Raw genomic sequence first — 240,591 nt, forward strand, 5'->3', positions numbered from 1 at the left:
AAATGCAGGCACTAAGCTGAAGGCTATCTCAGGGACTGAATTTCTTGTTGAAGGGCTAAGCTATGTCAGACTTGGCTGAAGCTGCAGGAGTGATGGACAGTAGGATGCTAACTGTGCCGCCCAACAGGCTGAAATGGCTGCGGGGGGGGGGGAACGGAACAAGTTTTGACAGGAGTCGTTCTGCTTTGGGTGCATGAAGCTGCTCTTGGAAGAAGCCCTCTCCAGGCCTGGTGGCCTTTCACCAGGCCTGGGGGAATGTCTAACTTTAGAAAGACTAAAGGTCTTCTGGCTGCTCTTCAATATCAGTTTAAAAAAATAACAGCTTGGGAGACACCCCTTGTGCCAGATGTGAGTAGGGTCTCCCCTCAGGAAATGGTGTGCGCTGAAGCGTTCCCACAGCCCCGATGCGTGCAGGCAGGACCTTCCCAGCTCTGGGCAACCTGGTCTTTTGGCAAAGATGCTGCTGTAACGTGTCTGGCTGTGGGCAAAGGACATGGAGCTCTGGCTAATTTGGGACGTGGAGTTGTACCATTCTGGGGTTTTTTATTAATGGTCGTAAAATGCTACTCCTAGGGTGTCTTTAATATTGCAGGAGCTGATTGCCTGGACACCAGAGAATGAAGCAGACTGAACAGATTTACCATTCATCCAGACCTAGGTTATCTCCTTCCGGTAACAGAAAAATACAAGAGGCAGACTGAACAGTTCCCTTGAAGGTGGGCTTTGCCCCATAATAAAGGTAATATCATATGCTTTAGCTCTAACACAAGGCAGAGAGCACTCAAAGCCCAAGGAGCTGTAAGGTCATATTTGATTAAAAAGAAAAGCTGTTTCCTAAGAAAAGACCTGCCTCCCTACTCCCTCTTCTTAAAGAAACAAATAAAACTGTTCCTAAGACTACCAAAGAAAGGATGTTGTTTTAAAGGCAAAATTTTAAATGAAGACATTAAAGAGAAAAAGCAGGCTGCTACAGTAGGTAGAAAAGTAGCTTAAGGCTGAACTACTGCAGTCAGTGAGAATAGCAAAAAAATTCTAATATATCAGAAAGCAATCAAGAAGAACTGATGAGCATCATGCCCTTCATGGAGTAACATAAGTGCAGGGCACACCCCCGTGTGCCCCTGGACAGAGGCTGAGAGAGATTGGGCTTTTTGAATTCTGCAAGGTAGGAAAAATTTTTTTCTTCAGTACCTCAAAATAGGCAGCAAAACTATGGAAGAAATAAATACAATCTTCAACATATATAAAATACCTATTTTGAGATGCGATGCATGCTTCCAATGTACATAGAATCATAGAGATGCTGTTTTATAAAAATAACATAATTCAAAATGCTTCATAATTTCTCCCCACCCCTGGCCATAGCTCATCAGTGTTTCTGGTTCAATTCCTGCATTCACAATCCAGAATCAATTACATGTGCTTTTGGTTTTAACACATTAACCAAATACTTGGGTCTGGCGCATCCTTCTGCAGATAGGATAATCCAGTGTAGAAAAGCCATCAACCTGTCTTAAAAATCATCGGTTTGCGTCATTCCTAATTCACAGCATACGTTTGCTCCCATTCAATTCCAACGTGAGAATAGCAGTACAGGAACCCGAGAACAGTCAGTGTCGCCCATGGCCAGCCTAAAAATAGAAAGACAGACAATCCTAGTCATAATAATTAATGACTGCTTCAAGTAGAAATACTCTTGGGATAACCAACTTACGACGCTTCTAATTAATTTTATTAGCAATTCAGTCTCATAAGTAAGCAGAGCCAACCCACAACATTTGAAAGGGGAAATCTGGATTGTTTAAGCTTCTGGGATGCCTGACCCTCTGCAGCCCCATTTTCAGGGAACTGGATCAGGTTTATTCCTGGTCTGTACCTCCAAATGATACTTGCCGAATTAAAGAGGTCTGTTTCAATCCTTTCCTTTATGGTGGGTTTGTCTATCAAGCAGACCCCTGAATGAACCCTGATGCTTTAAGCTGGCTACGGTGCTTCCTAGGCACAAAGGGATGCATAGCCACAATGCAGGTTATTAAAAATCAGAACAAATCCAGTTACCTGTTGTGCCAAAAGAGTCTGGGGAAACCTCTGATTAAGGCTGTTATGGATACTCTGCAGCTGGGTGTAAAATTGATGTATGCACTCTACAGCCCCATAACAGCTAATGGGGTCAGAACACCATTGTGCCCGTGCAGAACAGACAGCCCTGTTTGCCTGATATGTTCTTGTTAGAATTTTTTTTTTTTTTACCTAGAAAGACTAACTCCTCTAATATATAAATCTTTTGCTGGGGAAATTACATGTTTCGTCATTATTTCAAATTCTTTTTAGTGAAAGTCACCATCTTTTCACTCAAACTTTGTACAGCTAAAGCAGTAAGCAGGAAGTCACAAGCCAAAAGGTCTATTGTTTTCCCATAGAGTTGTAGATCACTTGAAAAACCCGTATCTGTAGACTTCTGAATCAGGTAAATGATTTTGATTTTCTTGATACTTTTCCTGACACCTCTGTTACCCTTATCCATCCTCCTCCTCCCCTTAGAATTTATGAAATTTACAGTTCATAGGTTGAAAGCCCCAGCATTAGGTCCTAATGTTCTTCAGCATGTTTTGCCTGTGGGAAGGGGGCAGGGAGGAAGGTGTCTGAAGGTTTTTTGGTGGCTTTGTTGTTGCCACAAGAATTTTGGTTATGCGTATGACTGGTTTTCTGCCTGCTGTCCTCAAACCACCAGCAGCTGCTTCTGAAAGAAGGGCTTCAGGGCTCCTTCTTGGGGAAGAATTCTGGTCTGAAGTAACCTGCTGGCAGAAATGAGATTCTCCATTGGCCTGGAGAAGGGAAGGAGAGAAGATGTAACCTCTCCACAACACAATACTCCAGGAAGAGCTCTTTCTGAAGGTATGTTTACAAGGTATTCTGCAGGCTGGCTTTGTCCAGGCTTCAAGCTGATGCCAGTCGGGAGACTGTTTAATTGGGCTGATGTACAGCTGAGCCTTAGCTTAATACCCTACCCTTGGCAGGGCTCACTGCCTTAGGCTTGGTCCTGCACTTCTGGGCACTGCACGTGCTGGGACCCGTCCTCTGTGCTCTGAGAGCTCAGGCAGTATAACACTTCACCCTGGAACAGGTCCAGAAAAAGTTAATTTGTTTCCCCTGTGAAGAGCTGTATGGTTGCTTCGTGAATCTCTAATTGTTCTGGCCTTATTCTGTGGTGAAATACAGTCTTGTAACCTGAATGATCTTCATGGAGACACTTACAAATATTAACTATTTGTCTTCACAACACCCTAAAGCAAAATTATACTTTTTGTTTAACTAGTTGTTTCACTAAACAAAATTGCAGAGGTATTTCCAAAGGGATTTTTAACAATAAAGTAGTCTCATTTTTTCTTCACTGAAATTAGGCTACTGTAGATTCAGTTTCACCTTCAATAGCAAGCTAAAGCCCATCTGTGCTTTGTCTCTGATAAAATTGCATGCAAAAGTATCAATAGATGTAATAAAAACATACTGCTTTTGGCAGCAATATTGTGGTGGCTGCTTTATACACAGACCAGAAAGTTAAAAAAGGACTGAGTCTAGAATTGCCTTTTCTTCTTTTCTTTTAAAAAAGGGCACTTTTGGAAATCTTGCTAAATATCTATTTTGCATTTTTAAATACTTTAAAGCTGGCACACAGAAAATCTGCCAACAGTAGTCTTTAGCCTGACTTGCTTGTTATCCCCAGCCAATATTTAATAGATCTTGTCAGAATACCTAGGTATGCACTGGAAATCTTTCCTAGATGCCTTAGATTTATGATAAGACTCCTGGGGTCACAGGGCTCTCATGCTGCTATACTCAGGTTTGAGGTAATCCTCCTGGAACACAGGGAGTCTCTACTGTACAGTAACAGGTGTCAGGGATCGCATGTGGCAGATTACGTTCTCCTGATCTAATTAAGATGAAGAGGAAGGGGGAAGACAAAGTGACCCACTGTGGGTGAGGGAAAAGGGGAAATTTTTAAATTTAATCTTGCTACAGCTGTTCTAGGAGGAGCTACACAGATCCCAAAGCATTTCTTGCTGCATGGGTGGGAGGTAACCAGCTCTGAGTGAGGGTGAAAGAGAGGGCTCCCCTGCCTTGCTGGCCCTTTCTTGCCATACAGGAACCACGTGCACGGCTGCTGGGCGTGGGGAAATGCATGTGGTGCTTCCGCTGTGAGCAAGCGAAGCAAAGGCATCATGTTCTGCTCCTATGCAATCTCAGATTAGCTCCAGTCCACTCAAGGCAGATTAGCACAAGTGCATCCACACCTGAGAAGTGGCCCAAGGACAGCCTGAAGCAAGCAGGGGATCTTTAAACTGTTTTCACTCATCTCTTCTGTTTTAGGATTGGATATAGAACAGACTTGTTGAAAAGACTGAAGAACTTGGAGTCCAGAAGGTGATGTTGTAGGGAGGGACACATTGAGCAACGCTAATCCAGCAAGGATGCAATTTCAAATTCTGCCTAGCATGTAAATGACCTGCGTGTCATCCTTGTCTGTGACCTCTATAATCCAACAGCAGCATGAGCTGCTCTCTTGCAAGATGAGTTCACAGGAGCCTTTTCCTTCCTTGAATGGTTTCTCTTTGTAAACCCAAACAACCAAACAGTACCAATGGTCTGGGATCTGCAGTTCCATGGAAATCACTCTTTTTGTCCTGGGGCAGCAGTGTAAGGTACGTTCTTCCCTCAGGCCTTTTGCTGACTCTCATTCTGCTTCTACCCTCAAATGCAGTTCAAGGGACTCCTCCTTCTGGTGGCTCCCCAGGTTTACCGTATCACCCTAAAACACTGCATCCTCACTTTACGATGTACCATTCTCCAAACTCTGCTTGGAAGCACGCGTGCCTGCGTTCTAGATCAGTATCTCTCTACCAAATCATATACATAACATGTACTCTTAAAAACAATGTTACTGGGGTCAAATCGAGTACTAAGCTGTTATGAAATGACTGAGTTAAGTTTGCCTATTCAAAAACATGTCACATACCACCTTAACTGTCTTCAATAATTTGATTTTAGGCTTGAAGGCCAAGTTTCATGAGACAACCCAGATTTTCATAATCTTTTTTGTGGAAAGATGAATTAGTATTCATTAACATATGCTATTTGTAAATCCAAGAACAAATTCATATGCTATTTGCAAATCCAACAATATTTGTGAGCTTTACCTGCAAAACTTTCTCTTAAGACAGCTGGACTTGCCTTTTAACAAAGGAATGCTCGGGGAGAAACGTTAATTGAATCGCAACCAAATTCTCTGCTTATACAGGTATGCTGCTCCACAAAAATCAAACACAAACTCCTTTGTGAAGAGGACTGCAAATTCTGTGGTGAAGTAACAGCAGTGCTTTATCCATCTGTCACACACAGCTGGTCTACTGTCCAACAGTCTTGCTGGTTTAAAACCACATTTTGATATTTTATGTACTCAGCTTTCAGCATAATGTATAGGATGCTTGTTTTCATTACACGGTCAAAACAGACCTAACACAAACTAAGGCTGAGGTACTCAACTTTTTTGCCTCAGTCTTCACTGGCAATCTCTCTTCCCACACCTCTTGAGTGGATGGACTGAAAGACAGGGACTGGGGGAGCAAAGTCCCTCCCACTGTAAGAGAAGATCAGGTTTGTGACTACCTGAGGAACCTGAACACACATAAATCTGTGAGACCTAACAAGATGCATCCCAGAGTCCTGAGGGAACTGGCTGATGTAGTTGCCAAGCCACCCTCCATGATATTTAAAAAGTCATGGCAGTCAGGTGAAGACCCTGGTGACTGGAAAAAGGGAAACATTGCACCCATTTTTAAAAAGGGTAGAAAGGAGGACCCTGGGAACTACTGACCTGTCAGCCTCACCTCTGCGCTTGGGAAGATCATGGAACAGATCCTCCTAGAAACCACACTATGGAAGACAGGGAGGTGATTTGAGACAGCCAGCATGGCTTCACCAAGGGCAAGTCCTGCCTGACCAACCTAGTGGCTATCTATGAAGGAGTGACTGCATCAGTGGACAAGGGAAAAGCAATACATGTCATCTACTTGGATTTCTGTAAAGCGTTTGACACAGTCCCCCACAACATCCTTCTCTCTAGATTGGAGAGATAGTGGATTTGATGGGTGGACTCTTCAGTGGAAGAGGAATTGATTGGATGGTTGCATCTGCACAGGCAGTGGAAGCAGGGACAGGTGTCCTGGGAGGAATACAGGAAAACTGCCCAGTTGTGTAGGGAGGGGGTCAGGAAGGCCAAGACGAGGATGGAGCTGAATTTGGCAAGGGATGTAAAGAATAACAAGAAGGGCTTCTACAGGTATATATACCAGAAAAGGAAGGTTAAAGAAAGCGTTTGTTTCCCCCCCCATTGAACAAGAATGGCAAACTTGTGTCGACGGACGAGGAGGAGGCTGAGGTACTCAACAACTTCTTTGCCTCAGTCTTCACTGGCAACCTCTCTCCTCACCCCTCCCAAATCGATGGACCAAAAGATGGGGAGCAGGGGAGGTAAAGCCCCTCCCACTGTAAGGGAAGATCAGGTTCGAGACCACCTGAAGAACCTCAATGTACACAAGTCTATGGGACCTGATTAGATGCACCCCAGAGTCCTAAGGGAATTGGCTGATGTAGTTGCCAAGTCAATCCATGATATTTGAAAAGTTATGGCAGTCAGGTGAAGTCCCTGGTGACTGGAAGAAGGGGAATGTTGTACCCATTTTTAAAAAGGGAAGAAAGGAGGACCCTGGGAACTACCGACCTGTCAGCCTCACCTCTGTGCTTGGGAAGATCATGGAACAAATCCCCCTAGAAGCTATGCTCAAGCACATGGAGGACGGGGAGGTGATTTGAGACAGCCAGCATGGCTTCACCAAGGGCAAGTCCTGCCTGACCAACCTAGTGGCTTTCTATGAAGGAGTGACTGCATCAGTGGACAAGGGAAAAGCAATGCATGTCATCTACTTGGATTTCTGTAAAGCGTTCGACACAGTCCCCCACAACATCCTTCTCTCTATTGGAGTGATATGGGTTTGATGGGTGGACTGTTCAGTGGATAAGGAATTGGCTGGATGGTTGCATCCAGAGGGTCGTGGTCAATGGCTCGATGTCCACATGGAGACCAGTGACAAGTGGAGTCCCTCAGGGGTCTCTACTGGGACTGGTGCTATTTAACATCTTCATCAGTGACATAGACAGTGGGATCAAGTGCACCCTCAGCAAGTTTGCAGACGACACCAAGCTGAGTGGTGTGGCTGACATGCCAGGAGGACGAGATGTCATCCAAAGGGACCTGGACAAGCTGGAGAGGTGGGCCTCTGTGAACCTCATGAGGTTCAACAAGGCCAAGTGCAAGGTCCTGCACCTGGGATGGGGCAACCCCCAATATCAATACAGGCTGGGGGATGAAGAGATTGAGAGCAGCCCTGCAGGGAAGGACTTGGGGGTACTGATAGATGAAAAGCTGGACATGAGCCGGCAATGTGCGCTTGCAGCCCAGAAAGCCAACTGTATCCTGGGCTGCATCAAAAGAAGCATGGCCAGCAGGTCGAGGGAGGTGATTCTGCCCCTCTACTCTGCTCTGGTGAGACCCCCACACCTGGAGTACTGCGTCCAGCTCTGGGGCCCTCAGCACAAGAAGGACATGGACCTGTTGGAATGGGTCCAGAAGAGGGCCACCAAAATGATCCGAGGGCTGGAGCACCTCTCCTATGAGGACAGGCTCACAGAGTTGGGGTTGTTCAGCCTGGAGAAGAGAAGGCTCCAGGGAGACCTTATTGCGGCCTTTCAGTACTTAAAGGGGGCCTATAGGAAGGATGGGGGCAATCTTTTTAGCAAGGCCTGTTGTGACAGGACAAGGAATAATGGATTTAAACTAAAGAAGAATAGATTTAGACTAGACATAAGGAAGACATTTTTTACAGTGAGGGTGGTCAAGCACTGGAACAGATTGCCCAAGAGAGGTAGTGGAGGCCCCATCCCTAGAAACATTCAAGGTGAGGTTGGACGGGGCTCTGAGCAACCTGATCTGGTTAAAGCTGTCCCTGCTCACTGCACGGGGGTTGGGCTGGATGGCCTCTAAAGGTCCCTTCCAACCCAAAGCATTCTATGATTCTATGAAAGAGACCGTAGTTGCATTTTGCATTTTCCAAAACTGCCTTAGTAGTGTTGGGACCTTAATGCTATTTTCAGATGTAGCTTGGCTGCACAGGCCTCAGAAGTCTTCAAGTACAGAGTAGTTATTAAATCAATAGAAGTCAGAAAAAGTCATCTATTTGAAAAGCTTGACTTCAGGAGCGTACATCTTATTCTGACTTTGATTTGGAAGTACCTAAGTTGTTATATGACTTAGAACTGAGGAAAATTTATCCTTAAACAAAAGTTCACATGTGACAAGACACTGAAGCAACTCCCCTGTAAAGTGCAATTAAGGAGACACAACTGTGGGGAGGAGGAGGAACAGGCAAGAATTTGTCAAGCAGAATAAAAAGCCAAAGCAAACCAGCACTTGAGGCCAAGACCTCTCTTACCTATAATTACTAACATCCTTACAAGATCAGTAAAACTGCCACAGTTTTAGGAAAAACAACACATTCCAAACTAAAGATCAGTTGAAAGAAGCCTATTATCTAGCCCAACATTTGAAGCAGAGGATAAACTGTTTTTTTTTCATTTTAGTTTTAATTTCAGGTCTGTTTGTCACTTCCAGGTGGACCCTGGCTGACCATTATAGCAGGGCATGTCCAACAGCATGTATTACGAACACTGTGCAGTCTGATACCCAGTTTCTCTTTAGCTATTTGGAAAAGGAAACCCTACATCTTTGCAGCTATGTTAGCATTCAGCATGCACATATGGGACTGGATAACTTCAAAGCACATTAGAGGTGATCTAACTGGTTAATACAGAATTGCTCCATGCGTTGTGCATCAAGTTTTCCAGCTGCTCCGTACACGCAGACATGATATGTGCAGCCCTGCTTGCTGCTGGGTCTGGGTAGCACTGCATTATGCAGTGTGTGCTGTATTTGCACAGCTGAACAGAAAGCTAATTCATTGAACTATCTTTTCACAGATACTGTTCTTTCTTCCAACAGACCAAGCTCAGTGTTTCAATGAAGGGAGAAATGGAAGGGACTTCTCCCTCTCTCCTGGAGTTCAGTCCTCTTCTGAAGGTACTAAAGCAGAGTATGAAAGAAATTACAATTTTCAATTCTTGGTTTAAAAAGTTATTTCTGAAGGATATTCTTGTCCTTATAATACACCCTTCAAAATACAGTATTCACATGATAACTAGCAAATCACCCTTTACAGAGAAGGGTTTCCTACAAAGGAGTTTGAAGTGCTTTTAGATGCTAATTCCTTCCTACCTGCCTCCCTTTACTCACCTATAACTAACCTAGAAAGGAAACTGTGTATTTTCAATTACCACATGAAGAAAAAGAACCAGCCACAGCCTTCGTTTTCTAGTTTAAATAATTTTACCATTCATTAAATAAAGCCAAACATTTAAGAAATCTCGATGGAACTGGAACCCATGATAGTAAACAACTCCACTCCCAGGTATAAAGAAAACAAACCAGAAGCAATTATGGAAATAGTAGATCTATTTGGAATTCAGTAAAGTTAACTTTCATACTTTTACCTTCCCCCTGCCCCCCTTCAGTTTCTAATCAAATTCTGTCATTGCCCCGGATTGCTGGACTCACCCTTAGCAAGCTCTGGAGTGGTTTATTAGTGGCTGGCAGCTTTGCCCTAAGCACTTCTGTATTACAGCTCATCCTAAGAACAAAATTTAGAGATGGGAAGATGCAAGCAGAGCTGGTAGGAAGCTGGGAAAAACTCTCATATATGTTGAATTATACCCTCTCTGCGGTAAAGTAAACTTACTGCAGTATCATGTAGGGCCAAAAAGCAGAGAATAATCATGTAAAATATTAAATGAAGACATGTAATTCCCCTTTTGTGTGGCTGCAGCATATCTAAATTATTTGCTGTATTGTAGGTATAGCAACATATTAGATTGACAGAAAATTTATTAATGGATCTAAATCACCCAGCTATACCCCATCCCAACCACATCTGCCCCATCTCCACTGATCTTTGAGCTGACCAAATTTGGCAGTGGTCTAAACCTGATTTAAAGAATTTTTCCCCAGTCTATCCTCCCACTAATCCGCAAGCTCTATACCACCTAGCGAATTTGACTAGAAATGCAGTTTTTCACCAGTCTATATTTTCTCGAGCAGTGCTATTAAAGGACTTTTTTCTGTGTGCATCAAGTGCTGTACAAAAAGCTTTGGTCAGGGAAACAGTCTTCTCATCATTTAAATTCTTCCTAATCTCCTGGTGTTGGTGATCAAATTTTTTCTGTTGTTTTTTAATAATCCACATTTGAGGATAGGCCCTTAAAAATACAACCGTGTGCATTACTCACTAGCTGCTCCTCTTAAAATCCAGCAGAATATTTAATACTTGAAATCTTAGCCTAAAGGCTAATTAAGGTTTCCAGTTTCTGAGTTTAAAATGTAAAATGGAGAGTCTACTAATTGGTATTATTCAAGTGCTTAAATTCAGCTGTGGTGCTTTTCTAAATTAATGTCTAACTCAGGCATTACTGTCTGCGAACAGCCTGTATCCTTGTGTAGGATCTTTTACTAATAAGCATTTTATTTTTGCATTCTTCCAGCTCAGCTACTGATACAGAAACTTCTGCTGCTAAAAAACAGGCCTGGAAAAAAGAGCTGACACAGAGGATTTCACTTCCATTTAACTGGCTTCTTGGCTGTTGCATGGGAGCACTCAAACCAGGGATATCAAATCACCTCCAGCTGTTCATTCAGGGATAACTGCAAGGATGGTGAGGTAAGACACAATACATAGAGGATAATGAATTCAGTTGCAAAAGAATACACATGGCAAGCAAAGCCCTAACCCGAGCCATGGCAGGGGATTTTTGCTGCTACTTTCGGCCTCCACTTTGCACATGTTGCGAAGGATAGGCAATAAATTCTGTCAGCAAGCACACAGCCCTCCCAAGTCCCAGCTGGGCATCTCCATCCTCCCACCCCATGTAAAGCAGCACACGGATTCACGGGGTCTGTATATTGAAGATGCCACCTTGTCCCATTATTAGACCCCAGCAAACAGCTCCCACATCTTTCCCCTCCATCCACTGCGTAGCCTGGGAGCAAAGCAGCAGACTGGCTCAGCTAAGAGGAACCAGCCTGGGAGACTCCAGGCTTACCTTACTTATTGCTATAGATTTCCGGGTGTTGAAGATACTTAAGCTTCAAGAGTGGGTAAGGTCCAAATATTTAAGAAAAAGTGTTACTGTACAATAGGTGGTATTTCAAAGGAGAACCAGGGAAATGCTGTAAGGATAACCCAAAAGTTGTCCCATGCAGCATCTGGAAACAAGACTGAAAAGGACAAAATCCTTAGCTGTCAGGTCTAGGCCTGAACCTCAGCCAGGTACACTGGCAGTAACCGCAAAAGTTTCCTCTTCGGTAGACATGAAGTAGTTTCCAGCTAAAGACATTAACAAATGTATAACATAGTAGTCTACTTATGTGAATTTTAAATTACACCATCCTGGAGAATGCTTACATCTGTCACTGCTGAGAAGAACTGAAAATGGATAGATAATAGTCCAAGACCATCATCTGCAACACAGGATGACCACAACTCACCCAGATCAGCATTACTGAGAGCAGAAAGACGTAGTCTCTCAGTATTTTCATAATCCAAACAGGTTTTATTTAGCAGATAGAGGTCACAAAAGCTGTGGCTTTTCCGTGTTCTTACTGTGCATGGAACCACACTTTACCATAGCTAAAATGATTTTACTTTTATGTTTGACAGCACTGAAGAAAGTGCTGACAAGGACTTTCTTAAACGAGAAATCAATTCAACCTATGTCAGGGCTAAGGATGCTTTTTCCTATTAATTAGATAAGCTGCAAACGAACAATTTCATAGGTAGAGCTCAAGAGATAGGTCTATCATATAGCTTTTATAGAGCACTCCTCAACACAATTCAATGATGATGCCAAGATTATTTGCACTGCATTAAGTATGTACATGAAAAAAAAACCCCAGACCTGCTGTGTTATTTACAAATGCTGGTAAATGGTCCGTGGATGCAGGTATCCATACAGGATATGCCTGCCTGCGTGTATTCTCCATTTTGTCTTTGGAGCCAGAACCTCAACACTTACCTAACCATGACACTAGCAGCTGTACTATGTAGATCAGAAGCATTCTTTCCCCTGTATGTACCACATGATGTGAGCAGGATGCTGCTGGTAACTTCACTCAATATTTCTTGGGGTTTTTTTTTTATGGTATTATCTGACCATAATTCTACCTTAAGTATTTTTACTTCTAAACATTGTATAAAGCACAAAAGAATCATAGGAGTTATGTCTTCTGCTTTGTGTTTTAAAATAAAGCTTCACCCTCTGCTAGTTTTTCTAGCAGAGCTAGTCAGTGGAAAAAAGCCTGAGATTTTAGGCAGTAATCGTGGTCTCATGCATATCAAGTTGACTCTGGAGTAATTCAACTAAAATCAAAAGAACCATATTCGTGCTACTGCCTTATTTGAATTAACAGTAAGGAAGACTGCTTAAAACTGCCTGGCAGAATCTTTCTGCCACAACTGCTAATAGGAAAGGAAAAGAAAACCAAACAAACCGCTTTAGTTTTCAGATTAAGAAGGGGTGAATCTGTAAATCAGAAGTAACCTCTCTTCTCCTCCCAGGTCTTTAGCTGAGAGCTACACACAGCTAATGTGAAATCAAAGCCCACAAAATATGAAATCTCAATGTTTGTTCATTTATCTTTAGAACAGAGACAAAAGCTTCCAAAAGAATTATTGTAAATAAAAGATGCATCTTCACCCAAAGCAAGGCAAAAGAGCTACCTCTTCAAAGTGTTATGCAGAGAAAACATTTTAGAATAATACATCTGGCTTGGCATGCATAAGGACAGCACTATCCTTATCATTAAATGTCTACTCAGGTATTCCCAGCACAACCTCCTTAAATACGGTGTGCAAACAATTATGAAAAGATAACACTTGCAAAGACTTTAGGGCATTTTCCACTTGTAATTATTTGCCGAGAGCATTATAGACGCCAATCAAAATAGCAGAGCCACAAGCCTCCTTGCATTACGGTTGCAAGATGAAGCAAGAGAATAAAGAGCTAACTCCCCAGAAGAACATGAACATCCCAAAGGCAGAGCTGGGAATACTGCTGCTGCCTGGCAGGATCCTGAGGTGAGCATCCGTCTCTCACTGAGCAGAGATACCCATGTTATGTATAGAAAGACAGGCTGAGCATAAGTGTGAATTAACTTCCCCTCTATTAGAGCTTGAATTTCAGGAAGATTTCTGTATCAATCTAATTGGAGTCCTTGGATTTAGGTTTGTATGTCAGCCTTTTTGCATACAAGAAAACTCCTTGCGTAGCCATTTAGTGCTAGGGAGCTCTTGGGAAATCAAGGCTATATACTCTCAAAAGCAGAGGATTTAAACCTGATTCAGACAGGTATCATCAATCACCAGAAAGCAAACATTTGGGTAAAAAGTTGAAGTACTATAATTTATTTCCCCAGTCCAATTTCTGGCTAAGGTACCCTGGAATAGTCATGAATATAAGATGCTTAAATGACCATAAAATAATTAATTTTTAAATGTGAAGAATTATTTAAGGATGAATTATTCACAGCCCCCTTACTACTTGCAACACACCTTTTAATCCACAATTTTTCACTGTCATCCTCAAAAACACTTATGTTCCCAGACCAGTGCAGCAATTCTATGGCGCTGTCTTGTCCCTTCACAGTGTTAAGAAAAAAAGCAGAGAGCATGACAAATTTAACAACTATTTACAACCAGCGACACTAGCAATAAACAAACTGCAACTTATCACAGAGCTCTCGTACCTGAAATGCTCTGTGCAATGAAAATTATATTACCTGTTAGATCTTAATGCAGTAAGAGAAGGGCTGAGAGCACATTGGTAATTTACAGTAACACTGCACTTGGGATAATTGCTGTATCAGTGTAAAGCTAGCACTACAAGAGAGGACATTGAACCGAGTTCTCACTTAACAGAAATTCAAACATCTTGAGGGATGGAAGTGCATATATAAGGTAACCAGGCAGTCTTGCAATCGCTTACCGAGTGGTAGCAATTGATTCAGGACTAAAGCATTGATAATGCTGCTCATCTCAGGTTGTATGAAGTTACTCCCCTTCCACTTGAGTCTTGTTTTCACAGTATCACCAAAGGGCAAAGAAAAGGGCTGATGCGGAGTTAAGGCAGGCAGCCCTGGAAGGACAGTGGTGCCTGAAGGTGGTGATCAGCCAACAGAAAAAGTTGACAACGAAAAATCTCCATCGCACTGGTGGCATATCATACAAAATGTAATTGTTGCATGCAAGTTATCTGTAGGAAAAGGGCCATACGGGGTTGACCTTGGTTGACCAGTTTGTGATAAAACAATGGTTTCATTTCTCACCTGTGCCAGCTAACTTGACCCTGCTGCAGCGCATATGGTCGTAGCAACTAAATAGAAAAACTGGCATTAAAATAGTTCAATTACAGATAGGTTGTGGGTAAGATTAAATTAATTTCCTTTTTTTTTTTTTAAAAAGAATCTGTGTTAGTCTACCATCAAGACCATTTGAAACAAAGGAAAAAAAAAAACCCTCAAATTACTTGAAAGATATCAATATTTAATTGACTTCAAGGTCAAAATTAGACACTTGTATAATCTTAGAAAACCCATTCTGGATTTCAGGAGTACATCTAGTGAGTTTGGGGAGGAAATACCTTATTCCCTGCTTTCTGTGTGAATCCCAAATGTGCTCTCTGCGACACAGAGCCCAGAGAGTACCTGAAACACAGGTCTACCGATGTGAGCTGTGTAAGTGTGGAGCTCATCTGAAGCAGAAGCTAGCAAACCCTTTATCACCTACGTTGGAAAACACAGATTAGAAATACCCAGGCAGCTACATCAACACACAAAATCTGCTGGCATTGGCAAGTACCGGGAACTCGTTTCCTGAGGCCCGCTCCACTTTCCTGGGATCTGGTCTCAGGCCAGTAAGCAGCCACCCAAGAGGAGGAAGTTTGATCAGCACAAATCTGAGTGAGTTACCTACTGGTGTGGTAACCGAGATCAAAACGATTCTGTCAGCCCGAACCCCTTCATCTGTACACTGAGGGTAACAACACTTCTTTGCCTTGTAGCTGGCTCAGAGGAATGCACATGGAAAGATTGACATGTTGCTATAATAGCCTAGCTGCTCTCCTTGCTTTCCTGTTTTAAGAAAGCTTCCTGAACAGACACTGAATGCAATTACTCACAACGTTCCTTTCAGGTAAGATGGCTGCACTGGTGGAGCAAAGCATATACAGGAACAATCCTGTGACTGCAAAAAGATGTTCTAGAAAAAAAAATATCTTTTTTTTTTTTAGATATATCTTTAGCAACACATTCCCTTTTCCAGAAGAAAAAAAACCTCACAACCACCACCTCCTTTACATTACATCAAACTATAACCAAGTAACCAAGTAAAACAGTATTACTGTGCCTTGCCAGAAAGTTAGTGCCTATATTTAAATTGTCTTATTTAACAAAAGTGCAGCTTAGTGCAATGAGATATAATCTTCCCATGTGCTACCCTGGCCTGTTAAAATTAGCAAGGAGCATAATCTGATGCATGGTTGTTATACCTCTGTCCCACCTGTGCTCTGCTATTCAATGTAATAAAAGCAGTGCTGCAAACCTTTAATGAGGCTGCTGATAGCGCTAATATACACATCTTGCTCAAAACCAACACACATGTACGCCTCTCCAGAGGAAACTAGTGACCCATTTATATACATCAACTCCATAGTGTTCAACTAGTTTCTCGTCTCCTTGCCCAGGTGTGCAATGAAGTGACGCTTCAGTGATTCACAGCCTCGATTGTGTTTGCGATTCATATAAGGCAGGAACAGATTAACTGAAGTCAGCTCTACAACCGTGGACTAAGCGACACAGCGTGAGCCCCAAGGGCAGCGAGGGGTGGATTTGCTTGACTCCCTCACCAGAAGATGGGTGAGCCCTACATGGATGTCAGGGACACGAAGGCACCAGCAGGCTCTCATTACCCTGACCAGACTTAGCAGGGGCCTCCACATTGCTCCTGTATTTAACTGTGTGAAAGTAAGTATATTGTTTACGTGTATACTGTGCCTGATGGTGACTTGACTTCCCAGCTCCACCTTGGCCCTGCCTCATCACCACCACCTTGCCCAGCCCTGGCTGGCCCCTTGGCCAACCCTGGTTGACTCCAGTGGACTGTCCTTGCCCCTTGCTGAGGCACGCTGGCGAGGGCAGGGTCCTGCTGGCCTTACTGCCTCCCTGCTCCCCCTTCCTGGCGGAGCAGCCTCGATGGCAGAGACTAAGCTTAAGCCCCAGCTACCATGGGATTTTTCCTAGGGCTAATTTCACATCTCATGGGAGAGAAATATAATGAGAACTGGCTACGAAGCAGTTATTTCCATTTGTAAATGGGATAGCACAAAGGAAGAAACAAGAACAAATTTCCATATGTACAGTCCCTGCTAAACAATCATCTCTGCAAACCTCTCCACAGCGTGTGTGGTGCATGCTGTCTTTCTTCATGGGACCAGCCGCACAACTAGAATAATTAATTAATCTAGGCACCATCACATCAGCTCAGGGGATCAGAGCTGGATCCGATTTGTTTTACTTGAGATCACAGTTCACGCGCAATGGTGTGACCGCACAGATTAGTCAGATTAAATATAATTTGGGGCTAATTAATGAGTGCCGCATCTCACGCAGGACCAGACCACATTCAAACATCTTTGTTTACAATCACTACACGTCAAAACAACACTTTCTCATACCCCTTTTTGAAACTAAAACACCAAGGTGGAGAAGTAACCTGCCTGAAGAAGAGAGCACGGTGGTTACTGAGGGCTGGCTAGGCTCAGGCAAAGCTGACGCCGAAGCAGGATGGAGTGCTGGGCTTGCAGAGCAGGACAAAGCCTGGCCATGTGGGCATGCAAGGCACAGGATGGAGCATGTTCTGGGAAGACATGGTGATCAAGACATGGGTAACGGCTCTACATGTGAAAGATCAAAGGTCCTGTTTCTCTGTTACTGTCATTTCTCATGTCACTGTTATGGTCAATACATGATCCAATGGTAATTGGGCTATACAGCTAATATTTTTAGCATGGCATAAGAAATGTGAAAACGGTGTATTTTAAAACCCAAGATGAACAAAATATCTTATTAGATCTGATCCACTTAGATGGGTGTGGTAAGACGGCAGAAGGAAAGCTAGCCATGGAAAACAAGCTACCAAGAAAGGTAGCCATGATTTTGTGAGGGATGCAGTAAAAAACATGCATGGGATTAATTGGACAGGGAGTGGCTTCATTTTAGTTAGGATTGCCAAAGCTAGAGGTTGGCAACCTTTGGTATGTTGGTGAAAGCATATTACCAAATGAAGATGTCAAGGTGTCCACTGATTAGCTGGAGAAAATCCAAAAGATGACCATTTTTCGGGGGAGAGACGGAATATGGCTCACCCTGCTGAAACAGGCTATTTTTCTTTTAAAGGCAATATTACTCCTGATCTTGAGAAGGAGATTAATGCCAATTTCTTTGGCAATAATGAGGATACCTAATAGAGAGGATAGAGGGTTCATCTTCTTCCCTTCCCCTTTATTTTCAGTTGGATCTTCTACTGGTTCTACATTAATTATTACTAAAAACCAATTCTTCATGCTGAACTACATATTCTGGATGAAATGGAAGAGCTTCTCAAAAATTTATGTATGGTCACTTAATGCAGCTGATTTTTCGCCCAGGAAAATGCAGAATAAGATAACAGTATCCTTTTATTTTATTGGTTCTTTACTCCACTTGGGAATCTTAAAGGCACAATCTGGTTGTCCAGCCATCATTATCGCCTTACTCATTTCTTTCAAAAAAATCTTTGAATGGATACCGGCACACTCAGTATAGATTTTGAAAGTCCTGCTTTTTGGATCGAATTTTATGACATAAGTGTCAGCATCCTTCATGTCTGCTCACATTGTATTCATCATATGGGCCAAGGATGCTCAGATGACCCTCGATTTCCCCTCTAAAGAATTATTCTGTCCTTTAGTGTTTCAATAAGTACTGGACTCAAGTGAAGAGCTCAGCGGCAGTCAAAGTTTGTCATAACAAAACACCTGATTAAATAAGAGAAATTTACCATTTGGCAGAATCCTTCACTGGTTCATAAAAGGAAAAGTCAAACACAATACTTAATGTTTTGATCAGAAACTCTGCTTAAGTCTTTGACTTGCATCCTTGATGACCTTCAAATTGCATTTGAATACACTTCAATTACCAAGGCAGGAAAATTACCCTGGCAGATGAACCAAGGTCATTACCAATTTACTAAGATCTCTACCTTCCATTTTGCTGAAGCCTCTGTATCTTCTATGGCTTTAGAATAATAAATTACTTTTTATTCTTCAGAGAGTGATGTAGCTTAATTTGTTTTAAATCCTAACCCAAACTGCAACAGATGTTATAATTGTTGGGTGGAATACTTGAGAGGCTGTGGCACGTCTCCATTTTGATTTGCTAATAAATAAAAGTACAGAGAAGGACAGAAGCAGAAGGGTGACTCAAATGCATTGGCATCACTCTAGACAAAGACTCTGAAAAAATAAAGATCAAAGGGTTAAAGTCATCAAGTGAATCTCCAGTAAGAAGGAAGAAATGTCAGAGGTAGACTAAGAACTCAACTAGGGAAACAGTGACAAAGAAAAGATGGGAAGCAAGAGTCAAACTCACACTCACTACACTAAAAAAGAAGCCGTAAGATGTTTCCTCAACTCATCAATACTAATCTAACAGTCCAGTTAGAAAATGGGCAATGAATGGGCACTATATGCTACCGTACGCAACAAATGGGTTTAATCAAGTATATTATGAGAGAGTAAAACATTCAAGTACTCTTGTTAAACAATACTTGTTTTTTTAGAAAAGGACACAGGAAAAAAGATCCGATAGCAGTATTTTTTCTTCCCCCCAAATCTTAGGTGGTTATTCTTAGTCTTACAAGTAAAAGCAAACAAAGCTCGTATGTGAACATAAACTCCCCCCACTGCTCATGAGTGTGCCTCAGCAGGGTCACTAGCTAGCTCAACTTGCCTTGTGCCTTTGGTGCATACATGCATCCCATACGTGCAGAATGGATACTGAAAGTCGTTTGGCAAAAGACACCCCCAAAAATGATCAAATCATGAATTGTGGTTACTACTAACTAGGGTGGCCTTTACCCGGTCCAGTCTTTTGAGCCTTCTTTCAGAGCTAATTATGACAATTTTGTTTCAGAGTGAAGACTTAAGTTAGTCTACAGTGAAGAGCTGTAGGCTTGGTGCTGGTTGACCAGCAGCTTAATTACAGCTGTAATCTTACTAATGCAGAAAAATTTTATTGTCTTCCCTCTTGGAGATATAAGTGGACTTAATCTTGTATCTCAATCAGGCTTAACAGAACATTAAATACAAGTGCTGTCGGTAGCCAACTTCTTTAATGAAGGCAGCAGTACATAAAGCTGAATTGAATTATTAATGAAATTACTTCTGCAGAACTCAACAGGATGGTAGAAACACTCTGTAAAAAGTGTTGACTAAATGTTAACATTTTCTAATAAAATAACCACTATCTTTGATTAATGGAGATCTAATCAGACTACATATTAATTTTGAATCACCTGTAAACTGTCATGGAAGTAATTTGTGTCATCTTTCACAAACCAGTACAAATTTGGCAAAGCACTACATGTAATACAGGGTCTTGAGCTAATCAACTTCAGTGACTAAAATGCTCATAAAGTGTGTGTCCTCGGCTAAGCACGGCACTGCCATGGTCTCAGTTTCAAGAGAACTGATGGGTCAGCACTTACTATTGTAACAGAAGTACAGGAAGGTTACTGTAGGCAGACCTTTACAGTTGTTTTATATACTACTGTGCCTACACGGAAATGAAATTATAGATATTTAATCTAACACCATAGACTGTGTGAAGATACAGAGAGTGCAAAGTGTAAGCAGGACAAAAAAACCCTAACCAACTCTTATTTTTTCCACAATCATGCTGAAAGATTCAGCATTTTAAGATGTGACACCTGGGTATGCGGTGGGTTGTTTGTTTTTTTACTTTGTTAGTGGCCATGCTGATAGTAGTGCCTGCACACCATGTTACAGCAACAATACCTATCGCATTTGCTGCGGTAATAATTGTATTGGACCAGATTCCCAAAGGGAAACATGCTTTGCCCTGAGAAGCTTCTGCTGGAGGCTCGCACTGGAGCTGGCCCCCATGCTGGGCTCAGCTCTCTGCCTCCTTTGGAAGCTGCTCCATGGCTCAGTTAGAGAGTCACTACATAAAAAACCCAGGATTTTCCATATCCTTGAGGCTTGCACACTCCCCTATAGCAGAATGGAAGAGAGAGGTCCCCTCCCTACTCCACAAACTACATTTTATTTCTATCCAGTTAACTGTTTAAAGTAAATCTGACTTTCCAGTATGGCCCAACTGGCAGAAACTAAACCAAACACATCCTATAGATGCTTCCAGCTTGTCTTTAGTATTCCCTAGGAGGCATCAAAAGCCCAGACTAAGCGGAGGACACCTCACTAGTCCAATTTACCTGGGCAGCGGGCAGTAAAGGCGAGGGTAGGTTTTCAGAGGAATCAAAAAACGCACAAATAAAGACAAGAGCATCATAAAGGACCCCTAACCTACGCATGACAGACGCATACACTAAGACAGACAATCCTCGAGGAACAGAAAGAGCCATTTCCTCCAGACTGTGAAAGCAGGTAAATGCGGACTCTCTCTCCTAGCTTCTCCTGTCCTCATCTCACAACCTTTCATCAGCAATAATGTTACCTAAAAAAGAAGCACGAGATAGAGCTTGTGTATTTGACTGTAATGCAGGAACCAGCTTCACTGAGAGACAGATCAGCAATGCTTATTGCAGTGTAAAGAAGACACCTTCGTGTTAGTGAGCGATCATGACTGTTTAAACAAGGACTTGACCTTTCTAAACTTGGCATAGGTCAAACAAATTGAGACATGCCTAATTCATGGCACCCCCTTCTATATACAATACAGTGGATTTTTCATGCACTGCTATCACTAAAGACTTTACTGTCAGTTCAAGAAGCACAGAAACCAATACACTGAAAGGATCTTCTAACACTACCGTGTTTCTGCTTCATGATCACTTCTGGCTCTTCCTTCTGTGCTACTGAGCTCTGTTCACAAACCCCAAAGAACTTAGTGTCTAAGCAAGGCTATGAAAAAACACATCACAGGGAGGAATGAATGCTGAACTACTACTGACTGACAGCAGGAATGAAAGCCAAGATCTATTCCCAGTTCTGTTACTGACTTGCTACTTCCCTCTGTGCCTCTGTTTCCCTTTGTTATTTGTAAAGCAACTAGAATCACAAAATTCTTCAAATGTTTAGGTCAAAAATACAATACAGGACAACAAAAGGATACACCTGTCTATTGCCATATTTTACTGCTCAGAAGCTTGGCAACCTACTGCAATTTTGTCCAACACGTTGCCAGTGCAACACAGGTTCTACTGCAATGGACAGGTGAGATTTAATTATTATCTTTTTAATAAATGGCATCATGATGTAAAATTTGCATCTTATGAAAGAGGTTAGCTCATACAGCGATGTGCCTAGAGCTCCATGACAGTGTCACCATCAGTCAACATCAGACTCATTGGAAAGGATGCCTCAGGAACAACAGAATGATCTTGCTGCTACTTGGAAAAGCCTTTAACCCTGGCTGCCGTGATAGGGTCTGGTATTTTAATGTTCAGCATAAAGCAGCAAAATGATATCCACTGCCCTAGCAAAGCTGTATGTCCCTTACAACTAAGCTGCACGCATCAGGTAACACTATAATAAGATTCAATCCCTGTTCTACGTAATTTTGCTGGTAGAAGTTACAAGAGTATTCCTGCCATTACATGCTGTTTCAATCCAGGGAAGCATTTTACTGAGCTGGTACAACGTATGGATTTATGTGAGATGTCCTACTGGGTACAGCCTGTGGGTATTCCCATACTTGTAAAGGTGCCCTCTGCACAGGTATGGCCCCAAGCACACAAACTGAGAATACAGACAGCTGGACAGAAATCCCTTTGTGGTTTTTCCCCTCTTTGAAAAGTGGTCCTCCAAAGAAATCGCAGACTAACTCCAGACATTCTTGAGGAAGTAATTAGTCCTTGAGAAATCTGGCATCTTGAAGTCACTCTGCATCCCTCAGGGCTAACCTCTCCTAAATTTGGTGGACTGGAGCTAAATTACTGTGGCTCTCACTCTAACTAGAGCTAGCCTCTGTCCCTTACACCAAGATGGAGCCCTTAGTAATTTTTGTTTCATTTTGTTTTGCAGACACAGAATAAAAGGCAACGTGCATTGAACTGTTTACGTGATAAAAGGCACAACTGCTACTACCCAAGTTGAAGCAGCTCAATAGCTGAAAACAGACGCTTCCTGCAGAGAATTGATGTGACAAAACTTGGGACCCATTTTTTGAGTCAGGCAATAGACCTTCAGCCCAGTACAGAGCAGCAAGTGTATCGAATGCAGGCTGTAAAAAATTCAGCATGCAGCTTACCCCCAAATTAGCTTTTTGTGAGATGGGCTCACCGCTTGGAGAAGATGTCTTAAGAACAATACCTTGATCATGTTTTCTAAGTGTATGTGAAAGAAACAAGGCCAACTGCAGTGAAAGAAACAAGGCCAACTGCAGTAAATGTAAGGTTTAACGTATCTGGGATAAGCTCCTACTAAAATTTTCACATGACATAGTAAGGCTTAGATTAAATACTGTGGTCTTTGTATAAAACGGGTTTACCTGAGGAAAGAAGATCCAGACATTTAAATCTGATACTGACAAATTTTTTCCTCAACGTGGAAATATACCATTTACTTGTGATTGTTACTGGAGGACTTCACGTCTATGAATACATGACAGGACTTTCCCTCATAATCTGCCTCCCTGACCCCCAAACTATCCCCCCCCACCTTCCCTGAGAAAAGGAGTACATTAAATCATTTAATAAACAGCAACACTTGAGTATTAAAATGATGTATACCTCTACTAAAACAGTTGGAGTAGAAGACAGGAAAACAAACAGAACTTTTTATCTACTTAAGTGGAAAAAAGCAGACATAATTTTGCACAGACAGATCAAAATAATTCTGTAAAATGAAATTGTTTAACAAATAACTACCAGACTCCTGCAAAGTGTTAGATGATCTACTCTTAATTTCATGAAAAGCATTTAGAAAACAGAAGGTGACACTCGTGTCTGGTCTGAATCCGTAGACTTCACTCAAACAAACTTTGCTATAATTCCTCCATCTCAACTTCTTTACGGTAGTATTTGGCTACCTTACAGCTACCAACTTATTTACCTGTATGATCATTCTGTCCCACCTTTTCATCATCCCCGCTATTCTTCTCCAAAACCTATCAAGCTCTGCTATATGCCTTCTCATATTGTGGGAAGGCTGCAGGGACTGCAGAGCTCGACAGTAGCCTGAATATAAATACGAGAGGGTTGTCTGTACGTGAATACTGTGGTGTATAAAAGAAGTCCCATCCAGGACTGATAAACACGGCAGGGTAAAGCAGAAGAAGGAAGTCCAAATAAAGTAACAAGCTGCAAAAGGAACAAGTTGCGGCAGGGATAGGAACAAATGCAGGTGGAACTGTCTATAGAGTAGATAACATGAGAAGAACAACTGTCTGAAAAACAGGACCATACAGAAAAGCTGTCATGTTGAAATCAATGAGAAAAACTCGTGCAAAATAACACAACATCAGAGCGGGGAGAGCAGAAGGGAAAATGCTACTTTCCATATTGTGCAGACAGAAGTCTGCTATGCTGACTCAGAGCTGTGCAATAAATCCATATATGCTTGAGCCTTATGCTTACGAGTGATAAATGCTTATATGTGATGCATTTATGAACTTGCATATGGTAGGCTCCAGCACTGCAGAAACCCAACCTAGAACTAGATGAGTCTCCAAGCCAGATGCTACTTTTGGAGCTTTTTGCACCTACTTCCAAATCAAGTCATAGACAAGTTTGCATCTGTCAAGATGTGGGCACAGCACAGCCTTGTGCCACGGGAAAAATGGTGTTCCCACGAATGGACAATGCTCGTGTTGTTTTTTTCTGCTGCTGAGCTGATGTTTTCATTGGACTGCCACTGCGGTAATGCCAGGCTCTCACCTGGATGGTAACAGTCAGTTCAGAGATACAAAGATTGGATTTTGTTCCCTCCCTCTCCTCTGTCAACATGCAGTTAACATGTAAGTGAACTGTAGTTAACGTGTAAGTGAACTAAATTTCATCTGCCATTTTATTGCTACAACACTGAAGCCTTATAAAATCCTTCTGCACCTATTTGTGCTTGCTCCATGTCTTTTTTACCATTAATACTCAGTATCATCAGCAAAGTTGACCACCTAGCACAGGATACGAGCAGGCAAGTAATATGTACTTCCTGGGCACCTGGCGAAAATTTCTTCTTCCCCAGAAGCAGAGAGAGAACAGGACAAAGCCAGGGTCACATTTCCTTTATAGTCCAGTTCAGTTCTTGGGGAAGCCCAGTGGCGCCTGCTCCAGGCTGCATCTCTGCCTAGACCAGAGCACACAACCAGCAAGCACTAACAAGCAAAACAGAAGGATGCAAACAATCCACAGCATATACCATCGTTATGGCTCTGTCCCACAGTCCCGATACAAACTGTTTCAGATCAGGCTCCAGACTGATTTACAGTGGTGCTAAGTCACCCAATAACAGTTACATATCAAAACCCCACAACTGCCCTGGTTAACTTGAGCAGGAATTTCTGAATAAGAGAAGAGTGACTGGTCAATTCCCACAAGACAAAAGGCCAAATCCTGACAGATGCAGTTGTTCTTCACCTCTGGGGCACAAACCAAAGTCCTTCCCATACTTCCCTTCCCCTTCTCCTCAGCTCCAACCAAATGTCAAGTCTTGCCTCTAGCCTTTCAAAGGAAACTGCCAACCTGGTTGTATGTGCTTCAGCCCCATGCTTGGAGATGCCTGAAGTGTTTTGGGTGAGTCTTTTCTTCTAGGAATTGTCCTGAGGGAAAGTAGAAATAAAAACTCAAAAAAACCCCCAAAAGTAAATGAAGAATTAATGGTCTTGTAGTGAGAAATCTGAGGTGCTCCTAACCCTATCTGTAATACATGAATTCAATTTCGTTCAGCATCAGTATTATACAGCAATACTAATATTAGTCTTCAGCCTTCTCCTAATGTCACTGTAAGAAAAAATCAAAAGTATGCAGTCCTATTTTAGCATGAATAAGTGCTCAGGGTGCAGATGTATAGGAATATTTAGGCAGAAACTTAAATATATTAGTTCAAAATTATATTGTCTGTTGGTTCTTAATTCAATACCTGTTTTTAACTAGTAGGTGGCAAAACTACTCATAGTTATCTTGCAGCTCATCCCACTGGAGTAAATTTGAAAGTCACAGAGTTTCTAAAAGGTCTGGTAACTTTCTTCATATGTTAAAAGGGAAGGCTGTCCCAGGATGCCTAAGCAGAAGTCACCAAGTCAGTGAGATGCATTAGAAGTAAGCCCCACCCCTTGACTTTTCTGCCCATTTAGGTACCACCTCACATGTACGTGGGGTTTTGCTTTAGTGAATGTGTTTCAGGCATTTGAGATACTTCCACTTTGGAAAAAATGTTTGAAAGGATTCTCCAAGAACCAAAACCTGCAGCCTGTTTGGAATTGTCTTTAGAGCTTGTATCAGTCACTGCTTAGGACACAGCAGTGGAAAAGATTGGCCAGCCTTGAAAAAACAACCACACACACAATACTGTGAACGCAGCTTTCCCTTCATCATGTACGCAAAACACACAACTCAGCTAAAAACAGAGCACCACAGATTTACTTCTCCAATATGCTCTTGGAATTTCCATTAGGACATTTCTGCCCCCCCTGATCTTTCCAATCTTCTTTCCACTTTAAAAAGTCTCTAGAGGTGGCAGAAGCCATCACCATCAGACTCTCCTAAATGAGCAGCACCAGGCTTTCTATGTTTTGCTGAACACAGACATACACCAACACAACCAACCAACCCCAGGAACCCAGACAGAACTAAAAGATGGCTCTTCAGCAACAAAAAAAGGGCTTTTCAGGAAAGAACACAAAAGTGTACAAAACAACCTCTACTCGATTGTTTCCCAAGACTTAACATTGCAATAATAACAATGTAACAGTCAAAATGTAAACTGTATTTTCTATTTCTGAGAAGAGGAGGTCATTTCTGTTACCTTTATGAATTCAGGTATGCGTTAGTTTAGCCCCCACCTTGGATGGACCCTGCAGCCTGGCACAAAGCATGCCCGGCACAGAGCAAGGGAGGGGAGTTTCTTCCAGGTTCCACGTTAGGAGGATTTTTCCTCCACGTGAATGTACATGGTAAGTCCAGACTGTTCATCAGCCACCCATGGCCGATAGTCACCTTTCCAAAATGCTCTTTAATACTTAATTTTACATTTTATAATTTTAAGCCAAATCCATGCAGCAGGAGACCATGTGTGAAGAAGATAAAATAGAAAGCTTAACAAAAAACAGCCTCCCCATGTCCACGAGAACTCTTAATGTGAAAGATTCAAAACAGTAATACCTGGCACTTAAATACAGCTCCAACATCAAAGCGCTTTACAGACCCCATGTACACTGCAATAAAAGGCTCCGGGAATATAAAATGCTCCTCTGTCAGGACAACCGTGTCAGTAATTCCAGTTTAAATACACCATGTCAGGAGACTTCCACCAGCTTCCCTGAGGGCTTACTCCTGATCTCACAGATTTCCTTGTAAAAATCTTCCAGACTCTGTAAATATTTGAGCAATTGCTGTGTGCAAAACTTAGCATCACACAGGTTTAGACAGAGCATCCGAACGGACAATGAATATGTATAACACATACATCTGTTTGCAGAAAGCAGCCAGAGAGTCTTACTGAAATTTGCTTCAACGGTAGATGCGAAGGACTGAGTTGTAATGCAGCAGGTGTAATGCAGCAGAAGACTTAAATACAGCAGTGGAAGGAGACACAAGGGAGGAGCAGTTCCGACTTAGGACTGGAGATGCCAATGGAGCAAAACCAGTGGAAATCTGCATATTCTGGTGTAAATGGTGCTGTACAGGGCAGGGTTAGACTGGAGCACAGCTGGTAAGAGGACAGATACAGTCCAACACTCAAGGAACGTTATTTTTAATAGTTGCATCCATGACTGGTTCGAGATTAAGGAATTTATTTTAAATGAATTTTTAGCATGTAAATTACATTGTAATACATTTTGCTTTTTAAACAAACTAGTTTAAAATTTAATAAGAACCAATGATAACTTTCCTGAATATCTGAACTTTTTGTAATCTATCCAAATAATTTATGTAAGAAATACTGCATTACTGAATCATGCTGTGAAGTTTAATAAGTTAAAAGGTGATGATTTTATATGAATGTAGAAATGGAATAAATAAGAGCTGTAGCTGCAGACATCAATTCAAGTTTTATAAATAATGCAGCAAATAATACTGTGACAGAAGTATCTGAGTGAACTCCTGCCCTATTTTAAGTACTGTTCTACCACAAATGCAAGTATTTTTTATTCTGAGCATGAAAATGAGAATGTTTTGTCCTAATTTTCAGTTCCCATTTTCTTAGGAGATATGCAGGAAGATTTTCTTTAAAGTAGCTAAAAGTTAGAAATACAATGTGAATCTAAAACCAGTATTCTTTGTCTTCCTCTTCTCACCTACAAAAGAAAACTGGCAGAGAGTGTAAAAGCCAGGTGCTAAAGGACTCAGTATGGGCCAGACTTTCTGAAGGTCTTAGATCTCCAAAGGTGCTGACAGGTTCTTTGGTGCTATTGAAAATCCCCCTAAACACCAAGCCTTCTATTGTTGTTACGTTATTATTTGTTTGGGAAGAAAACCACGAATTTTTGTACTGACCATCAGACATAGCTCCCCCCCCTTTCCTTTTTTTTTTAGGAAAATAACAAATGCAACAAAGAAATTAAGACTGAAATTAATTCCCTCAAGTTTCTTCTTCATCTACCGTAAGTGTAAGGTCAAGCAAGGATGTAGAAACCCTCTGATTTTAATTAATTCACTCTGGACTGAAGTAGACTTACCACTCTCCCTTTGTTTTCCTATTCTTGTTAAAATCCATGAAAACTTAATGACTATTAGACCTAACTACTCTAGCAACATTCATGTTTCAAAGAGCGATCTCTTTGAGTTTCACACTCTTCATCCCAAGCAGAGCCCACCTACCACCCATCGCGAGTACCTGCCTTCGAGGAACCTCTGCCTGCCCCTGTCCTCCTCCCTGCTGAGGTCTTCTCCTTCCTGCCAGGGCTGCTGTGTCCCACCACCTCCCCGTCTTTGCCCAGGTGATCACCAGTCCAATAAACCAAGACTACAGCAGCCCTGTGCTGCCAAGGTGTAGCATTTCCTACGACTTTCAAGGTGCTGCCTGAAGGCAGCCTCTTTCTGCACCCTGCCTACGTGTACAGCCAATGGGCCAAATCATTGCTATTGTGGCAATGCAGAGCAATGTTAAATCCATTTAAAACCCCCAGCCTTTAGGGGTATATCTATCCTTCCTATTTTTTTTTAAAAATGGGACCTTAGTGCTGTCCTTACTCTGCTTTGTACTAAGAAACTTCTCTATCAAACTAGTTCTGCCACAGACTGTAAACAGCGTATAAACTCACAGTCTCTTTGCTTTTATCACTGTTAACTGTACGCCGCTCATCAATTAAATCCATTCATGGTAACAGGACATGCTACCCTTTCTGCTAAATTTAATTTAAAAAAGTAATGCAACAAAACCACCTAAAACCAAAGTCAGTATCTATGTATAGAGAGAAGCAATGTGTTTTTATTTACAACGAGGAACAGTGACCCAGTTGGATCAAAGCATCAGGTTATGTTTAGGGATACAGGCATGAACTACAGCATCAGGCAGAAAGCTGTACAATTTAGGTCTGAGAGGAAGATCCGTGCAGCTTGTCACCACTGAACAGCACATTTTTGTACTCTCCTACAGCATATTTGAAAACAACAAGTTGATTTCCCAATGTAGCAGTATTTGTATTTAGAGTTTTAAAATATGAGAAGCTTTTCACAGAATTAACCCATACTTCCGAAACTTCCTTTTGCCAAGCGTAAGAACCATAAATAAAAATATGGATTCCCTCCCCCTCCTTCTCATATTCTGAAAAGCACTTAAAATCAAGAATTTCCTACATTTTTAGTGCATCTTCTGCACTTCTGATTTCAAGAAAGAGTAACAAACCTCTGAGTGGTGACACTAAGTAAAATCCTTGTTTGCTTCACACAATCTGTCTTATGACTTGCAGGTGTAGTAATCTTTCTATGTTCAGACCAGGAGTAATGTCCAAGCATTGTTTTAACTTGAAGCTATGAAAAATCAAAAAGCTCATGTCCTCTTCCCAGTGGTAAAAAGCATCCGCCCTACTTCTGTCGGGTTGCAAGATGTTAAACAATAAAAAACACATCTTTTTTAATATCTGGTCTCTGCTTATCACTACATTACAAGATGCAGGTAAAAAAAAGATTATATCAAACTTCTGAAAATAAGCGAACTCTCCTTTCACTGTACAGACCTCTGGCACAAGGAGACAGTAACATTAAAATGACATAAGTAAATGTAACAAAGGGGACTAGAAGATGGTTAAAATATCAAGTGTTCAGACTTCACAACATTTACCTAATTGCTCATAATAATAATATTAAATGATATAAGACACCTGCCTTTTTTGTGTGATTGCTCAAATTTTCTTACAAAACAGCTGAGGCTTTTTCATAAAATCACTTCAAAGAGAAGTTTTGTTTCCGTGAGGAGGTATAAATATGACAAAATACAACCTGTTTACCCATCTTCTAGGAGGTGATAGGTGATATTTCTTAATTCAGTTATGGAAGAGTGGTGTACAATTTAGCTTATTTAAAACTCATAATTAGATTTTGATTAAACAGCCTGAGCTTGAAATGTGGCACTTGGACACCCATAACTTTTAAGAATATTGCTTTAAAACATCTTTAATCAAACTTAGTAAAGACTGTTTTCCTCAATAATGACTGGATCTCCACAACCAATGCTTATTGCCTATGTTTGTTTGACAAAATTCATATAATTTAATACAGTCTCTGCATGAAATGGATGAAATTGGCTTGTGAGAAAAGTTCAGCCAGAAAGCTGAATCTCAGCATTTCATGTCCAAAAGCCTGAGTTCCCGTGTCAGACAGAAAGTCTGAAGCAAATCTGGAGAATTGTTTATAATAAATGGAGGCAACTGATAAATATTACTGCAACTAGTCAATTGTGTGACTGGAATGTCAAACTTCATAGAATACTGGTAGTTAAATTGCCTCACTGAACAGAAATTATGTGGATTTGAAAGGATTATAAAAAGGATAAATTATCTCAGCTGTTCTCATTCTCTTAAGTCACTTTTATTAAAATATTTGCTGGAGGCAGTGTTGTCCTGATGCTTAATTTTCACAGACACGTATAACAGTAGAGCTCTTACTGAGTGAATATTGTTTATGTATGGCAGCACAGACAACCAGTATCACCATTTTTTTCTCTTTTTCAGGTATCAAATCAAGGGGTTATTGGTCTTAAAGCTGATTTTTTTAAAAAAAGTATTGGTGGATAGGTATGCAACTCATTTCTGTCCTGTCTGAGGAGCTATGTACTGTACTGATTGCAAGTTAATATGCATTTGCAATGTTAAGGTTTTTATTACTTTAGTTCATCTATTTAAACTGAGAGAGTTTCATTAACACCATTAGAAAGGAACTACTCAAAAAAGGGCAGGAACAGCAGTGAGAAGTGCTGATGCTCTGACCTTCAGCACTAGCGCACACAGAAGGAAAATATGGCTAGACCTTGTGATGCTACACACACTTGCATTTCCTCCCTTATACCACTCTCTAGATAAAACTGTGTTCTGGATGTCTACTGGATAAAAAATAAGAAAAGAGAAGCAAGAGCAGCTGGATCCAGAACTTTTCTGTCTTTTTTTTTTTTTTCTCTCTTATAGGCTTGTGTGAAAGCTCATTACGATCTAGCAGCTATTTTTGTAGGAAATAAACTAGGGATGCTCTCCAGTTCTTAAAGGAAAAGTCTACCTAGTATTAATCAGTATTACCTGGAATGAGATCTCATCGAAAAGAACAGCTGAAAGAACAAAAATGAGCTGCTTTCTCATTAGTGGAGAAAGCCTCTGCCAGCTGAGCTTGAAACAGGTGAGCATGTGCCTGCACTGTTCCACCTCTTGGGTTGACAAACAGCTTTTCCATCTCCAAATCAGATGCTGCATCTAATTTGCGATAACACCAAATTAATTCAAGGGGGTGCATGCATGTGTGTACACCTGCATGTGGAGATTTTCTTTTAAACCTGAATGGCTAGATACACGCTGTTATAAGAAGGCATTTAACCATGTTTACTGATTTTAAAAAGTGCCCAGCAATCCTGAAGAGTGAAACAGTCTCTCTTTTCCTTCTCTGATAAAGTAAGAAACTATATTTTACAGTGAGAACTATAACAAAAATATTTTGTGTATTCCCTACTACATTAAAAAAAAAAATGCTCAAACACAAAGCAGCAGGGTGAAGTGGTAGTGGGATAAAAACAGGATAAAAAAGCCCCCTCCTTCTCAGTTTAGATCTTTTGTTGTATTAACCACATTCACGACATATTCAAGGGGACTTTAATGGATGCCAGACGAAGAGAAATAACTTCAATTAATTAGTTTTTCAATTACTTTAATTAGTTTTCCTTCAAAACTACACATAAAAATTACAAATAGGAATGATGAAACTGATTTCTATGTACTTGCCTCTTAGTCCACAATGAGCATGGGTTTCTCTCTCTCCGTTTTCTTTTTCCTTTCAGTTTTACTTTACTTTTTTATTAAATCTGCAGCATGGAACAGATTGTCCCAAAAAGAACTATCATTCTTCTACGTCACTGTCAGGGATATTGTATTCTGGTAAAACCAACAGATGAATTAGTGAACTGGCAATGCATTCTCCAACTATGCCTCTTGCTCATCTGCTGGCAGGTTAATGAATTAGTATACATACACTTATTAGGGAACACCTGCTTTTAACTGGGACACTTCTTATGATCAAAAAACCCACGATCAAACCAGGAAGACAATGCTGAAGGCTTTTTTTCCCCAACGCTTTACTCTCCACAGCTGTATATTTTCAATCCTTTCTGCGATGATTATACTAAACTTTTTCATGTATAAATACACCAAGTTTTGATTATAACTGGGAGAAAATGGATCTCATTATTAAATAAAAATACACCATGTGGGGTTTTTTTTTAAATGTCCTACTTCTGAATATCCTGCCTGGATGCTTGTGGGAGGAACAGGTCAAGGAAGCTGTTCAACATCCTTTGCCGAGAGGTTTTAACGAGAAAGGCAGCAGTCAATGCAATGCTGTCGCCTCAACACACCAAAACTGCTTCTGCTACTTCAAAAAAAAAACCCTGAAGTTTTTAGCTACACTTTTCACTGTGCTGCTTTCTGGTAAAGAAAAACGTGCACTTTGATGCCAGTTAGCACCATGGTGCTGATGAGTGGGCTGGTTCATCAAAGGGGCCTGGAGGGCAGCTGAGGGCTGTAGCAGAGCAGGCAGACCGATTTTGCTCCCTGCAATACTCTCTGGCGTGAGTGATTGCAGCTCCTCTTCCTTGGGACTTGAGCCTGGTCAGCTTCTCAGCAGCTCCAAGTTCTTTGTTTCTTTAAAAGCCCAAAGCCCTCATGAACACTTTGCTCTCCAGCAGGCACAGCTCTGGCTGCCGCTGCGTGATCCTGAGGCAGGCTGCAGCCAGCTGTGCTGCCAAACGCACTGATGGACACATGCTGCTCCTGGCCTCTCCTGGATCTGCTGCACATGTACCTGCTGCCAGCATGGGCTTACTGACCAGGTCGCTGCTTGGTTTTGGGCATTTTGAAGCCACTATTAAACTGACTCTTGCATTTGGAGGTAGGGACAACAGCTGCCTCTGACTGAGAAGTGTTACGACTTTGTATTTTAATTAAATATTTGTATGCGGACAGCGACAGAACACCACATCTGTTTTGCCAGAAAATTAGCAAAGTGAGGATAACAAGATGTAAGAAACGGAGAGAGTGCAGTGAGCTTGAGACCTGCTGAAATCCTTCTTCATTGAATGATCGTTTAATGCCTTGAACAGGTAAGAAATCAGCCAGCTACTTAACTCAGAGCTGAAGGCACACAGCAGAAATGCTCACCAGCCATATGCAGCACTGCAGAATATGAGCTGGTAAGAAACCAGTTATAGACAGGTACATTTTTATTTCCCTACATGCCTGTAACAGGACCAATATCTAATCTTGTGTCTTCTACAGAGCTACTAGACATTAGTACATTTTGCTACAGCTTGAATATGACCACCTGTAAAACACCGAATTGGTTGCCAATGGTTAAAGAGGCAAAGATTGCTGAAGGAGCGCAACTGGAGGAGGACTACAGGTGACCCGCTGTTTTTGCAGTCTACTGTCTGCATCCAGGACTTCTAAGTCGTTGTAATCCTGACCAAACTTCTCTCCCTTTGAAGACTCTGATGCTGAACTCGCAGGAAGAAATGTTCAAACTTAATATGCACAAATCCGCTGCAGTAGGAGCTCACTGAAATGTCCTGGATTCAACACAAGGTATTTAGATACTAGTAGCTGGCCGAGAACTTTTCTGACCCAAAATATACTGTCACACTGACTCTGCAACTTCAGACAGGGAGAGCCAAATTTATAAGAACCTTCTGTGGGTTGTTTCTCATAAAAAACCCCTGATGAAACAGAACCTTTTACCATTTCCTACAGAAGGGGGAAAAAAAAAATCCCTGCCCCAAAAATCTTGTTTTGAAATGCAAGCTAAGATTTCTTTCTTTTTTTTTCAATTAGAAGAATTCAAGTCTAAATGGAATTTAAACCTAAGGCAAACACATCTCTCTGGACCCTATATGACAGGTCAGGAAAACTGACTGTTTTTTGACTGGTTTTATCCCATATTATGACAGGAAGGTTTTTTGAGACTCAATACCTCCCTGAGACAGAAAACCCATTTCCTGTCCTGCTCTGGTTTCCAAGAAAGACTTTGCTGGGTTGGGATGAGTCTAACACAGAACGCTGGCCAAAGATCGTCCATTTGAATTGAAAGAGTGCCCACTGCCTATCAAGAGGTGAAAAATTCAGGACTGTTACCTCCAGCCTTATGCTATCCCGAAAAGTCCAGATAACTGCTACAAATCTGGCTGTCCGCATCCAGGCCAAAGAATTTGCTGTTGTTGTGAAGGTGGCTCCAAGAAGCCAAGCTTGCCAAAGCACAGAGAATGAAGTGTTGCAACTGTCCTATCTGATTGATCATGCAGCTCTTGCAAAGCTGTTCCTTACTCACTTCCCTTACATTGCAGCCCTAATAGAGAAGCTTTCACAGTGCTCGCTTCCATCAAGGATATAAATAAACGTGACAAGCTTTTAGAAGCAACCTGTTAGCACTGTTCTTGCATTAGCAGACTATCATGAAGAAATGGCCTCAAGCTTTTAAAGATGAACTAAGAAGTGCCTCTTCAAAGAGCTAAACTGTTCAAATGCAAGAGTTTAATTCCTGCTTAGTGACATTCACAACACTGTGTTAAGCATGAATTGAAAAAGGCCTTCAGTTTGCAGCTATGCCATTTCCACTCCGTCCCCCAGCAGAAGCTTCGGAGTGACGATTCCTCACAAAGGCCTGAAAATCCTTCACGTTCTTTTACATGGCTGTAGCGGCAAAAATAAAAAAGAATAATAATAAAAAGAAGCTTTACAATAGGGGTAGAGTCTTGCAGCTTTAACGGATCTTTTATATTTACAGACCTTTAGACCCTAGCACTATATGTTCAGTGGGGACAAGACTTAAGAGGACTTGCTCCCACTAGCTGCAGTGCAGTGACAAAAACAGAGCAACAAGGCAATGCACTAACTCCCAGCTTTAATTTGTTTCCAGAAAGTGACGCTGCCTCACTGCAGGGCTTGATGACTGTATAAGCAATCACCTACATGCGCACTGAACTGAGCTCTGACAAACAGGTGCGTACCAGCACACTAGGGAACCGCTGATACAGTCCATTATTAAAGTGAAGGCCCAGTGCCGCAATCCACAAGCGTGCAGGTACGTGCACGATCAATGAGCTCGTCACCTGAAGCTTTTCTCACTCCTGTCTTGAAGACGCACTTTGATCACCTTAATAGAAAAGCTGACCTTAAGAGAAAACAAGAACAGAAACTGCTATGAAAGGCAACCACAGGCACACAAAAGCTTCCTGTGAAGCAGAGTTACTCATAGCCAGCTGCTCATGATGAGCATCAGCACTCTCATCGGCTCGTGAGTCAGCAGCACCTGCTCCCCATCACCTTCCTGGAGGATACGTAATACAGCACCATGCTCAGCAGCCCTCAAACATCCAGCCATTTGTGGTAGGACCTAGCCCACAGGATATGTATTGCACGTCAGCCACTATGCCCTGCTAAATATAAGCATGCCTTTATACTAGAGCCTATGCTATTCATTTTGCATACGTGCAGGAGACGCTGAACAGTCATCTCACTAGAGCATCATGTCTAAACAGAATCAGATTTGAGCAGAATTAGTAAAAAAAACTTTGAGGATACTTTAGGAATTTTTAGTTTTTAAGGATTCAGTAGGTAATACTCGAATTTCTGTGTAGTTCTGAACCATTGTTTCAGTTTAAGTGCATCTCTGCAAAGGTGCATACACAGAAACCAGACAACTCTACTATTCAACCCAAAAGTTCCTCTTATTTTGATTGTAAGACCATGTGATACTATTGCACCTGGTGTTCAGCTGAAGCAAATGGGAATAATTTAAGAATCCCATATGGGATTTCCACACAATAATAACTCACGTGCATATTACAGTTCTTAAGGAGTGCTCTATTCCATACATCAATGGCTGCATTTCCTATAGATGTGAAAAGTCTTGACAGATAACAGGTTTACTGTACTTTCTGACTACCTCCAGTGGCAAGTAATTTACTGTCCATCCAGTAAAGTTATGATAAGCCTAATGTCCTGTTGCTTATTAATTATCAGCTCAACAAGCCATTGAAGCAGGAAAGAAATGCACAGCAAGCTGCTTCCTGCCATCCCGCTTATTTGCTGTAACAAATGGTTGCAGAGTTTACAACACATCACATGGAGCAAACTGGGCAGGATTCCGGAATACAGCATTGTTCAAAACACATCCCTGCATCTAACTTAGGCATATTTGTTCTGGCACTGTGAAGTCTTCCTTCCTTCACCACAGGAAGCGGGACAGTCTAAGGAGGTCATTTTAAGTGACTGAGAGAAACCCTCCCACCCCTGTGCAGCCCTCCCAAAATTAATTCCCTGTCTATAGTGTACCAACCAAGCCAGAGCTGAGCCCCCAACCTCAAACAAAAGTAACTTTGCCTTTTAACGTGAACTGACTCCACTGGATATAGCTGTATTTCACAGCAGAGATACTGATCCTGAATTGTTTTAAACTGACCTCATATTTGCCTGTCTGTTTTGGAGACCACAGTTTTAGATGGAGTCCTGACATCACTGAAAACAGCGGAAATTTCTCTCACTCCCATCATTCAACCTTGTAATTTTAGGCACAGTAGCACAAACTAGGTATCTACCTATCTGACCTGTGGACAGAGTCAGATACTTGTGTATCCAGTTTGAGCTAGACTACACCTGCACAACTTTAAAACTAAATTGAGCTCAAATAAGTACTGCCCTCTTAGCTTTATTTGTTTCAAAGTTGCCCTGCAGAATTTAAGTACTGCAAACAGTACTCAAACCAGAACAGGCAATCCACGTCCTCTTTCTGGCTCTGCAGCAGCCACACCAAGGAGCAGAAACCTTCCGATACCTCATTGTTTCCTCTTCCGTGAAATTAAAAATGAAAATCATCCATTTCACCAGAACTCCTTGGATACCAGTAGGAGTTAGAGAAAATTAAAATTGTGCCTATTCTCTTCCTCTACCTCATTAAGCTCAGTGGGATTTAAATACTGGGAACCACACACAACAGAGGTTTTCATACTCTCTAAAAAAACATTCTTTCACAGATGTGGTCTTTATTTGACAAGCTCTCTACTGAGCATGAGATCAAGCAAAGCAGACCAGAGTCAACTTGCAATTAAACTCAACAGCTTTTCTTCATGCATGTAGGACTTGACTCCAAGCATAAGACATCTGGCATAAGCTTTGGATGCTAGGATGTCATGTTTACTTATTTCTTTCCTTTGAATACACACAGATACACACATATGGAGGTGGCATGAGATAATTTTGTTAAAAACCCATTTATTTATTTAGTGCGTTCACTTCCCACGATTCATTATTGCCACTTAAAGTACTTAATCTCAGGGAGAACCTTATTAGAATGCAACGATATAACATATGGTCACGTTTGCTGCTCTGCACACAGACTACTTTGACAAAAGAGCAGAATCTTCACAAGATACAAAAAGCACAGGTTCAGAAGGTGAGTTTTGTTATGCATGTATAAGAATCTGGGGTTTTTTTATACTCACCCTAAACAGAGTATTTTGCTCAGAATGACTGTGGCTTGTGCCAGAACTGTATCATGCATTTTCTTATAATATGGCTATGCAACCAAAGCCAAGGGATCAGTGTAGGATAGTCTCCATCTTACATGTGACAATGAGAAAACAACCCCGCCCCTAATGATCTGCATGAGCCTATTTTCTATCCCTTGTCTATGTAGGTCCCTATAGTTTAGGGATCTAATGAGGTCTCATCAGAATCAACAGCTTACATGATCAGCTAAAGCTTTTGTGCTGTACTGTGTATGTACCACTTCAACTGCAAAAATCAAACTGGGTAAAAGGATGGAGCATTAGACCAGAATCAGAGAATCTGATTTCCATTTGTGGCTCCACTACAGTCTTGATAGGGAACACAAGACAAATCATTCACTTCTGTGTGAAGTCTGTTGAAAGCAGGACTTCTCTGCAGGAGTTGAGAAAAACAGAAAGTTCATGTAAGTAACATCTGCAAAATGCAGGAAGGTAATGGGCTAAAGGCTCTCAGCCTTTCAAATAAATAAAGGTGATGGCCAGAGCCCACCTTCATTAAACATTTTTGGCAGAGCAAAATTTGCAGGACATGCTTGTTATAAAAAAAAAAACCCAAACCAAAGAAGCCCTACTGCTCTTAGAATAGCACTAAGAATCAACTAAAAATTATGTACGTAGGAAAGAGAGAACTTAACACTGGCACATAGAAAGGAATACATTTCCCCTACAGCCTCTGTGAGTCCATTTGAGTACTCATGATGTGCCTACTTGTACCTTCAAACTTCCTATTTTCTTTCTTTCTTTCTTGAGCTGGAAAGTCAGCTCCAAGATGGAGACAAACAGAAACAGTTAATGCTGAGCTTCTAGCTGAAGCTATTAGAATCAAAATTCCTATCTTTGGAAAACTAGATTTTTTTTTAAAGCCCCAGATCCTGGAGTAGCATAAAAATTTCAGCTTTTCATTGAAACCAGAGTTTGTATTCAGCCTTCATATTTGTAGAAAGCTACCTGAAACACAGCTGGACTGCAGCCCAAAGCCAAGAAAACAAAATTATCATAGAAAATGCAAAGGAAGCAAAGCTCTAAAATTATTTTTAAGGGATTAACACATTTTTTGTGAACAGACTTCTGATATTTTGCTATTCATATTTGGCAATACTGAGGAGGAGATCCAAGTGACACAATTTCACAGTCCGCTGTAAAATGAGACTGTCTTAATCTGTGGCCAAATTAGTTCTTTTGTGACATTTTTGCTTGAAAACTTAATAGCGCTTGCTCACATAAGAAGGGGAAGGTAGATGGGGACTGCCTCAGCCATTTGAAAAAATCCCTGCAATTTTAGTCTTTATTTTGAATCAGTACCCTGAAAATTCAAGATAGCTACTTTGGAAAGTAATACAACAAAAAAAGGAGGCTGTTCTTCAGGAAAACTAAGCTAAACAGAGGAAGGGGAATTGTATAATATTGTTTTACATCACATCAGGCTTCCAGTTGAATTTATAATTAGCTACAATTTATTCAAATTTGGCCTTTACTATATTTACTAAACAACGACATTCCCTACTGCCCCTTAACAAAACTGCATGGCAACAAGAAGTAATGGAGTTAATGAGGGACATCATGAAAATAGTACTAGACAAGCTGATAAACTCATCTGTACATCATGATACAGCTATTTTTTCCCAAAGCCTGATTTTGCTCAATTAGAGAAGAACTGGGAGATGTGCTGAATGTTGTTGGAAAGCCATTGTCAAATACTATAAAATAAGATAGGGAGTTTGGCTCACTAATACAATTTGCATCCAAAAATCAAATGCTAGGGAAGCAAGGGTTTCAGCAGGGTCAACTGCTACACCTGAGTTGGCAGAGAAGCGCTAGGACAGCAGTCACTGCTTCCTAAGCTCCAGTTCTGCTAAGCGGCATGGCCACCTGCCCATCGCTGCCTGCCAAATGTATGGTGCTACTAATTATAACTAGTTCAAATACGAATGAGTAAAGAGAAGCAGGGAGCCCATTATTACAGAGAAATACTACAAAGCACGGCCTTATTTTACCTACATGAAAGACAGATTTTTGTCACTCGATAACAGCATGAGCAGAATCCCACTAATTTCCATGTAGCAAATCCAGTGACTCTCAGCAACCAAACTCCTGCGGCTCCTGCTCTTTCTCTCAGAACAGATTTATTAGTTAGGTACTACAGTGAAGTCTCCTATTCCTTGCTTTTCATCAGCTGTATAATTTGGGTTCAATATCCTGAATATTGGGTGGCCTTGTTCCATTTTACCCAGTAACTTGCTGAATTCTGTAATAAATGAGTAACTCTCTACACTCTGAGTTTTATGGATGTAACTCTTCCACCTAGGTGCCAGCCACTAAAACACTCACCAGTGTTTCCAGGTATTCAATTTCTCCTTGTCTGTAGCTTCTGCAGTTTGAGTCTCATTTGAGGACGACCATGCCAGTCCCCTGTCTAGCTATGGACACAGAAGGAAGACACTCAATGCACTGCGTGCGTGTTGTCAATACATCTTTTTGTTTGCTTTTCTACAAAGAAGGAACAATTTCTACAAGGCTCATTTCCTCCATCAGACTCAGAACGATGGAACAGCCCTTACGACCTTGCAGTTGTGTCTTGTGGGCAAGACACAACTGAGACATGGACAAAGGGCTTCTCAAAGAAATGTTTCCAGGGTGATACCACACACTACAGTCCTGCAGTACAGTGATCGTCCATTGTGCTGACTCTAAGCACAGAAACACAGCATTCCGCCAATTACTTACAACAGTACAGACATACAGTGTTGAGACACTTAGTGTCACTGCTCTTCCTCAGCTCCTTCCTTTATAAGACACCAGGGCCACTTTCCTGCTCTGCACATTCTGCTATTCATTTCTCTCCTTGTCTTCAGCACTTGACTTGATATGACCGCCAGGAGCTGACACTGCCTGTCATAACAGGACCTGTGTTTAGCTCATCCCCTCAGTCTCTCACAACTTCTTCAACTACTTCAGCCCTTACAGCACGTCTGCACAAGCCCAGGATGCAAACCCAAGGTGTACATATTGGGTTTGTGTGGCAAGGTGGGGCTACTGGAGTGGCTTCTGTGAGAAGCAGCTAGAAGCTTTCCCCATGTCTGACAGAGCCAGTGCCAGTTGGCTCCAAGAGGGACCTGCCACTGGTCAAGGCCAAGCCCATCAGTGATGGTGGTAGCGCCTCTGGGATAACGTATTTAAGAAGGGGAGGGGAAAAAAAAAAAACCCACCGGGACACAAACTGCAGCTGGAGTGAGGAGTGAGAATATGTGACAGGAATGACTCTGCAGACACCTAGGTCAGTGAAGAAGGAGGGGGAGGAGGTGCTCCAGGCACCGGAGCAGAGATTCCCCTCCAGCCCCTGGTGAAGACCATGGTGAGGCAGGCTGTCCCCCTGCAGCCCATGGAGGCCCACGGTGGAGCAGATATCCACCTGCAGCCCGGGGAGAACCCCATGCCAGAGCAGGTGGATGTGTCCAGAGTATGCTGTGACCCCGTGGGAAGCCTGTGCTGGAGCAAGCTCGTGGCAGGACCTGTGGACCCGTGGAGAGAGAGGAGCCCATGCCGGAGCAGGTTTGCTGGCAGGACTTGTGACCCCACGGGGGACCCACGCTGGAGCAGTCTGCTTCTGAAGGACTGCACCCCGTGGAAGGGACCCACGCTGGAGCAGTCTGTGAAGAACTGCAGCCTGTGGGAAGGACTCACATTGGAGAAGACCATGGAGGACTGTCTCCCATGGGAGGGACCCCACGCTGGAGCAGGGGAAGAGTGTGAGGAGTCCTCCCCTTGAAGAGGAAGGAGCGGCAGAGACAGCGCATGATGAACTGACCGCAACCCCCATTTCCCATCCCCCTGTGCCGCTCGGGGGAAGGAGGTAGAGAAAATGAGGAGTGAAGCTGAGCCCAGGAAGAAGGGAGGGGTAGGGAGAAGGTGATTTTAAGATTTGGTTTTATTTCTCATTATCCTACTCTGATTTGATTGGTAATGAATTAAATTCTTTTTTCCCCAAGGCGAGTCTGTTTTGCCCATGATGGTAACTGCTGAGTGATCTCCCTGTCCTTATCTCGACCCACGAGCCTTTTGTTTTATTTTCTCTCCCCTGTCCAGCTGAGGAGGGGGAGTGATAGAGTAGCTTTGGTAGGCAGTTGGTGTCCAGCCAAGGTCAGCCCACCACAATGTACAGCTTGTTTTCTTCCCTAGAACCCTGTCTGTGCAATAAGCCCCAGGAATACACACCAACACTGATCAATACCCATCAATGAAATGGGCCATTTCATTAGCAGCAGAGCTCTGGAGGCAGCCTCTCTCACTGCGAGCTGGCTGGACGCCACCATGAGCTGCTCTCAATTTCATCCCCTGTAATTTGACGCATCACTGGCAGACAACAGATGAAAAAGGCTGGTAGATTGCATTCATTCTGTCACCAATTTTACTGTAAAAAAAAAAAAGGCAACTTGGGAAATAAAACATTTCCTCATTTTCTCCTTTTAATATGTGAAATTCAGGGAAAAGGTAGAAGGTTTTCTAGCATGCAAAGCCATGTAATTCACAATGAAGACGACAAGCACTGTTGACAATAGGACTCTGGCAATTTTCAGTATCACTGTATTGGCTTTGGACCTGACATTGACTCAGCCCACACCATGGCTGAAGCTACAGACAGTGAAACCAGGAGCTGAATGCACTGTGCTTCTCTGCTTCCATCTTTCTAAGTACCAGGTTCGGGAGCCAAAGCCATAACTCATTTAAGGTCTACCGCTGACCTGTCATTTAGATGACTGCTCCAAGCAAAGAGTATCAGATAATGAAAAATTGTGGTGGGAAGCAGTGATTTCTAGAACTAAGTTAACGTGCAAAAATGAAGCTGAGCAATTAAACTTTAAAGAGGCTGCCATGGATCAGAATCCATCAGTGGCAGTCAGAAGACTCAATAAACACCTTTTCATATCAGACTAATCAGAGGTGACAAAGAAAAGAAACCTGCTTTGGAAAGGACTCCTGGAACAGATCACTCTTGACAGCCACAATAGAAAGCCTACAGAGGCATCAGCACAGCACTTTGCTGCATGGCAAGGGCATGTTCACAAAAGCTCAACAACACAAACCTCACAGGTAATTCCCTGCTCCAAAGACCCCTCAATCTCTGCAGATCCCCAGGACCTCCATCCAGTTATGTGCTTGTTGCTATTTCAGTACTATCCTGGAGTTGGGAGGCCTGAGGTCTGTGTGATGATTACTGTTAGCAAACAGCATTTTCAGTGTACTGCTGGGGATTTTACTTTTCTGCAGAAGCAAAACCATATCCTTCCACGCTTGAAAATGGAGTAAGGAAGAGAATACACAATTGTACAACAATAATTAAAGGTACAAATGAAACTGGGCTGGTGCACAGCTAATGCTGAGGATGGTTAAAAAAAATGGCAGAGAAGATATCAGGAAAAAGGTAGCAAAAAAGAAATAAAGATGGGAGGGGAGGAAAGACGTGCAGGATAAGCAGATAAGGACATAGCAAAACAGAAATTCTGGGGACAGGGTATGAGAAAATAGTATGTGCAAAGGGAAAAGGAAAATGAGAATGGAAATAGAAAAGGAGACCAAAAAATAAAAATGAAATAAAAACCCAAAAGAGCAGACATCTGAGCCAGAATAAAGAGGAAAGCTGAACTGTGTGTCAGCATCCTTACACTGCACCCATCTTTGAGGTACCTCAAATAGTAAGAGTTTCAGCCTGGATGCTTCTGCATCTCGTTTACACTGTTTTGTTGCATTTGTTAAGACAAAGCTAATCCTCTCTGTATTGTTCCCATTTGAAACTAGAAGCAACTTCTAAAAATGCTGAACAATACAGTAGAAAAGATAAGTCTTTTATCTGCCATACTCAGCTGCAAGCCTCACCAATGAACACCCACATTTCACTGTTACAGCAGCTCAAGTAAATCTAAAAGCTAAACTGAAGTCTCAGAAACCAAAAATCTATCACAGTACCAGAGAGCATGAAAACATATGAGTATGAGAAGCGAGTTGGAGCTTTTCCAATCTGCTGCAGACTGCTGACTCTTCCAGACTATTACAGAGTGGTTCTGCAACAAGTTTTTCACCTGTGATTCATTTTAAACAACAGATCTGATCCTGAGTTAGTGTTACTTATTTAGTTCGTGCTGGATATTCCTGACACAGTGTGTTAGGGAGAGTTTGAAAAATAATAGTAATAAAAAAAAAATCACTTTAAAAAAAAAAAAAAGATACACTTTGGAAGTGAATCCTCTGATTGCCTCTGCTTACGGCACTTCGATTTGCATCACAGAGCAACACGATCTGCCTGAACTGGACTCCTCTCTGTTGAAATTAAAACTTTAAAATGTTATCCAACAAACCCAATCTGAAGTAACCTCTTCCCTTCATGAAGCACACCGTGCATGGACATGTGGATGCGGGCTAGGGCTACAGACTAATTTAAGTCAGAAGGGACCTCTAGAGGTCAGCTGCTCCAGGTGCCAGCAGCACCAGCTTAGGTTGCTCAGGGCTTTGTTCAGCTAAGCTCCACAGCCTCTCTGACCAATCTGTTTCAGTGTTTAAATATCCTAATTCTGAAACCTTTTTCCATAATATTTCATTGGATATTCCTTTGTTGCAACTTACGACTGTTGCCTCTCGTCCTGTTACCGTGCAACTCTAAGACGAGTCTGTTCCTGTCTTCTCCATACCCTCCCCTTAGATAGCTAAAGAGAGCAGAAAGATCCCCTTCAGCCTTCCCTTCTTAAGCCTGAAATTTTTAATGTGCACTTAAGTCACAGTATCCACTCTGAGACTGTTACACCATGTTAACATTTTCGTTTTTCTTGTCAAAAGCATTTTGTAATCAGCAGACCCTCGGCATCGACTGCTGCTTGTACGGATCTGCTCCTGCCGCACAGAGCTACTTGCTGATGCAGACACAGCCATACCCTGCCAGTTTGTGTACAGTAAGCACAAGGACAGCATGCCCAGGAGCACTGCAGCACACTTAAACAGGTATTTTTTTGGCTTGGCTATAGACCATAAGAAGCTTAATTACATTAGCCCAAATAAGTCATTCAGCAAAACCTTTCCAGCAGACGGCCAACAAACACACCCTTGAATACAAACTCATCCCTTCAGTATTGGTTCTGGATAGGAATTGAGGAGAATGAAAAGTATTTCAGCTCTTACAAATGTCAGTCTGAAATGGCAGTTGTCTAGATGGACAGTGGGATTTTGCCACTGTCACAATTTCATGGTCATCCTCAACCTCAACACTAATACAAAGCTAATGCGATACAGTTATGAGTCATTGCTACTTTTTTAATATGTTTAAAATCTCAATTGCTTCCAGCAGCAACTATTTGTTTATTAATTCCACCACAGAAGATGCTGTAAGGGATTTAAAGTAATTAATAGAAGCTAATCTGCTTTTTGCCCTGAACTGTCACTCCTGCACATGAATTAATGAAGCAGCGACTGACCCCCCCCCCCCCCCAAGCTCCAGAGCTGCAAATACGAAGCAGAGTTCTGCACTACCTTTTCCCTGGTACTCGGGAAAGGTATCGGCTTTGTGCAAGACAGTAATATAAACCAATTCTTTCCCCTTTTTAAAAGCAATGAAGAGGGGACAATTGCATCCATCAGGCCTCCATCCATCACCTTCCTGTCATCTTTCAATTTATTTCTGTCACTCTTTGCAGGAGGAAAGATGTGTAAATGCAGCTCACAATCACGAACCCTGGTGACTATTTATAACTGCAATCCACTCCATTGCTAATCCTTTACAATGCCTGTTCCGGATTTATTTACCTTTGCAATAAAGCTAAGAGATTCCCAGGATTGGCTGCATTTGCAGGGCATTCTTTACTCTGTACAGATAAATATCACAAGCAGAGACATATATGGGGAAAACTGCCTGTAAATCAAAAAGTCTGAATCAGGTCAACTTTACATTTTGGATATGCAGCAACATATGTCCCACCACTCAGCACATACTGCATTACTTAGATGCACTCATGATTACTAAGACAGGAAAAAGCAAAAAAGAAGCCCTCCTTTCTCTGCTTGACCCAGCCCGTCATCCAACAGACACATCCTTGCTAACGTACCCAAATGCTTCTCCATTGACACTAGCCCAGAGTTTCTGAAGAGCTAGACGATACACTTGCTAGGGTGCCAAGTGAGTTGATCCCCCTTCTAAATCACAAACCAATTTTTCTTATATGATGAAAAGGTGGCTGCAAAGCAGTTAGGCTCATTTTAATGGAGAGCAGCTGTAAATGCTGGCATGTACAATTAGTAAAATAATGCTGCAAATATTTAGATAACAAAAACTACAAACAACCTCTGTGATGACAAAGGTAAGAGTGATAAGCAGCCCTGATTTAAAACAAACTAATTACGTCCAATAAATCCATTTTCTTTCTGGATAAAGAACATAGGAAATTTACTAAATCTGGTCATGAGCAAAACATAGTGGGATGGATTGCAGCTGCAGAAATGTCAAACTATCCTCACAAGGTTATACTTGACATTCTGGGAGAAATGCAAACAACAGAAACTTGGAAGAAGAAGTCCTAAGTGTCCTTAAAGAACTATAATTAGTTATTGCAAGTCAAAACTATACCAAATAGCAGGATGGTGACAAGAGCAAAAGGAAAGCCGATTTTGCCTCTTAAACTTTGCCATTAAGTAAAAGAAAGAAATGACAGGCACCCCAAAATTCAGATGCTAATACAGTATTCTGGAACAATCTTAACATGGTAATGATCATATTGGTATGCAAAGCTGTACAACTGATTTTTGCTGCTTCTTTTAAGTTACGGAATGAAATCTTGTTCTTCAATGCAAATTCTAATTCAGCTTCAATTCAATTTCATCCATGCATTTTAATTTGAATTGCCAGGGAAAAAAATACAAATTTTTTACATAGTAACTTTTGAAAAGGGTCTAACACTAACTGTTGCCTGCTTTAAAAGTTAAAAAAAAAAAAAAAAAAGAGGAAAAGACCAACAAAAAACCCCACAGAATATTATTTTTGCTATGAGCTTCCTGCCTTTTTTTTTCCAGCAACATGGACTGGATTGCAAATATGAAGACACAGTGAAAGCATGACCCTAGTGAATGACTTCCACATACACACTCGTGTAGAGTCATTTTCTTAACATACATTTAGCATAATGACAAAAATGCATTTTCCCATCCCCTAGCAAGTTTTTCTTTCTGTACTACAAGGAAAGACAGTACCTGAAGTTCAGACCACAGCTAGTTGGGAGCAGTTTCAATGCCTTGAGGTTCTACTGTCGACTGTCTACATGCCTGACAGATGTGCACAGGTAAACAAAGTTATTTAAAAAAAACCCAAACCCTTTGTAATTATTTTGATGTTAAACTCATATTCTGAAAAGAATTACTGTATGGTTGCAAGTCTAGGGAACCGGAAAAAAAAAACAAGCAAGCCTGCTGCATTCCCATGGGCACATATTCACGGTGTAGCTACAGGGCTTCTTCAATATTGCTCCAAAATTCAGAATAGGACTTTATTTTACAAGAAAAATGTACTTGCCTTCTGTCTGAAGTGACAAAGATGACAATATTTCTAATGAAATATATTTTGCAATACGTTTTTTAGCAGAAAGAACTCACTCAAGAGTCCCCACAAATTCCCACTCACCTGCCCCTCACTTGCATCTAACACTGTTGAGCTATTCTTGCCATAATCCAGGTTGTCTAAGACGTATCAGTTCTGTGTGTCCTTCAGTGTTATGGGGTATCAAACTCTCTGTTGGGATAAAAAGCTCCATGCCACGTCTCCAGCAAGCTGTTTTTTCCTCCTTTTCCAAGGGAAAAATGCCATGCTATTAGAACTAGATTAAAAGAAACCAGAGCTCAATTGCCAGACAAGCAGTTTACATTTATGATCTGGAGGCCAAACAATGTCTGTGCTTCACCTGAAATACAATAAAGAATGGAGAGGCTGTCTGCTCAGTAGCATTGACCAGGAATATGCTATTCTGTAGTAACTCTGGCACTTTAAATTGAGGACTCCTCCGCTTGGAATTTTGTCATTACTCTTCTACACAGACGAGCTGTAAGAATGATTATTTTAAGAAAGAGAAATTGGTAGTTTGACAAAAAGAGATAAACCCAGAAAACTAATTACTGTCATAAAGGAAAAAGACGAAATCCTGGAGTATGCCCATAACATTTCTGATCAGTTATGTGGAAACAGCAAGAAGCACAGTGAATTCACCATTGGCCACTGCTCCCTGTGAGACCTGGAGAGTACTGACAAGGCAAGAGGTTAGAGCTACCACAAAGAAACCAAACACAAAATTTACAAAATGTAAAAAGCAATGCCAGAACATCAAATCCAAGCAAAGTTACATGTAAGAAGGTTTCTTCAGGGCATCTCATAAAACACATTTAGCATTTTAACACTCCTTTTCTCTGTTTGAAAACTTGGACTTTAAATTTGTCAGACAATATTCAAGGCAAACTTCTACCTGACTTGAGCACACAGGTAGTCTCAGACACTTATCAACCCTTAAAAGCTGCTGCATATAAATTAATGTGTGATAGTTACCTCATGAGTTTTCCCTCAGTTTATGGTAAGTAAAAGGAAAAATCACAGAGCCATTTCCATTTAAGGTTTTGTGTATTTATAAACACATGTATCTATTTGGATCATAGTTACATCAGTGCTAATATTCAATGCCTATTTAATGTTCTGCTTTTACCTAAACAAAACTGTAGGTTAATATTGGTCTCACAAAAAGGTATGTTTTCAGCTCATTTTAATTAAGCAAATGCAGTAATGACCATGTGAGCGCTCCTACTCTAGCTCAATAAAACTGACGCCAACAATGGCATAAGCAAATCTGTTTCTAATCTGTTCAGGGTAAGCTGAGATACTCAGTCAGCCTCTCTTTACAACAGCTCTGGGACTGTGATTAAAGCTTCTTCAAAAACCTGTACCTGACTACACTCATAAAATAAACCTGGTTTATCTTCATTACCTGAAATTAGCCTATGGTAAAATGATCCCAGGCAAGCATTTTACACTTCTCCTTTAGTCAACAGGAAGACAGTTGTATTCAAATTAATTCTGCATGGGTAGATATTTCAATGAATTTGAAATGGAAACTTTGAACTCAAAATTATCGCATTGTAACTGGAGCCAGACTGAGATTTTAATGAAATATAAATACTGTATTTCTGCAGCATCCCTAGCATCACCTAACCTGAGCATGTGGGCATACTGGAAAGTATCCAGTAAGAATTATAAGAGACCTGGAGATGACATAAAAGAAAGGCTCATGGAAAGACACATGGAAAAAATAATGGAGGGGTGCAGTCGAATCTGTAAAAGGCCACCTAAAACCAGAAGGAAATAATTTGCCCCATCAGCTTGTAGTGGCCAGGGAAGGAGAAGAGTTCCTTGTGTCAGCAAAGCTTGGGCTGCCTGACAGGGATGCTAGGAAGGGCAGGCTCTGGCAACCTGAAGAGCAGTCTGGAAGCCCAGCCCTGGAAGGCTGCGGGAGTACCTTGTACAAGTACCTGTCCCAAGTTACATAGGTATAGGATGCATATGCTGCCTTGGAGCAGCAGGTAGCAAGAACATCTGATTGAAGGTTCTGCCTGGGCCTGCTTAGCCAACTCCACCCGTGACACAGAGAGAGCACACGCAGTTACAACCATCTACTCAATGCATTTTCTCATGTATGATGGAATGTCTGCACTCAATTCAAGCCTCCCTCTCCTCACCTGACTCATGTATAACAAGGAGGAAAATAACACACGTTCAATCTGCAGAATCACAGACTGGTAAACCCTATATATGTACCCAGCAAATGAGTGAAATGATCCTATTGGTTCACTGTTTTCCAGAGATTTTCAATGATTAAGGCAGCATAGTTTCACACAGGAAAATTGTTGTAATTATTACACCACCAAGACAGTGAATGAAGGAAACTCAATTACCTTACTTCACATGTGTAGGCTTCCAGAAGTCTTTTAGTAAGGTGATTCACAAGAAGGTACTGAAGAACACCAAGCAGTCCAGTAGAAAAACCAAATATTTTGAAAACAGAAAAAACTGTCCAGAGACAGAAAGAGGGAAGATCGTTTCCTTTCTGTGAAAACTAGCAAGTTGGGGTCTTGAAGATTTCACATTAGTGCTGCTTGCTTCAAAAAAATAATCTGGAAATTCGGTGAGGAATGAGACAGATCATTTCAGGTGCCATGAAGTTATCAGCTTCCTCATGGAGCCAGCAAAGGACTAATGAAGATCTTCTTACACAGTGGGGAAACCTGCTCAGTTCCCTACAGGAGTAGGGTGAATTATAAAAGTAATGGAAAGCACTAATACCATCTTCAACAGATACTGTACCAATCCAGTGCTCAACAGAGTTAAAAATTTGGGTATGGTGTTTGCAGGTCATACAAAAATCCTCCCTGCTCCTATAATATCTGTAGATATTTGGCAACACCTTTGTGAATGTAATTTATTATACTGAAATCTCCTTTTGTGCTTCTTAAATCCCATTACTGATTTACTTCCTCCTGAATACATTATCCAAAAAATAATGCCAGCAGGGCCAAATAGATCACTTCATTAATCATTTGTATGCTACTCAGTCTCCTCAGGCAGTTGTCTGCTCTTCGATGTCCTCAGACTATTCTTATTCTCCTATATTAAGGGTGATATTGGGATGGGAGGCGGAGGGAGTGACCCACAAAACCCATGATACCCTAAATGGTCACTGATCTGTGACAGTTATTGCAGAGCAATATTACTGTCAGTCTGCCAATCAGCCAAGAGTGATAAGCTACCCATCACACATCCTCTAGCCCAAAGTGAATTCTGATGTCTTTCAATGACCACCAGTAAAATCCAAAACTGTGAAAAGGAATAATCTGAATAAGAATTAACAGAAATAAAAGTAGTCACAAAAATAGTCAAGCATTTAATTCTTCCTTGGAAAAGACTAAGAAAAAGGATTTAAATATGAACAAAAGAACAAAATAAGGGCAACGTGCCTGCTTTCATGCCTTCCAAGTACACTGTCTGCTAAACACAAAGCCTCACTAATGTCTTATGGTATTTCAGCAAAATGTAAGTGTTAATGAAGTCAAATTCCTGTATGTTCTCCTGGAGCCAGCTCTGCTAATAATAATGATAATAAAGTGAATGTTTCACTTAAAAATGGTGGACATAGCAGAGACACAAGTCACCCTACACGTGATAAATGAGTATTTTTTGGTTTACATAGGAAGTAAAAGAACAAATGGTCAGGGGTAGCACAGCCAGAGTAGGTGGGCTTTATACCTTTGCTAGACCTTAGCTGGACTTTATTAAACTACGGTAGAATCTACTGCATTCTACAGTCTGTAGCCTCCTGACAGCTGTTGTGGGTTATCAGTTTCAGCAGAAACTGGAAAAGCTTTACAGCTGCTCTAACCTCTAACAGCAATGAAAAAGTTGTTTTCATTACTGGAGAGTCCAAAAAGCTGTTTCTCTCCTGTCCACCCAACTTCTTTTGAGAGAATCAACTTTGACAAGAAAAAACCCTACCTGTTTCCAGCTGTAATGGACGAGAGCTTTGAATGTTGAAGCAACTTTCGCAGGCTGGGTACATTTCTCTAGGGGACATTAACAATGATCAGAAAAGATTCACTTTACACTTCAAATAAAAATCAGCATGCATGCAGTTCATAAGCTGCATTAATGCACCCTGTGCTTTGGTCTCTCAGTACACACAACACAAACAAGGGCTACAGTGCAACATCAAACCGAGTATTAACCCAAACTAAAGCTTTTAGCACAAAAAGAGGTCTTTCAAACAAAGTATCCTTGGATATCTATTGGATTTGTTAACTGGAATTCATGGTTATGTGCTGTTATACATACTAGAAAGGATTAAACTCTGAACTGCCTTGATGAACTTCCTTGCCACTGGCCCCACAATCCTGCAACCTTGGGAGATGTCCTTTCCAGGTGACTGTCAACTATCAAGAGAAAGCTGCCAGCAAAGCCAGTCAGAACAGCGACAATGACTGAAAGTGTTGAAGAAGAAAAGAAGAAAAGAAAAAAGAATCCTTTTAAAACTTGCAGGAGAGGGGATGAACAAGAATTTGGACAAAGTCAGAACAGCACTTCCTTGGATATATTAGTATCTCAGGTGGCAGATGCCAATAATTTCACAGGTTTAGATCTTCATCAGAGACTTGGAAGTGCTCCTGGTGCTACAGAAGCTGATTTGTACCTAACGCTTTACACTGCATTTAATAAATAAAACAAACAAAAAAAAAAAAAAAGAAAAAAAAAAGAAAAAGGGCAAAACCCCCTAACTCTACAGTTCGTACTAGCAGCATTACAGTGCCAAGGTCAGTTACCTTGCTCGGGTTATCCTTGGCAGTTGTGTCAGTGCCGCCACACAAGCTAAAGCAGCCACGCATGAGATGCGAATCTGCACTCTGCTTTTATAGATTAAAAGTGTTGGTCCACACTACATTTTTAAGTAGGTATAACTTATTCATTCAACGGAATGTGCTCTTGCAGCAAGCTGCTGATCCCACCGGTATCTTGCACTGCACGATACACCATCCATGTTCCTTGGGCTACTTCACAGTGGGACTGTCTGCTCCACAAACCAGCCCAGTAAAAGGAACTGGACAACAGCTTTTCTACAAGCAAAGAAAGACTGGGAGCCTATGCAAAAGCCATGGAGGAAATCTGCAAAGACAGAGTAGGCTTTAAAGCAGGTCTCTCTTCAAGGTTTATTTTGCATGAATTTGCAGTGTGAAGAAATGCTTAGGCCAGACCTTTTTCTTGGCTGGATCTACCTTGTTTCCATTTCTTTTTTTTCTGTCCTCCCTCATAGTCATTGTCTTCTTTTAATCTCCACCGGAGCTTAAGAAGGAGCTGAGAATATAGCTCCATTCCTTCAGAACATCAGTCAAAAGAATACTAATTAACTTTTCTCTTTTGTTGTTCTTGCACTTGTTGTAGTTAAGCCAAAATATCTGACTCCTCTGTCAATAGCAGAAGAGCGCAGAGACCAAACACATTATTTGTAAGATAAAGAAAGAATGACTGCTTCCTCAGTTCCATAAGAGAAATTAAACCCTGCTGTTTCAGGGAGGTGTAACATTACGTACTGCCCTATGCAATTATGCAGTACTGCCCAGCAATTATGTCCTGCCCTATGCATGAGGATATTCGCTGGAGTCAAAGTCAGCAACACATTCACTGACCAGATTTTCAATGAGGCCCAAGTAGCTTTCATCCCTGCCAAGAGCTTCCCCAGTCCTACTAAAAGAGAAGCAAAAGGACCGTGTTTACACAACCTAGCCCCTTCTAGCTTGTGCTGCTCAGACTGAGGTGTCTACTGGCTCTCACTGTAACAAAAGCTTTTGCTATCCTGCACTCTCCAGACATGGTCTGTTCCTTACGCATTTTTTCCCTGAGCATCTGGTATTGGGTGCTAGCATGATACAGGATATCACAGAAGACAGACCTTCAAGTGTGCCAGGACTGGCCAATGTACTAAATCTCGGTCCACACGACAGTCTGCCACAGTGTGGAAAAAATATTTGCACTTTTTAAAAGACTTTTGAGGGTCTTTAGCCACAGCTTGCTTTTAATACCTGAACTAGTCCCATCTAACTAACAACTACTGCTTTCTCTGTTTCTCCTGCATGTTCATGCAAGAAAAATGAAGACAGACCCTCAATGTCTAGCACGAAACCCCTCCTCTCTACTGGTAAGGTTAGCCATTATCAGTGTACCACATGGCTGGCCTGTAACAACAGATTAATTATAGAGCTCAAGTTATAAGCATGAAGTTTTCATGGAAGGAGGATTTAGTGAATAGGACTCATGGTTTCTGATTTCGCCATCTACTTGTGCCGCGGACTTAATATGCAACATTGGCCAAATCACATTATGAGAGTTGTATTAAACCGGGCACAATACTGTCAACACACCTCAGTGAGCACTACGAGGGCTTTTGGCACATGGACAAAAAAAACAGGTTCTAAATACAGTAATCTGCTCTTGTAGAATTATGAGTCAAATAATGTTAAAAGGCTCTTTGGGGGAAACTGATGGTTTTCCATCAGGGCTCTAGCAATGGTTTTCCTGTGAGGGTCTCGATGATCCTTCTTTTGGCTCTACGTACCGACTCACAGGGACACTTTGCTGTATTAGTCATGCAGATCTCCTGTTATTTCTGATGAAGTGTTAACCAACCTGTGTAAGAAGATGCTGGAAAACAGAATCTCATTCTTCTAGGACATCTTTAGTAAGGCTAGGAATAAGAATCAGCTAGAGGGAGACTGCTTTTGCAGGAAGTAATACCCAAACTGCCATGCAAATACTCCTTCTAGCACACCTGGGGTGTGACAAAAACGGAATCCCTAACTTATTTCAGAGCTTTTATACAATAGCTGTGGTCTCAGATGGCCAAACTATTGACAAGAGAAGGAGTTCAGTCTCTAGGCTTATTCCACTGCTAGAGCAGCCTGCAGACCTACCTTGATACTGCTGAGTTCCTGCTAAACAGCAACTTTATCTGAACCCTTCTTCCCAGTTTGCATACCAGAGGCATGGAAAAAACTGTCAGGTGGTACAAACTCTCAGTTGCTCCTGACCTGGAAAAAATTTGAACTTAAGCTAATGTGAAAGACTGTACATACCATTAGCAATTCTCTGGAGTTTTTCAGTCATTTCGTTTTCCACATTTCTAATCAGTCTACAGGTTGACTGTTCTTAAACATTTAAACATGCTATTTGAGCAGGAATGAGCAAATTGTCTCCTGTCTCGATACTGGAGTAAAAAAATAAGATATCCACATGTTGGACTTCATCTGTAATGAACAGTGCCCATGTCTTGAAGATTATTTTGTTCCACATGTATGTTTTAATTTCTGATTTGCTACACTAAAATCATAACTGAGGCAGTTTTTACATACAGCAATGAATGATTATATAAAACATTCTCAGCTGCATGCAACAGACATGCTAGAACAAAGATCACCATTTTAAATCAAAAGCAATAGCAACTGGGACAACATTAAGATTTTCTGATGTGCTAGTTTTTAACTGTTTACATACAAACTATTTGTTAAATAGAGATGCCTTCACTATAAATATTAATAACATAGGGGTTGGCAAAGCACTATAGTCACAATGCTCAAGTTTCAAACCTTATCAATTATTTGCAAACTATTCCTCATTGTAGGATGCATATTAACCTGCAGGTAATGGAACAATATACTTACATTTCTCTTTCAATGTTAAGACCTACTAAAGAAGATGTTTTTCTATCTGAACAATGCAACTACTTCAATAACACTTCTAAAGAGACAAACAACCCTCTCTCACAACAATACTCCACACAAGTACCATGATCTGAGTTCTTGTCCAATCTAGATCCAGATAAATCTTTATTCAGACATAAAAGTCCCACATCGGCAGAATTTTTATGGATAGCTTGTATTATAATACACAAGTCACTCCTCGCAGGATTGCTTCACACCCTAAGCTAGAATTTGCACAAGGATTAGTATATTTGATAGAAGGCTTGGCTGTGGGTCTAATAAAAACCACATGAAAGGTGGCAGAAGTAATAAAAATCAATAGTCTACTGTTGTTATATGGTTAGGAGCATGGATGTTAGCAATACAAAAAACCCTATCATGTTATCGGTTTTCGTACGCAAGCTGCAAAATAAGGAAGGAGCTTTAAAAAAAAAAAAAAAAAAAAAAGAAAATCACTAAATCAGTTATTAACAACAGAGCATGTTTTTTGCTTAAGATGCTTAAATACTGGCATGCTACTCTGTAGCTACAAATGACTCGCACCATTTACTGCTAACTAGTAGAATGGGCAGGAATACACAGGTCTGGCAGCTTGACAGATTTGTGGGGAAAAAAAAAGACTCAAGTATCTCAACAACTGTCAGAAACAAAATGGATCTTCTTAAAGCATGGAGTGCTAAGACATTTGTGTCAGGCTTTTAAGCTAACCTACTAATAGTGAAAATTCAACACCTATGAATATATTCACAACCTAACAAGTCACAACTGGGTATCAGCACATGCTCTCCTTATATTAGGAACTTTAGAAATAGTAAGTCAGAAAAGGGAAAGATAAAATATAAGACAGTTTATTAAATAAAAACTACTCTAATATTATAAGTCCATTGCTTTCTTGGAAGAAATATTCTTGAGGAATCTCCCTGCTCTGAAATTTATAATTATTTCACTACAGAATGAACAGCAGGCATCAGACGTAATTTGTAACAATAACTGGGAACGCTTATGATGATCTCCAACTTTACAGCTGGACTTAAGACATTAATATTTCTTGCATTTATTTAGTCTAGTATCTCAGCTACATACTGCTACTCATGCACAAACATACATGCACTGACAGAAAAATGTAGCATTTCTAGGATTACTGAAGTTCTAGGATTATTGAAGGTCTGGGAACTGTGCCATTTAGTCCTCTAATTCTATCTGGTCTCATAGAGCTTAGGTGGACCTGGACCATGCACTTCATGTATTCAAATGCTCGTGGGGAGTCACAGACATGATAGCACTGGAGAGCACCGTATCTCAGGGGTGCAGCCTCTACAGCAGACAGAACTGAGGTTTTTCAAGTTAGAGACAGACATCTCTCCATTTTCTCAGGGGAAGACAGTGCCCAAGGAGATCAGAAAAGTAGTAGAGCCACATTCCTTCCTGCTCATCTATCCTTTACAGGTGCCACACTAGATAGCAAGACTATCAATAGAGAGGTATAACACTGACCAAAAAATCCTGGCTGTTTAACAGGCTCCTTCCTGTTAGGAAGGAGACACTTTGCCCTCACAGTGCTTCTTTAGGGACATCAGAGTTAAGTTTGCCCCACTGTATGGTGCTGCTTCTCATAGGGTTTGATCAACTCCACATGAAGTTTGATATATTCCACGTCAGGCATGAACTTTGAGATCTTTGTGGGCTGGGACCACATGCACTAAGAAAACATGACACAGCATGCAATTTAGTAAGAAACGTTAATGACGGGAGCTAGAAGACATTTCATAGAAACATCAGTATTTATGAGGGTGTAAGTCTCTAAATTTTATCAAATATGGGTACGTGTCACTCTCTCCCTCTCAAAAAAAAACAAACCCCAAACCCAAACCCCTACCCAAAAAACGAGCAGTCAAGACAATGAGACAAGGCCTAACCAAATCAGTCAATTTTTTTTCAGGATTCTTGTACATTTAATTTTTTTATTCTTTAAAGCTGTAGCTATTTAAGGATGGTTGAAATAAATTCATTCAAAGATAAAAAGAAAGATGCTAAAATAGTCCGAGACGACTATCTATCTTTGTGAACCTAGAACAGAACTATAGACAAAACAGTATTAGTGTAAAAATGTTGCTTACTTATGCAGCAGAACTGTGCTATAGTGTAGTAAAAACTCCTGTCAAGCCTTCTCAGTGAGAAAAATAAGCTCTTAACTACTTTTCATTTCTGTTGCACAGGCAGTGCAACTTTTAGAATAGGATCTGACTCCTCTGTGGCCCATGCACTTTCACAACAGAATTGTTAAAAACATCTCTGACTTTGCTGCTGCAAGAGCCGGAATGAACACAGCTTGAATTTCCGATCTCAAGCTGACACGCAGGGCTGGCATTTGGAAAAAAAAGTGTCTTTTTTTCCTATAAGCTGAGAAAATTTGATCTAGCAGGCTCCAAGTGGCAGTAATTGTGGAACCCCACAATGCTGTTTTAACATCACTTTTCAGGAAATAAACAACTTAGAAAGTTGTTATGAAAGTCTCAATGATTGCAAAGCCAAATACAGCTGGTGTTCCAGTTCCTGCTGTTAGATGGTTACTTTCTGTATTTGGGAACTGTTCTCTCAATGAGCATTTGAAAAAAGTGAAAGAGTCAGGACTAGTTCAAATCTGAAGACAGATGAAAGGAGCTGACAGAAGGAAGAAAAGGGATTCAATAATGAGAAAGAAGTAGCAGCTACAAGACTCCTGGAAATTTCTGAATAAGGGAAAAGAAAAAGATTGCATCATTCTTCAGAGAATTTTTCTCAATGGTTGCAAGTCTTAGCTGAAATTATGGCTCTTGACTAATCAGTTACATACATGCCATCACATCCATGAGATCATTTATGTATAAATTTCCCAATAAGCATAGTGACACAGTAAATACAAAACAGCAATTCAAATATTTTATACCAGGATATGTTACCGGGATTCATTTTATGTTTTGCTGTATGGCAAAAAAACAGGGGAATGAGAAGGCAAAACTGTGAGCATCCTCTGCCCTCCTAAGGTTCTTGGTTGGGCTATCTTGCACAGCAAGAGCCAGCAAGTGCAATGGCAGGGAAGAGAAAGCGTCATGGTCCTTGTGGGTCACTACACTTCTTCCTCTGCAAGATATGGCCAAAATTATCTCTCTCCCCTCAACACTGAGGATGAGCAGGGCCTGGAGCAGAAAAGAAAGCTAATCGTCCTCAAAAATTACTCTTGCTGGTCGTGCATGACAAAAAAGGTCTGGCATAACCACAGCCACACTCTCACCTTCCAGTGCTGGTTCTGGAAGCAACCACACTACTCCCTCTGGCAGCCCTCAGGCCCAGTCCCTGCCGGTTAATCTACAATTCACAGGGGAAATAAGGAGCACTATTCCTGCCTTGTTAGTAATTCCCAAAGAACAGTTTCAAGAAAATGTGGTTGCACGGGTATTCCTACATGGCCTTCTGATGTGTCTGTCATTGTACTTTATGTGCATAAGGACCCAAAAGAGAAAGGCATTTTAGAGGTGTTACAAGTTTTTTTTTTTTTTTAAAAAAAAGGTTCTCCCATAAATTTTAAAACCATTCCCACCCTCTTACTTCTTTGCTGAGCTCTGCTATAGAAATTATAAGCTGAATTACATGTTGACAAGCAGTCATGAGGTCATGCTACGTTTAAGACATTAAGGGTCCACACATTCAAACTACTTCAGTCTCCAAAAGACTATGCTAAAACAGTATGTACTGATCTGCTACACCAGCATGTTTTGGTGGTATCATTCATTGCAGCTTCCACGCTAAGCCCACTGCTACCAGCAAGGTTACATCTGTGAGATGGACTTGGCCAACTCACTACACCAACTGCTCATCATACCATCCTATGCTTTACTGGTATCATTACAACGATAAGAAAAAGGTTGTATGAACCTTGCCCAAGTCATTGAAAACCTGGGGGCATTTTGCCTGTGATCAGCAAAGCTCATTCAGTACCAAACTTCTTGTCTTTATAAAAAGAGCTGCAGATTGCCAAGAAGGCAGCGTGATGTAGGAACAACTCCCCATTTTCTGTGTGCAGTGTAGTTTACTTAGTTCTTTACGTCACATACAACATAACACATAATGGTGAATTCCGTACATGCAGTCATAGTGTAGACTTTCCTGCATTTTTGTACTTACATGCCATATGTAAAATAAAGGCTTTAACATGGCATATGAGATGTATGTTCTTTGTGACCGATTCTGACCCTGCAATCCTATTGACCCCAGCAGATGTGTTTACACTTGTTCTGGTACTTTCTAAATAGAAGGATCTTTGTGCATCGATACGATTGCAGGACCAGGTCCTAAGATTGTAAAGACAAATGGTAAACTACTGAAATTCAACAGCAACAGTTGAATTTAAACATAGCAATGCTGCAGCAGTTTTCACATAGAACAGAGGCTCAGACCAATGTGATTCAACAGAAAATGGCAGATCATGCTTTATTGTTTCCACTCTAAAGAACCCCCCCAAAAAACCAGGTGAATATTTGCTTTTATACAGCTCTCATCTTTTGGGAGGTGAAGGGCCGGGGGGAAGTCACTGCCTCCTTATTACTGCAGACCAAAATTCATTTTTCTTAGTATTTTGCCAGTTGACTTCCCAATGAACTGCACCCAACAAGCAAGGTCACATAAATGATTGTAAAAACAATTTTCCTTTCTGCATGAAGAGGAAGGAATCATTTGGAAAAATGTGTCATCTTCAGTACTATTCCTGCCACTACGCAATATTTCTCTAAATTATGCAATCCATCAATATAGCATTCATAAATGCATTTTTGGAAAAAATGACCTTAAGTAAGCTTCTGCATAACAGCAGCAAGTGGGATTTCTCAGTGAAAGTGAAGATCTGGAGGAACAGGAACACTGGAAGACCATATGCCAGCTACTCTACAGCAGAAGCTTCCAAACTAAAACAAGGGCCACGTGAAAACACAAATGATGACAAGTCTGAACAGTCAGTCATTGAAGTAGCCCTCCTTTTTCTCTCAGCTGCAAAGAAATCTGAATGAAGGCTTTGCAAGAGATGCACAGAATGGATGGTGAAGTATCACACAGTCACAGGGATGCCTCAGCTGACAGTTCTTGTGGCCTCCTTTGAGGTCCTTCACTACATGATTTCCTTCCTCCTGCACCTTTAAGCCCCTTCATAGCTAGATATTTACAGATATGGGTTCTACCAATCTCAGAAGTTGTTGAAGTGCGATATGGCTCCTAATACATCATTGTATGTTATCTGGCAACACCTCAGAGTTAAAAAGTCCAACAAAACCCTGTTTAATAACAAGTTCTAACTACTTTGCTCTGACTCTTTTTGTTAGCTTCCTTCAGCCCTTAAACCATGTTAAATCTGTTAACTAAGCTAACCAGCAATATTCAAATAGTTTCTGAAGGGAGAGATGCTGTCATATGAACTGCTGATCATCCCGAGATGTTTTTCCTACACTCATTATTGCAGCAAATGAGGCATATGATCAGCAACATATCGAATGGGTAGACACGATCTTACATGAGCCAGACTAGAGCATACAACAACCCATACAGGAATCTCTCATCTTTTTTTGTTATTGACATCTCACACAGCAGTGGAGCTACACAATAAGTAACTCGTGGTTTTTAAATGATTTAGTTGTTGAACACAGAAAGGCATCTCAACCACTAATATACAAGTGATTTTTTGTAGAAAAAGAACCTAATTTCATTGTCTTCAAAATGAAGGGCAAAACTTCTAAAGGTAACAGCAGTCCAGGATGATGCCTTGAGGGATCCCGATACCCTTTCAATTCTCAATTCATTCACTACGTGATTTACATAAAATGAAACAAATATAAATTCTGAGAATAATCTTCATTACTGTCATATAGTGTACTAACAAACAGCATCATTTCAATTTAATGTCATAAAATAATGGCCTACTGTTTCTGCCAAAGCAAGCCAAAAATTCCACATTTATGCATGTTACATGAAATGTGTTACACCAAACTCTTTGGTTCACTCAAACCTTTGAATCTTGTATGCCCTTATCATGGAAATTCCCACTTGCAAATCAATGTCTAAGATGTCCCGTGAAACACAATCTGAGACAGTGCTACACAGCTGTGAAGAAGTCCAAAGGCTTTCTGCATCCATAAAGTAGGTCAGGTAATCACCTAGTAGTGATTTTTCTTTTCCCTATAAATTAACCAAATAACTGAATTCTGATCAGCATAAAACCTGATTTTGCTTCAAAGCAAGCCGAAAGGGAAAACTGCATGCAAAATAAAGGCTTCACTATCTTCAATTAGTGAACAAATTAAACATTGAGAAATCAGCTTTAGTTTTACATAGTACAATTGGTTTTAAATGCTCTCAGAAATTTATCTAATGAAATATTCATATACAACACTACGCATTTCATCCTAAATGCTAGAATAAAAGAGCAAGTATGAAACAGCAAATAATTTCAGACTTCTCCCTGAGAGTATTTGTCAGTAGTTTAAAATTGCACCATGACTTCCACTAAGCTGCACCTCAGCCACAGCACTATGGGCTTTTTCCCCCCATCAGACAGAATCATAGAATCATAGAATCGTTTAGGTTGGAAAAGACCTTTAAGATCATCCAGTCCAACCATTAACCTACACTACCAAGTCCACACTAAACCAGTCAAGGGTAGACTAGACTAAACCATGTCCCAAAGTGCCACATCTACCCATTTTTTGAACGCTTCCAGGGATGGCAACTCCACCACCTCTCTGGGCAGCCTGTTCCAATGCTTGACTACCCTTCCCGTGAAGAAATTTTTCCTAATTTCCAACCTAAACCTCCCCTGGCACAGCCTGAGCCCATTTCCTCTCGTCCTATCGTTAATTACATGGGAGAAGAGACCAACACCCACCTCACTACAACCTCATCATCAAACCTCAAAAAGAAACTGTTACAAAATGTTACTGAAATTGCATTTTTGTACATTACCATGGTCCTTAACTTGCTGAAGAAATATATAAATCCAAACAAAAATCCTGCTGTGCTGTACACAGATTTCTCTTCCATGTAAACAGCTGTATCTGCTGATGAACCACCTAGAGAAAACAAGGCTTGGAATGGGTCTGGCCACTCAGAGTTTCCTCCTATGCCACAATGAAATCAAGATTTTCTACATTGCTTGACACATTTTTGTCTACCTGGAGACTGTCCTCCAAAGATGGCAACCCAACAGCTTACCTACGTAATGTGTTTCAATACTTTCCATGCCTTACAGTTTGAAAGTTTCTCCTACCTCAACTAAAGCTTCCTTGCCACATTTTACAGGGTTTTTTTTTTCTTCTCCTGACCTCACTAGTGATACAGAATAGCCTGTTAACATTTCCTTTGCAGAAACTTCTATGTACCTATTTCTCTCCCCAATACTTTCCTCTCAAAACAAAACAATGCCATTTATTTCAGGATCGTGGCTCCTAGACTTCCAATCATATTGCTGTATTTCCCTCTCCCTAATTGTCAGATGATTATTAATTTTTTAAACTGCAGTAACCAAAACTGGGCATATTTTAACTTTAACCTTTGGAACATCATGCAGGAGAAGAGATTATTTTACACTTTTTACATTGCTGTCAATGCATCTTGGTGTAAGGTCTATTTTTGTTGTAAGTAGTATGATGCTGTTGATGCACAAAGTTTGCAATCTGGTAGAACAGTCAGACACCCTTCATTGCAGGACTTCAGCCCAGCCAGCCGTTCTGCACTCCTGATGTAAATAATTTGTAACGCAGGGTAAAATTCACTCTTAGCTGGATATCTACTAAAGGACACCTTCTCAAAGGTTGGACGTCCAATCTAAACTAGCCTGTATAAAATGCCTCTGAACTCAGTGAAGAGTGACAACGCATCTCATCCCATGCTAAGACAGATGTATGTGGGATGAACTGCCCTCAAGAGAGGCATTTCTCACAATTTAGCAGGGTAAATTGGATAGTTAAAGTACTGGTTTATAGTTAAGTTAAATAATGGCTCTCCAATTTTCAGACAGCTATTCAAAGTAAAATACGCCTGACATGCACTGTGCGCTTTCCTCATTGATCTGGGCTCTGTTCCTTGCAAACCAGAGAAAGAGCAGGAAATGTTTTATACTTTTATCACTCAGTATACTTGCGTACCCTCCCAGCTTAATGCCTTTGGCCATGCTTGCTAAGATAATTCAGCCTCTTAACCAAAGAACTGCACAGTGGCGGTCCCAGGAGAGAGCCCTTCCAAAGGGAACCCCCCTCGCTGGAGCCTCTCATTTTGAAGTGAAATGTTAATTAATTACTCTGAATACAGGATTAAAACCAGTTTGTTATGTAGAAGACATTTCTCCTGCTTTCTTATTAGAATGACATCTGTCTCATATGAGAAAGGCCTTACTAAAACAAGTCAAAGCAAACACTTGCTGTAGGAACTTTCTTCTTTGTAAATAACTTACGGGACCAAGTTAAGTTTTAGAAACGAGCAGTTTGAGAACAAATTTAAGGACAAATACTCATACATATAAGACACACACACCCCTGCTCTCGTAATTTCGACAACAGTGATTTTAATGATGCACAGAAATTAATTTTAAAGCCAGATTAATTTAATTTATTTTTCACAAGATGAAAGCAAATGCTAAAAAATACTGCTACCTGGCATGCTCAGATATAAACTCTCCTTGTCAGTGGTATGGGAGCTGTAGAAAGCACTGCCAAGGTACTGCAAAACAGTTCAAGTATCAGTCAAGCAAGAATTCCAGGAAAAGAGAAGGGATAACTATGGCATGGCAAGGGGCAGTGCAGCATCCAAAGCTTACCACATGTGAGAAACAGCCTCATCTAAATCCTGTTCCTAGAAGGCAATCCACAAAGCTTTGATAACAAAGGTAGCTCACTTGCATGGTCCTCCTTGTACTGATTATGCTGTCCTGGGGTTTAACTGCTTTCATACCCATGTCCTCTCCTCCCTACTCTCAGACAACTGTATAGATTTTTGATAATACTCAGTCTTTGCAAAAGAACACAGTAGATCCTCTTCAGTAACCAAAGAGCAAAACTAGAAGTGCATTTTTACATCTTCAGCTTCAGTAAAGCTTCCTTTTAAGAGTTAGCCATTCTAAATTTGCATCACTGTCACACACATGCTAATGGGAAGCTGGTCTCCAACCAATCTCAAGCGCTGCTGCCCAGGTTGCTGCGAATGTAGAGATGTCCTCCAAATGCAAATGTCTACACTCTAGACTTGGTTTTAGAGTGGTGCAAAACCCTGCTTAGGCTTCCTAAACTAAGATGAATTTCAAACAGATCAAAAAGGTTTTAAAAAGAGCAAGAACATTATTTTTAATATTTTAACCTGAAATTCACCAAGTATCTTCTCTTCTTGACCCAAAGCTAACAATTATTGACTCAGAGTAACTAGGTACGTATCTAGCAGATCTTAGTAATGTACTGCACGTTACAACACTGCTTTGTCTACCAAGTGCAGGGACACAGATTTGGATATTATATAGAGAGGAGGTTTGAGGGTCCCTTGCCAGATTTCTTGACTACTCTTCACAAGACAATGATAGGAGGTCAACATCTGTTCTAATCAAAGCTCTTCAACATCATAGTGTACAAGAGAAAATCTTCATGCACAGGAACTTTATATTGCTTGGATTACACCAGAAAGGTGTAAAAATAAAAACCCAAACCAAACGCCCTCCTGCCCCACAGAACACTCACCCACTACTACCACCCTTATTTCTTCAAACAAGTCAAGCATATCCCCAGTTAATTTTTTATGAAAGTGATGACAAAATCTTGAGTCAAAGACAAGCAGCTAGATCATCTCATCTGTCCTTGGGCTGACAAAGGAATGACCAAAGAGTATATTCTGAATATACTGATGATTTGGATTCACCTGAACAGTACAGACTATACACAAATTTATTTATCTTTATCTTTTAGCATTTCACTCTCCAAATATATGTGTACATTTTTGTTACAACTCTTAGAGACCAGCACCTAAATTTACTTTAAATTGAAGACCATAATTCTGAATAGTCCTTCTAGATTTGACTGGCCTTCAGCATTTGTTCCATAGTAGGAAACCCAGAATGGAGGAGGAGTACTAATGCAAAAAAATCTTAGCGGATGTTTCAGTTTGTACACATGAGTTGTCAGAACTATAATGCAGTAACAGAATATGCTCACAGTCATCTGTGTGATCTAAGGATACAGGCATATAAAGCTTAACACTGAGATTTCTACTAGTAGAGTATGAGCTGCACTAAGCAAAAACTTTTGCATTCAAAAAATAGTTAATTTGATTAACATATCATGGAAACAAAGTTGCAAATGACTAAACTAATTTGCTATTCCTACCTTAGACACCTGGTACCTAATACTGAAGTTACTACAGGTACTCAAGTTATATATCAAGCAATTGACCAAAGAACTGACCAAAGAATTGACCAAAAAACCCCATGAAACCAAACCTAGAAAAGCAATCAATAATTGATCTGGTTTAATTAAATACTGTTCTACTTGCTAAAATGTCCTTCATCAGACGCAAACCCCACCATTCTGCCAACTGCTAACCCTTCTGAAGAGGAAGGCACACTTTCTCCATTTGTAATATACAAATTGCATTAAGAAAATAACCTGCATGAAGCTATAAACCTGAAATGAATAATGTCGCTAGTGCTTTTTTTTTAACAGATAAGAAGTGATGTCTAACTTTACTTCCAAACTTACTCTCTCAGCTATTTTTTTCTACTGAAACTATTAGCCAACTAACTGTGAAGAAACACTTTAAGAGAAAATGAAGCCTTTTTAAGAAAACAGAAAACAAATCTTTTATGTTTTAAGAGCAAAACCCAAACATGAACAAGTATTTCACCCCATCTTCCCTGCCCAGTATTAAGAAAAAGTTTCACTATATTTTATGCTAAAAATGTACCTTTCTTAAAGCTGTTTGAATGTTTTTTTGCTTGGGTTCAGAAGAGAAATCATTCAGTTTATGTACACAATTTAGTCTTTCATAGTTTCATTATTTTGGGATGCGTAAGTAAGACCTTGGAACTCTAGAGCTGACCTCTAAACCATTGCAAGGAACAAGAGGAGAAAACACTGCATGAAGGAACAATAGACGGTGGTGGTCTTTGTAGGAGAGCACTTCTAGGCACAGAAGCCTATTAGTACTTCCCTCATGAGGAAGAAATATTCCGCTACAATACCTTTATTTGACAATGTAGGGCTCTGGCAGCAATAAGAACCCAAGAAGAAAACTGGTCCTGCTTACACTGAGCTCTGACAAAAAAATTAAATTTTCTTTTAGGATTCGTCTCCTGAGTCAGCTCACAGTACAATGTTGCATACTGTTTATTCAGCAACACCACAGGCTGATATTGTCACCCAAGTTCCCCTGTCCTCAATAGTCAGAAGGTCCCTAACCTGGCAACAGATCCACTACAAAAAAAACTTTAATTGCTCAATTATGCATTATTATGCAGATCTCATTCGCTAACGTTCCACAGAATCTATGGGGTTGGCTATAGTACACCTGTTCTTACTGAAGGTACATGAAATGCAAAGCAGGAAAAAAAAAAATCCAACCTGGCTAACTCGTCACACATTTATTATTCGATCTTCAGTGACTTCACTGACAGAGAAATCTGAAAACTCCCTTTCTAGATCTGATGGGAGAAAGGCAATGTTTCTTTGTATTCACACAGCCTGCACAGTTATTTAGATTTTGTCAGACATTTTTGAACAGGAACAGGAAAAAAGTTACTCCCAGCTAGTGCAATGAGAGAAGAACCTAGCTCAGCCCACCCAAGGTAATATTTAGAAAGCTCTGTTATCTAGAAAGCACATAAAAATAAACTTGCCTTCCATAAAGATCCTGTTCCAGTAGATTTTTCCAACGTGATTTCCTCCAAGAAATATTAGATTTGATAAAATCAACATTGAAGTGCTAACAGATGCTAGGACAGCATGAAGTCGACGACGAATTCTTGGTGAGAAGAAACGCTCCTGGAGGCAAACCAAAATGTGCAGATGAAGTTAACAACCCCTACAATTTTTCAAGCAATATTAGAAAAAGACATTGTAGTTACGACAAACAACTTTTACACAGAAGTTCAAATCCTTATGGAACAGATCCCAAAGCTTTTAAAATATCTAGCAGAACTCTAGCCAATGCCATTTAAGTTTGGGTAAGACTTCATGATAAAAAGCGGTGTTGAATCATAGTTGAAGTTGGAAGGGACCTCTGGAGGTTACCTAGAAAGGTCATAAAAGCAGGGTCAGCTAAAGCAGGCTGCTCAGGACTGTTCTGAATATCTCTAACGATGGAGACTGCACAACTTTGCTGGGCAACCTGTGTCGGTGTTTGACTACCTTCATAGTAAAAAAGATTTTCTTACGTTTAAATGGAATATCTTGTATTTCAGTTTGTGCCCGTTGCCTTTTGTCCTGTCACTCAATACCACTGAGAAGAGTCTGGCTTTGTCTTCTTCCCCCCTACAATTAGGTATTTATACACATGGATAAGATCCCTCCTGAGCCTTCTCTTCTCTGGGCTGAACAGTCCAAGCTCTCTCAGCCTCTCCTCTTACGGCACATGCTCCAGTCCCTTCACCATCTTTGTGGCCCTGTGCTGCACTCACTCCAGCATGTCCCTGTCTGTCTTGTAGAGGGGAGCCCAGAACTGGACATAGTTCTATACATTCTATGTCTTAATTCTTTTCTTATTAAATGTACTCCTTGATGAATCTTTGCTGATGGACGTAAACGGTAACAACATGCTTCTGGGGTGGATAATACCATCCAATAGGTTCCAATATGGAATAAAGCACTTCAGTACAAAATGAACAGCATCAAACAACTTCAGAAGTTATTAATGCTTTGGTTGATCAGTAAGACTTCACTGAAAGATTCTAGAGTCAGATCAGAACTGGTTATCACAATGAGTCTTAATAAACAGATACTTCCATATAAAAAAAGATTTAAATGCACATACAATCCCGAATTTTTTTCAGTACAAATATTACTGCTCATGCTCAAGAAGTGTAAATATCTGTTCTAAAGTTTTTGGTACTGCTGTTCTAATGATACAAATAAAGTAGGTCTCTCTCCACCTATATACTAGTTTATATTTTTCTGAATCTATATTTTGCATTATCACCTGAGGTGTGAGTGCAGCACGGAGACTGCAAGAAGATGGTGAAAGAAGGATGAGAAAGTTTTAGCTTCCTCCAATATTCAGTTGTTAGAACAAATTTTAAAGAGCATTATAGCACATCACAAGAAAATCTTGTTTCATTAGTGCATAGGGAAAAATAGCTTGTTCACCATGGCCCCAGGCTGAAAGCCTCTTTACATAGTGCCTGAATCTGCAAAAGACTGAATGCTTCATGTGAAATGATGAGCATTTGCCAGGGCATGGGAACTAAGGAAAATATCAGGAGCTACTCAGCCTTCATGTCATAAACGTTGATGCTGCAGAAAACAAAGCCTTGTGACTGCAGCATCAAAAAAAAAAAGAGGAGTAATTAATCTTTAATAGCTGCAGCCAGACCAGAATTCATGCTCAGATACCTGAAACAACATAACCATGTGCTCAAAACAGATCTAAAAATACATTCCCAGACAATTAAATTGCTAATTTTGTAAGAATCTGAACAAATGCTTCAACTGCTAGATTATAAAGTGACAAATCTTCAAATAAGTGACAGTTACAAGCATAAAAATACAATTTTAACGTATTACTGCAAAGTAGATCTCTGCTAAATTGAATGTTAGCCCCAGTCAGAACTGTATCTAGTGTATGAGTCAGTCTGGGTCAGCACAAAAATGGGAATAGATAAGCTTCAAGGAAAAGTACTCTGTCAGGCTATATGCGTAATACAGCAATAGCCAATCCATACAATGCTATGAAAAACATTCATGTATGAAAATGGAGACTGAGATTTTTCTCTGAAAATTCTGGATGAAAACTAGGGCATCGAAAGAGAAGGGTAGAAAATATAATTATATAAATATTCACAGACACTGACACTTACTTAGTGAAACTACTTTTCCCCTTTCTAGTACTTTGCATCTCCAAAGCTGCCCAAGGACTTCCAAAACATTCTCCTTCATTTCACACACAGGTAGAGGATACTGTAAGTTTGTCTCCTCCTGAAATGCACAGTATGAATGCGTGGTTCCATACATGAAAAATGTATGCCTTTTCAGAATGCATAAGTGTAGGCACACAGAGAAAATGTTAGAAATCTTGCTATATTTAATAGCAACCATGTTAACAAATAAGTTTAAATAAGGAGCAGTTATTATCATGCTAGCTTGAACTTTTAAGAGTCACCAAACCTACCCTCTTTTTTATGCCATGCTAACTAATTCTGATTGAACTGTAGCTTATCTACACAGCATAGTCTATCAGCAGATCTATCTTTCACTCTCCTTTTGTCTATCAAACTTATTCGTCAACTCTATAGAGAAACAGTTTTAATTAGGAAAGGGGAAAAAAAAGAATCTTCTGGTAAAGCTGTAAAAAGAGTTAGAGATAGACAACCCATCAGACAGCTGGTGTTGGACTGCGTTTTCCACCAAGGCACTGATTAGACCTGGTAAGTTTGTGAAGTCTGCCTGTTTTACAAACCAAAGCAGTACAACTAAGACAAACAACATGAACAGCTAAAAAAGCTCTGCCACTTTTTAAAAAAAAAATTAATACAGCTACTAAAAAAAATAAATAAAACTGTCACATCTAATACATCACCCTCTATAAGTGCTATATGTTAAACAATACAAGTTAACTGTAGTACAGACCATAAAAGCCTTTGGTTGTTTATAAGGCATAAGGTAGCAGTTTAAGACGGAAACAGTTTAGACAAACACTGAACCCTTTCTAGGTTTTGCTGTAGCTAATTTCCATTAACTTTGCTAGGCATTGATCCAAAAAGCAGGACATGTTTCCTGAGGCTTTGATGTCAATGCAGCTTTTACCCAGCTGCAATGAAGGTAAAAAAAGAAAACGTTCTTTAAACATCTCATGTCATCTAGAAAAAGCTAACTACCCGAGCAGCTATTGTGCCCAAATTAATACAGTGGAAGCATTAATTTACCCATGAAAAAGGAGTAAGACTGGTCTAGAAAATCCATAATAACATTTATGATTTAAATATCTACCAGCATGTGGATTTTCCTGAATATACAACAAGTTGTTTTCATCAAAGCAGACAAAATTAAAAGAACCCTCCACACCCACAACTTTTCATTATTCTATTTAATGCTTTTAACAGTACGTTCTATTGCAACAATACAAGCAGCTGATATGAATTTGTGGTGTTTCTCTAGATTTTACTGCTGTCCCTTTCTCTCGCCTCTTTTCCTGTCGGAAATACAGCCAGAAAATAGGGTGGCGAAAGAGCACCTAGCGTTAAAATGACAATGAAGCCATGGCTGCCTAGCTGAAACCCCTATATTTGCATCCTTCCTCAATGCTCCATCTTAGTTGTAATCTTGCATCAATACTTCATCATACTTTACTTTTTTTTAGTAATCAGCACCACCCCCACCTCCCCACACTGTGAAATAAATGGACTGTAGCATTTAAAGTACACAAAAAAACAGACATGTTGTCAAGATACTCAGTCCAAAGGCATGCAGCATGACATAGGAGGTGACTTATAAAGGTTGGCTCAGGCCACCTTTCCTGGAACTGAATGGAGTTTGGGTTATTATTACAATCCAATGCTTGCTGTAAATGAAGATGAGCCTCATACATTTCTGCCAGATGTTGGGAAAAACCTCTCTCTGCACATTGTTGGGTCCAGCAAAACTGGCTACCATTAGATCTCTCTCAACTAGGCCTTCTCAGTCATCTTACAGAAAATAAATGATACTATCGTGGAGTACCTTGAAAAGTAAGTCCGTGTACGTGTTTGAGAGAGGTGAAAGAAGACAGGTGTGAAAAGGATTTGCATGGTCCAAACATTCCCATATCCATTTCCAGCTATGCATGCATGTCACATTTAGCCTCTGAGTGAAACCAAGCCAGAAATAGGAAGCTTGTATAATGGTTGTTTCTTGAGAAAGATAGCTTAGGAAGGGCAACACATACCAGAATAGATCACTTAGGTTAGAATTAAGAGTCAAGTTAAAGGGCGTGGTGGAACTTTGAAGTCAGAGAGGACGTAAGAGAAAATACTCATTTCATTTGCTTAAGGTAATTACACCACTATGAGTGTGAAACAAACAAATATGGTAGCAGAATTGGCTTCAGACAGCAGAGCATCATTTAGAAGAACTTCTCTCTAAGGTGAGTTAGAGCTAATCAACAATCACTGATTTACAGGACTGTGTACAACATTACTGAATGGCGTGGAGAGATTATAAATTGCGGGTCCAGAAGTGTTTTTCCTAAATGCACTTACACCTCCCAGCTAGCCAGCAACATAGAAAATACTTTGGGGAATACTGACCAGAATAAGTCATCCACCCTCCCCTGTGGAAGTTGAGGAGACACCCAAGACCAGATTCTGTACAGCAGTCAAAACTAGGCAATTCTATACAAAATAGCACGCTGGTCTTCTTTTACAGAAATATATTCCCCAGTGTTTTATCAGGGACCCAACCCTACATCTTCCTACAGCAACCATTCTTAAACTTTTTCTAGGAACAGTGGTGGCACCACGGTGATTTGGCATGTCCTAAATGCTCGTTATTCAGAGGACTGCTGAATCCTTTTGCAGCTGCTTGTTCTGGGAGCAGGTCACGTGCATCACAGTGTTTTAGGGAGGGCTCACGAACCAGGATGCATGTTTTCCACCACACTGCAAACCCAGACTGATGACAGGGTGACACAAGGCAAGAAGCCTCCCTGGACAAACATTAGCTGGTAACTTCTTGGCAAGTGCTCCGAAGATGGAAAACATCTACACGTGCTGCATTCGCAACACATCTCGTTTATATAGCTGCTCTGGGACAGATTAAAGAAAACTACATAAAGTCAGTGACGTTATCAAGCTTGCTTATACTAAAAATACTTTAACAAGTCCCATGCAAGGGAATTAAATTTGCTGCAATTTAAACAAGCGTCCATCTTCATGGAGTAAAACAGAGAATCACAACATTTATTTCCAGAGACTTGATAATCCAAGCACATGGCAAAATAAGAGCGTATGGTAAAATTGGAGAAGCAGTTGAATATTTCTTATGGAAACATATGCACTGTGGAATAAGACTGTCAGATACTATGGCCAGAGTGACATGAAACATGTGCTTGATACTACAAACTACAACACTGCAGATTACGTTATTCTATTTTCATCTGCCTTTGGTTTTTAAAGGGTCAAAATAATCTAGTACAATTTCAGAAGAGTTGTCTTTTTTTAAACATATAATATTTAATTACTATCTGTTCTACAGATTTCATCCTCTCCCACCTAAACCTATCAGCCAACTTATCCATAATAATTTTAAAATAAGATACACAAACTGCACTATTTGTTGTGTTGAAGAAATCAAGCAAATTAACTACCATGACTATAACACCTAGTCCTGCATTGTCTTTCACTGCCTCTCCTGGTGTATGAGAGGGGATAAGTGTGCTTCCTATGGTTGTTAAAGCTCCATCCTTTGAATTTCCTGAAGGTTTTTACTAGAGAAGCAATGCTTAAAAGCTAATGTAATGTTGACTCATCTTTATGTCACAAAACAGAAATGAAATATTCTTTGCAATGGTCTGTTATATAGGGTTTGCAAGGATTTTTGGGGGGAGGGGACAGATGGGCAAAATGTTTGTGGGTAAAGTTGCTGCAGTACAGGAGGTGCGCTAGTGGTACCACTGTGTGTATCAGGAAAATGCTTGGAAAAACCCTCAAATCGCTTGCTGGCATTCCTTTTATCGGTGCAATTTAAGGATCTGAAGTTCAGTTTTCACCCCCCATTGCTGAAGAGTAAGGCCCAAATTTGTTTACTTCCCTACAAAAGCAACTGAGACCACCCAGTCAATCGTAAAAGTGCTTCTAAGTGCTTTCTTTTAGAAAAAGTTCTTTAGATAAATGACAGGCCAACTCTTCAATGTCTATCCCTGAACCCTGGTAATCACTCCATTACCAGAAGAGTGAACACCTCAATGCATCCCTTGAATCTGGGTCATCCGCAATGCAGCCATTTGCCAAAAATAACAGGACAGCACGGGTGAAAAGCTGAGAGAGAGAGAGAGAAGCAGATGGGACGGTGGGAAGGGAAGCGACACATCCTGACTAACAGTTAGCGGCTATTTTATCTATCTGCAGTTAGGCGCACTGAAAATGGAGGGCAGGGTGTGACTGAGCAGCTGGGGGAGCAGATGGGACGGAGGAAAGGCTGAAAATTGTGACAAAGCTCTGCCAAACAGAATGTCAATTTATTTAATTTTTAAAGTGAGCAGTAGAAATGAAGATGGGTTGAGTCCAAGCAGTGGGACAACTTCTAAATATATTTGTTAATACACACTGTCAATAGGTAACAGTGACAAAAGCGTGTTTGGGAGACTGCAGAAATGAAGGGACGGACCACGTGTGCTCATTAATGTTGGTAGAAGTTAAGCTCGAAGACCAGCAGGAGCCAAAGGAAAGGCAGCTGATGAGAGGCTGACACGTCAACATACTGCCTACTCCCCCACTCTGAAGCTAAGGGACAGATGTTGAATAGGATAGGACTAGAGACTGTACCACAGAACAGAAAAGCAACAAAAATAAAGAATTCTGATTGAACACACATGCAAAATATGCATTTATGAAATAATCCAAAACAAACTGTGGAATCCCCAGAGCTGTAACAGTAACAAGATAAGGAACAGGCCTGCAAGCAGGAAGTGAACAAGATGTGCTACCAGATCTTACCCATCAACAACTGCCACACCAAATGGAAGAATACATTTAATTTCCCATCAACATATACCGAACCCTTCAGTAATCATGGTAATCACTCCTGTTTGATCTGTTCCTCATCTAGCTCTAATCCAGAATCAGTCCCCTTTGCTTTGCTTTGCTTTATTTTTCTGGCATTTTATTTTGCTTGCAGTTGTTCCCTCCCTTCTCCCCAAGCTGAACTGTGGTCTGAGGTCATCTCCTGTTTCTTTTCAAGGTACATACTTTCCTTCCAAAGCAAAGGTAAAAATTAGCTCCTGGAAGGTTCACACATGAAGGCGGGAACTGACAACATTTTTTCCTGTTGAGAGAGACAGGATGATGCAAATGACCTGTAATTCCCTACATCACTCCTATAAAAAGAGGACCACACAATTAAAATCAAGCAGCTGTCAGTGAAGATCTATTTTCACAAATAGAACTTGTTTCTGAATTTAGGAATAAATGCTATATATAGTATTTGAGAAGATACTCATCTTCTCTATTGATGTCTTACTAAACGTTCACTCAACAAAACGCTGTCTTGCACTAGCACTAGTTCATTTTTAGATTTTCCAAAAGATCTACATTTATAGCATCCCTCAGCAAACAGCCAACCCCCCCTTCTGTTTGAAGAAAGCCTCCTACCAGCTTGTGTGTATTCACTACACTTACAGATGCATGTATGAAAGTTTGACATACACAGAAGTAAATTTCTGTACTTGCTCCTACACTTACTCTTCACCCTTAAAGAACCTGCCCAAACATTTTTTTTTTTTTTTTGTGAAAAGTGCGAAATGAACAGCATTGAAATGCACCATCCTCCTTACTGTTTTATGTTTAAAGCAGGGAATTTAACCAAATAATGGCAGTGTACATACTCCTATAAACGTGTCTCAGCTCTCACCAAGGAGGACAGGTCGAGAGTGCAATGCACTTTCCTCTATGTACAGGTCCTTGACATCCTTATTTTCGTTCTTCTGGATCCCATTCTGGTTCTCTCAGCTCCCCTGTCCACATTTGAATGTTTTTACCTTTTAAATTGTAATCAAATTGGGAAAGGATCTAACTTCACCAATCATTAGTGCTGCATTTTGGTTCTGCCCTTACAGCCCTCCCACACTACCACTGTGAAACTTAACAAATAAATAATACACAGTAATAATCCCCATGAAGAGCTCTAATAAACCCTCTCAGCAAATACAGACCTTGCTTTCCCTGTGGCAAGTTTCTGTAGCTCAAGGCACAGGACAAAGATGAGAGTGCCACTGCTCCTTGGTACTTTAACTTGTATTTCTGTAACTGCTGATATCTACTGTCTGGACTAATTTTTGAGGTGAACAGAGGGACGCCGTATTCATCTAACGGTAACAAAGCAGTGTGTAACCAGCATCACTCAACCTTGTTTTCACCTCATAGCATGATTTACTTGCTTTTCAAACTGCATTATGGCCTGAGCACCAAAAACTGCCTAATGTCTCCAAAACAGAAGTGGAAGTAAATAATGCTGGTAGGCGCAAGAAACGATTTTTCGTTATGACAACTGAGCAGCTACACAAGTGGCTTCCCAGCTGACATTGCAGTCTGAAGCAGAGCAGCAATCATCTGGTTAAAGACAGATGGAAAATCATAACCGTTTCCCCGCTGCTGGCAACAAAAGTAGTATTTCTTGCACAGGTTTCACAAAAAAAAAGGATGCTTGTACTCAAAAGGTAGGAAATGATAGAACGTTATCTCTGAAATCTTACTGCAGCCACTTTTGTCGTTCACCATATAAAAGCCTGTATCATATCGCATATGCTTGTCCCTCATACAAAACAAGACCTACTAGATTTTCAGTCTTTGTTACTGAGTCTGAGGCAAGAAATTCCCTCAGTAAAGGAAACCAAGGCCACAGTGCAACCGTGTGCCTCTGTGTGTGCATTTTTAGCAGGGCTCTCAAAATGTTTTGGGATCCACTTCCGTGAAGACAAACGAACCCTTACAACAAGAGGGTGGAGAAGAGAGAAAAAATAAAATCAAGCAAAAGCAGAAATGTGGCAAGAATTACTTGACTCGGAATTATTGCTGGCAAAGCTAAAAGTCAGTGGAAAAAACCTAGGATGCCTCAGCCAGCCCACATTCACCTTTGATGGTCATTCAGCACCTCCGTACAAAACAACGCCTCCGTAACTCAGCTTGCTGCTTCTAGCTACCACACACAAAGACCAGTTGTCACAAGTCTGCCCTGGCTAATGTTCCTATCCAGGGAAAGGAGTTTCCATTGATTTTGAGTCAGGATACATCTACTTTGGATAGTAGAGATTTCTGGTTAGAGCAATGATATGGCTAAACTCGAGGTTGGGGTGGGGAACGTGGGGCAAGCCCCATCCACTGGTCTGGGTTTTGACATTATGGGCAATATCTGTATCTCAAAATCCCATTCTGCACTAGAGAATAAGAGCCTGATTAAGGGACTTTGTTCAACTACCCCACCTTACATTCTTACAGATTCTCAGAGTGAAGTGACAAACCCAAGAGAAGTCTACAGCAAGCACATAAAAAGGTTATGAAGAAAGTATCACTGGCAATGCTTGCCACTTAATCGAATCACCATGTTGCAATAAAACTATGTATGAATTACACAAAACTATTAGTAAAAAAGAAAAGGCCAGACAGGCTTAACATTAGTAAACCAGTGATACAAATATTCTTTCCACCAAATGAAGCAAAATAAAGATCAAAGTCTAGTGTGTGCTGAAGAACAGCTGAGAAGGGTCTTTATTTATTACAGAGATCTTATTAAAGATCTAATCTTGCAACATGGTCAACAAACATACTTCCCTTGAACAATTTCCTAAAGTTTGGTCAGATATTGCCTCAGCCAGCTGCAGAAGGAAGCTTTACAGTTATCTCACAGCAGTTTAAAGTGAGCTATACTTGCAAAAAAGAAATTCTGTCATTAAGGGAAATACTTATACATTTGCTCAATGTATATAGGACATGGTTGTGAAATTCACAGGCATCTTTATTTTGGCTAGGCTGAACTTGGGCCCTAACACAGGGGTGAGTAATTACTGCAGCAGAACCTAATTGATTTCTTTGTCTCACTGACTTTCAATACAGAGGCCCAGCCTACTACCCCGTACTGCTTATGTATGTTTGCAAGGGGGAGGTTCCAAGTAGTTGAGCTCCTCCTCTTCCACTTCCTTTCCTTGGCTTTTGTCTCTTATGTTGTACTGCTCTGGGTGTTTTTCAGATCCCTCTTCATGAGACAAATCATCTAGCAATAAAATAACCAGAGGAAGTAAAGCTGTCTGCTGGGGTAAAGAGCTAGGTCAGCTGAGCAAAGATTCCAGCAGGAAGGTGTACAGAGGACAAAGTGGTGAGACTGCAAGGAAGGTAGGAAAGGGAAATTAAACCTTTCCCCCTTCTATTCCAGTGAGCTGTTAGATCAGCTTAATTCCCTGCCGAACCACAGCCCAGAGGTCAGGCTCACCAGTCAGTACCTTTCCATCCTCCACACCAGCTGTCTGCAGGATCATGGCATAAAGCATATGCATAAAGCATAACTATTTATGAATAACTGTAGAAATTTGAAACAGGTCAAACAAAATTAAACAGAGGAAAAAAATGGACAAAAACTCCTCGCCACACCCAGCGTTTTGAAAGTAGTCTAAAATTATGTTCTCTACGAAGCTGAGGATGCCAATTGTCATTGACCACACCTCTGGTGCCCAAAACAATGGTGACGTTTTAACTATAGAGACAAATGTATGGAGTTCATTCTTCTGGGGGTAAAAAAAAAATTCTAACACACTAACCAAATCTAATCTAACACACTAACCAAAACCATGGACATCATACAAAATATTTCCCCTTTTTCAAAGGGGGGTTGAGAAGGCAATTACAGTCTACTGAAACGGACTTAATTAGTGCACCTCATTACAGCCATAAATGAAAACGTAGACAAAGTATTTTATACTTTAAAAAATGAAACACAAGGATAGTACAAATTACTTTAAAATAAGCCATGCTTAAAATTAGTGGGCTTCTCAAATTGAGTTGTTTATGGTGTATTTAGTTTCTTACTAAATAAAGCTAGAAATAAGATCTTAAACTAGAAATTCATCATAGAATGATTTTTAGAAGAGAGATCTTTATGTCTCAATTTAAAAAATTCTTACTAGACTGAACGACATGTTTTCACTTTACCAAAGAACCAAGATAAATGTTGCTGTTTCATTTGACATTAAAACATTAATTTTAGCAATCTGCCAGCTTCACCCTCTTTGCTACATCTTCTTTTGGATGATTTCCAAATATTTCTTTTTTAAAAACCCATTGATTTAAAGATGTTGTCAGCTATTCTAAGGTTTAAATAATTCTAAATCTATTTTTATACCAAGATCTAATTTCTTGCATAGATCTATATTTTGTTTTCCTTAAGGAAAAAGAAGGAGGAAAAAAACTTAAATCACTGGAAGAATGATAGCCATTAGCATTTTCTTTCAGTAATCTGACACGTTATTTATTAAAAGTCAATACAAATTTTGTCATTGATTTCAAACGAGTTAGTACTGGAGTCTCTGTTCATCTATAAGAAATTAATAAAGAATAAGTGAAACAAAGCATTACTTTGCTCAGGACAGGTCTAAATATCTCCTGAAAAAGTAAAAAACCAAACAAAAAAAACCTGATAAAAACACAGTGAAACTTCTCCAGTTTAATATTAAGTTCCCAGGTATGGCCTAGCTTATGCTGCACAGCATTTATTGTTGTATATACAATGTTTTAATGAAAAGACAGTATTACTTAATTCAGCTCTTAGTGATATGTAACAAGTAAACTCTAGGGGAAAAAAGATACATAACTAACTTCTCAGGGCACAACTAACTGAAACATGAAAGTTCAGAGCAGTGTAAGCTGAAAAGTACATAAGAAAAAGCATCAGCTCTTTTAGAGCTAATTCAGGAAGCCAGGCACTGGTTTGCAACCAGTACAGATGAAAAGTTTCAGACCCAATTTTTTTGGTCAGGAAATTTACTTTTTTCAGTAAATATTTGTTTATATGCTGATTTTACTTCTCACAAATAATACCCATGCTGCTTTGTTCATTCTAGTTCAATATGCCTGAGATGACATTTAAAACTTGTCAGACTGCTACAAAAGTGTTATTTACCCACACTGTGCTAGGTTTCGAATGCTGAGATTTAAACTACCACAAAATCTGCATAAATGTAGGGTCCAATTCTTTTTACACATATATCCTTAGTCAGTACAAGGATTCAGTGAAGGACAACTCAAATGTGCTTTATTTAGATTTCTAAATCTTTCTTTTGTAAGAGAATTGAGACAATATAGTGGGGAAGAAAGGGAAGCAGTTTTGATAAAATTCTTTTTATTCTTTGTGATTAATCCAATTTTAAAAACAGAGCAGAATTAAAATTCAACTTATTCTTAAAGATTTTTTTTTTTAATATTTTACTGATTAAATACCTTCTGCTCAGCTGAAATAGGTAACAACTTATGAGGAGGTTTGGTAAATAGAATAGGTTAAAAAAAGCATAAACCTGTGCTTTGTATTTTTTTCAGAAATTCATCTGCTATTCTGGGGACAGAAATAGACTCATTTTCAAAAATAGCCTTCAAGAGCCAACACAGCAAGTGAGTGAAGCACAAGAATGCAAAGGATTTCAGCTTGTCAACAGATGAAATTTAAGTGAAAAACCCATCCCCCAGAATGGGGTTCTCAACACCACGGTGACTAGGCTTGCAGCACACCTCTCACTGAGACAGGATTATGGGAATGCTTCCAAAAGCCAGATTACAAGGGGAAAAAAGGAAATTTATACAGGGCATTAGGGAATTTGCAGTTCATTTTAAATATAAGTGATGCTTCTTAGAGAATGTCATATCACTCCACCCCTTGATAAGGAAGGATCAAATTCCAACTACTCATCTGCTCCCCAGTCTCAGCGTTCAAGAAAATGGGAGTTTGTTAGAAGAATGAGGAGGGAGCAATGTTTGCAAAGACTGCAGCTCATGTTGTCGTAGAGAAACCTTCAAGGCACAAGGCAAAGCATGACTCAGCCATAACCAAATGCGGCAGGATCTGCCTAATGCACTAATTCAGATGCCAAAACTATTCATATTAAAAATGTTGGCTTCAGAAATATTACAGGGAAAGATGTGAAAGTGTCTTCTAAGGAAGGCCTACAGCCATGTTTCCAAACAGAAATGGAAAACAAGGGAGACATGGAAGACAATTGGATATGCCTTTAAAAACACTGGATGAAAACAAAGGGGAGGAAAGGGGTAAAATGCACTTGGTTCATTGTTAGGGAGTTAATTTATACAAAAGCAACCCTACTGCCAGCATCGATTAACTATAATTAGAACAATGTGTTAGAAATTATTCCAACATATATAACCCCACCTTCATAATGCCACATCCTTATCATTTCTAATTCCTTAATTCCTTAAGAGTTCTTTTAAAATTTCTAATACAGTGACATCAAACACAAAAAGCCCCTAACACTTATATTTCCTCATACAGCTGCATGCCTAAAAAACTATGTTGTCTTCCAGTCCAGAGACAAATGTATGCAGCCGGTCAGACGTTGAAGCTCAGTTTCACCCTAGAGGAAGGATTAATGGATCTGATAAACTCATTCTCTAGGAAGAAAAAAACCTGCTTCCAGACTGTCACTGAATTCACAGTGATGGACAGTTGGATGATATAAGGTAGCACTGGTTGTTATTGGCTACTAAATTACTTAGCTGTATCAGTTGCCACACATGGGATGCCACAACAGTGAAAATTAAGATGGGTGGGATGGAGAACAAGCATAATTACTGGAGCATCAGGACTTCATCAGGCTGCATAGTGAGTCACCACCACCACAACATTATAGGGGAGTACAAATCCTGTGCACTTATCAATACTAAGGAAGCAAGACATAGGAATTATTTATTCTTACAAACAGTTATTAGAAGATTTGGGATTTAATAGTGAGCAAATCTGCAGACTAAAGTGACCATCAAAATTAAAATAGTGCTTTTTGCATACGATTGCATGTCAAAGACAAGTTTGTCCTTTGGAAATGACAACATGAAGGTCAAAAGTATAAGTAAAGTGGAAAATATCAGAGGTCTTCAAAGTGAAATATTATCTTCTTTACTTGGCTTTTTAGTGGCACAAGATTTCCCAGTGTAAGCTTGGTCCCAGATGCAAGCAGCTGCTACACACGCATTTGTCCAGGAAACATGGTTAGAAATATACACTCCTAATTTTAGTGAAGATGAATATTTTAAGGCCATCCTGAGTGAAATCAGAATACAAATGTAAAACTGGCTTCTGTTCAGCCATATACAATGTGACAAGCAGTTGCTTACCCTAGGACTGCAGAGGAAACTTTTAAGACCATGTATATTTCAGTGTTTGCTTTGCTGATACTTTGCAAAATTCCAGTTATATGGCTTACCTCAGATACTGGAGGGTGGGCAAGGGAATGCTAACTCTTTTATCTGTTACCCAAGACTTTTAATCTAGATTAAACCAAACCAGTAACCAGGAACTTCAGATGACCATGGTGCCAGGAAACAAGAACATGAATGAAGAGAGATTCAACTTACAATTAAATCTTGTATAAGTGAAATAGAAAGCATCCTCTTGACGCCATTTTCCACAATCACTCCAAGCCAATTAAGCGCACCCCAGTACCACAGATAACTCTGTCCTCCATGCCAATAGCTTACAAAGGCAAAAGTGAGGGCTGTGGAAAAAAGCGTTCCCAGCAGGCTGGACTGAGATCCTCCCATTGGAACATAAATGTACCTGTAGGTGAAACAACAGATAACCAAAGTTATTAGAGATTTCATAAAAATCTCAGAAAAACATCCACTACAGAAAAAAATTTGTGGCATAAAAAAAGAATTTTAATCATTACCTCACAGTCTCTATTTACAGAGCTTGCCCTAGTTTCTGCAAAGCTGTAGACCATTTCATGAAATATGTGCATATACCATTTGGCAAAAAGGCAATTGTATAGTCACGGGAACTCTGCATTAGGCAAATATATAGCATAAACTATATTCTCAAAATTGCAAAAGACAAACGTACCTATATGAAGCACCCTGCATGCAACTGTATTTAAACTGAATCTAGGAGTCAGAACCTTAGTCTTCAATTGATGCTTATAAGTGTCCAAAAAGCAGTGCTTGTTCAGTAAAAATACCAGAAGCAATGGGATTCTGAACGCTGACACTGTTTTCTGGGTCACTTCACTTCCTTCCTGCCTAAAAACCAACATCCACTCCTGACATTTTCCAAGTAAGGCATGGCCACCGGCCTGAAAAAGTGGCATATTTCTGTCAACACTTTGAAGAAGCTCATCAGGCAACGTAGTCACCATCCAGCTCATGGGTACCAGCGAGGAGATGCGATACGTGAGAACTGCTGGTGACAGTTCTCCTCAGCTGTCATTCCTTCGGCATGACACACTGTAGTCATATTTAAGACTATTCCTACTTGCTAAGATAATTAAAGGAAATTTTTTGCAGTGACATTTTTATCTCTGGTTATCAGTTTTTACATTCAGAGATAAATACTAGCTTAAAACTTTTAAAGGGACTTTAACATAGTGCTTTATTCCTAATCTTAGGAAATAAGAAAAATACAGTAATGGGGTAAAATAAAGTGATGAGAGTAATTACAAGGTAAACAGAAAAGCCATTAAAAAACCCAACTGTCAAATGCTCCAAATTCTCTCTAAGCATAACATCAATACACCTTTTTAATTCAACCTGCTACAGGGAACATCTGATTACATTTATAGTGATTTTCAGTAAGTGTGCTTTTTACTAAGCACTATGAAAATAAATAGAAATTAAGATCAATAGGTTTTATTTATGTTGTGTTTTTCTTATCTCTCCCCTATATTTTTCTCGGGTCTAGTCTTGTTTCATCACATACATAAAGAAGCAGTGTGGCAATAATAGAAACTTACAATTGCAATCAATTAGTCTAATAGCAGAGAGGGACATCTTAGCAGTCTGATAACCAGAGGGATCCCCTGCAGGGCTCTGGCATGGAGGGTGAAGAGAACAGAGCCACAGACCCCGCCGCTTCGGACAAATTCTTTCTACACAAAGGACTACAGAAATGAAAGACCAAAGCAGCTCATCCTCTCTTAGGACATACTTTCCCTCTCCCCTTTTAAAGGCTGACTGTTCTATTTTTTGGGCAGGGCCCATTGTCATTACCCGTTCCCCTCACAGGCTGGCTGGAGGAGGGCTGGCAGCCCCACTCGGCAGCCGAGAAACTGCAACCCTGAGAGCAGCACCTCTGTGCCCCTGCAGCCCTGCAAGCACGGCAGCATCTTGCATCGCAGAGCTTCACCCAGAGGAGCCCAAAACAGGACACTGCCGCCCCTGCCATGCTCAAAGCTCACTCCCTGTCATACATTTACTGAAACACAGTGTTTAAAAGTAACCCAGACGCTATCGAAGAGACACAGCTCTGTGACAGAGACCTTACTCTAAGCCCTAGGGAAACCTTTCTGCTGACTTCATAGGGTCCTGGGTTAAATCCATGGCACAAAAGGTAGCTTTCACTGCAGAAATAGCTCTGGCTTTCTGTACAATCCCTTTCCCTGCACTGAGACAGAACTGCCGCGTAGGCACCAGCCATCTCGTCAGCACAGGCAGCCTCTACTGGCACTGGCATTGCCACGAACAGCCCAGCAGCACCAGCTTGTTCATTTGCAGTCACAGCTCAGTTTAGGCTGGCCTGAATGGTGTTCAGATTACTGTGCAGAGAAGAACAGGCTATTTTCCGATTTTTAGCGTTTAGCAGCAGCAGCTAGATAATTGAGCAGCAATAACTCATAATTCTGATGAATGTTCAAGGTCAGTGAAGTTTTAGCTCCTAGGGAGGCCCATGGCAATCGTGCAACTGAAAATTCACTTGTGCAACTGAAAATTCACTTGTGCTATCTTTGTGAAGACCTGTCTGAAGAAGGACAGAAGCCAAAAGGAGTCACATAATTTTTACTAACACTTCGACCTTCCCCTCCAGTACTGTGGAGGGTCTGCCTCCTTGCCTGGAGGAGAAATGCAAAGCAGAAAGCAATGCCTCTCTCCTTCCCTGCTACCTGCTACTTCTTTACCATGAGAAAACAGAACAAAGGCTGGCTGCCTTCAGACTGTGGTTTTGCCTTCCCTTGCCAGGGCATTCCCACTAGCGGTTTTAAAGTAGGTATAAAGGACTGATGGACATCAAGTCATTTCTCTCAAGCAGCCTTAAGAGCAATTCTGCAGCATATTCCTGGGGTTTTTTATGCAGAAAAATTTGTGAAAAATCCGTTATCACCTTACAGAACACATCAGGAAAAAAAAATATTTGCTACCTCATCACCCATGCACATCATATCCACGTCGTGTCCTTGTGCTTACATTCTGACACTGGCAGGCCTGCATACAAGAAATAGGCAACTCAGCATGCAACCAGGGGCAGATCCTGGCTCTGTGCCAGCCGCTTTGTGCTCTCCGATGTAACCAAAATTGTCTTGCAAAAGAACCATCGCAAGAGCCCTCGTGGTTACAAAAATGCATTTTGCTTATTTTTGAGCATCATGGTAGTTTATAATCTAATTTCTCAATACCTTCCCTGTATGTTTACACAGAAAAGTACTTATTTGATTACCGAAAGCTACATTTATACTAAAGTGTCAGGGACGATAAATCACTGAATAGCATTATTAAGCCAGAAGATAGAAGAAACATGTTATTTCTGTATTATCATTTATGACACAAGACAGGCTTTGTAACTAACAATTTGTTGTGGTTTAAACCTAGCCAGCAGCTAAGCCCCACACAGCCCCTCACTCACTCCCCGCTAACAGGATGGGGAAGAAAAGGAGCCTCCTACAGTACATTAGGAAAGTTGTTCTGTCCCCCAGTTCACTAACAAAATCAGTGAGGAGGGAAGGAGGAAGGCAAGGAGAGAGAGATTATGGGGCAATGGCTACAATTTGATGTCTTGTGTATCTGCATGCTTCCCAACTTTTTTCCATCTTACCCATACTACCGTCTATCTTCCATCTACCCTACAGTCCCTTCTGTACTGCAATTAGAAACTCAGGGCTTACACAAACTGAGAGGCTGCTGCAGAGCATGCTGATCTGCTGTGCCATATGCAGAATAGCATTACGTAAATATCTCATCTTAAGCTTCCACGCAGTTTTTAAGACTATTTCCATTACTAATCACAGAAAATCCACAGAGAAGCTCAAAACCCCCAGTTCAGGGACTATTAGCACATAAAAGTAATCATGGGTCCTCATGGCAGACTAACACAACTCAAAGGAACACCCTTGTAGCAAAATTTCTTAACAGCTAATAGGCAGATCACACATTTACCATAGATGTGCAAGGCAGGCAGGTTTAGCTGAAAAATGTGGTGTCAATGTGCAACTTCATCTTAATTCACATACTTACAGAAAAAGAAAACTCAACAGTTATTTGGTGGTCAACGAGTCAAAGATGGATAAATGAAGGAAACCATCAAAGTATTTTGCAAAGAGAAAAGGATGTTAAGGCAAGTATATTTGAGGATGGTAATTGGTCACATCCCTCCCGGTTATTTTAGAGGGATGGGTAATGCTGGTCCTCCTTAAGATCCATGAAAATTACAGACAGGAAGATTAGACCTATGGAAGATGCTTAGTATCAAAAAAATGCAGCCTAGGTGAGTATTTAAAAATAAAACATCAACTCAGGGAATCAAAGTCAATCCCTGCCAAAACTTTGAAGGTGAAATTTGAAGGTGAAAGAACAGAGAAGATTTCTAGGTAGGCTGTCAAAGAGGAACTCGTGACTGCCACATGGTTGGCTTTCCCAACCATTCCTAGACTGGCTAGACCTCTCCTAATGACAACAACGAAAGGCACTTCACATTGTCAGAAGAAAAAGTTGTGCATATTAGGTGGAGAGAAGAGAAGGCGGAAGAGAACTCCATGTAGGTTAAATATCTCAAAACGTCTGGGGAGCATCTGAGGCACATCAATACAAATAAATATTGAGAGAATGTTATATAGTAAAATTTATTCGAACACACACATCTGACATGACTAAACATACGTTCTTAGCCTTCCCCTCCCAAGGCAAAGATGCTGTCAGTCTTTACCATATTTCCATAGACTCAGTTTTGATTTCAAACTAAAACTTACACACTATCAAACATGTTACTTTCACAAACAAAGCATAACTGTGTGTCTTCTGAATAACCAGTGCTTTACTTTTAGTCCCACTTACAGTAGCTTAAATCAGCTTATCTACAGCCAGCAAGCTGTTCCATTTACACAACTTATCTTAATTTTAGCTCACTAAGTGAACATTAGAGAATTGGATAAAATATGTAAATGGTACCATTTAAATCCCTAAAGTAATGCAAACACAAACATAACAGCTGAGGTATTTAAAAGTGACATTTACTTACAGAGAATAACTTTTAAATCCAATAACCGTTTTGTTAGTTTTCTTGAAGTGGTAATCTACAGAACAATAAGAGATCTGACAATCATTCCCTTGGAAAACACATCATTTTGTTTCTTTTACTGACATCTACATTATAAAGTTTTTATTCTGATAACTTTAGAAAACCACTAAGAGGAGCATTTGCAACCACTTAAGAATCACTCTGAAGGGCTTTTATTCCTTGAGGCCTCAATACACTGGTCTTACTTCCACATGCATGTAATTTTAAACATATTTAAATCCTGAAGTAAGTACAAGTAAAGCACCTGTTTAAATGTCGTTCTGTCCAGGGGCTTTCTTCAACATGTGCTTAAATTGCTTCCTGAAGTAAGGCCATACAGCAAGATGCATCCTATCTATGATCTTTCTTCCCCTCTCCTTAGCTATTGGTCTTGGAATGTCTTGTCCAGAAACAGGTGAAACGTAAATTTTTAAAAAAATGTTAGTTTGCTTGTAACAGCAAACTTCTTGTCAATACAATTAATTTATGAGCTTTTTGTGGTTTACTTCAGGGAACATTTGATGTTCAAAATTCCAATACCTCTCTAAATTTCAAAGCATTCAAGGGTTAACCATACTGTTTTGAGTTGGACAGTTACATAGCCAACACAGTAAAAGTTAAAAAAAGCAATAATAAAGTCTTCTATCTTACATCCCGACAACAGAAATCGCTTGAGGTTCTGTACAGTGTTGGTGTCCATTTGTAGACATGTACACAAAGTTTCCTCCAGGCAGCATCATGCCTGGAGAATTTGACCCTTTAAGTCAATAAGAAGTTCTTCATCATTAGTTATGAAATAATGCTCAACATAAGCCTGAACAATTTTGAGGATAAACTTAAATAGCCAAGTTACCATTCATTTTGCTTCTAAATTATCCCAAGGATTGTCACCACAAAAGAGATTTGGTTGAAATGAAAAGCGTGGCAGGACATAGGGTGAGAACTAGAGGGGAATTCCCTCTAGAACTGGGATTAGGCTTCCTTTATTTATTTATTTTTAATCCTGTGTTTTCTTTTTGTGGCCTTAGACCATCAATTTCAAACTTTTTCTCTACTGTATAACAAAAAGATTTCAGGCCCAGTTCAGCAAATTCTTACTTCTGGGTGAGCTCTTACGATTCCTCTTTTGTCAGTTCAAGCTTTCACTGACTTGGATGGAGCTACACAGAGCACAGAAGTGAAGCACACCTGTAAGTCTTTGGAAGACTGGGTGCTACATGAATGAATCTGTTTCAAAACACAGAAACATCTCCTGTAAACAAGACTTCGGAGGCTGAGCCCCATATATTTGCACCTGAAATAATAAAAAAAATAACCAGAGGTATTTGGAATACCATTTAGCAAAATTTCCATTAGGAGAGGTAAGCCTTGTTCTTACTGTGAAACTCAATTTTTTTCACATGGTCTACTAATTTTGCTGGGCTGTTGGCAATGCTTTTTAAGCTCTGTAAGATTTTCTCACCTCACCAGCTTAATGCAATGTTTAGAGAGACCTTGACAAACGCAGACCCTTTAAAATATTCAAGCTAATGCTGGCTCCAGGCAAGCCTTGTTAAATTACCACAAAAATGTTTAATGAGAAATTAAGTCCATTTGGGTTACAAAGCATTAATGAGAATACTCATATGGAAGAACACTCGGCTTACAAATACAACCTGAACTCTGATTCACTTTCCAGTTGTTAGCGTGTTTCCCAGCAAAGACTGTGTAGTTTCCTACTAAAAAAACTGAAAAGTGTTTAATGTATTTTTCTTCCCTTGCGTTCAACACCAAAAATGATCCGAGTCAAGTCCCTATGTCGAAGGGCAGATAAGTGGGGAATATCAAACAAATCATTTTGAATTCACTCTTCCAAGGAAGCTCATGATTTCAAACAGACTCATTTATTTCAAATGAAATTTTAATCTAAATCATCATTCTTCCTTTTAACAGAAAAAGTTGCATTACTGATGGACTGCTGTGTTTAGTTTTCTCCCAGATGCATCTAGGAAAGGGAGAAACCCTGCCTACCACCTGTTTGCAGTCAAACACAAAACTACCAGTCAACTATCTTTGATCATAATGGAAATGGGAGAGGTTCCAGATGACCAAAGAGCCAAAAGACTGGTTAAATCACTAAGACCAAATCAGGGTCCCGACTTTTTTGCTGATGGTAGGAACCTATATGTTATTGCCAAAATAGCCTAGAGTTAAGTGCGTACAGCTCAGCTACTGGGCAGGAAGGGGCTGCATCCCCAGCTGGCTGATAGAGCCAGGAAGCAGGAGCCTCCTCCTGCGCTGAGTTTGCAGAGCTCCCTAAGGCTGTTCTGAACTTAACTCCCCTCAGGGGCCCAATTCATTCCTGATACTCACAATATACCTACCATGTGCTGGTAATATCTAAGCTCAGCACGAAGCACAACAATCAGGCTATACTCCTTTGAAAACCTGGCTGAAGGAGGGATCTATTAATAGCACTGTCACTCTTTGCTTATAAAATGGTAGAGGTCAGGCTCTTTGCCAAGGAGACCGACATATCTTGTCTCCCAGAGGAGTGCTCCAGCTGTCTGTTACCAGGCTGCCACCAGACAGAAAAGAAAATGAGATTCAGAGAGCGAATATGCAAGACAAAACAGGTCTGTGGCTGGAGTACTACCGAGAGATGCAGAGATCCCAGTCCTGCTTTCTGCACCAGGAATTGCTCACTCTTCCCTGAAGTATCATTAGAAAAAATGCATAAGTAACACCATGAACAAAAGAATTAATTTTTTTCCATTTTATTTACTTCTCCTGACTCTTACATTGCAGGGCCCAGCTCAAAATTCAGAGCTCTACAAATCTGCACCTGAGGCTGAACAGGCATAATTTTCCCACACAAATAAACCCTTTGCAGCAAATCTCTTCCCCTGCCATCTCCCCTCTCATCGTAAGTGTGCATTCACAACAGTACATTTTAGAGTAGTTTTCAACTACAGCTAAAGCAGAGACCAATTCTTCCTGTGCGTGTCTGCACATATCGAACTATTTATGGTTCAGTTAATGAAAAACTGTTAAGTATGTGTCATTTGTTGCATTGACCAAGCCAAGAATAAAGTACTACATTTTCTCCCCCCTCTTAGAAAGCTGCTTTAAATTCCATAGGTGTAAGCAGAAGCTATTTTGCGATCCTGCTAATCTTGGTATGCCAGGTATATCAGACAAAATGCAGATCCATATGCATCTGTGGATTCAGACGTTTAAAACACACTCATCACCATGCACTTAACAGGTACCTTTTCCAACAGGCCTCTGCCAAAGGGGTGCATGAAATGTAGTTACTGCAATAGAACCTATATTATTTTCCTTATTAAAATATTTTTGCTTAGAGACAAGGTGATAAAGTTGAACAGCCCTCTGCAATTTGCTAGGTAACAGAAAAGATTGTTTAATCTACACAGATCCCTTTGTGGAGAGCTTAGCAATTCTTTTGCATTTATATATCACTTTGTACACATGCATGTCAAAGGGCTTTGTTAGTATCCACAGACCACGCAGCAGTTTCACCAAACCATGCAATACCTTTGCCTCACTGGGCTGTATAGTTCTATGGACAAGCAGAAACCAAGGCGTCAGAAGACTTTCACCTGAGCACATCAGAAATACAAATTTTTATGAGACCAGAATAACATTTGAGATCGAAGTTCCAAAGTCAGTGAAGACTCAGCAAGCATTACAACCTTCAGGTTATAAACCAACACCAACAAAATGTACGTCAAATGCATCTCTGAAACAAAGTGAAGGCATGTAATTAATGAAAAGCATAAATATAGAAGAGACATTGCTTAAATATTGCAGGAAACTTGATTAATACCAATGTATCTGCTAAAATACTGAGTAGCATTACATACTCCTCCAAGTTGCATGTGCACAACTTAAAGAGTTAGACTTCTGACATTATTCCAAGCTCAGTAATTCACTCACCTCTCCTGAGTTCACATTTCTTAGAAAATACTGTCTGCAGTTCTGGGAAAAGGCTGTTTATAAAATACAGACAAGGCATTGAGATGTCTAGGCAAAGCTGGGATGACTTAAGATTATACAGCACCTTCCACACAGAAGAACTTTTACACACTCTCCAGTCTGAGTCAAAAATCCTTCAAACACCAGCAGAGTTAAATCCCCTCTGATGCAGACTACAATCCCTATTTATCAGCCCAAATCAATGTTGCCTAATTATTATATAAGTGAGAATGGATATCGTATTTAATTAAGCAGAGTGAAGCAAAATAATTTACTTTTCTTGAAGCAGCATGCTTAAATAATGATGATCTCCTTTTTTTCCTCATTTGTAAAGAAAGCACAAACACACTCTTCTAACACCAGTTGGGAACGTGGTTCAATCCAGATAAAAAAAAACTTAAGTGGGAAATGTCAGTTCCTGTGAAGTCAGCAGTGACAGGGGACCGGAGCTAAACAAACCATTAAGTTTTAAACATAGAGCAACAAATTATCACAATGCAAAGGTAATAGCCGAGTAAGAAATACTGTAGGTACAGCCAGAAATTTAAATACATATATAAGGTCGGGAAAGAAATAGGAAAACAAACAGGTGCATGCTCAGGGAAAAAGGAATGTTAAAAGTCTGTAAGGGAAAAAAACATCAGTTAGGGTATCACAGAAAGGTAAGTAGAAAATGTACCATAAATCATCTTATCCTCCTACAACACTTAGCTGTATATCTGTCCAATTGTCTAAGGGTAGTCTGTTTGTTAGAAAGAGAGAACAAATAGTGATTGATAAAAGAATGACTTCTCTGCATTGATCTTCATGAAAAGCCCCAAGACAATGAATCAATAAAGCTGGTTTTAACTGGGAAGTACAAATATAGGCCAGAAAAAATAGAAAACAGGTTAAAGACCATTAAGACGGTTAGCAGCATTCCAGTCGGTGCGCCTTCGTGAAATTCTCTGAAAGGTATTCAAGGAAGCATCTGGTTTACACATTGGGTCACCAGTGATTGTTTCTCCTGTTTTCTGCTTCTTGAGATTTTCAGACTGTAAAAAGCAAACAAATTCTTTTTCTTTCTTCAAAAGCGGGGGGAACCAAGCAGGAGCAAGAAAACCCCACCCATCTTAGGAACTGCCTAACAAATTCCTGGTGCTGCTTGGGAACAGACTATGAAACAGCAGCTTGTGCTCACATCATCCTTAGTGCTTGGGGCTAACCAGCTAAGAAATAGCACATAGCTTCAAAGAGTTAAATTGAAACAGTAACACCAAACTGGCATGTTTTCCCTGAAAAACTTTCAACTAAACCCAAATCTGTCAGTTGAAGTCTAAACAGTAAAGAGCATCATGGTAGGATAGCCATGGTTTAGCTTTGAAACTGCTTTAATTATTCACCAAATACCAACTGAAGCATTTAAACTACTTCAGTATTCAGTAACTCATACGCCCCAGCAACAGGGTGTGAGCACCTCCCAGGGCTGTAAGCTCCACACCTAGGAGAGTATCAGACACCCACAAACCATGGGTGACACTGGATAGAAGCGGAATGCTTGTCCTTTACTCCAGCCTCAGCTGGGAGGCAGTGGGCAACCACTGTTCTCGGCTGTTGATTTTTCTACCATCTTGCAGACACCAGTCCCTGATTGGAAAACAGCTTCTCGCTGTCACAAATCACCACTTGCACAGGTATGACTCAACTTGGAGAGCTACAAGCGGAACAACATTGTCCAATACTTTCTGCCTCCAAGCAGAGACAGACCCCTGCCTCCAGAAGCACTTTTCCCTTCACAGATGGTTACTGCAGAAGAAAGGATGCAGGGGTATGGCATTCACATGGCTACTAGACATCCATCAGCTCCTGGCTGAGACCAAAAGCTAAGAGGCCATGAAAAGGAACCTGAATTTCAGGTACCCCCTCAACAGTGATTTGACTGTTTGCCCTGAAGTAGACTAGAAAGGCTCAGCCAGGTTAAGGAGTCTCCCATTCTCCCCCAGCTTTTACCTAAAACTCATGATTCTCAATTATGAGCTCATACAGTGGCAGAGCACAGCCATATGGACAGAATTCATGCATACCAAGAAGTCAAATATAATTGTCTGGGGTCAAGAGTGTTGACGATGTCCTGGAACATCTTCCGTTTACATTGCAAATGTTTTGTTTAACAGCACCACTGCAGAGATTGATAATGATGAGCCATCTCTACAGTACTGTTTACTAATGTTCAGTGAGAATTAATGTGAAGTTGAGTGGCCATAAAATATACTTTCTCATTTTTATTTGCTCACCCATTTGATTATTAGTGATGCTAGCCTTCTTCATTTATGTCTCTCACCTTTTTCTATAAACTAAAGAGCCCCCAGTCCCACAACAGCAGCCCACACCATCCTCTCTTCACTACCACCTGTCCTAAAAGACAATTCTTCTATGATTGCCTCAGCCTCCATTCTAGCCTGTACACTTTAACGCTGTTGGAAAAAAAAAATTAAATACAGTAATGTGAAAGTTTAGAGCCGATTCACTAGCATAGAGAGAGTAACAGGCTGAAACTGCTGACTGAAAAACATGAATGATGACTGGTGGCTACGAACACTTCACCAGATACACAAATTATTAGTTCAGATTGCTAGGTTATTCCCAAGACAAAGGGAAAATGCAAGTGCTCTGTCAATACATATGCACCAAAATATTACCAGGGTGAGCACTGGATTTCTTGGACAGTGATAACTAAGACCAGTTTATTTGCTCCTAAGAGAAAAGGCCAGACCATACTTCCTTTTATTGCCAGCAAGATTTCCCTTCATCAGTTTCAGATGGATACGGATCTGGGTTCTGTGCTTATTTTCAATGCCAAATACCTTTTGCACTAAGCTGCCTCTGCTCTACCCCTAAAATTAGCCCAATCAAAACCTTCTCAAAATTCAAGGATAGAAAAATCAGGAAGATTTCTTGACCTTTCCATAGTTAGAGTTACAACTCACTGTTATTTCAAGAGAAAAAAAAATATTGAATAATTATGTGTTTATATTTCTTTTTCTGCATGTATTCACACAAATACTTCAGCTAGATGCTTGCATGTTTTGTGGGTTTTATGGATGCAGGGGTGGGGTTCATTAAGCAGAGCATACACTTAGCAGAGCAGCAAGACAAAAATAAATTCTTTCACCACTAACTTAGTCTGGAGATTGGATTTAGCAGGGTGAACTTGACAGGTATTCTTCCCAATTTGAGTGTTATTTCAGTTTGTTCAATTTCTGGAGTATACGCATTAAAGGGTTTCCATTTTAATGTTAAAAACAATGCTTCCTACATTAAAAATTCTTTATTATGAAAATGTGATACCACATGCAAGATACAATGACTTTCTTGTCTTATATGCTGGGCAGAATAGCCATACATAATTATGACCTGGCTGTCCAGTTTTAGTCTTCTAAGCATTCCTGTATGAGAACTCTTACTATGCTTCCATGACCTATTGATATTTTTACTTGCATATTGATTGAGAAGTAATTATCTCCATAAGGTAGAGAATCCATCAAGAAAATACAGTGCAAACTAAACTGCAGTCCTTAACATCAAGCCTGCCAGTTAAATCCTTTTCTGAGCACATGCACAGTACTAACTTTGCAGCTAAGCTGTGAGGTGTCAGTATTAAGCCCAAATTTTATTTAAAGAACAAACATACAAACACCGTTCTCTGTATCTCAGACTCTTTTCTGTGCCTTTATGGGATAAGCTGAGTGTATGACACAGCCACCTGAGGTAATCCCTCTCAGACAGCTGTTGCTCCCTCACTCCCTCATCACCTCTCCTCTGAGCTGCAAAGCACAAGCTGCTGGGGCTACTCCTGAGATCCCAACAGGTAGTGGCTTTTCTGCTTCTGCCCTGCATGATGAGAAAGCAGTAAGGTTGGAAGGCAAAGGATCCAATGATCACAGACTCATTTAAGTGAGCTCCAACATCCCTTTAAAGCTATAGGGGACAGCATAAAGCCAACTCTAACAGGCGGCGTTACAACCTTCAAAGCATCCACTGCTGGCAGAAGGTTAAGGATTTTAGGCAGGGCTGCTGCCATTCAGAACAGGAGGTGATTTTTAGCTCCTAATTTAACAAGAACAAAGAGTTGACAAAAGTGAGTGCAGGCAAAATTTAAATTGTAAATTGAGTTTTAGACCCAATTCTAGTTCTGAAATACACATTTCTTAATGATAACCCCTGCGATCAACAGGATCTTTGCATAGGGTAGATAATTTTTCATTGCTAGCTGTATCTGAGCAAGAAAACCTGGTCTTAGTTATCATACAGCATTTTTTAACCTTGTTAATAGAGTTCAATATTAAATATGAGTACATTCTGTGATGGAAGCCTAGCTGTGATTCCTATGGCTCTTGTTTTGCTGAGTAGGTAGTTTAAATCAATAGCAAGGGCATTCGTCTCCATCTTTTACCTTCAGGCAACCTTTTTTGCTATGCTTTTTCACTTTCTAAAGGAGAAGAGCAATACAAAAAACCACCGTGCTGTTCCATTTTAACTCAGAATTTTTGAAAGGTAAGATTAGCAAGAAAACATCTTTATGATCAATCTTTGGTTTTGTGAACAAAACACATTTTTTATGCTTCAAAAACAAAGGAAGTACGGGCTGAGTCCACTATTCAAGAAAGAGAGAGAGAAGGAAAACAAAAGTACTAATGACTGGTGCTTGACAAACTCTAACGTGACTCAGACCATTGCAGGAAAGAGCCTGGTTGGCAGTATGACACAAATATATTGCTTATTTTATGTTAGTCTGCTGGAAAAGAGGCAGAGGTCTTAAGCCACACAGGCTTGATTCCTGCCTCTTGGGGTTTTTTGCACAGGGTGCAAACAAGATAAAGAAATGGACTGCATCACCTGTTTACTGTGTAGTCTATTAACAGAAACTGACTGACTCCAGCCCTGTTCTAGGTAAAATTGAAGTGCAATACCAAAAATCAACATTTCAGCGTCATTTCAGTACCACTTCTAGTATAGTCATTGAGATTCAATAATTAAGAAAGTGTCTCTCCACGTTCTTATAACAAGAAATAAAGCAGCAAAGAACCTTTTTCTGAATCCAAGTATCTTACCTTTTCTGTACATAATCCTGCAAAGATCAAAGACACAGCCATGTCAGACTGAGGAAGACTGGCTGCAGATGGTAACCAACATCAGGCAGCAGCCTGTACAGAGTGCCTGACATGTAAGACAAGCCTGTCCTGTCCACTTTTCAGAATTTTCTAGCTGATAATGCTACTTAGATTTAACATTTTTGCCAGTTCAGACAAAATCATTATCGTATAAACACTGTTCTGCTGTTACTGGCTCTGAAAGCCATTATGTGAATGAACAAGACAAGGCAAGTGATGTAATTACATAGCAATGGCATATTTAAACTCTACTGATCCCATGTTAGGCATAGACCTGTCTTGCTTAACTGGGACAGTATGTACATGTTTCACATCAGGCATGTACTTAAATAACATGTAGAACCCAAACCTTTTAAAATGATCCAAGAAGCTTTCCATTTACATATTCACCCTCTTTTTAAATGAGTAGTAATTAACACTCACCACTTATTTCTGTTTCTCACAGGCTCCTGGACTGCACAGACGTAGTATTTTTTTCCCCAACACTTTCCATGCTGCAAATTTGTCTCTTAGTTACTGTGCCTAGAGGATTCTCTCAAAAACCAAACTCCCTTAGGATTACCAGTCGCCAAATCTAAATCACACACACTGATCCAGCACTTAGTGCAAAGTATTCAACTATCCCATCTCTGCCTCTCAAAAAGGTCAGAAACTAGGACAATTTCGTGACTTGCACAGTGCAGCTTTATCATCCTCAAAACAACATCCAGCATCCCTGGCTCAACATACACCATATCTCATGCTTTAGCAGGAAACCATTAAGTCCTGGGCAGGATTTTACAATGCTATCCTGGTTCCATTTCTGAGGAACGCTTAATAGCTTACTGCCAGGTGATGCTGTACTGGGCTTATAGGGGCACTAAAGAGCACAGCAAGGCCTGCACCCCCACAGCTATCATTCAGCTAACTCCATGTGGATTTTTGCATGCACATGTGAGAGACAAATAGGACTAAGAGGAAAGAGGAGAATCTTTTACTGACAGCACCTGACCAGTCCAAAGGTAGGCATGAATCAGTATCTCATTCATGTTTGCTGCTGGCAAGAGATGATCAAGTATGCAAAATATTCAAGTTGTCAAACATGACCAAGAGCTCTATTATAATAAGAAAATAATTGTTTGACATGTTCACCTACAAGTTCTAGGCTTTAAGTTATCATGATTCCAACATTAACAACAGATAAAACATGACTAAATGAACTCCCAAACCCAATTTTATATAGACCCAAAGTTTTAAACCCTGTTACATTGCACTGGGATCAGCTTTATCTACTAGCTAAGTGATTGAATACTTATACTTCCAAGCAAACACAGATAAGGATGTAGCTAACTGTGCTGGCACCATTTGCAAGCACCGTACTTCTTGTTTTCATCATCAGGTTCGCGGAAGTGGAGAAAAGATCATGAAGAGAAGTCTACGTGGAAATGAACTGCAGAAGGGAAAAAAACCAACGTGCTTTTTGCTCCTTTTCAGCAACTTTTTATTCCTACACAACTAAAATACAAGACTCAATTTATGAAAATTAAAGTAGAGCTGAAGAAGGAATGAGAGACAGAAATTAAGTGTATCTTAGAAATTTGCCATTTGACCGATAATGACGGAAATGGTTTTACTGCCCAGATGGTAATTATGTTCTCAAATTATATCATAATTATTCAAATGCAAGTGACCTTGCCATGTATAAGTCTTAAGAACTACTTGTACACTAGAAAGAACAGATTTTAGACTGTTTGCAAGCTGAAAGTTGATTATGCTGAAACATCGCATACCGAGGAATAATGTGTTCTGACTCAGTGAGAACAAGCTGACTGGAAGCAAGGTGAGACACTAATTAAAATCTGTGCAGCACCTGGAAATTATAAAGTGATTTAAGTATAAAGTGTCATTATTATCAATGTACGAATATGTATCTCTTCATGGGTGAAAGAACATACAGGAAGAACACAGCTAGCGGTCTTTTATTCTCTGACCCTCCAGCTTACATATAATTCTGTACCAATGTGTCTGATGCTAAAGGTTATTTTTAATAAGTTTCTCGTGACTTTTCTAAACAGATACTATTTCCTTCTGCTTATTTGGGAGGGGAGAGTTGCTTTCAAGGTAGATAAATTATCATATTGCAATCACTCTTAAAATGCATAGGAAAATACCTTTAAAATATACAATCTGATCTAATAGGGTTCAGCTGGTTCACATTCTCTCAACAGGGTCCAGTGAAGCCTCCCATACATTGTCTGCATGAAGCAGATACATGGAAAGCCATATTAAGTCAGATAAAAGGTAAACAAAAGAAGATTTGTCGTAACTGCAATGGTTAAAAATGCAGATTCCGTTCTTTCTACTTATCTCACTCAGACAAGAAAGTTACATTGAATGTCATCTTAACATACTGTTTATTCTCTGCATGTCATGTGTGATCCAGGACAGTATATCTATTCAAAACAATACTCAGTTTGTTCCAAAGTTATTTTCAGGCACTGGTAAGTGTTCTGTATTTTATTTGAAACAGTCTATGCTTGTCAAACCACATTCCTGCTTGTTCTATAAAAACACTTACCCTATCCCCATCATTACAGTATCTGCATGCATTCTGCTACTGTATTAGGAAAAAAAAACCCACAACCCACACCACCACCATACTCTGTGGTTTATTTACTCACCACAGAGGGGAAAAAACATGTGTGCAATATAGCATAGCAGTCTGGTGCGGAAGGAGACTGTGCATACATTTTTCAAAGCGCATTTGGAAATGAAGTAAGCAACGTTTGAGAACACTGCTCTGCCTATGGACTAAAAGGTGATACCATGGCCCTTAGTTTGGGTAGGTGCTCACTACAAAACCATGGGCTATATTACCAGACAGAATAAACTCCTGAAAAGATCATCTTTAACCTGCAGGTAGAAGGCCTCATTATCTTTGAAGATTAGGGTTACGGACCCTGGTCTGCCTTCTAGTTTTTACAATTAAATTTTTCAGGTCTCTGAGCTCCACAGAGCCCAAACCTTGAACTTGATTAGTACTTTAGTAGAGCAAGAGCATAGAGAGTGCAGATTAGCTTTCATGGGCTAGTAGCAGCCCACGGTAGTGAAAAAGTGCACAAGAGTATTTGGTGCCAACTGGACCGTTCAATGTACATCATCACACTGTGGCAGTATCTAGGAACAACGGAAGTTTCTCAGCAATAAAAGTTATAAAGGACAGAGCACTCTTTGAACATAACAATACCATTTCAAGGGCACACTGCATTGTGGTGCTGAAGATAGCTAAGCTAGAGACTATCTGCATGGTATAAAAAGCAATCAGTAAAAAAAAATAAAAAAGAAACCAAACCACCCTATACAAAATCAAGCAGTGTTGCCGTAGAATCCAGTCCCAAATCCTGTCCTGTCCTCCCCTGACACTTGAGTTTTATGAGCTAGTACTTGACTGCACCAGAGGAGGAAATTGCTTATTATATTACCCATTATACTTCTGTAACTATGTATGAAAATAGGGATGCCATCTATAGATATGAAACATTGCATAATGACAGCCTACGAACATATTATGTCACCAGGGAGAAAAAAAACAATGACAAGGAGGTTGTAAACAACCTAAATCAATCTGTTGCAGGGATAATAAGAACCATCCTCAAAGTCACCCTTCCAGGGATAAAGCCAATTGTTCATAATTTGTAACCAGATCTAAAACACATACCCTGGAGGCAGCGAGAAGAGGGAGAGAAATATGTGAAACACCACAAAATGAGCAGCTCTTGCCCCCATTATCCCACCCAAACAAGCCACTGCACTGAGTAACAGTGAACAACCTGCATGAACCATACGGAACCTAGTTTACATTTACAGTGTTTCCATGTGCGTTGGATGTATATACATTGCTCAACACAGATATTTTTAGAGAAACCTTGAAATGTTCATCAGGACACAGGAACATTTCTCATAGAACGTCATGGAAATGCAGGGATAACAGACACTTCCAGAATAGCCAACAATGCTGCGTACACTGTCCATCAGTGCTACATCTGTTCGAGCTACCTACACAGGAGTTAACAAAAGTGAGAAAACAGACTGGGGAGAATGCAGAGTAGGGCTGATTGACAGGGAGCAGACACTGTAATTGGCTGGAATTACTGGTCGTCCTTGCTACTGTTGATTTTTTTATCATCAAGAACTATTTTGAGACAGTGGCTAGATAAGGGCACCACAGCCCTAAGCAGGCTAGCTGAAGGGGCAAAAACAAAAGTTAAGAGTGGCAGAAATTATAAAGGCTAGAAAAAACCCAGCTGACTGAGAATAAGAGAAAGAAAAAGACAGAGATAACATGAATAGATGTTTTAAAAAGAGACAAAAATTTACCCATCAGCCTCAATTCCAAACCCTTAAATGCACTGAATGGAAAAGGTTGTGCTGCTAAAGAATTAAAATTGATTTAAATGACAGAGAGAGAAGGGCTTCCAGAAGAACACAAGCTACAAAAACAGCTTAAAGAGAGATCGCACTGCAACAGAAAAGTCAGCTCAGGTGCAATGATACAAAAATGTAACGTTCAGCAATTTTCAGTAATTTTCACAAGCAGCTTTCATTTTTTAGGCAAAAAGACTCAAAACCTTTGAAAAATCTCAGGCAAATTTGGAATTGACAACAAGGAGGCCTAAGATTATAATGCTTGGCTGTCTAAAATTCTCTATCATGTAAACATAGTGTAATGCTATTTTTTTCTTCAACAATCAAAACCCACTGCATTTCATTTTCTACAATTCTATCCATTAGATGTATACACTGCAAATAAGATGCTTGAAAATTTTGGTGTTGTACCAGAAAAATATGATTGGGACAAAATTTTACGTAACTAGTAAGTGTCTAAATGAAGACAGCACCTATTTCAATGTTAAGAATTTCAGACATTTGTTTTATGTAAACACATCAAAAAGTAGGATATTGAACCTACAATTCTTAAACACAGGGTAAGGTACTTAACAGGTATCTTCATTTACAGTATACGTATGCAGTTTTTTTGGAAAGGTCTAAGAAAAGGAAGGATAATTCTAGCAAAACTTACACCAAATTTGCATACGTGCTTCACAACACAGTCACATTTAAAACGTTCTTCACCTTAAAGATAGATATCTTTCATCACAGTCTTTGATATGTACCATGAAAACTTCAAGGGCACAAGCCAGAGCAATCTGAGCTTAAATTCAGTGTAATTACCTAGGGAGCGGACAAAGATCGTATTACGGATTTCTTCACCTTTTCTCACAGTGGTTGCTGCATTGTAGTGATTGAACTGCCCTTTTTGTGCAAGTGCTGGGCAAATAAGGAGAGGGTGCACAGATGACCAAAGGAAAATCGGTCACTGGAGGACTTCCCAGATAGCGAGGACAAAGAGCTGTAAAGGAACTGAAAGACAATGCAAGTTTCACTCTCAGCTTCAGTTACATATATAGTTCATAGCAGAAGTGACTGGTATGAACACTGAGCTAAAGTAACACAGGCTAATGCAGTAATCCTTCTTTAGGATACAATGAGAGGTTTTAAATGACCAATGTTACGAAAGTTAATTAATGGATTAAGATCCTAATACTAAAAATAACCAATACAAGAGCTGGCTGTAGAAAAATTCTTAAGTCCACTTATGAATCCTATACAATTCTCTTGGAGCATCCACGGTAGCTGGGAATGTAGGGGCAAGGAGACTCCATTAGCCTTTCATGTTTCTTCATCCAGAAGATAGTTATGCGGGCCAGTGCGCTGGCCTTGTCATGCAGGAATCCTGTCTCAAAACAAGGGTTTAGGGAGGAGACACACAAGATGGCCTAAAGAGCCATCATAATACATAGGATGAATTAAGCACCAGGAGGACGGATGAACAGAAATTTTTAGCAGCCAGACTGCTGAAAAATGGACACCAAAGCCAAGCGTTCCTGACACAAAACTGTCCCATGGCACCTGTTTGAGATGAGGATTCACAGCCAAAAACCTGTTTTAGATTCAGATGCCTTCAGTGTGTTGTGTTAGAAAAAAGAATATCTATAAGCAATTACGTAAAGCAGATATTGCATCTATAGGCAACATATTAGAGTACTTTTACTTTCACACAGTCACCTATTACTACAACATTCAGTAGGCTCATCAGTTTGGGTAATATGTAAATAATACATCCAGGAACACAGGCAGCTAGGACTCAGCACACAGTGCTTATCGGCTGTTTTTTATAAAAGCAACACATTGCTCTATTAATACAGTGTGTTATCGGCCAGCCAGTACGGATTTACCAGGATTGCAGAATCCAGACATTAGCAAAATACTGACAGCAAAATAGATGAACACCATTCTTAGGAAGTGGGTTTTTTATCCTTAAGCACCAGGAAAATAAATAGTCCTGCTATAACAGCAAATGGTGCAAAGATGCTAGAGATCAGTTGAGGAAGAATACTCTTACCTAAAATGATCAATAGGAACCTATTTCAGAGCAGCTCTTGAGTAACTTGGAAAGAGACTTTCTGGAGATCTTTTCCAAGCAAAGGTGGTTTTCCTTTCCCAGATCAGAAAGGCAGGATTGCTAGATTCATTCATTTCTGCCTTTACTTAAATAATTGGAGTCTGTTAACTAAAGTGGTTGTGGCAGTCTCCTGCCAGGGCTGAAAGACAGGGCGATAAGCCTAACATAGCTAATTACAGCAGCAACCATCCTAAATCCTCTCAGAATCTGTTTCATAGAAATACCACTTTTCTGTGGAGTAAATACCTCTTACATGCCCAATCCTATTCCTGACATGCATATTTTAATGCTCTGACATTTTAATGCCATCTGCCACCAAGAAGCCCAGCCTGCTGTGCTGTCAGAACTCAGTCCATGCACCATCTTCCTACTCCCCATCATTTCACTCTTCCCCTGAATACAGAGGAATTGCTTCTCCAATGCCCAGTGTTATGATTTACCCTCTGGCAGCATGGATAGGAGACACTACCAAAAGCGAACGACAGCAATTTTCAGCCTATTTGTGCATTTTGTGGCTACGGTTTCTATAAAGTGAAGAGGAATCAAAGCCCATTGCTCTTGGAAGCACCAACTGCCTTTAGATCATGTCTTCTAAGGCATTTGTGTATGCAATAAAAATAATGAATGGTCCCATTTCCTCCTCCTCGACCCACGGCAACAGAGGAAAAAAACTCTAGTGTCATTTACCTCAAATCAGTGAAGGGGCAGCTATAATGAAATTATAAAGTGCCTTCAGTCAGATGAGACTAGTTGAGGCTCGTATCTTCACTTTCCAACATCTTAAACATTGGCAACATTACCTTCCATATGAAAAAGCAGAGAAACAAGCACATACACCACAGAAAGATAAAGTTCTGTCTCTGATAACTTGCATAGTACAGATTTCCCCCCAAACTGAGAAGTCTTAAACAGGGTGGCTTTACATTTCAGATTAAATCAATAAAGCACTAATAGTATTTAGGAAAGCGTTACAGTCACTAAGTAATATTTTCCCCTATGTTCAGGCATTTCAGCAGAGCTGGGACTGTGCGCTGTACACCGAGCATGTGCAGGTAAATGTGCAGAAACAAGGAGAAACAATACTTATGTCCCTGTGTGTCGTAAACAGTGATTTTAAAAACAGTGGACTCAATACTGATTCCAGTTATGTCAGTTGTGAGATAGCAGTGCTTCTACAAAGATGAAAGACTACAAGTAATCATTAATCATGGAGTTATTGAAAATATAGGAGCATTTTCCAACACAACTGTATTGCCAGTACTACATATAAGACAACAAGTAACACTATGCTACTGTCCTCTGTTCGTTCTCCCTTATTGTTTCCCCATTTTCTAAGTAGAGCGATTGACAACATGTATTATCCATTCCTATCAGGACTGGAAGATCATTGGTGCTGCCCATGTCAGTGCTCTCCTCCTTGCAGGCTGCCACTAATAACTTTTCTGACCTGAGACTTCTCACGAAGTCGGCAGAACTGTGCACTGCACAACTGGTTGCCAGGTGCTCATATATGAATATTTCATTGATACCTTCTTGTTTAGTAGCAACAACTCAAAAAAGCACAGATGTAACGATATTAAACCCAGAATAAATTAATATAGACAGATCGCAAACTGTTTTATTACATATGAAAGAATGCAAATAAACCAGCTCTCTTTAGAGCTTCCTTTTGTTTCTTTGTATTAAAAAACCCATTCTTTAGACATCTTTCAAAAAAAAAAAAATCACACTGCTCTGAAAATTATAACCAAGATAAACCAACAAAACAGAGGAAGCCATGTTCATCATCGAATGTACATCTGAATAGAGTCATTGGGAGCTTTCTTCGTTAACGTAATTTCCTAAGGGCTAGTACTAAATTGATTACACAGGAAGAGAACCCCATACCCCTTTAATGTTGATCATAAATTAAAACCAAATCAAAATGTAGGAAAAATAGACATGCCCAGCAAAGGATAGTGTCTTAAAACACTTCTGTAATTTGTTTCAGGACTACTAAAGTACATCTCTGTATACTTTACAGAACATTTTGTTCAAAAGACAACAACATGGAACAGTCTTACAGGGAAAGCTCTCGAGCCTGCTCGGGTGGCTCTCTGAAACACCTCTGCACTAACACAGGCAGCACAAGGAACAAACAGGAGGAGCTGGAAGTCTCTGTGCAGTTATGTGACTGGAGTGCTGCAGTCATGGATACAGGCTCTTCAGGAAGGACAGGAGGGGGACTTGCCCAATATGTGAGAGAGCAACTGGAGTGCATGGAGCTCTGCCTGGGGATGGGTGTCACTGCACTGGGTATCTGCTATAGACCTCCTGATCACGAAGAAGGAGATAATGCCTTCTTCAAACAACCAGAATAAGCCTCACGTTCACAGACCCTGGTCCTCATGGGGGAATTCAAGCACCCCAACAGATGCTAGGAAGACAACACAGCAGCCCTCAAGTAATCTAGCAGACTTCTGGAGTGCATTGATGACAGCTTCCCAACACAGATGATCAAGGAACCAACAAGGAAAAGTGCTCCACTGGACCTTGTACTTACAAACAACGAAGAACTGGCCAGGGATGGGAAAGTCAGAGGCAGCACTGGCTGCAGTAACCATGAGATGATGGGCTTCAGAATCCTGAGAGGAGGGAGCAGGGCAGAAAGCAGGACCACAGCCTTGGATTTCAGGAGAGCAGACACCATCCTCTTCAGAGATTTTTTTTAAAAGAACCCCATGGGTTATGGCTCGAGAGAAGAGGGGTCCAGGAAAGCTTGTTGATATTCAGGGATCACCTCCTCCAAGCTCAAAGAAGGTCCATCCTGACAAATAAGAAATCAAGCAAAGGCAGCAAGAGGCCTGAGCAAGGAGCTCCTAACTGAACTTGGACATCAAAAGAAAGTATACAAGAGGCAGAAGTACTAATTTCACTGTTAGTCTTCTGATGCCTTATGAGTCTGAACTATAGGACATTTTGATTGCTGATTTATTTTTAAATGATCCTTCTGACAAAACTAGGACCTACTGCACACACCTCTGGGCAGACTTTTGCATCAGCAGTTCTTAGGGGCAGCATCAGGACCTGAAGTCATACAGTTCTTCAGAGAAACAAAATCTTTATTGCTATAAAATATACAGAAACAGACCAAAAAGTCTGTTGATCTCAACACAAACATGACGATCTTTTTGAAAAAAGTTGTATGTATTTTCAAGGTCTGAAGCTGTATGTTATGAGGACACAAACAACGAAGCACAAAATGCTGACCCAAAATCATGGCATTAATAACTTTGTTATTTAATAATGAGGAGGAAAAAAAAAGTCATTTTACTCCAGTGGAAACTGGCCTAACATTTATTCATGTGTTACTACACTTCAAAAAAAAAGTTCTCTTCTTACTATAAGCTGGCATAAAATGTCAAGTCAGCAACTCTGTGGACTGATGCTATACATATTTAGTATCTACAGTGTAAGTCATGACAATGTTTCCTATGTATTGCCCCCAGAGATTCTCTAGAATACATGAGAGGAGTCCGCACACTGTGACCGCTCTGCACAGGTTCTAGAGGTTCTATGCTACTGCAGTGAAATGATAATCACCCAGTCAAGATGTATGCTGCCTCCGAGACACTGATCATAATCAGCACAAAGATATGTCGGCTTTCTGTGATTAAATGATTTATCAGTCTGATCCTAAAAAGGATTTGCACATCTAGAGCTCTAGAGAAAGCATGTAACTCCAACACATTTGCTTCCACAGCTGAAACATCTTAATGAAAGCAGTCATTATTTTTGTAATTTACTTCTGAACTCTTCAGAGACACCATCAACTGAAGCGAGACACTTCTGCCTAAATATTGCTTTCTAAGCCTTTTGTTATAAGCCATGCTTAAGGTGAAAGAAATTTGAGAAAAATAATTTCAAGCTTTCCCTGTTGATTTGGTCTGTGCACTTGACAGCACTTCATAAAACCTTGTCTCACTGCTCCTTGCTTGAGGTGGATCAAGTTTTTATCTTTCCTCAGTTCAACAGAAGAGCAATTTAAAACAGCAATGAGGCACAAAAATAATTTGGAAAGGAACTAAGGGCACATATGGTACTAGACACTAACTTTTTGAAACTCACTTTTGACCACTATGCCTCTGACCTGCACACCCTTCTCCTCTAAGCACTGTCCAAAAAGCAATGAAGGTTAATATTCTGTAATACAGATACTTGCCTCCTAACACCAAAAATACCTTTTAACTTGGTAACGTTAAGCAAATAAGACCACATCTACTTTGAACAGTCTGTGGATCACTATACCACATCTGCAGTTTTGTTGGTACATGCCGTAACTCTTCTTCACCGATTGCACCCAGAAATTCAACCACAGACAATTCAATCACAACTTTTCACTTAGTTATAGCTATGCTAACTTGCCACTACTAATTTTTGAGAATCAAAAAACAGAAGAGCAAGCTTGATATCACATCTACAGGAGAGTACAAGTAACAGAAGATGGCCTGCAGGAGCAATTTCTGCCTGGTGTATTCAACACTTTGTCCCTATTAAGGCTATTTTTTATACAGAAGTGAAATACTGATGGCTTCTATAAAATTTCTTTACTTGAAGTCAGGGCTTAATTCCTACCTTTTATAACAACTCCTGTAGGCAACTAGAAACCTGCATAAGACAGAATGCCCTGCAGTACCACAAACCAAAAAACGAGGCAAAACCATGAATAAGAAATTGCAAAATTATTCATTATAACTTTTGCTCCTTAACCACTGCTCTTGTCATGCAAAGGTCTGATCAGATAGTTCAAAACATCAACAAATCTTCAGTTCTGGAATGAGGAATCAGAGAAGACAGGGAAAATCTTGCAAAGGTGTCTATCTCAATGAACTAGAACCATTGACCGTAAAAGCAGGGACAAAAAGTGCTGCAGGTAGCCCCCTCCTTGGAGGGCATTTCACCTATACAGCGGTACTTCCAATCTAAACCCATAAAGTCCAAAAGCCAGTGCACGCTACAAGCCATCACACATGAAGATGCCACTCCTGACTCTGAAAGTTCATGAACAATAAATTGCTGAAGATAGTTTACCAACAAGGCTTGACCTGGCCATATACACCTCCTCGCTACGTGCTCACTGCTGACTGCTAACAGAGTGCTCCGCCAGGGTGAGCTTTGCTCTGACCCTGCATGGTTGCTCTTACACTTGTAGTTAACTTCTGCTCTAACCTACCAGGTTCCCCAAAGGAAGGTCTCCCAGAATCTGAGGAACTAAATGAGACTGCAGGTGACCTTCATTTCTTCAAAGTGGAGGCACTGTCTCCAGTTTAAGAATCTCCCCCCTGAAAGGTACAATAATTTTGCCTAATGATGCTTTGATCTTATGCAAGTTAGCACTCATACTTGAAATATCAATAAAAACCTCAAATGACTGCTTATCTGTTTTCCTCATCCAGCATTTCACAATGAAAAAAAAGCCACTGAAAATTTGAAGATCCCATTCTGCAGAAATGAAGAAATGTATTTTGTCCAGTCATGGCTTGCTACTAGGGTTGCATCCAGTTATTTGGTACCTCTTACTTTATTCTTGCAGTGCTACCCTAAATAAAGAGTATGAATGCCTACTCTCTCTTTACACCAATCATACAAACATTGGGCTATTGGTTGTGACTAGATAACCAACAACTTAAAATACAATTTTTATGCGTTATTTTGTTGGTTCAGTTCAAATCACAGTGAGGGGAAGAAATCATAAATATAATCAAAAAACATTTCCACGGAGAGAGGGAGAGAAAGAAGATAAAGCAGGTTTCCATGGTTACTTTGTTAACCATCTCCATTTTTGCTGTTTACATAGTTTAAAAACTACAAGACACTATAAACAAGAAGAAATGAAATATTTATTAAGATCTACATTACAGAAAGCTCCCACCATATGTCATGTCTGTTTCAACAGCTGACTGTCCAATGAAGCTCTAAAAGACACACTGACATCTACTAGTTGCCGGTGCTATCAAGTGCATTATATAGGACAAATCCTTATTGAACATACACAGAGGAAACCCTTAACTCAAGTTAATTTACTAATATTTCACCTGTAATTTATTTTTCAGTAGAAGATGATCCCTTGCCTTGAGGCCAATGATAAAATTGCAGTTGTCTCTCTCATAAGTAAAAGCTCTTGCTTGGCTGTCAGCTATAACTAACCACCAAAGGCTGCTCTCAAGCTCTATCTATTTCAACAGCTGCAGTTTTAATCATTTATTTCTAATGTAAAAGAAGTTCCTCTTATCTTGAGTCATAAATGAAAGGTTAATACTGTATAACAGCACTTTTCAGAAAAAATGTCATCTAAATCATTTTTTATTTTGATTTCCTGGAAATTTTTATTTTACCTAGGCTTCTTATTCTTTGGGAGAGGAATGACAAGTAACTCTGTGATACCACTAGTACTGGGAAGACTCCAGACGTGCTTGAAAGTCGAGAAGTTCTACACAGAGTCCCCAGCACAGGAAAGTCTGGAGGTACTTTGGAGTCCTTGGTATTCGGATATCGACTTCATTCAGTTAAGAGGCCGCACGTAGCCTTAGGTCCTGTATGCACAGTCACCATGCACCAACAAAGCACAAATAAACCCCAGGTAGCTAACTCCAATACTGACAGCAGTCATCTGGTTGGAAAAGACCTTTAAGATCATCAAAGTCCACCACTAAGCCATGTCCCTAAGCACCACATCTACACGTCTTTTAAATACCTCCAGGGATGGTGACTCAAGTAGTACAGTACAGTCTATTTAAGTAGCATAAAGAGACCAAGACAGACATATTTTTCTAAGAAGCAACGTTTTTCCCAGTGTGTCCTAGCCAAAGTGTCCTGGAAACTGTTATGCAGCTTGGACACAACGATCAGCCTGTCTACAATCCTACAGGCAAACTTCTGCATTTCACTGTTGCTGTGTGTTTGCAAAAATTTCTATCAGTGAACACATTTATTATTCTTTTAGACAATCTGTGAATCCTGCAGGGGTCAGCTAATCTCTCCTCCATGGCAACATCAACTCTACCTAGGTTACTCTTGAACAAGATTTGCTTCCAAGTTGTTGCTGCAGTCTGAGCGCATTCAAATGAGAAAATTTATCTGAGCAACTCATGGCCTGGTTTTGCTCCCCTTTTCCATCCAGAAAAGAAAAGAAATTATATATATATATATATGAGTTTGGCAGAACTCAAAGAAAAACACTAGTGAAGTCTACATTCTATTCTATTATTAGCTCCCTATCGCTGGTCAAAAAATTATGGTCAGTGTTTAAGACTACTCTGCCTTACTAGAAAGTTATAAATATCTAATATTTAATACTTTCAGAGCAATAGTCTAATCCAGATTTCAAAAGCAATTCATTGTACCAGAATGCTAGATACATTTTGAAATAATCTCTAAATCTAGCAGAACTGTCTCTGAAAAGCACTAGCACATGGAACACCATTATCCTTATAGCTAGAAGAGATAATGTTCGTTATTACATAATATCAGCATTCACAAAAAATAGTAGAGCAATACTTTATCATACATCCTGACTCTCTTTACATCAGTCAAGGTACAATCCTGCTTTATTTAATGTGTTTTAAGTTTGGGGTAACATCATGTAACTCAGGCAAGCAAACTGCATTTTGCTATTCACACAGAACAGCAGAGGCTGGCTGGAAAGTGGAGTTACTTTTCAAGTGTCCAGCTATGTTGCGTGCAAGAAAATGCTAAAGCTTTTCCAGGAGAAAGCAAACAAGAACTGTATGACAGCTGATAAAAAGTATTATCCTTTGGTTACCATGACCTCAGCTCATTCTTCAGCACTGTATGAAGGTACTGCAATTACACTTTGGGGATATACTAGGAAGCCTACAGCATGTTACTTTACTCTCTTATTTCAGACAGCAAGACAAATAGAACTCTGAAGGTTTTGACTCCTCACTCCTTAAAAATATGTGCTCTACCCAATTATTTATTTGTGACCTTTAAGATGGAAGCCTGCATGAGATTTTGATTCATATGGCCTAATTTCTTTAGGAGCTAGGGAAGGAGTGTTTCCCCTTAAACTTTAGCATATCATAAACAACATATATTTGCAAAGATGTTAACTAACATAGTTTATGCATGCTTCATTGATTTTACCTTAGCTGCTTAGAAGACCACCTTTTACTAGTTCCCTATTTACATTTATAACCCACCCAAGTAAATACAATTAAAAGCACATACAGACTAACAAAAAATTCACATTATTTCCTTTTTTTTTTACCCCAAATTTGTATCTGTGATAGAACTATTCCAAATCCAATAGTTACTTCCTGTCCTGTTCTATCATCTGTTCTTGGTGTTACGTAAAGAGCTTATACTAAATATCAACGTTGAGCTCTTATATAGCATTCTTAATCCATAGATCTCAAAACATTTTACAAAGGATGATCATTATCCTGCTTCATCTACAAAAAGAAAAAACATGCTGATAAAACATGGAGATCTTCAGGGTGAAATTCAGATCTCACTGAATTCCCACAGTCAAGCTAGGATTGCACTTTACATCGCAGCACCACCAGACAGCCAGAACAGCATCCATATCCACAGACGGATCCCAGAGCCTTCTGTAACACTGGTGGCCTGTGATTTGCACTCAGCAATTCCACATGCCACTTATGCATCAATCCAGAGAGAATATGGCTTTCAATACAGTATCTTATTCAGATTGACATTCACTAAAACGCCTCCCATCCCACATAGGCAGCACTTTTTAACAGCTTACTCTACCTTCTCCCAGGTATCCTGCTTACAGTTCTAAACACATTAATGTCGCCACCAGTGCTGTAAATAACTGCAGTCGAGTCCTCTACTCAGGCTTTACTACTGAAATCAATACTGCTGCAGACAGATACACAGATATCAAGGTCTAATGCCACCACTCAGGTGTCTCAAAGTATTTTTACCTCCACACTGACACCCTCAAATCTGTGGGTAACTTGATAGGAGTTATCAAGCCTCCTGTCTTCACCCTTTCCTCCCCTCTTTTAGATTTGTTTCTCATGCCCACTCTTTGCACCTTGCTGTAAGGTAGATGCTTAAACTCACAGACTTCCTTAACTCTATAAACTCTCCTGGACTATTCAGAGAACCTAGAACCTAGTATTGGACCTTGGAGGGACAAGGACTGAAAGCAGACTGCATACTAACAACCACACAGGTTACTGGGGCATCAATCCGATCGAAACTGCTGCGTGCTACCGCACAGCCATAAAATAAGCAGTAATGCTATCTACCTCAGTAACACATCTGATAACTATCCAGACGTGATGATCTGAGAAAACTTTGTAACTTACGACTTCAGATTAAAGTTAAGGGGTCATCGTTTTGATGTGCTATATCACAACCACCTCGAAACCACTTTGGACCCAGGCAAAGTCAAGCAAGCTGACCTGAGTCCAAAGATGAGCCAAAGAGCCATGATCTTCAGCAGAAGATTCAGAACGCTTCAGTCCCCAAAACACTCCACACAATGAAGTAGCTGAGGAAGAGAAACGCATGCAAGCTTTCCTGCCTGTGGGGATGATGAAGGGAGTCAGTCTGTATCCCGCTGTGTTAACCCAGATAGGTTATTCTGAGCAGCTGTTGCTAGAATCCCATACGTTATACAAACTACCTACTGTCTGGACTGGTACTTTCAGGAAGAGAAGGCACAAAAAGCAGAGGAGGTCACATAATAGATTGCGTCTTCTGGGACGCACGTTTACTCGAACAGGACCGTCTTCCAAAAAAACATACAGGCAGCCTTATGGACTCCCATGCCTTTCCCTGCAACACCTGCCACGCAGAGAAAGCCCGGCTGAAATACGCAGCGTTTCACCCGTCCCCAAGCTTCGCTAGGCAGAAGCCAAGCAAGCGCCCGGAAAGCCGAACCGCAGCTCTGCGGGCGCTGCCAGGCGGCTCTCCGGGCCTGCCCTCAGGCAGCACGGAGCAGCGCAGGCTCCGGCTGACGCCGCTGGCCGGCGGAGCGGTGGCCACTGGCCCGGCCCGGCGGGCGAGCCGGCCGCCACGCAAGCGGCAGCGCCGGGGCAAGGCCGCCCCCTGGCGGCGGCGAGGGGCCGCCGCGGCGGGCTCCTGGGGCGGGAAAGTCGAGGCCCCTTTTGGGAACGCCGCTCCCCGGGGACCGCTGCCATCAGGGCTTTCTCCGGTACTGCATCAGCAGGCGGCCAGAAATAAAGCCATTGCAATTTAAGGACTCGGCTCTCCTGCGTGGGGCAGGAAAAACAGGGCGGGAGGCTCATAACACCTTTCTTTTTAAGGGGGAGGATGAAAGGTAACCTCAGAGCAGCCGTGATTCAGATTACAAAGGTTTAGTCTGAATCATGTGCCGGCTAAGATGTAATTTACGGCAGCTGTGCGGCACACAACTAATTTACCAGAAGCTGGCAGCAGAAAAGAATGCTCTTTTCATCCTATTTTTTTCCCCCTGCACCGGTCTACCTCTTCACAATTCCAGTATACCATCATGCAAAAATAGCACGTGGCTTTCCGAAACACATCTAAAACACAAATCGTGAAATAACTTTGAGATTGACGTTTATACCAACCGCATCCTACTATTTGGAAGTTGTAATCATGTCTCACAGCATGCCAAAGTACAAATATGGACCACAACACATGGAAGAAGAGACAGTATTAAAAGTGAAAAAGAAATAAAAAAGAAAACAAAGTTAAGCAGAAATCTGTAAATTTATACTCCAGGTCTTTACACGTTTAGCTTTAACTACTGCACTTGGTGGAACTGGAAGTATTGCATAAATAATATTTTTTTAAATATAAATAACATTTCTTATATATTCAGTTTTGTGACTCTGAAATACACGTTGCTTCAGTTATAAAAGACGCAAAGTCCCTCAGACTGAAGTGACATGTAAACTCCAGCCAAATTCTGGCCCTTGTAGTCTGTCAGGGACAAAAATGTTCCCGTGATATGATTTCCTGGACTTCACAAAGAATAAATTCAGAATCTTTACAATCTCAGGTGAACCAAGACTGCTGGGCACATACTTTCTTCTATTATCTTGAAATACAACCTTTGATCCAGCTCCATTAAACTACTCAGTAAAATTATTTAAAAGCAGCCTGAACTGAATCTCAAAATACCTCACGTTCCACAAACAGAGTATTTCTTGCTCATAGATAGTAACTCAAACACCCTGCAACAAAAATAACAAACTGTTTTAATTCACAGTTGCAACACATAAACATGATGAGATCTGTACCTTGTTAATCCTGACTTCCCCACTCCAACAGTTTAAGTTAAATGTCACATTTACATAACATTTACATAAAGATTCAGTTTTGTTTATACAAAACCCAGCCTTATTTTTGCAACATGCTCAATACTAATTCATTATGTAACAACAGATTGTTTGCTCTATCTAAAAAAAAAAAAAAAGGTTTAATTCTGAGAAGGTGTTTGAGAGACTGCAGTTGCTCTGGAGCAATTTAGCATCATTCTTCATTCCTGTCTGATCAAGTTTTTTGGGTTTTTTTGTTTGTTTATTTGTTTTAAAACAAACTTGAGGTTCTTGGACACTGTCCCACTCTAAGCAAGACACCCCCAACTGATTTTATACATCATGTTCAATTGTACAGTTCGTACCTACACCCAGTACACACAGAGCAGAGCATTCACGGACCCTCCCACTGCAACCCACAGGAGTTTAGCTATGGACCTTAACAGCAGTAGGGATGGATCTTCCAGCTAGGAATATTTTAGAAACTTCCAAGCACTGGTCAGTTTAGGTTTTTGTTTTGTTTTTAATATCACTTCAGTTTTACCACTGCTTTCAACAGGAACACAATTAGACCAGTGCTGACCCCTTCAAAAATTGCCGACACCGGCAAACACTGCAAAACTTCCAGCATGTCTGAAAGCAGAGCTCACGGGAGTCTGCGATGCGGCTGGATGTAACTGCAGTATTTTATAAGAGCAGCTGTATCTTTCAGCTCCTCCATGCAGGAGTCTCTACGGATAGATTGATTGCTGTTCTCTTCTGTATTTTAGAACTTTAAAACAATTTTTGCAGAAACCCTAAGGCCCCATATTGAAAGTAAATTTAAACAAGAAATAATTCCTAAGTTAATACCACTACCTCTTCACAGTAATAAAATAAACACTTTAACCTTAAAACTACTCATAAATTAGACACAAAGCCATTCAATCACATCTAGTGATTATTATAATTGCTTTTATTAGCAACAAGACTACATACTTGGGTTTTCAATGTGCTAACTTAATCACAAAATTTCAAGTAAGTCTCTATGAGGGCTATCTCCAGCACATCATATCTACATCACAAGATGTACAAAAGATGGCAAGAATTGCCTTTTGTTCTTCTTACCTCCCTGTCTAAGGAGGTATTGTTACAGTGGGGCTTTTTTGTCCAAAAGAATGTAACTGGGAAATAGCCTGTTTCTGCTCTAGAAGCTCGTTTCAGAGCTGGGCACCCTTGACTGAAAGCACTGCTTCTGCTACTTCCACTGGCTTTATCTGCCCTGCTGCAGAAGAGGACAGTGATCCAAGGAAGTCAAGACCGGTGAATACTTCCTAGAGCCTCGTGCCCTACTAGTCCTTGCTTGGTTTAAAGGCTCAGGATTGGAGGCAGAAAGGACCCAAAAGAGAATGCAAGTATAGCAGTTGCACATACCCTACACACAGCGGTCCCACGTGCATGTGACAAACTAAGTACCAGCATCACTGGATCCTTCCCCAGGAAGCGTATCAGTAGATTTAAGTGAAATGATGCAGTGCGTCACTTGCATCTTTGGCAGTTTTTATGCTGTATGTTACTTTGATGATTACAGATAGATATAAATGGTTTTCCTTCATCCAGATACACTGCTGCTTAATCAATACAACACCTTTGTGCCAGCACTGATCCAATTGAGAAAAATGAGACAGACATAAAATTGTCATAGACATACCGCAGGTAACACTAAATAAGAAGGTATTGCTTATTCAGTGGGTCTCCCATAAACACACAAGGCTACATATAAGTGTCAAATGCATGTGCTCCAACCAGTCAACCAGAACTCCCAGTCAAAGCAGTACAAAAATTTGGCAAAATTGGTTAGGATTAACCTCATTTGGAAAGATCAGCCAAATCTACACAATGCAGAAATTGCCCCTTCGGGCACTGTGTTTTTCTCAAGGTGTCTGAAGGAAGGTGAGGGCAGCACTGTGGCCATTTTTTATGGCAAAAAACTAAGGTCACATGCTGACTAAAAGCATGGCCTGAAAAGAGAAGGGAAGTCCCGAGAGTAAAAGCTACTGGGGAAATACTAGGGGACTGCACAAGGCGCAGGAAGACAAAAGTTGGTGTGCTTGTATCCACACCACCTATTGGAAAGGGTCTATGGCATGAACAACCCCCAGAACCACACTCAGATTTGTCTTCTTGAGGAAATTATTTGGTTTGCTCCAGAAGACAGTTTGGGCATCCATTGTTGTGAGAGTTGGGGTTGTTCAGTCTGGAGAAGAAAAGGCTCTAAGGAGACCTTATTGCAGCTTTCCAGTACCTGAAGGAGGCTTCTAAGAAAGATGGGGACAGACTTTTTAGTAGGGCCTGATTGTGATTGGACAAGGTGTAATGGTTTTAAACCAGAAGAGGGTAGACTTAGACTAGATATAAGGAAGAAATTTTTTTACAGTTAGGGTGGTAAAACACTGGAACGGGTCGTTCCTCTGTTGGGTCGTTCCTCTGTTGAGTCGTGGGCATTTTTGTTTTGTGGGGTTTTGTTTGTTTGGTTGTATTTTTAAACAGAAACAGTGATAGCAAGAACTGATTGGGTTTTTTTAAGCAGGGGCATAGATCTCTTCACCTTGGGATGGCTTGAATACTGTTGAGCTTTGCAGTGAGTCTACACTTCCCATAGGGGTTACACTTAGTGACTTCACAACTCTTTACTGAGATGGTGAGATGTCTTTTGGGAGGAGATGTCTGCACTTTAGAAAAAGTTTGACCTCACAGGAAGTGATCTCAGTGGTACCTTTCTGAACATAGTAGAATAACAAGGAAAACACCTGACTTCTAAAAAAAAATTACTTAAGAAACCAGTTATCAGATAGTTCATTAACATCATTATTCTGTTATTCTTTTGGGTAGCACAGAAATATGTGGGGTCCTATGAGATTCCACAGAGAACAAAACCAGGATTTGAGCCAGCTGATGAACAGGCTTTTCCTTATCTTCTTTCACAAGTGTACCTTATTTAGAACCATAATCGCTCTTTCGCCATGGGACCATTCTGCCCTTACATGGAGGCGCCCTGTTTCTAACTAAAAATCAATAGAGGTGGCAACACATACTAAATTTTGATCCCAGAGCTAAACTATGCCTTGCTTTACCTGAGAAAGCTAGAAAAGAGGATGATTTTCAAGTTTTCTATTTGCAGAACCTTTGCACCAGGTAATAAGCTAAACCTAAATAACCTGCAATTCTAAACCAGCTAAAGTAATTGCAAACCATGGGGTGAGCTGCGAGCACTGCTGACAGATGAACACCTTTGGGAGACATTGGGGGTGCGTGGTCCTGCAGCTTTTTTTCAAAGCCAGATCTGTACTGGAATGAGTATGATTCACACTTTTTCAAAGGCACAGCAGTGCTGAAAACATGGGGATTTTTCAAAAGGATCATGCCTCCAGGAACTGTCATTCTTCTCCCCTGCCCTCATCAGCGTTGCCCTAAAGGAAGCACTGTTTGCCATTGGGACAGTAAATATTCTATGTTCATGATTTTATTTCATCCAGTGCCCTGTTCTCAGCACTGGATGAAATGCCTGGATAAAATAGCTTCAGTGAGCAAACAGCACCAGGCAGCCTCTCTTCCCCTCTAAACTGCTACCCCAAAGGCTATTTTTATGCATTTTGAACTCTGAAAATACACCCATTGCTCCATTCTGAGAATGCTTAGATTTAGGAGAAACAGGGTTGTTTTTCCTGTAGTCACAATGAAAAAAATATTACTATGTTTGTATAGTACTTGTGTGATTTAAATAACAGTAATTTTGCTGATCCTAAAAGGAGTAACAAATACTTTCTTTTATGTGATGGTGTGAAAACAGTGGGCAAATGACCTTCCAAGTATGGTAGAAAATTTTTAATGGGTAGTATCACACCCCATTTTTCATCATGAAATTACTGATCTTTCCCCCGTGAATTTCCAGGATCCCCACTTCAAACACTATGGTGTAGCTAACAAATGTTCAAGGACCAGACCCCAACATACTCAACTGCACTTTAATTTCACAAATATTAGTTCCATGATGCCACTATATTTCAGCATGCAAATAAAGTGATTAGAAATCTAGTCATACAATCCAGTTCAGCCCAAGCCAGTACACACCACATAATTAGCCATTTCAGTATAATATGCAGTTTTCAATAACAAATACATTTAAAAACATGGGATTTTTAAACCTTTTTTCTAACCTTTCTGAGCTATCTTAAAAGCTGTATCAGAAGTATAGTTCAAGCCACAGCTAGATGAATGGACAGAAATTATTTTATATTTATTTTTTGCTAAGAACACTGAAGCAGCTGTGTAGCTGTAATTCTGTCATACTTTATGTCATGCCTCACTTGGGCAAGCCATTGACTGTGTATGCCAGGCTATGTACAGTTCTAGTCCCTTCAATCAGCATTTTAATAAGTAGTTAGGCACATACTGTCCTTTTAGCAGAGACTGTTTTTAGTTTTGTTGGCCCCACCTTTTATATTGAAAGTGTCATACTGGGTTCCCTGTTTCCCTGCAGGGTGGTGTCCTTATATTTAAAACAATATAGTATCTCTTGAACATTTCAAATCTCAGTTCATAGATTTTCAACACTTCCTGCAACTCTGGTTTGTTTGGGTTTGGGTTTTCCCCCACTCCCCCCACTGTTTGTATTTCACACATAGAAACCCAAACTGTGAAGAGGACCATTTCTGACAGATACTCTATGAACACAGAAAGAGAAGATCTGCAAGTTCTTGGGAGCAGAGACTGTCTAAATAGGTAAAAAACAAGGCAGTAACTTTTTAAAGGTCACATAGCAGACCAACAGCACAGACATAACACCAAGTCCTCTGTCTCCTAGTCCAAAAATCATCTACTAAACGAAAGAATTCTTTTTTTAGTTAAAGAAACCCACGCAAAACTCATACTGCTACAGCAGAAGGGAAACAATATCTCCTCCTTAGCAGTAGTTACAGAGAAAGCATCTGATGGCTCCCCAAGTTGTTAACAGGCATCGGTGACAGACTGAGAATGAAGTATTAAAGCTGTCTAAGGTTAGAACACCACACTGCATAGAACCCACAGCTGGCTTTGAAAAAATGACACATTAGTCAAAGATGACATTCAGCTCATTCAAATTCAATGGCCATTTGCAGTCCAGGGATTGCATGAGCGTACAACTCCAATACTGCATCTCCACAGGATGTAAAGCAACACAGTATAAGAGAATAATATCACATTCTTTGTATGAAGCAAGTCAAAGCATATTTTGTGGCAGAAGCATTACTAGGGGCTCAAACTTCGTACATCAATGCCTACCATGTTAAGTAGTTGTCCACGTTCCCAGAAGACCTTGTGCACCATATTCCCTTGTAGTGTATCTTTAAACCATTTCTTAATATGATGATTTCAATTTCTTATGATCTTTTTTTTTAAAAAAAAAAAAAAAAAAATCGATCTGCTGGTCAAAATATAGATGCGACTAATTTTGTAGAACTGATACCAAAACTTAAATACATTCAGTAGTGTAAAAACTATATCTACACACTGAAATACATGTATCTTCAGCAATGCTGACACTATGGCTTTAGTCAAGAGAGCTGTCTTCTAAAAGCTGTCATGTTACACGCAGAGGAACACATAAAATAATCCTAATGTTACAAAGCCTACTGCTCAAAGGTTATGAGATATCAGGATGGGGGTTTGCCTGTGCAACCTTAAAACAAACCTGTGATACAGGCTTTGTGTGATCTCCTGTCTTTCATGGTTTTTCTATTTAGTTTAAACCACAAAAGCATGATGTTCAATATGATACTACCCAGTATTCTTCCCTTAAGATATACCTTTTGTATTACTGTCAGATTGGCACCCAGACCTTGGACAGAGAATTACCATTTTTTTCCTGGATTTAGCCATGGTACTGATAATCTAGAGAAGCTGAATCTGAAAGGGGTATTTTAGATACTGCAGAAGACAAAGTGAAAAGAACTTACAAGTGATGTTGAGCCTAAGGCAGAGAAATGCTTCTACGCATTTATCATTCTGTCTGGAGCTGTATGCTTCTTTTACTAGCTACAGTCTAGAGCTATTAGCAGGGTTCTGAAATCATCAAGAAAATACATGCTTCAAGTGAGAGACCAGAGGAGCAAAAAGCAATCAGAAGCGATCAACCTGCTAGAGCTCTGCGAGTCTGTGAATCAGTGCCGAAACCCTCTGCATTAAGGCTACAAGGACTCAGGAGCGTAAAGGCTTAACAGTCTTTATCCAGGACATATGACAAAGTAGCCTAAAATGATGATTTTGGTAGCAAGGCCAAATCAAGGGAAGCCTAACATCCCCTGAGATCCTTATGGTAGGACCCAAACAGCATGCTCTGGCTCACACACTGGGCTCATTCTTCCAAGGTAAAGTTCTTCACAGATGGATACTGGAACATTTTAGTGGGATGAAATAACTGATAGAATGAATTCTCTAAGGGCCTGAATACCATAGTCAACCTCATCTTTCATGGTATGCATCGCACTTCTTTGTAAAGATCAGTAGATAGTCATAGGTATGTTATCAAAAATGAATGCAAACACATTCTTAGTGAACACCTGTGACTTTGCTCACACAAAAGAACTCCAAACAACAAAACCAGTTCCTCAGTGTAGCATTCAAATGCATTAACCTCCCTTTTCTTTTTGAAGTGCCCTGCTTTAATCACTGCATTCCTCTAAATGTCAGCAAACAAAACACACAACAATTATTCCATTTTTCTTATTCATCTTCAGAACATAGTGCATCCCATGCATCAAATCAATCAAGTTTTCTATTGAGAAAATAGAAGTCCCCTCCACAGTCACAATCTTCTATAAAATTGAAGCCCTTATTAGAAGGTATGATGGTACTTGAGTTACCAGTGGAAAAAAAAAAAAAAAAAAAAACTTTAAAAAGTTTTTCTTCAGTACAAGAAAAATTAAGATTTCCTCAGGAATGAGGGGAACACTGCCACTGAAATTTCCTGAGTCAAGGTTTTCCTGAAGGACACCTGAAGATGTTCCTTAGAGAGTGACATTGGGTAGATATCCAAACCAAGTAGTTAAAGTTTCTCAAACTAATATATAAATGGAAGACAAAAGAGGATCTTGCCATAGAAAATATCAAGTAGTATTGAGTTCACATGACCATCAACAGAAGTGTGGTGTTTTTGTTTGTTTGTTTTTACAACAGCAGAAATGCTTTTTAATATGGAATTGTAATTCAAAAAATCAGTATTAGCTTACCTGACCAGAAAGCGATGTAGCCCAACATCAAAACTTCTGTAAGAAAAAAAGGTTCACCATATTAATTATTAAAAAAATACTCTCTGTGCAGTATTGTACAAACACTATTTTAAAACAATCAATACCAAAGATAAATATAAAATTACTGGAATTGATAAAACAGAAGCGAAAGTGTAATATACAATTTCCTTTCTGTAATGACATGTGAAATTTAAGATGACCATCATATGGAAAGATTTAGATGCATGTTAAAAAGCTCGCAAATCCCTTGTTTCAGTATTTCTTAAATGAAGCAGTAACATTCAGAGTAGTACAACCCACATAAAGCATAAATTGTGTATTTTCTGTTACTGAAAATAGTTTTTTAAGCGTCCTGATGACCAGTGAGTCTGCACGTTTCCTGTCATAAGCAGGTAGAGCCTCTGTGCAAAACTACTGTGGAATCCTTTCTTTTCCCTTTTCTGCTCTGTACTGCACTAAAATGCAAGGGATTGCTATGAATTCTCTCCATGATACAGAATAATCAAAGAACCACCTTCAGATACACAGAATATACTGAGAAGTGGGCCTTGCAAGTGTGTTCCGCTCAGATCTGGTGAGGGAAAAAAAACCAAACCATCCAAACTTTGAGGACTTTTGACAATAAGTTAGATCACACTAAATTACAAGAACCACGCCTGAAAACTTCAGCACTAACACACACATTGGCAGTGAGTGCCAGTGTTTCTTTCCCTTGTCTGCTTCCTCCATCCCTCATCAGCCAGCTCAGGAGAATCAAGCTCATGAACAACGTACTAGCAAATCCTTGACACTACAGGAATGTACCTGCTGATTTGAGACAGTTACCTAATATCTGAAGTATGTGCTGGTTTTATGGGACCATCAATATAATCCCAGATTAACTAAGTGCATAACACACAACTGGAAAATGCAAATATCTTATTTCCAGTGCTGGACTTGATCTGAAATGATCTTATATTCTGTACACAGAAAACATTTTGGCATATACTAAGCTCTTGAGCATCCTGTTCCAAAAAACCTAATTGGTCATTGGAGTACAACATGGTTTTAATTTAACAGTACTGCTTGCAGTGTGCTGCCTTCTACCTGAAACGACAAAAGTCAGACAGTTAAAGGCATCCTGATAACAGCAGACAGATAATGAGCTGTAGAAATTCTAGAAGTTAACAGGGAGGGAAAGTCCACTGGTTCAGCAGGGTGAAGAGGAAGGGAATGAATTTCTCACTTAAAAGCTGCCTCGCAACAGAAGAAATATTCTTCCAGGAACATGCACGTGGTCATCATTAAACCTATGTTTTCACATTTCTTTCCTAAAATCATTCCCCATTTTACATTATTGTTACATTACTGTGTAATCATACTGGATGAAATGTATCCAGTTATCTTTCTGCATTCCTCCTGCCTAGACACACACTGTAGTTTGGCTCCCCCTCTTCACTAAAATATCCTGTGTTGTACAGACAGTCTGCTGTATCAGAGCTGCCCACAGTCTGTATTTATAGCTGTGAAAACCTTTTCTTCCTAGGACCAAGCACTTCAGTATGTTTCTACTAGGATGGGGAGAAGAGGAAACCTGTACCGTTCCAGGGAACAGCTGTATGCTGAACAGCCATCTTACACATCTTCAGCCAAGCTCATCTTTTCAAGTTCTCCCAGCTATTCTCTGATGGCAATGACCGAATTTGCTGTCATCTCTGAAAGGACACAACAACTGAGCTGCTTGTGGACAGGGATGTGGAGCATAAAAATATCACCTGAACCAACTGACACTGAACCAAAAGCCAAAGGACCTGGCCTACAACGAGCATGGGAACTGAATGGTCCTGCTAACTTGAGATGATCAGAGCTGAAGGAGGTTGGGGTAGACAAAGCTGAGGCAGAGTGGGTTCTGATAGGGAGGGAAAACAAGACAGTTTGCTGTGGACTTCCATGCCACATTTTCTCTCATTTTTCACTCTTCCCAAAACATAATGTACTTGCTACTAAAAAAGGATAACTTTATTTCATATGGGCTTTAGCTATTAAAACATTTCCACAAAATATTCAGTGAGTATTAAAAATGAACATGCATAGAACCAATTTATTAGAATAAATGAAAAGGAGGAAAAAAGATCAGAGCCTCACTAGGTATAACTCAGCATAGACAGACAGGCCCCATTATTCCTCAGTTTGATGCTGTACTGATACATTTCAACTGACTACCTAAGATCCTGAATTGTCTACAGTGTAAGCAGTCATTTAAAGATGTAACTACATTATCACCAACACAATTATGAGAATATGCAGTAGCATCAGAGTGTGCATGTAGACCTTAAAGAGACCTCAGGACAGGTATCATCAATTAATTCCAAAAGCAAGAACAAGGCTGAACAATTTCAAACTCTAAATGGGAGAAGTAGTTGCATTACTTAAGGCTATGGATATTGGGCACATACACTTTTAAGCACCTAGGATAATGAATAGAGACACTGTGCAGGGCAAAACTACTGAAAAGCTAGGATTATAGGAGGCTGGTTTTGACAAAACACTACGACAGACACTTTTAACTGTTCTGCTTGTTCACATTTAAATACATACTGCGTTTAAGTCTGCAAGTGAAGTAGCAATGGAAAATCCCTCCATTCTTGGATGGAACAGTTAACAATGGGCAAAGTGGGTTTGTATAGCAGTGTTCAGGCTGCAACTTGGTGGTGGAATAAGCAACTTCATTAAATGAAAAAAGAAAATAAGTAATCACACTACATTTGTAGTAAAAATTTCATAGCGATCCCTTCAACATCACAGGAATCTACCTATCAGGCATGACAGGGTGACCCCCACAATTAACTTAGAATTACACCTGCCATATGCTCATGGACATGATTATCTACTGCCTATAAAGTACACTCATATGTACTTGATATTGCAACATGATTTATAATCAACTTCATACAGCTTGTTCAATCCTGAGCTTCTCTGCAAAACAGAGGATCTGTCTAGTAGACCTTGCAATTTAGGATGTCTCACATAAAAGTTTCACAAATGTTTTTTGAAATCCTGTAATGAGCACAATTTTCTGAAATAAAGGTTTTAATTAAGATCTAAAATAACGAGAGAAAGAATATCCATAGCAATACAAGTAAATGTACAAGTAAATTCTATGATACATAGAATATGTACATATTCTATGTACAAGTAAATTCTATGATTCTATAAAAAATTATTTGCCAGTTAAATTCTCTATACTGCTCAAATGTCAATAGCAATATAGTATTTTAATTTTTCAAGAAATAATGGGCAAAATCTAGTTTATCAAAATGGTAATGGTAGTCTTTGAAGAGGGCAAAATCTTGACTAGTCAGTGGAACAATAAAGGGGAGATATATTTAACCTGCATTTCATAATCACATTACTCATTGCAGACAATTTGATAGCTATTTTCTTTACAAAAATGTCTCCAGTTCTGTTCCTCTGAAGGGCAGTTTTGAATCACAGTTCTGTATGCAACTTTAATGCTTTTGTTAAGCACAGAAGCTCTAGTTTCTGATACATTTCAACAAATGATTATACATATAATCCCTCCTAATCAAATTCATCTTTTCCCAGTACATCAACTTGAAATCAGTGACCAACAATATACACATACTAAACCAACAAGGACCTTTTCCAAAATAGAATTTTTGAAATATCTGCCTGCAAGCACACATCTCTCTCCTCAACGTAAATTTCAAAATTATTTCACAGACACACAGTTTCTGTTTTCAAAGCTAAATGCATAATGCAACAAGCTGCCTCCAAATTTGCATTCTGCACAAAGCTGATGGGAGGGTGGGGGGAAAAAAAAGTCATAGAATCATAGAATGCTTTGGGTTGGGAGGGACCTTTAGAGGCCATCTAGCCCAACCCCCCTGCAGTGAGCAGGGACAGCTTTAACCAGATCGGGATGCTCAGAGCCCCGTCCAACCTCACCTTGAATGTTGCCAGGGATGGGGCCTCCACCACCTCTCTGGGCAACCTGTTCCAGTGCTTCACCACCCTCATTGTAAAAGATTTCTTTCTTATGTCTAGTCTAAATCTATTCTTCTTTAGTTTAAATCCATTATTCCTTGTCCTGTCACAACAGGCCTTGCTAAAAAGATTGTCCCCATCTTTCCTGTAGGCCCCCTTTAAGTACTGGAAGGTCGCAATAAGGTCTCCTCGCAGCCTTCTCCTCTCCAGGCTGAACAACCCCAACTCCCTCAGCCTGTTCTTGTAGGAGAGGTGCTCCAGCCCTCAGATCATTTTGGTGGCCCTGCTCTGGACATGCTCCAACAGGTCCATGTCCTTCCTGTGCTGAGGGCTCCAGAGCTGGATGCAGTACTCCAGGTGGGGTCTCACCAGAGCAGAGTAGAGGGGCAGAATCACCTCCCTCAACCTGCTGGCCATGCTTCTTTTGATGCAGCCCAGGATAAGGTTGGTTTTCTGGGCTGCAAGCGCACATTGCCGGCTCATGTCCAGCTTTTCACCCACCAGTACCCCCAAGTCCTTCTCCGCAGGGCTGCTCTCAATCTCTTCATCCCCCAGCCTGTATTGATATTGGGGGTTGCCCCATCCCAGGTGCAGGACCTTGCACTTGGCCTTGTTGAACCTCATGAGGTTCACAGAGGCCCACCTCTCCAGCTTGTCCAGGTCCCTCTGGATGACATCTCGTCCTCCTGGTGTGTCAACCACACCACTCAGCTTGGTGTCATCTGCAAAAGTCCTCTTGTATAGAAAAGATATGAAAAGGCAGAAACATGCCCATATGAACCACAGTCAGTAGCAACAGCACACACCTGATGATTCCCAGAAAAAAAGTACAAAAATCCTCTTTTTGTCCCCAGGATGCAAAAAGGCATATCTCTCTCTCTGAAAGCCAAATGAGCAAAACTGTGACAAGTTTCTGTTCATGCTGCAATTAGGGTATCAGAGAAGCCAGTCATCTGTTTCCCCCTTGCATCACAGGTACTCGCTCTGAGGTTTCCATCTGTCCCATTTCCTTATAGTTGGACCTTATTTTGAAGTCCTGTGCCTGCCACTTGCCACTTAAGAGTGCTGTAGTGCATGGTTCTTCAACTTATCTGCCTGTTGCAGGCTTGCGCATATGGACCTAAATCAGGATCAGAAACTGGTCAGGAACTTCTCCTAGGAGCTGGTTCCCGCTTTCCTGGCCACATGCCCCGAGCTCAGCACAGGTCAGCAGACAGGGTGGCTCCCAGTGGAGAAACAGATTGACATGCAGTGACAGACTCTTGTTCCCTGAGCGTCACCATCCAAACACCCACCCTGGTCAGTACTTTTTATAAGCTCATGTTATCCAACGGACTGTTTACGGTCCCACTTTCTACAAAGCTCTGCCTTCCTTTAACTGAAGTCTAAACTCTGGTTCCTCAACAGAGGATTTGTGTGAGCCTTTAGTATACAACTTCAAAATTCAAGTTACACCAGCCTTGTTATTTAAGGACCTGACATCACAACTACCTAGATGAAAACCAATATTATTAGCTGCGTTAGGGACTACAATTCACAATTCCAGTATGATGGCTAAAGGACCCCCATCTAGCAACAAGGTTTGATTCTGAGACCTCATTCCCAATAATTTACAGCATAAAAAACCCCATAAGTGCCAAGCACGTGTCAGGATCATATGAATCAATGTAAAGTTAAGCTCATTACTAGAACCATTTTTTTACAAAACTAACTGCAATAATTTGCATTGCCAAACCCTGATTTTGTATATCCATATCTTTAAACCACGTGCTGAAGAGAAACCAGCACAGCTTTGTTTTCTATCAGTTCCTCCCCAGGGCTGCTGGGCTGCACACTATTCCTGGAAACAAAGCACAACAAATCGTGTTATATGTAGCATAATCTGGGAAGCATTTGGCTAACCATGCACTTCAGCAAAGATGCCCACTGCAAGCAGACAGTACATCACCACTCAGAAAAGCAGATAGTGGCATGATTCTAACTTTGGGCCCTACCTTCAGGGGAGTAGATCTAGGTAGACAGTTTGCCATTTGTAAAGCATTCAAAAAGAGTATTGTAGATGGAGACAGGTAAACGTGATACTGTATGCCCAGAGACAATTGCACTGTAGACAGAAATATTCCAGACACCTTAAAAAACAGTCATATTGCTGCTGGAACATGAACACTTTTGAACGCAGAAGGGAATGGTGTAATTTCTATAAGCAGGAAAGGAGTTCAAGCAGCAGCACTACCCCACATTTCGCTGGAACAAACAGTATAATAATTGCACTTAAATCTCAAGTCAGAGTAGTTGCCATTTATGGTGGTGATGAAATCCAACAAGTGGATTATTTATTATAGCTTCAGTACTCTGTACCCTGTGGGTACTCACCATCTCTTAAAAGAAGCACTGTAGTTGCTGCAATGTTTCAACAACGGTCCTTGGCCCTTCCTTTTACAAATGTGGCTAAACTTGGCATTAGAAAGTCTAACTCATTCACATACCCTTAGAGTAGCCTGTCCTCTTCAACCATAGAACAGTGCTTGCAAGACCAGCACTTCAATAGCCATCTTTGCAAATAAATCTGGCATTTTGCCAGGAGATGCTAAGAGTCTCTCCCACACCAGAACATTTTGCACTGGAGACTGAGAGGTCATTGAATGACAACTGCTTTTGCTGACACAATGCTCTTAAGTTGCTTCATTGTCCCTCTTTCTCATGCAATGTCTTACATCGGGGCCAAAAGACTGCTGTACATAAGAGAATTCCCCTGACAGATGCCCCACCATTTAGCAGTTCTAAACTACTCTTCTGGATCCTCCTATTTCTGCTCATCTTTCTTCCAATGCTGCCTATGGCAACCTCCCCAGCTGGCAATCCGTCAAAGACGAAAGCTTCAAAATTACAAATAACTGCAAGTGTGCAACGTAAATCTGAAACATGTTTTAGAGTCTTGTCTGACGAATAAGATTACTACAGGGAAAGCAGACAGCAAAGTCTATATGCAGGTTTTTGTAAGGGCTATTATTTAATGTCTTAATGAACTACAGAACTTTGTTAAAGCAAATCCCCTAGAGGGGGTATGCCTACCAAGTAAAGTATTTTTCAAGTAGTGACTGCTACCAATTGATTCATCATCATTATTAAGTAACAATCTGGAAAAGCCATCCATATTTTTAAAAAGACACTTTTGCCTGTCTATAGCTTGCATGGATTCAGACATATTGTTTTCTTCAAGTTTACTTGAAACCTACACTTTCATAGCAAAGCTTGTCTCTTCAGTGACAATCAGCATACTTCTTCCTAAATAATGTAACTGCCACCATGCTAGGATAGAGTATTTAGAAAGCAGACGCACAACTTAAGTAGAAGAAAAAAAATTGTCACAGAAGATGTTTTACAGTAGAAACAAATATAGGAAGCAAACTGAAAATATTCATCTAAAAGCCCAGACCGTTTAGCATTGTTAGTTTTTAAAACAAAGATGCATGATGAAAAATGAGATCCAATCCAATATGATCTGGATTTATCTATTACCCAAACTATGGAATATACTTTTGGACACTAAGCCTTGAAAAGTCACATTGCAACATTTTCTGGGGACTCTTTTGCCACATACAAGTATGTTCTCGGACCTCTCATTTTTCACTTCAGCCTTTCAATTAGTGCAAGACACTTGGTGAATTCCACCCACATACACATTTTTACAGTCTGCCCACTGATATGGTATTGGAATCACGAACAAACACATATATGGAACTCTTTTGGCATTCCTTCAATATAAAGAATAGCAAATCCTATAATTTCCTATGCAAAACCAAAACATCTCAGTTCTTGCCATGCAACATACAATGAAACAAACCCTGGCTCAACCCAATGAGAAAATTCCTGTTTATGTGAATTCAATGTTCTTTTAAATTCAAGATCTTAAGAACCTGCTTAAGCCTAGATCTCAAGCTTCAATGGACCATCTTTTGTTTGCGAGCTTTTATTTTAAGTTTTAACCATCTGCAATGCAGCAAACTAGTAATAGCTGCTTTCTTTTGTCTCAATGTAAAAATGCAGCTACGAGTAAAAGTGAAAAATCTATGTTATTTGAAAGAAAAAATATGAAGACTGTCAAATGATTTTATATCATGTCTTTGACAAGCAATTTCTTGTTACAGTAATAATAAGCAGGACTTGTATATACATGAAGATATCTTTATCATATTCTCTGACACTTGCTTAAGGACATACTGGAATTTTAACACTTCATGCTTAGATAAAACACTTTGAATTTCTGTTCTGTTTCTTGCTGGAATGATTCAACAATACCAAGTTGCCTTTTTGTTTCCTCCATTATTAGAATAAGCAAAGCTGCCACTGCATTCAGCCTGTGCCAGATGCCTCCATCCAGAGTTCCTGCTCAGTGCTGTAGAGCTCTTCAGCACCAACACAGCCAATGTGTAAACATTCACCTTACTTCACAAAAAGAGTACTTCGTAAATATGTGATTACTTCAAGGTTGAACACAGCAAACCAGAAACATTTTACTTGCAAAGTATTTCCTGCATCGCATCACAGGTTGAAGCTAGGGCTTCTCGTACCTGTGAGAATGGTGGAAATCCACAATAAAATCCGATCCAGTCAAAATCAGCAGCAAAACCCTCGCTGATTTCAACAGAAGCAAAAATACCTGGACTAACTCTGGACAGCCTGTATAATGCAGGATGCAGGATACAGTCCAACTTTGGTATACGTTTTGTTAGAAACACCTTCATCTCTGAGCAGAAAATATCACTAAGTCCCAAAGCTTCGTCTGTGGGGTTTCAGTTATTAGCAGGGAGCTCATGCTGGAGACCTGCATAGCAAAAAACAATCTACCATAAGATAGCACAAGAAGAAAGTTCTTTTGTGGTCCACATAAAGAGACTTCAAACTGCTAAGTGGCCTCCAGCCTGCAAATTGGATCCATGACCTAATACGTTTTGTTGTTTCATTTCAATTTAAACACAAAACTTGTATTATATCAGAAAGCCTGAGGAAAGTCTTAATGATTCTAGGCAGCAACTATCCCCCACCCCTGCAATCTCCTGGCCAAAGAGACAAGGAGAACTTTAAGCAGGCATCAGTCATTGCCAGTGTTAATGTAAGACTACACACAGGTCTGCCTACTTAGGAGGCTTTAAGACAAGAAATGAGTTCTGTTTCTCATCTATCGGTCACATTGGATCTTGGTGATACAGTTCAGCAGACACTTTCTTAAAAAGAGCAAATCTCATTTGTGTTCTCTTAATCTCTCCTAGAACCCCTCAGAAGAAATATTACTTTAATTTTATACCTTCCCTAATTCTTCAAAAGCCTGTGGTAGCTCACGGAGAGTGGATGAAACCTAATGCCCATTAGTGGCAAGCTCCCCTTCAGTTTTCCTCGAGTAAGACTCTTGCAATGCAGCGTGATTGTTCAATTACTATGAGATCCCTATCCTTACTGCAAACAGAACAGTGAAGTTTATTAACAGCCATTACTCATTTTCTACAGTGGTTGTGAGCAGGCAGAGTGCTGTTTGCCGAATGTGAGCAGGAGTAATAGTTTGTATCTATGCAGAGCTCATGTCAAATACTGTGAAGAATGGGCTTCATGGGTGATCAGCAGTAGGTGGGCTTAGCTTGTTTGTTAAAAGCCCAGCGATTTCAAATTACAGTAACAAAGCAGTCACTACGTATATAAATTTCCAGTAATTATGCAATTTAGACCCAAGAAGATTTAGGGTGCTTCATTATTGCCTCATTTTACACTACAGAGAGACAAATAATAGGGTTTTTTTTTTTTCCCCCTCTACTGAAGAGATTTAAGCAGCCTTTTTAAGTTTTAATATAACCAGCAAATTGAGCTGTACAGTAGATAAGAACTGTAGCATGCACTGACTTGGCTGATGTCAAAAGCAGTTAAATATTTTGTCTCCATCAGTGAGAGAATGAATAACCAGTCCAGAACTAAAGCATCTTTCATATATTAAGGTGACATGTTAGCTAAAAACAATGTGTCACTGATCAATACTCAGCTTTAAGCATCACAACAGTTAATGAAAAATACAAGTAAGTAAATCAGGAAGAGTGTTATTTTTCAACTCAGAAACAAGTTATTGCACCACTAAAAAATGTGCACTAATTCTGCAATTAAATGCCCAACTCTTGGGCAAGCAGCTTAAATATTCCAATACTGGCAGGCAGGTGTAACATATAAAGGTTACGTATAACTCCATAGCCTTTGTAAGGAGGGGTCTCTTCAAAAGACCACCCTGACTCCAGCTGTTACTCCACACAGTAGCTGTGTATTTCACACAGGAGCATACTGCTTAGAAGTACCGTAGGGGCTGGAAGGCAGCAAGGACATACAGCGAGACCTGCCTTACATTCACCCCTAGTCCTTACGTACCAACAGAAGGAAAAAAAGAGCCTTTTCTTTTCTGATACTCTCACCTAGCATCTTCAAAGACCACATAAAAAGCTTCTCAAGAATGAAAACTAATATTCTTTAAGCTTTTAAAGGTACATCATCCACAAATACATGCAAACACAAGCTTTCCATGACAAAACTGATCTTATGCATGTTAGTTTCACTACTGATTTGAGATCCGATTCAGTGTACTTGTCCAGACAGGGCACACAGAACTAGATCTTATGACTTCAGGGTGTTAGAAGTTTGTAAAAGAATGCTTAACATGGCTCATGGGCATTGATATATTTGGACTTCTACACACTTTGGCAATATTGATTTCTTCTATTCTTAAGATTTCAATACAATTGCCCCTTATTCATGAGCACTAGGCCATTTCAACACTGTGGGTGTAATTCTGTTTAATTCAAATACCCTTTTAAATAATCTGTTTTCATATTTAAGAGATCATCTCTAAAAATATAGTGTGGGGAAGAGATGCCTTTTGATTTTTAAGTAGAAATGCTGCAGCATTAACTTTTTTAAGGTTAAAACCAGTGAGAAGCTAGATCATTAAAAATCATTATTGTTTTACCTGATAGACTAAAACACACTGGACAACTTTTTCTTTGAAAATATCAAAGGCTGGAAGTGACAGAAGTTACACTCAATCTCCAGAGGAAAGGGAAACACACATAAGCCTGTCCTTCCTTTTCTTGTCTCTCAGTCACAGCTGCTGGGTAAGTCCCACTAGAGGCATGGACAGCTTTCAAAAACATAGCTGTCTAGAACTATAGGATAGATACAAAACAAATCACCTCAAAATACCTGGTCTGCTTGAAGCTGCCTGCTAGGCCATTTATTGCACTAAAAATGAGATTTTCTGTTCATAGCACAAGTAGCCTTGGCCCAGCATCCCTGCTCTGATCCCCAGACAGCATCCTCTCCCCAAGCACAGAACCCCAGTAAAGGTCCTCTTGTGCCTTTGGGAAGCAGCTGTTGCCGCAACCCCTTCCACAGCAATGTGGGCAGCAGGTCTGAGCCACTGATCTGGCTATGCCATTCAAATTTCTACCAGGCTCTGGGTGATGTGCACCGAATTCCTTTTTCACACTGCCATGGAGATGTGGAGTTCCCTTTTCACTGCCTGCCTCTCCTTCCCTCATGCAAATTTTTCAAGGATTGGTAACTTAACCGACTCCTGAGGATACCTGCCATGGGAAGGAGTTTACAACCATCATTTAGCACCCTTCCTTTTTCCCCTGTCATTACCTCCAAATGACAGGTTGCATGACAGCAATTTGCTGTTATTACTAGCGTATAATCAGAGAACTAAACTCATAGGAAGGAGAAATTTAGGGAGAAAATCTGCTATCTCAAGTTTCAGACAATCCTTCAACTTAGCCAGAAACCCACAAACAAGCACTGCAATATTCAAACGGAAAGCAAGAGCCTTCCACAGGAGTTTGTTAAGAGTACAAGCCCCTAAACTTGTAAAGGCACCTTTTTCTCAGCCCAGAGACAGGGATGTCATCCTGGCTACACATGGCTGTAGCAGTTACAGCTAGACAGCTACGTTTGTGTTAACTTGAGCCAGACATTGGCTACTTGGGAATTAAGGAGGCAAGCTTCCCAAATCAAGCATTGACAGAAACACCATTTCTGATCTTAAGTTTCCTTAGTGATATCTTATATAACATAAAGCCTTTCAGCAGCCTACTCGTCGTGATATGTTTAAGTTAACTCCCAAAAGGATTTATTCCAATACAAAAATCAGAAGCCCAAAGAAGGGGAAGTACATGATAAACTGGGCTGACACCATGAGAAGCACAGGTGAAAATGGACTTTAATTACTTTTTTCCCCCTGCAGGTCAGAAATTCCATTTTCCTTGTTTAAAAATCTGTTCCAGTCCTCACCACAAACTAAGCATAGGCAATTAGGTGTAAATATTATCAAGTGTTTAAGCCAGAAATAAGAGATAGTAAGTTTTTGCTTGCTCTTCATCATTCCAAAATTACTGCATGTGGTCACAGTGATCTCTTGTGCTCACATTCACACATAACATCAGTATCAGACTTGTCTTTTCCCAGAAAAGAATCCGAAAGAAAGGGAAAACACCCTGTACGGTCCTTTCCGATAGACATACACAAGGAACTGTCTCCAGAGCAGGGAAGGTTTTAAGAGCAACAGTGAAGGTAGACAAAATGAGGAAGAAACAGATGCAGATGAAGATTTTACTTTCATTTATAGATCCATTTTCTATAGCAGAGTTATAGCCGAGAATATGACTAGCCTACAGCAAAATTCTAATCCATAATCTGGAGCAATTCACCAAGACCTTGCATACAGACCACTTTTCTCATGTAAGGCAAGCAATGCTTTTGCAATAATGAGGCAGGTAAACCAGACAGAACTGCAATTTCTTTCAAATCATAACCCAGACACCATTTTTGGATGTCACCAAAACATCTGGGGTATAAACTTCATGTGTTTATACAAAAGTGTGTATGTGTGTCTACATGCAAAATACAACCCTCCTATTCCACCCATTAGCATGCAAGAAAATGGGGGGGTTGACTTATGTCAGACTCCTATCTGGTCAAGAATCAGGGTGTTAAATATAAGGTGGAATCTAGAACTTACATTATAGTAGTTGAAAATGGCCAGATCTTTCTCCATCATTGCATTATTCTAATCTGGCAGCATTTCTTCAACTCTCTTTTCTTTATTCTGGATAAAATTCTGTTTCCTGTGAAACCTACCTTTCAAATACTGCTTCTTACTGCCTTCCTGAAGAACCTCTACCCTTGCTGAGGCTAGCTTATATTAAACATGCATAAAGCTTTAGCACAATTTGTCCCCAACACACTTGTCTCCAAATTATTTTGGGATAAGATACTGGGGAATGTGCAAATTTTATGGCGGAAATTCAGAGAAGAAGGAGTCGTGCTTCTGCACATTTCGTATCAGTCTATGACCAGAGATAACTGGCTTCTTGTGCCATGCTGTTCCCACAGCATGTCAAAATACATCTGATCAATGTGTCCAATCTTTACAGAAAAGTACTCGCCACACTCAGTAACATAGTATGGAAACAAAAACGCGATCATGACTTTTTTTCCCCATGAACACCATCTGTGCTAAATGTTGTCCTAATTTACAAACTGACAAGTTTCTTTATGGAATACTCTGGCAGAGTCATTTACCAATATGTCAAAATTGATACAGGATTTAGTTATGTGCGATCTATTGTTTCTGTAGTTTCCACACCTTTACTCCTCCACTAGGATATTTTTCCATATTGAACTAATTTGCAAGATTCAGCAGTAACACAACTTTTTCCAGTTGCACTACAGAATTTGCCCCTCCGCCTGAGCAGCTGTAGAGCACACATCAGCTTTGACCAATTCTTTAAAAGCACTTACAAGTTTCCAGCAACACTGGTTGCTCTCACACAACTCTTACCTTGCTTTTAACCTTCGTAACATAAACCAAGTTTTAATTCCTCATGACTTAAGATAAAGCAGACATTGAAAACTAAGTTGGTGTGTCACTGAACTGCTGCCCTATCTGGAAATCAGGAGCTCAGAAACTCCTTTTCACAGCTATAATCAAGCTTTTGAATAGTAATAAATTTATCATGCATTTGTTAGCTATGCAGCTGCATATTTAGCAAGATAATGATATCCTGGTAAAAATGAAACCACAGTAACACATTCCACACCTGTATTTGTCTTGAGACAGTAAACAACATTGCTAATTTTTTGACTCAAGATATTGTCTTGATTGAATAAAATGCAAATTAGGCAGAATCTACTATAAAGTTGATAACTCCTTTTTAATTAAAGCCTTTTATTTTTAAGTTTGAATGGACACAATTTGGTTTATTGTTTAGTCCCATAAATAGGGAAGCAGAGTACCTGATTTGTTGTTTAATTTCTGCTTTGCTTTTCAACTCTACAGAAATTTTAGACACAGTGTGGTGTCCTTCCTATGTTCCTGACTGAAAGCTCTTCCGCTTGCTGTATCACATAGTGAATTATGCTAGCATGTACTGATTATAAGTGACACTGGTCTGGATGTATCAGATCAAAAGCTTTGTGTTATGCTCAGAGGACACCAGGTGGTGAAAGACTCCTTAGTAGCATATTTGCATTCCTTACATTGTGACCTTCATGTTGTCTTTCTCTTCAGGCTACCTTCTCTCCTCCAAAACCTGTGCTACTAATAGCTTTCAGACATAAAAACAGCAATAGTGGGTCTTCCAAAAGCCTAGCTAGCATAATATCCTGTTTCTGTGAGTACCCCAAAGTAGACACCAGCAAGAAGGGTCAAGCATACACAAGCACTTTTTTCCAAGCAGCCTCCCTGATGCCAGCCAACAGGTAACAGTGGTGCACTCCATGTCATCTGGCTCATTCCACCCCACTTCATTTCCCAGCCTGACCCCAGGAGCCTTTAATAAGCTTTACCAGGCTACCATTTTATGAAAAGAGAGTCTGGTACAAATGTCCTCACTCTACCAGCTTAAAACTAGGCACAGTGTTATTAACATTTAAATTTGACCCACTCTGATAAAGTTGTTAGGAACATTCATTTAGAAGTCCATGTATTCACAAACTACAAAAAAGTATTTAGCACTTAAGGAAACAGTGTCACTGTTCATAAGGCTCCACAACACAAGCTATTTACTTTCACCATTTCATGCTAGCTTTTATGCTAAACCCATTATTTCCACACTTGCTGTCCTGTTCAGTCATACAGTTTAGAAACAAAGGCTATTCCCACTTCTAACACTGACATTCCTATATAATATACCAAAACACATAAAAAGGCTGAAAAGCCTCTGGGTAGTAGTGATTGAAGAGTTTAACTGTAAAGGCATAAGGGCCATCATAATTCAGGGATTCAGAGGGCAAGCTACATGAGATTTCTTAGATAATTGAGAATGACCTGTAATTCACTAGCAGCCATAGAAAATTCTGCTATCCACATGGCAGCTTTGAGGAAAAGAAATCAAGTCAGCTGCACATGAACTGATTTTTTTCATATTTCAAAGCAAACAAACAAATCCCATCTATGAGATAACTTTATTATTTCTGGTAGTGAATGTTTGATACATATATGAATGAAATACTTGGGCATACAGTAAATATCAGCAGTTGACATTTTTTCCTTCTGTAAAAAATAATTAAACTTTCTGCTTAGATACTAGTTTCCATTTTCATATAAGTGTTATGAATATTTTAAAGAATACCCAATGTTTTTACTGTGATACACCACACATCTTTACAGGCACAGAGTACCTTTTCATGGTCTGTTACAACCACCCAACACAGCAGTGTCAGTATTTGTGCTGAAGTTCAGTTTCATTTAGCACCTCCAGAGCAATACACTGATTCCCTGGAATAATAACTGGGAGAGGAATTAAAAAAAAATGTTGCTGTTTGCAACTCTGCTTGCAAGGGCCAGCAGGCCAAGAGATGCTGCTCTCAGGAGAGTGCCTGGTAAAAACCACAGATTTCTATATTAACTCTGTAGGTCATAAGTTCAGTTCAAACTCTGAAAGAGAATTTAAACCAAGGCATTTGCTAGTAGCTCAAATAATTTTAGCAGTTCTACATACCTACAGTTACCAACTATTTTAAACTATAAAGCCGCCTTGTTACAACTAGCCTCAAGCCAAAAACAAAATTAAAATCTCATCCAGTAAAGCTCTGATAATAGCAGGCCCACCGTTTTTATGACTAAAATGAAAAAGTTTTATTCATACCACAAAGCAGTCGGAGATGAAACAGGGTAAGCACCATTGTGCTAGGCTCTGCACTAAACACAAGAGAAGTCTCTGCACTAAGAAGCTGGCAAGTCTAAATCATTTTAGGCAATGTTTCTAGAAGTCTGGGGCACAGCGCCCCAGAGACTGGAGGAACTAGAGATAGTGCAGAGGGAAACAAGGGAGAGAAGGCAAGTGAATCCACTATTACACACAGACTAAACAGCAAGCAGAATCCACCTGGGAGACAGTTTTCAGGGAAAATACTTCAGTGAACACCAATTTAAAGCAACCATGATACTTCTTTTGTGAAATATTCTGCTGAAACTCTCTAAAGCAAAGGGGATCCAGAAATTCATCCTACATTATAAACGATTACCATTTTTCATAGTCTAATGTGTCAAAGTCTTTCTCTACTGCATGATTCTACATATTAAGGTGTTATAACTACAGCTTTCCTCATAGGGCGATTCACCAAGCATTTCTTTTCCTTTTCTGGAAGAATATCTAGCTGAAATGTGGGGTGTAGACCAAGACTGAAGAGTAAACCATTTAATAGGTCTCTAGAAAAAATAATTTCTATGGTAGTGAAGCTAAGTAGGCTGAGTCTAATTCTAATACTCAAGAGGATGGAAATGCTGAAAGGGATGCTTGCCTCTACCCTCTGCAGTGTGAAAGAAGTAACCATCAAATTGAAGTTCATTTAGAAAGTGCTAAAAATCAATCACGGAGATGAAAGAAGGAAGACAAGGACATGAAATCAAACACATATGTAACCATGAACATACACATGCATCTTATACACTGACTGTCATACATGAGTAAAACTGTCTGAAAAGCAATAATGGCTAACCTCCACATTTTAGTGAAACTGTGCATCAGGCTCACACAGCAAGGCAGAGCTGGAGGTTTGAGTCCATCCATTTGAAGGAGGAGGGCAGGAACACCATACAGAACGAGGTATTTCACGTAAAAAAATAGTACTTGAGCTAAAGCCAGGCCACCTGAAAGAAAAAATACGAATTAAAAAAAAAATCATACCTTAAACAAGTCCTGAAATACTTTTAAAACCTGTTAATACTGATTACTCCCAAACAGCCATTATTCAAAGAAAAGGCAAGCATCATTGGTTGATGGGATATATAATACCTACCTTTGCAACAGGTATAGGACACAAGGACATGCAATTGTGACTTTAGGCACACACACAAAATAGTACCATCATTCCAATATGAAGGCATAAGTAAGCACCTGTAGTTCCACTTTCGAAAATCTTTGGGCCGTGGGTATTGACTGCTATGAAAAACAAACAGTGACTTATGTTGAGCTAAAAATCAGAACATACTGATATAAGCAATGAACATCTACCACAGGGACAATAAATTTTATGTTTGCAAAAAAAAGCCAACCAACCACTCTTCACTTGTTCCTCCAGAATAGGTATAAAAAATGGTTATCTTTGCAGCCTATCCTGACAGCTCCACAAACATCCCTGTACTGTCAAATTATTTCTGTCCCCCAAAACACCCCCTACAAGATCCCTCCTGCTGCAGCCAAGGCATAGACTTGCCATAGACTGGAACACCACTTGGCATCATGCCTAAGGCATATTTCAGTTTTTAAACCCACAGGACAGAGGCCTCCTTAAGGTGCTTTAGCTACCTGATTTCCAAAGGAGAAATTTCGGCAGTTGTTTCCTCCCAGCTTAACCCCAGGGTATGGCACATAATGCAGCATCTTGCACAGGTGTGAGATGAAAAAAAAAAAATCATACTGGCGATTCTCAGTTACTACTCATGTGAGTAACAATCTTAGAACACAGTCTAAATAAAACAAGATGATTCATATTAATATTCTAAAAGTTTTCTGCTGAATAAAATGGTATTTGACCAATAATCATAAGAAAAAATTCAGTAAAAAGCAGAGGCCAACAGCTTTGTAGAAACTGGTAAGAGTTCACACTCAAAAGTTCCACTGACTTTGGTGAACTTTTGCATCTGACTGACAGTTGACATAAGTAAAATCTAATCCCAAAGGAGGGAAAGTAAAATTACTATAATTTGAAGAATAAAAAAAAAAAAAAAAATATGAAATGCAATTGTTACATCTCCTTCCTTTCCAGTGTTTTGCTTTCCCTCACTGATAATAACCAACTTGTGATTTGACTGGAATACTTTAGATATTTAATGTAATTTTAAAACCTACCAGCAGACTTTCCTTGGAGACAAAGTTTTCAATCTGACTCCAGCAGTACAAGTCCGTGAACATCTAAATAAAATGCTTTTTCTTTTTTTTTTTTTCAAAACATCCCTTTTGCATTCTGCTGACTAATGAGAATACTATGGATGACAACCAAAAGTTAAACATTAAAAATTCATCATATATATAACACCCTAGGGTGAAATTCTGGCACTAATAATGTAAATTGCAAGCCTCCTGCTGGCCTGCACATGGACAGCATTTTGCTGCTACAATCCAACATTTTTAGTTTTAATATCATGATCCACATGCATGATACAAGAAACAGTTGTGCCATATAAGATAAAAATTGATGTTAGAACAAAATACCTAGACATGAAGCTTATGATATTTTCCTTCAGGGAAGCAGTCATCTAGTATTCAATAACATTCTTCCCCAGAGGAAAACAAACAATCAGAAGCACAATTTGGATACTAGCCAATTAGCTACACATTAGATTACTGCTAAATCATCTATACAGCCAACTTTCTGCTTTAATTCCCATCTCATTCAGTTTCTCATTTCTTTTCTGACAAATATCATTGGAGAGCTGAATGCTGACACCCACACAAACCAATTATGAAGATCACAGCTGTCTGTGCACTGGTAAAACTCAAAATCCTCTGGCTGTGCATGATGGAAAGAGATTTAGAGACACAGACTACCCACTCTCTTGAGACCTGAAAATCAATACATCTTATTTTAAATAAAATGATGAAAGATTCAGAGTTCTCAGATACGAAGTTATAATACACAGGTTTCAAGAAAAAAAAAAAAAAGAAAAGCATTTTTACCATCTCTAATAGCATACACCTAAGTTGTCATTACTGTTAACTAGCAGACAGCTCAATAGCACTGGTATCTTAAATAAATGTAGACATCACATCACCAGTCATTACCTGGCATACACTAGCTACTCTGCATATGGCAATTCTAATACTCACAGTACCAGCAATGTGAAGGTCCCTATCAAAATATGCAGATTAAGTTCTCATTCTTCACCTCATCCCAGCTGTGAAGAGTTCTGGCCACACATGGAAAACTAAGGGCAAGATTCACAGCCACACAACAGCTGGGCTGGATTGGCAACAGGCACAGGCTTTAAACCTTCTTGCATACCTGAGACATTCCAGCTGCTTTGCATTTGCTCCATTATAGCACAAAGCAGCCAGAAGTACACTGCTTCACCTGATTTAAAAACATGAAATAAAAAAAGAAGCTTAAGATCAATGTTAAATTCTCAAATTCTTTAACAATACCACATAATTTGTTCTCTAGTGTTCAATTTAAAGCTTAGAAAGAACCCGTACATGAGCATTATCTTAAATTGGAAACAAGCTATATCAAGTGTATATTAAAAATACACCTAAGGGAAAAAGTATTGCAAAAAATGCTATCTTTCCCCCAGAATAAATTCAAAGGATTCAGAATCAAGGTTATTTTTTTTTTACAAATGTGTTAAGGGATAAAAAAATATCAAGTTAAAGTACCCATACAATGTTAACCCATGCATTTCAACAGTCAAGCTGTTTGAAGCCCCAGATTAAATTAACTAACTTTACAGAAATTGATATTTATCATCTTGCAATCCTTAAAACATTCTAAGTTTTCCTATGCTTTAAAAATCCATTTATAGACCTTCAAATATCTACCTTCTTTAAATTTACTGCAAAACTGCATTTTGTAAGTTTCATAGAGCTTTGTTTCAAGGATAATTAGAATTTAGAATATTCATAGAATTTCTTGTTGTTGTTGTTGTTTTCATAGTCTCAAAACAATACCTGATATTTTTTGACAGAAGTTATCAAACACAGCATTTTCATAAGCAAGCAACAACAGATTTGCATCCAGGTATTAGAAGCCACACTTGGCATTTTTCTGTCTGTCCATAAACCATCACCGAAACTCATGGCCAAGAATTGTATTTTAGCAGATAATTTTATTATGAGCACAACAGCAGAAATTTACCCTTTTTGCAGCTACATTGACTTCATGGCATTAATGATTGTAGATGCGTGTTTCTGTCAAGTACCAGGGCAGGTGCAACTACAAAACATGTATCAGAGATAAATATGCAGTCGTATTTCAGAAGGGTTACTGACATATGGAACAAGTCTAATAGCAAACAGACATTTAAGACAGAACTTGAGGCCATATCATCAAGTTCAAAACATCAGGCTTCAGCAGTTCATTTACCCTTTTTTTTTTTTTACATGCCTCTTCTACAGAAGAAAATTTAAAATTATGCAGGGATTCCCTCAAATTAAAGTCTCCACGAAAGAATATGGCTCTGCACTGAAGCGGATAGGCTACAGATGTATCTCAGCAATAATGTCAACAATCATAACATTCATCAGGAGTTTCCAGCTCCATTAATCAATCAATAAGAGCACAATTGTTGATAAGCTTTACACACTGGGCTACAGTATTTTCTTCACAGCAGGAAAAACCCCCCTGACAAGAGCCCCAGGACTGGATCTACTATGACCTTCTTAGTTTGGTATTGACCACAGCAGGAGGCTACACCTCATGCTGGAGGAAACTTTCATATGAACATAGGACTACCACAGCACCAAGTCAACTCGGCGCAAGCTGCCAGGTAAGCAGTGCTCTGCAGCCATGGCCAGCAATCCGACATACATTATGCTGCGCTGTCCTGTCCCCCGGTCAGGGCTAACCATCCGCTCCTACCTGCTACACTGACCTGAATTAATGCAAAAGTGACAACTCAGTTCTGTCGTTCCTGTCTCTAGCCATTGAAAAAGAGCATTGTGCAAGAAACATGAAGCACCCTAATTTCACTACTTGAACAGAAAACAATGCAATTAATAATTAGGCTCACATTGCTCAGCAGTGTTTTTCACTGCTGCTTGGCAGTGCTTTGAAAGAGGTGCTGGCTCACAAAATCAAAAGGAACAATGAAAGAAAAGAAGTACTACATGGACTCATGCAGCCTGGCTTCATATCCCAGCCTTCCAGTAGCACACAAGAAGCAAGAAAAGTCCTAAAACATATGGAGCAGTGGCAGGAAAGTACATACCACAATCTTTGCCCTGGAAGCTAAGTGGTTCTTTTTAGACAAAGTTGAACAAAGATCCCAAAGTGAAGTTACTTAAACAAGACTAAACAGAGCTGCCAAGTGACTCTTGGTCAAGGCATAGACAGGACTTCCAGGTTTAAAGAAAAACAGATTTTTTTTTTTCAAGGATATACATGCCTTAAAGCCACATACCTGGAATACTCCTGAAACATCTACAGTAGATATTATGTTCATTAGTAAATACTTGCAGGAAAGAAATCTCTAAATAAATCAACAGTTATCACATTGTGCTGGTTTTGGCTGGGATAGAGTTAATTTTCTTCACAGAAGCTAGTACGGGGCTATGTTTTAGATTTGTGCTGAAAACAGTGTTGATAATACAGGGACACTGTCATTACTGCTGAGCAGTGCTTGCAGTGCCAAGGCCTTTTCTGCTTCTCACACAACCCCTTCAGCAAGTAGACTGGGCAAGACAAGAAGTTGGGAGGGCACCAAAGTGATATCCTATACGATATGATGTCATGCTCAGCATATAAAGCTGGCAGAAGAAGGAGGAAGGGGGGGATGTTTGGAGTGATGGCATTTGTCTTCCCAAGTAACCACTACACATGATGGAGCCCTGCTTTTCTGGAGATGGCTGAACACCTGCCTGCTGATGGGAAGTAGTGAATGAATTCCTTGTTTTGCTTTGCTTGCATGCACAGCTTTTGCTTTACCTATTAAACTGTTCTTATCTCAACTCACAAGTTCTCACTTTTACTCTATCAATTCTCTCCCCCATCCCACCAGGGGTGAGGAGGTGAGCAAGCAGCTGTGCGGTGCTTAGTTGCCAGCTAGGGTTAAGCCACAACACATGAGTAAAAAAAAAAAGGTAGTCATACAAGTAGGTTAATTGCCAATACTGTCTGGAGGTTTAGCCTGCAGGAAAGCTTATAAAAAAAAATTTACCTTCCCCCCACATACACTTCTTTCTATAAAGCAGTGAACTACCCAGTGTTTTAGAGAATAAAATCTTACTAAGTTTTCCAATTCATGTTTGTATTTACAGTTTTCAAAACAGACATCAAGATGCCAAATATTTTCTCAGATTCTCCTTATCATTACCTTGCAGGATGGGGGAAAAAAAGTCTCAGATTACTCTGTTAGTATTTCATTACCATTTAGACAGATGCACAGACATCCCTAATTTCAATAGCAAAACACTGCATGCTCCTTAAAATGAACTCAGAAATCCATTTCCTATCTATGGGTTTATTAGAAAAAGAACTGCAACACATCAAAACCAGCACCCCACATCCAACTTACACAGACTACTCTGTTGGTCTCTTTTTCAAAGAGGAACTTATGTAACATTTCTTCTTTTAACAAATCAAAACATGAAATCATAGATTACAGATTAAACCAAGTGGCTCCACCTTTGAACAGATCATATTCTAGATTGACTTACATGCTGCTCATATGAAAATAAATACCCTTTTGGAGTACTAGAGCCTAGTTAATAATTAAAACAATGATAGCTAAACAACACTAACTTGTGCATGCTTCACTAGAACAAACAAATGGCACATGGTTAAGACCAATACATTAAATCCACAGAACACTCACAACATTGTATCATACATGCGTACATCTGAGATGTACGTCTCTACATCAGACACACACCTCTGACAAAGCACATATATAAAGATTCCTAGTCAAATATATTTTCACAATTACAATAGCTATTAGTATCCTGGATTAATCCAGTGCAACAATTGCATTAGACAAACTTTCACACAGAATTCTCACTTTCATCGTTCCCTATACCTTGTGAGACTGACATGAAGCTCTGTTCTGATGAGCAGAGATGAGTAAATGGTGCTGAATCACCAGGCTAAATGTGAAGCCTCATAAGGAAAACATAGGCAGTTTTTAGAGCTTTTTCAGCCTCTGCATTTTCAGAATCAAACAAATGAATTGGCAACACTCAACATCCATTCCTGTTTCTATATAACAGAACGTACCCCACCAGAGTGAATTTTACCATTAATATTCTATGTTGGCACAGTGAAGAAAAAAATAAATCACTTATTTCAATTTAAGATCTTTCAACTAGTGCTGTTGAGCTCCCTGTTACTATATAAGTCAGTGAATTTGTCATTCAGCTACAGAAGCCTGAAGAACATACGTTGGCAAGGATCACCAATCTACCTGCCCTTTATTTTTTATTTCTTTTCCCAGGCTTCATTACATACCACATCTAAACATTACTCACTAGAGCAGATGAACCTCTGATCTGGCCCAGTGTGGCTATTCTTCTGGTACGCTGCAGTTCACCAGGATACTGGATTACTGGAATCCATAGTGGCTTTTATCATCTCTGCCTGCAAACCTTCATTTTACAGTGTAAAATGCAAAGGCAGCAAATTAATCCCAATTAAGTTTAAAAACTGAGAAGAATTAATTATCAGGGTTTCCATTGCCATGGAATAACAGGTCTTCCTGCTGTGTCATTAATTCTGAAAGCACCCAGTTCTTTCAATCTGACCGATGCTACCAGAATGAGATGCAGCACTGACAAAAACATGGAATTGCTATAAACACTGCATTTGGTTAAATGCAGAGTTAAATAAGCACAAATGCCCTGATATTGTTCAATATGCCAACAGCTAACTATTCATAGACACACATACTTGTGAATATAGACACAATGATTTGTGAATTCTAGAAAATGCTCTCATTCTCCAAACAATGGCTTCCTGGGATCAATAAATAACAGCACTGCGCTGCCCAGCTGACATCTGTAAATTAATTCTGTGTTCAGACATTAACATCCCTCCCACAAACTGAAGGGCCTTAGGTACATGGCAAATGGGTACACACAGGTAAAAAAACCAAATACTATGGATACAGTCCCATCATGTTCTTCATTCCATTCCTGATGTGGGACCTAATATTTGGCCACTGGAAAACCATATTGCTTGCTATCACCTGGCTTTTCATATAATTCCTACCACAGAACATGAGCATTGCTGAGAAGGATCTGAAGCCAGGGTTTGCTGTGAGGACAGGGGTGTCAGGATACGCAGTTCTGAGAAATGAGCCATTCGTAGGAGAGCAGCAAAGCCCAGCCCATGAGCAACCCTTAATACTGCGCTGTCAGGTGCTCATCATGGTAATGTCTTCCACTGGGAGAATGGGGTGCCACTGGAGCTCATCACACTGAAGGAATACACAGGCCAGTACAAGAGTCACTGAAGAAAGAAGTGCAAGATTTCACAGGGATTCTGTGGTCTCTATCTCATACTATCCAGATGGTATGGTCGAATGCCTTCCCCAACATCCAGACAGGGAGAAAGATTCCCACTGCCCCATATAGAGAAGAATAAAGTCTCTGTGGGGGCTGGAACTATGAGCAATGACTGGAAATCATTTATACCTAAAGTTATCCAAAAGAGTTAATATTTGTAGATTTAAAAGCACCTCTACCCAAAGCTAGCTCTCAGCACCTCCTCTTCCTCCATATCAGAGACTGACAATTCCTCTTGGAGGTTATTCTTGCTAATAGGCTCAGTGGCCTATTCTACATGGAAAAAATGGAATTAAACAACAGATTTTGTACTGTCTAACTTAAGAGCTTAAATAATGAATGTCCATTTTCTCTTCTGGTAGAGAAGTTCTAATAATATGAAGAATAGTTTTAAGAAAGATGCTGTTCTTCAGAGGACCCTCCAGCTAGGACTCCAATCATTTTTCATTTGAACCCCCTGAAAACACCAGGAGCCATAGTGCAACAAGACACTTATTTTCCTACTCATTGAAGGGTTGATGCACAAAGGATGCAACCTGCTCTCTCTCAGAGCAGGTTGCTGATTATGTATTTCCATAGTTCATTGATCCACAGGGCAGGCACATAAGCTGCCTTTACTGGCAGCTGCCAGGCATAAGTTATGAAACATCGGGAGAGGAGTAATCCGGGAAGATGGGGTGACCAGGAGAGAATTGCAGATTCTACCTTTACATGAACTACACATGCACTGTGTTTAGTCTTCTGCTCACAATTCCCAACACTCTTACCACCCAGTTAATGACCTTGAAACTTGTCAGTTAAAAATATAACCGGCACGTAACAGCAATTAGAGAGATTGCACAGATACCTCAGTTACAGCAGTTCTTCCATCCATAGTACAACAACAATGCAGGAAAGCATGTGCCACATCATTGTTTATTCAAGAGACAGGCTTCATCTGCCCTGATTACATAGCCAATAAACATAGTGGAGTATATTCAACAAGCAAAGGGTGAAACAAGGCTACACCACCATCTGAGCTTTTAAGACACTATGGTAACACGTGTCAAGAAAACACACAGCCCAGCTGGGCCATCTGGGACAGAAGGTGGCTTCCTCTAGAGGGGAGAAACTGTGCTGACTTTGACATGCTCACATTCAGAAGAGTAGGCGAGCACGCAGAACTAGGCGTTTGCAAATGGATTGGAAGGAGTGAGGTAACATAACCTATAGGCTAAGAGTGCTGTTACAGTAATGCAGGTACTGGCTTGTAAAAGGCATGGAGAAAAGAACCTGAACATTTGACCTAAGATCATCTTTGGTTTAGTTGCAAAGGGACACAAGCTTAAAAAACAATCATACAATTCATAAAATGTACTAATAGTAGCTAATGCACGCAAACAGTAATATTGAAGGCAGCTTGCACCTTTCTTACAGTTAAATACACAGGCATCAAAACCATACATGCACCATTTTGTATATTGCTGCTTCTAGAAATTCATTTATCCAATTCCTTCCACACAAGACAAATACTTCTCTTACTGCTGGGTAACACATTCTCCCAGGTACTATTTTTTTTCTTGAGTTTATACCAGTGTGCACTCAGTAATGTTACTTTAGGTAACTAGCATTTCTGCTTTACATGGCCATAAAAGGCAATGCTATACACTAGCATTTTTAAACAAGCATTGCAACTCAATCAGGGTTTCTTTTGGTTTGGATTTTTTTCTTATTTCTTTGCTGTCTCACCTCACAGGAATACCACACAAAGTGATACAGAACAGTTTAGCTTCACACTTCTGAGATGTAGACTGACCATCATCAATGCCCTTAAGATGCCAAGAACAAAATCTCACAGCACTGTTGTCTTTACCTGCACTGCTGGCATTTATTGCCCACCATTCAAAGATATCCCAGAAGAAAAACGGAAGAGCAGTTATAATATCCTTAATTAGAGCTGACTGCAAAACAGCCTCACAGCCTTTCCCCTAAGTTTACCAGGCTATTGGGGTAGCCAGGCATCATGATGTAAGCAGATGCTCCATGCTGCTTTGAAGCTGCTGTAGTTAAATAGGAAATACAAAATGAACAAAAAACCCAGCAGTACAGAAAGGCTAATGAACCACGTGGTTAATCCTCCCGAGTCAACAAGCTGCTTCCTTGGTCTCAAGACTCAGTTATTTGATGTAATTGGTTTTAATAACACAGAATGCAAAATAACAGAGTGTTTGGCTCAGTACAAGAACTGGTGTAGAAGCATGGTAAGATCCATAAGGATCAACAGAAAAATATTACTAACACCCTTACTCATAGATCAGTGGCTCCCTAAAGCAAGTCACAACAGTGGCCTGTCACTGGTTTGAGTCTAAGGAGACCTGTATAATCATTGTGATAAAATCTGCAGAGAAAATATTTTAACTGACAAACTTCTGCTTCAAAATCTCATTTGTACTATAATATTTTAAACACCTGCTTTCATTACTACAAAGTTCAACAAGAGTAGGGTTACACTTTGAACACACCTCTCGAAAGCAGGGTCTCCACAGGGGACTTGTTTCAATTCAAATGACTGTATTTTAATCAGGCAGTTTTACAGTCCAAACTTGCTTTAATACTAGGCTTTCATCACCTGTTGCTTTGAGGAATTTTAGCCTTTTTAATCATCTGTTCAAAACGCATTTTAATTCTTAGGACATAACACTGGATTTTATCAAATAAATATACAGCCTACTTAGTTATTGTCTGAAGAGCTGCTTTTTTCCCCTCTATTTTAAAATCAGCATTGGTAGTCTTGAAGGGAGGGAGGAATCCGCCAGTAACACCAAAGCTGCAATATTTCATCCCGAATTCTGTAGCCTTGCCTGCCTTATCCAGTGGCCAGCTTTTTGTCAGATGTACAGACAACACCAGGAGCTAACAGATTTAATTCATCAATGAATTGACATTTAGAACAGCAGATTAAAACTCAGAATCTACTTTCTAAACAGTGAGGAGGGGTAGAATGAACCATGGAGGCAAACCTCTCACTTTCTGCTCTCCATCTGCTCTTGCTCTTTTTTATATATAAAAATTACATATTGAAATATATATTGCGTATATATGCACATACATATATACACATAGAGAGAGCACACACATTGCCCTCTACTGACCAGAGTCCAATACACAAGTGTCCTCCAACACACACACTGCTCATCATATGTGCTCTCCAATGAATGCTTGACAGGACCATACCAGTGTGTGTATCTATTCCTATTACTTGCTGGTACAGTAAGAGGCATCTCCAATTCAGCAATCACCAAGGCTTTTTAAGAACCCAATTTTAAAGCCTGGGGTTTCTCTGCTTTCATTCCTCCTACCTGGTGATACACATAGCAGGACAGTGGCGGGGCAGGGAGGGGGAGGCGGAATCAAACCAACCACATACACAAGTGGCTTATGGGTTAGCCTATGTCTACCTACCTACCAGCACCTAAAGCTCTTGCTGATTTATGCTACGTTCATCAGTGCTCATTTTTTTCCCCACAGTTAGGCATTTTAATGAAATACGGGGGAGCTGGGAGGGGGCAGAAGAGGGGGAAGGCAAGCAGGAAAGCAGAGCTGAGAGGCATTGACAGCTACTTTCAGGCCACCTTGCTTGCAATTCCTTCCCTCTGCTCTTTTCATGAGTACTGTCATTTTACCTTTCAACATGAACTAGAAACATCAAACAGGAGATCAATAAAGGATGAGAAACACTAATTCTTAATGTGTCCCCTCCTCTATCCCTACACTAAACAAACTCTTTCTTTAAGTGTCCACTTCTATGACTGGAGGAAAAAAACCCCACTTTAGACCAAAGTTTAGACACAGACTTTAGATTGGAAAAAATACAGAACATTTTTTTAACTTAGGAAGCTGCTCAGTAAGTTCAACTGTAAGCTTCTTAATATGTTATATTAACAGTCTATAGACCATCTTTCCGACAGTGACTGGCCATAATGTACTACTCCTAAGTACCTACAGATGGACATAAGAGAAGTAGACTGGGGTTCCTGAAACAGGGGAAGAACAAAGATTTCTGCTATTGTTTCTATACTCACCCAAGGCCCAGTACGATGCAGCTTCCAAAGGTGGAACACTGCTGTAGAGAGCATGGATATACATGAGGTGAATCATCAGCTCAGCCAGGCACCACCAAAAGAAAATACGAATTATGCCCACAATTAAGATGCCAAGATTGGTCTTCAAACTGAAGGCTTCTTGTCTCCTCATCTAAAGAAGAAAACCAAAGAAATTATGTGGCACATAACTGACTGTTTTACTCAAATACTCATCCTGAGAACTTTTAACTTTCATTTGCTATTCATTACTATTACTAAGGGGACTATTTGACTACACCATTTGGAAAATCCTGACATTCTCTTTTGAGGTAGACTGGTTTCTCCATTCTCAATCTCAGTAAGCAGTAGTAATCAGCAAGACGCCAAACACGAACATATACTGCACCAAACTGTTGCATAGAAAAGGTCGAGTGATGTTAACCTGAACAGAATCCAGACATGAGACACACTTTTTTTTTTTTAATTCCTGTAACTTGATCAACCTCTAGAGATAATAAAACCAGTTAAAAGAAACTAGAGCTATGAAGGAGGTTTTCCAAGCAGCAGCCCTACCAAACACAGAAACAATGACTGCTTGCTCTTAAAATACCTCCAACTTCTACTAGCTGCATGGAATTGATTACTTGAGGACAGTTTTTCATTTTTCTCCTGTAGGTCTTGCTGACCTTGGCAATGCTATGTGACATACCAAGCAAACGGCAGTTAAGTGCAAGTTAGATATCAGATAAGACAAAGTTTGCAGCTGACAGGCTTCAAGATGCCCTAAACTCTTACACTGCTAACTACAGTAAACACATTGGTATACTATTATTTTACCTTCTTTATGCAGTAAAAGAGAATATGATCAAATAACAGAAACACAGCATTGCCTAAAAATTGAGTCATGTTTGTACATACATCATTGTGTGTGCGCAACATTTTCTCCTCCAGTCTCTGGCCACCAAAAATGCACGTACAAGACAAGCAACCAACCCATTTGCATGGACAAGACCTCCTCATAATTGCAAGCACACAGTACAGCTAACATGCAGTTAGCTCTGCTCACTTACAGATGAAGCAGCACACTCATTTTGAAGGTTCATTTGTACCAGCTAGATGAAAGCTTGGAGACTACCATTTAATTGCAGCAATTTGCACAACAGGCCTTCAAACCCATGGCTAGAACTGCTACACCCTACTTCAAGCCAGGAATTCGACAAGGCCACTGATGAATTGTCACAGTCTCTCATTTTTGCCTGGCAATGGATGCCAATTGCCAGCATTGGTATTACACTCTTCAGGCCACACAGCAGTTTCTCTGTCTCCATCTCCAGGACTTCTGTTTTCCAGCATGCTCAGCAGGAGCCCTCGTCTCAGTCTCAGCTTCAGTTAAGGGGTTCTGCAGGGGGTCTTTTCTGATAGCAGCAATAAACACACTCTTTGTATTGTGCAGTTTGAACCAACTGCTGGGCACTGCTAACTTCAAAACCTTTCTCCAACCTCACCTGCCAAGGCAATATCCTCTGCTCAAGTAAGAGCTCTGACAATGTACTTCAGCAAACACCAAGAAGAAACACATTAAGGTTGTTCAGTTTGTTCCATCTTCTTTATGGCTTTGACCAAACAGGTGTGTGCATATTTAAATGAGAACCTACTGCAAATACAGACATCCCATTCTCAGTCTTCCTTTCTCCCCTCACACCAAGAATACAGGTGGTCTTTGCACAGGTCTTTGCTGAGCCATAGCAGATGAGCTCAGTTTCAATACAAGACCTCATACACCATTTTTCCTACCAGCTATCCCCAAACTACTCTCAGCTTGGAGTCTCATATGTCTTCTGAAACATTCCTTGGGAGAAAAAAAAAGTCGTCTCCCTCTGCTAGGGGTACAGGAATATAGGTGGAATTTAACACATTTCAGAAGCTACAAAACAATAAGCAGTAAAAAAAAAAAAAATTACCTCAGTTTCTATGCAAGTCTATGCGGACTTTTCCTACAACATCCAGCCAGGATAACAACATTCAGCCTTGCATCTTCCAAAGCTACTGAAGACAAATGAGCATAGGACTTGTCACTCAGGGGTCCACCAGAATCTGTTTTCACTTTCATAAAGCCCAGTCTATTTGCCATGGCTTCAACAGAAAATTTCCAAATATAAACAGAAGCAAAAAATGCCTAGGCTTCTATACATAAACTGAAACAGCAGTTTTATGGTTTGAAATGTCTGCTTGTCTACTTTATCCCAATGATGTTAGCTATAGACATCACAGGTGATTTCATTCCTTACTCAAGTGTGCAAGAAAATAAGGAAAGCCATAAAGCATGGAAACCTGGGGTTTTCCCCATCATGTAGAAGCAGGCTTGAAAAGCAGCCTGCAAGGCACCAGAAAAAACATGCAGTAAGATAGGCAAGTCTTTCACATTCAAGGAGCTGCTCAGCTTGCTAAAGTCTGAAGAAAAGTGTTCCAAAGTAAATCATCAGCTGTTTTCACACCAACATGAGGGGAAACTGGGATCTTCAGGAATTCCCAATACAAACCAGCAGCTTTCTGTGACTGAAATATGTTTCAGAGTCAATAGCCAGCTGCTGCTGAAAATGTTACTTTATTCCACCTAATGGAGAAAAGGAAAACAAAAATCCAGTCCAGCAGCTACATGCTAAAATTATGAACACTGTGTTATTGGCTCCCTGGTTGAAGGGATGAATCTTATGTCAGACAAAAACCAAACCAAAACAAAATCCTGTAAAGCAGAAGAACCTGGGGAGGAAGGTTTGTCTTAAAGTTGATATCCAGGACATCATCAAATTCCCAATGCTATGCTCAAAATTGTCCAGTCTTCTCATTCCAATAACATTATTTGATATTTTCAACATTATGTGGAAGATAGCTTTAGACACCCAAACAAATTTTTAATCTCCAAGGACTAAGCAAAAACTGAAATCCTTCAAATCACTAGTAAGGAGGAAAAATATTACAGAATCAGTTATAGATGCTTTTAGTGATGAAAACTCCTTTTCTCTAGGGTTCCCCCCCCTCAAAGTATCTTGTTGAGGGAAAAATACTTATTTCAGAAACAAATAGAGATCAGGGTCTGATAGAGAAGATTAATCATCCAGCCTTCAAAAACTGTTTAGCTTTCTTTCCACTTTCTCTAACATTGGAGTCTAATCAACCTCTCTCCACCCAAGCACTACATATGACAACTCATTTTGACTAAATATATTCTCAATGTTAGTTACCAGCCTTATGAGAGTTCAGTATTATGCCATGGCTGGCACACAAGCATGAATAGCCAAGACTAGTTTCTACCTACAGCCTTCCCTTCTGCATGCAGCATACTTCAACACTTAGAGAGAAAAGGATGATAGATACAGACTAACATTAGTAACACCTCCTGTTTGAACGTCTCATCAGTATCAACTTTTGTCAAGCAGAAAATAAATAGAAACTCAGGCTTACCTGTAAACTATCTTATGAAACACACCATTAAAAGAACATCTCAAGGAAAACTGGATGAAATTGTCTACCTAACATTTTCTCATGATTGGTATTAAAATCTCTCAAGATGAGGAAAAAAATAATCAACCTATCATACTTTAATCTACTCCTCAAAGTACAGGTTCTGTGTCTAGATTTGGCAAATGAAAAAAGATCACCATCCGCTTCAATAGCTCTTCACTCAATTTACCCAAGGCACAGATGCACTGAAAATCTGTAGCTGCATGATCTTAAAAACACTGTTACCTGCTTACTGAATTCATCAAAGTTCATAAGGGGCCCATTGTGGAACATGGGGTAATAAAACACATATGCCAGCATCCACAGGAATGAGTGGGATGACTTGCGGGCAGGTCCATGCCAGCAATACTCCAGGCTGAAGCTAGTGCAGAAGAGGCAGCGGACGGACACAGTGAAGAGCAGCAGATAATACTCGTTTTCTGTGTCATACCACTTTCTCTGCAAGACAAAACAAAGCCAGATCACAATGGTGCAATGCTGTGTTTTCTATATGGTGGGACAGTGATGTCCACCCAGATGCTAACTTTCAGGGTCACCAGCAGCAGGATGCAACTAAAGCAAACGGCAGCTGGAACGAGCATCTGAAGTGAACAGCACTACTTAATGCATGAACAACAAGCACTGGCTGTTGATGGAGAAAGGGCCTCCAGAGCAACTGCAACCAGCATAAAGAGCTAACAGCTTGATTTCAAAAACATATTATGTTGTGAAGAACTATGACAGCAGAAGAGCTTTTCTTACAGGAACCTCTCAGGTTTGGTCCAGCAATACAATATCCAAACCAGCTGGCAACCCTACTGACAGCTGAGGTTCTGCTAGGGCTGAAGCCAAGGCTTCAGTTTAGATCTGAAGAGAATCAGTCAGTCCTAAGAAAGCCTGAGACTGGAAAGATGCCACTGAGCCTTTATCAAGTTTTTGACACTCCCTATCACACCCATTTCCAACAACAAAAACACACCATTGTAAAAAACTTGGAAACATCAGCAAACGTAGTTTGGCTGATTACATTTGTAGTGCAGTGGGTCCTTTCCTCCTCTCGGCGAGACACAAATCTGTCCACACCACATGAAGAGACCCTACTTGCTCATCTCCCCTCTGCCCTTCCCCTGAAGATCAGGACAACAAGCCTTATAACATATGCCCAGTTTTTCCCCTTAGTTCAAGTAAATGTAACAAGGACATTTCCTCACAGCAGTTTCTCTAAAATCTGTACTGCCCAGCGAAAGTCATTAGAGAAAGAGCAAAACTGAACTTGCACCAACCAGTTGTGAGCAAGCAACTCGTTTAGCACAAATCAGTGTTGGAGAAACAGTCTCCATTTCCATGCAGAAGCCAGCAGTCACCAATAAGGTATATAGTCAGGCTTGACTAAGCAACTGCTGGATATGAACCCAAAAACCAGTACCTTAAATTGGTATGATTACAGCTCCAAAGAACAAGAAATGTGTTTACTAGAGCACTAGTAAAGTATTATCATGTTCCAGCACTACTGAACAGCACTTGTACATTAATGCACATACCTTCACCTCAATGCACCAGCCAGCATGATTGAGAAATATGACTTTTCCAACTGAAGAAGCTCCAGCATGAGTCACTGCAGCTCTACTGCCTAAGGTTTCTCAAGCTAACCTTCTGCTTGCATCAACTGAAAGTACAGTAGTCTCTCAAAAGTACGGTTGTAATGACAAACGCCACTATAATTTGATGCTTAATTAGTCCTTCTTACATTACCTTCACTTCTTCCACAGCTGGTATGCGTAAAGTGGATAGCAGGATAAGGGAGCACAACCATGTTAGGAGTGACAGCTGAAACTGAGCCACAGCAAACGAAATAGTTGCATGTAACAAAATGACAGCAAAGCCCTTGATTCCCAGTAACAACCAGCAGGCAGCCATTCCATAAACCATCAAGCACCATGGTTTATACTGTTAGAAAAAGAAAATAATTGTTTGATTATATCTAAAGCAAAAAAAGCATTCAATATCTGCGTTGTCCTACACAGGGTCTATAGTAGAAACAAATGCAGTCAACATGGTTAAGAACACATACGAAATAGCACAGGGAAACCAAACTGTATCTATAAAGATGGAAGTGAAGCGGTCTCTGTAGCAGCGTGTGTGAAATCCAGAGCCTCCCTAATCTGGGGGAGAACATAACTTCCTCCTTTCCTTCCCCAAACTAGCAGGTGTGACACCACATGCCAGTCATTTCCCACAATCATGCCAAACCCCAAGCAGTCATCACTTCAGTCTTGGAAGGTAATAACTACACCCTGCTTTTGTGTACAGGTCAAATGACACTGGTTAATGGCTCACAACAAAGCACAGGCTTTCAAGGGTGAGGCTGAAGTCTTCAAACACAGCCCTAAGGCAACCTACCTACTCGCTCTCACCTGTGCATAGTTACAGACACACACACAAAGAATAGGAATTCCCACACTCAGTAGCCTCAATGCTAGGTTTCCCATACCCAGAGTGAACTGAAACCCACAGAAACTCCCTGCTGTGAAGAAAATGTATACATACCTTCTCCACCAAGAGCCTGGACACTTGTGATACCAGCAGGTGACCAGCCAGAAGCCACAGTATACGTTCCCTTCCCCATTCAATCCAGTAGCTCCACTCAAAGTCCATGGGGTCCTGCGGCACCAAGGGAACTGGTCAGTATGTGTATCTGGCCATAAAAGAATGTTCTTACAGGACAAGGAAACATCTCTGTAACACACTAGCTCCATTATCCAACACCACAGAACTCAACATGTGGGGAATGTCTTGTGGCAGCAGTGCAGTCTGACCACTTACAGCGGTGAGCTCCGACAGCTCCATTTTGACTTCCAATGGTGTGAAATTCAGAAAGAGAGCTTTCGATAGCACTGTGACTCCTAGGCCCCACGCTAGCACTGAACCTGACCAAGCAGCGATCACTGCCTTTCCCCACAAACGCAATGGGAGTTTTCTAACCAAGCAGGTAGGGAGGCACCCATACACACACACACCTCCTCCCCAGGACACGGGGAACAGGCTGGTGACTACACAGAGATGCAGCCACTTCTTGGGGTGTCCCAGTCCAACATATCCTTCCTTTGGTTCCCCATAGGGAAGCTTCTCTGGAAACTAATTAGTCTGCTACTACTGTTCCTGACCATCTCTTCAAACCCAACAAATTCACACCTCTGCCTGCCCTGATCCTTTTAGTTTTATGATTTTTTTCCTTTAGAAAGGAAAAAAACCAAAACAGTTTTGGACTATTCTTAACTCATGCAAAGTTTAGCCAGGAATTCTTCTTTTTTTGAACTTCTGTCAGCCTTTTAAGAAAGAGCTTTTAAGAAAGGCAATTTAGAAGCACAGCACTGCCTTCCCTGCACATGCCCCTTGCCTCTCCTGAGGGATTCACAGAGGAACTCTGCTCTGCCTTGGAAAACTGAAGTGAAACTTGGGTGAAAAGGCACCTTGCTGGAAGAGAAGTTTCACTCCCTGTTTCAACAAAACCTAGGTGGGATCAGATGAAGTCAGGTCAGCTAGAGGTTCCTGTAACATAGGTTTTTTATCTAAATTAGGTAAGAGGGATCAGCTGGTAGCCCCGTGTCCCATACAGAGCCCCACTAAAAGTTTATCTCCACAACTGCTTTATGGCTTTCTTGAAAGCACATGTCAAGGGTCCTTTACCAGCAGTGATGATGGGCCTGAACACCAAAATACTTCCACAGACATGCATTCCTGGTCTTGGGTCAATCATCCTCAGTATTAGTTGCATTACTGCATGCATCAGTTGCACTTGTTCAAAAGGATGTGAGGTCAAAAGGAAGCAAGGGGGGCAGGGTTGTTTGGTTTTTTTTATTTGTAGAGGTGTGCTAGCTTCCTTATTAGTTTTTTTAAGACCAACCATGTTTCTTTAAGCCCTTATGCCTCAAAAATCTGTTCTCCTCTATACTGGACTACAGGCCAACCAAGAGGGAAACACGTGTTCACTGATGTTAAGCATTATCCAAACCATCCAGTGACAGGAAAAAGGCAAAAAAGGCTGCAGGAAATGTCAAGGATGATGACAGCTTTTAAGGCCAAACAGTAAAACAGAAAGTTATTAAGTGATGTAACGAAGAAGAAACACTTAGGCCAGGGATCAAGAAGAGAAACAAAACTTTGGTTATGATTCTTAGATCTAGACACACCTGGCAAGTCCCTTTTCTTCATTAGAAACAATAAGACTAAAATTAACTATGAATATCCAAATCTACAAAGTTAGTACAAACCTCTGAAGCTAAATCAGAAGCTCAGGTGAGCAAAGGGCATGAAAACATGGTGTTAGCGTTATGGCAACAAAATAAGACATGCTGGTACCAGTCACCCGTCCTACCTTTTTGAGGCCCTGAAAGAGAGTCCCTGGTTCCAGCCCAAACCTTCTGTCCATCACAGCTTCATACTCTGCAGAGAAGAACAAACCTTTGCTGCTCAAGAGCAACACATTCCCATGTTGCTTCCACCAATGGGGATACTTGGAGCCAGGGAAGAGCATGCCACCGCTCATAGGGTGAGCTGCCTGACCAGGCCACAGCTCTGCCCTGCAGCAAAGACAAAGCCACTGAACTGCCCAGAACCTATGCTTGGATTCCCCCTTGCAACAGGGGCAGTAGCAGACAGTAACAAACCTTTTACCACACAGGACCTGCACTAATCCTCATTTCCCCTCTTTCAGGGCTGCCTGGTTTCTCCCACCAGAGCAGAAGGGTCACGCAGACCAGTACAGCCAGAGCAGAGCAAAGCCACCCAAAGAAGCCGCCTCCAGAGCCCACTCCCATGCAGCCTTTTGTTGTCTCCACAGAAGACATGCTGTACATGTAGGTGCACAGCCCTGTACACATTTGCCGAGCACTTTCTGGCACTCCTTCCCTTATGCACTTTTGAGAGCCAACTAGGGTCATTACTGTAAAACACCTTGCTGATTAAAGCCTAACAAGATGCAATACACACTTCCCTGATAAGCCTCTCTAACTAGCTATACTTTTATCAGATAATACCACCTTCATTTCCCTTAAAATACTGATGTGCTAGAACACAGCTTCTTTTTTATCTACAAGTTGTATTTAAATTGTTTAAAATCCCACCCCTCCTCTGCACTACGCAGCCCCACTGAACCAAAACCAAGCTACCACAGCAGGTACCAAGAGGTAACACAAGGCACAGGCGGGTGTTTGGAAACAAACTGACCCCAAAGCTACACAGACAACCCAGCCATTGCTCTGAGCCCACAACCCAGCACAGGAGCCCCAGAGCTCCGGGCAGGGCAGCACCCACCCGCCCTGGGGCCTCCCCAGGTTCAGTCCCCAGCAAGCACCATCAGGAGGCACAGCTGCTTCTGAACCACCCACCTCCAAGGGGCTGCCGGTGACTAGCCAGGAAAAACCCCAGTTCAGACCCAACTTTCCTGACCTTCCCTCATCTGAGTAGCTGAGCTTCAGAGGTTTCCCTCACCTCTTTCGTGACAGCCAGCTGCCAGGACACCACTGCCAGGAGCCTTCCCAGCACGTGCAGCAGAAAAGCCTCAGGACAAAACTTTCTGCCCAGCCGGATACTGCCCCCTCACACGGGGCTGGTTTGCAGCCAGGAAGAGCACAGGCGCTCCTTGCAGCGGAGCAAAGTAGAGACCAACCCCGAGGGGACAACTGGAGCCGAGCAGCCTCACCAGCCACGGGCGGGAAGCGCTGCAGGAGCCAGCACGCCCACGTCGCAGACTTACTTCGAGACACTTGGTGCGCTTCGTAGAAAGCATAGAGGTGAGAGCCCACGGCCAGGAGCCCGTAGAGACGCATTTCCCAGGCCGGCAGCAGCATCGGCCTGGGAGCTGCTCCCCCGCAGACCCCGCCGGCCGCCTCCCTGCGGGAAAGAGAGGACGGGAGAGGTTTCCCCGCGGAAGGCAGCGGGGCACCGAGCAGCGGGGCACCGCAGCTGCCGCACGCCGGGCACGGAGCAGCGGGACCCCGGCGGGCCGGGCAGCGGCCGCCAAGCGCACTTCAGGCCGCGGCGCTGCCGGCGCCCTGAGGCGGGGCGGGCTCGGGGCTCGGAGGCGGCCGGCTGCCGGAGGGCAGGCGAGCCCTGCCCGGCCGCCACGGCTGCGGAGGCCCCGGGGCCGAGGGCTGGGCTCGGCATGGCCCGGCGGGGCCCCTGGGGCGGGGCGAGGGCCAGGGCCGGACCCCGGCTGCTCTCACCGACCCGGGACTGAGGGGAGTTGGAGGGGGGACCCCGCTCCCCCCTTACCTGAGGAGGGCTCCGCCGCCGGGAGCGGCAGCGGCCCCAGGCGGGCCGAGCCGCGGCTCCAGCCCCGCAGCGGGCAAGCGGGGCCCTGCCGAGGGGCAGCTCCGCGCCAAGAAGCCCCCGTCGCTCCACAGAAGGCCCGGCCCCCGCCTCGCCCGCCCCCTTACGAGCCCCGGCCACCCCCCGCGGAGGGAGGGCGGGAGCGGGAGCGGGGCGGAGCTCCCCGTCCCTGCGCCCCCGCGCCCGGCCGCCGGGCGACGCCGCAGCCCTCCCGCCGCGGCGGAGCGGAGCCCGCGGCCTGCGCCGGCCCCGCCGCGCCTCCCGCTCCGGGGCTGCGGCCCCGCCGGCTTCTCCATGGAGCGGGGGCTCGGGCAGGGCCCGCTCCCGCCTGCTCGCCGGCTGCGGCCCGGCCGCTGCGTGCCTGCAGCGCTGCAGCAGAACTCCTCTGCTGAGGAACACCGTTGTCTTTGGGCATGAAACGTGCAACGCAGGTCTGCTTCCATCTGCTGAGCACCTGTCAGGTGGCTTGTATCCAACACGTGAGCCATCTGGGTCAGAAGTTGTCGTTCTGGTCCGTGTTTCGGTAGCATTTATCACGACCTGCCTGCGGATGCGGGCATCCTCGCAGCTGAGGGATCCTAAGAGAGTATCGCTTGCATAAAGGCGTCCTGGGAAGAGAGTGCCGGCTTCAGGGTTTTACAGGAGCTGGGACAAGCCAGGGGGATGGCACTGGGAGACGGCCAAGGAAGGGTGAAAACACAGACGTCTTCTTCGACATATTGGCCTCTGAAAAGTTGTTCCAAGGGATGTCTTGGAACTTATTGCGGCCTTTCAGTACTTAAAGGGGGCCTATAGGAAGGATGGGGGCAATCTTTTTAGCAAGGCCTGTTGTAACAGGACAAGAAATAATGGATTTAAACTAAAGAAGAATAGATTTAGACTAGACATAAGGAAGAAATTTTTTACAATGAGGGTGGTGAAGCACTGGAACAGGTTGCCCAGAGAGGTGGTGGAGGCCCCATCCCTGGCAACATTCAAGGTGAGGTTGGACGGGGCTCTGAGCAACCTGATCTGGTTAAAACTGTCCCTGCTCACTGCAGGGGGGTTGGGCTAGATGACCTCTAAAGGTCCCTTCCAACCCAAACCATTCTATGATTCTATGATGCTATGTCATGTAAATAAACGCTGAAGTAAAAATGAAGGACTGCATTCAGCCCAAAAGGGTATCCATAACAGCCTCTCACAGACTTTTTTCCCCACTCCTGGAGTGCAAGGTATGCTGATGCAGGGACACTGTTTTTACGGTCATCACAACACAACAACTCTACCCTTAATTGGTTTAGTGGCGGACATGGTAGTGTTAGGTTAATGGTTGGACTGCATGATCTTAAAGGTCTTTTCCAACCTGAACGATTCTATGATTCTATGAACTTGGCAAATTAGCAGGTCTGAAGAGCACCACCAAAGGAGGAACGTAGGGCTGGAAGTGCTGGTGCTGACAACCACCTCATGGATCAGCCTGTGTTTTAGCAAGGGTTCCCTCCTCCTGGCACTTCAAACGTGGCTAATGAACCTCAGTGCTCTTAGTGTTAAAAACACATTGACTTTCCAGCCCAAAAGGTTTGGGCAATTTATGCTCATCTGATCTTGTACCATGTGACTTTTATCCCTCTCTGTTTTTGACATCAGTGATATAATTTTTAATGGAGGAAGCATTTCTTCTGCCAAGTAGTTAGCAGTAGTTAGCAATAGGACGAGAGGAAATGGGCTCAAGCTGTGCCAGGGGAGGTTTAGGTTGGATATTAGGAAAAATTTCTTCACGGAAAGGGTAGTCAAGCATTGGAACAGGCTGCCCAGAGAGATGGTGGAGTCACCATCCCTGGAAGTGTTCAAAAAATGGGTAGATGTGGCACTTTGGGACATGGTTTAGTCTAGTCTACCCTTGATTGGTTTAGTGTGGACTTGGTAGTGTAGGTTAATGGTTGGACTGGATGATCTTAAAGGTCTTTTCCATCCTAAACGATTCTATGATTCTATGATTCTATATCCTTTTGGATGGTGTCCTGCTGGATCTTCAAGTTCCTCTTAAAATAGTATTTTAGTTCCCTGATGACCTTGAGGCCTTTGCATATTCAAATTCCTGTTTCTTGATCTTTGAAAGCCAGGCTTGTGTCCGATACTCCAGCTGAAGTCTCATCAGTACAAGGGGTTGTCTTCCCTATCTGAACCAGACATGCATCTCCTGGTGACTCCAAGAATTACATTTGTCCGTCAGAGCCACATGGTGGTCTTTAATCATTTTGCCCTTTGCCTCCAGTTTTTCTTTCCATCTCTCTTTGCCAGGGAATAACTCACCTTCAGTTTATGGTGTCAGTTTTGATAGCCCCTAGATGTAAGATACTGCATTTGCTCTGCGGAACTGCCATAAAATCCAGGTCAGGTACATTCTCCTCTATGATACCCAGATCCTCTTCTCTGCTGACAGTGCTTCCCCAATTTTTGCCCTCAGCAGGTTAGTCAGTACTCCCCCCCCAAAAAGATATGACAACACCTGCGTAACACCACCAGAACAGCAATCCTGACTTTGTAAAAACATTTCCACAGCACTGCAGCCGAGTTATGGCCACTAAGGGTCAGCAGAGCTTGTATTTTCCTGCAGTTTTGTGGTTTCTGGTCAACAGTGGGAAGGTGGTACAAGCAGCAGGGCCTCTAGATGGCTGCATAACACAAGCAGTACGCACGCATGAGCAGTACCGCAGCTTCAAAAAGGGAAGAGGTGTAACAAGTTACAGCTTTCACATCAGGTTACACTGAAAAGGACATCTTCATCATTAGTTATGTGGTGACATCCAGGAGCCCATGTATGCTCTGTGACCAGGTGAGCAGCTACCCTTCGACAAAGGTCACTGCCAAGCCCGTGCAGCAGGAACACAGACAAACGCTGACAACGGTCCCAGCTGGAAGATCTCACTGCCTGGACTTCTACATTAGATGATATTGTCTTTTTTTCCACCCTTATTCAAAGGATTTTATATAGTAAACATGACAAGAATCCCAATGAATGACTTTGCAAGACTAGCTGTAAACTAAGCTACTGAACATCACTGGCACAAACACCTACGCATCGACACAGCCCTCGCCATTTTAGACGGCACAAATAAAAAGCGAGTTCTGCTGCTGCAATAGTCACTGACAGGCAGAAGAGGAATCTGAGAGCAAAAACCCTAGAAAAGCAGCAGCAGAAAGCCCCACTTCTCATCTGATCAGCAAGGAGGTAAAGTTTTTTAAATGTCTCTTGCCCTGTGTCCCAGCAACTGCACAGGCCTGGCAGCCTCTTCAAGGCACCTGGTCTTTGAGAAGAAAGTGGTGTGATGCTGTGTACGCATGCGGCAGGTTTCGCTGGTGCAAAAAAACACATCCACCTTGGGCAGAATGATGATCTGTGATGGCAGAGGTGTTTCTCTGGGCAAATTCAGAGCATCACTTCTGCTTGAAGGTTTGTACTACTCTTACTCACTGCCAGAATGGCTACAGAGTGCAGAGGCAGCAACCTGCCAAAGAGGTCCACGTCAGTCTTCACTACTGGAAGGCAGCAGAAAGGCATCCAGTCCCCACCATGGCCTTGATGAACAGTGGAGTGTGCAGTGCCAGCCTCCTGCAGATCAGTTCAAGCATCACTAGAAGAGAGTCCCTCTCTAGCAGATGTTCATATCCCCTTTTTTTATTTCTATCTCTTCTGAAGCTGGTATAGCACCTGAGTTGGAAGTGTTGGGTTTTGACTGTAAAATTCAAATGCCATTCTGTGAGAGTCTCCCTTTCTTACGTGATCAGCTATAGATGTGATCATCAGAAACTTATGCAAACGATTCCAGAATCAAGGTGGACAGAGATAGCAGGAGGCCTTTAAAAGGGCCCTTACTATTGCCTTTTTGTGTAAGTTCTTCTGAGCTGAGCTCATTGCAGAACTCTTCATTTCTAGAGCTTCATTGTGGCCACGGGGACAAGGCAGGGTAGGGGTGTAAAAGGCAATGAGGTGGGCAACCGAGGCATTTTGCAGCTGGGAAAGTAAACCAAAGCTCACGTTTTTAAGGAAACCCTTTTTTTCCAACTTGTCATTTGTTTTACATGCGGTTAAGAAGTCAAAATGAGCATTTATGAATCCAGCAGTAGAGTGCTCAGGCAGGCTAAAGCATGGGGCTTCTCACTGCTTTTCTGAATATAAAGTCCCCCTGGAAATTACAAGTGGTGCCCTAGAGCTTTCCCTCACAGGTTGATATCTCACAGCATTGAACCAAGCCTCTTGTTTTCATTCATCTTCTGGATATCACACAGTAACACCCCCTGCGTGCAACATCTAGATGATGGGACGTGAGCAGCACCCACTGAGAGTCTGCACATTAGAAGTTCAGCAGCAGACAGGAGGATGAACCATGTATATTTAGAAGAAATCGCAAGCATGACAAGAAATCTCCACGCAGCAAAACAGCGGTATTAAAATGGGGAGAGTCAGAAATATAAAAGGTGTGGTATTTACAAAGAGAGCCAAGTGAGTCTTCCAATAGCCAAGTTAAATATGACATGACTGAGGTTAATGTGAATCCCCCTTCCAGACATCTCAGGCACAGAGTTATGGACTCTAGGGAGTCAGCATGCAAGTTTGCCCTTCTCGTCTTGTTTGCCTTGGCTTAATGAAAAGTGAACATTACACTAAGTTGGTCAGCATTGCAGATATCCCCGTCTTTACAAGTTCCTCTCTCCCCTGATCCCCAACCCTGAAGCTGGCTTTTTGTGAAGTGCCAAGCATTTTTTCCCATCACCTTTAGATGTATCTATGCAGACATTGTTTATAAAGAGATCCTTGCAATTGCGAAGTCAGCATTTCCGTGCATGCAGATATAATAATTTTCCTGGCTTCCTTTTAATGAATCCCTTGCATCTTTGAGAACTTGTTTCATGCTCTGAGGCTGGAAAATTACCATCATGCTTCTGACTGGGGATTCATAAAATTACTTTTGGAAAAAATACAGTAAATTAATACAGTATTGTAACTAAGCAGCTCACTGTTGGATTCATGCTGAACATCTCAGAGGCTTCCTTGTCAATACACTGCCGCCTTTGCTTAACTAAAGCCCCGAAAACCATAGCTCCTGGTCAGAGCCTTTTAGCGGATTTCTTTACTGATTACCCATTCTTCCCTTCAATGAAATCAGTATTATAAGTGAAGTTACACAGCTTTGCTCTCACCATGGATGTAGAGTCCACTTGTGTACAGATACCACAGCTGGGGTGAAGTTCAGCTGTGCTACCTTGATCATATCTGAGTCTTAGTTAATCATGCTTGAGTCTTAGCTTCTAAGCAGTCGGCTATTAAACATAAAGTTGTTTTTTTTTTTTTTCTTTTTCCCACAATACTCTTTAGAAGTTGTCTAGCTTTAAGTGTGAAATGATGGGAGTTAAGGGGATGATGAGTCACCTCCTACATACCTTACCCATCATATCGAAACCTCCCATGATTCCTAGCAAGGAAGTGGATAATCCAGTACTGGAGTATTTAAACACCTCAGTATTTCAGTGTCTTGGTCATCCTTGGGCAGAACGGATGGTCCAGTCCAAACATGGGAGAAGGGATTCTTAAAATATCCCTACTTCAGGTATTACTTTTCTTACCTTTTTTAAGTAATAGTGGAATGAAATTCAGAAAAAAGGCCAGATCACAGCTAGTTTACCCAATTACAATTATTACAAATGATGGCAAGACTCCCACCTGACCTCCAACAGGGCAAGTAGCTGACAAAATGTAAGTGACCCAAAAGGTGTTTTAAATTGAGTTGTACTGAGGTTGTAAATCAGATGCAAATCTCATTCTATTATACCACATTATACACATCTTTTTCAGTGGCATAAGAAATTACATCTACCTGTGCATATCTATATTTAATCCATAGCTATATATCCTGAAAACGTTGCCTTTTTAATCAGTTCAGTGAATGAAATAAATGTAGCAAAAAAAATACATCTCAGATTACTATATGGTAATTGACAAAAAAATATTCAGACAGAATGGTGTCTCTCACTGCCTACCAAGAAAATTTTCTGAAGTCTCCATCTTTTCACGTTGCTTCACTATATGAACAGCCAGTAAAGGAACATTTCAGCTACCACAGCCACCTGTATTTTACTGATTTATTGTTTGACATATCCTTGTGAAAGAGTGGGAATACATTCCAGGTTGATTATTTCTATTTGGCAGAATATTTTTCTTTTGTCTTTTAAGATCTGTGAAACTAGGAGGACTGAGTGGAGCTGATTGTTCACAATATCACAAATGGAGCCGGTACAGCCCTGTCGAGTAGCCAGCTGTTCAGACAGAACCAGCAGAGGACTCAGAAACTTCTCCCTCATAGCAATCAGGCAAAGATATAGACCTCAGTCTTCTATGTCAACTTTCTGGTAGAAATATTATTTCTGACAAACATTTTTAAGTGGATTGGATACATTCTGATATCTTTTATGAATGGATTTTGCTACATCTTAGTTTCATGAGCAATGCTTTATTATTCAGGCTGCCCTCTCTTCAGGGACTGTCTTTTTGTTCCATGAGTGTGTGGGGCCTAGTCAATGATGCCTTAATTGCCAATTGTTCCTTCTAAGCTCTACCACAACACAGATATTAAAAATTCACTGAATACTCAAGTCAATGCAATTATATTTGTGGCCACAGTCATGCATGCTTCTTGGCTACCTGCTGTGTTTGTGGCCTTATGGCTACAGGGTCCCATTCCCTTTACACATATGCACACTCAGATCAGTCTGCACCTGCCTCCCCATTGTGTTGTAAATAAAAAGCTCATAGCTGGTTTCCTACCTGAGCACATGGATGACATCTTAAGAACTAAGGTAACATTATATTACTGGTCAGGAGGAGCCTTTCTCTAAGGATACTTCAGAAAACAAATGCTTTTGTATGTTTTATCTGAGAAGTTTTCTTGCTTTGTGCATTGACTTCCTCCTAATTTGTATCCATTTCATGTTTCACCTTTCTGTGAAGAGAGGGTAGTACTCCAGGATGGGCTTCCAAGTCATAAAAACCCCTGACTTTAAGATGCAGACATCTTCTATTTTGCTTCTGTGTTTATGTAACACATAAATGTATATAAATGATAAGAAGTGCTCTGTCATACTTAAAGCTTTTTTTAGATTGTTCTTGAGATTATGCCTTTCAATAGAAAAAAGAATTCAAAAGCTCTCTTGGTGCCTGTGCAAAATGTCAGCAACATCTCACCCTTTGCAGATAATCTCTTCACATAACAGTGCTAAAATATTAGCAAAAATTGCATTTAACTCATAAATATTTACTGCTATTTGAAATGCCAAAATTTTGCTCTGCGACTAGCACAAATCAACTGAGTAACATTGTGTGCAATAAAAAAGTGGGTCATTGCCAACTGTGGCTTATAACTGCAACATGATTTGCAAACACATCAAATTGCTGCCTCAGGACAAGGTGCTGCTTTCAGTGCACAATGTCTTCATTGACTACTGTAGATTTGGAATAGGTTTCAAACGTCACATCTACCATGAACTGCCATAATCTTCCTGCTTTATTTAGTCCGAGTTGATAGCTTTTTACTGGAAAACGAGAAGAGGATTCACCTCTCTAAAACAGCACCTTGACAGGGAAAATGAACTGAGTAAGGACCAGCCCATCCAAACGATGCAAGCCCTACAAGACAGATCATCCTCTAGGCTACCTGGAGGAGACAATTGAGTCATCATCTCTGGACAGTGGTTTACACAGCTGAGTTAATGGAGATTTAGTGCAAAATACAAAGACCATTGTATCGAAGACAAAAAAAACAGAAAAATACTTTCCTTCATGAGTGTCCCAGATACTAGGTACAGCACCACACCTGGACTTTTTTTCTCTTCTTGGCCCTAGATAGCCTGCATTCTTTTTTTGTCAGGTGACAGCCCTTCCATGGAAAAGTGGAGAGCTCTCTTTCCCCACCACATTGTTTTTCATGAGGTCATTTCTGCTATGGAGACAGATGGAAACTCTGAGGCTGAGGAGAATACAAGATCTGTCACACTCACATCCTGAGGTTTGCTCTGAGCTTTAGGTTGTGTCAAAGGGGCCTAACCATTTGTATTTTAAATAGAAAGTGGTGATGGCTGCCTTGAGGGTGTGGAGAGAGGGACCTGCTCTGGCTGCTGGGCCAAGCCTACTCCTAGCAGCCACTGGGGAGCACAGAGGGACCATCACCGAACTCAAGAGACACCCTACAAGTTTTCACAGCACTCCCTGGGACACGGGGAGTCTGCACAAGAAATAAAGCAGAGCTCCACGTGCCTGAAGATGTTCTGGGTCAAACAGGGAAATGTTAGAGCATTTCGGCACCACTGGCATTAAATGGTTTTAAGTGGCAGTGCTCAGTTAGGTACCTCCGGTTTACCCAATTTCTGTTTTAGATGCTGGTCCTTCTTTAGAATTAGACCATCATTCACCTGGCTGTTCACAGCCTTTTTTCAGAAGGGAATTTCTAGAGGAAGGGTCAGACAATTTACCTGGCTCAACTAGCCTCATCATTCAGAGTTGCACCCTATACATAGAGAACAAGGCTAAAAAATAAAGGTCTTCCATTCCACTCATGGTTGAAAGTGCTCTTTGTTTTGAAGTGTGGTCTTTGAGAAAACTCTGCCTTCTAATGCCATTTTTTGCTGCTCACATGGTCTGCTTTGTTCTCCTCCGGACCTGCTGCCACCTGATCTATGGCTACTTTGCAACACAGAAGAAGGACACTTGAGCTGCAGGGCTGCTGCTGACCTACACTCAGAGGCAACTGCATGCCCAGTATGACTCTCCACTGAGTTGTCAGTTTTGTTTTCAGCTGAAACACTCTGTGGACATTTTGAGTAAAATATTCTGAACAACATCTCCTCACCATTTCTGTTGCAGCATTCTTACCACAAGGAAACAGTGGGGAGCATTTTTGGTTTCCACTTTCTATAGCTTTTTCTAAGGAAATGCTATTGTGGATTGCTCTGAAAACACAGTTGTAGGTCCTGCGGTATGACTTAAGCATTTAATCTGTCCTGATTACTTTATAGCAGAGTGCAGAACACCATTCTTATGAGCTGTTTGTATTAAATCTCACACTTAAAATGCACTTATTATCATCAAACTGTTTTCCAAGCATTAATTTTCCAACATTTTGTAAAATTACTCAGCAACAACAAAGTGATATTATCACCATTTTACAGATAAAGAAACTGAGGTGAAGAGATCAAGTGATTTACCCAAAGCCTTGGAGAGAATCATAGTCAGAGCTGGGACTGGGAGTTTCAGGTTTTGTCTTGTGCTCAGAACAATAGTTCATGCTTCCCCTCTAAAGACTAACTATTGCCAATAATAGTCTGACTTTATCATCCTTCAGGGCATGCTGCAAGGCACATTTGCTTTCCCCAACTGAGAGGAGCTGGGAGAATGGCTTTGGTAAGAAAGCCAACAAGCCTTCAGCTACTGGGTTATTAATGCCTGGGCGATGCCTGCCCTTGGAGTAGTCTATTTGGATAATTGTGTTATAAGAATGTGCTGGGAAGTGCTTTGAGAAAAGCATTCCTTTTTAACTAATGAATGTTTACAGGGAATAAATATGTTAAAATAATGCATCAGTATTCTTCACATCAATAGCTACTCTCATTTATGTCCATTTTCTGAAATGGGGGGAATCAACAGAAAAGAGGCAGATGAAACAACTGTAAGTATGATATATGCCTTCTTGAAGGGCATAAATGAAGAAATTGCTAAGTTATTATAGCTTGAAAGCAAGTAATTTTTTTTGGTATTTCATGAAGAGGGGAGAAAATAGGTAGAGAAATATGATATTATGGTAAAAACTGCTTCAGGAGGGTACTTATGTTCCCCTTCTGAGATGCCTGCTATCTGTGATTCCTCAAAACATTATTGTAAAGATGAAAAACATTCACGACAGCCTCAGAAGAATTTAAAAATTTGCACAATGTTTCAAGAGAATAAATGTGACCTATTAGCAAAGAATACTTTTCAACAGTAATTTTCAACAAATTGGTTTGTTTTCCACTACTGTATAACATCAGCGTCTTTTCTTTTTCATTAGAACTAGTCAATTTTTGAGGCTCTGAGTGGAAAAAAAAAAAAACCCAAAGAAGAACATAATTGTTAAAAGCAGCTTAAATGCACACAGCACAGATTTTGATCATTTTCTATTCTGTTACCATTTTTATTCTTGGTATTGCTCTTTCTGTGGAAGAAACCAGCAAAATCTAGTTTACTACTAATACCTTTTTCTAGTATCCTCTGTGCGTCCCAGATGTTTAGTCACAAACTGTGCAGGAGCAAATGTTGTCCATTTCCAAATGACCTTTTTTGATTCCCATTCAAAAATCTGCAGTCACTTAAACCTTGCCTACTTGACAGTGCACACACCCACACAAACAGGACATTGTTCTCTATTCATCATGCTTGAAAACCATGCCTGAACTTGTGAGTTTAAAAAAAAAAAAAAAAAAAAAAAAATCACATGGACTTAGCTGTGGGACACATATTTCTTTGGTGTGGCCCACAGCATATTTTTTGTTAACAGCACACAGAATAGGTGCAGTGTTAGTTTTAAAAATTAGGACAGGGAAATGCAGTTCATTTCTAACATTGTTTTAGGAGTTGACTGACATTGGCCATGGTTGGCCATGTAGCTACATGGTATTGGCCATGTAGCGATTCAAGTGCCTGAATCGAAGAATCTCAAAGTGCCAGGGTCTCTAATGCCTTTCTTACACTAGATAGTAGCTGTATTAGAAAATTAGATTGAGAGTAAGTCAGCCTGAAAAAGGATGTAGATCAAAAGGAAAAGCAATTACTCCAGTTTTCATGGATAACACTAGCTGTTACACAGAACAACTCACAGAGGACATGGCAGCAGTCCATGGATCCCAACCTGGTACCCACAGAGACAAACTCCAAGGCTGGGAGTAGAACGAGCTACTGAGAAGTCCTGCAGCTGAGGAAGAGCAGATAGCAGGGGCCAGCAGCCCCGGGGCAGGGAAGCATGTTTAAAACATGGACATGTTGTTCGGGGGACTTAGGTCAAACTGGTACAAGCATCATTTAGTCTTACAGCTGCCCTCATATAATGGGTATAAGCCTACAAGCACAGTACCACCAAAATTGGATATGATCTTCTCTGGGATATTTTCTTCCCCTCAGTAACACTTTGGCAGGCAAACAGGCCTGGAGAAGTACATAGCCATTCCCTACTTCAGGCTACACTTCTCCAGATTAATTACTTTCCAGCTAAGACAAGTTTTTTCTAGGTATGAGAGGGAAGGTTTTTTTTCCACATGTTTAGGTAGGAACATCATGCAGGTCCAAATTACACTGTTTCATATATATCAATAGGTCTGCTAAGTGTGGAGCTGCTTTTCTTCATTTGGACAGACACTTCTTAACTAAGGAAAAGGTATTTCTTCACCTGGCAGCCAAGAGGTGTGTTTCATCAGGCACACTTACATGATGGGCTTCCAGGAATGATGAAGTTACTCTTTGAGAGAAAAACTCCAGGGTCATAACAGTCCACAGGAGCCTCATTTGACCATGTCTACCTTCTTAAGGGAGTTCACTTTTGAATTGGCATAGTACCAGAACAATTTGATTTTGAAGGTGTCAAACTGCTCTCTGTCCTCTATAAGAGGTAACTCTCATTCACCCAGCAGTGCGTTCTCCCGTGGATACCAACACACACTGCTCTCACAGGGAAGTCGGAGCTGTGTGTACACGGCTACCGAGGAGAGCACCCCCATTCAGTTTCAGCCCGACACAGACACTGTACCCAAACCATCTGGTCCTACTGCAAAGAATGAGAGCAAAAGCCTTGTGTGGCTACTAGGGACCCTTTAGTCTCCAGGTCAGAAAATCATTCAAATTAATGGAACTTGAGAGCATGCTCAAGTAGTTTACTGAATAGGACTGATTTGCTCAATTGAGACTGCTGTATTTGAGGAAAGAGTCAATGCTGCCAGCCCAGCTCTCCCAGGCAGCCTTACAATAACAAAACACAGAGTGTGTTCATTAACTAAGAACATGAAAATACCACCAGGTGAGTAAGCAGATTGCAGTTTCAATAGTGCTTTCATCACAAACATTGTGAATTTTTTTTTAATTACTATGAAAAGCTCTTTGACAGTGTAATTTTAAGTAAATCATTCTCTACAAAGCTTTTTTATTTATTCTTTACGATTTCCATCATCGGATATTAGCCTCTTCAAAGGAAGAGCAACTTGTCAGAAAAAAATGCCTGTTTCAGAATTTAATGAGAACGTTTATTCTTTCTTTTCTCTGAAGAGGATTATAATGTGATGGAGGAAATATAGAGAATAATTAGTCCCATTGGAGACTAAACTCCAAACAATATTTTCTGTTTTCACAATCTGAACTGGGTGAGCAGGATTTGGTTTTGGTTCACCAAGGAAATTATTAATTAACTCTAATTGCAAAATCTTTATCCTGGTAGATGTGCGAATCTTAAAACACCCAGCTTGGCTTTCAGATCCTCCAATCTGCTTCTAAGAAATAGGTTATAAAAATACTCCTTTCACTACTGGATTCTGGCTATCATTGTTATTTTACAGCCAAAACATTCAGGGCTCAAACCAGCTGTACAGCTGGATAGGCAAGTTACTCCCTCCATATGCGAGATGTCACTCAATTAGTCTGCAAAAGGGTTTTTAGCACACACAAATTCAGATGCTCCGCTGGTATAAACGTGCACAGCACTGCAGAAATGAACTAGCTAACACTTTGGTCCTTTAATCTGAGAATCCCTAAGTTAGACAGAACACAGCCAAGGGATCACAACAGACCAAGGATGAAAAAAGACACAGTTACGATAATGAAAAAAGCAGAAGAGAGGCTCCTCATGCTGTTTGTTTCAGTATGGTTTTGTTTTTCATTAAGAGCAAATCCTTTAAAGTGCTGAGGGGATTTTTTTCACAGCACAATCTGTGGGAACAGGTGGAGCTGTTCAGGAGAAGGGACAGAGCAAAGACCAAGGCTAAGGTGGTCAAGCATCACTGGCGCCACAGGCATGAGAGGAGGAAGACACAGTTGGCATCAGCGTAAAACAAATTGGTGAGGGCTGGAAAACCAGCTGATCGCCTCTGCAAGGGAACTGATCTCCATGTCAGGGCTCTCACATTATCTTGTCTTAAAGCTACATTTGGCCAAAGTTTATGCTGATCTTCAAGGCCTCTGGTAAATCATCTAGCATAACCAAGTGGGATTTCAGATACACTCTCCCACTGTTCAGTGTACTGATGAGGCTAACGTGACACAAGCAGGACACAGATACCTGTGACACTATCCAGAGCCCTTCCATGAAGGCCTTTGGGAAAGGGCTGGGGAAACTGCAGAGGAATTTCTGAGTCTCATTGTCCTGATTCACGGTCCAGGACTCAGTGCCAGACTTCCAGGCTTGTCTGGCTCCCAAAGAAGCCTCTGTCATCCTTGGTATATGTTGAAGTAATCTATAAGGAAATGCAGTAATAGTTTTTTTTCCAGAGTGGGTATTAATGTGGAAAAATATCTGGGTAGGGCATTAGTCCCCTGGGAAATGATATTCCAGACATTATATTCCTGAGATGATCCAATTTTGTTATCACATGTTGGGCCCTTTGCCTTAAGCCTGTGGAGGCTGGTTACAACGTGCAAAAGGATGATTTATGTCTCCTCCCTACTCACCCACCCACCCACCCCCCCGCAAAAATCAGAAAACAAACAACCTTCTACTCACAGTTCTAAAGGACAGGGGGCTGGGAAAGTGACTGAGTTTCAAGATAGCAGCTCATTTGCCTCTGTGACTGGAAACTAATTGCTGCAACCACAGAATACAAAATGAAAGGGAAGCAAGACATAAAAATACAGGCAGTAACAGTCCTGGCTGCTAAATTAACAGAATTATATTATCTGTCTGCAAGACCATGCTGAAAACTTGCTGTATTCCAAGTCATACTCTTTTTTATGATGGGTTGAGGCAGCATCTTGCTTTAGTTTTTCACCACAAACGTCAAAAAATAAATGATTTAAACCAGACATATGATATTTGTGCACACTTTAGGGCAGCTCCAATTTAGCAGATGCCTTGTATTAATAATATACAGTTGTGACAGGAAATGTGGTTTAGGTTCCTGGAAAAACATAAAAGCTAATTCCATTACTCCATTTCATGGTGCTTTTCCTCAAATGCTAAACTGGTTTTGATTATACTGAAACCTTATAGTGAGAAAACTTTGTCAAGAGTATTAACTTATCGGTGCTTATCCTCCTTCTGACATGTCTCCTCCCTCTGACCTACATTCTGGGCTACCTGTGAACAAGCCTAAAACACACAGACAAAATTGTCATACAAGACCTGGTAATGTTGCAGAGTCCTTTTACTAAGACTATTTCAATGATTATTTTTCCTTAAAGATACTGTGTTCTGCTTCCCGTTCTGTTTTTATTCTGCCTGAATAAAAGCATTCAAGACTCTTTCAGTTTAACCAAACACTTCAACAACAACAACCCCCCAAAACCTCTTATCCATAGTAACTAGACAAATCATGGTAATTGATCTCTAGAGGGAGTTTATTAAAAGCCTAAGCACAAACACTTTCCAGAACACTACTGTAATAAGCATGAACTCAAACAAATGCTCAGTTTGCTATCTGCAGTTCGTCACTCAATACATTTTGAGCAACTGACTTGAAAAGGGTTTTTTCCCAGGAAAAGGGAAGCACATTCTAGTGGATTAAGAAATAAGTTGAAGTGGATTCACTTCAGTATAAGTTTGTCCCCAATGCCAGAAAACTTATACAGTTTATAGATCATTGTATGTAAACAAAAGTTATAATAAGAACATGTTACTTCCAATGTATCTAAACACATACATTTTTCACCACTAAACCTCAATTAAGTCCTGAATTCAAGAGCATTAGTCTGATGATTAGCAAGCTACTTTATAGGCAAAGAAGGATCAAATATTTAATTGATACCTGACAGTAGAAAAGGATAAGCCAGACAACAAGAAGCAATGAAACAACCCACACCACAAACACAGACAAACATCTACAACTAATATTGTGTTTGGAGCAAAAGCAAATGTCTGGAGGTGAATTACAAAATTAGAAAAAGCTGAGTTTAATAAGAGCTTAACTGAGCTGCCCACAATGGAAAGAAAGTGCTTTGAGGTTTCACAGGGCTCAACCCCTCCCCTCCAAAAATCTCTCCATCAGGGTATCAAATGACAGCACACTTAACCAATGAAAAAACTAATCAGAAGCATTACATCAAGCTTTTATTATTTCATCATGGTACAGCGACACAACACTGGAATCTTCTGAAAACTAGTGTGTAATTCCCACCCCCCACCAAGGTATCACATCCATGTGTGGATTTGTCCTTACCCCCTCAACATTACAGTATCTGTCATGGCACAGCTGATTCCTGTCAGTCTAAGTGTTTGTTGTGGCTTGTGGGATCTTAAAAGGTTCCAGTATTGTAGCCTTGGTTTTGACCTACACCTTAGCCCAGGTATTAGGTGAACAAATATATGAGATCCCCTCAACAAACCCAAGTCTAGCTTTAGAAATCTGGGGATGAATCTACTGTGCAGCTGATCAGTTTTCAGATGTGGCCATGGTAGTCCTCACAACAGTAATATTTGGCAATATCATTCAAATCACATCAGGAATTGTGTTTACATACATTTTGGTTCAGACAGATTAAGAAATGCCACAGAAAAGATTCCCCCCTCTGAACTGGTTGAGCAAACGGGGAATGAAAAAATTTCTTTATCATACTGAAATGTTTTCTCTACTGTTATTTTTATTGCATACTTTTACTAACCTATAATAATCAATAATAGTTTTCTGAACGGTTCTGAAAATTTTCCTCTGCAAACTGCACTTATTATCTATGTTGTAGCACCTGAAAGTGCAGCAAGTGATTTTATAAGTAAACAAGAGTCATGCTGTCTGCTATGAAGAGCTTTCAGTCTAAAAGGGGATGCCAATAGCTGAGGAGTACAATTTAACCTTGCTCAATCTGAGTAGTAGAAAATGAACTAAACTGATCATTTTTTCTGAAGAACGTACCCTGAAGTCCCTGCTGAGGCCACAGTTGTTTAAAATACATATATATATATATATATATATGCTTTTTCAAGAATTCTGGTCTACTGCTTCATACCAGAGCAGTAGACAGAAACAATGTCCTTTAACTATCCTTCTGCAGGCCTGCCTCAATACAGATCATAACAGAGCCCTGGATCCTGTACTCACCTTAAAATCATGTGGTATAAAAATTAAGATTCTTATAATAAGAAATTAATGGAATTAAATATACTAAATAATGTCTTAATTCTGATTGTAAACATTGCAGAGGAAGATTATATCAGATACTGGAGAAACAAACACACGAAAGTTGAAAGTGGAAAAATTCAGGTAACAAACTGCAAATTAGCAGCTGTAAGGATTGTTACCTCTTGAGTCAACCCTCCACATTACTGGGGCATACACTACCACCCAAAATCCTTAAAGCAAGACTGAATTGCTTCCTTACAGTGTACACTGTAGTCTACTACAAGACAGCTTTCACCAGGAAATCATGGTAAAGGTCTGTAGTCTGTGTAATGCAGATGATTAGACTAAATTATTGCACTGGTCAAGCCTGGGCTTAAACTACATGAAATACCAAAAATGATGGTATATAAACATTGAGGGAAAAGCAAAGTATTTTGCATAAGAAAACACCAGTGGAAAGGAAGGCAGTATTTCAGCAGAGCCATGGTTTTGTCTAGACAAGTCTTGAAAAGTTTCAAGGAAGCAGATTTCAGCACCTCTCTGGGTAACCTATTCCAGAGATACAATACCCTCCTAATGGAGTTTTTCCTAACGTCCTGTCTGAAAAATGATATTCCAAATTTCAACGGTTCTAATTAATTCACTAATCAAAGCCTTCAAGAAAGAAGCTAAGAAAATCTAAATGAGTGTTTCATAGTGTGTGAAGAGCATCTAGGGAGGCTGAATGGCTCACAGGGCTCTACACTGTACGTACAGAGTCACATGATTGACTTGTGACAAGTTGTGGTGAGAAATTTCTGAGGATTTTCAAACTTGTATCCCAGAACTTTTCAGAGTATGGTCTTCTGGGGAAAGAGATGTCAAAGGGACTTCTACATTACCATTCTGAGCACTATATACATTAATGAGTACTTTTATATACATATATACACCCTCTCCAGCATGCACAGATAAAGATTTTCATTAGCAAGAAAATGTCTGTCAAAGCACTGTAGTTCTGCATTGATAATAGAAATAATTTAACAGAAACATTTTATTTTGAGTACTCTCTAAATTTTGGTAGCCCTTACTACACTATATGTTTGCATAACTAGAATTAAATAAACCATTGTGGAAATACTAATTTGTATGTATTTGAGTGCATGGCCATATGGCTACGGCCAGTATTTTTAAATATGGAAAGGTATTCTTACAACTTCAGACAGTGTTAGTAAGGGAAAAAAATAGCCTGAAAAGGCACCATAAGCAATTTGATAGGTAAGTGTTCATAACAAACATGTCAATGCAAATAAAGGTTTGCATACCTGTGTTTGGTGTGACATCAGATGTTTTTCTCTGATTCCCACTCCATAATCCCCTTTATGTGGAAGGATACATGTCCACCCTAAGACTGAAATTGGATAGACAAAGACTTCCTAAATGTCGTAGTCATGCTTCCACAGATGCACTGCTCTAATAATATAGCTGGAGAAAACCAGACACCCTCCTGGGCCTGACTACAACTGCTTTTGGTATGACACTGAAAGCACGGAAGAAAGCAGAAAAGTATATAATGAAGACCTCACTCTTATTTCCTTTGGTGCAAGGTGCTCCCTCAGCAGGCTTACCAAATAAGCATATGAGCAAAGGACCAAGCACCACTAAACCTCTGAGGTGCGCGTCTGCACTGCAACTGTAGCGTAGTGCACAGATGGCTAAACTGGCTTTAAATGAGCTTGCTCAAATGCTGGACATAGTCAAACTGCAGACTAGCCTGCCAAGAAGTGGGGTAAGGCCTCTGCTCATCTCCAGGCCACTGCAATTAAACTGATCCCAGCAGCTGAGTCAGCTCAGGTATTTCCACAACACACTGCAGACTGAAGTGCGAACATGTCCTTTAAAGTGAAGAACCAGTCAAGGCTGAAAGAAGCTGAGAACCTCGTCAGTGCAAACATAGAAAAGAGCTGACTTGACTAGTTTATGTACAGTTGTACTAATGAAAGTCTAATTAAATCTAACACTTTGGAAAGGTCAATAAACACTGTTGCAGTTGGTGGATTTCCATCCATGACTACTGAGATTTATTAAGAAGCTTAGTTTTTCCAAGAAAGGATTATCAAATAGAGAATACTGCCATTTTTTTTTATGTTTTACAAAAATAGTGAGTCTAAATCATTAGATCATAGCATTACATTTCTTCTGAAATTTCTGCTTTTCTATAAAGGACCAAATTGTATTTCAAACCTGAACAGAGCTTATGCTAATATAGAGGCTGAGGATTTTCAATGGAATCTGATCACACAATCTGATTTGAAAGAAAATCTCAGAATTTGGCAAGGGTACAACAGAGTGAGCTCCTGTACTGTAATAATGACAGTGTACAAGCAGTCTTCTGAGTCACCTGGAGAGTTTATAACTGGAAAAGACCCATATCAGAATGGGGGGCTGGGCTTTGGGGCATATGTAGGATTATCTGATTTCTTTTTCTGGGCACAAGCAGAATTATGTATAACATGCAGCCAAAAGGAAAGTTTGTGTAATTAAGGAATGTAAAATGTTGCTTCTCCTTGTATTTGGCTTGATGGAATTATTTGACTATCCCATCAAAATTGGTTAGAGTCCCTCCCTTTGGAAAGGGTAAACGAACTAAGCAGATATATTTCTGGTAAGAAGTCTTGTATGTGCATATGCAGTACCCTGGATACTCCTGCGAAGTGTTGTTTCCTTTGCAGATTTTTGCTTCCATTGAATCCTTGGTCAGGAGATGTACCAGAATCTGCCATTTCGGAAGTGATGCAAAGTGCACTTCATTTCATATCAATTACAGACTCCGTATGCAGTCTTCAGGAGCTTTTAATTTTCATTTAGTTTCTGGAAAAAAATTATGGTTAACAGGTTGAGGCCAATAGCTTCTGATCAAAAAACCAGCGTATGCCGAATCTAAAGGTTTTGCTGTGTGCGCAGGATTCGCCTGTTAAACAATATACAATATGCTACAAAGGCCCAATTCCCTTTTTGCATCTGTAGGAGTCATGAGTAACACTGAAGAAGTGAGAGTTGTGAGTAACACCAAAGAAGTGAAACTCATTTCCACAGCACAGAGTTGGCAAGTACCAGCTCTTGGTGGACTGGTTATTTGTATTTCTACAGCCTTTTCATGTCCCATCCTCAAGAGCAAAGACAGTTCTGTGAATGAAATGACTTTGAGCCCTGCAAAACTCCTTGAAATCCTATTCAGCATGGAGATGTGGATACAATCTCTGGCTGAAGAAACCCCTACCTGAAGACTGCCAGAAACTGGAAGAGTGTGCTGAGAGAAACAAGACTGCATGCTTCCCTAGTATTTAAACTTTTTACCCAGGGCTCTGCTACTAGCCCATATCATGCACAAGATATTGGAACAAGCAAATCTCTGGTCTGACTCACTACAGCTGCTCTTAGCTTCAAAGGGGAGAGAACATGGCTCATCCTTTGCTCAGTCAGATTTGCAGCACACATAAGAAAATGTGCAATTGCCTTTCATTCTGGTTTCATTCACCATTTCAATCCTTCACTTTTCTGCCTGTGTGAAGCTTAATTCTCTTACAGAGGCAAAGTGAATGTGACATCAACGCCACTGACCTGTAGCTCCTTGCTCCCCTGGATGCATACTCACTATTTAGCCTCCTAATTCCAAGTTTTTGGACAAAGGAGCAGTCACAGTCTGCCACAGCATGAAGCTCTGAAATTAAAGGCACAACTTAGCAATAATGTCATTTGTACTTTAGTTTCGTATTGGTCATTTAGTTTAACTTTCCAGAGTTAAGCAATGGGATATGAAGGACTATTCTGTCCTGGGAAACAGAGAACAAAAAGGCTCAGGGAGCTCCTTGTACAGAGTTGATGGTGAAGATCTCACCATAAATCCTAGGCAGATTGGGTAGAAGACTGAGTGCTGTCTAGCCACATCTCCCTTCCGGATGATGGTGGATGAGTACCTCAGAGCACTATGCCACAAAAATGTAAACAGTATGTGCTTTAATATGAGGCCTCATGGTATAGATACATCCCCAAACACAGCAGTATGAAGCTAGGAGCAGGACCCTGCATACACATACTGTGCCTCCCAGGTCTCTGCTCTCCCTGCCCCTGCAGAGCCCCTCTCTACCCCGCAGTACAAACAGAGCGTGCATATAGCCCCCTTCATTTAGCCCTGTGCCTTGCAGTCACTGTCACTTTACAAGATGTAGCAGGCAATGCCCTACACCAACTTCCAGCCTCTCATCTGAAATGGAGGAGGCAAACATCACTCAACCAGCTGACAATGGGGAGAAAAAGCTTTGATACACTGACTTAGTAAAACCCAATGTCCTGGTTGCAAATCCACTGTAATCCCATGTTATCAGAAGGAATTCCCACTTGTTTGAGAATCAGGAAGCTTTCTGCTGTGCTATTATCCTCCCTAACACGCACGTTTCCCCTGCTGCTTTGCTTTTCTTGTACAGTACTGCAGCACGTGGAAAATCATGAAACTGAACTACTGATAACATCACACCTTTAACAAACTTGCCGACTGATGGATTCCTACCAGAGACTGCATTCACCGAGCAAGCTTTAAATTTAGAAAGGCAAGCATGTAGTTTGACTGAAGGAAATGTCATCCAAGAACTGATGATATTGTTAGATAAATGCTTGAAAGGACCAGCTGTAGTAAAGAATAAGCTCTCAACATCTTTGCTAATGGAGTGTGGTTCTTCCTAAGAAAGGAAAAAAAAAAAAAAAAAGTGTTTTTATTATTCCAGTCTATTACCAGAACGTGCTATCATAGCATATCATCAGGATATGCATGAAGAAACAGGAAAAGCATATGCATGGCAGCATACACAGGATACGCAGATGCATGGCAATGTCAATTTAAGATATAGGGGGAAAAATACTTCTAGGATTTCGAACGTGTCCATTAAGTTAAAGTATCATCTGATATTTGAATAAAACTCTGCTGGAGTGAAACTGTACCACTGCCATAGATCACAAACCCTACATGCAGCGCATAAAAATGGAAACTGTAACCCCTTTGGGAAAAACCAATGAACAAACACACGCCACCATAAATGGTTTTAGAGGTCTCTCTCCCTGTAAATATTGTATGGTCTCCTGATCTCCAGAAAAATGGAAATGGCTCTTTTTTTACACAAGGCTCTTCAGTGCTCGGGTCTGCAGAGAAAAAAGACCAGACCTCTGAGGAGGATCAAAGTTTGCCAGGCAGACCTCTGGTTTGGATTTACTCTCTTTCATCACACCCTTGTCCCAGCTGCTCGTTCAGTAAAAGTAACTCCCTCCTCTCTCATTACACTACCCGTTTTCACAGGAGACACTCTCTTAGCCTAGATTCTCTCCATCTTGTACCAAACATCTCTTTTTTTCCTTCCTCTCTCATTTCTCTATTCCAGTCTTCAAAGTGGACTCTCCCTCCCAGGCATGGCATGGCCCCCTCAGGCAGGCTTGGTCTGCAGTGCTGCCATGGGGGGCCCCTCACTACACCGTCCCCTCTGGGTGCTGCCAAATGCAGCCCTGCTGTTGCATTCCTGCCACAGCCATGGGCAGCAAAGCAAGAGGAGACAGTGCCCAAAAGGATGCCAGGTCCCCTCTCTCTCTCTCCCCTGCTAGCAACCACCCTGGCCAGGGGCTGGGGGGGCCGGGAGTAACATCAAGCAGCCCCATGTGCCCCCACCACCTCTGCCGCAGCTCGTAAGCGCCGGCCGCGGGCAGGCCCGCCTGCTGTGGGGGATGCCGGCCAGGCTCTACGTACATGTTCCTGTGGGCTGCCCCTCGCATCGCATTGAGCTGCAACTGTTGTGACTGAAATGTCATAGAATCATAGAATCATTTAGGTTGGAAAAGACCTTTAAGATCATCCAGTCCAACCATTAACCCACACTACCAAGTCTACACTAAACCAATCAAGGGTAGACTAGACTAAACCATGTCCCAGAGTGCCACGTCTACCTGTTTTTTGAACGCTTCCAGGGATGGTGACTCCACCACCTCTCTGGGCAGCCTGTTCCAATGCTTGACTACCCTTTCCATGGAGAAATTTTTCCTAATTTCCAAGCTAAACCTCCCCTGATGCAGCTTGAGCCCATTTCCTCTCATCCTATCGCTAACTACATGGGAGAAGAGACCAACACCCACCTCACTACAACCTCCTTTCAGGTAGTTGTAGAGAGCGATAAGGTCACCCCTCAGCCTCCTCTTCTCCAGACTAAACAACCCCAGCTCCCTCAGCCGCTCCTCAGAAGGCCTGTGCTCCAGACCCTTCACCAGCTTCATTGCCCTGCTCTGAACACGCTCCAGCACCTCAATGTCCTTCTTGTACTGAGGGGACCAAAACTGGACACAGGATTCCAGGTGTGGCCTCACCAACGCCTCCCTGCTCCTGCTGGCCACACTATTCCTGATACAAGCCAGGATGCTGTTGGCCTTCTTGGCCACCTGGGCACACTGCTGGCTCATGTTCAGCCAGCTGTCAACCAACACCCCCAGGTCCTTTTCGGCCAGGCAGCTTTCCAGCCACTCTTCCCCAAGCCTCTAGTGTTGCATGGGCTTGTTGTGACCAAAGTGCTGGACCCGGCACTTGGCCTTGTTAAACCTCATACAGTTGGCCTCGGCCTATCGGTCCAGCCTGTCCAGGTCCCTCTGCAGGGCCATCCTACCCTCCAGCAGCTCGACACTCCCACCCAGCTTGGTGTCATCTGCAAACTTACTGAGGGTGCACTCAATCCCCTCATCCAGATGTCACCTCAAAGCCCCATCTTTGTGGCCCTGGGGATGATTTTGCCAGTGGCCGCTGGGCACCCTCACTGTGGGCCACCCCTCCAGAGTGGCCGCATGGGGTGAGGGAGGCCGCGTATTGCCTGGTTCGTCACCACCAGCTACGCTACTCGTGCTCTCCCCTGTGACTTTCAATTTCTCTGGGAGACGTCTGGAAGTGTATTTGCACTGCTTTGCTAAGTGGCCCGCAGTTTTATCATGCTTATTCTAAGAGGAATTAATGCAAAATTCCCAAGCCCATTGTATTTCACATTGCCTGTGGAGAGAACCCCCAAACAAGCTTATTTGAAGCACTTGTTTTGACTATTACTTATTTAGCTGCCAGTGACAGAGAGAAGTCTCCAGGGAAAATGGTATTTCGCAGGAACTTGAATTTTACTTTAGCCAGTTGTGACAAAATATCTGAGTGAATTTTAACCAATGGAGAGTTTTGGGTCCCCCTTCCATATAAAAAAAAGTAAGCTTATTAAAAGAAAATAGTTTTAAAGTATGGTCACATAACAATCCATGTATAAAGACCATATAAAAAAATTCCAGACATCCTTTAGTTGTGGTGGTTTAATCTCTGGAAAAGGGGTTTGGGGTTTTTTTTTGCGTTTCCAGTTACAAGCCAAAAATCCACATTTCCACACTCAGGATATAACAAAGGCCCCTGAAATTGAAACAAAGGGACAAAAGTGGCTTTCTTTTTAAGGATCTGGTAGTTGACGGGGAACTACTATGGGAAACAGATGAGAAATACAGACTCCAACTGAGCTGTGTGAAACAGCCAGTCCCTGTTTAATACTAGACAAAATGGCAGGCACGTAGACCTTCTCTTTATTTTTGCTGCTTTTTCTGTTACGCTCTATTTTATGTTTCTGTTATGAATTGCAAGGAATTCTTTTCCCTGGGAGGGCTATCCTGTCCATAGATACCCATGGTCCGCACACCCCGTAGGAGAAGCACGGCTGACCCCACAGCTGGGCAGAGTTAAGGGGCACTCAGCCCCGCACCCAGCCCAAGCGCACGGGAGGAACGAAGCACGCAGCTTGGCTGCAACCTGTGCACGAGACAGCACAAGCACACAAGGGAGGACAGTTGCAATTATATGAAAAATAAGCTGGCCCATGGAGAACTTCGAGTCATTGACAACCAGCTGGTCACCGCAAGCGGGGTGGGACCAGCTCCCACAGAGTTCCTGAACAGTTTTTTTAACAGGAAAGCAAAGTTAATATCTGTTTTTGCCAAACAGTTTAATTGAAAAAGGAAGAAACATCAGTTTTACAGATTGTTCATCCAAATATGTTCTTCCCTGAAAAGCACGTATTATCTGCATACTTTAAGATGAGTCACCAGTGTCCTGCTATGTCTGGAGAGCGAACAAATTGAAGAGCCAAACCTGTTTCAGAGTGGTGGGGAGCAGGCAGTTGCTAAAGAGATAGTTTAGTACTGGCACAGGTTACCAAAGGAGTCTGTGCAATTCCCATCCTTGTAGATTTTTAGGAACAAATTAGACAAACAGCTGCCAGAAATGACAGGTGCGTGTAAATCAGAAGGAGGGAAGGACCACATCTCACAATCTCTTATGGTTCTACATAGCTATGAAGAGACCCTTCAGGAAGATACTTTGCATTTCATTATCAGCCACAAGCAAAAGGAAAAAAAACCCCACTTTCTCTTAATTTACTATCAGTCAGAGCACACAGCAATAACTCTGACTTTGAGGAATTATGTCTGCTGTTACCCAGAAATTATGTTCATGGGACAAGCTTACATCCAGGATTTGCCTACATTAGAGTATGCTGCTACCTGCCTGTGTAGTAACTCACTCTGATGAAGGAACGTAACGTTATGTTAGCAGACCTGGCTTCCATCTAGTCTAGAGTTGAGCATTTGAGGGCTCTGGGCAATTACAGCAATTCAAATAGAAAAAAAAAATTGAATCCTTGAGAGCCTAATTGATAAGGGAGCCTTATTAGCTGGTATGAATAGGTATGGAGATTTACTTTCTGTACAGAAAAGGTCCTTGGTTTTGTTAATTGGGTAATAATGCAGCAAAGCCTTTGGACCTTGGCCTATTTATGTAGTAGCTGGACAGTTACAACATCAATGATTTTGATGAAATATTTGCAGGACCACTTGACCCTACAGATGTTGTTAATATTCAAGTGCTGTAATTATAAACTAATTGACATTTAAGCAATGGAATAAATTGCCCCCAGTGCATGTGGGATGTATGACCATATGTGATTTACAGTAACTATAAAGTAGCTTGCGTTATAAACGGCTTGCTTAAGGAATTGTTCTTTGGAACTTAAGCCCAAATTGTTTTTTCTTTGCATTTCTTGGTCACCTGTTTCTGCCAGGATAAGGAAATCATGCCAAAAAAAAAAAAAAAAAAAACCAAAACCACAAAGTGATCAGCTGCTAGAAAGGTACTGCTTTGCATAACGATTTTAGCAATAAAAGATTATTGATGTTGCACCCTGGCTTCTGCAGAAATAAACGAGCAGGGTTTTTCATTGTAACTTCTGTAGTAACTTAAATGCGAGTAGCAAGAGATTAAACTAGTGAAAAGTCACAAATATTATTTGGGTTTTGTCTAATCTGACAGTCCACATGCTGGGTCAATGGCTTCTAACAGAGACTAATGCTGCATTTTTCATGGAGGAGTTGTAAAAACAAGTGATACTCTGTTGTAGTTCAGAACTGGGTGGAGGATATGCCTGGAAAGCATACTTGGAGAAGCCTTCATATGGACTTGGCTTGCTCTATTGACCTACTTATCAGCTTATTGTGGACATACCATGACCTGCTTCAGAATTTATGCCATGCTTACTTAATAAATTTGCACTTTGCAATACAGGAAAAGCCCACGCAGCGTGATACAGTGTATAATAGGTAACTGATGAAATTTAACAGGAAGTCTACAGGAAGACCTGCAAGCCAGATGGGGAGGAACAGAGACATCCAAGAATACAGCGAGATTGCTGAGATAACTTAGTAGCACAAAAGAGTAACCTTAGTTCATTTCTCCCCTCCTCTCCATGAGTCTTCACTTCTGCTTGGCTTTGAGAAATCCTCATTCCCAGTCTTTGAACCTGTTCACAGTACGTGGCATATGGTTTTTATGCAGAGGTATATAATCTCTGTTATGGAATGCCATAAGTTCCTTGTCACAGTAGGACTGGCAAGTTGGAGGTGCTGGGGACCATACTCCCCTCAGGGTAAAGAAAAAAGGCAAAAAATCTCATCCATCCTATGGCTCCTGCCCTAGAAAATACCCTCTCATCTCAAGCAAGAAGCTAGGAGACTGAAATGGTCCAACTAAACAAAGAATTATATGGTGAGTAAAAGCTAAAAGAGTGAGTGTGTTTGCCAGCCATTGCTGAACTAAAGATAGAAGGCTTTGCTTATGCATTGACCCAGAAGATCTGAATACATAAAAAGAAGGCATTTTCCACTGTCTCCAAATGGAGAAATTCTGGAAGAAGGGCTTGATGCCAAATATTTTCTAAGCTTGGTGTGTCAGAAGGGCTTTGGCAAGTGCCTTTAGAAAAACAGCTCATGTTTGCACATATTCACCAACCTTTTTGGGAGACAGTTTCTTCAGACTGCCAGTTGGGTTGTGCTTGGCACCTGAGATGTTTTACTGGAAAATACAACATGTTTTTGTTGCTGTAGAAGGTAGTAAAGTTTACAAAGATTATGTTTTGGTCTGAGGAAAAACAGTAGAAGTGCATGACTGGGGACTTCAAGTAGAAAGAGCTGATGTTTCTGGCGAAAGCTAAACAAGCAAAAGTATAAACTCTCTCTAATGAAAATAACATACCTGGGAGAAAAATTAACACAGCGAGGAATACAAGCAGACCACAGTACAGCTGAGGGCATCACAAACTCGCCTGCTCCAACTAACAAGGAAATTGAATAAAGATTTAATGGAATCATGAACTATGCAAGGATATTTGTGCGTAATTTAGCTAAAAAAAAAAATGTTTCTGATTCTCTCAGGAGTACATCTCTTGCAACTTTGGTATCAGGATTTCAGGTAGCTATACAAGACTGGCCTGCAGCCTATCACACATACAGCGATTTTTGAAAAGGTAGGGATGTTTGCCTGTGACTTTGGGAATATTTCTCTACCTGGCTGCAACTTTGCACTAGGAAAGGTGGGTTTTTTTTTTTTAGAAGTGGGAAGCTGTAAAGCAGTACAAATGCCAATCTGCTTTGACTGTAAGCAATGATCTCAAGTATGTCTTTCAGTAGCATGATGGCCCTAAAGTCATCACACAATGTCCTTCCTAGTCCTTGCAGCATGCCCAGTTACCTCACATACCTCCAGGGTGGATCATGCCCTTGAGCTGTGACTTTGTGTCAGCTGTGCCAGTAGACAAATTTTAAGGGTTTACCTGTTGCTGTAATTTTTATGGTGGGCTACTTAGATTTAAGGATTACACTAGCTGATAAAGCCTTGTTATGAGACCTGCTTGGATTTGAACAGTAAGAAGGCTCAGGGCTATTGCAGTACAAAGAACAGAAGTGGGAAAAGTCAACGGAAGGGAAAGTTCTCCTCTATTAAGATCACTATAAGGACCTATTGTCATGTGAAACTCAGTTTAACCAAGTTGCAGATTTTTATACATAATGCGGCATCTGTCTTCACTGATCTCCTCATTTCCAATTTCACTTAAAAACACATGTCTAATCAGTTTGAATTCTCAGTTGCACAATCCCTGTGATCTGTCTGGCAGACTGCTCCTAAGAAAGCCAAAAGCCCAAGTATCGCCTGTACGGCGCCTGCATGTTCCTCACATGGTGCCCAAGGACAGTGCCATGGACAACGCCAAAGCAAATAGCTGTGGAAGGGCTTTGACATTCTTTGTACAGATCAGCAACAGATCTTTTGGTATAATTTGCTGTGGTCACAATTGCAACATTCTTTTTTTTTTATGCAACTGTAACACAACCGATCTTTTGAATTTCAGGCTGGTGAGGAGGGATCCCCTCACAAGCAATGGGGCAGAGAACTGTGCAAACATTGAATCGCAGAGAAATGAGTCAGTGGTGATTTTTCATGTAAACTAAGTAACAGTGAAAACTTGAACCGGATGTCTGATACCTATGTTTTCTAAAATGTGTTCCTTTCCCTAAGGGGACAAAAATCCTAAATGGAAGGACCAAATCTTTCACAGTCATATGTTTAACAGCAGGAACCTAATTTACATACACAAGTATATACATTGTGCATCAGTGACGCTTATTGCCCAATTCTCCAAGTTGGGCACACAAAACAATACCCAGTCATCACATATCTCGAGACCTGGGCTCCCACCCCCAGGACTAGATTAGAAATGTGCACTGTTAAATAAAAGATGTTTACATGTCCCATAGACAAAAAATGCTTACCACTAAAAAAGACCATATATAGGAGCAAGGCTATGGAACAGGATGGAAACAGGCATAGACTGGGGATCAAGGTCCAGCAGCAGAAGGCTGCAGCTGTCTGCTGTAAGACTCAGCCTCCAGCAGTACTTGCCCATCTGTAACAACTGGGAAGCTCCAGAGCTTTTCAGAGTCTCTCCAGTACGTGATTTTCCTGATCATCACAGATACTGCCATAACATCAAGTTCCTAATGAGGGAATCAGATGGTTTAAACCAGCCAAACCCTAGGGACTTTGCCCACCTCCCAGCCCTCCACCTTGGCTGCCAAAAGTCTTGCTTTTGCTTCCCAGCCCGCCTGACCACTGCCATCCCAGGTACACGAGCAATTTGTACAACAGGTACACGAACAGGTCCTCACCATGCAACTGACTTCAAAGACCTTGACACAATATTGGCCTGATATTAAAGCCTCACCACCAAAGGTAGGATTTTTGGCCTTCAGCTCACAGATGAGAATAAGGCCGTACTAACAGGATTCTCCTCGTGTTCTCCTCGCCAAAGTTGAGGTCAGCCCGCAAGACCTGCCTTGACCCTGCTCCAACAAGCGCACCCATGAGGCTAGCTAGCACCACTAAAATAGGCTCTTCAGTGGGAGGCAGGCTTGTTTGCCTGACACACAGCAAATACTCGCAGAGCTTTCCTCCCAACCTTCAAAATGTAACACACCACTCATACTGAAGTGCCACATTTTCTATCTTTACATTTGGAGATCCTCCTGTGTATCTTTCAAACATGGCCTCTGTTTGCTGTACCTCAATATTAAAAATTTTGGAAGTGTTGCTACAACACAACATTCCCAAAATTAATATGTGTCTTCTTGTTCTCAGATTCTTCCTGTGCCCTGTAATCCTACTCTTAATGACATTTTTTTCTTTTTTTTTTGCCTATATAAGGATCTTTAGGCATTAATAGATACCGCATGCTTTGCCCATGAGTAATTTTGCAAGGCGGTTTGAAAATCTTGGGACAAACTATTCTCCGTTAGTAGATGTTACTATGACACATTCTTTATGACAGGTACATTTCCAGTGTCATGTCTTTCATCTTAGCAGGTTATCAGATTCTGTTTAAGGAATTATTCTGAAAAAAAAGTGCATGTAGTTCAATCCTGCAGCTTTCTGCTCAAAGTGGTAGGTAAAATATAACAACAGATATAGTAAATGGATAGTTTACTTTTTCATAATATTTTCCCTTATAACATAAGAGCAAAAGCTTCACACCATTTAGGTCAGCATTTCCCATAGGGCCAAAACACAATCCTGAAAATTCTGTGAATCGCTGAGGATATTAAACACTGAGGATAAGATTACAGAGAAACAATGCAGCCATTTTGAGCTGAGCTTTCCCACAGTGAAAGGTTCAGCGAGGCCCAGCTGGTTGTTTTGACTTCAGACACTGACTCAGGGATTGGAAAGTTGGACACCAAGGGTGGAGTAGAGAAATGATTTGGCAGGCAAAAGGAAAAAATTAACCTTTTTCAGTCCACATGCTGCGTACTGCACCTACTAGCCACTGCAGGGTCTAAAACCAGATTAGCTTCTGTATATATCTGGGTTTAAGAGCATGCAAGTGATTAGAATTCTTCATTTTTCTCCTCCTTTGTTTGTGTTCTGTCTTAAGCTGGAGGCCTGGAAGCAGCTTATGTACACTGTGTATCTTAGAGGGGCCCGATCCTGTCCAAATGTCTCAGTAGTGCCATGGCACAAACAACTGCTAGCTATGACTACAGAATAAAATTGCAGAGAACCATTTGAGGTTCTAAAAATTCACCTTCAGTTTTCAGAAGCCTTTTCTTTATCTCCTTGCATTTGAATTTTATTCTGAATGTTTTGGGGTTGTTTGGGTTTGGTTGTTTGGGGTTTTTTTTTGAAGAAAAGTGAACATGCTTTCTGCTGGTAGAACAGAAGAACAGCTATTTTCATTTTTTCTTCCTTACACGGTGTAACATTTGCTCACTTCTGCTGCTTTCCTGAACAAAGCATGTTCGATAACATACACAGAGATGCACTCAGAAACGCAGGCACCCTCCTTGCAGATAATTTGAATGTTGCTTCCCACTTGCTCTGGAGTGAGAGAGATGGGGTTGCAAGGGGAAGTGTCCCCGCCGGGGAGGGCTGCGACGGAAGGGCTGGTGTGCAGCAGGGAGCCCTGGCAGCCCTCAGGAGAGTGGGGCGGCTGCTCGTGGGCTGCTGCGAAGGCGAGCCGGCGAACCCCGCCGTGCCCTCTCGCTGGCTAGCCAGCAGCTGGGTTTTGCAGCTGCGTGCAGGGCTGCTGTTACATCCGCAGCACATACCAGTAAGCAGGAGGCGAGGAGACACCTTGTCGCTGATTTATAGGCATCGCTTTGTTGTGCGTTCCTGGTGCCTGCAGGATTCTGCTGACTTTACGCTTGCTTAACTCCCAGTAAGATCAGCGGCAACTTTGCCTTCATTGAGATCACAACCCCAGAGCCTCCAAGAGGGAATATCGACAGACAGTGCCAAACCACTTGGTATTCTGTGTTTAGAAGGCTGTGCAGGCTGGTGGATACAGCAGAGGAGAGTAATTCAGGGCGTATTTATTGCTGTAGCGTGACTCTGACAGGACCATCTAACCTCCTAGTGCTTTGGCTTGCCCAGCTGGGGAACACAGGCTATGATGGGTGTGAATTCCCATTTGGAAAGAGTGTTGAGATGCCTCAGAGAGGCAAACAATTGTTTCTACAGAGTTATTGTTCTCTGAAGAGAATTATTACTTTTACAACTGAGAACTATCAGCTTTAAACAGAGATTTCTGTCTTAGCCTCTCTCTTCGTGCAAGTGAAGTATTTTTTTATACTGAGGAAGCCTCAAAGGCATTATTAGTAACATGTTTTCTTTCCTCTTTCTAAAATCCCACTTTTCAGTTTTCTTTCACTATCCAGTCTCAGGTTAGTGAGTACTGACAAATACTATCAACACATCTCAGCAAAGAATAAAGTTCTGTCTAGAGCCATTTCACTCCCTCAAACATGTTGAACTAAGAAAGCTAAAGAAGAAGCGGGGGTGGGGGAAGAAAGAGAGAAATGAGAAACATTTCCAAACATAACATAAAAGGTCTTGCCTTAAGACCATGGATTTCCTTTTTGGTACTTTCAAAGAATGCGTCTTTAGTTCTCTTTGGCTGTGTGACCAACAGTTGTGGGGTGTGTCTGTGGTTTTCTTCTCTTCACAGTAACTCTATTGTTCAGAAACTGCAGCCAATTTATGGAAAGAGGTGGAATGTTTATGTAACTTACTTTGCTTTAGACAAGAAATAAAAAAAAAAATAAAAAAAGACTGGTGGAGGAAGGCCAGTCAAAACAGGATTTTTCTTCCTTTCTGGACACAGATGTTGGGAGAAAAAAAAGCCAGCTCTGTCTTCGCGTTCAGCTAAACAGCATTTCCATTTTTAGACACTTTTTTAATTAAGTAGGTCAGAAAAACAAAATCAGCCATTAGATTAGTGCTGTAATTTACTTGTTTCAAAATGTGCCATCTTTGAGAGCTGCTCTGTTGACATGCTTACAACACCATAAACTGAGAAATAGATATATTAGGGTCAGATGATACCACTTTTGCCTAGACTGCTGTGTCCCAAACATATAGTTGGCAAGTACTGCTAGACTGCAGATGGCAAGTGTCTCTTCATAAGTAGACTGGAGTTTCCTGCCATTTCCAAATTAGCTGAGCTACAAATATGATTTGCAAATTGCAAACCAAAAGAAGGTAGCCAAAAGAACAAACCTTCTTATTTATGTCCCCCCACTGCCTGTGTTGCAAAAGCAGACAAGTTAGGATCACTGAATATCTGCCTTATCTATCCACTGTCCTAATGCCCTGCTTGAACTCTTCTTTAACTGCAGTACCTATCTAAAAACTTTAGGTCAAATTCAGCTTTTCTAATTGGACGAAACTTTGATTTACTGCAAAGTTTTTGATTAAATAAGAAATAGGATCTTTAGGGTCTCCCCAGGTGTGCGCTCATGAGCTTGCATTTGTTAGGTTGGACCTGACCTAAACTAGGCAGGTGCAACTCACCTGAAGCCAGCACATTTGCATCAAAAATATCTCAAAATGAGGTTTTGAACGTAAGAAACGATTTCCAGCCATCACTCAACACCATCACAAAACATACCCTCCTCATATCATAGTGCCACCAGCAAGAAACCAAGTGGGCACGGAGCCAGGCTGCGCAGACACCAGTACTGGCAAGACCGGGCTGCAGAGCCTAAATTCAAATTTGGGTCTTTGTTTCAGACATACACACAGAAGTCTCACAAAAAAACCAACATGGAAAATATTATAAATAGAAAACAGAATGGATTCTGGTGGCTCAAAACCCCGAGTGAATGCAGTGTTCTCTTAAGCCACAAAAAATACAGAGCTTGAGAGACACTGAGGAAGCTGCCCCTGCCAAAATATTTCAGCCTTGACAGGGAGAACGGTTTCTGGAGGAAGATTCTGTTTCTATAATTATCTGGTCCTTTGCCTCACTAAGACCACCAGTTTATTGCATTGGGCCAATAAACGTTTCTCAGGTGCCAGGAATATCCAAGAGTTTCCACCCTAGCCCAGCACTCAGGTGGCAGAGAACTCTTAACCTATTACCGAACCCGTAAACCTTTCAAGTGCTCTGAAAGGCGGGGCTGCACCAGCATGAGCGAGGGCTGGAAATTGTTCCAGCAACATTATTCAGCTTGAAACCCTTACTCGAGTGTGCAGAGAGTTTATTTGACCCAATGGGCCAGATCGAGCTGTGATTGCCTTACCTCCTCGCCAACTGCAACAGAATTGCACAAGCATGAGCAGAGTCTGGTCCAATAACAAGTAATTTGCCATATGGAAGCTACTGAGCAGACATCTGCAGGACACTGAAAGTGCTTTTCTATATACAGCGCTGAGTGCTACAGTTGTGCATTCCACAGAGACTCAGTTTGCAAAGGGATAGAAATGAAACATTATTTAGGGTTTTGGTTTCTTGGCCTTGAAAACTGAAATCTGAAAACAATTACAGCCCAGTGCCATACCAAATCAGTTATGCAGTCATTCCTGGATTTTCCCATGGAATTTTTACATTAGAATTAGGCTGTATTTGATGCAAACTAACACACACACAAAGAATTGTGCTGCTCAGAGGCAGGCCAGCTTATAGATGAGTTTCAGGATTTTTTGCAAATGCAGGTAAAAATCAGAGGTGTACTGAAACACACTGCTAAAGATTACTAGGAATTTGATGACAGCTCACCCATTAAAAGGCCTATCATGCCTTACATCTTGTCCCTGAGAGACGGTTTTCTGCACCCTCCCATTCAGGCATTGCTTATCTTCTCTGTCACTGCAGAGTTCCGTCTCCAACCCACTTTGTACACTCTGTCCCACAACTGGGACACTGGAAATACCCTTCCCATCTCTCTTCAGACACCTTTAGGTCGTGGCATTGCTGGGGGATGGGAGCAAGCCCTGTGCTTTTTCAAGGAAGGAGCAACCTTTGATGGTAGGTTGGCCGCTGTCCAGGAACACACAACGAAGAGGCTCCCTGCAGCCTTCTCAGCTCTTTGTGTACCCGTGTAGCAGCTGGGCAAAATCTGGCCTCACAATGGTGTGTCTGTAATGACACAACCAAATCCAGTCCTAACATGGAAGGGTAACACTGTCCAACTGGAGGTCAAGCTTTGAATTATAATGGTGCCCTCCAGACTCCAGATATCTGAATCAGCTGCTTCCCTCCTCACTCAGAGCACTGTAGCTAATGTTTCTTTATCCCATTAAAAGTCCAATTGCCTTGAGAGGAGGGGATTTCTGCGATTCTTTCAGAAAAGTGAAACGCTTGCCCATGCAGAAGAATGAAAAAGACAGCATATTCACCAGGCAGGAGAGTCAGACAATCAAGTCTTTAGTTTTCCTTCATTGCAGGAGACCTGGTGTGAACTTCTAGTGAGCACGGCTGTGCAAGAGTAGGTCTCTGATTCTTTTCTAGCACCCTGTTAGCGCATTGATTCAATTCCCTTCTCTAGCCCATTCATGAGCACCAAAACCACTGCAAAACTCACTAGATTTAGCGACGCGTTATGACTGACCTATAGAGGAGTCCTGGAGGCAGCCTGACCCAGATCTGAGATGTGGACACAATGGTGTAGAGCACAGAGTCACCATGGTGGTCTGGCCAAAAAAAAAAAAAAACCCAAGCCAAAAAACAAACCAGGCTTTCCTTGAGTTTGGACCCATTTTGAGCCTTTTATGGTTAACTCAAAGCTTTTCTTTCATTGAGCCAAATGTCGTCATAATTTTCACTGCATTAATCTCTAGAGTTCAAATCCCTTTTTTAACATGACACTTTGGATGTGAGATGACAAGTGTTAATATTCATTATTCTAAAAAGCTATAAATATCCTGAGGTATAGCAACTCACTGGAAAGGACAAGACCAAAATGATTTCCTCAGCCCTGTGCTTACATTCAGATCTTCATCACAGATACTGTTTTTCACATACTGAAATGCTTTTGTTGCACTTATTTTGGCACTAAAGTTCACTTACGTACTTCTGTTTTAATGGATACTTGTAAAGTTAAATTAAAATATTCAGTCAAACTTTCCAGTTCACAGTAGGCAACTTGCACACACACATTCACATTCAGCCTATACACCATTATCCTGTTGCAGTGCATGAAGAAGTAATTTCAGAAGCTACTGGAGTTTCCTACTGATTTTTTCCTACAGATTCTTTTCCTAGCAAGATCTTACTTGCAAAGTGTTTTCCCATCAGAGGCTTGCCAGATTTTTGGGGCAACGCTGAACAAAGGTCTTACCACCTTTGTAACACTAAACAGCATTTAGTCTCTTTCATAAACTTGATAGCCTGTAAATCTGAGATGGTCCACACCCTCTGCATTCCTATGTCGCATACTAACAGCCTCTTCTTTAATTACAAGGTGTGGCATTTCTGGACAAGAGACAGCTAATCCTCCAGACGCGCGCACGCGTGCGCGCGTGTGTGTGTGTGTTAGTTATTTACATTTACCCAAGAATTTCTCCTTTATGCAGAGCTTTGGCTCTGAAACTGCAACGGTTAAACCTCACTGACAAAAACTCTAGCTCATGGCCACACTTTGATGCCATTTAATATTCTGGTTTACTAATGATTAAGTAGAAGTGTTCTGAACAGAGAGGATTCAGATCTAAAAGCTGGGAGGTATTTGGATCTAGGAGGTTGCTTCATGCTGGTATCTGTTACAAAACGCAACCATCTGCAAAACTAAAACTTCAACAGGAGCCCATATGAGCGTGTTACTTTAAACCCTGCTCAACTGCAGTTGTCTTGCTGAATTCTTGATTAGAAAGAAAAAGAGCTAAAGCTCTGGGTTTCTTACATAAAACACAGTCAGAAGACATGCTGGCAAACAGTAATTTTGGCTCCTGTAGCTGGGAACGCAGCATTGCCCGGGTGTGCATGCTAGCCCTGGTCTGTGCAGCCCCCCGGGACTCCCCGGCAGGAGGCTGGGAGCCCCCAGCTCTGCGGGCCAGGCTGCCCTGGGCTGCAAACAGGGGACAGGAGACTGCCAGGGCCCTGCTGGGTGGGAACGACAGGACCGGCCCTGCAAAGCCATCAGAGCTTGGTGAAAGCTTTGCTGGATCTGGTAGCTGAAGCACACCTCACCCATGACTGCCCAGCGCAGGGGAGGACCGCTTCCCGCAGAAGGGCGGCCGACACTCCTCCTGGGCCGGTGCCCACCGCGTGGCGGGCTGTTTCCTCACCTCCGTCCAAGTCTGTCACCCACGGTGCTTCCCACATCCCACAGCTTCAGGAAATCCAAAAAGCCTCAGCCCCAGCCTTCCTCCAGCTGCACATGCCTCCTCCCCGCCTTTCCCTGAAATACTTCTCCTGTTCAAGAGCTTCTCTCTTGCTGCCATCTTTTCAGGCCAGGGGTAGAAAACCACCCTTACCTCCTTCATCTCAGCTCTGAGAAATCCCCGCTGAGCGTCACCTTCCATGAGGCACAACAGCGTGGGCAATGCTTGAGCAATGACGAGTGCCAGAGAGGGACGTGCTTGGTGACAGGTTGTGACTTCTAAAGGAAGAAGACTTCTCTGACTGTGGCCACACGCACAAGTGACAAAGGCCCCCAGTCTGTAACAGAGCCTTAAGAGGCAAAAAAAAAAAATATTCAGGACTGAAGCACTCTGAGACCCCGGCAACGATTTTGCCATGGCGCAGCACACACCGTGCGCTGGCGGGTCCACACCTCTGAGCGCTCCATGCAGCAGTGCCCGTGCCACGAGGGAGCTGCAGCCCCAGGATTCGTGTTGCCAACAGCCCACCCCCACCCTCCTCAAACACCCCTCTCCTCCAGAGACACCTCCTTACCGTACCTCCAGCTGCCTGCACCACAAGCCCCCCTTTGGCAGCGTCTGCTCTGGCGCCCGCCCGCACGCCGTGCTTGATGTCTCCGTCCACAGCTCCCTCACTCAGCGGGACCTGCTGGAGGCAGCAGCGGACACCCCCAGGCACCCACAACACATCACCGCTGGGTTACAGAGAGCAAAAACTTGACTTCAGCCTCTCAGAAGGGACTTTCTGCCCATCTGAGTGAAAGTCGTTGCACTGGGTGTCCATGCCCAGGTGCTGGCAGAGGGGGCTGCGGGGCGATCTCCGTGAGGAGAGGCGGGGGCTGCCTGGCTCTGGTCACAGACGGTTTCAGCTGGCTCCAATGAACTCACTGCAGGGCATGGCCAAGGCCCTCAGCCAAGACGGTGGCACCTTGGGGAAAGCCTGTGTCAGAAAGGGCAAAACACCACACAGGCAGTGAGGAAACGTGCGCAAAAGAGCCCTGCAGCCACCTGGGTCGGTGAAGAAGGCGGGGGGGGAGTTGCTGCAGGTGCCGGAGCAGAGACTCTCCTACAGCCCCTGGAGAGGACCACGGTGGAGCAGGTAGTCCCCCTGCAGCCTATGGGAAGAGAAGATCATGAAGCCCATGGTGGAGAAGGTCGTGAAGGACTGCCCATGGAGAGGACCCACGCTGGAGCAGGGGAACAGTGTGAGGAGGAAGGAGCAGCAGAGAGGAGCCGTTGTGGACTGACCGCAATTCCCATTCCCCATCCCCTGCACTGCTCAGGAGGAGGAGGTGGAGGAGTTGGGAATGACACTGAATCTGAGAAAAAGGAGGGAGGGAAGGTGCTGGTTTGTCTTCTTTTTTCTCACTATCCAATCTATTTTAATTGGAAATAAATTAATTTTCCCCAAGTCAAGTCTCTTCTGCCTGTAACAGTAATGGACAAGTGATCTCCCTGTCTTTATCTTGACCCACGAGTTTTTCTTTGTATTATTTTCTCCCCCAACCTGTTGAGGAGGGGGACGGAGAGTGTGGCTGGGTAGGCATCTGACAGCTGGCCCTGGGCAACCCACCACAGTCATAAATTGGACCAACCACAGGAGAGAAAGAAGAGAGAGGAGGACAAGAAGAGAGCAGAGTTACCCTGACACTGAGGTCCAGAGCTGGTGCTCATGCTGCTTCCTGATGAATTGGGCCATTACCTGAGGATTGCCCTGGACACAGAGCCCCACTTCAACACGTGCTCATCATGAGGTTGAATTTGTGGGTTTGGAAGTTAATTATGTGCAAGGGCAAGGCTGTCCCTGCCTCCTGCCCAGATACAGTGTTCTTAAACAGGACAGGACCTTTCCTGAAGCAGTCCAGGAAAAGTCCGCTGAAGGGAAGGATCATGAAAGAAATCAGTAATCCAGAGCATAACTGGAAAGATGGTGAAAAAACATCCCTTTTTGGGGCCGCTAAGAAAGCTAGTACAAAATATTGGGGTGGGTTTTAGCTCATAACTTTTGCTAACCAGCGTATCTGTTGGCAGATGCAGCACTACTACACTAACGCACTTCTCTGCCCTTTCTGCGTAGGACTCCTTTAGCCTGACTTCCAACTCCACTGCTTAAGAGTGCCAGGCAAGCACATAAACCGTCTCAGCTCCATGGCTGAATGCAGCAGAAAATTTATTAATTGAAAAAGAAGAAATGCAAAAGGAAGATCATCTCTGGACATAGCCCAGACAAAATGTAACTTGCCATAACACAGCCCCGAAAGGCACTACTAGCAAAATACCCTGGCATGTTACGGCATCCTCCCAACTTGTACAAAAGCTGCTTTATTGCTGATCTCAGTTTACTCTATTCCCAGGCATAACTGAATTGTGTTTTTTTAATGGGTCATCTGGCCTCCACAGTAAGTGTTCTGGGGCATCATTAAGGCTGGGTAAGGCAAAGCTCTTACTTTTCTTTATTCTTTTTTGCAGAGCTTTCTTGTAGCATTTTATCAGCTGATCTGCAGAAGCTGCAGAATGATATGCAGTCCCTCTCCTGAAGCAGTTTCTGAATAAACAACTGCTGCTTCTTCCTCCTGGAGCCACCAGGAATGAGTCAGGGGCTGGTGAGGGTGGACAGTATCACCAGCATTGCACTGTCTCCCGAGACCCAACTGCCTCAGCTCCTCCAAGCCTCCCCTTTGCACCCCAAAAGCAACATTGGGAAGAAAATTAACTCACATACAAAACCCACTTGCAAACTTCACATAATGAAGAAGTTTCTGGGTGGGGAAAAAAAAAAAAATCCAAACTCAGAATGACAGTCTTTGTAAGCAAAACTGCTTCCTTCCAATTGCTACAACTTCACCTGCTTCCCATGCTTGACACAGCAAAAAATCCCATAAGAAGCTTATCTATTCATACCCAGGAACTGCTCATGTTACTAATGTGCATAATCTGGATGCAAAAATCATTAGTGCATTCTTGAACCATATCCTGTCATATTCATTGCAGGAAGCACAGAAAAAAAGTATCAACTTTTATGCAAAAACCTGACTTCTTTTATCTGTGCTGCATGTAGTGAGCATGGAACACTAAGTTTGCGAGGGAAGTCAGAGTTAGCCAATTTGTTTGTCAGGACCCTCTGGTAATGTGACATGGAAAAGGGAATTATTAATAAAAATACTCAGAAGATTGTGGTTAAGGTAAGAACAGGGCAGGCCTTTCTGCTTCTGCGACTACATAAGGACTAATCCATATGTATGGAAAAGCACCATCAAGAAGACGACCAGCTTAAAGAAAACCAAAGGAAGAGTGATGTGAAACGGGTGCTGAAATAAAGGAAGGAAATGGAAACTCTAATGAGAAGCTACTTGTCCATGACTGGAATCAAAGGAGGGAGGCAGCACATTTCAGAGAAGTATTTTTCAATTCATGACCCAGTTACAGCACATTTCTCTCCCCTCTCTGTGTCCTTCCAGTCCACTTTTGGTGGCCCTTTTGCCATCACCACGTTCTCCAATTTACAGACATCCAACAATGAGCCTTCAATCAGTGGGGAGGACACCAGTGCTATTTGCTTTCCTTTGCACCTACTCCACAACTGAGGAAGAGCAACAGGCCACAGCTCATCTGACAGTTCATTGCCTGGGAACCCATCAGTCCAAGACTCAATATTATTTCTGGGATATTCTTAAAGTTTACAACCAGCAGGGTGATGTAGAAGTAATTGCAGAAGTAATTGCTGTGCAAGCCTACATAGTGCCAGGGGGTTGCTAACAGATCTGTAACCATCTTTCAGAGTGACAAAAACAAATTTCTGGATCGCAGCTGCCCCCTGCCACCTTGATGCTTTGCAGCTCACAAACCGGAAGAAGCACTTTTTGTAGCTCCAGGAAGGCGGCTTTATCGTGCACATGGTCTGGACTCTCTTTTGGCCACTTCTGTCTTCATCGCACCCAAGTCCCAGCCTCTGCACTTGTAAAGAAATGGCAGGGGAGGATGTAAGGGAAAAATAGTGTAAGGAAAAACCAGCCTCCATTCACACCCTTGCATTCAAGAGGTCCAAAGCTATTTGTAATTGCTAGTCACTGTCACTCTCTGGAAAAGAACCTGTCTCCAATTCACTACCTATATCTCTTGGCAGCAGCTTCTACAGTGGCACAAGGCAGAAACAAAGCTGCATTTCAGATCTGTCCATTGTAGAGATACAAAGTTTGGACCCGAATCCAAATTTCTGCCTGCAAAATCATGGCTCCAAGCCCATTGGCTGGCATAATTTTGGATTAAAACTCCTAGGTTTGTCCTCGTCTAGGGAATATAAGATAGAGGCTTAACAAATGGTCTGAGCAGAGGTTTCACAATGAATATATGATGATTAACTGCAGGATCACAGAGATTAAAGGCGGGAAAAAATTATTAGATCATTGCAGCCCTATGGCAGTTGCAGAGCTGTTCTCTGTAGTGTATCTCTCCCTGCACCTTGTTCAGGCTAGTTTTGAGTGGCTCAAGCAAAGGCTCTCCCAGTTTCTTTCTGGAGGCTGTTCCACACTTAAGCAGATCTTGCTGATGTTTACTTGATATTTAATTTCACCTCACTCCATTCTATAGCCAAGAGCCATCTTAAATAGTCCTTTTTCCCACTGGTGTCTTTGTGTTGCTGTTTTCTGCCTTTATGTCACTCCGTAAATTCACTTCTATTTTTGTTTGCCATCATTTCCCATGATCAAAATCAGCAGGGAGTAAATAGCATATTTCCATATATGCTATGCCCTTTCCAACCTCCATTAAACCAATCTAGTCTTTCTTTGGACATACAATATTGAATTTCTGTAGTTTGATTCATCACATCATTTCCTGCTCCCGCTTTTGACTCTTCATGAGGTGCCAGCGCGACAGAGAGCAGGAGCCACCAATTAATGAGATGTAAATATACAAAAAAGGTTTTCTTGAGATAATTGTTTGTGACAGCTTAGTATGACAGGAGATAGATACAGACCCGACCTGAGGCCCCATGGATGGCTTCAGATCAGTTCCTGCTCTGACTTGGATCCATAGGTTTTTTACTCTGCATGGTGGGTTTAGGCATAAAGCGCTGCAGCTGGTGCCGACGAAAGGAAGTTTGATTCGGTCGTAAGGTACAAAGCAGCACGCTGCAACTAACTTCACAGAGGCCGGGAAAAATACGTTCCTCTCTTCAAGTCACGTTAATGGAGTATTTTCTGCTGGATCAGGATCAGACATTGTAAGGTAGACATTGTCTAATACAGGGAAGGATGTGGGATGAACAAATGCCAGGGCGAACAGTCCTAATGACCCTTGCTTTAAAGAGCCCAGAGACAAGACAGAACAAGGCCAGGGCTCCAGGAAACAGCCCAGCGAATGTGTGCGCACATGTGCCTGTCCTCCGACAAGCTGCGCCCAGGCTCCCTCCGGCACGCCAAACAGAGCCTACCGCTGCCTGCAGGCAGCCGACTTTGGAGAGGTTTCAGGTTCCCTCTCAGAGAAAACAACAGCAGAGCAGCTACGCGGCTACACACACACAATTTTAACTCCGAGAGCTATCACAAATGCGAGCGCCTGGTGTTGATCCCAGCACTTCTAAATTTTCTGAATTCCCTGCTTACTGAAGGGTGAAATTAGACTCACGCTCACAACTTCCAGCTTGTGGAAAGCAGCTCGGAGCAGGTAGGGGAGGGTATGGTGCACAGAGGATAAAAAAAGATGATTGTGGGTGCAGAGAAATAGATTCCAGCAACACAGACGTTGTAGCAAAGTTCAGACTGGGAATTTGCATATGGAAATCTTTATGAAGGTACTCATATTAACAACACGAATTGCACTCTTAAGAGATTACAGCAGTTAGGGAGAGGTAAATGAGCTCTGTCAAAACAGGAACAGCTCTAAGTGATTCCCCAAAGCAGGATCAGGGCATGCACCATGGCAGACTTCCTCCGTATTCTGGCACTGGCTAGGGAAATTATGGAGGTGTTTCTCTTCTGCTTCAAAGCAGAGGGTCTGGCAGCAGTTCTTGTCCAACAATGTGGAGTTTGAAAGAATCTGAGTCAAAGCAGTGTTCATGCAAAGAAGGAACTCAAAAAAAAAAAAAAAAGTTGGGGCTATAGTTCAGACACCACCGAGTCACCTCCAGTTTCCCAGGTTCAAAGGCACAGGAGATGATGTGGTCATGTCCCTTCAACAGCCTCCAAGCATCAGAGAGACTTTAGGAGGAACAGAGCATGGGCAGGAGGGCAGACCCCCGGGGTCACCTACAGTGGAGGGCTGCACCCAAGATGCATCTTCCTGTCACACCTTTGCATGCCCTGTAGCCGCACCTCTGGGAGCCTCAGCAAGACTGCAGCTCTTCTCCAGACAACCATACAGGAGCCATAAAGCAGCTGTTTATTCCCAAGAAGTCTCACTCAAACAGGAGCAGATCTTTCAAGCAGAATCTGTGTGTCCCAGGGAAGTCAGGACCCAGGACAAATGCAGGGACAAATGGACAGCTGGAGAAGACCACTTTGTCACAGTCAGGGCTGGGGCATGGAGGTCCTTCATACTGTGCAGCTTTGGCTGTCACCAAACAGCGCCAAATATTTGCCATTCCTCGTAGACCTCAGAAGCTGCATACAGATATACCTACAGAAAGTCCACACACAGAGCTTTCTGATCTTTCTAATCTCCTCCTGTTTCCCAGGGAAGCTTATGTCTTACAGACCTCTGCAGTATACTTTTGGCCTGAAGGAAGTACAGTGGGTCTGGCAAGCATCAAGGCTTTAAAACGCTGCAGCCAGCTGCTCTCGCTGACCCCAAAAACTTCTCAATCCTGCTCGATTTCTGTTTCCTCAGTCCAGCTCTGTGAGGAGGAGGAAATAATGACTCCATGGGTGTCCTGCTATGGTACGTGGCCCAGCAGATCTCCTCTGACGAGCCTTGCCCAGGGGTCTGCCCCTGTGCTGGGTTACCGATCTCACTGGAGATGTACCAGAGCGGATTATGCACCCGCCTTCTGCCAAGTCTGGCATGCCTTGCTTAAATTGACCACACTTCTTATGAAAGAGTGAAATTAGGATGAGAGAAGTAGTAGAGCCTGTTTTTCCATGTAAGTAGTGCGAGCTGTAGAAAATGGACACTCGCAACGGATATGGTTGATGAAGCTATATGGTTGTTATAGAAAGGAACAACCCATTTTCTGAAGCCGTGGTAGAAACAGGCTCAGGGAAAACAGAACTGATGGTGAATCTGCAAGACCCAAAGCACCACTGCAGATCCTAAGAAAGAGGTTTTTCACACATGGCGTGCACCATAGTTATTATGGACAGAGGAGACTGTCTTGGGGTTTGTGGCTGTGCACTGCGAGGACAGATTAAAGCGCTGTGAGCTGGCACTGCCCCACGCTCCCAAACCTGTTGGGAGCTTACCTGGGATTCTTGCTTTTTCAGCTTGTGCTTTTTAAAATTTCATCAGTGCCCTTGTGTGCTGTTCTATACTCTCAGGCTGCAAAGAAGAATTCTCTGTTGTAAAAAGAAAGTCTGTTTAAAACTTCCCCCCCCGCCTCCGAAATGAATTAATGTAAAGCATCACCCAATGACACTCCCTACTGCTGAATCCATTGGCACCCTTTGTGTTTTCATGGACATGTTTTCCTCATAAAAACCAGTTCCGTCTTCTCCGCTGCTATGTGAAAGGCTCAAACAAATGTCAGAAAACTGACTGACAGACTGTACGGGCAAAGTGGAGAACCTGACTGTTCAGGGGCTGTCAAGTGCACAAAGTAAACAAAAGAATAGATCTATGTAATTTTTCCTCACAAATCTCTTTCAACTACAACTCTTATTTTAGATGTAACTCGTGAAGGAAAGCACAACACAATGTCAGTGTGTTTTAAATGTAAAAAGTCTCATTAGTTTTGACAAATGTTTTTCTGATAAATTTTATTATAATTCTCAGAGGCATAAAGCCTAAACAACGTTGTGTTTTTAGTTACCGTTTGAAAGTTATGGCTTCCTAATACTACCGTAACCATTTAAGAACCATAACATGTAATGCCCTGGTTTTGTCCTTCCTCAAAGCCTACCTCTGGCTCTTGTCCCAAGTTATCTCTGTTAGAGGCTCAGCAGCCTTCCTATCCCATGCACACCCAGGGCGGAGCAGTAGGATCTTCTGTGCTCTTTGCTCAACTTGCATCTCCCTGCTTGATGAGGTTGTGCTGAATACAAAAATCGGGGTGAAGTATATTCAGGTTTTGCAGAAATCACCACCAGCATGGATGACAGAGCTTAGGGGCTCCCCGCTGCAATACAGACTGCCTGCAGGGCTGACAGAGCCACCCTCCTAAGCTGGGATTTAGTCTCCTGCCCTGCCAGGGACTCTCAATCCAAGGGAGCAAGAGAAAGAGTTGCATATGCAGGTTAGATTTTAAATCCCTCTTTCTGACAGCATGATGCGGCTGCGTGCTGCAAGCACGTCTGACAGACATTGGACCCAGGGGAGGATCAGCTTTGAAAAACCTTCCCCGGGATATTTTTGCTGCTTTTACTTCATTCTCTGCATTTCTTTTAACTCCTGGGGTGGGTAATTTTCCTCAGCCAAAAACCAGACAAAAGGGGGGAAAAAAAAGAGAGTAGAGAGGTACGCTGCAGTGAGTGGGCAGCCACACCGTAGGTGGGCACGGTGCTTGTAAGCGGCACAAGGCAGCTTATTTCACTGGAGCCGGGGAAGGGAGCACGGGTTTTGCAAACACCACAGGCCATAGCAGGCTCCGTCTGGCCTCTGCTGCGGGGCAGGAGCAGCACGTGGGGCAGCTTTGCTGCGAGCGAGGCGGGAGAGGAGCACCCCATGCCTGGGAGTGCCCAGGGGAAGGCACCCGGGCAGGGAGAGGAGCTTTCCACGGGGCTTGTAACCTCTTGTGCAACTAAACCAGTACAGATCGCCAACACCCCCACAGTGCAGCTTTGCTGTTTGCTCATGATGACAACGGAGCTAAATAAGAAGCGTTTGCACCCACAGCCTTCTCCTTGGTAACCCACCACCCGTGCACGGCCCTTCCACCTCTGTGCTAAGATGGGCAGAAAGCAGCTGCCGGGGAGGCTGGGGCCATCCATCTCCTCTGCGCTGGCCCCAGCCCACGTGCCCCATGCACCCCAGTCCATCAGCTCCTGTACACCAGGAAGAATTCACCCTGCATCCCCTTGGAAGCCTTCTGCCAGCCCGGGAGAACTGCGCTCCTTTGCCACGCGTGCCAGGCAGCCACACCAATGGCCACCTGGTTTTAGGTGAATGCACTTGCAGCATGGCTACACTCAAAACACTGAGAATTTCTATATTTGCAGTTAGAGTATTCAAATTGTTTTCACTTTAAAGGTGGGGGGGTCTATTTATTTCCATTTTATTTTGTGTTTTTCCGGCTCTACCTAGAATTCAGATTTATGTAACATGCAACCGAACATGTCAAGGTATCCGAAGGCTCAAAATGCACAATGCAATACTATAATATAGCTCTTTGTTATGCTAATTATTTCTTCCCAGCTGCTCCTGCAACGAGCGCCAGCCCGACCTATCAAAGGGGAACAAAACCTCTAGGCGAGCTTTCTGCTGCAAGGTCCCTTACTTCTGCGCTCGAGGGGCTGGGGCTGCGTCTCTTCCAGCACCTGTAAACTAAGCCGAGAGGTAAAACAAAACGATTTAATATTGCAGCTCCACTGCCTCTGGGAACATGAGCTAGGAATTAAAAAGTGATGCCCTCTTGACAGTCAGGTTGCTGTGATTTACATTTTTCTCTCGGGTCCCCTCCCCCTTCACATGCATCTTCTCAGCACTTCTGAGCAAAGGGGAAAAATGAGGCAGTGTGGGAAAACATCCAGTCAAACCTCAGCTGAGGTTCTGATTTTGGCACACACCAGGGTAGCGCTATGCGATCGTGAAGGATTTTTAGTGTACGGGTGTCAGATTCATGACAGCCAGAAAATGCTGTGGTTGCATTATTTAAATTAAAATTAAGTTTCCAAATAATAATTTAAAAAAAAGGTTTCATGTATTCAAAAATTTAAAAAATAAAATTATCGGCCTGGTTGCCTTTCTATTATTTATGTTGATATTCAGTTAAAAGAGTTTGTCTTGTCCCCGTGCTTCTAGAGCCTAGGAAGATATTTTATTGATAGCACATGGAAATATTCAAAGGGAAAAAGGAGCTTTGGCAGCTGGAAAGGGACTACCGGGGGCCACCGGCAGCTTGAGAGGCTGAGAAGACCACTGGGAATGCGGGGCAAGCTCGTTAGCTGAATGTCTTATTTATAATGGTCACTAGTGAAATACCTCAAAAGCTGACATTACACTGTCATCTTTAAGCCTCAGAATTAGCAAACAGGCGCTTTCAACGGGTGGATAAATTCGTACAATAAAAATCCTTGTCTCAGCCTGCATGCAGAATAAAGAAAATGATCTGACAGTAGCTTATGCTCTACTCGCATTGTAAGATTTTCTTCATGACTGTGATGACTATACAGGTTATTTTAAAGTTTCAGTGCTGGAGCAATCCTTCAATGAAGGTACATTTCAGGATTACGTTGACACTATGCACCTTACTTCTCATAGCAAACGCAAAATGAAATTTGCCAGTATTACACTAATTAGTCCCTGGCAAACCAGAATCCTATCTGTCACGCAGAGAAAGGGGTCAAAGAAGGAATAATATGTATTCAGCCTCTGCAGGTAAAATGTAGGCTGCTCAACATTTAAAAATTAGTCAAACTATATTTTCAGGATAATAATAATGATAACAGAAATTGAGAAATGTAGGTCTCTTTGGTCATACCTGAGACTCACAGAAGATGAGTTTAGGGAAAACATAATATTGAAAGTACATTATGCTTACAGCATAACAACACTTAATGTATGTGCACTGTCTGATGATTTGTAATATAAAGGGCAATTGCGTTTTGAGCCAAACCCACACTACTTTATTCAAAGGAATAAATGGCCCCATGGCAGCCATATGGCTAAGAGAATGTGGCTGGTAAGTGGGGCCTACTCACAGAAATAAGTACAGAGGATTTCGCCCTGAAAGAGCGATGGATAGAGGAAAAAAAAAAAAATTTACAAGGATTTTTAGGGTTGATGAAGGAATAGAGCACAGATTTTACACATATATTGAGAGACAGAAGTGATTTTGGAGTCGGGGAATAAAACTGCATTTGAAAATAATCTGTTGCTTGACTCCAGTTCCCAGCGGCAGAGGCTTTTCCCTAACTAAAGGGGTAAATATGGAGTAGCCGGTCTCACAATATATGGGGTGGAGGAGGGGGATTGCCATTTGAAACTTGTTCTGATTAAGAAAATGAGGCAGAGGGGAAAGACAAAACCAACAATAACCAAAAGTGTGGGTGGTCAGCTGACACAACCAGGCACAACTTGTCCAAAAATCAATGGCACAGCATCATCTCACGCCAACTGAGGGTCTGATCGCCCATCACCCAGCTGCAAAAAGTCTCTGAAACATCAGCCAGCAAACTGCCAGAGAGCATTTGACACCAGCCGTAGCGTACGAGTAAAAATGCTATATTAGAAATGCAAGGTGGCGAGGAGACAGCGGAAGTGCCTTCGGGAGGTCCCTCTGCGCTTGCTGGAGACACGCGGCTGTGACAGCTACAGGCCAGTTTCTCATGGAGGAGGCACAGCCGCCAACCACTGCCACCCCGTCACCCTCCTTCGCAATGGCCACCAACCAGTGCCACCCCATCACCCTCCTTCGCAATGGCCACCAACCAGTGCCACCCCATCACCCTCCTTGGCAATGACCACCAACCAGTGCCACCCCGTCACCCTCCTTCGCAATGGCCAGAGCCCGTAGATTTCTCAGGAGACAGACACAGCCCATGGTATGGAAAGATGAGCCTAGTGGGGTATTCCACGAGGGAAGTACCCCTGCAGGAGGTAGCAGTAGAGGGGCTGACCTTCAGCAGATAAACCATTCATCTCATTTTAGCAATCTCAGTATGACAGATTAGACGCTCTCTGCAGTAAATTGGAGAATGATGCTGCGTTAATTGAGAAGAATTACCAGCCATGAAAGAGAAGTTACTTTTCAAATCCAGTATCTCACTGTTTTGGAGGGTTTGGGGTTTTTTTTGCTTATTGTGCATACTTCTGAGTGTACGCAGACCACCCATCCTCACACTCCCTACATTCCTGAGGGGAACTTGAACACAGAGATTAAAAGAAGTTAACATACTTGCCTACCTGGCCTTTCAGCTGGATCTGGTGAGAAAGCTTTGCATACCTTGCAGTCTGCACCACTTTTGCAAAGCTGAGGAACTAAAACTCCACCTTCCCCGGGGTGCACTCGCTTCCTTGCTATGACTTAAAGACTAGGGAGAGCAACAACAGGCCAACTACAGCCCCAAATGCAACCATTTTCACATGATTACTCCCCTGGAGTTTAATCTAACCTTCTACACCTGGCCCCTGGTCTCCTGACATGGAGAGCCACTGACCCCAAATGGTAAATTCAGTCTGGCCTTGCAGCCACAGCTGCTTTGCAGAGACCCAAGAGGAGTGAAGGTCTCAGCCTCAGACCCCTCAGCCCCAGGGCTGAAACCAGTTCCCCAGTGCTCCGTTCCCCGGTGCGGACCCGGCTGGCCGGGTGCACCTCACGTTAGCAGCCTTAAGCTGAGCAGGATTAACTGCTGCAAAGGCACTCGGCACCCTGCCACGGCTGTGTTTACATTAGAGAAAATGGACCTCACAGAGACAGTTTGCAAACACCACAAGACGAACTTTTGTAAACTCCCTCGGTTTAGTCATCTTTCCCCATCTGTCAGAGAAGTTAAAGTGAGATTGAAAAAACACAGGAAATTACTGTGTATTCCAAGTCGTCGTGACTGAGCGGCTTGGCTGTTACATGGGATGCCTTGTGGAAGATTCACATCTCCTAACATTTCCAGCAAGATCCTCTGCAGCGCTTCCCCGGCTGCGATCTTTTAGCAGGCTCTGCACACCCTGCCAGGAAAAGCCCCTGGGGTGCTTCGTGCAGCTGCAGAAAAACTCATACCAGTACTGAGCAGCCCAAAAGGTTACCTCCAGAAAGCGAGGGCAGCCCCTTTCTTCGAGGTTGCAAAGCAAGGGACAGGCAATGAAAAAGGTTAGGTCCCTTTGGGAGGCTTCCACGTGAGAGTTGCATTCACGGAATGAAACGCCAGATGAAATCCTTTACCCCACAGCACTTTAAACCTTTCTCTGATGTGACTGACTGGCTCTTTTTGTGATAAAACTTAAGAAACTTCTTTTATCGAGGTTCCTAGCGTGAGTAATCAGCAGTTGCATTTGCTACACCTCTGGCTATAGCCTTTATCTCAAGAAGGCAGTGATGGGCAAGTGGAATGCAGGCTGGAAATCACCTTCACATCTCTGCTTCGGCCACAGCCCTTTAATCACCAGATCGCTACTGTAGTGGCAATCTGAGCTACCGGCAGCTGGAAAGGCCATTCAGCTGGGTGGGTTGCAAGTGGCATGGGGCTCCAGAGGGGCCACAAAGCAGCGAGACACACTGCAGCCTGGTTAGTTTGTTTAAATTTCCCTTTAGATCATGCTGCACCTCTGACCCAGCTTCCTGCTTCCCCTGCACAAACCCGAAGGGTGGTGGCACCCAGCGTACCACCCCAGCGGCGTGTCGTGGTCTTCAGCAAAAACGACTGTCGGTAGATGAGAGATGTAAAAGGAGGATGGAGGGCGCACAGGAAGATGAAATGTGAAAAACATCTCTTTACCACAACTTTGCTTTGGGGTGTAACACCTTCAGGACTGAAAGAAGCACTTCATTTCTGCGGCTCAGCCTGCATTTGTTTTCTCCTCGGAGCCAGCTGCTACGCTGGCATTGCAAATTGGTGCCAGCTGAGGCTATTTGAGTGCTGGGGATGCTTAAGTAACCTTGTTAAGCTGTTTCAACAGTTTAGCTAATCCAGTAAAAATAATAAAATTTTACCAAGAGTATTGAGTATATATGAAGCACAATGTTAGTATGCCACATGTTTTGAAAAAGAAGCGTAATTTTTTCAACTCAAGTGAACTATGCTTTTCCAAGGGAAATGTCTTAACTGGTAGAAAATGAACCTGAAGATGAAATGACACTTCTGTTCCTAGTGACAGCAAAATAGACCCGACAACAGAAACATCTTTTTCTGTTGCTGTTTTCCATGTATTATTGAAGTACCATTGTAAGCAGGGATTAGCCCACTGAAAGGCACAGTACTTTATAGTCTTACGCTCTAGGAGCAAAGTATCTTATGACAGAGAGTAGAACCACCTCCCTAGAGAGAAGCTCTTCTGTGCAGTTCTTCCAGGCAGGTAGGCCAGGATCAAGTTCAGGAGCATTCATTTAGGAGTTATGCATGGGACATAATGGATGAAAGGCATTAGTACAATCTTGGAAAAGAACTATTTCTTGAAAATTGGTGATACTAGCAAAATGTCCTTAGTAGTGGAGTGTGCAGTGGGGAGAAGGCCTATCAGGTTTACACTCTTCACATGCCATAGATCAAACCAAATCTAAACCATGAAATCCATTCAGCCTAGCCCAGGTTGGAAATCCTATCAAGGTCTATTGCATTTCTGCCAGTTGGGCAAGAGTGTTTCCAACTCCCTTTTCTGATATGAAATACCTCTGTCTCTTCTGAAGCAAACAGGATAACTCAGTGGACTCCTGAGTCCAATACACCTACTTTCACCATTTGCTCTTATTTTGTGAGGCAGGGTCCAGAGAAAGGCATAAAAGACCACTTATCCTTAGGCCAACCTTCATTAGATGACATTTCACCCCTTACAGACCCTGATGACACTCAGTAAGACTGTCCAGAGCTGTAACAGGTTAATTTCTAGGCATCCCTAGAACTAAAGCAGCTGTTCAAGAGGCTGGAGTAGACAGAGTTCCGCTGATCCATCGCTTCAGCTGGTGCAAATTCAACTCAGAAGACTCTGCAATGGGTTATGTGTGCAGGCTTGTTCTTGAAGACCAAGGAGCCCCTTAGGGTCACAAAGCTTTCAGCGCCCCCCCAAAAGTGTTAGCCGATTTGTGGCTTGGGCAGCATTTGGCCAGGTGTTATCCTTGGCTGTACATGCAAATCCGCAGAGAAGTCTGTTGCTTCTCAGTGCACCTCCAGACTGTCCGAAAGGCTCCTGAAAGCCCAAGAAGGCTGAGCTCCGTCCTGGACTCAACGTGAGGTGCGCAGTCAACTGCAGCCTAACCTCTTCAACAGGGAGCAGTTCGATTAAATGGCACGTCCTTGGGTGAGGGAGGGGAACATGCGGGGAAGGACCCAGTAGCCATTGGAGATGTAAAATTAAAATGAATTTTGGTCATTTTAATAAATATATATCAAGGAAATTTCACTTTACTACAACAACACATTAGTATACAAGCATCTAATATTTAAGCTTCAAACATCAAGTGTTTATCAAATATTGGAAAAGAGCAGACATTACTAGACTATCTGGGTATAACACAAGAAAAATCATTTTTTTTAAAAAATTGGTCCTTGTGGACAAATGTCTAAATGATGATCCTACTCATACACTGTATGAATGAGATCTATATTTAATATTATTATTATTATTAATAAAAAAAGCTTCTGTCTTGGAGAAATCAGGTGGGATTTATACTTTCTTTATTTGTTGTTCTTCACAAGGATAACCCTTACAAACTTGTCAGTTCCAACTCACCTGACCACATAAAGGTTATCATTGATTTACGTCCTAGATACTCTCTCTGTGGTCACTTTGGCTGGGGGCGGGGGGCGGGGGGAAGCTGTTTCCTGTGACCGCTGGGCTTAATCACAAAAACTGTCCAGCTTGTAAGCGTGACTGTGGGGTGTGCACGCTCCCCAAAATAACCACGGCCCAGGAGGACTCAGGCTGAACCCGTGAAACCCAGAGCAGGAGGTCTCTGGCCCAGAGACCCAGCTGAGTCCAGCGCCAAGCCGGGGGCAGCCCGGGGCGATGTCCCCCCCCCGGGACCCTGGTGCCCTGTGCTGAGCTGGCCGCTCCCCCAGCACAGAAGGGAATTTCGCCCTCTGGACGAGGACCAAGCAGAGAAGATGTCGCTTGAGTGCATGATGCTGTGGGAACAGGCAGCTATTATGAGTCAGCCATGGCTTGGATGCGGCTATTTTGCCAAGCACATCCTGCCAGTTGTTATGGGGACTGTGGGACCTAATTAATTTGGTGGATGTAAGACTCACAATGCTCTCGGTCCAACCCCGACTAATGTCTTCCAGGCATTTTAAACAGCACACTTTTGCAAACGGTCTACCTAGGGATGACTAAATGTTGTCCTTAGCCACTGAAATCTCAGCTCATTTCTCCAAAATGTTCTTTTTTAAAATTAAACCCCTTACATTCATTCAGATAAAATCATGTTTATCGCCACATTATCGATTAACATTGTGCTTTTTGCTTTCTTTTCTTGTCTTTTTTAAATCAACGGCAAAAGTCATAGAAAAATTCCCGCATGCTTTTGCAATCTAAAAGAGAGAAATTATGCGAAACAGAATAAAGTATAAAACATGCCACTGGTTCATGAACTTCATTATACGAAGAAGGAAAAAAAAGAGCCCCAGCAACAGACAGTTGCCATAGAAACACTCAAGCATCGAATGCTTGTTTACAAGAGACATCTCTCTATTGTTTCTTAAATCCCTTCCTAAGGATGGCAAATCAAAAAGCAATTGAGCGTCAAAAAGGAAGAACAGAGATGTTTGAATAGGAAGTTGAACTCAGTACTTCAAAGGTTAAAGGTTTCTAATAATATTGATCCACCCTGTGGGTTTTTTTTTTTTTTTTCCTCTGTTTAGGTTAAATCCCTGCTGTATCACTGATTTATACTTAATTTTCACGCTGGCAAAAATTAAGACAAAAAGTAAGGCACCAAAAAAAAACCTGCCCTGTGTAACAACAAGCCTCATTAGTTATTACAGCCGAGGTGAAAACGTGCAAGTACTTCAGCTGCGTGTTGCGTTTCTGATTAAGATCCCATAAGCAGGTTATTTCTTTATGCTATGTCCTATTTTGTCAGTTGAACAAGACGCTGAATCCAGGAATTCATGAGTATCAGTACAAAACGTAAGGATGGTTTGTTCCCAGTCCATGAAGACAGTCCGTTGTCAGAACAAATACTGAGTTACAAGGAGCACATCACCCTTGCTGGTAGCATCAATTTGTTTACCAGACTTGTAATTCCTTGGTAAACACAATGGAGGTTCTTCTTAATTAATGGCAGACTTCTTGGGGGCGGGGATATATAAAACGATATGTTTTCCCCATCTGGCTGATTGGTATTTTCAGCAACGAAAGCTACACCATAGCTGTACAGACTATAGCGCTAAGCAGTAACGCAACTGCGTTCTTTATGAAGTCTCCATATTTATAAATAGCCGGCTGATGCAGATCACAGAGACGCTTTACGCAATCTGCTCTCCAGTCATTTAAAACTACACGTAATGTTTGTGGCATGGTTGTATCATTTGTAGAAAACTGTAAAAAACCCATTCAAAATAAAAATTTGATAGACAAATGAACATGCTGCGCATGCTTCAACAGAGCAAGAAAGATGCCTCATATTTTACTTCCTTTGCTGCAGCACATTTTATTACTTGGTAAAGATTCCTTTTTCCTTAAGGATTTTTTCCAAGATTCACTTATGTCGCTCTTGTCATTACATCCAGTCTCAAAATAGTCATAAAATTTGCCTTTACATTCGAGAGCATGGGTGCCTCTTACAGGTTCACAGTTTAGGGCGATGCTCTCTCGCTCAGGTTCATTACCTCCTTTCTCGTCATTAAATTTTGCCTTTTCCTGATTACCGTGGGACCTGGCATTAGTGATGAATATTTCATTAGCAGGTATCTGGTCATCACTCCTGTAAGAAGAGGCACTGCCAATGTCATAATCCACCTGCTGGGAACAGCTTGGCAAAGAAATGGGGGGGGAGGAGGAGGGGGAGGAGGAGGAGGAAGAGGAGGAGGAGGAAGAGGAGGAAGTATTTTCTGTACTAGCGTTAACAGAGTAGGGTAGATTTAAATAGTGACTGCCACACTCTTGATAGAAGCAGCACGTGTGGAGCTTCTCGTACTCCTCCTTTGCCATCCGAAGGCGTTTTCTGTATGGACAGTCCTGAGGCACAAACCACTCTTGTGGCGAGGTGCCACTGAAGGAGCAGGCGGAGAAGCACCAGTTGTTCTGCATGATGATTTCTCCGTGGATTCTCTTCATTAGGTTGTTGATGAGGACAGATCTCCGCAGGTAGACTTCGGGATCATCAATGAATTTCAGCTTTTCCAAAGACATGTATAGAATGTGGGCCCGCTCCTCAAACACGGAGATTGTCTGAAAATGCAAAAGACAGAAGATATGGAACTGAGGGCAAGCGGGTTTGTTCCAGGCAAGCAGAAAGAGAACGAAGCAAAGTATTCCCCATGTCACTACTTTTCTCATTCTCTTTCTGAGGCGCCTAAAACTGGCTTTTCATTTTGCACACCCATGTAGCTGGGGACCTGCTTTTTCTGGGCCACAGCATTCACCCAGGTTTAGGAGGTAAGTAGCTGAGGGTTACACCACAGAGGCAATCGCAGGGCACGAATCCAGGACGGGAGAGCGAAATCCAGATGCACGCATCCGGCTCTTTATTTGCATTTGGGGTTAGAACGTAAAATTGTCGCTCAGTTTTGCTCCAGTGAAGGCTGGGGGCTTTTTGATGTCAGTGGACCCAATTCCACCACCCCTGTGGGGCTTCTGCAAAGCTCTGAAGCCAAGCAAAGGTCCCCTCCTGCGGCCTCAAGGTCTGCAAGATGCAGCCAGCAGCCATCGCCTCACGCGGCAAGTGTCGGAGCATTTCATCCGCTGCCGGTGGAAGAGGCCCTCCAGCGAGGAGGTCTCCATTTGCCAAGCTCCCATATACTGCTCTTGTGTACAAAAGTGCACGCAGGGAGGGAGGCAGGGAGAAACCCATCTCAAAGCATCACGGCATCTGGAGAGCAGCTGTTGGCCTGCACACTACACCCTGCGCTCTACAGGACCGGTGGGAACGCAGATAGGCAGGGACAAGGTCAGGAAACGAAGAGAGGATAGGGATTTGCAGAAATCCTGGCTCAACGCCCACAGATTTGTTCTCCCTCCCATGGTCCTTCCAGGACTCCCTTTCTCAGCACTGGCAGCATGAACAGGTTACTGCCCCCGGGAGGCCCCGGATTCTGCGCTGTAATCGCTACCCTGGGAATCAAACTAAGAGAGGGGGCAACGCATGCTACTGTAAGCACTACTAACTAATTTTCATTTTTAGTAAGAATTTGGTTTGCGTAGGAGGAGAGCAGCACAGCACAAAGAGAGACCGCTCTAAATCCCCCCCATCTGTGGCTTGATCATTCTTCCCTTTCCCACATGGTTACGGCATTTTTGCAGAGTGGAAGTCGTAGCTATGAGGACTGAAAGAGCTTAAAGCACAGCTGCTTTTCACATCCATTCAGCTCTCCTCAGCCCTCTAGCTCTTTCCACAGCCTGGTCCTGTCTGCAGGGCTTACAAGCAGCACAGTGCCTCGTAAAAACAAAAACTGGCTGCGTTTTCATGTGCGTTTGCAGCTGAAGCTCTTTTTTGCTAGAGAGAGTAATTTTCTGTAATGAACGACTCATTTTAAATTATATTAAGCCTAGAGGTTAATTTGTGTCCTTTATACCTGCTGCAGCAATAGTCAGTGAAGCCATAAAAGCCTGGAGCAAACCAGTAAGCCTTGAACTGTGATCCTCCTGGAGATACGTCTTGGAGGGCCACCAGTAGGAACAAGTTGTCAAAGGCTTTCTACTACAAATGTCCGCCAACAGCCCTGGAGAGGGGCTCTAGGCCCTGCCATCATACCCTCTATGGGATGAGGAATCTCAGAACATAACTCTTTCTTTACTGGGCAGCAGAAGGGAGAAATTCAAAGAAATCTGGTGGGCATCCTCCCTTCCCCAGAGCTCAGTGCTGCAAAGTAGAAAACACGTTTGCGCTGAACAGAAGAAAGCGGTGACCCAGGGTTTCTGACAGCACAAAATGATGTCTGGGACAGGTCTATCCTACCAATACCTCTACAGCTGGTTTTTATACTGTTAGAAAGGGATACGTAACTATTCCTCCTCTTTGCGAGGAAAACAATCACTGATGCAAAAATCCAACAATCTAGCCAAGAAAAAAGCTGGCTGAAATCAGAGAGTGATGTGACATGTGGGAGACACGCTTGCTAACCAGAGCACATTTTTCAACACCCTCAGTGCTCTTTATTCATTGCTCTGGCAGCAGACCGAACACCTTCTGGAATTAATGGCGGGGCAGTTTTTCACCTTCCTGGTCAGGTACTTATTTCCAGCCAACACTATTTGTAGCTGAAAATTCCTTTGGCTACTCTAAGGTCCTTGGGAAGCGAGCTCAGTGTTACTGCTCGCTTCTCCTCTGTGGAAATCCCTCCAGGGAAACAGGATCCCTCCGGGCAGACCTCCCCAGCCGGTGCCCGTGGTAGGGACGAGGCACTCGCTTCTCCTCGCGTCTCAGGAGGTTGCCTCTGCGATGCAGATAAAGATAACGTATAAACTTGCTATGCATCTCGATCTGGTTTAGCTTTCTGTCTCGGGGGCTCTTGTGGTGCTATTGCCTCCCATAAGCTGTGCTTTAATCCTCTGTGCTTTCATCAGGTTATATTGTGTCCTTTCTGTTGCCAAAAGCGCATGGGCAGCGCTGGACTGCCATGGGCCAGGTACGATCCAGCAAGGCAAGGACGGTGTCTCAAGGCATCAGCTATCCTTAAGCACATCACTGCAGGCGTTCAGTTCCTTACAGGACTGAGCCCTTAATGAACGAGAGCGTAAAATCTCTCACACACACACAAAAAAAAGTTAGATTTCAATTTACGTATTCACTGGCCTGGGAAATGTTTGCTCTAATCCCTCCCCTGACAGCTTTCATTAAAAAAAAATATTCTTTCATTTACTAATCTGTTCTTTTGGAGTTATTAGCTTTTTAATGAACAGGATTAAGTACCAAAAGAGCTTGTACTTGCTTTCCAAGTCATTCTGGTTTTCTAGAGGATCTGTAACCCATTTGAGGTGCAAGGAACCTATTACTATTTCCTCCCCTGGAAAAAGTTTTGAATGAGTGGGGAACCGTGGGCCCTTTTTATTTACGTTCTTTGTTTCTGCTGTTCAAACGCTGTTACAGAGCTGTTTTCTGTAAGCACGGTATAAACTATCCAAGAACAGAATAATCGGAAAAAAAAAGAAGTTGTTCTCAGCATTTCCATTTACAGTTGTTATAAATGAAGAATTGCCTTTGCTTCTTAAGCAATTCGATGACAATAAAACAATAAATGTGAACAAGTGACAACTATTTGTTTCTGAGCAAACAGCTGGATCGTTCTCCTAATTTCAGCAGAGTATTTCAGCCTTCTGGAAATGGGTCAATCGAGTGTTACTAAGCATCTGAAACTCGAAGTAAAGATAATGACTATTAGAAAACATACTTTATGTGTACAGCTGCTGAGTGGTGGATGAAAATCCTCTTCTTCCACATATTTCCTTTTAAAGTATGTGATCTTGGATGTTGTTACAGGATTTGAAATTCCCCTGTAATGCGATCCTGCGGGTAATAAATCAGATATGACAAATGACATGCGGTTTGCCGGAGGTTCTCCAAACAAAATACTTTTCATTTCCCTTCGCGCTACAGGAGAACTCCACCGCCTGTTTCCACAGACGCTGGCAGCCACCAGCAGCAAACCCTCACCTGGCTGAGCCGCCGCTCGCCGGCCCGGGCAGCCGAGGCCCGCGGGAACGGGCAGCACCGGCAGCCCCGGCAGCCCCGAAACTTTCGCCCCCAGCCCGCGGCCGGCCGGGGGTGTGTGTGTGGGGGGGGCGGCTGCCTTCACCGCCGCTCCGGGGCAGCCGTTTTGGGGGTGGGGGTGGGGGGGGTGGGGTGCGGCGGCGCCCGGCGAACCCCGCGGCCCCGCCACGCTCGCCCGTGGGAGAAGCCCCCGCCTTCAGCCCGCGGCCGCCCGGGCCCCCCGCCGCCGCCGCCGCCGCCGCGCCGCCCTCCGCGGACAGAGCTCCGTCCCCCCCCGCCCGCCGCCGCGGATCGGCGCGGCCCCGGCGGTGCCTACCTGCGGCGGGGGGCCCGGGCGCCGGCGGGGCCGGGGGCGGCGGGGCCGGGGCGGCGGGGCCGGGGCCGGGGCGGCCGCAGCAGGGCGGCTCCCAAAGGGCGCGGTAGGCGGCGAGGTCGGCGGCTCCCTCGGCGGCGATGGGGCGGCCCAGCCGCTGCATGGGCAGCACCAGGGTCATCGCGGGCGCCGGCACCTGGAAGCGAAGCAGCGCGGTGAGCGCCCGGCCGCCGGCAGCCCTCCGGCAGCCCTCCACCTGCCCCCCGCCCGCGCCGGTCCGCCCCGCTGCCCCCCGGGCCGTCACACCTCTGCGCGCCCAGGCACAACACACGCACGCAGCTGCAGCCTGCCCGGCACCCCTGCCCCTTCTTCGGCAGCAAAAAGCCCGGCGCCCTCTCCCACAAAGGGCGCGGGGTCCCCCGCGCCGGGAGTTTGTGCGCCCCCCCCCCCCCCCCGCCGCCCCCCGGCCCCGCTCACACACCGGCACGGATCCGCTCACTCGCTCCCCATTTCCTCCCGGCGGCGTTGGCACGGCGCGCCCGGCACCGACGGGAGTGCGAGGCTGGCTGCGTGTGTGTGCGTGTGCGTGTGTGTGTGTGTGTGTGTGAGTGAGTGTGAGAGCGAGCGCGCCCAGCAGTTCGGGATCGCCTTTCTTTCTTCTTTCTTCCCTCCCGAACGACACAGACAGCAGAGACTTAGGTAGTTGTTTCCACCAGCCCCGATCGGGCTGAACTGGATCTGCCTCCAGTCAAAACACCGCGAGCCTAAGACAGAAAATTGGCTCCGGTTTCAAGCCGTGAGTTGCAGTCCCACCGGAGCCAAGCACAACATCGGCGGAGCAGGCGGAATATTAAGCAGGAGCGGGGACTCTAGGGCCAGCGCCAGGCTGCGAGCTGCCTCCTGCCGCGACAGCAGGCGGGAAGGGAGGGGAGGGAGCAAACTTTCTGCGAGGGGCAAGGGATGAGTTCATAGTCACCTACTTCTTGGCAGAGGAGCGCGGAACAATGCGCCCAGACGCGGCCCGGCCCCTCCCTCCCTCGCCTTCCTCCTCCTCCTCCTCCTCTCTCGAAGAAAGCGGGATGTAGTCTCCCCTCGGCGCAGCCCTCCCGAGGAAGACGAGGGCCCGAGGAAGCGGCGAGAAGGAGGGGCCGCAGGTGGGCAGGTGGAATTTCAGCGATTGTTTGTCTTAGCAGCTGAGCGCTCGCTAACAAGAGGAAAAAATAAACCGCAGCAGAAGAGGGAGGAAAAATAAATCATTCACATCTGCCAGTTGTTTTCTTAAATCCTGGAAGAATGCACAAGGCTGCTACTTTATTAAGAAATGGGCTTCCAGCACGCGCTAACTCTCTGTTCCCTAGATGCGTGCGTGCGGGCGTGGGTCTGCCCTACGCTCCTCAATGGGGCAGAAAATGGGAGGTGAAGGGGAAATCCCCAAGCGGTTTGCCCTAGTAAAGGCCACCAGACCTCGCTGCGATCGTGCCGAAGGGTGCCTGAACCCCCTCCTCAGAGTCAACTTAACGATCACGCGCTGCATATGGCTCTCAGTCATTTTCTTGCAGTAGCCCATCAGTGCCATCCTGCATTTCCTGGGCAAAGAAACAATGACACAGGGAATGGCAAGCCACTAGACTGGCCCATTGGAAGTTATCCATGGCACAGACAATATGTATTATTTATTCCCTGCACCTTTTGTTACCAGCTGAGTACCGACACATGGAAAGACTGGTCAAAACAACAAGTGGGTCAGTCTGCTGACCTAAGAGCAGGGCCAAAAAGCGGCCCAAGAAACAGCTAAAAAGTCGTCTGTTTTGTGGCTGAAAAGATTACGCTGTCATTAGAAAGCACCCGTGGACTCTTCTCATTAATCTGCACCGAGGAATCACTCACAGGGAGACATCAATCTTCTCACGTTGGCATGATGTCAACACTCAGTGTTTGTCCTCAGAGAACAAGGGTTGGAAGAAACTCACTGCTGCTTTGGGCAAGTCAGGATTTCTTTGCTCATAATGAATTCAGCGTCTCTTTATGGAATTTTTTTATGAGAATCGGAGATTTCGACTGCATTTCTTTTTACCATATTTCATCACAAATAGGTCTTTCTATGCTTAAGCAGAAACACACAGGAAGGAAGGAAGGAAGTGTTGGGATGCCTTCTGCACAGTGCTGCTGATTTATCTTGAAAAACTGAGTTCTCTGGACAGCTGGTAAAGTAAATGAACTGCTTCTGCTATTTACAACATGCAAAATTAATAGAGGCAGGCCAGCTAACTTCTATAAACAGCTACTGTCCACGCACATTCTCCATGTTTCCAAACTGTATAAAAACAAGGCATAAATAATAGAGCTTCCCTAAGGAAAAAAAAAAAAAAAAACCCCAAACAAAAAACGAACAACCATAAGGCCAAAGCCCCAAACCAAGCTTGTAGGTCTCAGCATGCATTACAAAGCTGTACAGGTGGCACTCAGCTACAAAATAAGGCCCATTTTGTAGCAAAGGAGTTGCTTCAGCACACAGAAGCTGAGAACCGGGCTATTAAAAGGGCTTGTGACTCTGGGCATGCTATTTGCCCCCATCTGATTTGCAGAAGCGCTGTTTTCCAGCTGCTGCAAATGAGTGGGAAGGGAGCTGCGAGTACTCGGCATGTGGGAAAAGTCTGCCTCCTTGAAGGTAAAGTTGGACACGGCAAATCTGGAAGCCTGAAGTACGAGGTGATATTTACTGAAAAAGCACTGCTGGACCCAGCTCCATAAACGGGACCTCTGGCATTGCTCCCAAAGAGCCAACCTACTGTTTCTCCCCATTAAGGGTGGCAAAATCCACTCCTGAGTATCCTGCCAGAAGTCACGCAGCAATTCAGTGTCAGAGCCAGAAATAGAACCAGATCTCATCATCCTCCAGCCGTAAGCCCAACCCATTTATATTACATTATCGTATGCAATGGAGGGATGTCATCCAAAATCCTGTTTGTTTCAACGAGACTTTACAGAACAGCACACGCATTGTTACATTTCCATTAACGCCACTGGAAATAAAGGATGAAAGATGTACATGTGAGCACACAATGCATTCACTATACAAAATTACAGCAAAAGGTTGACACTTAGGGCTGGATTCAATTTTGAAAAACCCATTTGGGAGCCTTGTGTGGGCTTCAGTGGCATGGAAGCCAGGCGCAGATTTTTATTGAACCCAGCCCTCCATCCTTAGGCTACCACAATTTTTCCATTTTCTCAGCCAAATGCATGCAGTGCGAGGACACCCCGAGGCATCTACAGCAGCCTGAAGGTTAAAATGTCAAACTTTTTCCGTTCAGTTTTACACAGTAAGACTACTATACATTGCTAGGCTACTCCATTTGCTGGGGTTTTCACTCACTATTCCTCCAGAGCCATTATGATGTTAATGAGAGAACTGTAATGATGCCATTCACATTATAACAAGCCTGATGCGATGTCAGTGAAAAGGGCTCTTTATACAGTTCCAGAATGCCTCTAAAAACCCAAACTTAAATATAAAATGCCTGCGACAATAATGCTGCAGGTCTCACCAAGATCAACAAAGACAAGGGGATAGACTTAGGCGGCTATTCCTGTCTTAACTCCTGGGTTTGTACCCAAGTACTGCAGCGGTTTCAGTCTTTATCATATACTCTGGAGCGTTTCCATTGCACAACAACAGGACTTGAGGAGAGAATAGCGTTTCTTAACTGTACTATACCATTGTTAACATCTGGATCGCAGTGCTTAGAAAAAAAAATTGCCATCATTTTGGTAGCTGTTACCTTTCTGGCATTACAGAAAATCTATGCTGCAGAAGCAGTCAGAAATCTCACTGCACGAGCACTGCACGCAGGCTGTGGCAGACCCACAGTCTACGAAAACAAGTGACAGCAGGAGAGAGGAAGGAGAAAGGCACAATCACATACCCAGACTGGTGTACATACATTAAAAACAACAAAACCCAACTATATCACACTTAAACAATTCCAGGATAACCTCATTGTTAACTATATACTTTACGGTTGCTGCAACAAAGTTTGGTATCGTCAACTTTGCTGAGGAAGGCAGGGCATCCTCTGGGCAAGAGCATCGTGGAAGAGGGCATAAGGCTCCCCAGGAGTGGCAGATAAGTGCACGAGGATGCCAGCATCACTGGCGAAGACAGCAGAGCCATACAGTAGAGACGATGATGGAGCGATGACAGCTAAGGCGGAGCTGTGACAACGTAGCATGTGAAAATAAAAGACTAGATGCAGGCAAATAAGGAGGAAAGGTGGGTGGCAGATTGGCTCTGGCCACAGCAGTGGGCAGGGAAGAGGATGTTGGGAGCTTGCATCTGAATAGATCAAACTGGCTGATATGTCACAAGTTCAAGGAGGAGGAAGTTACAAACAGAGATGGGAGATAATGAGGGCCTTGATTAAAACGTTTATTGTCTGGATAGATATGCATGGAGGTATAGTAACATTATGAATGAAGCAGTGGAAACACTGGGGACACCGAATCGCCGCACACTGGGGCAGCCCAGTCACAGTAAATGAAAGCAAAGAGTCAAGAGACGATCCCTGTGCTCAGGGCTCTGGAGGCAAGGCAAGCAGCAAGGCTGCAAGAAGTGGAAAAGCATCTAGAATTGGCCATGCTCGATGTAAATGGAAAATTGGACTTCCAAGAGACAGGCCATGGGTTGGGAGCAGGCTGGGAGAGAGATCTTCTCCTTCTCTTGTTGATATAAAATAGATGAGAACTGCAGTATCTCATCGCACCAGTGTCAGTGCAGAGTTGTCACTGGTCTGCAGCAAGGCAGATGCTGAGCCACAAGCTGGAGACGGCAGAGAGGAGTCAGAGGGAAGAGGGGAATGGGGACAGGTGACAGTGCAGGCAGGCCCCAGGCAATGATGATTTTCTGTTCCTTCAGCTGCACCTCATATCAGAAATGTGCGTAACGCCATCTAACATAAGCATGATACAAGGGTGAAATGAAAGGGTTAAAGCTGGCTGAAATAACTAGACTGGTAGAACAACAGGTCTGTGTGCCAATGGGGTCAATTCAGCTCTTCATCCTTCGGAGGTATAGATAAACTATAGACCTGCCAAGTCTAGTGTTTTTCCTTGTATTTCTTGGCCCTCACTTCAGGGAATTTCAAGGAATCCACTGTTTTTTTCTTTTTGCTTTCTTTTTTTTTTTTTTCTTCTTTTTCAAGAGCTGGACTTACTCTTTGCTGCAAAAGGAATTAACTTGAAATCAGAAATTGATTTCTGTGTCACGATACAGTCTTCCATGAAAGTGTTTCAAAGGTATCTTCACTTAACTTCAGTCCTAATTTAGATTATACAACTCCAGATGCTCAAGTGTCTCAAGACAGAATTCCAAGCAAATATTTCTCTAAGTTTCCTAATTCCCACATATTTTTTTTTCCTTTTTATTCTTTTCAGTTGAATTCTTCCCATAAAGACTTTTCAGAGTTACTCTGTCCTCGTGTTGCGGTTTAACCCCAGCTGGCAACTAAGCACCACACAGCCGCTCGCTCACTCCCCCACAGTGGGATGGGGGAGAGAATCGGAAGAGTAAAAGTGAGAAAACTCATGGGTTGAGACAAGAACAGTTTAATAGGCGAAGCAAAAGCCGCACACACAAGCAAAGCAAAACCAGGAATGCATTCACTACTTCCCGCAGGCAGGCAGGTGTTCAGCCATCTCCAGGAAAGCAGGGCTCTGTCATGCGTAATGGTTACTTGGGAAGACAAACGCCATCACTCCAAACATCCCCCCCTTCCTTCTTCTTCCTACAGCTTTATGTGCTGAGCATGGTGTCATACGGTATGGGATATCCCTTTGGTCAGTTGGGGTCAGCTGTCCCAGCTGTGTCCCCTCCCAACTTCTTGTGCACCCCCAGCCTACTCACTGGTGGGGTGGGGTGGGGTGAGAAGCAGAAAAGGCCTTGACTCTGTGTAAGCACTGCTCAGCAGTAACTAAAACATCCCTGTGTTATCAACACTGTTTTCAGCGCAAATCCGAAACATAGCCCCATACTAGCTACTTTGAAGAAAATTATCTCAGCCAAAACCAGCACACCTGGTTTGTCAGGGTCCCCTGATCTTCTTAGCAAGCATTTTTTTCAGAGAAAATACATGAAAAAAGAAAATGTGCTTTTGAATTCTTAACAGTTGTGCTTTCTCCTGCTTCTGGTTTCTATGAAGCAGAACTAGAGGAGGTTTCTATACCGACAGAAAAGAGGTTTCCTCTTTTATTTCTTTGTAGGTTTATGTCACCTATCAGCACTCTTGGTAGCCTATATGCAGTGAACTCTTAAATGGTGGTTCTAACAGTTATCATTTGCCCCCGAATTTATGCAGATATGCGAAAATACAAGCAAATTTGCGATCTATTTTTTTGCCACGGGGCTCTGGCAGATATGAGAAAAGGTGACATCAAGTTTACTGCAGCCATCTCCTGAAGGCTGCTTCGCCTGCCTGCTCTAGGAGAACAATAAAGCCCCATGGTATTTATTTCAGTAAGCATAAATATTTTTTCCAGTGTTCTCAGCCAAAATGTCTCGTATACTCTCTGCCTCCACCCCGCTGGTGGCTGCGTGGTCCTGCTAGACATAGAAAGCTCCGTCCAGGATCCACTCAGCTCAGCGTGAGTTTAGTTTGCAAAACACTTTAGTATCCTGAGGGTAAAAGGTGCTCCTATTGCTGCACAACAGAACTGGCAGTATTTCTGATTAGTTTACCTTTGCAATGGGTTTCGACACTGAATAGGTGCTAGATGCTGTTGCTGGGATTGAAGTCAGAGAGAAAAAGGGGTCCCAGCAGTCAGGCAGGCCTGAGAAAGCAAAGCCCTTCTGTTACATAAAGAGAGTTCCCAAATCACAAGGCAGTTCTCGTCACTCGTTCTTTAAAAGAGGTACCAATTAAAACCGCTTCCCCACTTAACTTTCACTCCGGTGCAGCGGCGCACGCATGTCACTGGCACTGTAAATTAGATGGTTTATGGGGTTAATTACATTGCCTTCTTCACTTTTTGTCTGCTGAAGAAAGTAAACAAAAACGAACAAAAAAAAGTGTTTTGGAACAAAGAGTGAGTTGTCTCCCACTTTGCTGTGTGCTACTTTCCACGAAGAATGAGAGCTATTATTATTCTTTTACAAGTTTCCTTCTAAGGGAAATAAACACCAAAGGTAGGATTCCAAGGAAATGACTCACAAATATTGGCAACAGGCTCCGAAAATTGGATCCAGTCTTTGCAAAAGCCTTTAGTAGAATACTAACCCCTCTTATTGCAAAATAAACTTTTCCCAGACGAGCTGCACATCAGCTCTGTGCGCGCGCGTGTGTGTGTTAGGAAGCGGAGACAGGAGCAGAACCCATTTCTCGCATCTCCTCCTCTTCCCTCCGGGGCACCGCTTCTGATGCCATTTTTAGCTGGAAGCTGGAAATTTTTAATAACCGACTGAGTCATCCTCAGGAGAGGGAGGGAGAGGGATGCGCCTCACCTTGCCGCGCAGCGTGCTGCCCGCCGGCCGTCCCTGCCTGCAGAGACCCCCGGGAGAGCTGGGCTGGGCAGCTGATTTACTGCAAGCCGATCTACAAGAGCTGGCAGGAACCTTTATCCTGCAGCTATAAAAATGAGAGGCAGAGTAGGGAAGAGATTTCTTTTTTTTTCAATCCCCTGACATTGCGTCGAATTCAGCAGGGCGGGATCAGCCTCTAATAATCTGTTTTCAGTCACTGAGTTACCCTTTCAGATGTGCAGAAGGTAACCGTGCACCGTGACTCATATTTTATTTCTTAATCAGGAACCTCAGGAACCAGGGATGCAGACACTGAAAAATCAGACAGCTGAGCAAAATCAGTGTGGCAGGATTACCATCTGCAAACAGAACAATCTACTTTGCATATTTATTTTTCAGCTGTTTAAAATTTTGAATCATAAATGCATATTCTGTATCACTTGTAATGCACACGTTCTAAACCGCTCGTGCTCTCTCATGTTGGTTTGGGGGGTTTGTTTGTTTGGTTTGGTTTTGACGATGTAAATCTGGTTAGACAAGAGCGACAAAAATTGCAAACCTTACACTGCCTTCCTTTGTCGCTTGGTTCTACTTAGACAAACCTTTTAAATTAAAAAAGCTGGTCCCCTTATTCATTTCCTTTGCAAATTCCTGTTTAACCACTCCAAAATGAGATGAAACAAACGGGGATGCTGGTCCAGAGTCAGATTTTTTTTTAGAAAGTCCCTTTTACAGTGTGCCTAAAACTGACTGGCATCCAAGTACCTACTTAAGATGCTGAAGGCTGCATTAGTGGAAGTTTTGTGTCTGGTTCAAGGTCTCCAGCATTGCCAGGTAGTTTCTTAAGCCTGTAATTCACTAAGTGCCCAACAGACACTTCTTCCAACAGGACCTCTAAGTAGGAACTATGTTTATATAGACTGTCTGAGACATCTGAATGGTGCTGAACTCCAGCCATCGCTCAACCAGTTATAACTAGCTGTCAGGGTTGGGAAGAAAACCAGGATAAACCAGTGTGGTGTCGCCTTCCCGAATCTGCTGGCAGGGTGGCACAGCAAGCTGGGAGGTAGGAGCTCCTCAGACCCCACTTCACTGCAGTGTTAATGGGTGAATTTTAATATTCATAATTGCATAGCTGGTCATTTTAGGGACAAGAAGAAGGGATCAGCTGGGAAGTGGTGGCTGCTGCAGGGAAGGAGATGCAGAGGGACAAACACCAAGCCAAGGAGGGGGAGAAACAGGAACAAGAGTAGAAAGAGAGAAGAAAGGCAAAAGGTAGCAGAGTCTTGTTACTCCCCAGATTTTTCATCCAGTAATCTATGGACTTCGTAAAGGAGAACAAATGACCATTCACTAGGAATTAATTCGTTATGCTAGCGCATGATAAAAAACATGTAGTTATCCACAAGTCAAAAATCACGGTAATCAACTGGCCTACATCCGTTCTCAGCCTCTTGTGGTGCTCAGCTTTTCCTGTTTTCTGGAAGCCCCCCTGAAGCGGCGAGAGCGGCCACAGCCACACGGGGCCAGCCAGGATCTGATCCCACGCTGGCACTGCCACTTATCCACCTTGCCGCTCTGCAAAGACTGAAAGAGGGGAAATAGCACTGACCCACCGTCTGGGTGCAGGTGCCGGCAGGAAGCACCTTCCCAGCGAGAGAGACTGGGAATCACTCTCATGTATTTTGTAAAGGTTAGGAAGAATGAGTTTAGTTACAGGATAAAGGTCTCCCAGACGCAACAGCATGGTGTGTCTGCGGTGAGGAGCTGGGAAGACCTGGGAGAGAGCCCACTGTTGCATGGGATATAAGGGGTTGATTTAAAACCATAATTCAAAATGCTTTCTTTCCATTATAAATGTTTGCAATGCACATAAAATATATTAGAAGAAGAGAAATGTCTAAATAATGAAAAGATTACAAAATTAGGATACCAGTGCTGTTGAGTATCCATTTTTTATGCATGACATAGCTCATGAGGCAACTGGGCGGCACAAATGACCTGTAATTGATAAGAGACACTTTTGGCAGGAATGGACCAGTCATTCACCTCTGTGTGCTGGGGACATCCTCCCAAAATCAATTGCTGGGGTAGCATCACAAATTACAGTGTTAAGATGAAATATTATATTTTGATGCAGAACTTCATATTTGACTGAAATATTTTTTTTTGAGACTTACAGCATTCAGATTGACTCTTACTAATGTGACTTTGTCCATTCATTTCTCAGACTCCTTGCCTGTATCCCTGTTTTCAGACTTCAACATTATCATCTATAAAAGCAAGCAAAGAAAAAAAGATCAATTTTATCAAAATTTAAAAGGCTTTATTTATGTTTCCATTTACAATGCAGACCCCAAAAGACTAAGTTTTTTAAAAAATAAAACATTTTAAGTTCAGTTTTCATTTTAAGTCCAACCTAGTGATTAATAGCTAAGGAAAAAGTCATCTCTCAGAACCAGGGAAAAATAACATAAAATACTTATAGCATATAAAATAATTTCATAACCAAGGAAAGTGAGGGGGAAAAAAAAATCTTGTACAGACAAAATTGAGGTGACAAAAGCAGCTGAGGTAATGAGAGAGTTAATAAAAGCAGATCACAGTCATTTATAAGAAAAGCATTCCTCTGCAGAATTTGTCATTGCAGAAGCGGAGATGTAGATTTTGACTGTCCTTGGACTTACTCTGCTAAGTTCTGCATTTGATTATTTAGCTGGTGCTACAGAAAGTGATTATTCCTTTTACTTGAACAGTAGCATAAAAAACTTGGAGTTATTCTGAGAACTAATTTTCATTTAGAGAACTGTTCTGAGGCGTATGTCCTCATCAAGGCTGGGACTCACAGCTCTGATCCACACAAGTGGTTCTTCCTCTAGCACTAGAAGTTGGTCTTCGTTAGCACCTCACTTTTCAGGAGTACTTTTATCGCCATGAGTAGGGACTATTTGTAAGGCTAGCGCAGTCCAACGTGGATGGCGTTCCCAGGGGCCAGGAAGGACCACGTGTCCTGGCGGAGTCTCCTGTGCATGCTGCTGACAGAAGGAGCAGATAAAGGTCCGGAGAAGGGGCAAACACAGGTGTATTCGAGCTAGAGCAAGCCAGCTCTCTGCGGGAAATGCCCTGCTCCTCTATACTGAGGCAGCTTCAGGGAAAAAGAACACAGATAACCAAATGCTGGGCCCAGCACTGAGGAAGAGGATTTACTTTCCTCTGTCACAGACCTGGGCAGTGTCTAATGTCCGGAAAGAAAGACAGCGTTGATGCGTGGGAGGGATGGCATTTTAAGAGCAGGATCTGGTGCGATGGCAACTACCCAAAGCCATTCCTGCTTGCCTGCTCCAAAGCCTCCATCTAGCTACTGCACAGCTGTGTCAACCCTCTTGTTTATCCATTCGGCGTGTGCTGGACTACATCTAACCTCTAGGGACTGGGAAGATGCCCAGGCTACATCCTATGAAGTATTCTAACTGGTATAAGTAATGGCTGGGGACATGCAATTGCTTTAGTTTAAACAAACCTGTGCAGCAATACTCATGATTTCAATGGAATACGCTATTCCCCAAATTTAAAAAAACAGAAAGAGGATGATATGGGGAAGCACTTGTGTATTCCTTTATATTTTCACTGTGTTTACAGTATATTGATACTCACTCCAGTGCCCATATCCACTTTCACCTTCATCTCCAGCAGCAATAGCAAAGACACTGTACACCCAATCCTTCTCAAGCATGCACTCTGGCACTCAACAGTGACTTTTTTTTGCTAAAAGGAGAGAGATTTTTAAACTTCACTATCAGTTCATCCATCAAACCACCATGAAAAACTGAATAATGGTCAGCTTCAGTTCAATTATTCAGTTGATTCATTTTTGTCATTGCAATGAAATTGCAATATGAACTTGTAAAATAAAATTTAGATCTCATGTTAAATCTCTGAAGCATTTTTTAGCTCTGGCTTAGCTGCTGTTCTATGATAATGAATTAAAGATTCACTTCCTTCCCACATCTACTTCTGCCCAGCGCATTCCTGTTCACCATCCCTCTCTGTTACACATGATCTCTGCTTTGCATAAAAGGAGGAAAAGACTTTCCTCTCCCCGCTTCCAAGGACCAGACAGTGTCAGCCCAGCTCCTGTTGAACAGTTTCTCAAGCTCACCTCACTCCATAAATAGTTTCACTGAGCACAGTGGGACTACTCAGCCTGAATAATGCTGGCAGAACCTGGCCCCGGGAAGAAAGATCCAATCAGTCCAAAGACAAAAACAAGCTCGCAGCAACGTCGCAGGGTGCAGCTCTGAGAGGCTCCAGCCCAACTTGAGGATAGCCAGAAGCAAGGTGCCAAGTTTCTGTTACAGCCTGGGAGAAGTTTGCGCAAGGTTACTGGAGGATTACGCAGAACTGGAAGGGCAATTTGCTGGCGATGGTCTGCTCGAGCAATTTATTATTATGAGCTAGGGAAATACACCCCAGTTGTCTTTAACAGGAATACATCACAACCTCTGAAGACTATGTCATCTTAAAAAAGAAATCCCGACAGCTAAAAATCTGGATGCTGAGAAATGTACCATTCAATTAGAACGTAAATTATATGAGCCTCCCGTGTGTGGTTCTGCTCTCAAAAAGCATTAGCAGCTTCCTACTACTTCAGAGTAATGAGAGCAAATTCTTTACTTAGAGAAGCACAGTAAATCAGAAATAAAAGGTCCTCAAGAAAAATATCTCGGCAGCAATTCCTAATCTGAGGGGCATAAAAGGAGTTAAAAACAGCAGAACATAGCCAACGATTAAGAAATAAATTGGTAGGAGAAATTATTCTGGGAGCCAGAGTAGGTCACAGTAAGTTAAACCATAGACTGTGTTTGTTGTCTGAAATCATTCCAAAAGCAAACTTACTCCAAGAGAGAAGGATAAATATCCTTGAATAATCCAAACCAAAAATCAAATATAAAAGCAAGAATATTATTTAGTTGGATTCCAAGTCCATGTCATCTTGAAGGAATTAACCACTCACCCAGGTTTTGCTCTCTATTTGTTTCTAAGTACAGAGGCTGGAGAGGAAAGCATTAGGGGAATGCAGGGAATCTCAGGCAGGGCACTAAAATTAAGTTTCTTATTCAGTTTACATACTGTGTATGTTTTCAAATATAGCTGATTTTGCCTCCCAAAATCTGATCCGGGTAATACGGAACACATATTATGTTTCAAAGTATACTTGTACAAAGGAAATAATCACTTTAATAAGAGCCCGAAGTTAAATATATACATTTGAATGCAGATTTTAGAATTTGGGTTCACTCTCAGGGCTGCCATACTCTGCAGCAGGGTACTGGTTAGCCTAAGTCTGATTCACCTGGTACCACTTCAGCAATTCCACATACAGGTGTGAACGTTAAGACTTTGCATAATGCCAGAGTACGTAATGATACTTGGTACGTCAGGTCCTTCCATGTCTGTGTGCTAGGAACACCACACTCACGAGGAGGTTAAAACCAGAAGTAAATTCATAGTTAAAGAAAGAACAAACAAACCGTTATCTCTGCTAGTTTAGCGATAATTTAGCTTTAACAGAGAGCATTACAAAATCTAAATTAATGGATTTGCTCTTTTTTCACTCTTGTCAATGAAAGCTACCAAGCTAGTTACCTATCATTGCTGCTCTGGGGTCATCCTGGTGCAAGGCAGCATAACGCATCAGCGTTTCAAATTCCATATTGAAAGATTTAAGCACTCATATATTTGACTGGTATATTTTTTTAATCTCTGAAGTAAATACCTTCATACGCATTTTAGAGGCTGTTGCTTTTAAAGGGACTTCTATTGCAGCTGATAAAGTCTCACACACTAAAGGTGGTTTAAAATGACAAAATGTAATTCCCTCTGTACATACAGTAACTTACATTTTGGGGTTCAGCAGACTGACACAATTCTTTTCACCTGGAGAGCTTCAAAGGCAAACAGTTTTAGTATCCGTAAAGCATCACTTTTCCTTCATTTTTATGCTGCCAAGGACTCTTCCAGTCATGCTTCTTCTTCCAACCATTAGCTATCTTTAGAAATAAATATATAAGAAAACCAGAAATAAATATATAAGAAATCCAAAAGAACTGATGGATATGGAAATATCTGTCTATGGAAAGTGGCAAGTCTGGAGACCTTCCTCTTGTCCAATCTATGTGAAGAGCTTATTAAACTTGTTGGAAATTATTCTGCAAATCAGCAGGATGTCTGAGACAAAAAAGGATAAAACCCCCCAACTTAGTTGAGTTCAATTTAGTTCAGGATTTCTTTACTTGCTTAGTGGCTATTTCTCAGTAGTGATGTGGGAGTTACTACTAAAATACATGAGCCAGCTACTCCTCCTACAGGTCAACACATTGAGATCTTTGTTGATCAGAAAACGGTTCTGGTGTTTCAGAAGGCGGCATATTTTTTTCAATGCCCCAGCCAGATTACAGGCAGCAGAGTATTTCTGGAGAGAAACGAGCATTTTCTGCCATTCCTTGCAGAAGAGATGAAACTGTGATCTCAACTGTTTGCATTCGTTAAAGATCCTCTAATACATTTCACAAGAGTAGGTTCTGTAACCTCAAGGCTTTGGCCAAATTCCAACTCAATTACTATCTTCCTGAAAATTCTCCCATTAAATTAGGATGGATGTATTTGTCTCCTCCCTTAAACTGGTGTTTAGCAGTGGCTTGAATTGCTAAGAGCTTTCTAGGCTTCACCTGCAAACTGGCTCATTTCAGGGTTAGGTTAAGAGTATCAATACACTCTGTTGACACAGGGCTATATACTGCAATTAGTATTTGTTAAATCTTTCAATATCCACTTACCAGAAGAAGTATTAAAGTGAAAAGCATAACTCCACATTGTGTCCCTAAAAGAAACAGGCAAGATTATGTGCAATAACTTGCTGAGAAATCCACTGACAAATAGTGTTAGTGGATACAAGTGAAGGCTGAAGGTCTAACTACAGACCACCATGATGCATTAACACTTTTTCAAATCCACCTCTCGCGTAAACTATGACATTTCTACTTTTTGTACAAGGCAGAGACGTTTGTCATCCAGTGGTTACATGGACTGTAAATTCACTCAATCGTTTTACAGCTTTTGTTCTTTCGATTGCAGCATTTACTGGGGATGCTTAATTTGGATTGCCCAGAATGACAATGAACAGTTTAAGTGTATTCTGTATTTCAGGCTGTTGACGTAATAGATTTTATGCCGCATGTCTACCTTTTGAGAAAGATTTCAGTGAAGTATTATGCATAATTAGAGAGGGTGGGATAGGCACTCAGAGAAGAACAATTCCTTGAAATACTTCTGGCAGTGAAATGCTTGCCTAAGGGCAGATCACCCCATTCCACAGAAAAACCAAGAAGGAAGGGGAGGGGCAAGTCTGCATGCAAGATGTGTGGTGGCTTGGGTACTGGCATCCTTGGATCTTTATGGATTGTCTGGAAACACCTGCTTTTGAATTACATTCAGCAGTTGTGCTCTCTCAGCTTCCTAGTGGTGCTGGTGCTCCCACATGGGTCACGCACCACCACCCTTCCTCTCAGAGGGCTCCCTGGGGTCCAAGCACCAACAGGGGCAATCCTACAGTCACTCTTGTGTCGCATAACACCTCAGGGCAAACTATGTCCTTGAAGTGGGTCCTGCTGCGGGACAAAGTGTTCTGGGGGTGGAAGGAGGAAAAAAAAAAAAAGAGGAATTGTCGGTGGTGGTCTAGTAGAACCCCAAAATAACATCAACTGTATTAAACGTACAGAATTTTAAATGATGATATTGCTATACATTTTCTAATTGATTTTTTTAAAAGGATGCATTATACCAGAACCAAGTAGCAATTTCTGTCTCATCAAAATGATTCTGTATGGTGTTTCAAAAGTATTTAGAATCCTTTCTGCCTGCCCCTATTTCACTTCTAACAATTTTTACAAGATTTTTTCAAAATAAGATGAGAAGTGGTTGGGTAGATTCCTCACAGGCAACAGTCAGCAATGTAAAATACCTCCATATTCATAACAGTTTTCTCAGATAGGAGTTTCAGCATTGTATTTAGCTGAGCGAAGTGTGGATTGCCAGGGAAAGGACAGCTCAGCTCCAGCTGTGTGGACTTCGACTCCCCTCCTTGTGCTGGCCCTGGCACTCATTTAGGCTCCAATTCAGTCACATTGGGAAACTGATCCCACTGAAAACTTTTTAAAAAATCTTCTTAGGCTTTATCCTGATCCTTCAGTGAGTCTTGTTGATAGCAGGAATCACAAAAAGACTGCATAACTGAGGTATTCAGTGTACATATTCAGCACGTTTAAGCATAAGCAGAAAAGCATTCTTCTGACTATAATGCCACACGCAGCAATTCCTATATAGTAACGCTGTAGAGAGAGTATTTCATACTATTAACAGAAAAAAAGACATGCATCAGTTTTACTGACTAATTTAATACTATGACAGGTCATTCAGTGCCTGGATATATCAATGACATGGAAGAAAATGGGAATTTTGGCAACGAGAATAAGGGCCAAGTAAATCAGCTAAGGCTACAAAGCCAGTCTGCATCAAATATGGAATTAAAGGGTAGTCCTGATTCCCAGTGCCATGCTTAGACCAACAAATACCACCACCCCCTCACCCTGCTTTATTAACAGGTATGCTCAAGAGCCTGGAAACAGCCTGATTGCTATTTCCCAATCAACGCTACTACTTTACAATATGTACCGGTGCTGTCGATGACAGTAGTTTGTATTTGCTGGCAAGCCTTCTGTGAAGAAGTTCAGTTAAAAACCCATGTGCTTGGAAATAAGGAAACATATAGAACGACTTGATGCCAACTGTCAGCTTGGCTGTGTGCATAACAGATGGTGAAGGCTGAATGGTTAATGCTGTTACTTAGCCTATTGGCCTGGCTTGTGTGCTCCGAAGTGTTTTATACTGTCTCAGAAAACTGCAACAAGCTCATGCGACGATTTGCCACTGAGGCTTACTTAGATCTAGCTATATTTTCATGACCTTTAGCCTAGCTGATTGATTTGGAGCTTTTTAAAACAGTTGATTAAATGGCTTTTCTTTTTCCTGCTTTTTTTTTAAAAAAAAAAAAAATATATAAATATGAATGATGTCTACATTCTATATCTCCTTGATTTCCTAAGAATGCCAGACATTTTCTGGTGAAGGCATTAATTAGCAAAGGCTTGTGTGACTGACATTTTAGTCTATTGGTACATTAGGTCTCTGCACAGGCAGATGAAAATGCTGTGATATTGTGGAAAATGTGTACTTAACTCCCATAAACAAATGGGTTACAAATCTGGTCTCCTTTGGCATGTTTGAGCCTGCTCCCTTTCTGAACTGTTGAACCACTGCAACAAGAACTGATATGACAGGATATAACTTAAGCTTCAACTACTGACTGATTATCCTCTTTTATACTCTTATTCATTACATTTATAAAGCTGAGCTGGCCTGGTATTTTTAATTTCTGTTTACAGTTAACCTTTAATTGTAAACAGTGGGCTACAGAGATTGAACTGTCTTCATCGCAGTTCTTGAAACCAGGACTTTCTCAATCAGGAATGAAAGATTATTTTAAGTTTTCTTATTTCACGCTAGCAAAATTAGAAGCAGAAAGTAATTTTTGCGCAATATGAAAGGCTATGAGGGGAGATTTTATTCTGTCTCTAATATATATGTATTAGTTCAACATGATCTTACACAATTTGACAAGAGGATTTTCATTATTAATAAGATGAAATGTAAGGCTTCTAATTAAGCGGAAAACAAACCAGTGTAAACTACACTCAGAACACACAAACCTATTAGGTTTTGAATTCAATAATAAATCATTTATCTAAAGCCCAGCTGATTTGTTGCATGATCTTACTTGAGGAGAGTTTATTTCATTTCTGCATTTTTTGCTTCCTTCGATCCTTACTATTCTTAATGCTGATACAACAGCAAATTTCTTTTTTCGAATCCCTATGCTGAAATGTAGCTATGCGAAATGGTTAGCAAGTAACAAAATGCCTTAGTAATGGTCTCATTAATTTGGGGGGAGTAATTTACGAGTAAAATGAAATGTCTAATATGAATCAAACATTAAATTAGAACTGCACTGCTGGACTGTAAAAACAAAAATAATAGAGAATGAAAATGCATGCTACAAATTGCAGCAGGAAAAATGCTAAATAGCTCTTACCCACAGGAGTTTTCGGAAACAAGTAACTAGTGATTTCAAAAGTAATTTAAAATACTATCTAATGTGTTAATTTGCCACATGAAGACAACTATTTGGAGTAAACCTTTCACAGGTGAAGTTGTATCTGCATAGAAGCGAAGTAACTTTGCTCTACCTATCGGAAGCAATTACTGTTGCACAACAAACTATTTAACAATTATGAGCATTACACATATGCATGAAACATGGGTGACTGAAAGGTGCCACACATGCAGCTGAAAGCTGCATTTGATTCACAGGTGTATTAACTCTTTTTTTTCCCCGTGATCTTTGGGTAGAAAATGGCTGTTCATAAATGGTGAACAACTATCACCATACAGATAACATATGTCTCACTTTGCCATATTTCCACCACTTCATAAATCCTCACTTTTTGAACAAGTATCTAATAGTTCATATTAAATATGAACTATTTTAACAGATCCTTTTAATAGATTGCATATAATCTGGAGAAAAATATGTGTGTGGTTTTTTTTTTCCAATAGACAATTGTACCAAATGTCTTGTGACATCTTCTAAAGAATATGGACACAATGTAAGTGCTCCTCTTGAAGTTTCTCAAGTACCAAATATGTACCAGTTTCCATATGGAATGACAAGTTATTTTTAAGTGTATAGCCTTTTGAAAATGCCAGCCTTAGCAGCAGCAAGTACCACGTTATCTTATTTGTAGAAGTCCTAGGATTTGCACAGATGATGAGGATGGGTCCAGATGATCAGGATCATATAGCAAAGAAATGCACGCCTCTCTCCACTTTCATCTGGTACAAGTCACTGGGCTATGCTCCTTTCATCTGCAGAAATGGGAAGAAATGACAGAAGCTTTTTACACTAAGCCTTCCTACCTTTAGGATAGGAAAAAAAATGCTTTAATTGTTGTAACAATTCTTTTTTTCATGTATGCTAGTATGTATTAAAATATACATGTATTCAGGCACATCCTTAAAGCAGAGCTGCCATGAGAGCCCAGAACGCTTTTTTCTAATATATACCACAAAAATCATTGTATAGTATAGAAGATCTAAGCTGGGTCACAGTAAAATTAGAATTGTTACTTATGGAAAGTGTTCTTTCATGTTTAAATCAAACCTCAATTATTTCAGCCTACTTATTCCTTAGAAAGTGGAAGTTAAGCATAAATATGTTAGATGAGATCTTTTCTGAGAAATATATGTGGGACAAAGAAGCAGAGGGAATCGCAGATGACCCCAGAAGAAAACGGTATAAAGTCAATCAGAATGATCACCTGAGCATGTCTTTATTTGCCAGTATACACATCATATTTGTCAGAACATTATCACTCTGTTTAATTTAAAATTCTCTATGTAGAAGATTCATGACATCAACAAAGACTGTGAGGAACAGAGAGGGAATTGGGGAAACAGGAAATTTGGAAACGGAGCCAAAAAGTGTGTAAGGGCTAGGATTAGTTAGCTTGCCAAAATCAAAAAAGAAAAAAAAAAGCTTTTCTTCTCTTTAATGCAGACAGCAGTTCAAATGGTTGACCAAGTGTTACTATCTTCTGAACAGTGAAGTCTATTACATTTGTTTAAGATCTAATGAACTCCAAAGGAAAGTGACGACAACCAGTTTTAAAAGTGATTTTTCCTTTTTTTCAAATACTTTCCAGCAATTAAGTTCACATGCAAAAAGCTGATGCCACATACAGAAAATACTTTGAAATAACCAAAGGATACCCATTCCAGTCCTCAAATTGACAAAAATACATTTCACAGAGGTAATCAATACAAATAGAGAGAGCAAACAAAATACAAGTCCACAGCTGCAAAGCATCAGATACGCAAAAATGACTATTTTAATGTTGTGACAGATCCATGGTTTGAAAATATACTCTAGCATGTTTTAATCAAACTAACAGGGGATTATACGTTATATTGCCTGTGCTGTACAGGTAAATATAACTAAAAACAGCTGGTGGCATTCTGCCTCTCCCCAGCATCAGAACAGTAATGGGATGCGTATGCTGAAAGTCCCGCTTCTTCTACAAAAAGAGAACTGACAACATTAAACTAATCTTGCACACTGGAAACCCTCAAGATTAATGCACAGTAGCACAAAAATGATAAAAGTAGGTTTTTGCTAGGTAATAATAAAGAAAACAAAACAACAAGTATCTGTGAACACACAACTGGAGATACTGTAGATACAATATGACACTTAATTATAAATCCCTCTGGGGATTTTACAATCTGACACCCAATACGCAGATCTGCACATTCATCACCAGAACTCCTGTCTTCACCTGCTGTGGACCAAAATGCCATGAAATGTATGTCTTTATCTGGATTATAATGACAGTTTCAAAGTCCTAAGACTTTAATAAGCTGCATAAACAGTTGCAAACAATAATTTGCTCTAATTATGTTACTGTCAAAAATGTAAAAAAACAAAAAAAGGTTTTTTAGAGATTTTAATTACTGCTTATTCAACTTAAAAACACAGCAGAGAAGAAAAGAAAAGAAGCTCAAGGAATTCTGAAAATAGGAGTGAATTCAGTCACGGACATTAGTTAGGGGCTCCAAGGTTCTGTATAGAAATTAAAGTAGAAAAACAAAATGAGCAAATTCAAGAAAGGAAATGAGCACTGATATTTCACCTGTAAAAACTTCAGCAAAAATGCCTTTTTTTTTTAAATACATATAATTAGGAGCACGGTTGATAACATGACTGCAATATACCCATTTTCTACAGTCTTTGATTGATATATAAAAATAATTCTCTGACTTCTGTGCCAAACAGGACTTGCAAATATGACCTATTCCCATTAAAACTGTGCTTGGTGTCTTAAATGTTTAAGGCTATACATGCACTGAAATTGAAGGACTTTCAAGTTGAAACAGTAGTTGAAAACCGTTTTATATTACATAAATTATACAGTGAAGGGATACTGGTAGGAAATGTACATACAATGCAGCATGAGTCTGCTTCTGTAAGACCAGCATACACTAGACAGTTAGATATCAGGACTTCAGACACAGAAAAGCCGAATCTGCTCTCAAAGTTGCACACTTCAGATATAGGTATAAAATGGGTAAAACGAGCTAATTTGACAGCACTGACTTATATTTTTGCTTGTGATGGGATTTTGATTAAAATGCACAAAAAAATACAACTCAAACACTTTGCTACTGATACAATAATGCACAACCAGTCAGAAAAGAGGTATCTTGAATTCTCAGCTGTGAGTCACATTTACAGAAGCCTATTTTGTATTTGTTCAAAGAGATCTGTTACATCATTTCTGTCTTTAAGTAATAGCAAGTCCAAACATTATTTGTCGAAAGAATTAGAAACAGACTTGGTTCTTTGGTTAACACCATGTGACTTACATCAGACACAGGAATCAATTAAGAATAAACAGTCGTTATGAGGAGGTTTCTTGGAAAGGGGGGCGAGGAAGGAAAGGGGAAAACTTCGAATTCAAAGAAATGCATTGTGTTAAACTGAACTGCCATTTGAAACCTCCTGTACTAGAAATAAGCAGGTTAAGACATCTCTTCAGTTGCAATGACATTGCTTATACACCATAACTGTAGTTTCTCTATGTATTAGTTTTATACAAAAGAAAGAAGGCACCGAGTGCATCGGTGGCATACAGGCAGTATAAAAGTATGCAAGAAAATGCTACATACCGTGTATGTCATACACTTTTTAAAAATGTGGTGAACATGTGCTATCTCTATGCAATATGATGCTTCACAAATCCAATTCCTTATATCCCAATGAAAGAATGAATTAAAATGTGAAACACATTTTAACAATCTTGCTGATAACAGCACGATTCAATATTTGTATTCACTAAGATCAGTTATTAGCTTATAGTCACCAGAAAACAAGTTCAAAGTTACTGAAGATCAGGGGAACTATAATCTATAACTATACTTTTGGGACAGAGCCAGCAGCCTTTACTCATGACAGATGTCCCGCTAAGAATGGAGAGGAGGCTCAGTTTTACCACTGTTATTCATGTTAATAGCACCTTTCTCGGAGTCATCCTGGAGAAATAAATGGAACTGCTTATAGGGAAAGGTGCTACACAACATGAAAGATGCGTGGTTAAACCAGGACCGGAGTAAAAGGCAGTAGGTTCAGGCCCTTAGTCATTATATTAGCACTTTAGATTGCGTAACAGTGATATAGCTTGCTCATAGAGCATTTAATTTTACATTGTTAAATCATCTTATATAAAAATAGGTAAGAAAGCTCTGTAAGAAAGTATATATACTATATAAGGAGAAATCTCTCCTTAAAAAAAAGCAAAGAAAGGGAAAAATTGAATAAAAGGTTTCACTAACTATACTTTGTCATGAAAATCACATTAAAAACAGTTATCGTAAACGAAACAGTACTGAGCACTAATGAACCTTGTGGTTTACTGGAAAGGACAGCAAACTAGCTGTATAGTAAGAAAACATCATTGCTCTGTCTCCTTTTTTGCAAATATTCCCTAATACATTCAACTGCTTAGAAATTTTCTTAAAATGTCATAATAAGCCATTCGCAAAATTTACTATCAAAACTTGTTCAAAGCCTTGCTCCTTGCTTGCGCTATGGCCTAGAGATTACATCTCAAAGCTAAGATAATGCTTCTAGTTAATTCTGTAAATTCATTCAAACTCATGCTTTGGAAATGAACCAAAAGTTATAAAGCAATCTACTTTAGACCCTTGGTATGCAGTGAATGTCCACAGGATTTGCAAAACACTGCAAAAAAATTTAACTTCATACAATGGGCAAGACTCCTGTCCTCAGATAAAAGTGAAAAAAAGGATGACTTAAATTACATCCCTGAATGTCCATGAGGTATTCCTTCAGTGGTATGGTATTACTGCTTCTGCTCTCCTGAGTAGGGTCCTCAGAGAGAGGCAGCTT

The 240,591-nt window shown here is 41.6% G+C and overlaps 2 protein-coding genes across 2 annotated transcripts; both read right to left on the reverse strand.

The window, feature by feature from the left end:
* Positions 1–1,539: 1,539 nt before the first annotated feature.
* On the reverse strand, positions 1,540–158,967 carry HHAT (hedgehog acyltransferase). Its single transcript, XM_075708084.1, has 11 exons — positions 158,874–158,967; positions 157,494–157,561; positions 155,666–155,779; positions 154,871–155,065; positions 153,365–153,577; positions 149,618–149,789; positions 137,842–137,992; positions 120,805–120,840; positions 81,740–81,941; positions 67,112–67,256; positions 1,540–1,631 (listed from the first exon to the last, which is right to left on the reverse strand). The coding sequence occupies exons 1-11, from the start codon at positions 158,965–158,967 to the stop codon at positions 1,540–1,542; spliced, it is 1,482 nt and encodes a 493-aa protein (XP_075564199.1).
* A 54,410-nt stretch (positions 158,968–213,377) lies between these two features.
* Positions 213,378–218,120, reverse strand: SERTAD4 (SERTA domain containing 4). The gene is made up of 3 exons (XM_075708383.1): positions 217,943–218,120; positions 217,307–217,422; positions 213,378–214,148 (listed from the first exon to the last, which is right to left on the reverse strand). The coding sequence occupies exons 1-3, from the start codon at positions 218,118–218,120 to the stop codon at positions 213,378–213,380; spliced, it is 1,065 nt and encodes a 354-aa protein (XP_075564498.1).
* Between the last annotated feature and the right edge of the window lie 22,471 nt (positions 218,121–240,591).

This window comes from Pelecanus crispus, chromosome 3 (genome assembly GCF_030463565.1).
Source record: "Pelecanus crispus isolate bPelCri1 chromosome 3, bPelCri1.pri, whole genome shotgun sequence".
Taxonomy (NCBI): Eukaryota; Metazoa; Chordata; class Aves; order Pelecaniformes; family Pelecanidae; genus Pelecanus; species Pelecanus crispus.

Coding starts and splice junctions, on each gene's coding strand:
- HHAT (XM_075708084.1), bottom strand. CDS start 158,967: ATGCTGCTGCCGGCCTGGGAAATGCGTCTCTACGGGCTCCTGGCCGTG. Junction 153,578..154,870: donor CAGCTGTGGAAGAAGTGAAG/GTAATGTAAGAA, acceptor TTTGTCTTGCAG/AGAAAGTGGTATGACACAGA. Junction 149,790..153,364: donor TTGATGAATTCAGTAAGCAG/GTAACAGTGTTT, acceptor TTTCTTCTTTAG/ATGAGGAGACAAGAAGCCTT.
- SERTAD4 (XM_075708383.1), bottom strand. CDS start 218,120: ATGACCCTGGTGCTGCCCATGCAGCGGCTGGGCCGCCCCATCGCCGCC. Junction 217,423..217,942: donor GCCCGGGCCCCCCGCCGCAG/GTAGGCACCGCC, acceptor TATTACCCGCAG/GATCGCATTACAGGGGAATT. Junction 214,149..217,306: donor TCAGCAGCTGTACACATAAA/GTATGTTTTCTA, acceptor TTGCATTTTCAG/ACAATCTCCGTGTTTGAGGA.